The sequence below is a fragment of the Trichosurus vulpecula genome, chromosome 2 (genome assembly GCF_011100635.1).
Source record: "Trichosurus vulpecula isolate mTriVul1 chromosome 2, mTriVul1.pri, whole genome shotgun sequence".
Taxonomy (NCBI): Eukaryota; Metazoa; Chordata; class Mammalia; order Diprotodontia; family Phalangeridae; genus Trichosurus; species Trichosurus vulpecula.
This window is the reverse complement of record NC_050574.1, coordinates 239668426-239952363: the sequence shown is the minus strand read 5'-3', so window position 1 is coordinate 239952363 and position 283938 is coordinate 239668426. Positions and strand designations below refer to the sequence as shown.

The 283938-nt window shown below is 36.7% G+C and overlaps 2 protein-coding genes across 6 annotated transcripts; one reads left to right on the top strand and one right to left on the bottom strand.

Annotated features, from left to right (window-relative positions):
- Positions 1-13578: 13578 nt before the first annotated feature.
- Positions 13579-39181, bottom strand: DUSP19 (dual specificity phosphatase 19). Its single transcript, XM_036747290.1, has 4 exons — positions 38778-39181; positions 28271-28317; positions 25194-25346; positions 13579-17256 (listed from the first exon to the last, which is right to left on the bottom strand). The coding sequence occupies exons 1-4, from the start codon at positions 39001-39003 to the stop codon at positions 17080-17082; spliced, it is 603 nt and encodes a 200-aa protein (XP_036603185.1). The 5' UTR covers positions 39004-39181; the 3' UTR covers positions 13579-17079.
- Positions 39182-97434: 58253 nt separating this feature from the next.
- On the top strand, positions 97435-224834 carry NCKAP1 (NCK associated protein 1). Of its 5 annotated transcripts, none has more exons than XM_036743509.1 (33): positions 97660-97869; positions 119120-119137; positions 120192-120302; positions 142763-142855; positions 143073-143129; positions 144041-144183; positions 144272-144362; positions 152316-152453; positions 153092-153140; positions 155162-155318; positions 158048-158104; positions 162420-162516; positions 163192-163298; positions 166808-166940; positions 168637-168718; positions 170329-170387; positions 173488-173633; positions 181770-181902; positions 188908-189027; positions 192694-192833; positions 194595-194726; positions 199741-199959; positions 200150-200280; positions 200577-200674; positions 211581-211674; positions 212177-212215; positions 215201-215283; positions 215713-215793; positions 217616-217709; positions 219556-219672; positions 220583-220692; positions 222707-222796; positions 223919-224834. In XM_036743509.1, the coding sequence occupies exons 1-33, from the start codon at positions 97762-97764 to the stop codon at positions 224033-224035; spliced, it is 3444 nt and encodes a 1147-aa protein (XP_036599404.1). In that variant the 5' UTR covers positions 97660-97761; the 3' UTR covers positions 224036-224834. The 5 variants fall into 5 exon arrangements, with proteins under 5 accessions (XP_036599407.1, XP_036599404.1, XP_036599403.1 ...); XM_036743508.1 differs by having other exon boundaries at positions 212174-212215; XM_036743510.1 differs by lacking the exon at positions 119120-119137 and having other exon boundaries at positions 212174-212215.
- Positions 224835-283938: the final 59104 nt, after the last annotated feature.

Sequence of the window (283938 nt, the reverse complement as noted above, 5' to 3'; positions counted from 1 at the left end):
AATTACGCGCGAGACTCTCAGTCCTTTGTCTGCGGATGCCGTTACCCGGATGGACAAGGCCCATCACCATCTTTTTGTTGTTTTTTAAATATTATTTTCAATTCAAAGCATTTCTTTTCTCTCACACCTCCCCTCCTACTTCCTATCCGCTATTGGTTATAATTTCAAACGAGGTCATTTTTTTCTTTTCTGTCTCAAAGTCAAGGCAAGTCGACCAGCGTTTATTTAGGGCTTCCCATGTCTGCGCCTATTGCTGGGGACACAAAGAAAGGCAAAAGACAGTCCCTGCTCTCTAGCAACTTGACGTCTAACGGAGGAGACCATATGAAAACAATATGCGGAGACAGGACACATACAGGGTAAATTTGGGGTCAGGTCCAAAGGGAACGCACTAGGGAAGAAATAGGGAAGGCCCATTGCAGATGGTGGAGTTTGGGCTGAGACCTGAAGGATGCCGGGATGTGGAGGCCAAGATGCAGAGTATCCCTGGCATCGGAGAATGTGTAAGGAAGTGTCTACTGCCAGGATTGTCAAGGAGGCCGATGACCCTGTCCTAGTTCTCTCCCATTGTAATCTTCACCCTTCTAGACCTCAGTTTCCTCATTCGTAAAATGAAGGGGTTGAAATAGATGGCTTTTGATGGTCCTTCCAGCTGTAAGTCTTATCTGGTACAATCCTCTTTTTCCTAGGAGCAAATATTATTTTGCAAATTAAGATATTGAGACCTAGAAAGTTTAAGTGGCTTGTCCAAGATCACAAGTAGTAAGTGGCTGAGCTTGGTTTCAAATTAAGGTTTTCTGACTCCAAACCCAGTACTCTTTCTATTACCCTGATCACTTCATGCCTGAACTACTACTGCAGCAGAGTAACACCTCTCCTTGCCTCGTTTCCTGATCCTCCTCCCTATATTCTAATTTATTCTACATGCCATTTTCAGACTAATTTACCCAAAATGCCTCCTTATACACATTACTTACCTTCTGAGAAATCTTCAATGACTTTCCATTGGCAGTAAGATAAGGTCTAAAATCCTTAGCCTGATCAGAGTCATCTATATCCTGGCTCCTAACCTCACAATCCAAACCTGATTTACTCTGCCACATAAACTGTACACTCCCAACTAAATGGTCTACACCATAGAACATATTTTTCCTAGAGTATACCATGCACTTTTCAAAACACACCATTCCTTCTTGAAATTGTCAAGGATGCTCTCTTCCTTCCCAGTGCAACTATCTACACTGTGGAAATCCCTGGGATTTTCTAGTTAGTGAACATTTCACTGTACAGTAAAACTGTCTGCAGAAGGAGGGCAGCAAAACATCAAAGGAAAGCAGCTTAGTTGATCCACCTTACTTTATTTTTCTTTTATTCAAATAAATGCTTACATTTGCCTTTTGGAAGTAAGACCCATAACTCTCCTCTAATTTCTGAGGCATCATTTTGATACTCAGTCTCCTTTTTGAATTGCTAGAGAAATATGTAATCAGGCAAATTTCATCCCCAAACGTCAGAGTACTCAATCAATTTACTCATCTTACGATAAGGATAGCAGTGCAATTTATGAAGGACAGTTCCTTCCCATTTGCTAATGTTTTATCACTGCTTAAAATTTATAAATTTATGTTAACCACAATATTTTAAAAATCTATGATTTCATGAATGTGGGTACTCTGCACTAACACAGAGTACAACCTCTTCACTCCTTAGTAAATAGTCCTCCTAGATTGCTTTGGTTGGAAAAATTCATTATCCCTCTTCTAGGGAAGAACCTCTCTGACCATTAGTTAGACTGATCTTTAGAAGACAGAACAAGGAGTTATCAAGCCTGTATTCAAATCCTGTATATCATGGTAATATCCATGACAGTTTGTGATTCATCAGTATAGCCTTCAAGAACCCAGGGACATCACCATACCAGAATGAGTTGTCAGAATAATGAAGGGCTTTATAGTATTATATGGCTAATAACTGCCTTGTTTTCTTCCTTGAAATATAATACTATTCTAAGTCAAAGCTACATTATTTTCCCAAAAGTTTGGCTCAGAACGTTACTGTGGCCTCTAAACAGTTATTTTGAAGTATTCATGTGTGTGTGTGTGTGTGTACATATATATTCTTTACAAAGAGATAATTTTAGGAGTTTAACTTGTACTTAGGTGTAACTAACATTTAGACCAATGTTGGCAATTCTCTTGAATAGTTTATTTTCTCAGTACACTAATTTCTTCATCTAATCCTTCCCATTAGCATGTGTGACACTTCAAAAATTCAACTTGGATTTCAGCATTTGTTTTGCAAAGTGGCATTTGGTATCTACATATATTTTTGATTCATAATGATCTTATCTCTCTGGACTAAATTTAATATCTCCAATTTAAAATGAGCTCAGTTAAATTTTCCTTAATGTAACCAGGTTAACTTCTATTATATATTAAACTGAATATGAGTAAGAAAAAGAGAGGCTGGATGACTACTTGTTTATCTTTTAGATCAGATTCTTTTCAGGCATAGGTTAGACAAGATGGTTATTAGGTTCCCTTCCAATTCTGAAATTCCATGATTCCATCATAATCAACAAGCATTTGTTAAACGAGAGGCATTGTGCTAAGCACTAAGAACACAAAGAAAAAGCAAAAACTGTCCCAATTGTCAAGGACTTTCTATTCAGGAGTTATGGATGATACCAAGGTTCTGGATCTGGGTGAGCAGAAGGATGATGGTTACCTCTACAATAACAAAAAAAGTTCTATAGAGAGACGGGGATGGGGAGAATAGGTGGAATGATGAGTCCCATTGTTGACATGTTGAATTTGACATTCCTACAAAATACCCAGTTCAAATTAGCCCACAAACAGGGATACAAAACTATAAATCAAGAGAGGGACTAGGGCTACATATATAGATCTGGGAATCATCAGTATCAAGATGATAATTGAACACAATGGAGTTGATGTGATTACTGAGTCTTGAAAGAAGCAAAAAGAGGGCACAGGATGGACTTTTGGAGGGTACCCTTTATTAGGGGGCATGACATAGATGAAGACTCAATTAAAAGAAAATTTGAGAAGAAGCAGTTGGAGACTGATAGGAGAACCAAGATTTACTGTCAGTCACAGAAGATAGATTATCAAGGATGAGGTAATCAACATTGTCAAATATTGCAGAGAGGTTAAAAGGATGAGAATTGAGAAAAGATGATTAGATCTAGCTATTAAAAATCATTAGTAACTTTGGAGGATGCAGTTTCAGTTTAATGATGAGGGTAGAAACCAGATTGTAGAGTTTAAGAAGAGATTGAGAGGAGAAGTGAAGGAATCAAGTGTGGATGGCTTTTTTGCAGTTTAGCTGAAGAGTCATTATAGAATGATAGCCAGGAAACATGGTAGAATCTAGTGAGGATTTTTTAAGGAAAAGGAAGACATAGGTTTTGTAGGGTGGGAAGGATCTCGTAGATAAAGAATACGAGACAGAGAAAGGGGGGGGGGGCAATCTTCTAGAGAAGACCCATGCAAGGACCCATTGAAAAATGATAAACACAATGTCAGACAGTAAAGATTAAGCTCCTACTATGTACCCAGCGCTTTGCTAAGTGTGGAGACATGATGAAAGTCCAGAGAAGTATAGAGTAGGGTGGAAAACTGAGATGGCTGCCCTGGGTACCTCCTTTTAAATGGAGTATCTGGGAGGAACTCTCCAACGTATCATAATTATAGATGTTTAAGGAACAGCAGCAAACCAGCCCCACAACTGGCCTTTTTTTTTTAATGGTGTGCTTTTTATGTGGTCAAAATCTTAAGCTAAAGACAGAGAATCAAAAATGACAACAAAGTTCTCCTAATAATAGGTATACTCAGCAACCAAAGAATAATCTTCACATGTGCACAATTCAATTCAACTCAGTCATTTATTGAGCATCTACTGTGTACCTAGCACAGAGTAAGAACTTCATAAATGTTTGTTGCTTTCCCAAGGAGCTATCCACCACTCTGTCATATCCCCCATATCTTCTGGCTAACATTGGTTATTAGGATCGTCAAAGGGCCTGAGAAGAAATAAAAACAACTCCTCCTTGAGAAAGAGAGACAGAGTTCAAATGAGTATCCAAGGAAGAGCATAAAAGACAAGCTTGGTTATGTCAGAATTGGAGCTTCTCAGGAACATGGCAGTCCAAGAGGTAAGGCAGAAGTATGAATATTGGGGTTAGACCAAAGCTAGAAAGATCTACAACAGCCTTTACTAAGCATCTCCTATATGCCAAGTGCAGTGCTAGCTAGTTACTGCAGAATATAAAGACAAACAAAACAATTCCTGCCCTCAAAGTACCTTATATACTTAGATACCTTGTATTGATAATCAATTACCTTGTATTCTTATATTCTACTACATAGAAATCAAGAAGTATGTTATCAGAAGTGGAAGTGAAATTACTAAATGTCTGACACAATCTTCTTCCCCTAAGCACCAAACCTTTATAAAGGTGATGGACATCTCCAGCCTTTCTCCTGCTTTGACACTATCAGCATGGACTCTAGCCAGTAGAAGCTCTATACTCTTGACTCAGCAGCACTCTGGGTTCAGTCATGCCAATAGTTTCCTGAATATAATTTTGAGCAAAATATATTGAAGAACAATTCTAAGGATAAGGTTCTTACTATCTAACAAAGATAAGCTTATAATTCTTAAGAGTCTATTTTGGCACCAGCCACTTCAAAATTTGGAGAAAATGTTATTTTAAATTTAAACTGCCACCAATCTTTGCCCTTGCAGCAGAGTTCCTACTCTCTTAGAATAAGCACTGGGAGAACCTGCTGGCTCTGTCCCTTTCATTTTGCTTTTGAAAACTCACTAAGAAACAGCCCAAGGTAATTTGCATTAACTGGACCTAGCTGCCTTGGAAGACGACAGAAGCTAGAAAGATGGGGAACAAAAAGGAGAAATTCCACTCGAAACCCCAAAAGGGGGGAGTTACATCATCTAGGTGTTGGGGGAGTAAACAGCTATGGATCATGAACTGACCAACATTGGAAAAACAGAGATCCATTTGAGCAGAACAAGAAAGAGGTGTACCCACAGCTACCTCAGGTCTAGAGAGAATTAAGATTAAAGATTCGAGACATAAGATAGCAGAAGGTTTAAATAGACCAGTCACTCAGTGCCATAAAAACAGAGATGACCCTATAACACTGTCACTTGTGGCTCCAATATAATTTGTTCTACTGACTAAATGCTGACCCCATCTGCTGAAAGAGATTGCATTTTATCTGTAAAATAACTTTAGCAGTAGCCGTTAGTCAAAAGTATTAAAGTTCTGATCTGTTTCTGTTACAAATAAAAATAATAATAGACATTATTATTGGTTGGTTGTTGAAAAATACTCTAAAACAGAATTTCAAAATTTTTCCTACCATATAATTTTTCCCCCTTAGAGCAATCGATCCATTTGACTTCTCCATTCAGCCTGGCTTAATCCTATGTACTGATGAAATCCATTCCTATTTGGCTGGATGTTATTATAACTTTTCAGTCTTCTCAACTCCCTGACATACATGTTTGTGTTTCAGCTACTTCCCACAAGCTTTGCATCTAATGGTTTTTGATTATCACCTACAATCATATTAACTATTTTAGTTATCTAAAAACTTTTTATAAAGATTCTTACTAAAACCACTTAGCCCCAAGTTTTAATTATGTTCTTTGAGACAGTTAATCTATATATGGATTACTTTACTGCAATGAACTTAATGACTCTCAAGGATCTTTCATTAATAAGTAATTGCACAATGGTCTATTGTTGTCTCCCTGCTATGTTCATTGCATTGTGCTAGGAATTATGGGTTTCAAAAGAAGTGTAAACCACTGTTACTTCATAGCAAAAAAAAAACAAACAAACCCTTTTAATTCAGTTGAGAGAACAGGATATAAACATATGAAATAATCTGAGGATAAGAGAGCTACAAATCTGATTTACACAACAATATAAGAAAGATCAGTGATTATGTCTGTGTTGAGAACTTTTCACCAACAAAGACGCAGTCTGGCCCTGAATTAAATAAGTCCTTGGGAATTGTCTGAGACACAGAGTGTTATACAGCTTAGTGTCATATAGCTGCTGAGTATTATATAGCTTATAAGTTCCAGAGGCAGGTTTTTGACCCAGGTCTTTATGACTCCAAGACTATCACTATATCAACTACACTATACTCCCTCTGTATGATCTATGGTTTTTTTAAGTGTTAAATTGAAAAGTATGAATAGGGAATAAGAGGGTACAGGAGCTCTATGAGCCATGAGTTCTGGACACCTAACTTACGAAGCTTCCCTATATAAATATGACTACTTATGAACCATTCCCTTCTCTTGCCACCCATCCCTGCTAAAATGACATTAAGAAGGCACATGAATAAAAATAAGTAAAGACCACTATTTTGCTCCTTTTATTCACCAAGAATTACTCACATCATCAATAAAACTTAATTCTTCAGGAATCTGTAATTTTGTTAGTGCGGATCAATGCAATTGGAATTTTCCTAAGACTTATTACATGGTGTGTCAGAATGGCTAGGGCCCAATACATAGCATATATAATTTCTGTTATGTACGCAAACACACACAGATATATACATATGCTAAGATGCTGCTGTAGTAGAGTATAATTATATTACCATATTTAGGCTCTACTTCTTATCTAAATCTGACTTTTGTTATTTTTCACACTATAATTCTATGGTCCACAAAAAGTCTACTCCAATGTCTCACTGAAGCACAGAGGCCATCCTGAGTTCTTGAAGACTATGGCCATTTAATGCCAATGGTAGGTTCTACCAACTGAAAAGGCTTGAAATACAACCCTGGTAACAGACTATATATTTTGCTTGTGGCCAGGCCCACCTAAATTCAGAGACAGCTTGAACTAGAAGGTTAACCACAAGGTGATGAATTTTTTTTATAACTACAATGACACATGAAATAGATAAAAATAAACATTTCTCAATTTTTGTGACCCATTTATGCTTATGCAATGATGAATGCAGAGGGTGCTAATAGTCACTAAGCTCTTGGGCCATCTACAAACATTAATTTGTTGTTATTATTCTTAATATAAACTCATTGTCTAGTAACCAAAGTTAATACTATTTGAAGAAGTGAATCACATCACCATGGGCAGTGTCACTCTAAGTAAAATAAAAAGACAAATATGTTTCAGGTAAATGGAAGAGTGCCTCACAGGTTCTCAGAAAGTCAAATAAAGAAGTTGGTTTCATCATGCACCCAAAGGCAACAAGAAATGACATTTCATGGGACACTTGATCATCTCACCTTGCAGTGATCATAGTGAATATAAGAAGGGAACAAACCAACATGAAAATCATGGGATTATAGGATGCTAGATTTAGAACTGGATGGGACCTTAGAGAGGTCCATTTAGTCCAGTGCCCTCATTTTACAAATGAGGACAGTGAAGTCTGGTGAAACCAAGTGACATGGTTAGTAAGTGTCAGACCCTTCTCAAATTTGAACCAAGGCCCTCTGCCCCTAAATCCAGGGTCATTTTCCCAATGACTACATCTTCTACACCAATATCTGTTGCAGAGGATTGATTCTACGAAGGACTTAACAAGCTTTCCAAATTAAGTAAATCTATATCTTGTTATTCAATTACTTCATTAGGCACATAAGCACAGTACCTGACATATAGTGGGCACTTAATAAATGCATATTAGAAAAAAAAATAAATGCATATTAGTTAATTTCAAAGAAAAAAAGGAAAACATTTTAAGATAAAAAAATAAGTCAAAGATTTGTTGACAATTTGAAAGCCTCACATAAGATGACGGATATATTCTTCAAGTAAATGATCAGAAATCCCTAGAAATAGTACCTAGAAACATTTTAAAAATTGACAATGACTATATCCCAACAGGCAGGAAACAATGGCTGCAGGTATAGCAATCATTTAGTCTGTAAGTCTGTCTCTTTCCACTAGCTTTCTTCCAGTCAGTGTGGTTCACTCACTTACCACAATTAGCCAATTACTGTCCTAATGCCCTCAATTCTCTCAGTTTTTGGTTGTAATCCTAACTCCTTTGCTCTCCAGAATATCACATTCTAAACCCTCCAATCCTTCAGCGTAGAAGCTGCTAAATCTTGTGCTATTCTAATTGTGATTCCACGATATTTTCTTTCTGATTGCTTGCAACATGTTATCCTTGACCCAGGGGCTCTGGAATTTGGCTATAATATTCCTGAGAGTTTTCATTTTGGGATCTCTTTCAGGAAGTGATTGGTAGATTCCTTCAACTTCTATTTTTCCCTTCGGGATCTAAAATGTCAGAAATTTTCCATGACGACATATATTATACCACTTCAAAAATACAAACTATTGGCAATATTCTGAATCTTCCTGACATGTATGGTGTGTCTTTCTTCACCATTTGAATCACCCGAAATTTTATTTCTTCTGAAATTGTGGGGTTCCATGATTTGGAATTATAGTATTACCATGAGAATATTGGTGTCATGAATGGGATTTTGCATCACTGAGCAGCTTAGGAGCACTAAAAGCATTATGAATTTCCCAAATATGATCCAGCCCAGTTTCTTCTGGGCCCAATTTAAACATGTCTAGGCATATACATGCTAAAGGACTTGCTCAATAGTCTACCCTCCAGGTGCATATCAGAATCTGGACAGTCTGTGTTTTTCAATCACAATATTTTTCTATTGTAGGTAATTAAAACAATCTCTCAAATAATCATGAATTTCCCCAAAGATGCTTTGTAATATTTTAGGCTTAATGGAATTATGAAGTTGCCATCTATGAATAAAACATTTATAGACTTTTATTGTCAATGAGGAATTCATCTTCTATTTGAATTGGGCAGAACATCCTCCGTGATACTAGCAACCACCTTGAGTGAACATGTGTTTCCCTATTTGATTTGCTGCTAATATTTGGTGACTCATTGAAAAAAGTTACTGCACAGTTGGATCTGTATAACATACCTGAGAGATACATTATTTATGAAGAGTTTTAAGGCATTTTATTTTACCAAATGATATGCTTTTAAGATACCAACAATTAGACAGTGACCTTTTTACCTTTTCTATGCCTCTCAATAGCATGAATGCAAAGTGGTAGTCTGTTACAGAAAAATCTTTGAAAACCTATCTTCTTTGCACTTTGGGGTTTTTTTTAATCAAAGATATATTCAATGCATGAGCCATTTTCATAAAGATATCCTGAAGGTATAAAAATAGACCTTATGCTTAAATCTTCTTCTAAGGCTTCATCATGTCTTGGAGATAACTCCTGGATCCTCAAGATTGCTCAGCAAAGGATAAATTCTAGCAGGTTCTACCAATCTGGAAAGGCTTTAGATATATATGCAGTCATGTAACGTATAATGTGATGTAAGATGTAACATGTGTAAGTTGAGAGATACTTACCAAATGATTGGTTGAGGGGTAATGTTCTTTTTGGACATAACTGCTTTTAAAGACACGCTATTAAAATAAAGAGGGGCTGTTTACTCTGTGACAGTGGAAGGGAGTGACTATCTCTGACAAATATCTATTCCTTGAAGTACAGGCAACATGATATAGTGGAAAGGGTGCTAGACTTGGAGTCAGATAATACTGATTTGAATCATAGCCCTGGTATTTACGACCCCTGTGATCTTAGGCAAATGACTTAGCCTCTCTAGGCCTCAGTTTCTACATCTATAAAATGAAGAGACTGAAACTTAGAGGTCATATGACTCTATGATCTTATACCATTATGTAAACAGGCATATGGGTTGATAATGTCTTCTCAGTTGTCATTTCTGGAGGTTAAAAATAGCATTTGTGATATTTCCTTTTTGAATATTTTCCTTTTTTTTCTTTTTTGCTATCTTAGTTCCCTGAGTCCCTTTGAAATTGTATTTCCCCCAGCACATATTTGTTTATTGCTTGATGAAATGTAGCTCTTCTCTGGTTCATCTTCCTAAGTGCCAGTTGCTATTTCTTTGCATACCAAGGTGGTAGAAACTAAATATAATGACTTCACTATTGCCATCAATGGGAGTTAGATCTTAAGAGAAATACTGTTGAGTCTCCCCATTTGATTTCTATCTTTCAGTTTCATAAAAAAATTTCCTCAGAATAATCTGGGCTGGATTATTTTCCTGTCAAACTTTTTACTGGTTCATTTTTTTCCCAATTGCTTTTGCTATTTCATGAAGTGAGATATTGCTTATAATTTTTCTCCTCCATAATGTTTTACAAATGAACTTGTACTCTAAACTAGTGTTGCCTTTGACTACTCTGTCATTCTATTTGGCAAAGAGATTGAGTACCTTTGTTGAGTGATTTCTGTGTTCTTTTGATCTCTTGCTTAGATATCTTCTTTTTATTATTATTATTCTTTGCATTGGTTGAACTTTTCTAAGAAATGGTGATGGGAGGCAGAGCCAAAATGGCAGCAAGAAAACAGGGACTTGCTTGAGCTCTCCCCGAAATCCCTCCAAAGACCTGTAAAAAATGACTAGACAAATTCTAGAGCTACTGAACCCACAAAGTGACAGAGTGAAACAAGTCTCCAGCACAAAACAGCCTGGATGATTGCTGGGAAGTATCTATCACACCATCCTGGGAGTACAACGCAGCACAGCATGGGCTGCACCAGGACAGACCAGGCCAGAGCTGACCAGGCAGAGCAGGCCTCAGTGCACTGAATCATTGAGTTGTGGCAGTTTCCAGACTTCTCAACCCACAAATGCCAAAGAAAACTTAGCAGGATAGTGAAAAAACTCTATTGGACCTGGGTGAGAGAAGGATGTATCCAGCCCCAGCCTCAGGGCTGCAGAGGTGGCTATGGAAGCAGTGGCAGTAGTAGCAGTAGCAGTGGTGGCAGCTTCTGGAGCTCCAAGGCCCACAGACGGTGAGGGGAATCAAGTGACTAATCAGAGTGAGAATGCAGGGATCTCTTTGCTGGTGCTAAGGCACTATTCTCTTGCTTTGCCCTGTTTGGATCTGGGTCACAGTCCTGGTTGGTCATCCTGGGGGGAGGAGGAGTGCTGGTGTGAGTGCAAAACCCCTGAAGCTTGGGACAGAGAACTCTCCACTCTGGAAGCAGAGTCCTACCTTGGCAAAGAGCTAAAAAGTCAAGTAGTTGGCTGGGAAATGAACAGACAGCATAAAAAACCACAAACTATAGAATCTCACTTTGGTGACAAAGAAGACCAAAACATACAGCCAAAAGAAGACAATAAAGTCAAAGAGCCTACATCGAAAGCCTCCAAGAAAAACATGAACTGGTCTCAGGCCATGGAAGAGATAAAAAAAATTGGAAAAGCAATTGAGAGTAGAAGAGGAAAAATTGGGAAGAGAAATGAGAATGATGCAAGAAAGTCATGAAAAATGAGTCAACAGCTTGCTAAAGGAGACCCAAAAAATACTGAAGAAAATAACACCTTAAAAAATAGACTAACTCAAATTGCAAAAGAGGTCCAAAAAGCCAATGAGAAGAATGCCTTAAAAAGCAGATTTAGCCAAATGGAAAAGGAGGTCAAAAAGATCACTGAAGAAAATAATTCCTTAAAAACTAGAATGCAGCAAATAGAAGCTAATGACTTTATGAGAAATCAAGAAATTATAAAACAGAACCAAAAGAATGAAAAAAAATAGAAGACAATGTGAAATATCTCATTGGAAAAACTACTGACCTGGAAAATAGATCCAGGACAGATAATTTAAAAATTACTGGACTACCTGAAAGCCATGATCAAAAAAAGAACCTAGACAACATCTTTCAAGAAATTATCAAGGAAAACTGCCCTGATATTCTGGAACCAGAGGGTAAAATAGAAATTGAAAGAATCCATTGATCACCTCCTAAAAGAGATCCCAAAAGGAAAACTCCTAGGAATATTGTAGCCAAATTTCAGACTTTCCAGGTCAAGGAGAAAATATTGCAAGCAGCCAGAAAGAAACAATTCAAGTATTATGGAAACACAATCAGGATAAAAGATCTAGCAGCTTCTACATTAAGGGATCGAAGGGCTTGGAATATGATATTCCAGAGGTCAAAGAACCTAGAATTAAAACCGAGAATCACCTACCTAGCAAAACCGAGTATAATACTTCAGGGCAAAAAATGGACTTTCAATGAAACAGAGGACTTTCAAGCACTCTTGATGAAAAGACTAGAGCTGAACAGAATTTGACTTTCAAATACAAGAATCTAGAAGCATGAAAAAGTAAACAGGCAAGAGAAATCATAAGGGACTTACTAAAGTTGAACTGTTTACATTCCTACATGGAAAGATAATATTTGTAACTCATGAGATCTTTCCCAGTATTAAGGTAATTGAAGGGAATATATATAGAGACAGAGGGAACAGGGTGAGTTGAATATGAAGGGATGATATCGAAAACAATAAAATTAAGGGGTGAGAGAGGAATATGTTGGGAGACGGAGAAAGGGAGAGATAGAATGGGGCAAATTATCTCACATAAAAGAGGCAAGAAAAAGCTGTTATAATGGAAAGGAAGAGGGGATAGGTGAAAGGGAATGAACGAATCTTGCTCTCATCAGACTTAAGGAGGGTATAACATACACTTTCAATTAGGTATCTTACCCTACAGAAAAGTAGGGGGAAGGGGATAAGGGGCAGGATGATAAAAGGAAGGGCAGATTAGGGGAGACGGTAGTTAAAAGCAAACACTTATGAAAAGGAACAGGGTCAAAGGAGAAAACTGAATAAATAGGGGATGGGATAGGATGAAGGAAAATAGAGTTAATGTTTCACAACATGACTATTATGGAAGTGTTTTGCATAATGATACATGTGAGGCCTATATTGAATGGCTTGCCTTCTCAAGGAGTATGGGTGGGGAGGGAAGAAGGGAGAGAATTTGGAACTCAAAGTTCTAAAGCCAAATGTTAAAAATTACTTTTACATGCAACTGGGAATTAAGTTACACAGGCAATGGGGTATAGAAATCTATCTGGCCCTACAAGAAAGTAAGGGGAAAGGAGATGGGGAGGGGGGGAGTGGGGAGATAGAAGGGAGGGCAGACTGGGGAAAGGAGCAATCAGAATACATGCCATCTTGGGGTGGGAGGGAGGGTAGAGATGGGGAGAAAATTTGTAACTAAAAATCTCATGGAAATGAATATTGAGAACTAAAAATAAATTAATCTTCAAAAAAGAAATGATGATAATGTCTTTATATTTGTTCATTTTCAATTTGTTGGTGTCAATGTCTTATTTAAACAAGGTGGTTTCTTCCTGAAGAAGTTATGGAAAGATATGGATAAGAAGTACACCAGATAAGAAAGAATGGATAATTTTTGGTCTACACTGCTAAATGGAGTACTCTCATAGAAACGGTCATAAAACTATGAAAGCAAAATTTACCTACTTTTTCTTTCAAATAGATCCCATTTTATGAGTTAAATTCATAAAAATAGGGTATTCCCTTTGGATACCTTAGTATGGTATACCTTAGGGGCTACTATATTTAAAGATTACAATGTAACTGAGTTTTGTACTGTTGTTTCAGTGGTAAGAAAAATTCAATTATGTTCCCACATTGCTCCTCACTAATACAAATACAAACTTTCTTGGAAACTATCTAAAACATCAAAGATAATTGATAATTAAAATAATTCAGTATTGTGATCAATAAGTTTTCTTCCCTAGCTAGAGTATAAGAAGCATTTTAGTTATCTTAAAACCAAAACTCACAAAGAAACCAACGTTGACACAGGGAAAAACATAAAATTTGTTATTTTAAAATCAAGTATTTTTGCACCTAAAAAAAAGTACTTTGGTACAGGATAAATTATAAATACGCATATAAAATAAATGTCTGATTTTCTAAATCACATAAGGCAAACTTGAACCATTCAAAAAACAAAGCAAACATAAACAGGTTTCTCACTGTAACTTCACCTACATGAATGGTAACATAATAGTGCAATAAAAACCTCAGAAATTGTTACATTTATAAACAAAAATTCTAAAACCTTCTATCTAAACTGACTTAAGGCTACAAAGAATGGCTAAATTGTAGCTAAAACAGTTGTTGCGCTCTTCCAAAAGTTTGTTTTTTGTTCTGTTTTTTTCCTGCCAATAATGACTGACATTAAATATTTAGGCTCAGTCATGTACCTGCATACCTATTTATAACTCATTAGTCTTGGTAACTCTTTCTAAGTATATCTTCCAGATGGTACATAGTTGAGAAATTCACTGTCACACTCAAAAATCTTTCAATATTAGGAACATTTTGAGTCCCTCACACATTTGAAATGCCTGACTCACTGATACTTGTCTTGCCAAGGTTTAGGTTTTTTTCCATTGAAATGATTCAGTCAAAAAGAAAGTAGGTTGCCCAGTTCCTGAAGAATACTTTCCAAATGCTATACTTAAATATCTTAATGGGAAAATAAAGAAGAAAAAGACATATCAATTAGGATTTAAAATATATTTTTCTTCCTCTTAATGTTGTTGCCATAGTGGTTTAATCAAGGTCAATATTCTGCCTCAAATTTAGTGACATAAAGGGGAAAGAGAAGGGAGTGAGATTTTTAAGTTCATATAGCCTCCGAAAATTATCCATATCATTGGATAAATTTTAAGCATTGTGTAAATAAAATAGTTACCTAAGTAAAGCAAAAAGTAACTTGAAAATTAAAAAGGGGAATTTTATTATCTAAAATAATATATAGCCTCCCTCTTCAAATAGGTGAAGCCCATATTTTATTTCTTTACTACTCAGAATTTTGAACAAATATGAACTTAATTTTTTTTCTTTTAGTCTAGATATAAATAATTAAGCATGACAGCAAAAAAAAAAAATTGAAGTTGTATTTTCAGGAACACAGCCAAAATCACAACTGCACAGATGGGCCTATATATGGGACTTTTTTCTCTACCAAAACAGTGACATTTGGTATCTACATATATTTTTGATTCATAATGTTAGATAGTGAGATCATAATAGAGCTTCTTTTCAAAGCAGCTTTATGCCACCAAGACAAGGTCTACCGATTAATTCTCTTCATGAAATCATCAATAAACATATATCTGACCTATCACTTCCTCACCAACAAATGTTTGTAGGTAAAATATGTTTGGGGGTCAAAGCAAGATCTTTACCAGAAAGAAAGTGTAGTAAGTTCATGTTATATGTCACAAAACCAGAATGGTGCAGACCAGAACTCTGGATGTAAATTTCATTCCAAATTATATATTCTGTGATATGTAATGTGCATTATGCCCCAATTCTTAATAAACTAAAACCTACTAGCACCGTGAAAAAAAGAAAATATGTTCACATTAACACAGTCATTAGCAGAAAAAGAAGGGTCATCTAGAAATCTGCAGATTCTTGGCAATAATGACAAGAGAGAACACCACAGAGAAGTCCTGACATTCAATAGGACATTTGCATTGGTCATTTTCAAACTGTTCACTTTGGTTGGTTAGTTTTGTACTGCTTCTCAGGATTAGTATGTGGTGAAAGAAAGATTTCAGCTCTGGAGACTTTTCTAGCAATTATTTTTCTCAAAGCATACAACCTGTTACTTAACACTTTTTGACCCTTTACTCATGAGAGCAGCATAAAAGACATACCTTCTCAACTGCATAGATGTGCTCAACGTACACTTTTCAACATATTTGCATGCAACACTCTTGTTCAAATGTGCTATGTTTATAACAGAATAAAAAATATTCCCCTGGAGCTTATATTAATTTCCTCAATTATTAAATACTAATGAAAAACTTTTAATATAAATTTCACAAACAGGATTAGGGATGTGTATTTTATGTCATTAGCAATAATATATTAGTAGAAATAATGTTTTTATTTTAAAAAAAAGTTTCAAAGAGTTGAAAAAGAAAATCTCTGGGTGGCTTTGTCATATTGAGAAATTATTATTTCACAAATAGAGAAACAAAAGCAAAAGTAATGAAATAATTTATTCAAGGCCTATAGTCAGAAGTGAGGTTGAAAATGTGTTCAGGCTCTATGAGAACTAGGTCCAAATTATTTATTAAATTTTAAATTTTTTCTTTTTCTTTTCTTAAAGAATTGTATGCAACAGAAGTGAACAATATCAAGTGAAACTGATTACAGGTATTTTTGTTTTATTATCTATGTGAGCTTTAATTACTCATGACGAATAGGCCTTTCAGTATAAAGAATATTTTTCAGAAATCTAGGGCTTCCAAAAACTTCATAAAATAGGAGCCAACAAAAGTATAAAAGGAACACAGAAAGAGAAGAGATGCCTATTGACAGTAAAATATATAAATCAGAACATATTGTAAGTGCCGCAAATGAATCTGGGGGCAAAAGCTACCAACAGGCAAAGGACAAAACAGCAACAACAAAAACCCTACACAATTAAAAGGCAATGAATTGTGATCAAAAGATATTTGAATGCTATGTATATTACAATTGTATACCTTCTGAATAAACCTTTTGGTTGCAAATATACCCTTCGGGGAGTTTGAGCTATTTATTTTTATTAGAAAAGAAATGCAGAAAAAGAAATCTATCTAAGGTGATAAGTATTTTTCTAAATATATGTACAAGTAAAGCAGTATTTCAGCATTTCTTTCTTCATGAGAACAGTTGCTGGAATAGAAAAAACACTGAAAGTATTCAACAATTTTCATTCTTCTTTCAATGTTCAAATACAGACTTCAAGTCTACTTTTACCCTTTTCCTCCAAAGCAGTTAACACAATCAGTAATACCAATGTTATCTGCTCCATGCAATTCAAAAAAAGCATTCCATCACACATCTTAAATGCTGAAGAATAAGCAAAATTATTTTTAAAAAATCATTTAGGCTGAAGCTCAAGATAATTAGGCCACTTCAGTTTGCACTTTGAGAGCAGCAAAAGGAAAGGATTTGGCTTCTACCATTATATCCTAAAAACTTGTTTTTAAAAGGTCAATTCAGAAGTTATAGTTTCAGATCATCTGTTAAAATGCCATCTCACAAACTGTTGGCTTCATCTGTTTCCTGAATTTTATTATACCCAATTACTTATTCCCGTATTTTTTTTTCACTGTTAGTATGCTTGAAGTTGTTCCATGAAGCCAGAATTTGGGCATATAGCAGGTCTTGCATTTTTCACCAAAGAAAAGGCACTGGTAAATGTGATTTCTTCAGAACTCATCAGGAAGCCAATTATAATTGCAGCAGCCCTGGAGACGCCTGCATTACAATGAACAAGAACCACTCCATCCTTCAAGAAAAAAAAAATCCACATTCATTTGAGAAACATTATCAAATTCACTGCACATAGCATTTAGAATTATCATAAAGCATAGTACATATAAGACCTCTTCTTGGATTATTACAATATAATCTACCGTAAACAATGTTTAAGAAACATTCTAGAGGGACATATAAGTGTTCCCCGCATCAGTTTGGAAGCCTAAAATTGCAATTGTATCCTTTTTTCTGTACCCTAGTGATACCAGTAAAACTAGTAAAAGTACATGCTTATAAGTAGCAAAAAGAATATATCAGGAACTTAATAAGACAACAAAAGTCCACTAACAAAAAGATGAACCCTGAAGCAAACTGGGTACACTAAGTGTTCCTAGGGGGAAAAACTACATAGAGCAAAGTCATAGTCATAGTTTTGATCTAGCAACTAAAGAATAGATGCTTTTCCCACTAGATTGCATTCACTTTCAGCTACATTCCTGATTTCTGTATATTGCACTCTGAGCACTATTAAGTAATTTTCAAATTGCGACCAAGAAGCAAACACATAACCCTCAGTAATTTAAAGTAAAAAAATTGTGCAGCTAAATCTTATTAGTTTTTTATTCAAATTATTCATCAAAAGTGTACCTGATCAACCATTTTTATTAAAGCTAGGGGAGACAGCACAAAGATCTACACGAAGGAGAATTTAAACCAAAGGCACAAAAGAAAAGATTTTGCTATGTCTCATGACTCTATTACAACTCCAAGGGAGGGAAGGAAAGAAAGAAAAGAGAAAAGAAGAAAGTAGATTTTTTGGTTTTAAAGTCTAGATTAGGAGTTAAAGACAATAAGATTAGACCTCAGTGAGAAAAGGAGGGAAAAAAATAGAAAAGCAACAGAAAGGAGAGAGGATGAGCCCTATCTTTATTATAATTAGTTAGAAACACTACACTGAAGATGTAAGAGGAAAAAGTCTAAAAGTCAAAATAAAGCTGAGTATTCCAAACATATGATTAATCTAGGGCTCCTTTGCTCCTCCAGAATTATTCTGTTTCATTTTGACTATATGGTTCTTCCTAAAGACTATGAAGTGATGGGTCAAGCATTCTATCAAATAGAAATATTTTTAGGGATAGCTAGGTGGCACAGTGAGTAGAGCACCAGCCCTAGAGTCAGGAGGACCTGAGTTCAAATCCGGCCTCAGACACTTGACACATTTACTAGCTGTGTGACCCTGGGCAAGTCACTTAACCCCAATTGCCCTGCCTTCCCCCCTGCAAAAAAAAAAAAGAAATATTTTTAAATTTTAATATGTAAAAAACAATTCTATTTAACACCCAAAAAATCTGTTTCTGCCTCTATTTTCCTTACAGTTATTAGTATTGATAAAATGTCGGGTTCGAACAAAGTGAACTAAAAGATGTGCATCGTACTATTTTGAAACAGTATTCACCTTCTAACATTAGTGAAATACTGAATAGCTGCATTTTTTAATTTAGTGTGTCTCCCCCGCCCTTTTCTTCTTTTTTCTAATCTATTAATTTAATCTTTGGTACCTGTTTGAACTCAATTTTGTCATAATCTTCTTTATAAACTAAAAAGTATTTATAAAATCAGGAAAGTACCTGAAAATTAATTAAATTTATGAATTAAATGGAATAGTGACATTATGAGCTTGCAACAATATGAAATGGAAACTGTAATTGGACACTGAAATGAGGTCAATAAGTGAAAAGCGTTTCAGGTAACTTGCAAAGGATACTTTACGAGTGAAAAGAGACACAGTATAAAACAAATGCTGATGGAGGCTTATGCTATCAATAATGAAAATGATAGAACTGATGGTACAGCCTTGATACTGGTTGGCCAGCCTTGTGCTTTTTAAAAGTTAATGATCTAAATGAAATGTGGTACTCTGTAGTGACAGAATAGACAATATTCCTGTCACTACATTTTCTGATCTGAACTTACCTGTTGGGATAGACTATTTAGGATGACAATAATGAAAAAAGTTTAACTATCAGCAAATTATGAGTGCTATAGTATGGAGTAATGTGTAATATTTCTTTTGAACCCAAATAGGAAAAAATAGCAATAAACTTGCAACTGAAGAATTTTAAAATACTTTTTGCCCCAACCTAGGTTTTAAATGGTATAGGGAATTCTGGGGAAGGAAACTTCCCAGAATCAATGTAGATTAGCAACTGTTCCACAACTTCCTATTAGGCACTAAAAGATTGCCATAAAAACCAATTTAAATATTCACAGGTCACAGGTAGTACCTGAACCCAGATCTTTAGGACTCTAAAGCCAGCACTCTATAAAAAAGGCATGCTGTCTCTATTTTAACAGTTTACTTTTCTATAGACTTCTGGGTTTACTTGCATCTTATTTTTTCATTCTTCCTTATAGAGTTCCCCATTCTTGGAAGCATTAAGACTACAAAATAATGATAATCATTTAGATAGCATTTTTCTTTCAATAAGCTCAAAGCACAATATGAGTCACTAAGAGAAAACCTTTCACTCTATAATCCAGGTATCACACAATGAACATATGGTGTTATTTTCCTCATTCTCCAAAGTACTCTCTTTTCAAAGGTCATAATGAATACAGAATTCAATTAGATGATAAGTTCCTCGAGTGTAGGGACAGATTGTATATTATATTAATTCCCCAAAAACATTTAGTACAGGATTGTACAAAACTTTGGTGTTTCATTAAATACTTACTCATTTCCTCCAAAGCCCAACTCAAATGCTATTTCCTACATGAAGCTTTTCCTTGATTTCCCTAGCTATTAGTGCCTCCCTCCATAACTACCTAGTGTTCATTTTGTATATACTTATCTATGTTCATGTTGTCTTCCCCTATAGAAGGTAAGGTTCTTGAGGTCAGAAATTGTTTCATTTCCACCTTTTAACCCTAGCACCTAGCACACCGTAGTTGTTTAATAATTTAATGCTTTTTGATGATTGGTGGATTAGAATTCCTAATTACGCATTGGAGACTTGTAAAATTGAACATAATATTTTTCCACACTGCTTTTTGTTTGAGGCACTGACAATTAATGTCCTGATGGTATGTTTTTCAATTACAGTCAGCTCTTGATTATGTATGTTGATGGAGGCAAGCATTAGTATGGGCAATCCAAAATGGTGGTAGAAATCAACTTTTTGCCATATCAACATCTGAGTCAGAGAGGTATAAATATTAAATGCCAAGGGAGATATAGGAATTGGAGGCAATCTGGGGGATTTTGAAAAGTAGGGCAGTAAATTTAACATACTTTCTATAATACCCTATGATGCTTCTCTAAACAATACTTTTAAAATTTCTGATCTCATGTCCTGAATCGATAATAAATATGTAGAAAGGGCAAATGCAATTCCTTTTTTTTTTTTTGCAGACAAATAAAAGGCCAGGTTGTTTTTGGTTTCTTAAAAGAACACTAAGGTATTTCTGATAAAGTTCTCATTTTTCAAATATATAGAGAGCTGAGTTAAATTTATAAAAATACAAGTCATTCCCCAATTGATAAATGGTCAAAGTGCATGAATAGGCAGTTTTCAGACAAAGAAATAAAAAATTTTTAGTCATATGAAAAATGCTCTAAATAGTTATTGATTAAGAAATGCGAATTAAAATAACTCTGAGGTACCATCTCATGCCTATCAGTTGGCTAATACGACAAAAAAGGAAAATGATAAATGACGGAGGGGATGTGGGAAAATTGGGACACTAATACACTATTGGTGGGGTTGTAAACTGATCCAACCATTCTGGAGAGCAATTTAGAAACTGTGCATACCCTTTGATCCAGCAATAACACTGCCAGGTCTATATCCCAAAGACATTTAAAAAAGTGGGGGGAAGGACCTATTTATGCAAAAATAATTATAGTTGCTCTTTTTGTGGTGGCTAAGAATTGGAAATCAAGAGGATGCACATCAATTTGGGAATGGCTAAACAAGTGGTGGTGTATATGCATACATATATATATTTGTATATATGGTATATGTAATGGGATATTACTGTGTTATAAGAAATGACTAGCAAGGATGACTTCAGAAAAACCTAGAAAGACTTAAATGAACTGATGCAAAGTGAAGTAAGCAGAACCAGGAGAACATTGTACATAGTAACAGAAATATTATATGATGAAGAATTGTCAATGACTTAGCTAATCTCAGCAATACAATGATCCAAGACAATCCCAAAGGACCCACACTGAAGTATACTATCCTCCAGAGAAAGAACTGATACCGTCTAAATACTGACTGAAGGATGCTATTATTTATTTTCTTTCATTTTTTTTCGAGTCTTCTTGTACAAAATGATTAATATGGAAATGTTTTACTTGACTGCACACATATAAACTATATTGGATTGCTTATCCTCTCAGGCAGGAGGGAAGGGAAGGAGGGAGGGGAAGGAAGTTAGGGAAGGAAGAATAGAATTTGGAACTCAAAACTTTTTATGTTAAAAAACTGTTTAAACATGTAACTGTGGGGAAATAAAATATTATTTTAAAAAAAACACCAAATAAGTGTTGGGAGGTGGGAAGATTATCACCTCTGTGGTTTATTTTCATCTTTTATTCCTCAAGCCTTCATGTTTAAGTTGGCTAAATACCCTATTGGGCTGGGCAAATGTAAAGGCAGAAAAAGCATACTCACAGAGCTTCGTAAGACCACAGCAAAGAAACAAGTTTGGGAGAAATGGAAAAAAGTTCAAGAAGATAATAGTCACTAAGAACTATCATACTGCAAGATTGGAAAGGTAGCTTTAAAGGAAGGCAATCAATGAGTGGAAATCAAGAATTAACCATTTGCTCTACTCAGTACCTACTAAGTAGGTATTGACTTTGGCCAAGTAGCTTCCTCACTCTGGTCCTCAGTTTCCTCCTCTGTATAATTAGCAAGTTAGATTTGATAATCTTTAAAGTCTGTTCTAACTATGAGACTTTATGACTCTATGACAATATTTTATAGGTAAAAACTTGAACAGAGGATAAGACACGCATTAAGGAATAATAATTATCAAATTCAAAAATTCTAGTGTTAATATCAAACTTTTGTTTAAATAAATCAGCTGGATATATTAGGAAATATCTACATTACAGCACCAAACCAAAACATATTTCCTAGCACAAATGAACGATCTCAAATAGAAACAGAACCTGTTGCTTAAAAAGAAGAAATTTAACCTTAATGAACTAGATAAGCTACCATAACCCACAATTTAATGTCTCCTGTCCTATTTTAGACTTTACTCTGTGTTCAACCTTTAGCTTTGATATCCATATTTTGATAATACTGTTAAGAATGTATTTCTTCATTTCCCACCCTTAATATCTGTGTAAGAGTGCCAAATTATAAAGCTATGTACATAAGAGACTAAATCCTCCTTCACTGTTGAAGAGGAAACAATAGTTGTGTTGCTGTCATGGAATCAGGGAAGAGGTTGTGAGGAATTGGAAGAGCTATATATGCAGCTGCAATCATTTTAGCAGCAAACCATCTTCAATGCAACGCGTTTACTGCGGCAATGGCTGCAGCAATTAAGGAGCACTTCACATACACATTGCCCTCAGCTGAATTTTTGTCAATGTAAATATGGATGATTCCTCCATGTTTGTTACATTCTTCAATTACATCTCTGTATCCCAGCCAAGTTCATCTTCCGTTAAACATTATGTTGCAAAAGGTTGCATAGAAGCGGCTGCAGCTAGAGCTGTAACCTCACTCTGTTGGGAAAGTCTGGTTTGTAAATCTGCTACAGCTCCAAATGTTAAAGATCCACTCAGCTTTTTTTTTTTTAATAATTCTACCACTATACCAGGAGTGTGGAACCTGTGGCCTTCTACATCCTTGGGTGCAGTCTTTTGACTGAGTCCAAGTTTTACAGAGTAAATCCTTTTATTAAGGGGATTTGTTCTGTGAAGTTTGGATTCAGTCAAAGAGCCACACTTGAGGACCTAGAGGGCCACATGTGGTCTCGAGACCACAGGTTCCCCACCCCTGCGACATATTTGAGTGGGCCCTAGAATCAATGATAGCTCTATCCTTGCTTCTTTATTCCAAGGTAATTAAACTAGGGAAGTGGTTAGACATGGAACTGAAAGGCAGATTTCTTCCATTACGCTGAATTTTAGAATGCCATATTGGACAGAGAGCTGGCATCAAAGCTAGGATGCCCTGGGATCAATATCTGCCTCTGAAATATACTATGTGACCTTGGGCAATCTCTATGCCCCTAGCAACTTTCTGGGACTCTAAACTGTAAAGAAGATGCTACTAACCTGTATTGACAGAGGGAGTTTCCTCCCTGAGAGTATCTTATGCCAATCAAATCATAGGCCTAGTTCCTCTGCCAGGGGTGGGGAACCTCAGCCTCATGGTCACATGTGGCCTTCTAGGTCCTTGGGTTATGGCCTTTTGACTGAGTTCAACTTTTACAGAACAAATCCTTTTACCAAGGGGATTTGTTCTGTGAAGTTTCGATTCAGTCAAAGGGCTGCACTTGAGGACCTAGAGAGCCACATGTGGCCTTGAGGCCGCAGGGTCCCCACCCCTGCCAGGTCTATCTCTTGCCTTAATGTTACAACCCTAGAGTTGTAATAAAATGTTTGAAGGACACAGTTCTATTGCCTTCAGCTCTGAACTAGAACGTTTTTTTCATTGATCCTTTCTAACTGATTACCATTGAGTAAAGGAGATATGGAAAACAATATTTAGAAGATTTTGAAGATTTTTTATTCCCAGTGCTTAGCACAGTGCCTGGCACAAAGCAGACACTTAATAAATGTTTACTGACTGATTGATATCCAAGGAAATCTAGTGCAAAGACTGGTAGACAAGATATTATATAATGAACTCTAAATCCCAATCCTACCAATTACTGCACACTCCAGGAAAGTCATTTTGGGTCTCTATAAATGACTCTGTTTCACCAGCCACAAACTATACCTACCACCCTGCCCTTTATTTATCTAATATGGATTTTGTAAAAAGCGCGTATTCACAAAAATGGTGCCATATCATAAACTGTTACTATGGACAATAACCCACCTTGTTCCCTGACTATCAGAAACCTGACCTGGATTCAATACAGTATTAGTATCCAGTTAGTGAGCAGAAGATTGAAGCACTTATATTAATACTCTCAGTGGTTTTCTTAGTGTCAAAAGGCAGCTTCAGTTCACATGTTCTTCAGTACAAATCCCAGTAAATCCCACATTACAGCAGACTAGTTCATAAATGTAGTAATGCAACATTTAGTTCCCAGAGTGTCCTGAAACGTTACATTAAAAAGCAAAGATTCTCTTTTCTTTCCCAAAGTGGTGAAATAGTCATACTGTCACACTGATAAATACACTGTCAGGCCTAAATCAGACTCTGTACCAGTTAGCTTGTTTCTGTTATTCAGTAGCCCAGTTGTCATAAACTTTCAAATAGAAGTCATCTCTACATACTTAGATCAAAGAATTTAACATACAGAGACTTTCACCTCCTAAAGTTTCTCAGAAGAGTATCAGTAGGCCCTTTTGTACAGGAAATGTAAGAGAATCAGATTAAATCTAAAAAATATTATACTGTGGAGAAAAATGCAATGGGAAACAAAAAAAAAGAGAGAATCATTAGGCATGTGGATGAATTAAATATGTTGGGAGAAATCTAAGTAATTAAGATAGGTGCTATTACATTTCTGACTTTTGTTTGATGAACTATGCACCAAAATAATAATAATAATAATAACTTTTACATAGTGCTTTAAAATCCGCAAGTACTTTACAAATACTGTCTTATTTTATCCTCACAGAAACTCTGGTCAGTTGGTGCTATTATTATCCCTATTTTACAAAGTAAGACAACTGGTAAACACTGCAGGCTGGATTTAAACTCGGATCTTCCTGACTTGAGGTCCAACACTCTACCTACTGCACCACTGAGCTGTCCTTACCTTCAATTTGGCTTCTTCAATGAACTCAAAGCATTCTGGAAAATAAGATATGATATTGGTTTCAGGTAGATCCAGGATACAAACGTTCTTATATGTAAAGTCATGGAGGAAAGCATTTTCAACTCCATAGGCAACATTGAGAATATGAGTAACCTAAAAGGAAACACAAAGGTAAATTTTAGTACTTGTGGACTTTAGTAACACAGGATAAGACTATGTAACTGAGTCTCTGAATTTCTACTATGAGATATCGGACCCACTAAAAAAATAAGTAGGCCTTAAATCATCCTTAAATGGGCAAAACAAAATGTGTCAAAAATTTTTAACTATAACAAAAAACTAGGAAATAATTTAGATAACTCTACTAATAAATACTATATAAAACATAAAGGGGTACATATTCTATTTACCCAAAGGAATACTATTTGGGAGAAATGTGGAATAAGGGAAAATCTGTCTTTACCCTACTCATACTTTCTTCTTATATCCATATTTAACTCACAAAAGGAATGGATTCTTCTTAAGCTTTCAATTATTGCTCAGTTATCAAGTATTTAGTACTTTAAATTGCCCCGGTCTCTCAGGAATATTTTTAAAGAGGATCCAAGAGCCTGCCTAAGAAAAAGTCAATACATTGTGTATTAATGATAGACTACCACTGAAGAGGGAAAGGGATCATCTTGGAACCCTGGAAAAGATAAACATCAATAAGAAACAATCCACTCTACCTATACAGAAAAGTCAAACTTATTCCCATAATTTTCCCAAGCAATTGTATAAAAAACCTTTTGAGGCCTCAAAGATTAACTGGACCAGGAAAGTGAGTAACAATCTCAGGAAAATAAGGGTTGAGAGGAATAATCGTTAAACAGCTGTTAATTACATTATTGTCATTTGGTAGTCAATAATACTCTATGTTATCAATCTGGTCTCTATGACAAATATTTTTTAATTAGAGAGTAGGAGAAGATCATTATGCTATGAACTCTCTTAAAAGCAAATTTTCCTTATAAACAATCATGAATTGTGGATATAATGATTTGTACATGGATTTATAAATTTCAGCCACCTCTGAGTTTTGCTCCTACTCAAAGGATTATTTATGGGGATAAATCTTTCTAGAACTTGTGCATTCATTTCTCTCAAAATTCACTGACTAGCTCTCTCCTAGAGCTGTTTAACATTTGATTCTTAGGGGAGTTGGGCAAAGCTATTACTACAAAGTCATTACATTCCAGTAGTCAGGCCTTACTGAAGAATATACCTTTGCCATTTATCAGTTTAGTTCCTTTCTTGGTTTGGTTCCTTTGAAATAAAGAATAAGGGGAAAAGTTGTCACTGACCTTATGTCTTTGTCAAATATGTCTACTGAAAGTACTTTTAAGAAAGAGTTGGCACCTAGACATTTACTACTACTCTCCCAACCACCTTGTAGAAGGTGGGAAGAAAGAGAATGCCAAAATCCTTCTTTCTAATCTTCTCCTTAGGAAAGATTATACAAATAAGATCAAAGTGGGAAAAAGTAGAAAAGAGGGAGCAAAAATATTTGGGGATAAAGCTTGTAAAGCCCTCCCTTTTCCCCGAGTCCCTCTGCTTGTCCATATCCTATTCATCTTTCAACTCAAGTCCCTTAGTCTATGAGGCTTTCCCTGAATATTCTAAACCACAGTGATTTTGCTTTCTCTTTTCTCCCACTGAATTTCAAGTCAGCCATTAAATGTATGCAGTCTTAAATTGTTCTCTTACAGTTCTATGTGTATTAGACTTGTAGCCCCTAAAAGATTTAAGGTATCTAAGGACCTATCCTTAGTAAATGGTGTCAAGCACATACTGCACACCTGATAAATCAGGGAATCACAGATTAGAAGTGGAATGGGCTTAGAAAGTATCTGGTCCATCATATCATTTTACATATAAAGGAACATGCCCAGAGGAGTGACATGACTTTCCCAAGGTCACACAGGTATCAGAACTAAAATTTGAATACTGATCCCCTGACCTCAAGTTTGCTCATACTTGATTAATTAATAAAGGGATCATTAAGGAGATATTTCCTACTCCCCAAAATATAAATTCAAGGAAATGGCCTGTCATATAGAAATTCCTGAAAATGATTTTCCAAAGGCCAAAAATTACACTAAAATGGCACTGTTTTATATCAGAAATACTGGGTTTGAATTCTATCTCTTTCACTTACTAGATTTGTGACCTTGGGCTAATCATTCAACTTATTTATTTCTCAGTTTCCTCTTCTGGAAAATGAGGACACCACCAATAGCCTTGTTTACCTTACACAGTTAATATGAAGACCAAATAGGATAACATAATGGAAAACATTTTTAAAACCTGTTCAGCATTATACAAATAAATGTTATTATTTTATATACAGGCCTACTGGCTTTGAAATGTGATATAGAAAAATCACCTTAGTCTATTTCCTATGTCATCCTTCAATTTCTCTGGAAGCTTCCTATCCAGTTCTTCAAATCCTAGCCCTACTTCCTTTGATTCCAATGAACCACTTGTGAAACTGGACACAGAAGTTAACAGCATCTTTTTAAAGAGTTTCTCAGTCTTTTTCAGTAGACTGGGATTAAATTAGCATCCCCAGCTTTAAAAATAGAACACTAAAAATATGCTAATTCATAGAGTCTTATTGGTCACTCTACAGTGAAAACCATGTCTTCTCTTAAAACTTTGCATCATCCTATCATTCTATAAACATACTGATGGAAGCAGTACTTAAAAAATTCAAACAAACCTCTTTTCCTATATGTCACAAATTAAACAAATATTTTGAATTCACTTGAAAAGTCTAAAAATTACCAGATTCATGGATTTAATAGTTGTTCCTTCTTATTAGATGATCCAAGTTCTAACAAAAATCTAAAATTTCCAATAAACATACAACTCAATATATTTAGATTAGGCAGGTAAATTTTAGCCATATTTAAATGATGGGAAGAGACTATTTATGAAATTCTTGAATTTTAACAAATGTAGAATAAAGTACTTTTCCTTTAAATAAAATAGATGTGGAACTCTAATGGAAATGCTAAATTTTAGGCACTTTTTACCTTGTATTTTTTTAAGGTATCTAAATCATGAGCAGCATCTTGTGATCCTGTAAAAAAAATAAACATAAATCATATTTACACAGTGCATGTTTATGAATATTCTCTTCACAGCACTATCAGGTATGCAGTATATAAGCCTGATTATTCCTTCTTGCTGTTGAGAAAATTGAGATGCAGAGTAGTTATGTGACTTGCCTAAAGTTGCAAAGCTAGTAAATATTCATTTCAGTTGGTCTACAGAAGTAATTGCTCTCATTCTCTGTGCTTCAAGGCATTAAAAATATAACTAAATAATCTTTGCTATAATCTTATTAGGTCTTTTTTAAAGAAGGTAAAACTATGGGCAGGGATGTCAAAAAGTAGGGTGAATGCAGATGTATCTCAATGATTAAACAATACTTTGGGCAAACAAGATTTTTTTAAAAAATCCTTCAGGATTCCCATATCTACCAGGAGGGCACCTGACCTATCTTGGCACATAGTAAGAGCTTAATAATTTTTTTCCATTATTTTCTTTAATCATTCATTCACTTTTTTAAAATTTTAGACTTAAATACTAAAACTTAAATAGACAATAAGAAAATAAAAAGGAACATTATAAACTTAAATATTTAAACAAATACAAAATAAGAAAAGGGGAAAAACATGTCATGCGCACAGCAAAATGTGAGGGAGGATTCAAAATATATAACAATAAATTTCCAGTTCAAGAAAGCCTATGTAATAAATACTAAGCATTGTGTTGAGAGCTGTCCATCTTTTCTTTGCTTCTTTGTAAGTTTTCTTTTGTCCTCTGCTGTACACTTTTTATTTTTTTATTTTTCCCCCTTCTTCTCCCACCCCCACACTGCAATTAAGCATGGATGTATTTATATGTAAATATAGATATATACACATATATACATATGTATTTATAAACATATACTTTCCCTAACAAATTCTACTCCTGATCTTTATTTTTATGATTGTGTATATCTCTTATTTCCTATTCTTCCTGACTCCTCTACTTTACTTCTACCTGCTACCTTGCCTTCCTATTACTTAGCCTACCCCCTCTTCCAAGGATCCCTCCCTTATAGTCCCATTCCCATAAACCTAAACACCCTTCAATTCCCCTCTTTAACCTATTCCCTCACCCTTCCCTCTAGAGACCCCTCCCTTATCTCTCCTTCCTCCCTATCCCCTTAGCATTTTATTTCTTTCTAAATTTAGAAGACTTTTATACTCTTCTAGATCAGGGCTTCTTAAAACTTTTCCCTCTCAAGACCCCTTTTTGCTATTCAGCAGCATTTGTTGGCATTGCATGGCCTGAGGGCACACACAGTGCAAAGTGTGCATGCTTTGTGTTCAGAACCAAGGCTGCAGTGAAGTTGCAGGGTGCAACACAGGCAAGAGCTGCCAGAAATACCTAGGATTCATTACACATTTGATTTTGAATTAACTTTTGGTCACTGAATGCTCAGAAACCTTTACTATTGCCAAAAAAAATATGAGGTCTCGACATACAATTTAAGAAGCACTGTCTAGATACATATGTATTGTTCCCTCTTGAACCCATTCCCAATGAAAACTAGGTTTCTGGAACTAACAGCCCTCTTCGTCCATCTAATTCCTCTCACACCTTATTTGTATAATTACTCTTTTTAGCTGTTCCTAAACAGCTTTACTTTTTAAAGTCATATCATACTCAGGCCCACCCCAATCTTTCTTAAGAACTATCCAATTAGTAATAACAATCTTAGATATACGTTTTATATTTTATATGCATAAAAGGTAAACAGCTTGTCCTTGTGTCTCCTGTAATTAGTCTTTGGTACGTATGTACCTTATATAGCATGTCCCTAAAGTCTGGACACATAGGAAATCTCATTAACATCTTATTAACCGTTTCACCAAAGACTCTATATTGTTCAGCAACTTCTTTTTCTGGGGTATGCTAAAGGAGAAGGTCTACTCAATGAAAATCACAGCTGCAACACATTTGATTGAACACATAAAGAATGAATGTGCTAAAGTTGAGGGCAATGTGGAGTTATTGCATCAAGTTCACATGAATTTTGCAAAGCACATTAACCTTTGCATCACGAATGATGGAAATCATATTGAAGATGTTATTTGTTAATATTTCCAATTAAATAAAATGTTGTTGAAAATTTCATTCATTTCATTTCTTGAAATATGCATTTTTATGGATTTTATGCATTTTTGCCTATGTGTCCAGACTTTAGGAACACCCTGTATTTCTCTTTGCTCTTATATGTCAAAGCTTCTATTAAGTCGGGTGTTTTGTTTTTTAAACAAAGTCCTGAAAATCTGGCAATTCATTAAACATCCTTTTTTTTTCATTCAAGATTATGCTTAGCTTTAACAGGCATGATATTTTCAGCCGGAACCCCAGTTCTTCTGCTCTTTTATACACAGTGTTCCAAGACCTGCGGACATTTAGTGTCACTGTTGCTGTTTGTGTGATTCATTCATTCACTTTTGGCCTCCTAAAATGTGGCTTGATTCCATCTTTCCACTCTTATCTTTTCACAGCTTTCTTTCATATTTACTTAAAACACTCCTTCCAAACTGTATTTCCCACATACTATCTTCCTTCCTTTTGCATACTTTCTTCTCCCTATATGACATATTCTTTCAGCTCAGTCTCTTACCATGGAAATTACCAATCCTTCAAAGCTAGGATCAGATACTACTTTCCTCAATCAATCCTTCATCCCCTTGATAGATTAGACTTCTGCCATATGTGAACTCTTTTAAGACTGTCTAAATACTAATAGTCTATTTGGCATTATGGTTATTTATATTACAGTTGTGATTCTGCTAGTAGATTATAAACTCCTTGTGGGCAGGCCTGAGCTTTAATTCATTTTTTAAAAATTCCTTCTTAGTCCAGACTGCAAGGGTGGGGAACCTGCAGCCTCAAGGCTACATGTGGCCCTCTAGATCCTCAAGTGCAACCCTTTGACTGAATCCAAACTTCACAGAACAAACCTTTCTTGTGATTCTGTCAAAGGACTGTACTTGAGGCCTTAATGGGCCACATGTGGCCTTAAGGCTGCAGGTTCCTCACCCCTACTCCAGAGCCTTGCACATTAGATACTCAACAGCTATCTGTTGAATGAATAAATTAGTTGTAGCATCAGACATAGTGAATCAATGCTAGCAAATTAGTCAGCCACAGCCTGGACTAATCCCATGCCTGTGTTTTGTATTGTGAAAGGTCCTTTTCTGGCCTAGTCCAACCGCAAGATTTTTGCTAATTCCAAGGAGACTCTAAGAGAGTCTGGGATTTCAGACTATCATGAACCTGAAACACAGAAACTCTGAAACTACCCCCACACATGCATATTCTGAGGTGTTATCTCAGGAACTTGACAAATTGGCTCCAGTTACTTAGCCAGTCAGAACAGCCAACTTCAGACAATCTGGATTTGTTACAACAGCCAAGGGCAGGAGAAACATATAAGCTTTATTTTTGGAGACTTCTAAATCTTACGCTCTCCTGAAATGGGCTCCTTTTTATAGCACAGTATTTTTATTCTTATCTGATTTTGCACACAAACACTTTGATTCGCCAGCCTGTAGCTTATCCTTGGTTTCAAGGGAAGAACAAGTGTTCTTCAGGTCCCTACTTCCACTGCCAGCACCCAACTTCTTATTTCCTTTTTTACATTTGAGAAAACAGGAAGCTGCCTATATTGTGGCTTTTGCTGCTGGCAAAGTCCAGGTTCCTTACACATGCACAAAAAAGAATAGACAAAGAATGCCTTTCCTGAAGGTACAAGAGGTTGTAAATGTGGCCCTGATAACCTCAAGTGAGCAGGCTGCTAGCTTTTTCTCCAACCCCACCGGCCTGACTTGGGTCTTCCTCGATCTTAAAGCCCTGTTTGAAAATTGGGTTCAAAGAAACTAAGTGAAACTTGGTGATTTTATAGGGTACTATCAAAATGTATTTCACTGCTTTAAAAATATTTAACTTTCCCATTCCTTAGCCATTACACCGGAAATGTTTTACTTCCTTATAAAGAAAAACACAGAAACATAACTTTGGCCAAATTACAAATAAAAACAACTTTTGCAAAATATATGTCAAAGGAAAGGCAAGAAATATTTTTAGCTTTGGTTAATCGATTTTGAAAGTGGCCTCTGGGACACATTTTGACTCTAGTTTTTCTATGCTCAAGAAACAGATGAACCTTCGTTCTGATATCGTGCCTTTTACAATCATGAAAGGTGCATAATAACTTGAACATAAAAATACAGCATCCAGTTCAAATTTGTTTGTCCCAGAATCCCTAGAAACAGGTCCCAGTTTCTATCCTATTTTAAGGAGCTATTTTTCCAGCAATGTTGCACTCTGAATGGAAAATTCCCTCTGAATGGGAAAACAAAACCTAAACCGTTATAAAATACTAAATTACAACTAACTATTCAATAAAGAAGTAAATAGCTACAATGACTTGACAGGCATTACAGTGCTTACCCATTAAATAAAATTATCATCACCAAAATAATTCATAAAAAAACATAGTTTCGGCTTCCAAGAACAAATTAGAATTAATGAAGTTAATGTTGATATATCTGCCCAGAAATAATTTCAATTCCTTTGGAAATGTCAAATGTTTCATTTGGTTGACATTTGCATCTAATGGGGATTTTTTCACATCAACCAAATATGTTTTCAAAAGTAAATTTTTTGGAGAGTATGACATTATTCATTTCTAAATTACAAAGAAATTATATATACTATTTAATTTCATATATGTGGGCAAATAATCTGGTATAAAATTGTAATAATTTTAATCATGTGACTATAATTCATAAGGGAATTATGGCACAAAGGACATAAATGAAGAGCACATAAGACCAGCAAAGGAGATGATTTAGTCATATAGTGTGGTGCACAAGTACAGCAGCTGTGCTTGAGCCATCTACCTGTTAACTACAAAAGATTTCCAGATGCTCTTTGCTGACAAGAAGACAAGAAATTTTTAGGGATGAAAAGTTGTGAAGGGGTGGAAGAAATGATCATACCAATGAGGCCCCACATCTCAAAGTACAAGTTATCTGTAATAGAGACTATATCTGACTTGTAAAAGAAACAAACTGACATCATAGATTCTGAATTTTAACATACACCACTTGATATAGGTACAAGAAAGAAGTTGAAAGTTGCAAGAAGCAAAGTTAAGGCAATGAGATATAAGGGTGACACTCCTTTGGGAGCAAATGAACCATTCCATACCTGAGGCCCATCAAGGAGCAAGTCCAGGGAGTCTAGCAGAGAACCCTACCTAGCATAGATGATGTACTCTGTAAGAAGCCAGACCAGAGTTTGACCAAACTGCCTAGCCCAACCAGTCCAGAGGAGATTCTGTGCCCAGTGAGAAGCTAGTCCAATCTATCTGTGGAAGGACTAACCAGGGGTGGGGAACCTGTGGCCTCAAGGCCACATGTGGCCCTCTAGGTCCTCAAGTATAGCCCTTTGACTGAATCCAAATCTCCCAGTGATGCCCTGACCTGCGGTGGACTTCATGAGGATTCTCTGGAGAAAGGTCAATGAGACGCCACAGTTCTGTAGTTATAGTTTGGCCACATGTGTTCCCTACAAGTATGCCTCACTACCACTGTACTTTAAGTCTGTACCCACTCTCCTCCCATATATTCTATGCATATTTGTGGGAGAGGATGCCGCAGGTTTGGGAGGAATTATTTGTGGCTACCATTCTTGCTATACCATTTGACTCTTTCCTAAGAATGCGTTCAGTCTACTGTCTGATTGTTAATGGGAAGAACATCAGTGGCAACTCTGGTGCTACAGCGTTAGTAGTATTCACCTACAGGATTACCTCTAGGAGCTGATGAAGCAGTTGTTCCTCTGGCTACCCAACCTGCCAGTAAGAAGTATAAGTTAGGGGGAGTGAGCCCAGAGTGAATGCTATATAGGATTCCAGAACTATCCATCTGAGAACAGTGAATGAAAAGTAGTTCTCAAACAGAAATAATAGTTGGAATTATCTACAGGGTGGTTATCACAAACGATAATAGCAAGCTCAAATAAGAACATAAAAGAAAACAAAAATGGAATTTATGCTATCAAATGGAGATGTACTTTTGGGGGGAAAAAGTATGTACTTTTGCAGTTGCTGAAATGTAGCCAAAAATTACTAGTGGTCTCCAAATGTTTTACAAATCAGAAATGAAGATAAGTAATGAACTACTAACATTTCCTTGTTTCATGGGAGCTTCTTGACCTCTGCAGCATTCGACTCTGCTGATCACCACCTCCTCCTGGATATTCTTTCCTTTCTGTAGCATTGTTCTCTCCTAGTTCTTTTCCCTCCTCTCAGTCTTCTTTGCTGTGTCATTATCCATGTCCTTCCCCTTCTGTGTGGGTATACCCCTGAGTTCTCTCCTGGGCCCTTTTCTCTTCTCTCTCTAGGGTGATCTTATCAGCTCTCATTGGTTTAACTATCATCTTTATGCAGATGATTCCCAGACTTAAATACCCAGCCCTAATCTTTCTTCCGAGCTTTAGTCTCACATTACCAATACTCAAAATGCCAACAGCATGCCCCATAGATATCTTAAATAGAGTATATCTAAAATATAATTTATTACCTTTTCCCCAAAACCCTTCCCTCTTCATAAGTTTCCTCTTTTTGTTGAAGACACCACCTCCAGGTCTAAAACTTCAGAGCCATCTTTGAACTGTTCACTGCCCATGATCCCCCAAACCCACTTAGTTGCAAAGTATAGATTCTATCTCTACTATATTTCAAATCTATCCCCTTCTCTCCACTCACATGGCCACCACCCCCCAGTTCAGGCCCTCTCATCTGGACTATTACAAGAGCTTCCTAATTGTTGTTCTTTCCTTTGATCCCATTTCCACACAATAAAAATCCATTTTCTACATGCCAGTGATATTCCCAAGGCATAAGTCTAACCTACTCAGTTAAAAAGTTTCAGTGATTCCCAATTGGCTCTAGTATAAAATGCAAACTACTGTACTCCATTTTCATTCATAATCTGCTTCCAGTCTCCCTTTCCAGGCTAACTGTACATTCATCTCATTTCTAACTCTACATTCTAGGCAAGGTAGCCTATTTCCTGAATCTTCACGGCTCATCTTGAGGACAGATAGAATTGCAAAGATAGACCTTTGAGGATAGACCATCTAAGGTCTATTCTGATTCTCCCAGTACCTAGCATCCTCTCCCTACCTCAGCCAGAATTTACTTTGTATATATTGCTTTAACTTATCTGGATTCATGCTATCTCCCCCTAATAGTGTGTAAGCTCTTTCAGGGAAGAAATATTTCATTTTTGGTTTTTCATTTCTAACACATGGTACATCTTTTTGGCCAAACTTGTGATTTTATTAGTGTAGGAAGTTCTTAATGAGGAAACTACCACTCTCAATACATATTGGCAACTCTCCTATAACTTGTAGCCTCAGAGTTGTCTGGGCCATGGAGAGGTTAAACAACTTGGCCAGGGTCATTTAGCCAGTATGTGTCAGAGGCGAGACTTGAATCTAGATCCTCTCCATTCACACTACTTTGCCTCTTGCTTTGTACGTAATAGACACATAATAAGTACTTACAGAATCACTAATTTATTGAGCAAATCATTTATCCTCTATCTTGCTATTCTCACCTGTTAAATGAAAGAGTTGGTTTAAATGGCTTCCAAGTTCCCTCCTAGTTATAAATCTATGATTTTATTGATTATACTACTAATTTATTCGTTCAAGCATCTATATATAATTTTTTAAAAATACAATAGCATGTTTAGGCATCAAGTAAATACTTAATCATATTTATATAGATAACTTGAAAAGAAAGTATGAATTACCTTTTTATGGCTTCCAACTCCCTTACTCCTCTTTGAAACAAAGCAAACCAGAAGCCAAAGTTGTTAACCAATACGTTAATTCTGGAAGGGAGGGCAGGTGAAGGTTAAAGTTGGAGAAATGAAATTAGAAATAATCCCATGCCACTAAAATAGGGAAAGAAGTGGTCAGGAAGCAGGTTGTACATTATTCATGAGGCAGGGCTTCTGGGATAAAAGCAACAAGCTAAAATAGGTCAGGTGTCCCATTGGAAAGGGATGACACAAAGCAGTTCATGGATCATAGAAACATAGAATCGTAGATTTGGAGCTGGGAGGATCTCAGAGTCAACTAGTCCAACACTATCATTTTATAGATGAGGAAACTGACGCTCAGTGAGATTAAATGACTTGTCCAAGTAGTGAATTTCAGACGTGGGACAACAATGACAAACAAAGGCAGAGGCTGAAGAAGGTAACTGCTCTGATGAGATGAAAATGAACATAAAAGGTCTTGTCTCAAGGCTCTAGAAAATGCTCATCTGAGCAAAACTGCTTTCGTATGTCCATCTAGAACAAGTCCAGACAGTCAAAAATAATGCAAAGATGAATTTGTTGCCTTCTGGTAGCTTTGTAGAAAAGAATAATTTATGAGCTTAATTAAGACTCTGTGCCTTCATGCCAATTTATAAAATAATAGTAAAATAAACAAGGATGTTTATTAATGTAGGTCCTCCAATAGTATCGCAACACTTTGGAAGCTTCTTGTGTTATTTTTACCAAACAGTTAATCAAACAGCCGGTGAATAGACATCCTTGGGAAAAGTGAATTTAAAAAGTTATATCCTTTTCCAGTCATGGAAAGGGAGTCTGGCAAACTTCCCAAACTAGGTTCATGGGAAATAAGAAGTTTGCAAGGTTTTCAACCAATTCTTCTTCACAAAGTAATTTTTTTTTCCTCATCGGGCTACAAATATCAACTATTATGTTTTCAAATATTAATAAAGGTAAGGGTTTTGTTTGGCAAAGTGCCCAAGTGACAGTAATACCCAACTGAAAATACCACCTTATAGTTGTATAGAACTTTACACCTTTCAAAATACTTCTACATTCTTCTCCCTTTTACTCTCATGACAACCTTACGTAACAGACGATAGCGAAGTTATTATCAATTCCATTTTACACCCAAAGGTACTGAGGCCCTACAAAAGAAGAAACGACTCACAAAGGTTACAAACAACCTAGGTCTAAGGCAAAGCAGGGCTTTCAAATTTCTGTCCTAGGACACTTTTCTCTACAGATTCTCTATCATATCATTCAATAAACCAAAATTGTCAATTTTTCTATTTCTTTTTTTTAAAAGAAAAATAATCGAGATTGTTTTCAGTGGTATTAACTGCTATGAGTAAAATGACATATACTTACATGTCATATTTTTATATTTAAAAATATAAAACAAAAAATGTATGCTGTTAGTAACAGTTATAGAAATAGCTGTGGGTCAATTTAGTCACATAGGCAATTTTCTTTTTAAATCCTAGTGATATGACTCTTTCCCTACTTACCGTTGATGTTATGGTGCAATGAAAGCAAAGACAAGGAATGACCTAGCACAGAAGACAGTGAAGGGAACACATGCAATACTACATGACAGAGCCCATTTCTTGAACCCTGCAGAAATAGCCACAGTGATTACATGTAGTCACAGTTGCATGCCCTTAGCATCAAAAGAGCAAAAAGGCAAGTCACATGGTGAATTTCTCTTAAAACTTTGCCCCCCTCTGTTTACATAAACATTTTCTACCTTTCCTGAATATCATCATTGAATGTAATGTTATATATAAGGAACCTAACTCACTCTCAATCTCTAACACATAAGAAATTAGGCACTGATCAGGCTTTAGTCCAACCAATTCTTTGGTTTATTTATGGTTCAAATAGGGTGAAAGCAACATAACCCTGTTATTCCTATGCAAGAAGTGAAATACTATGCCATGACCTTATAGGATAATAGATCTTTGGAAGTCACTGAGTCCAACCTCCTTATTTTAGAGTAGAGTAAACTGAGACCCAGAAAGGTTAAGTGATTTGCCCAAGGTTACACGGATAGTAAATAGCAGGGACAGCATTTAAACCCAGTTCTTCTGACTCCAAATCCATCGCCTTTTCTACTGTTCCTCTTATTGTTGTTATCCCATAATAACTTCTCCTAAACTTGCATTTCTATTTAGTCTGATAAACTTTCCAAAAAAATAATAAACTTGTAGCGGTCCCTGCTCAATTTTAGGAATCTCTCCAATTAACTTGAACAGCGGGTTTATCTAGTCCTCTATTTACAAATAAATCAGCAGGCACATTTTCCCTATTCATTATCAATTTATATCCATCCTGAGAAATTAGGAAAACAGAATGACAAGTAATTTAAATTACAGCTGTTAATAGTGTACATATCAGGGCATGTGCTTCTGATGAATAAGTGTACACAGGGTGTGAAGACTGACTTTTGCCAGAAAAGTCTGTTCATCTACAGTGAATTCCAAAGCCCAAATGCAAACATTTCAACTTTTCAATTGTGTAACTGATTCCAACTGAATTAAGGATTTTTTTTAAAAAAATGAATAAGCAAAGTGATGACCCTTACTCCAGAGCCAATGTGTATACTCACCCAGCAGCAACCATGGCTTAATAACGCCAACTTGCAGGTCCAGGCTTAGGTCCTGCACGTAACCACAGCCACCCTCACTGCCAGGCTCAACTTCTTCCACAACCTGAATTCTGGCATCTTTCCACGTTTCTATAAATTTTTTCCCAGTCAACGTTGTCACTCTGGTGCATTGCTTCCTGAGATTGGCCCGGGAGAATGCTGTAATTTCCTGGTTAAGGGACTGCATTACATTAACAGTCCCTGGAAACAAGTAAAAGCAAATCTAAGATGTACAAGGTGAGGCTGATCTCTGCTTCCTTTATCACACCGGTAACAAGCACAATGCTAGTTTCTCCCTCCCCTTCAGATTCTAGCAGCAGCAACTGGGCGGGCTAACAGCACCACCAAGCCTCATTTTGCAACACAGCTTTCGATTGGTCATTCAAAAGCGGTGGCTGATTGGATCCTGTTTCTGCTTCCTGTAGGAGAGTTTGGAATCTTCATGTCCCATCTCTCCTCGCAGCCTCAGAGGCTATTTGTTTAATTCACTGGTTCTCCGCACGCCTTATCCAAGCTTACTAATATTAGCAAGAATGATGTAAAATATTAGACCTAGTCCAAAAAAAAATATTGTAACACACCCACCCACATATTTTTTTTCTTTTAAAGCTCAGGTGATTCTCAATTTCTGCTAGATTATCAGTGGTCAGGAAGGATAGAAGGAAGATTTCTGTTTACACCTGATTCCAGGCAGCACTGTAGAAATGGATGAAATGCTGGGCTTGAAGTCAGGATGACCGATTCAAATCGCACCTCTTTCACTAGCTGTGTCATCATAGGCATGTTACAATCTCTTTGAGCCTCACTTATAAAATCTGTGGCACCTACCTCACAAAGTTTTTGTGAGAATCAAGTGAAACGAGCGTTTTGAAAATTTGAAAAGCTTACATAAATATTAATCATTACTAAATAACATACAAACTTGGCCCATGTCTCACTGTTTCTAAGATAAAATAATGCACAAATTACTTCAAAAACCTTAAATACTATATAAATGTTAGATATTGTTATTATTTTTCTGAACTGAACTGACAAAAACTCCCTTTTCTCTTCCCCATGAAGTTAACCCTCATTTTCTCCTCCTTTATTCCAGTCTCCAAAGAAAGAAGTCATTCTTTTCACCTACTACATCCAAGTGGAAATACCTTTTAAATCAGTTGAAAATACTTATAGGAGAGAAAATACTAGAGAAGCCAGTTAGGAGACTTGTTGCTATGATTATCAGATGAGATAACGAATGCCTGTACTAGGATTGAAATAATGGGGAAAAAGAAGAAGGGATAGATAAAGGCCACTTGGAAGTAAGAAATGGCAGGGCCTAATGAAAGACAGGATATACAGAGAGAAAAGACTCAAATATAGCTTATACGTTTCTAGCTCCAGACACTGAGTGAATGGTAGTACCACCAACAGAAATGTATCTGGCTCTCTGGTTTAGAGATAAGAGATTAGTTCAGTTCTGCACATGATCATTTTTAATATAGGATTTGGGTTTGGAAAGAAAAGAACAGTGTATCCAGAAATAAAAGACCCCAAAAGAAAAAGGACCAAAGATCAAAATATTTCTAGAAATCATACATTGACAAATTATAAACTCTAGAACAGTACATGTTTCAAGATGTGCCAAAACAGGATATACCCATATTTTCTAAATTTATGAATAATTATCTTGGGAAAAATATGATGGCATATAAGATACCTCCACCAAAGTCTATTCTATTATCTCACTGGAACATGGAGGTAACCCTGGATTCTAAAAGGCTATGACAGTGGAACAAGAACTCTGGTTGGTCCTGTCAGAATCTGATGATGGACTGTATGTCTGTCATATAAGGACCGACCTAGCTAATTCCAAAAACGTTCAACACCAGATTGACTGTTAAGACACAGAAGGGTTACAAGATCTGAATTCCATCTATAAGATAGAAGGAGTACAGTACTCACATTTATGAAATCACAGGTCTTTGAAGGGACTGAAATATGATAGGATACTGCTTATGTGGCCCCTGAATAGCATCTTATAGATTATCAGAATCCTATTACGTTGAGAAAGAAAAAAGGCATGGAATTTATGAAGGTTTATTACCCTGAAGAAGTATGTAATGGAGGGAAGCAAGTGAATGGAACTTATCAATTTGTAATAAGTCTCTGTACAATTTAATGTGGTGGTGAGAATATGTCACTAGGAAGCAATATGATGTTCTGTGAATAGTTCTATGGCTGTGGTAGTGACTAGTGACCAGTGACCTGGAATAAATTGCTTACTCTTTCTAGGTCTCAGTTTCTTCACCTGTAAAATAAGGAGGTTGGACTAAATGATGGATAAGACTATTTGTGGTAGGGAGTAAGCTCCTTGAAGGAAGGACTATTTTGTTTTTGTATACTGAGTGCCATGCATAATGTCTTGTATTTAGAAGGTAGTTAATAAATGCTCATTAAATTGAATTGAGGTTTAGCTCTAACACACCATGATACATCAGTTTAGAAATAACATATACTTTTAAAAGATATAATGATTTCCCTTACTAATAGCAGCTGTGTATCTTAATGTCTGTTTATTGATCTAGAATGTTAAAAATAGTTGTACTGGTAAAAATCAACAAGAGTGCACATTGGTTTGTTTAGTTGATTTATATTTATATTGCCTCACTTCAATACTTCAGTGGATGGATAGTATCATCAGGGTTGTGGGTACTACTGCCAACAGCATATCCATGTTTCTCATCCTGCGATGCTCTTACACACATCCTGCTATAAATCCTCCACAGTGAGTCCACCTGTTCTATAAGCATTCTTCCAGATCTTTTAACATTAAATGGATACCAGTGCAGCACTCAGGCTATACACCTGTCATCTTTTGCTCTCAATGTGAATGGCCCACCTCTGTCTCCCAGCAAGCATCTCCCAAATCACTGGTATTTTTTATGTCACCCCTACTACTGAAGTTGCCATTACAAATATGCTACAGCCTATTTCTCCCACTTTCATCTCTCCATTCCTTTTTCAGTTACCAGCAATTTTGATTCTTTAGAAACTGTAATGTTTCTTACTTATAGCCATGTAATATCATTAGAATAATATATTATCAGAAACAATGTGTAAATTGCTCCCTAAAATTTATATTTATTATTCTCAGCAATACAAAGATTCAAAATAATTCAAAGGACTCACAATGAAAAATATCATCCATCTCCAGAGAAAGAACTGATGGTGTCTGAAAGCAGATCAAAGCATACAATTTTTCACTTTCTTTTTCATGTTTTTTTTGTTTGTGTTTTCTTTCATATGACAAATATGGAAATATGCTTTGCATGATTGCACATGTAAAACTTAGATCAAATTGCTTACTGTCTCAGGGAGGGCGGAAGGAAGGAGAGAATTTGGAACTCAAAAAAATTTAATAAATATTTAAAATTTGTTTTTATATGTAATTGGGAAAAATAAAATTATTTTAAAACTAAATAAAATAAAATTCTAAGTCTTCTTACTCTAAAAAAAAATGTAAACAAATACATGCCCATACATACACACAAATTCAGGTACATAATTGCCTATATGTTTAAATATGCCTATATGTTTAAATGCAAAAAGCACTATGGAAAAACTTTTGTTTTGTCTTGTTTTACCTTAGAGCACAAACAAAAGTAGATGTTGATAAGTAGCTTATATGTTACTAAATACTGCTAAGTTATTTGCAACCTATTGCATTGATTACATTCGGGAGCTAGTAATCATGGTTATTTTCACTCTAGTACTGAATCTGAAACATCACATTGAACCAGATGTGTAATTCTTTTAGGTTCAAAGAAATGTTGTTATTCATAAACTATCAAGATGAAAGGAGAAAAAAGCCTTTCTGGAAAGTGTTAGAAATTCTTAAATTTGGTGTTTATCAAAAGGAAAGTGGGAACTTCCAGAAAACTTGCTGGTCTGTGTGGTTTCCTGAAAGGGACAATGTTTTAGAAATTCTGAGTTTTAAAGTGGTGTTTTTCATGCAAATTTTTTTAGCAAGCAAGCAAGTAAATTTGTCCAACATTGACAGCAACATGAATAAATACTTAAGAATTTGCTATTGTTTTTATGGATTTTCTTTTTGTTTTCTTGTTCTTACATTTCTTCCACATAAAATTTATGCTACTTTCTGAGACACAGTGTGGTATAATGGATAGAACAACAGCCTTGTCCTCAGGATGACTTGGGATCAAGACCTGCCTCTGACTCATACTTGCTATGTGACCTTGGGCAAGTTTCTTGACTGCTCAATGCTCCCAGGCAAATCTCTAAGATTATTAAGTAGAGAATAGTTGACTATTTTATCTTCATTGGTAGAAGGAGTTCCCTCAGCAACCAACAAAATCAAAGGAATTTAGGAGAAAAAAGTAATATTTATTAGCACTTTTCATTTGATGATTTATATGAGTAGATTTTCAACTCGTTTCAGAAAAAAATTTTGACATTTAAAAATAATTTAAGTTAATGCATTATGAAAATCTAAATTTTCTAGTAATTTTATGATAGTGTACACCACCAGGGGTCAGCACAATATGGAAATATCTTTACTATTATTATTATTATTTTACAAAAAGCAAGGAATAACATAATCTATATGTATATATGCGTGCACAAATGTGTATGTATAGACACATATATGGTTAGTTCTTATTAACATGCTACATGACTCATGAGCTATAGATTCATATGGTATGTGCTTATTCCCATGGTAACCATTTCTAAGATAACTGCATTTCTGAGCAATGATCCCAAAATAGTAAATTATCCTTTTTCGTAGATTTCTATTTTAGCGAAAAAGAGCAATTAAAAATTTTGACCTGCTCTCTGATCAGCAAAATCAAAGTAATAAACCCAAGTCTGCATAGAAAATGTGGTTATATGTTTATATAGTCAATTCTAGGTAACATTGAGATTGATTATTCATTTTGTAGATTATTCACGCTCCTGCCTCATCTGGTTCTTCACATTGTATCCATTGTGTCCTCTGTTTCTTGATCTGTAAAATGAGGGAGTCAGATTAGATGATCTTTAGGGTTTCTTCCAGATCTAACATGCTAGGATTATGCTATGATTCTATGATTTCAATGCTCACCAACATAAAAGGTTTAATAAAAACTAATAAAACTTCAGCCACACAATGTTTCCACTTCTGAGGCTAGATAAAGAAGAATTTCAAAACTATTGGGCACATATATGATTATGATGGAATACTATTGTGCTATGAGAAATGGTGTACAGGATGGCTCCAGAAAAACCTGAGAAAACCTATGTGAACTGATGTAAAATGAAGTGAACAGATGTGGTATTAATATGATTAAAGATCTTCCCCACCCATTCAACAGGGCCTTTACTTACACCGTTTACTTACTAGGTGCAAGGCCCCATGCCCGCACCCTTTTGCTAACTAGATCATAAGAGGTGTGAAACCCTCAGGGCCCTAAGGAGAGGTGCTAAGACCAGAGCAAATTGTATGTGCACTGAGTCCTAGCCAATCAGCTAGGCTAGAACTGTATATAAGGAGAGCCCAGAATGTGAGAGAAGCAGAATTGAGAAGCAGACATCAAGAAAACATTTAGAGAGAGCCAGTGTTGAGGGAGACTGCAGAGCAGAAATTGCAGACCAGAGAGCTGTGGAGATCAAAGAGCTAAGAGTCTACAGCATCAAGAGATTGGAGAACTGAGAATCCAGAGAATCCAGGAGACTGCAAGGATTCTGAGAACTGCAAGGGCTTTCAGAATGGAGAGGACACAGGCAAGCAGACAGTTAGGACTCATGAGCAATTGTTCATGGGAAGGCCCAGGCGGGGGAAAGGTTACAGGATGACTTGGTTCCTTGCTATAATACTGTGTTATAATTTCCTTGTTGCTACATTGAGGTGGGCTTACTGGTTTTGGAATATAATTACTACTATATCGAATTGGAGTTATTGGTCTTGGGATTTGATATTCTGGTGTCTTAAATAAATGTTATACTTCCTCTGCCTTCTACCTAGAGTTTTTCATACTTTGAGATTCCAAACCATGCAGGCATGTTCATGGTCATCCTCGAGGTCATGAATCTTGCCTTACTGATACAACAGAACCAAAAGAACATTGTACACAGTAACAGCAATATTTTCACAATTATCAACTGCAAAAGACTTGGCTACTCTGATCAAGACAATTCCAAAGGACCCACGGTGAAAAATACCATCCATTTTCAGAGAGAAAACTGATGAACTCTGAATGTAAATTGAAGCACACTTTTCTTAAAATTTTTTTAATTGTTATTATTTTATTTTGTTTGCACCTCTCTCAGGATTTTGACTTGAAGGCTCAAGTGAAATGATATATATAAAACAAGCTTTGGAAACCTTAAAGCATTACACAAATAATAAGTATTGTTATTATCTAGAGATTTTAGTTTTCTGTAAATTATCTACTTAAAGCTGGCTGTGGGATGTTTCTATTTTTGTTTTTGTGGGGTTAGATTTTTTTTTTGAGATAGCACTATCTTGCCTAACAAACTGATATCCTTGCAATGGAGGAGTTCAAGGTTATTATTCCTTAGTCTTATTGTCTAATATTTCTTGGTGTTATAGACAAGTAGCTGACATTTAGGGGTAGAGGAACATACCCATCAGACTCCTCTAGTTTGCTGAGAGCTACACCTCAATTTCTTCCTCTTAGCAAAGCAAAATTATTTTTCCCAAAAATAAATAGCGGCAGATGAGAACCATAAACATCACCAGAGGGAATGGCCAATGCTATGGCTGAGCTTCTCCTTTATTTTGTTGGCTTCTGAGGAGTGAGCTAATTCCATGGAAATTTGGGTAACCTTATGGTGTCCCCACATAGCCATCCAAAATTTGAGGATGGTGGAATTTCCTAAACCTCTGTGCAACACTGACTCTACACAAAATTATGAAGTATGCAAAGTTTGGTTTTTTGGGATACCCTTCCCCTCTTCACACACACATGCACGCACGCACGCACACATGCATGCACACACACCCCATACTTTTGCCTCAACAGATAGTCTCTAACTTTTTATTAACTCTTGAAGTCCTCCTTTCCATTTTTGGAATGTTATGTCTACCAGGATCTTCCATTTCACATCAGAAAATTCCACTCTATGACATGTAGGCATTATTTTGTGATAGATAAAGTGACATAGCGAAGGTAAAACACATCCATTGAACTACAGAAACACATAGAAAGTATGCAATTTTCAAATCTTGCCCGAGTTCAAAAGTTTTCAAATCTTAACCTAATTCCGGTTCTGCTGCATACTTCCATTACCTCTCCCTCTCCAGACTTGGGCACCTACCCCATATCACCCTGGTCTTGTTATCTTTGTCTGGAGATTACCATATAATCCCTTTCTTACCATCTCCTGCCCTCAGCTATGAAAGGGTTGTCACTGCTATCCATTTTCTCCTCCCAAATTGAAATTGTTATATGCCATTTACATATTTCATCCCTTTAAGAAAAGGGTATGTGTGTGTGTGTGTGTGTGTGTGTGTGTGTGCTTTCTAATGAATCAATTGGATAGAGTACTGGACCTGGAGTTAGGAAGACCTGGGTTCAAATTGGATCTCAGCTACTTACTAGCAGTGTGACTCTGGGCAAGTCACTTAACTTCTGTTTGTCTTGGTTTCTTCAGCTGTAAAATGGGGATAATTACAGCACCTACTCTGCAGGGTTGTTGTAAGCATCAAATGAGATAATGTTTGTAAAGCACTTAGGACAGTGCTTGATACATTGTAGGCACTATATAAATGCTAGCTATTATTATTTTAAGGGGAGAAGGGTATCCCAAAACTCCAATATTTTCATATTGTCTCCTGAAGATTTATGCAATAGATCTCCAAACCACTTGCTGATACCACATGTGATACCACATCCATGTTACTATATGGGATGCCCTCTGTGTTTGTTGGGAAGGAGTATGCGTGTGAGAGAGAAATAGCTGGCAGCCTGAGACTGGAAAACTATAGAAAGATGCAACCTGCCCCCTGAAGTAGGGAAGATTTTTGACCTCTTCCCATAACCGTCCAAAGAATATATGCTTGTTAGCCAAATGAATCTGCCATTCTTAGAATTTCAGGTGATATAGGAGATAATTTTGGTCAGGGGAACCATCTCTCAAGTCATACTAAGGCAGAAGTGATAGAGTTCATGACCTGAATGGAAAAAGCCTGGTTCGAATCCTGCCTCTGGCACTAACTGTATGACCACATGGATACGATACCTACCTCATCATGAGGTTCAAATAAGATAATGTTGTAGAGGGTCAGCTCTGAGATAGTCTGTGGTAAGAAAGGTAAATGACAGGTTTTCCTTTAAGCCTGAGCCTGTTCTAGTTGTCCTTGCGAACGTGCAGAATGGCATGTGGAGATTCAGCAATATCTTGTTTAAGCCTCCTAGGCCTGTGCAAGGCAGGACCATACCAAGATAAGAGGAGGTGGTAAGAAACTGCCCTCGCAGCTGTGATCCGCATGGGAAAGAACAAAAATGTTTCAGTATGGATATCTGCATGGGAATGATCAGGAATGTTTCAATATAGTGAGCATGGTGTATCTAAGCTACATGGGCTACGTGGGACACGTGGCAGGATGTCCCAGTAAAGTATCAAAGCAGTCCCAGTAAAGTAACAAAGCAGTGCAACGCTTGGTCTACTTACCTGATTTCATAGAGTATACAAGTTCACCGCTTCTGCTCAATAAATGGAGTTGTGCTACACTCTCCTACCTGGCCCATGTTTCTTTCACTCTCTCTGGCATCCTTTGAGGGACAGTGCCACCTCTGCAGACAGCATAATGTATGCAAAGAACTATATAAATAAAAGCCATTATTATAAGTTAAGGAAAATGAAAACTAGAGAACTTTTTGGACTTGACCAAGGTCAAACAGGTAATAAAAGGCAGGCAAATTGAGGAGCTGACTATTTGGAGCACTAGACTTAAGGCCACCCTGTCTGACCTTTTCAATGAAGGAAGGTAACTTACCCTGCAGAGGAAAGAAGCTACCCCACCAATGCCAAGTGAGACCTAGAACCCCATTGTTTGTCTTATCCAGCTTCCAACACCAGGCACTAGAGACATCTGTTGGATACATCTGTTGGAAACATCTGGATAATGGCTGATCCTTGATGCTATAAATTTTATGTCCCCTATTGCAATAGATTATATATAGAGATTAAATATATTGAGGTTATAGATTAAATATATTGGGGCATATCAAAGCATCCAGTTTTCTCTTTATCTTTTAAGTTGGAGAAAAAAGTCTGCACAATATAATATTATAGGCACACACTTTTTCCAAAAGTAACCAACTTATGGCTCAGCACCCCAAGGGTTAGGCCCACAAGGATCAGGCTCAGTCTTAAAGACAGTCCCCCAAATAGTATCTTTTGGCTTATTTTCTAAAAAGATTGCTAATAAGGTTTTCTAATCAGATTTTGCTATACATATCTCAAAATATAACTCCAATATAACTCATATCAAGGTCTCTACTGACATAGATGAAAGGATACCAATCTCCCATCCAATCACTTAGGGTCATAATGTATACATGGTAAAGAACAGCCTTTACTTTGCTTCATTAAAAATGCAGACAGAAAGTTGATCTAATTCTTATCCTTCCCTGGTAAACCCCACCTTTCCCCCAGAACTGACTGCTCTCCTTTCCCTCCTCCTTACCCCAGACACATAGCATCGCCTTATGGCTTAAATTCCCCTCAGAAGAGAATAAATTTGGTATTCCTAGATCCCCTAATACGGCCAAGTCCCCTAACACGGCCACGATTCTCACTTACACTGCGAGGATGCACACAAGGATACAACCTTACAGTTGCAGACAAGAACAGAGACACCTAAATCTTATAGATCAACACTTTCTCATCTATAAAATGAGCTAGAAAAGAGAATAGTAAGTCACTTAGTATCTTTGCCAAGAAAACTCCAAGAAGGGTCATGAAGAATCAAACATGAGAACTAAACAACATAATCTTTGATGTCTCACTAAAAATAACTTTTAATGATTGGGGGATAATGTGATTGATTGCCTCAAATTACTGTGGATCGAAGCCAGCCATTTTTGCTGAACCTATGAAAGTACTTTTCCTCACCAACTAGGGTGCCTTTTCCCTTTTCAGATGACAGGCTAGAGTAGCAAAATCAAGAGGAGACCTATATCCTGGGGGAAGAACTCCTCTGTATGTGCACAGGCTCCTCCCATTCCCCCACTCACCTCCTGGGAGGCACTAAGAACCTCTTTGGGGAAGAGAGATATATGAACTTACATGTGCTCTCATTCATAGTCTGAAAAGAGAGGCCCTGGACCCCAAGTTCCAGAATCTAGCCTTCAAAAGAAGAAAGGCAGAATTCTTGGGTAGCTCTAACCTTGGGATTGCCTCTGTAGCAACCCCCAAATGGGAGAGTTTGGGAATCTTGCCTTCTAACAAGAGAAGGAGCAGTACCAGGGAGGGGTGAGAATCACATACATAGCCCCTAAAACTGGAAGAGCCTCAAGCAACTTAAGCTAGGCCACTGGGGGACAAAAAAACCTAGGCCTTGTCTTCTAACTACTACCATAAGTTGTTGGTATGGTGCAATTCTAATGGGAAGAGGAAACTCAAGTTTACTTTCTTGTTGGGAGACCCACGCTCTTACAGGGGTTGGCTGTTCAAGAGAAGTTTCTTCACTTTTCAACAGTTAATAGGATAGCAGGACACTTTTAAAAACTACCCCCAACTAATAGAGAGTCAGTGGTAATTTTTGCAAGATCTGGGTGTCTCTGCTCTTGTCTGCAACATTAGTGAAACTTGGAAGTTCTTATATAAAATTACAGCTTACAAAAAAACTTTATGTACAAAAATACAAAATTTACAAAAGGCGTAGGGAAGCCTATTCTATTTGAAGCTTGGTATTGACCTTACCACTGGCTCTAGGAGCCTATCTGGGATTCTCCACAATTCTCATACACTTATAGTTAACAACTTTTATGGATGTTATTTCAAGCAGACTTTAACATAAAAGCAGCTGCTTGTATTTACATAATGCCTTACAGATCACAAAACACTCTTCTCACAAAAACCTTCTAAGGTAAGTTGTGCAAATACTATTATACCTATGGAATCTGTTATCTGGAGAGAAGGAAACATCTTCAGAGGAGATAGTGTAGCCTAGTAGTTAGGGTAACAGACTTAGAATCAGGAGAGCTGAGTTTCAATCCTGCTTCATACGCTTACTAGTTATGTAATCTTGGCTAGGTAACAACTACTCAGGGCCCTATTTGGAATGCATGAAAAAGTTCTCTCCACCAGAGCCCAATTCATAGAAACAGCTCATACAACTAAGTTTGTCCGCTGTCCATCTGCTTTATATCCATTAGACCGAATTAACCATCATCCTATGCACGCAGCCCCAAAGTAGGTGTGGCTTAGAGCCGTAGCGTGCTCTTACGTTGATTTTCTCTGTGTGCTCCCTAACTCCCTTACATTCTTCCTAGGTACGGACAATCCGCTACTCAAAATTAAACGAGTTATATACTTTCTTTCATTTGTACTTGGACACCAAACCCAAGGGCAGCTGGTGGTGTTTGAAGATGTTTAAGCAGTGGTTTCAGTTATCAGCATAAGAGGGAAAATAAATAGCTGGTGTCTCCGTAGAAAGTTAGGAAGTTAGGCAAGAAATGTCCACATTCTTTCCTTCTCTCCACACTGGCATAGTATACGCTTAACAATTGTTTTTGAATCAAATTGATTTGCCTCAGTGCTACGGGTCAATTCTAACTCCAGGCGGGGCACAGTTGCCAGTTTAGTATCTATAGCTCCAGGCAAAACGTATTCCCTTTCCCTTTCAAGGCTGCCTCCTTTGCTATGCTAACATCATAGATAAATATAGTTTTATTTGAAGAATATGGGATGGATTTGTAGACATTTGACATTTCATCCTGAGGTTTGTGGGTTAAAGCATTATCATCATCATGCATTCATATGACACTTCACAATTTGCAAAGCGCCTTACATGCATTATCTCATTAAAGCCTCATAGGAGTCCAGTGAGATAGGGACAACAGTTATCTTTATCCCCCTCTGACAGATAAGGAAACTGAAGTAAGGAGCCGTTAAATGACTTGCCCAAGGTCACATAGTTTTTTGGTAAAAGACGTGAGCTTTTGAGCCCAGGACTTCCCAAATCTAAGTACAGCTCTATCCATTGAGCTCCAAGCAGAAGCCCATTATATAAAATATTTAGATTAATTTTATCATTATTATTTTTTGGCATCTGCATGCCAGGGAGGTTAAAAGTAAGAGTTCCAATCTAATTTTTGTGTGTTTTTTTTGTGACTGTTAATTTGTGCTTTTTACTAATGTTCATATGATTATTGTTAAGCTGATCAAAAACCTGAAGGAAAACTACCTAGTGGCCTATAAAGTTTCATCGATGTGCTCTATTTCCTTTGATGCAGGTTAATTTGGAATAAAGAGTGCTGACATTTGGAATGGAATTGGCCTGGTAGCTCCTTAAGGCATGAAACATTAGAGAATGTAATTAGAGTTCTGGTGAAATACTTATGTGTAACAAACTGTTAATTTAGTGAAGAGAAAAGTGCCCATTTCTGTTCTGCCATACATGACTAAAGAAAAGATCAATGCAAAACTTTAAAAAAAATGTAAGACATAAATAACATTTGCAAAATAAATGATATAAACTTGTATTTGTGATTTGTAATATATTTATACCACATTAAATTTAGTCAGAATTTAGTAACTATCAACACAAATGGGAATGCAACACACTGTTTTGCTTTTGATTAAATCACATATATAGCACATTATATAAGCTATGTCCAAGGCTCCAACTTACACCTGCTAATCATTAAGTCAATGGTCTTTCTTAAATCTCATTTTTCCAATTTTTCAAAATTTAGATTCCTACTCCATAGGATTAAAGTCATATAGTTAAATATGTTGCATTTGTTAGCTATTGTTAATTTTTTTTAGATTATCAGAAATTATTTAGGGAAAACATTCAAGGCCATCAAGAAGTTTTTAATTTAATTGGCCTTAATTGGTCCATCTTAGGGTCAGGATGCTCTGGGTATAAGTCCCCACTTTGACACATACTGTCTGGGTCACCCTGAGAAAATCACTTATCCTCACAGTTCCCCCAGTAATGCTCTAATAATCTGCAGAACAGTTGCTTATCTTCATCTTATCGAGAGGTCTCTATATCAGAGAAATCATAGGTGCAGACCTTCCCCACTCTCACCCCAACATCCACAAAAAAAGAAGCTTGTATATTGTTATTAAGATCTTCTTATTGTTTAGTCATTTAAGTCATATATGATTCTTCATGACCCCATTTGGGGTTTTCTCGGCAAAGATACTAGAGTGGTTTGCCATTTCCTTCTCCAGATCATTTTACAGATGAGAAAACTCAGGCAAACAGGGTTAAGTGACTTGCCTAGAGCTAGTAAGGGTCACAGAGCTAATAAATGTCTGAGGCCAGATTTGAACTTAGGAAGACGGGGCATAAGTCCAGGCCCCAGGCTCTATCTACTGTGACACCTAGCTGCCCTATGAAAATCTAACAATTGCTAAATAATTTGGGTAGGTTTAAGTGAAAAGAAAGCAGCATATAAAAATGTCTTGCTGTATAAAAGGTTATATTATGGTAATTTTTTCTGCTTATTACACTGTAAAACTGATAAAATTTTTCTGTATTAAAAAATTAGACAAAATGTTTAGATGTGTAATGCTGTAGCACTGATCATTCTGACAGTAATCTTTTAAAACTTCATTTCTTTTAGGCAGACTTGAGGTAAGGTTCTGAAACAAGATAGACTGGGACAAAGATTATGATTTCCTAACATTGAGTAAGTGAAAATCTACATCAGGAAATATGTCTAGAGCAATGTAGTGATGATTTCTGATCAGGGAGAAAACTGGACCAAAAAATCCAATGAAGGACATACCAAGAATGTGAGGTACAATGTTAGTCTTATAGTAAAATGTATAGTTAACGTTAGATAAGGTAGTGTTATTAAATGAGACTTATAATGATGGTATGCAAAGAGCGCAACCTGTGAAGTCGCAGATCTTGGGCTCAAATTTCCCCTCTAATTATAAACCTGTATGATTTTAGGAAAGTCACTTAATTTCTTTGGGCCTTTGCTTCTTCACCTGCAAAAATGGGTTAGACTAGAGGTTCTCTAAGATCTTTTTCAATTCTAAGTCCTATGACATTAAATATATTCATTTGAAACGGTAAAGAGAAAGTTTAATGAGAGATTTGCTTTATAAAGTTCTACAGTCAACGAAGGAGTGAAAAAAATTTCAACTGTGTTTTTCAGATGTAGGATATGCCTCAAACCATTCTAGAACAGAAGTGGAAGTGGAAGTAATACTAGTAGTAGTAATAATAATTGTTGCTTTTGTATAAGCTGTGAAATTTTAACTATATATACTGACAAGCCAATTTCATATTTCTGTATGTCAATGGAGCTATGATTTCATTGATGGGGGCACACCCTCCAACAACGTAGAGTGCAACTGCTATCCACAGCTTCTCATCCTGTTCAGTTTTTCTCCAAGTCTTCCTATAAATCCCCTACCAGGGGTCCATCTGACATTACGAGGGCCTTCCTCTCCATCTTTTGTCATTTCGTGGGTACCATGAAACAGTAAACATTTGTCACTCAGTTTTGCCACCTGGCCAGCTGACCTCCTTTTCTGGTCATCATATCTTTGATAATATTTTGTGTGCTGCTTCTACTATATAATTTCTCACTGGTAATAAACTACAGCCCATCCATACCTACTATTCATCTCTCCACTGCCTTTTTCGTGACTGGAATCTTGAATTCTTTGGAGACTGGTATTCCATGCTTGGCAGCTAGATACCATCACTAGAAGAATACAGCATTTAAAAGACAAACCTTTGTTTCAGGGAGAAGTCTGGAGTCATTAGAAACTCTTCATGATTTTTCAGCTACAAACCAGCCAGCTCTCCTCTGCCTATTCAACTCTGGGCCCAGCTCATTGTATCTGCAGTGTCCATCTCAGATTTATTTACTTATCTGATTTATTGATAGACAGCCTGATATGCTACATGAGGAAGTAGAAATGGAACTAAGGAAACAAAACTGTAGCAAGCAACTAGAGTATATCAATAATACACAGAAGAGGCCCATACTGAAGGAGACATAATTCTTTAGGGTATTAAGTGAGTCTGAAGTTACATGAAAGAAGGAGGGATACCAACTGTTTGGGAAAAGAAAATCACATATGTTATTATTACCCCAAAGAGGGCTGGTAAGAAAACATCACTAACTATAGACCCACGTATTTATTTTCTTAGCTCTACAATGTTGTCATAAGGATCATCTACATATTCATCAAGGACATCTTTGCTAAAAGTATAAGGAGAAAACAGAAGCTTTGCAAATGATAATCTACAGCAGACCACATTATTGCAGCCACAAAATGGATTGAAAGGTGAAGAGAATACAAGATACATTGGGCTTATTGCCTAATAATTATAAACCCTCTTAAAGGACTCTCCTCAAACAGGTGTCTCCTAAGTATCTATTTAAGTGATACGATATTCTTTAAAAGAATTGATAACAAACGTAACAGTGACAATGGCTCTTTGGTTTTATACCAAGCAAAGAAAATAAGAGAACTAGGCTCACAAAAGGTTTTTACTGCTGTCATTGAGGCAGAACAGAGTCCAGAGGGAAAAGGAATGATACTCTATGGATGATGTTTCTCTTTCAGGATGGCATAGTGCTGATTGCATCAGGCCCTGGGAGAGCAGTTCCTAAATGAACCGAGGTCACATGATAGCTAAAGCAACATGGCCAAGACTGTAAATTCTGGGAAACTCTTAAGAGGAATAAAGGATAAAGAACAGGAAAGGACATCTATGGTGATGCTAAAAATGATGCCAATTTAAATCTGGCTTATACAAGTCAGATCCCTCTAAGTTTATGCAGTAGTAGAGAACACATGTTCTTACTATCCCTTGAACAAAAAAAAGTCTCATTCCTCTAAACCACTAAATCCCATACTTTACCACTTGGCTTGCCTCAGAGGACTTTGCTACTCAAGGTGTTATCTGAATATTATAGATATAGTCCTTATGTACTTACCACTCTGAGGTGTAGGTGAAAAACACTTGGGTTTGTAGGTGATTTACCAGCTGAGTAAACTTGTGCAAGTCACTTAATCTCTGCAAGCTTCAGTTTCCTGATCTGTAAAATGGGGCTAATAATACTTATCCTGGGTAATAAATGCATAAACTTAAAGGGATATAGACTATCTTCTTCTTTCTCCACCTTGGATGCCACATCAGGAGGTAGAAAAATATCAGACAGGAAGTCGTTCTTTGGCTAGAATAAATGTATCTTGGGTTCTCCCAGCTCTGGATAAGGGAGAGTAAAGGACTCTACATTCCTTCTTGTACAAAGAATATGCATTCTTAATTATTAAAGAAATAATATAGCATTAACTTAAAATAGAACAATTAAAATTAAGATCAGTCTTCTTTCCCTACATTGGTTTCCACAATGCAGCTGGAAAGTCATATTTTAAGATTAAAAAAAATACATCTTTGGCATACTCAGGATGGCTGCTAGTACAGGTTCTTTGATCTGCTTTTCTAAAGGAAAGCAACATTAAAGGGGTCAACAATCTTACTTTAATTAAACATATATATCATTCACTTAGTTCAGGGGGAAAGCCAGCACCCTGAACTTCAGAGAAAACACAGAGACTACAAGCAGAAATAATAGCACAAATCAACAGACAGGGCTTCTAACTAATAAATTAGCACAGATCAACAGACAGATCCAACTGTCTGACCATAATAATACATATATAGTTACCAGAGAGAGAAGCACCAACATCTGGGTTTTCAAAGCTGGGGCGGGGGGTGGGGTGGCTCCTTAATGGCTACCCAGAGTCTCATCTCGCCAAATCACACAAACAATCTTCCAATGAGTGAGCTCCCAAAGCAAAACCTCACCTCAGAGTAAGAGTATTTATGTACTTCTCAGAGCCAGAGGGCATCACAACCCTCAGTGACCCAGTGCCTAATTAGACATTAGCAAAAGGAGGGACAGAGCCAAGATGGTGGCTGGAAAGCAGGGACTTGCTTAAACTCTCCCCAAGATCCCTCCAAACACCTGTAAAAATGGCTCTTAACAAATTCTAGAGCTGCAGAACCCACGAAATAGCAGAGGGAAACAGGTCTCCAGCCCAGGAGAGCCTGGATGGTCTCCGGGAAGGGTCTATCACATAGTGCTGAGAGCGGAGGGCAGCCCAGCGTGGGCCAAGCCAGGACAGACCAGATCCGGAATTAGCCAGTCAGAACAGGCCTGTGGGCCATGAAACAGTAAGCTGCAGCAGTTACCAGACTTCTCAACCCACAAATGCCAACGAGCAGGTTGGGGGAAACTGTGGGATCCAATTCAGAGTGGTCCGACCACCAGCTCTGGGGGTGGAGGGGGTGGTACAGCAGTGGCGGTAGCAGCAGCAGGAAGCTCCTGAGGCTGCCTCCAGAACACCAGCATCAGTGGGTTCCCAAGTCCCTGGCTCACATGGTGGGAGGAATCTAGCAGCAGATCAGAGCAGGAATGCAAGGAGTACTTTGTGGGCACAAAGACAGATTCTCTTGCTGTGCCCTGCTTGGATCTGAATTGCAGTCCTGGTTGGCAGTTCTTGGGGGAGGAGGAGCACTGCTGCAACAGGGCCTGGGGTGACAATGGAGTAGAAGTAGCTGTGAAAACAGCAGTACATGGACCCTAAAGCTTGAGACAAAGTACTCTCTACTCTACAAGCAGTCATATCCTGACAAAAAGCTCAAGGGTCAAGTAGTTGGCTGGGAACATGAACAGGCAGCAAAAATGAACTCAGACTCAAACTCTAGATTCCTTTTTTGGTGACAAAGAAGATCAAATCATACAGCCAGAAGAAGTCAACAAAGTCAACGAGCCTACATCAAAAGCCTCCAAGAAAGATATGAATTGGGCTCAGGCCATAGAAGAGCTCAAAAAGGATTTGGAAAAGTAGAGGAAAAATTGGGAAGAGAAATGAGAGTGATGCAAGAAAACCATGAAAAACAAGTCAACAACTTGCTAAAGGAGACCCAAAAAAATATTGAAGAAAATAACACCTTAAAGAATAGACTAACCCAAATGGCAAAAGAGCTCCAAAAAGCCAATGAGGAGAAGAATGCCTTGAAAGGCAGAATTAGCCAAATGGAAAAATAGGTCTAAAAGACCACTGAAGAAAATACTACCTTAAAAATTAGATGGGAGCAAGTGGAAGCTAGTGACTTTATAAGAAATCAAGATATTATAAAACAGAACCAAAGGGATGAAAAAGTGGAAGACAATGTGAAATATCTCATTGGAAAAACCACTGACCTGGAGAATAGATCCAGGAGAGATAATTTAAAAATTAGCGGACTACTTGAAAGCCATGATCAAAGAAATAGCCTAGACAGCTTTCAAGAAATTATCAAGGAAAATTGCCCTGATATTCTAGAACCAGAGGGTAAAATAAAAATTGAAAGAATCCACCAATAGCCTCTTGAAAAATATCCCAAAAAGAAAACTCCTAGGAATATTGTCACCAAATTCCAGAGTTTCCAGGTCAAGGAGAAAACACTGCAAGCAGCCAGAAAGAAAAATATGAATATTGTGGAAACATAATCAGGATAAAAAAAGATCTAGCAGCTTCTACATTAAGGGATCAAAGGGTTTGGAATATGATATTTTGGAGGTCAAAAGAGGTAGGATTAAAACCAAGAATCACCTACCCAGCAAAACTGAGTATAATGCTCCAAGGCAAAATATGGATTTTCAATAAAATAGAGGACTTTCAAGCTTTCTCAATGAAAAGACCAGAGCTGAATAGAAAATTTTACTTTCGAATACAAGAATCAAGAGAAGCATGAAAGGTAAACAATAAAGAGAATTCATAAGGGACTTACGGAAGTTGGACTGTTATGTTTACATTCCTACATGGAAAGATGATGTGAGTAATTCATGAGACCTCTCTCAGTATTAGGGGAGTTGAAGGGAATATAGTCAGAGGGCACAGGATAAGTTGAATATGAAGGGATGATATCTTAAAAAATGAAATAAATTTAAGGCATGATAGAGGAATGCATTGAGAGACGGAAGAAAGGGAGAGAGAGAATGGGGCAAATTATCTCACATAAAAGTGGCAAGGAAAAGCAGTTCTGTTGGAAGGGAAGAGGGGGCAGGTGAGGGGGAATGACTGAATCATACTCCCATTGGATCCAACTTGAGGAGGGAATAACATGCACACTCACTTGGGTATCTTACCCCACAGGAAAGTAAGGGGAAGGGGATAGAAAAAGGTGGGGATGACAGAAGGGAGGGCAGATAGGGGAGGAGGTAATCAAAAGCAAACACCTTTGAAAAGGGACAGGGTCAAGGGAGAAAACTGAATAAAGGGGGACAGGATAGGATGGAAGGAAATATAGTTAGCCTTTCACAACATGAGCATTGTGGAAGTGTTTTACATAATGATACATGTGTGGCCTATGTTGAATTGCTTGCCTTCCTAGGGAGGGTGGGTGGGAAGGGAAGAGGGGAGAGAATTTGGAACTCAAAGTTTTAAAAGCAGATGCTTAAAAAAATTTTTAAAAAGTTGTTTTTTGCATCCAGCTGGGAAACAAGATATATAGGGAATGGGGCATAAAAACCTATCCTGCCCTACAAGAAAATAAGGGGAAAGGGGACAGGGTAGGTGGGAGTGGGGTGAAAGAGGGGAGGGCTGACTGGGGAACGAGGCAATCAGAATATAGGCCATCTTGGAACGGGGGGGAGGGTAGAAATGGGGAGAAAATTTGTAACTCAGTACCTTGTGGAAATCAATGCAATGTTGAAAACTAAAATATTAAATAAAAAAAAGAAATTATCAAAAAGTGTGAGCCTTCCTACAAAACAAGGCTCCCCCAATCAAGCTTCCCTTAATGAGCTCCACATGAGGCCTATTAATGGGTGGGGAAGATCTTCAATCACATTAACTTTACACATACACAAAAACCAAGCTAACCAAAGAGAATTTGTAGATGAAATCATCAAAATAACAAATAGATGTGAAATAGAAAAGGAAAAAATAAATCTATGTTGACCTAAGGTGCTTACTAGTGTTTTGCACAAAGTCTAAACAGAAGGATTGCCTATTGATGTGAAGGATCTTCAAATGCTTTTATTTGCTGATGGATGCTGTACTAAGAAAAATCAGTCCTGGGGCTCCACAAAGCCTCCTGATCCTGAAGGAAGAACTCATTTGGAGAAAAGGGAGTATGTACCAAACTATAAATAAAAGCAAAGAATATTAGAAACCACGGGATTAAACTAAATATTAGCAACTCAAGTCTATTAGGGAAGTTGGAAGTAGAAAAAGTCTGAAGTAGTCATCTAAAACTAGAAAATTAATTAGGGAAAGTATACAAGGAAGTTACTTGTCCGAGACAGCATTTATTTATGGTGACGTTGAGTTTACCAAGCCTCCTCCTCGCCCATGTTGCTGTGGCTCCAGACATCATAACTTTCTAGTACATCTCTCTGAAATTTGAGGACTAGGTTTGTTGGGATAACATGGGGATAACATTTGGAAGCCTTCTACCAGCTTCATGGTGTGCATGTTGCAGACTGACTCCTATGACTTCTTTATGGGCCTGCAACCCTTGCAGACTACTTAGAAGTGGTCTCATTCATAGGATCATATATTTAGACTTAGAAGGGACATTAGAGGCCATCAAGTCCAAACCTTTCACTTTACAGATGAGGAAATTGAGGCATAGAGATATTAAGTGACTTGTCTAGTGTCACACAGCTAGTAAATGTCTGAGACAGGATTTTGTGACAGCCTTTGTGACTCCAAGTTCAGCTCTCTGCTACTCCATGCTGACCCTCTGACTCTGCTGTGAACCTAGGATCTCCTAGACCATGTGTTCCAGTTGCCTGTCCACAATTAATAGGTATTATATTCTAGTCTGGGATTTAAAGTGAACCTGCCACAACAAGGAATGATGGAGGACAGAATGGATTTGTAGTAAGGAGGATAATGTTTCCTGGTAGGACATGAGCCATGACTGTTGCAACAATTTGTCTAGCAGCTGCTGTGGGGGTGAAAGATCAACACAAGCCCAACAACAAGAAAACGCTGCCAGCACAGGTTCTTTTGATCTGCTTTACTAAAGAAAGTAACATTAGGGGGTTAACAATCTTATTTCAATCCAACATACAAATATCATTCACTTAGTTCAGGGGAAAAAGCCAGCACCCTGAACTTCAGAGCAAATACAAACAAATTACAAGCATACATTATAAACAGACCAAATACAATTCATAGTTACCAAGAAACCATCAACATCTGGGTGAGCTGGGAGGCTCTTACATAGGCTGCCCAGAGTCCTGAACCAACACTTCTCCAGGAGAGAGAGTCATCAAGGACTCCTAATTTAATCAAGGAAATAAAGGCCAAACTCTTCAAGGGCACTTGATTGAAGTGCTAAAAGCCCATCTTAATTACCAATACAACTACCTAAGGGATTAATGGGGGGGGGGAAACTATCAACTCATCTCTCAATTTCCAGGGAGTCATATTAGTATGAAGATTATAAAATAACATCAAGAATGGATCTTCTACAACTAAAAGCTTCTCTTAGTGCTATGGTCATTAGTCTAACATCTGGATGTCACACGTTACTTTACCACCACCACTACTACTGCTTCTACTAGTACTACTGCTACCACTGCTGCTGTTGCTGCTGCTTACTACTGTTGGTTCTGTAGCTACTGCTGCTTCTTTTTATAAATATTGCTTCAATTTATCCTCACAACTATGGGGGATAGGTGCCTTTATTAGGAAGGAAACTGAGGCAGAGAGAGAGTAAAACAGCTAGGCTGAAAGAGCTATTCAGTGTCTGAGGCTGTATTTGAATTCAGGTTTTCCTGACTCCAAGTTCAGCACTCAATCCATTGCAATCATCTAGCTGCCTCAACAATAATAGTCTCTGACCAACTGCTGATTCAGGGAATCAACTCTTAATTTTTCAATCAACAGAAGCAGCAGTAGTGGTAGATGTGACCTAACAACTGCTCTTACAGTGTCAATAGCCTCTGTCTCCTTAGTAGCCATAGGCACTAAAGACACAGAAAAGAAAGTTCTCTATATAAAAGACCTTAGCATCATCAAATGTTCAACAAGAAAAATGGATATGGCTGTGGGGACCTAGGGATAGGGTCTGATCTTAAGGTGGTCTAGCTACCCTTGGGGACGTGCAGAACAGCATGTGGAGATCCAGCTATATTTTGGTAAGTCTTCTAGGCCCGTGCAAGGCAAGGCTGTACAAGATAAGAGGTCGTGGGTCTGGAACCACCCTCGTGGCTGTGATCCACATGGGAGAGAACAGAAATGTTTCCATATGGGTATCTGCATGGGAATGATCAGGAATGTTGCAATATAGCAAGCACGGTACATCTAAGCTACATGGGCTACGTGAGACACATGGCAGGATGTCCCAGTAAATTATCAAAGATGTTCCAGTAAAGTAACAAAGCAATGCATCAGGTAATGGTTCAGAAGCATTAGGTAATGGTTAAGAAACAGTATAAAAGTCTATTGCTTGCTTGAATAAAGTTGAGTTCTGATTCAGACTCTGTCTGACTCGTGTCATTTCTCCACGGAGCACCTAAAGCTGCTGGTCGGCTTAGCATCATCAAATGTTCAACAAGAAAAATGGATATGGCCTTACCAGTGGGAAAAAAATTAAAGAAAATGCATTACCGTCTGTACCCAAAGGCCCATAGGGCCTTTCCATTTGATTTGCAGATGAAACATCCTATATGTGCTGTCTCTCCCTAATAGAATATGAGCTCTTTGAGAGCTGGAACTATCTTGCTTTTCTATTTGTATTCCGGGCACTTAAGAATATATATTGTACATATTAAACGCTTAATAAATGCATTTTTATTCTTTCATATACTGGCTATCAATGGGAAGTACAGCAAGTAACCATGTACATCTCTTGACATGCCCAAGTAGCTATAGACTTTGAGGGCTGACATAATAAAGGGAAACCTCAGTAATGGAAGTCATTGGTTATGGAAACTTTGTTTGTTGGTAGACAAAGGAACTGATTTGTCATGACATTACACTAGGTGGAAAGTAAGATGATTTGGTCTTATATCACATAAGCACATAGCACAATTTTGTCACTCATGGTTATACACAAAACACATGCTCTAGGTTTCCTTTCCATACCGCTCCCTCCCCCCACTCCCAAATACTCTTAAAAAAAAAAAACAAGAAGAAAAGTTCAGAAAATGTCTGATTTAGATAAGTGGTCAAGAGAAATTCTAACCAACATCTTTCATCTCTGGTCTTTTCTTTTTGCCAGTAATTAAGCCGTGTGTGTTGCGGGGGATGGGGAGGATTAGCACCCGGAATTCTAGCACTCACAGTCTCAATTCTCTCTCTCTCTCTCCCCTTCCTCCCTCTCTCTTCCTCCCTCCCTATTTCTCTCCTCTCCTCTATCTCCCTCCTCCCTCTATCTCTGTCCATCTGTCTCTCTGTCTCTCCTTCTCTTCCTCTCTTTCCCATCTCACACTGAATTCTCCCCACTCAGTCATTCTTTCTGAGCTTCACACCTACTCGCTTTCCCTGAATCATTCCTCCCACTCAACTCAAATGCTGAGACATTTAAACTCTACAGGCTTTTTCCACCAAATTCTGATTCTCTCTCCACACATCTTCACCATACCTAGATCAAAACCTAATCTCTAAGATGGCCATAACCAGTGTCAAAAGATACTGGAATCAGAACACCTAGCTATATTAGAAAAAAAATTTTAAGCAACTTCAGGTGAAGACAATGAACTAAAGAGGGAAACTAACCTTCACAGGAGTCAGCCCCTAGGATTAGACCAGGATCATGTAAGCCCATTTACATAGACAGAGTTTTACAGAGGTTTACATAGACAGTCCAATACTAAGACTGATCCCCATGAGGATCAATGTATCTCTTTCGCCATTGCCTTCCCCGAAGTTGCTTTTTTTAAAAAAAAAAATCTCCTAATATACTTAGGGCCTAACTTATGTCTAAGTTTCCTGAAATGTGAAATAAAAGGAATCACTAGCTCTTATATAAATATTCAAAATGCTAAATGTGTATTTCACCCCCACAGAAAATTCAGAGGGCACAAAGAACTCTTAGGAACTCATGAAAAGAACCAAAAGACACATAAAGGACTCAACCCATCATTTTCCTACCGAAGGGAAATTAACTTGGGGTTCCCATTATAGTGAGCCACTGCAGAATTCTATCCAGCCCCTCTCTCCCACAAGATCCTACAGGTTCTTAACAAGGCTCATAGTACTATCCTTTGGCTTAAGTTAACCCTAGAAGGGAAACATGCTTTGAGGGCTGCTGAATGATAATCCCCTTTCCATCATATCCATGTAACCTGAATAGTTTACTGCTTTGCTCTCCAAATAGGATGCCATGCAGGAAGTATCTGGAATCCTGAAATTCCCCTTTCTTTCTAAAAGTTCCAATCTCTAAATGCCTGAGCTTGAAAATTCTTGATTTTGGGGTTATCAGTAAAGTGCTGCCCAAAAAAACTACCTTCTTTAGCTAAAGGCCTAGGTTCTATAATTATATCCCTTAGGGAGTTTAAAATACCCCTTTCTCCACATAGCAGGATAAAATTTGGGAACGTTTGCCATGAACTACTCTTGTGGACTGAGTAGGTGTGCATGTTTGCCTCTGCTTTGTGCTTCAGCAGGAAATCTATCAGTACTGTAACTGCTACCATCTAGTAAGCCAGAAAAAGTCCACTCTCAAAATTTCTCCTTTCAGGATTTGTGCAAACACATATTCACTTCTGCCATGGATTTCTACCACAAATTGCTATCAACTGGTCCTTTGAGGAAGAGCCGCACATGAGCACAAGTTCTGTTCCTCCCTGCCACTCCAGAATACATATCTACTCTGACATATACTGGTCTGGCTTTAAAAATCCAAAAGAGAGAACACATGAAAATAAGTTCTGGTCTTACCACTCACTTTCATAGCTAAAGACCAGTGAAATTTCTTTAACAATCCAGACTCCTTACTCTGAATCAGCCAATAATTTTAAAGGCATCTCAGATCACAGGAGCTGTCTTCATCCACTAAGTATGCTCGTCCACATCCTCGGGGAAGTATCCTTCAGATGCCTCCAAACAAATTTCACCACCCTGTAATATTATCAGGTTGACTGAGGAGCTCATAAAATTGACAGTGGATTCCTCTCATCACCTCTGCTTTTACACATAGTTTAAGGATCCAGTTTTATACTTTGTTTGCCCACTGGATTGGAACTGATACAGGAGGGTTGTCAGGAATGTTAGGGAAAAGGGGGCATCCTCATGGGATCTAGGCAGGGTGTGGACTGGACAAAAAAAAAAAAAGATTCCCTGAGGTCTGATACGCTGTTAGCTGATACCTAATGGTATCTGGACAGAAGGCAACATTAGATAGGGAAGGACTCTCTGAGGCCTGCTCTGCATAGATCTGGGCTGAGTATCAGCATCAGTGGTACTGATTCTGGATGGTAACAGCATTCAGGACTCAACAGTCATAGTAAAATTTTAATTCCTCTTAATGTAATAAGTAGCCCAGAACCCTGGGATTTGACCTTGTATGGACTATTTGATCTTGGCATGCTACCCCAAATCTACCTCTTTGGTTCTTTGTATCCCTGCCTTGGGTTTCCTCTAGGATGGTAGTGTCAAACTCAAATAGAAATGGATCCCTGTGGACCCACATGAATTTAAAGAACCACAAATTAACATTATCTATGTTGTATTTTTAAAAAATATATCTATTGGGGCAGCTAGGTGGCGCAGTGAGTACAGCACCAGCCCTGGAGTCAGAGGGGCCTGAATTCAAATATGACCTCAGACACTTGACACACTTTAGCTGTGCGACCTTGGGCAAGTCACTTAACCCCAATTGTCCTGCCTTCCCCCCTCCAAATATATATGTATGCGTATGTATATATATATATATATATGTGTGTGTGTGTGTGTATATATGTGTATATATATATATATATATACACACACGTGTGTGTGTGTGTGTGTGTGTGTGTGTGTGTATCTGTTAAAAATTTCCCAATTACATTTTAATCTGATTCTGGCCACACTTGGGAATTTTGTGATTGCTTGTGGCCAGGGTGCCAAGAGTTTGACACCTCTGCATTACATCTCAGAACATAGCTCATTTATATGTTTCCACAGAGCTGTGTAAAGTGGTCCCCAAGTCCCACACAAACATTCGGGCTAAAAATATGTATCAGACACAAGCTCAAGATGTAGTTAGCTCCCAAGGGTCCATAAACAATTGCACAGGTCAAGAAACCCTGGAACATCCTTTGCTTCCTTAGCAAAAGGTTCTGGGACACTTATTGTGCTTCCAGGACAACTGTTCTCAATGGCTTATGAAGCCACTTTCAATGAACCATAGCCAATCATAGATTCAGACCTGAAAAGGATCTTTTAAGTCCCCTAGTTCAAGCTCTCCATGTTACGGAAAATTAAGGTCTTGAAAAGTTTGATGACTTGACCAAGGTCACACAAGTAACATATGACAGATCCAGAATTCCAATCCAAATCCAATACTCCTTTGTCTGCATCATGCTGCCTCTTTATTTGCTTGCTGTAAGGCTGTTTAACTCCACCCCCTGCAGGACGTCTTGGCCTACTCCCACTGTTGCTATAGCACCACATTGTCTAAGACCTCACACTGGAAAACTTGTGAACGGCTCTGCTATCATTTTCCACAAGTAGAGGAAGGAATTTGGTTTGAGAACATCATTAGATCTCTGGTCCATGGGAATGGGGTATTTTGATTTAATTGGTTTCCTTTGTAACCCTATATATTTCATTCATTTAAAATACTATTCTAAGAAAAGGTCCATTGGTTTCACCAGGCTGCCAAAATGGTCTTTGACACACAAAAATGGGAAAGAAAATGCAAAACATAGTCATCCCTTCTAAAGGAAAGCCAGTAGTCTAAGGGAGAAAATCAGAGAGAGCTGGGCCAAGCCAAAGGTCCACAAGAGAACCAAATCTGCCAGGTGAGACTGCCAGGAGATGGAAAACAAAGCTGATCAGCAAGCTAGAAGAGTCAGCGTGAAATAGGTTAAAGTGAAAGCAAGAGGCAGGGTAGGCTGAAGCAAGGTAATGACTAATTTTAAAAACACTCTCTTGAAAAAGGCCCCTTTCTTTTCAAATAGGTAGCTTGCTAGTCACATCTCCTCCTTCCCAGTGAGTGAGAAGCTGCTGAAAGGTCATTATTAAGGATGACTGTGATTGATACAGGAGGTGGGGCTGATCACATAGTAAGAATTTAAGGTTCCAGGTCTGCAGCCAGGAGTACCTTGGTGCTCTAAAGATCTTGAAAGAATGAAAGAAAGGAGGGCCTCCAGCCTGCTGGGTAAATTCTCTGTAGAAGATTGATGGAAAGATAGAGAAAGACAAGAACACAGGCCAAGGAGGTGTGGAGGAACCATGGGGGATAAGTAGATAAGGGAGCATCCCCACCTCCCTTGTGGAAGCCACCAGAGAGAAAGCCACCAAAGGACAGAAGTACAAGCCAGACCTAGCAGTTCAGTCTTGTATACAAGATCTCAGAAAATTGCCAAAGTAGTTCCAGAAACAGCCTTTATATAAGAAGTTTGATTTCCTCTGCTTTGCAGTAAGATGAATTGGATTTCCCAAGGCAATACCTCATAGCAACAACAAAAAAGTGCCCACCTACAATTATCATAAAGCAAAACAGGGAAAAAAGTCAGAAACCATATCACAGACCTAGTATGCTAAGATTTTCTTTTAATTTCCCACGTCAAATAATGCAAATAGCAAAATTTGATACTGAAAATAAATTTTGGTCAACAAAACATTTCACTCTGACCTTGAACAAGATTTGATTTTCTAAATTCATTTTTGCTTATACCTACTGGAGGACAGAAGCCCAAAGCTTTTTACATAATCAGATTTCTAGCTCACCACGCAGTTGCCTGAGAGCAAAGCATACTGAACAAGCATCTGTGAGAAATATCAGCTTGGATTAGCCAAGTAGGGTAAGGCCTGTTAAGTTCATGAATATCAACCCTTCAAAGGCAGTTAATTACTCGGATGGAAGTAGTACAAATATTCAATATATGGCTCTTTTCTCCCTCCACCCAATGTCTCAGCACAGTGAAATAAGTGAGTCTTCTCAAACGAAACTGAAGTCCAGGGAAACTACATTACTCACATGGGAATGAAGTTATTGATGCTGTTCACTTACGGGATGGAAACACAACTGTTTAGTAAATACATAGATATATTTCTCTAACTTAATAAGTCTTGTAACTGTTTTTGATAATTATGGGAGATCCAGTTTAAATGCTAGGTAATACTGGTAATCTAACTATTGTTTTAAAAGGTTGTCACATTTTTAAAAAATGTGTTGATAACTCTTATTTTCATATCATCTTGATTTGCAAATATTCCTTCTTACCTATGCAATGAGCCAGGTTGCTATATTTTTATTATTGTAGAACAGAAAATACAAATTATTGTGTTAAGAATATAATAAGTAATCATGGAAACTTTAATCATTTGAAACAAGGTAACACCAAGGTTCTTAACCCGGAATCTGCCCATTTGTTTTTTTATAATATTTTTTAAAAACTGTGTTATAATATGATTGGCTTTCTTTGTAATCATATACATTTTATTTTATGTATTTAAAAACATTTTTCTGAGCATAAGTCCATAGGTTTCACCAGAATGCCAAAGGAGTCCAGGAAACCCTAAAAAAGATTAAGAATTCATGCTCCAACAGAACACAAAACATTCATTTTTATACTTCCCTAGACATTTCTTTATTCAGATTAAAGTAAGAATTTCTATTCAATCTCTCTCTCCTCTCCCTCCATCCCCCTTTTCTTCTTCTTTTCTTCCTTGTCCTCCTCTTTCTCCTCCTCCTCTTCCTCCCTCTTTTTCTCCTCTCCCCTCATTTCTTCTTTTCTCTCCTTCTCTATCCACATATATGTAGATGTAGGTATGTAGATATATAGATGTATGTGTGCATATCTCTAATAAACAGTTTCTAGTCCAGTATAACAGAGCTATATTACTATTACTTTCAGTCATGTTAAATGATAATGATGATGTGGATTGTGTCTGTGTCCTTGCCTGTTGTTCTTCAGCAGCAATACAATGGCAACCATGTTTCAATGGTAAAGAAGCCAAAGGATGGAGTTCTTGGCTAACAGAGCTAGATGTCCACAGTCATTGAGTATTCCCAAAGACATTTACAATGCTAGACAAAATAATAATAATAATGATAGCTAGCTACCTATACAGCATTTTATTTTTACAATGTGCTTTACAAATGTTATTTTATTCTCACAACAATCCTGATATGTAGGTGCTATTATTATTTCCATTTTAGAGATGAAATAACTGAGGCTGAGAGAGTTTAAGTGACTTGCCCAGGGTCACATATCTATTAAGTGTATAAGACTGGATTTGAATTCATGCCTTTGTGACTCCAAATCCACTGTTCTGGAGTTCATGTCACCACTTAGTTGCCTCTGTGATGATGATGATACATGACATTTCTATAGTTCTTCATGGTTTACATACATAAACTCACTTGACATTACAACAATCTTTTAAGGAAGTTACTATTATCCTTAAACTAAAAATGAGGAAACACGCTCAGAAAGGTTGAGTGCCTTGCCTGGTCCCAAAGCAAGGATCAGACTTAACATTCAAACTGAGGTCATACCTCCAAACTACAAGTCTAGCACCTTTTGCACTATACCGGACTACTTCTAAAATATCCTGTCTGATTTCCTAAGGATCTGTATGTGATGCCTCTCCATTTTAGTGAGCACCTCAAATATCATACTTGCCTTCCTTGTGTCGTTTTGCTTTGTGTGAACAGCATGTACCAGCAGCAGATTTTCAAATATGCTGTTGTATGGATAACAGCTTTGAAAGCTGAAAAAGCTGGCTGGAGTTACTTTAGAAGCAGGTTTCTCTGAGTGAATTTATATTCTGGAATCATTCTGTGGTGACATGACTGTGGTTCCTGTGATGTGGGGGAGCTGCAGTATTACCACATGAGACCTTACATTATATTTAGGATTTAGGCAACTCTATATTATTTGTGGAAATACAAAAGAAGGAAAATGTACAGCAGATAGCTGAAACTTACAGACAACTCAAAGTCCTCATTTTAGCTACTAGTTTCATCTTTCTCCAAGAGATGTTTGTTTTTTTAACCATAGCTGCTTGACCCTTTTAGCCCATTTAACTACTATTCCATTTTTCCCTTCCCCTTTACTTCTAAATTTATTGAAAAGCTGTCTGCCACTGATTCCTCCACTTCTTCACTACCTACTCTCCCCTCAACTCCTTGAATCAAGCTTCCACACCATATCCCACTCCAAACTCCAACCCCACAGAATAACCCCCATTTTTGTGATACTTTTCTCTATAAGGTAGTCAATGATCTAAATGCCAAATCCAGTGGACTTTTTTTCAGCACTTCTCTTCCCTGGCCTCTCTACAGTTTTCACTACAATTTCAGACCACCCTTTCCTCTTAATACATTTTTCTATCTGGACTTCAGAGGCATCTCCTAATGATGAGGGCCCAGTCTCTGGGAACCCCCTTGAATCTGGAATACAGTCTCTGGGAGCCCCCTTGAACCGTCCTTGAATCTTCCAATTAGATCTGGCCTTCCCCTAAGGCCACAAGCCTCACATTATCATTAGGCCCAAATCTCTACCTAGCCTTGCCCTTTGTTGTGCAGCTACTTCCCACCCTTAATCCCATTACCTCACCTTGCCCTCCTTGGACTTCCCCTCAAGACCCTCCCTAAACCCCTCCTCTAGTCACCCCAGACCACCCCTCAATCCCTCCTACAATCTTTGTGTATATAATCTCCATCTTGCCTCCATGAAGGTGCTCAGATTCAATCTAATTCAGTAGGTTGAATCTGGCCCGCTTGTGGAAACAGGCATCACAAAGGGGGGGGATTTCTTAAGACAGCCCATTGTGGTGAATCCCTAATAAACTTTGTCTTTTCCCTTGGCTGAGAAGGCTTGAGTCGAATTCTTTCGGCAGGACCCGGTGCGTCAATATTTTGGGGTGTCCACCACCCCTCAACCTTTTACCTCTTCACTACTATCTCTCTAATTTCTTCTTTTATATATCCTTTGAAGTTCTTTCATTCTCTTTTTCATTCTTTAATATGGGTGGTCTTTCTCTTTTTCTCTTTCTTTGGCAAACATTCATTGCTATGAATTGAACTTCCAACTCTATGCAGATGATTTCCAAACCTATATTATATCTCCAGTCACGAACTGTCTTCTGATATACAGAATCTCCCCTGGATGTTCCACTGACACAAATATATCAAACTAGATTATGTCCTGACCAAGGTCTTTATCTTTTCCCTTACACCTGATTGTTCTACTAACATCACTATTTGTCTCTGACAATATTCTTCCTCAATGTTAACAACCTTAGAATTATCTTTGATTGTTCCATCTTTCATCTCTCACATCCAACTAGTTACCAGATTGTATGATTCCATTTATGCAACATTTCTCATGCTCATCCCTTACTCTCTATTCTTACTGTCAGGAGAAGCACAGTCTCTGAGAGTTATCTCTACTACTACCCTGAGTGTAGTAGTAACTGCCTTCTGGGGACTCGGCTTGCCAATTTGAGTAGAAGTTGGGGAATGCTGCTATTTCTTCTCCATCTTCTTCTCCTCCATCTCCATTTCCTTTTTCTCCTCCTCTTTTTTCTTCCCTCACCACATGTGGTCTCTCTCTCCACTTGGGACACCATATCCTTACATGTGGGTGCTCTGTCTATAAGAATGTAATTTTTGATTGACTATATTTTGTAAGATATTGGGGGGGGTTGGAAGCTAGACTTAAAAAAAATTTATTATTATTTTTCAAAAAAGCTGGGACAATTTATTTTTGTCCTGTGTAGTTTTCATTTTTGATTTTTTAAAATATAGCTCTAAAAAATCAGGCTTTGAAAAAACCCATTGTGTGTTTCAAATGGAGCTACTGGACTAGGACTTTAAATCCAAATCACTCTGGCTCTCATTGAATGGCCAATAATAGCCCCCAGCCCAAGTCTCTGTGGTTCATTGTTTAGGTCTGATGCCTTGGAATGAGTGTAAATAGTAATTATTTTCTGTTCTGGCCAGGAATTTTGATGGTCTTCCCTTCCCAGACTGATATTTTTGTGACGGCAAATTAGGCCATCTTTTCTCTCAATTCTTACCTAGCCCTTAGCTATTAACTGGGCATTACCTCAGACATACTGAGAACTGGGAAAGACCTTAATTTAGAAAGGTCAAAATTCCCCACTGCATTCTGGGCTATCCCCAGTCATTTTGACTTTTGTCTTGCCACTGGACTTCAATAACTTTGGAGGAGACAGTGAGGCTAACGATTTTTCAAAGCTCTACCTCACTTCAATCCAATTTACAAGCAAGTGAAGACATCACCCTTGTGATGTCATTGGTCCTCTTTGAGAAGGAAGGACAAAGAGCATTCTGACTACCACCACTCTAGCTTAGTCCCCCAGAATAACTTGCCTGTGCAATTGCAAATAATTAGCCCCCATCTCCATCCTCTCTCTGCCCTGTAAGAGATTGGTGCCGACCCCAGGGCTGTTAGGACCCTAGCACTTGGCCTGTTTCCTGGGTAAAACCATACAGGCTTAGTAGGAGTTGAAACGGCAGGCGCCCAGAGGGAGGGCCTCCGCCTTTAACAGCCGCCTGTAGTCGTCCTACACATGCAGGCAGAGTCTGTCCACAAGGGACTCACAAGACCAGAAGGAGGGACCCAGCTGGCCGTTACCTAATGCTCTTGAACCAGTGCCTAACACAATGCCTGACACAATGCTTTATCACTTTACTTACTGGAACATCTTTGATACTTTACGGGGACATCCTGCCTCATGTCTCACGTAGCTCATACTGCTCTGATACCATCTTGCAACGTACTGGAGGATTCTCCTCCCTTCATAGATACTGTAGGGCAACATGCCCCCTTGTTCCCATACCCCTACAGAGACCATCTTGCAACAGTCCTAATCTTTCCCATACGCCTTTAGACGCCATAGTGTACTATACATTGCAACAATCCAGATCCTTCCCATGCCGATATCAATACCCATACCAGAACAAAGTGCAACAATATACCCATACTGCAACATTTCTATCCTGTCCCTCTGCAACATTTCTGTTCCTTCCCATGCTGTCATCCTCCTACCCATTGGCCACTTGCTTCTGCTCATGAAGTGCAAACCCTATAAAACTGGATGATTTCTCCCAATAAATCGGAGTTGCATCCACCTTGACTCCTGCCTCATCCATTGTGTCCCGAGATTGGGGTCCTTGCTGGTCAAGGACCCCCAACACTGCCCCAACTTCCTCTTCGTACTGACCACAGAATAATCTTTCTTCAGTATAGAACTGGTTGGGTCACTGTTCTGCTCAGAAGTCTTCAGCAGGTCCTTGTTGATGACCAAGTAAAGTTGAAACTCTTTTTCTTGGCATTTAAGGGCCTCTGCAACCTGGTGATAGCTACCTTTCCAGGCTTATCTAATGTCATTCCCTATTCACCAAACAAACTAGACAACTCTCTGTCCACCAGAACATACTCTACATTCTCAGGGTCTTCTGCTTTAGCTTAGACTATTCCCCATAATTGGAATATTCATTGCCCCTCCTCCACCTCATCTTCTTCTGTCGAAATACTCAAATGCCTTTTCCTCCAAGAAGCCTTTTCTGATTTTCTTGATTGTTAACAACAACCACTTTCAAATACTGTGAACACTTTCTTCTGTGATTCTCTATAATGATAATAGCTGCCTTCATATAGCATGTTAGATTTACAAAGTGCTTTGCAAATATTATTTATCCTTACAGCAACCCTGTGGTGGTGGTGGGGGGGTTTTCTATTATTATTCCCATTTTACAGATGAGAGAACTGAGGCTGAGAGAGGTGAAGTGACTTGCCCAGGATCACACAGATATTAAGTCTTTGAGGAAGGATTTGAACTCAGGTATTCCTAACTCTACATCCAGCTCTCTAACCATATGTTACTCTCAAATGCACTCATCATACAATATGGTTTATTACATCTTTCTGTGTTACCCTATCTTATCCCCTAACAAGGCCATAAGATCCTTGAGAGCTGAACTGTGTCCTAACTCTGCCAGGGCCTAGCACAATGCCCCTCACAGTGGAAACTAAATGTGTGCTTGTGATTGATCAGTTGAAACAGCATAAACTGACTTGAATTTAATCTCTTCCAGTTTCTCAGAATTGGGTGTGAGTATTAAGTAGCAAAGAAATCAACAGAATACTTTATTGGGGGGGAGGGGTGACACATACACACATACATATATATATGTATATGAATATTTTTTTTTCTCAGTGGTTGGATAGGGAGAGCAGTAAGAAGTCTAGATTAATTAAAACAAAACAACAACAACAAGAAAGAAGCAGAAGAAAAAAAAAAGAAAGTAGCAGAAAAAAGAAGATAAAACATCAGAGCAATCAAGACATATTCAGCCCTGGTACAGAGCCGACCACAGGGGCAATTGTAATACATCACATTAGGAAGAAAAGAGACACTCCTTGAAATCCTCGGTGATGTTCTTTTTTTTTTTTAAGTGTTTTCTTTCATTTGATAAATGTAGAGATTACAGGCTTAATTCTCTAGAAAAATAGGCATAAAAATCCTGTGCTTTTTATATATATAGGTAATTAGTAAGTTTTGTAGTATCTGAATACTTTAGTATCCAGACATAATCTGATCAATCTAGACTGGAGAACTTAGTTAAAAAAATAATTGAAATTCAATTTGTATTTAGATTCAGAGCCCTTAAAAGGAATGAGAACAGGCCCTGCTCTCTTCATTCCTGTCTAATGATTCATCTCATGGGCCTTTAGAGCCCAAGAGATCTCTTGGAGTCAGGCTTTGTTGTTTCCACAAAGGGTGTTGGCACAAAATATTCTCACCATCACATTTGAGATTTTTCAGGTTATCAGAAGGATTTTCCCCATTTCCCTATCCAAGTAAAACTTTGATTTCCAACCAAAATTCTCATGAGAGCATTAGAACTAGCAGAGTAATGTCTCTGTAGTTCAGTGCTAAAATAAACATATGAACATGAATTGCTGTCGATTTGGACTCTTTACCATTTTATATTATGGGATTTTAAAAATAGATTTCCCTATTCACTTTAAGTCAAACAGTTTTATGATTAAGATCAGTCAAAAGGAAGTATGTATATATGTATATACAGATGTAGGATATATAGTATGTATATACATATATCATATCTAAAATTGTTACATATACTCTTTTTTATATTTAGAATTTACTATGTAAAAAAAAACTTTATTTATGAAGTAGGCTGCCATCTGGTTAGAAATCAACATAACACATAATGAAGAACACCAAAGTCTTATAAAGTCTTATTTTTTGCTTTGGAAATTGGGTGTGTCTTAAGCAATGCTATTTATCTCTTGTGTATACTGTATTGGAAAGATCTATGATTTCATCAGTGTAAGAACTCCTTCAACAAATGCAGATGCTATCAGAATAGGATTTAATAGATATAATCCCAGGGTGTTGCCTGAGACATCGAGAGGTGAGATCATTTTCCCAGGGTCACAGGGATAATTAGTATTAGTATTTGAATCCAGCTCTTTCTGACTCCAAGTTCCCCACTTTGTCCACTACCACTAGCTTTTTCTCATATATTTATGGTAATTAATGGTACCTTCAAACACAATATAATTTTAGCCCTCTCCATTAATGTCAAGCAACTATTTAAGCATTTCACCTTGGACAAAGTGCAATTGTGATTATGACATCATAGTTTTGGAGTTCAACGTTACCTTAGAGGTCATCTAGTCCAACTTCTTCATTTTGCAGGTGAGGAAATTTAGGTCCGGAGAGATTGGGTGATTGCCTGAGATCACAAAGCTGACAGAGTCAAGATCCGAGCCTAAACTTGACTACAAAGCCAGCACTCTTTCTACTGCCTCCTTCAATTACTTGGTCACCCACTTAAATAATTTAACCTGAATTGGCAAATGTTGGGATTGAATTACACACTCAAAATGGATAGGATCAGAGATTAGAGCTGGAACAGACCTCAGAGGCAATCAAGTCCAACTAACTCTATCATTTTACAGAAGATGAAACTGAGGTCCGTGGAAACTCATGAAGATTGTTCCGAAAAGAAGGAGAATTTGAACCCAGGTCCTGTAACTCCAGCATCAGTTCTCAGTCTACTGTGTCACACTATCCCCCTCAGTTACTTGATTATCTATTTAAAGTAACTTTTTCCCCCTCACCACCAGTATTCCCTTTAATAAAACACTCAAGGTCATGGGTGATGATGACAGAAGAGGAGTTAAATATTACCTTTTACAACTACAAAAAATCCTGTCTGTACTTATACCCATGTACTTCCCTCAATTAGCAGGGAATGGGAGTAGACGCTGAATAGCTCCGGTGCTGGCAGGGGCGGGGCTCGTGCTGATAATACTCCTCCGCCTCAAAGAAGGGCTTGAAAACTTTGCTTTCAGGCCGCTGGTAGGAGGAGCTGACAAGCTGTAGGTGGACCGAGAAGCTCGGGTCATTGAAGAATGTAAATAGCTGGACCTTTAAGGTCTGTTTCTCCACTTGCCGTATTGAATCCGTGATACTATTGTGTAAATCTCTCATTGTGAACTCAGTGAAGCCCTGAGACACTAGGTTTTCTGATTACCATGCAGCCTGATTCAGTTTTTGATACTGGACACCTTTTCAACTCCTTCAATTGCCTCTCCCTTCTGATTGGAGGGCTAGAGAGTAGAATGAAAAGCCTTCCAAAGCCTCTCTTGGTAGAGAGCTCTGATCAGAACTTTCCAGGTAACTCTCCACCTTCCCTCAGCAGCTCTGCTTCGATTCCACCAAACATAAGGCCCTCATTGCCACTCCTCCTTTGAGCTTCCTTTTGTGAATTGTCTTCCTCTGTTAGATTGCAAAATCCTTGAGGACAGGGACTGTCTTTCTTCCTTATGTTCCCAGTGCTCAATACAGTGCTTGACACTCTGAAGGGCTGGCCACTTTATTGGAAAGGTAACCGTACCTTCGCTTCAAAGACCATTTTAAGGACAACTCACACGAGGCAAGCGCTTACTTGGTGGTCAGAAGAAGCAATACAAGAACATTCTCAAGGCATCTCTGAAAAACTTTGGAATCAGCTGTGAGACATGAGACACTGGCACAGGACCACCCTGCATGGCATGCCCTCATCAAAAAAGACGCTGTGTTCTATGAACAAAGCAGATTTGAAGTCGTTCAATAGAAACACAAGGTGCTCAGATTTAGAGAATCCACCCCACCTGGACTGTTTGTGCCCAACTTGTGGTAGAACATTCCCAGCTTGTCTGGAAATTGTCTGATCAGCCACAGTCAGCCACACCATAACTTGACTCTAACATAGTGATGTCATTTTGGTCCTCTTTGAGAATGAACAGCAAACAACCAACCAACACATGTTCGGTCATTTCAGTCATGTCCGACTCTTTGTGACCCCATTTGGGGTTTTCTTGGCAAAGATACTAGTGTGGTTTGCCATTTCCTTCTCCAGTGCTAAACATATAGTAGGTACTTAATAAATGTTTACTGAATTGCATTTGCTCTTTGTCGAGATGACTTTGAACCTCTGCAGCTATTCACTATCCTCCAGAAGGGCCTCCAGGTGGGAGAACTCAGGACTCAGTAGAACCAGTTGGCATCACACCTGGTCTTGTAGAAGAATGAATATTTTTTTTTGTGTAGGTCCTTGTTCTTTTGATGTTGTTGCCTTCTGAATATAGACATACCTTGAAGGTATTTGCAGATTCAGTTCTAGACCACTGCAATAAAGCCACTATCACAGTAAAGTGAGTCACACGAATTTTTTACTAGTGCGTATAAAAGTTATGTTTACACTATACTGTAGTCTATAAGTGTGCAACAGTATTATGTCTAAAAAAATGTACATACCTTAATTAAAATACTGTATCACTTAAAAAATGCTTACCATCATCCGAGCCTTCAGCCAGTAGTAATCTTTTCTGGTGATGGGTCTTGCCTCAATATTGATGGCTGCTGGTTGCTGAAGGTCAGCATAGCTGTGGCAATTTCTCAAAATAAGATGACAATTAAGTTTGCTGCATTGATTGGCTCTTCCTTTCACTTGAACACTCAGAAGCCATTGTAGGATTATTAAATGACCTAATTTCAATATTATTGTGTCTCAAGGAATAGGAAAGCAGAAGGAGAGGGAGAGTGATGGGGGAACAGCCCACCAGTGAAGGAGTCAGAACATAACCAACATTTATTAAGTTCGTTGTCCTATAATAGTCACATCAAAGATTACTGATCACAGGTCACTATAACACATATAATAGTAATGAAAAAATTTGAAATATTGGGAGAATTACCACAATGTGATACAAGACACAATGTGAGTACATGCTGTTGGAAAAATGGCTCCAATAGACTTATTTGACTCAGGTTGTCACAAACCTTCAATTTGAGAAAAAAACAAACAAAACCCCAAAATATTTGTGAAGTACAATAAAGCTAAGCATAATAAAACAAGGTATGCCTGTACTCCTTGTAGAAAACAGAGAACTCTAGGCTCCTGAAGACCAGTGGATTTTAGATAGCACTCTCTCGGTAAATTTGGTCCTGCTGGGCCACAATGGCTTTATCATAGACCAAACTGTTTAATCCTTCAGAGTTACTTCCAAGTGGCTCCAGCTTCTGCTGCTGAGGTTCCATTGTTGGCCATCTTTAAACCTATTTAACATAAGTTATCCTGATGGGGAAGAATTCATAAGTTCCCAAAGAAGGTGATGTCATCCCCTGGGGGGTGCAGGAACAATTCAGGGATGGTGGTAGTAGCCTTGGGTGTAATTGGGGGGCATCGAATGAAAATAAGGGGGTGGTGGAAACATAAGGAAAGATGAGAAGATAAGAAAATTTAGAAAAACCATTAGTACACATTTTATCTGTTGTATAACAGAATTAAAGTCATAATGATTATATTATTTTTCAAATAAACACACAAACTGCAAGTTATAATTGATCAGTGGTCAAGTATCCTGAAAGGTCTTAGCAAGCAAGTATTGACAGGTCAGCGTGTTGCACATTGTGGGTAAGTTCGGCATGCATCAGTAGGAATATGTGTGTGTAATGACTCGTTTATAATATGATACTATACAGTTACATGATGAAATGTTGCATCATCAAAATTTCAATGCAGGAAAAAAACCCACAAATTTACAAAAATTATTATTTATGATGCATCATTTTTTTTAAAAACTGTATATTTTTTTAAATGACACAAATTAAAAAAAGAACCCTTAAAAGGGTTAAAGAAAATAGATTTCCAGCGGGGTGCTGAGTGATTTTATTTAAAGGCAGCAGTAGACCAAAGAAGTTTGGGAACCTCTGGGGAAGGTGAAGGAATTAAATCACAAAAAAAGAGAGATAAGTTCAACTAATATTTCAGAATCAATAATAGAATTAAAAAACAGATTCACTTCCAGCTCAAATCTACAAAGAATTTTATAGCTAGAAGGATCCTCAAATATATAGTCCAAATCCCTTACTTTATAAATGAATCCAACTGCAGGACGGATAGCCCCTGGCTGCATCCAGATAGACCTGGTGGCTTCTTAGCAGCTCTGTTGAAAAGGGCTATGAGGTTTCAGTTCCATGTGGAAATAAATACCTTCCTTTTCTGAAAGGACTCAGTGACCCTCCCTTACTGAAATTTGACAGCTGGGAAAGAAGAGGGACTTTTTTTTTTGGTGTATTTTTTTTCTAAGAAAATTACAAAACAAATCCGTTTTTGTTTTTTAAAAAGTGAAGCACAAATAGGTTGGTTAATTTGTATATGATCTGCCAACTGAACTGAGCCAGTCTCTAACCTGTGGGTGGCTGGAGCCAAGTAGAGTAGGCCAGAGACAAGAGAGTCAGGAATCAAACAGAAGTTTATTTTTTCAAGTGAGGGAAAGGGCTTGCAAGCAAGGATACGTGTGTTGAAACCCTGACCCTAGTGGGGGATGGCGGGGGACCCAAGGCAGTGTGGGGAGACTTCAGTACTTGTACCAATGGTGAAATCATCCAGAGGGTTAGCGCAAAGGATTATAGTCATGCCAAGCTCAGGGCACAGCTTGTTTGCTGGGCCTTAGCTCTGAAAAATAGGGTGTCTCCAAATAGCTTGGCAGATCGTATAGTGACTTAATGACAGGGACAGGACTAGAATATGTCTATAAACTCCTAGTTCAATGTTCTGTCCTCTAAACAATGCTACCTTTTGGCAAGCATACAGAAGAAAAAAGAAAAATTCTCTTTGCATATAGGATCAATCAGTCACTATCAGTCAATCAACAAGCTCTTATTAAGTGCCTGCTTTGTGCCAGACATTATGGTAGGTGCTGGGGATACAAATACAAAAGTGAGGCAGTTTCTGCCTTCAAAGAACTAGAAGTATAGAACACATATAGGGAGTGGTGATCAAGAAAGAGTATTTTGGTGAGCAGTCAGTATTGTGAATGGAACCATCGGTCAGTAGATTATCATACCTCTTCCAGTAGCAATAGTAGTAATGATTTGTGTAGTGTTCTCAGAGCAAGAGTAAGGTGAGGAGAGGGGGTAGGAGGACAAAAGCAGGGTAGGCTCAAGGCAGGATATGCAGGCACTGGCTAGGCTATTGTGTTTTGATGGGTAGATGGTACTCAAAGCATAGCCAATTATAGAAGTGTCAAAATCCAACTCACTAGAGGCATATTGCAACACTCTCAAGTACTGCCTGAACTAGATTAAAATGTAATTGAGAAATAGTTAACAAAATAAATTAAAACACAATGGAACAAAGATAATGTTAATATGGAGTTTTATAAGTCAATATGTGACCCACAGAGATCTTTATGTGTATTTTAGGGGTCTTTCTATTTGATTTTGAAACCACTGGTCTAGAAGAAGCAACCAACTCAAACCAAGTAGCTCTAATTTGATTCAGGCAGTTGTTAGCTAACCATACAGATTTATTTTTGATCCAAGGCAGATCTTTCACCACATTACAAACAACGACAATAACAAAAAACAGACTTCTGGTAATGTTCATGGAAAATCAATATTTTGGGTGCTAGTTTCACCTAATTATCCCATGTAGAAAAAACATAATAAAATGAGACTAGACTTTCCAAACATCTGAATATTTATCATTGTGTACGTGTGCTAATTGATAACATGACTGCTGGAGATGGCATGCAAACCTATTTTTATTGACATATGGGCAAATTGCTGGCACCACCATGATGCTCTCCCCTAAAACTTTCTCAAATCAGTGTCCAATGCTGCACTCACCTTATGAGAGTTGCCATGTTTACTCCTTCCCCCAAACTCAAAGTATAAAAAACAGATCAACGCCTTGGTACTCCATATCTGAAAGGTTGCCATCCCCTTGAAGAAGACAAAATGTTTTTGAATGGGGATGTGGGGCATAACCATAATGACAGTGAATCCATAGGTGTAACTTGTAGACAACAAAGAAGTTATATAATACCGGATGTGCATTCTTATATGGCTTACTTTTTTCTTGCCAGTTTGTTAAGAATTGCATGAGCATGTTCTTTAACCAGGAATGATGCATTAGGAAAAGTGCAACAGAGAAGTTTGTTTACTCAAGTATAAAAGGGTCAGATTATAGACCCTGAAAAGCTGATCAGCTCCTAGTTGGATCTTGTGGCAAATCTCAGAACCAAAGCGACCTTATATGACTAGGTTATAGGGTGATACACATCTCCTCTCTCTCTGTGTCTCTCTCTCCATATACATATATATTATATACATGTGTGTGTATGTGTATATACATACACATACATATATACATATACACATACATACCTATATACATACATATTTGTACGTACATATATGCACATATACATACACATACACATACATATACCAGACATACATTATGTGTGTGTGTGTATACACTAAGCAACTGTTAGTGCTAAGATGGCCTAATCAGCAGTTCACATACTTTTTGGTCTCAGCACCCCTATATATTCTTTTTATTTCTTTATTTTGGTTTGTCTTTATTTTGTAGAATACTTGGGGAGCAGAGCTAAGATGGTAGAGTAGCAGAAAAGACTATAGCCCTTTCCTCCAAAACAACTCCTTATCAAAGATCTAGAGAACACATGGAATGAGGTGCTGAACAGGAAATCTAAGAAAAACATCACAGTGAGCCATTTTTCACCTGCTCAATTCTAATTTTTAAAGAATTATTTTCTTCAGTTAGCTTTTGTACCTCCCTTTCCATTTGGCCAATTCTACTTATTAAAAAGCTGTTTTCTTCAGTGGATTTTTTTTTTTCCAATTTGGCCAATTCTATTTTTTAAGGAGTTGTTTTCTTTAGCCAAATTTTGTGCTTCCTTTTCCATGCTGTTGATTCTTTTTTCATGATTCTCTTGCATAACTCTCAATTCTTTTCCAATTTTTCTTCTACCTCTCTTATTTGATTTTTAAAATCCTTTTTGAGCTCTTCCAAGAGGACCTTTTGGGCTTGAGACGAATTCATATTTCCCTTTAAGGCTTCTTTGTATGTAGGTATGTTGACTTTGTTGTCCTCTTCTGAGTTTGTATTTTGATCTTCTCAGTTGTCATAGTAGCTTTTTATGGTCAGGGCTTTTTGTTTCTTTGCTCATTTTCTAGCCTATTTTGTGACTTTTAAAGTTGAGTTCTGCTCTTCGGGTACAGGGGGCACTGTCCCAAGCTTCTATTGCTGGGGCCAGGGACCTGGTCACTGGCTTTCTGTGCCAGGGCCTCCAACTTTGTCACTCCTGTTGTACCCAGGATTCCAGGACTAGCAGTTTGCCTGCTGCACCGGGGCTGGAGGCCTCACACCTGGCCTGCTGTGCCACTGGCCTGCTGAGTCAGGACTATGGGGCCTCGGTTGCCGATCTGTGCTGTGGCTAAGAATCCCCCCTGGTTTGCTTGGACACCCCAGCTTCCATTTGAATTGCCTTAGGAAGATTCTGAAGATCACCTTTCCTGAAGTCCTTCTAAGTTATCTTGGTTTAGGGAATTGTTTCACTCCATCTTTTTGTAGATTCTATCTCTCCAGAATTCATTTAGAGGCTTGTTTTGATGTTGTTTTGAGGGAAACTGGAGAGAGCTCAAGCAACTTCCTGACTTTTCTCTGCCATCTTGGCTTCAACCCCCACCCCTATATATTTTTTTAAATTATTGAGGATCTCTACTAGAACTTTGATTTATGTGGGTAATAGCTATTGATACTTATTATATTAAAAATGAAAAACATTTTGTATTATTATTTAAATAGTTTTGACCTACTGGACCTCCCTCCAAACGGGTCTTAGGGTACCCTAAGGGTCCTCTAACTATAATTTGAGAACTACTGGCACAGTAGACGGAGAACTAGCCTGAGACTCAGGAAAAACCTCCTTTCAAACTCTGATACATACTACTGTATAATCCTAAGGAGTCACTCAATCTCTCAGTATTAACTCTCTAGTTTACAGAACAGGAGCTTGTCTGTATTGGTAGAGGCAGTTTCTCCACTGAGAGTTCCTCATCTATATCAATGAAATTGTGCTCCACTTTCTTTCCAGTTCTCTTCCCCACTATTCCCTGTAAGCATGAGTGATGTCTCTTTCCATGCTGGTCCAGCATGCTTGTGGCCAATTAGCATAAGGTAATTGTATTGAGTTGGGGAAGAATATGGAGAGGCTGGGGAGGGGAAAGAGTCAGTTGAGGAGATTCTATTACCAAATATATTTCCAGCTGCTCATCTTCCTGAATTCTTACCAGTTCATATTCTCTTGGTATGTTTAATAATCACCACAGGAGGCATTCTTGTTTGCAGAGAGTGTTTTCTGTCAAGTACACTTGATTTTGTTTATTCCCTATCCTTGACTTTATATATGGGTGCAGGGGTTGGAGGACATGTCTCATTTATCAACCATGAATTGCTGAAAAAACTAGTTTATATTCTAATCTACTGTTTAGTTTATTAATGATTCTGTTCCAATTCCATAAATACATGAATATATATTTATGTATATATGTTCATATATACATATATGTTTTTATATATAAGCTATTAAAACTTACAATTATACTAAGACTTTTGTGGTACCCTATATTTATAAAGCAATTAAGATCAAAACCATTTTAAAGATCAAACTAATATTTGCACATACCAATATTTATTCTAACAATACTATATTAGTAGAAAAATAAGCATAAAATTGGATTACCAAAAAAAAAAAAAACCCAAACCCTAAACCCCCAGCATATGCATTCCTAGCAGCATGAAGGGAGCTGAGAAAATTAAAACTAATCATAAAATTAAATTCTTCAATAAGTTAGAATTTTCCCACAGAGAAAACTGAGTTTATTCTAAGAACTTTAGAGGAAAAGATAAATTTGCCTCTAGATGGTACAGAGCAAAAACAAATAAAATGTAAACTGTGTAGCCAAAATCCTAACAGCTCATAAAAAAGATTCTAGTTAGATATGTTTTGGAATGTTCAAGATTAAGGTTGTAATTAATTTTTCATTGCTTTCTTTTTGGACTTTCCAGATCAATTCCACTTATGGCATCTACCCCTTTGACTATTAGAGGCATCCTGTATTACATTTAGGTTCATCTTAATTTCATCTACACCATATTGTAATCTCTGGCCACCATTTAACTCTACTTCAGCTACTATTGTGAAAAATGTTTATTTCCTTCTTTGTTGCTCAATTTTTTCCCCTAAAAATGTATTTTTAAGGATATTTTTAGTGGATTAGATTTCCCTAAAACCCTACTTTTTCATGTAAGTGAATAAAATTGAATATTTCTCCGATTGCTGTAATTCCTATGTGTTTCTTTCACCCCATGATAACAATAGCTTATATTTTTATAGTGTTTCAAGTTTTGCCATATACATTACATACATCTTCTTATTTGATTCTCACAACACTGTGAGGAAAGTGCTATCATTGTCTCTATTTTGCAGATAAGGAAACTGAGGCTTAAAGATATTGAATGATTTACCCAGGGTCCCAGCACTAGTAAGTGTCTGAGGCAGGATTTGAGCCCTGATTTCAAGCCAGGGATCATATGGCTTCTTTAAGGATGAAAGATTATTACTATTATAAATTTTAAGTCACACTTAATAAGTAGCTCTCAGAAATATGATGGGAAAACAAGTGTTTTACTTGCTTTAAGAAAAAAAGTAACAAATTGTCTCCTTTTGCTAGGTGTCACAGTGGGCGGGGGAAGTAATAAGCATTTATATAGCACCTACTAGGTACAAGGCAATGTGCTAAGTGCTTTTCACAAATGTTATCTCATATGATAATAGCTGGACCTAGAGTTTACAAAGACTTGAGTTCAAATTCTGCCTCAGACCCTGGGCTATTTAAGCAAGGTAAACTTAAGTTCATACTTAAGGAGCTAAGTTACTTTAACCTCTTTGTCTCTGTAAACTGTAAAATGGGGATACTTAACTGTACTTAACTGTAAAATAGGGATAATAGCACTTACCTCACAGGGTTGTTGTAAGGATCACATGAAATAATATTTATAAATGGCTTAGCATACAGGCAGACACATAATAGGTGCTTTAAAAAGGCACATTTCTTCCTTATGATAGGAGAAAACCTATCATTGGAGATTTACATTTAGAATAGAAAAGTCTTAAATAGATTTCCTCTTTCTCTCTTAGTCCTTACCTGGGATTAGAGGATAGTATAATAGAAACCTTCTGAAAGGCAAGTATTGACTTTTGATATGAAGAATCATGTACATTTACTGTAAAGGGCTTCTGACCCCAAGCTAAGAAGCTAAGTAAGATAGAGGCAATTAGTTAATATTGCTATTAAGAAAAATCAGTATTGGAATAAATTATTAAACTGAGGATTAGTGAGAAATATATCATAGATTTAGAGCTGAAAGAGACCTTTGAGTACAACCCCCTTGAATTTACAGATGGGGAAAGTAAGGCCCCATGAGTTTAGGTGACATGCCTAAGTTTACACCATGGGTAAGTGTCTGAAATAGGCTCTAAACCCAGATCTTCCTGACTCCCAAGTCAGCATTCTATCAACTTTTCCATGCTGCCTTTCATTAAATTGAACCTAGTCATTGTTGGAAATACACTTGACACTGAAATTCAGGTATCAAGGGCAATTTATTATTATTGAGGAATCCAAAGGAATTGGTAAACGTTCCTGGCCAGGAGTGGACTCCACCCTTCTTTAGGAAGAGGGCATGGGGAGTACAGGAGTGAGACCAGCTTTATTCTGTTAGACTGACACAGATTGAGCACCATCAGCTCAGTACCTCCCTTCAGAGAATGGATTGGTCTGCTCCCTTCTGGGTTACAATCTTCCCTATATGCCCCTCAAATGTAACTCCTTGGTATGTTCCCCTCCCCCCACCCCAACATATATCCCATGTTCAAAAATGGTGGAAAACTGTGGGTGTGTAAGGTAATATTCAATTAGTCAATTAAGCATGTCTGGTAGCCATTTGACCCAGTTTTCTCTTCAACCCTAACTGTTATCTGGCCGGTTTAGACCAGTTTTGCCTATATCCGGAGTTTGTGGTTTTCAGAAAGCCACTAGCTATTCTCCCATTGGTTGGGTCCATCTACCTTAGTTAATTTTTATTCCCTTCTTTGTTTAAGCTGATACTTCATTAATTATTCTGTGGAACTTAATTAACTCTTCTGTGGAAACCTAACTTTTCCTAATTTTTACCAATCTCTCACAGTGGTTAAAAGTGATCTTTTTCTAACTGCATCCTGGAAAATTCATAATTGTAAGCTAAATCTCAGATTAAGAACACACTTTGCAGTTTGGATAGTTTAGCACTTTAGTGACACTCTGTCCCAATTATGGGAAAAAATATCTAAGGAAAAAAAGTCTCTGAAGTGCTGAAAATGCAACCACAAAGTTGCAAAATGAGATCAAATAGCATACATATGTGGCCCACAGATATGAACAACCCCATACATTGTACTGACATAAAAATACAAAAATATACAATTGCTATAACTTCAAATTTGCCATTTTCTCCACTCCCATTCCATCATGAACAAGTGGTCTTTTTGAAGACTGACACTGGGTTTAGAATTGGAAAACCATTGATTTGTGTATCTTAAACACTAGAATTTGGCTTTAACGGACACATAGGGACACCCTAGGCCATAATAAATAGAGGGCTGTTATCCTTCACCCCACACTTTGGGAAAGGCTTCTATAACCAGCTGCCTGGGCAATGACATTGAGTACTTTGGGATTAACATTATAATAACCTGAAAATGTCTATTAAATGCTTTCAAGATTTCTACTACGAGTGATTTCATTATTATAATATAGTCATACTTCACCAAAGTCTTACTCTGATATTTCATCCTTGCATAGAAGTGACCTTGGATTTGCTCAAGCTGTCAGGAAAATTCAAGCTTTGGTAGTTCTTATCAAACTAAAAAGTCTTTGAATATTGTAGGGAGATGTTGTTAAGGATAAATCTAGCTAAGTTTGGGGAGATTCATCACAAAGTTGGCCACAGGTTTTTCTGGTCACAGCAACTCTAAAAGACCATCTACTAGGTTAAAAGCTATTGAAGGGTTGTGATAAAGAGAGTATCCACACATGAAACTGCAGATCCTTGAAGTATAGACCTAAATGTCTACTTTCATTCAATAAACATATTTATGAAGAATCTGCATATAAATAAATATACTTGATTAGCTGATTAAGGGAATCCTTAAGTTAAATCTTTTTCTAAAGACAGAAATTATGAAGAACAGAAACTCCCTTTTTGGCCTTTCTTTGTATCCCCGGGACTTAGCTGGCACATAGTAGGTGCTTAATATATGCTTGCTGACTTGACTCCCCCCAACTTTTTTTAAAAGCTGGATTTTCATATACTATCTCCTAAAAAATGGGAAGCTCTTATAAGTATAGTGGACATAAAAGGCATGGTACTGAGACACCCCCTACCCAATGGTGGGATTCAGCCTATTTGCACTGGTTGGACAGAACTGATACCTAATTTTATGTTGAGTTTGGCAAACTGGTTGTTAAAATGGCACTTGAAATTAGGGTTTTCTCTAAGGTGGGTGCCCAGGCAGCTGCCCAATGTGGAAATCACAAATTTACATTCCTTACTCTTTTTTAATGTTTATCTGCTCAACAGCATTTTCTAAGCCCCGGTAGTAATGTGCCTTCCGTCCATAGGTGAAAAAACTTGACAGAATTATGCTTGTAATATCTATTTATTCATTTCTTAAAACTCATTGTACCTTTGATGAAATACTACACTTTAATTCCTTCGTTTTTGTTACTTCAGTTAACAAACGTATAGCGGAAAGACAAAAAGTGCCAAACAACCAGGGGGTGACAAGCTGTCATTTGTTTCTGCTTCGTGTTATGCCCCAAATTCCCCTGAGATATTATGAGTAAGCTGGCGTTCCCTGAATGGTGAAACCAGTAGGAAGCTGGGACACAATGAACCAATAGAATTATAGATTTCAAGAGTTATCTTATCACCCATTTTGGAAGCCATGGAAGAAGAAGAAAAAAAGAGTTAGAATAGGTAGAATGAGTTTTGGTTCTGCATATGTTCCAACATTGGTTGCTGTGGTCATGTGGCTGCTTTCGCTCCATAAGAATATGTTTTTTATCAGGTATCATTTAATATTTATTCATTAATAGTTTAAAACTCTTTCTTATAATCAATTTTTGTGTATCTCTTTTCTTGTTCTTATTTGAGCATTAAGTGCATGAAATATTAAACTACATTTCGGAATATATTTTTGTATGCTTAAAATGGTCATTAGGGTAGAGAACCGGCGGTTAATTTATCTGAATCCCACCACAGCCCCCACCCTTTTCCCCTCCTCCACTTCTCCAACTCTTTCCACATTTTCTCTTCCCAGGATGGGACTACTTTTCTTCCCCCAACCAGGGAAGTCATTTCGTTTCTTGAGAGGTGGCTATGCAGCTAAAACTCATTCTCCCTGCTGATATTTGGGGAATATATGTTTATACCCACGACATAGTTCCTGAGCCTCCCATCAATGTGCTTCTCATTTACATAAATAAGTTACAACAACACTATTAATTCTGAAACATGAATTATATTTACTAAATGAAAAGGCATAATGTCTGTTGTTAAGGATAAATCTAGAATAATCAAATACATAATCAAAAGAATAATCAAAATCTAATAGTCTGCCCATAAACCTGGGTCACACTCTCACATCAGTGCAAACAGTGTTTGTGGGAGGAGAATATAGACAAACTTGCAGAAATTTGGCAGTGAGACACATGGCCAGGGAAATTCTTGTGTTGAGCAAACTCATGATGCTAGACTCTCAGACAAGAGATCTGTAGTCTCCTTATGGAACAGTCAGCACCTACTGATCAAAACCATTCCACTCTCCTGCTAGATAAAGTAACTTTTCTGCTCCTCTCAGGTCACTGAAGCAGTACTGAGCTCTCTTGGCTAAGAGCAACCTTAAGCCTAGGGCTTGCAAAACTTTCCAGATCTTCTTTCTTGGTTAGGCACTGAAGCTAACCGACACTCTTTCAAAGAAAATCAGTTTCCCTTAAACTTGGGGTATGCAAAGTAAAGGACAAAGTAGGTAAGTCTTTAAGGCATATACTCTTTTTCAAGGTGTAAATGATGCTAGAAAGCAAGGTAGCCTTCCCCCACTCCCAAACCAGGTCTTTACCCACAGCAGAGGATTCCTCCTTTATACTAATCAACTCTTTCAATCAGCAGAGCTCTCTAATCAAATCAATTCTCAGTTTCAACACTAGTACCCATCTATCAATTTCTCAGTTCCTGTCAGCTCCAGCAGCTTCTATGTTCTTTTTCTGATGTCTCAACTTCTGTAAGTAACTTCTCTTGTCATCTTCTCTTAGTCTTTTCAAGATGGCTTCTCAGTTAGCTTATGAACTTCTGATCTGGCTTCTAATGGCTCAAATCAGAGCCTCCTTGTATGTAATGACCCATCTCTAACTTAGGTTAAGAAACCCCAAATCTATATTTCTGTCAGATATAGTAGTTATCATGTGATAGTTGCATAGTTCCCAAATAGTTCTTTAATGAAGAATTGGTTATTTAGTTAATCAACAACCACTTACTGTGTTCAATATGTATTAGGCAATATAATAAGCATTGGGAATACAAATAAAGGTATACACAGAGTCCTTGACCTCAGATCATATTCTGATGGAGGAAATGAAATATAAATAACTAGATACAAAAAAAGATACATACAAAATAGACTGTAATCTCAGTGGAGAAGGTATTAGTAGCAGGAGGTACTGGGAACGACCTGCAAAAGATTGGATTTGTACTGATTTTTGAAGGAAGCTAAGAAAACTAAGAAGTGGAAATGAGGAAGATTAGTATTCCTTGTTTGGGGAACAGATAGTGAAAAGTCTCAGAGACAGAAGATAGAGTGTAGTGGTTGTGGAAAATATTATACTATTTTATATTATTTCTAATTTCAACCAGACCCAGAGCCTGAATTAATGAGTAACTGGATGAAGATCCAGGACCTGGGCTTCTTTGTTCTCTCTAAAAGTTTGCTCAGGCAATACCCTTACCTCTGTCAACAAGGCCAGATCATTAAGGACATTACCCTAACCCCAAGAGAGATTACCTTGCTTAATATTCTACAGGTATATACTATGTTATGGAATGTAATGAGACACAGAGACGCTGGGCTGTAGTTTCAACTGACTTTTGTCAACATCCTTTACAACTCTATTCCATTAAGGAAAATCCTCTTCTTTGTATCATGGTTAAACATACATGGGGGTCATAAAAAATGAGGTAATACAGGCTTGCTAGCTCTGCTAAAAATAACGCATGTAAGTTTTCTCATTGCTTTGTTCAGGCAACCAGAGTTTCTGCTCTGACTCCTTGTACGTACAAGTAAGCTAGCTTCGCTATGCTTTAAGGGAAAATAATAAACAACATGGATTTTTTCTATCACCTAGCTCTGTTGTTTCCTTCAACCAAATTTTCAGGTTTAACATGGTCAAAGAGAAGCAAGTAAGTCAGTATAGCTGGATTGTAGAGTTTACGGATAATAGTAAAAGGTAAGTAAACTGGAAATATAGGAAAAGGACATATTAGACAGAGTTTTTAAAGTCCAATATGCACTCCAAAGTCCTGAAAATAGTCTTACTCAAATTAGTGGCTGGGAAACAATGCCCTACAGTCTTCTCTATAATCAGTTATTTGCATTTGAGGGGCATGCTTTCATTTCCAATCCTCAATATTTTTTTCTGAGATGCTGCTTTTTATCAGGTCCTAAGAACTTTTCAAGCTGCTCTTCTCCATGTTTCTTGCATTAGTGTCCTTTTTATAACCCTTTGAGCAGATAAAATATCCACATATGAAAGGAACAGTACTTTACACGAGAATTGTTCCAATAACAATTGGCATTGTCTTTTGTAGTGGATAGAGAGCTGGCCTCCAAATCTGGAAGATCTGGCTTCAAGTCCTGTCTCTGACACATATACCTTAAGAAAACTACCTAAACTCTCTGATAGGCCTTGGGAAGAGTAATGCCTCCTTTTTCACAGCTCAGCCCACACATTCATTATTTAGAAGTAACTCTTAACAAGACGTGACTTAGCTACTGCTTCTGCAGATACTGTAGTCCTTGCTTGCTCAGAAGCCTTAGCTACTGAAGACCCAGAAAAAAAAAATTCTCAATAACAAAGTCCTTGGCTTTGTCAAAAGTTCAACAGAAGAAATGGATGGGGTTTTATAAGTGGAAATGACATTCAAGAAGAAACATTACCATCTGTCATGCAATGCTGCTGTACCCCAAGGACCATGGGACTTTCCCATCTGATTTGCAGCTGAAGTCTCCTTTAAAGTTTCTCCCTGGAACATGAACTCCTTGAGAGAAAGGACTGCCTTAATTTTCTTTTTTTCCCTAGCACTTAGCACCACGTTCATTCATTCATTCATTCATTCATTCATCCTTTCATTCATTCATTCATTGTTAGAGGTAGTTTCCTTATTGGGAGTTCCTGATGCCAATGAAATCACAGGTCCTGACAAAAAAAAATGAAATAAAGTCACATTCCAAACGTAATATATCCAAGTCAGATAACTCTTGCCAAGACTATTGTAAATATGGAGCTATCATCTGCTTCCCACATTTTCTCTAAAGACATATAATAATTTTAATTATCTCTATATATTCCTGGGACACATTAGCAGAGCTCTTTTAACTGAAGTGAGATATTTTAAAATCTTTAACACCACAGGAGCTGTCAGGAATATTCATGCTATGTTGAGGGAAACTAGGGATTCCTATAATGCTCTTGAAAAGAAAATTACTTTCCTAAGTATTTCCTAAGGGCCTAAGGGTCTTTTTTTGTTTTTTTTCCCCAGAAAACTATTATATACAAATATCCAGCTGCAGCAAAATCATCACAACATAAGCAGCTTTTCATAAAAACTTTATAGGCTAATTCACACAGTATGATATCAAATAATCTTGAACCAAAGGAAATATAAAAGGACACACAATTGTTAAAATTGTCTTGTAATCATAGGTGCATGATAAAATATATTATTATTAGTTCACTACCAACAGTGGACTTTGCATTATACTTGTAGGTAAGCCTCAAAGTCTTGTATTTTAATGACATTACTTTCTGAGGAAAAAATGTAAACAAATATAAGAATTGCAAATATTTCATCTAGCTCTAATATCTTTCATTCTAATGATCATCTAGTAGATGATGCCTTTATACGTCTAAAAATGGGTTATAATAAAAACCCAGTAACAAGACTATTCTCTCTGGAATCCAAAGACCTGAGTTTAAATTTCACTTCTGGTACTATTTGTGTGACCTTAGGCAAGTCACTTAACTTCCTTGTGTCTAAGTTTCTTTTTCTATAAAATGAGAGGGTTGGATTAATTTATAGGTTCCCAAAATGGGTGATACCACTCCCTGGGGGAGGGCACTGGACTGATCCATGGGGTGGTAGTAGCCTCGGGTTCACTTAGGGGAGGTTGAATAAAAATAAGGGGGTGATGGAAGCATAAGGAAAGATGGGAAGATAAGAAAATTTAGAAAAACCACTAGTACATGTTTAATCTGTTGTATAACAGAGTTAAAGTCATAGTGATAACATTATTTTCCAAATAAACACACAAGATGTAAGTTATAATTAAGCAGTGGTCAAGCCCACTGAAAGGTTTTTAACAAGCAAGTGTTGGCAGGTCAGAGTGTTGCACATTGTGTGGAAGTCCAGCAAGCATCAGTAGGAATACGTGCGTGTAATGATTTGTTTACAATATGATACTATATGGTTACATGATGCAATATTGTGTCATCAGAATTTCAGTGCAGGAAAAGACCCACAAATTTAAAATAACTTATTAAATTTAAGAAGCATCATTTTAAAAAATTATGGTTTTTTGAAATGATGCAAATTAAAAAAGAACTGTTAAAAGGGCTAAAGAAAGATTTCCAGGGTGTGCTGAGTAATTTTTTTTTAAAGGGGGTGGTAGCCAAGTAAGTTTGGGAACCTCTGGATTAGATGATTTCTGAGCCTGAGCTTCCAGCTCTACCATCCATGATCCTGTGATTGCCATTTTGGGCCCTCTGAACATAAACGGGCCCTCTGAACACAAACAAGCAGCTATAAAGGCACAAATCTGTCTGGGAATATGTCAGTACTCTACCAATGGTTTTTTAATGAAAACAAACTGTTGCATTCAAATCAGCACACCTTGTCTTTTTTTTTTTTGTCCTTGCCCATGTATAGCAGGACCCCTTAAAAAATAGAAAGTGACAGTTCCCTTTTGGTGGTACCTAGTGCTGGCCCTAAGCAAAACTGTGAAGTATGGGAAATTCATTCTTGGCCTCTTCCCAACTTTTCCTTCAGTAAATTTCTTTTTTTCTTGTTAATTGTCCCTGGACAATCCATATGCTGCTTCTTTGTTGCTCAGAATCTCTCCCTACAATGCCGCTGGCATCTCCACAATCTCTGGGAGGTAGCCTATGCTCCAAACCTTTCCCTCTTTGCTTCTTCTTATCAAAATTATATTTTGTTCCATTCCCTTTTAGCTAACTGTCAGGTTAGAAAGCAATCTGATAAACTAATCCTCCCAATGTATTAATGATTGATAACTGTTCAATATGTTACCTCACCAGGGGTGTATGCATTTGTCAAGATACTATTAGGAGATACCCTAATAGTTTTCCAGAGCTAGGCCCAGCAAGCAAACTGTGCCCTGAGCTTGGCATAATAATCCTTTGTGCTCATGTTCTGGAACTGATGGTCCCTGAGCTCTGGTAAGCACGAAAAGGACCAGATATGAAGCCCTGCTATGAACTGACTTTGTCACTAGACAACCTTGCCTCATTGTTGCTGTTGTGCCTCACTACTGTTTCTACATTATACTATTGGACTTTTTGTCTTTCCACAAATATATAAATCAAGGTTCAATCACACTAAAGTGGTTCCCCCACTAAGGGGAGGGCCCTGGCACAGGTGTCCAATCTGTCTCCTTGCTTGCAAACCATTTCCCTCACTTTGAAATTAAACTTCCATTTGATTCCTGACTCTCTGGTCTCTAGTCTGCTCTGTTTGGCTCTGACCATCCACAAGTTAGAGGCCAGTCAGGTGCACTTGACACATTTTAAGGACTCTTGGAGATGCAAAGCCTTAACCCAAAGGAATGAGTTTGTAATGACAGACTTCTAGGGACAGTGAGAGAAAGATTGGGGTAACATTTGGGGATGGGGCAATCTTTCCCATGCTTTTCAAATAATACCAAACAGGTCATCTCTTACATTCTCTTCCTATGGGTAAAATCACACCTGTCAATATTGTGGGGCAGAAAAACGAACTTTCTCCTCAATTCAATTCAGTAAACATTTATGTAACACCTACTATATGAAAAGCACTAGAGATAAAAAGATAAAATATTAAAAACAATCCTTGCCTTTAGGGAGCTTCAATTTTACTGGGGCAATAAGAACAGAATCTAAGATAGCAGGCTGAGAAGTTTGTCTTTTGTCCAAGAGGCAATGATAGGCAGCAGAATGCAGTAGAAAGCACATAGGATCTGAACTGAGGGCCTGAGCTTGAACCCTGCCTTTGCCAGTTATCTATATTGTATTATATTACCTTGGGCAAATCACTTACCTCTCCAGGCCTCTATTTCTTCATCTTCAAAATTAATGTGTTGGATGACATGACTTCTAGGTCCTTTCCAGTTCTAAATACATAACCCAATAGGAAAAAGCTGAAGTAGGCGAGTCAGAACTGCAATAGTCAGAACTGTGTTTTAGGTATACAGTTATCTTTTCCACATCTTGACTTTCCCCATTGAGGTTTCAATATATTGAGGGTTGGCATAAGAAATCAAATGGGAATTTCCGGGGAGTTTTGTAGAAACCACGGAAGTCACCTGAAGACCAGCAGATGACACAGAAAAAGTTTAGGAACTTGGAAATGCATAAAATACATGTATAATATTATATGATGTCAACTGCTTTTATCTTTTTTTCAGTAATTCAATAATTTATTTATCTAAAAAAGTGTGTAAAAGAATATAGCTCTCATCCACAAGGCATATATGAATGACATTTAAAATGGAGGCCTTTTATTATTGTTTCTTTTTAATCAAAGTCTTTTTAGTGTATTGTACCAGCAATATAATGTAGATTTTTTTTTAAAAACGAACTTCACATATTTTTGTATTCTTTCACATTGTCTGCTATATATAAAAGAAGCTCACTGCAAAATGCTTGAAGGAAAAAAAAGACAAAAATTCAGAACTTCCCAGAAATGTACAGCTTTTACATTTAAAAAAGGTTCCAAAATATACATACACCCATGTGGGACAATCTCTTCCCCCTCTCCTCGCTCCTCAGCTCAAAGCATTGTAAGAGTTTTGATTTCCGCAAGATCTCCAAAATTAGAAATTTAAAAAAAAACAGACTTCTTCACTCTGTAGCAAATCCAGGGCTTGTACCTTTCAGATTAATTCAGTAAAAAAAACTCATAAGTAAAATAATGCATATTTAAGGGAAATATTATACAGACTTTCACATAGCAGTACATAATAAGATTTTTAAAAATCTATTACCATTCATTTATTTTGCACAAAACATATAAATATGTCACCAGTTTTCTTAAATAACTTAAATAAAAACAACACCAGATGAAAACTCATATTTTATCATTTAATGCCATAACATCTCAGGCTTCTTCTTTGGTGTGAAGGGAAAGCCAAAAAATTTTACACCAGTTTTCCATATTTTGGGGGCACTGTGCCCCTAACCCCTTCTATGTGGAAGTGATAACTATTAATTTGGCTGCTGTGTGGAAGATGAATGGGAGAAGAAAGCGACTACAATCAGAGAGACCAATTAGAAGGCTATTTCAATAGTGGAGGAATAGAGGAGGATTTTTATAAAGACCTTATCTAGAATGGTGGCCTGTGTGAATGCAGAGAGGTGACAGAAGGAATGGATCTGAGATCTGTGGAGACTTGACAACTAATTAAATATTCAAGGTGAGGGAGAGAGGAGTCCAGGAATACTCAGATTATAAATGTGCCTCACAGGAAAGTTGTCTTTGCTCTCAAAAGAAATAGGAAAATTTGGAGGAGGGACGAGATTGAGGGCAAAGATGAGGTGTTTTATTCGCATTGAGTTTGAGATACCGATGGCTTATTTTTCTCTCCATACTTCATACAAACTGAACTATTCTTGGAGAATTTAGAAAACCTAATACAATATGGGAAAGTAAAACGGTTATTCAAATGGGGACAAGTGGGTCTGTTTGCCTTAGGAAAAAAAAAAAGAAAGAAGCTGCTACTTAAATAGAATTTTGTCCTATTCCTCTTGGCTTGGAGTTTTCTTTGGATTTCTTTTAAGGCCATTCCGGTAAAGTCCAAGCTTCTACCAAACTCTAAAGGCATGTGTGTTATCTGAAGTTCAGCTGTGTGGAAAAACTCATCCCTTATTAAGATCTGGCCACCAGGTGATTAAATTTTCTGGCCATGGCAACTCATGGGAACTAGTACTAAGGCATGGAAGGCCTGTGCAGGGACTATCCTCTTTCTAAAAAAATCATGATTGTTGAAGGAATGAAAGATCTGTCTTCCCAGGAGCTCTGATCAATCTAGAGATATCATCTTTGCTACAGAGTCTGGCCTGGATAGAATGCTGTCATTAAGACAAATTTAATTAGAACTTAAACAACAGGAGGACTATAAGCCTAAAAATATGAAGGCAGTAGAGCTCTGTGAGGCTGGAATGTCAGCCCCTTCCTACCACTCCTCTTCCTACTTTCTCTGTTCACTGCTCAGTCTTGGAGCAGGAATTTAAGGTTCTTGACCAGAGGAAGCAGCTACCAGAATAGCTGAGCTGAAACTGACCTAGCAGGGGGAAAAACTGGGGAACTCTACCAGAAACCCCAAACTCAGCTTGTTTTCAAAAAAGGGGGCTCAGAATGACGATGGGAGCAGGGGCCCTAGGGAATGTCAGCACCTTTGTTCTCTCCTGCCTGGGTTCTAGATTCGAGATCCAGACCCCATCTGTCAAGCAGATTGGGGGTGGAGGTGCGGGGCGGTGGAGGCAGGCACTCTCTATGCGGGTGGGGTTGGGAAGGAGTTGAGCGAGGAGGAGCTCCCAGCCTCTTGGGGAGGGGCACCATCTGCGACGTTCTGCCTGGAGCTGCTGTCAGAGGAGTGGGAGTGATGGCGGGGGCGTGAGAGGGGTGGGGGGAAGGTGCCGGGAGCGACCAACCCACTCTCAGAGAAGCGACACTCGAGGACAACCTCCCTCCCGCCCCCGTGCTTCTGCCCCGGGTGATTTGCAGCGGGTGGCATGGGAGCCTAGCTTTCTCTGCCACTCTGGGGGAGCACGAAAGGGGACAGGAGACTAGGGAACAAAAAGTAAATTTGACCCTAGCACTGCCATAATCCCTTGGAGTCCCCCTTTTCCCCAAGGGTCCTGGAGTCCCCCTGCTAGGCAATATTGTGCAGGAATGGGGCCAAGCCTCAGATGGAGGGCTCCAGGCTCCCCCTCCCTCCGCCCCTATCGAGTGGAGGAGGGAGGATTGAGGGTGGGAGCCGAATTGCTGCTCTTGCAGTTCCTCCTCCAGCCGCCGAGGGGCGCTGGGGAGATGGATCAGGTGACCCGGGTGCGCGCCTGGGGGTGGGGGGGTTGCGAGAAGCTGCCTCGTTTTGGGCCGGCCGGGAGACGCGGAGCCGCCGCTGCCGCCGCTGTCGCTGCCGCCGCCACACCTAGTGGAGGAGCCGGGGAAAGCGGCTCGGAGCTGGGGGGTGGGGTGAAAAGGAGAGCCGGGGGTGGGGACGGAAGGACGGGCGGACAGGAAGGTAGGCGGGCAGGCAGCGGGAGCCGGTGAACAGCAGCCGGGGGAAGGGACCCTGAAGCGGTGGCGGCAGCGGCGAGAGCAGCAGCACCCCCAGCAGCAGCAGCGGCCGCGGCGGCGGCGGCTCCCGTGCTCACCGGCTGGCGGGGCTGGGGCGGGCGGGCCATGGGAGCACTCTCCTGAGGCGGAGGTCGAGGGCGGGCGGGGAAGGGAGGAAGCCGAGAGCGAGCGAACGGGAGGACACGGAGCGAGGGAGGGAGCGCGGAGGCCGCGGGCCGCTGTCTGGGGAGCGGGGTCGGCGGCGGCACCACCATGTCGCGCTCGGTGCTGCAGCCCAGTCAGCAGAAGCTGGCGGAGAAGCTCACCATCCTCAACGACCGCGGCATCGGCATGCTCACCCGCCTCTACAACATCAAGAAGGTATGGACTGCCGAGGCCCCGGGGCTGCTGAGGGCGGCGGCGGCCGAGGAGGAGGCCGGCTGGGAGCGGCAGCGGCAGCCGCGGCCGCCGGCGCTCGGGGAGGGCTGGGCCGGGCCGGGCTGAGCTGAGGCGAGGGAGGACGGGGAGGTGGAGGGTGGAGGCGGCTCGGGGGAGGGAGGCCTGAAGGACGCAACCAAGGGGAGAAGATTCCCTCCGCTCCCTCCCCCCCAGCCTAGAGTCAGGGCTGGGCCCCGGTGCGGCCTAACTGCGGAGTCCGGGGAGCCTCACCCCTGGCGCGGCCCCGGCCCCTGAAGGCTGGCCGAGGAAGCCAGCAGAAGCCATTCCCCCGCTCGCCCTGGGGAGCCAGAATCGGGTTGCGGGAAGGGGCGCACCCCCCCCCCCCCAGCTGCTTCTCTTTCCAGCTCAGCGGTGGGGGCGGGGTGACCGGGACTGGGGAATGAGCTCGGCAGGAAAAGGCTGGAGGGTGGGGATGCTGGGGGAAGATAGGGAAACTTGCTTGTTCTGGAACCGCGGCGGCCACATGAAAAAGTGGGGGGCAAAAAGGCCCTTGGTGGCCCACCTAACACTCCCCAATGTTTCACTGGTTCCTGGCATTTGGGGAGGGGGTGGGAGTGAAGAAGGATGGAAAAGGAAATGGCTCACCGGATGACCCTCACCCGTCCTCACTCTGCCAGTTTCTCCTAGGCTGCTAAGAAATAGCCTTTTGAGAGGGTGTTAACATCTTAGGGAGATTTCATTTATTGAAGGTAGGGAGGAGGGAGAAGTGAGGGTGGAACTAATTTTCTCCTAATACTTAGGAGTTGTGACTCACTAGAACAGGAATAACAACCTTAACCCTGCTTTTCCTGCCACCTTCCTTTCTCCTCCAACTTAAACACATTTGGAGAAACCTAGGTTCAGATGTATGTGTTTTTTAAAGGCCACTCTTAAAAGTTGGCTATGTCTCTGAAACAAAGTCTGCAACCGTATTACCCACTATTACTACTAAATATTCTTTAATGTTTTGAATAGCTGTTTGCTACCCATTGCTTTGATATCTTCAGAAAGTCCAGGAAAGGCAAGTTGGCCTGTAGTTTAATAAAGATAGTTTTAAAGCTTCAGGTAGCTTTTTGTTTTAATCCACAACATTATGCTTATATATTCCAGGGGAAACAAACCAAAATAATAACATTTTTTTTTTTGGAAACTTAGGTAAAGTTTGCCAGTTTAGATACATTGAAGATTAATCTGTGTAGGGATCAGCTATTTCAGTTCCTAATATTTTGATTATATGTATACTTGGTTTCAGACTTTTATTACTGTTTGCCTCAAGGTTATTTGTTAATTTTAAATACAGAGTAAGACTCATTCTTTCAAGAATTGGTAACGTTAAGATAAACATTTTAACCTGTTTAAATTTTAATTAAAAAGATATGTTTCTGTAATTCATTTCATAATAGCGTTGTTAAAGGGCTGTTGTTTAAAACAGTGTTTTGATGAGAATTGCTTTTTTTCAAACGTCCACATGTGTCCAAAAGCATTCTTCCACATGTTAAGTGGAAGAGTGGGTTGTGAAGAGTTGGGTGTGAAATCTGATTGTTTAAGAGTTCTTGACTAGGGTTAGGGTTATAGGAGCATCAATAGATTTTCAGGAGGTGTGTGAACTTGATTGAGAAAAAAAAATATCTTTCACTTGAATTAGTTTACTTTGTAATCCTATCTAAAAACATTATTCTTAGAAGAGGGCCTTAGGCTTCTATAGAGAGCTAAAAAGATGCATAATACAGAAAAAGTTAAGAACTCTTGTGAGTATGAGTGAGCTGCAATAAATCTTTCTTTGTGATTTTTGTTAACGTTTGGCATAAGGATATTCCTTAACAAAATAGAACTCGAATGAAAAATGCTAATTATAAATTTTTAAAGGAAATTTATGTAGGTTAGGGATAATTTAATGTTGATGTCCGTGGTATTCACTCCATATTGAACTGAATTTACTGTGGAATCTTACAGATATTCATAAGAAACTTCAGTATTAGATGTCAGAAGAAATAGCAAGTCAAACATTACTAGAAGGTACTAAACGTGTGGTATTGTGGTTAAAGGAAATGGTCTTGTTGGTTTCTAAAAGAGGAAGTAAGAGTAGCATTAAAAGTGATTTAGCTAATAGAAATTCTGAGTGTTCTGTAAACATTTTTACATTATAAACTCAGACTTTGTAATGTTTTCTTTCACAAATTAAACATTAGTAAACTAAGTTATGGATGTTTTAATATTACATTACAAATTTTATAACTCATTACTTAGCTAAGAAGTACTATTACATTACTGTTGAAAAACTATCATTGAAATGATAAATTCAGAATATAAAAATTTGTGGTTTTGTTATGTATTTTGATTTATTACAAAAGGAAATACAGTCACAGTTTTATTTTTATTTGTTTCTATTTCATTGTTTCCTGTACAAAAAATATTGCCTTGGATTGTGAAGTGATTACATTTTGGTTTGCTGTTATTGATTAATATGGTTATGTGAATGCTAGTATATCATGTGGAATTTTAGTCTTTTAGTCCATAAAATTGTTTGTAATTCTGCCAGCACGTGGCTGAAATGTTCAAAAATCCTTCCAAAATATGAAGAAAATCATTTGCTCACCAATTATGTGACTTTTTTGGTCTCACAGTTTATACTCATCAAATAAGATTTGTAATGTAAATTCGCAAATAAATTGCTACATTACAACTTGAAGTCTGTTCTAGAATATGGTTTCAGCAAGGCTGTTAAATTAGAAAAATAGTAAGTAGTAAGATAGACTTTCTTTACAAATTGTTCCAGACAGTAGAAGTATGCTTCTCTGTATGCAACATTAATAATGGATGAATTTTGATTACTAAAGAAAATTTCATCATTTTGAAATGTGAGAAAACTCTTCCACTGAAGTCCTAATGCACTTCATCTTGATGTGGAAATGTGACCCTTGGCACTTGGAAAAATTTTTATTCCAGTAGCATATAAACTCTGCCAGGTCCTACTTAACTAAGCTAGAAGGATGCATCACATACAGGCCTATCATTGTGCTGACTGTATGGTTATCTGATAATTAACTTAGCTAAAGTTGAAGAAGTCCATCACCAGTGAGATGGCAGCTGGGTGTTGAATTTTTTTCTTTTAGCCATTGCAACTTGTTAAGGCAAAATAAGAGTTGCAGTTTGCTTTGGTGGAAGGAATGAAACTACACTGATGAGATCATGTATTATTTAAATGTTGTATTAAGTACAAGGAAGCACACACAAAAATAGTAGCATCTGTAAAACAGGGAAAAAAATATGGTTTAACATTTTAAGTTATTCCTTCATGTATTAAAAGGAAATGCAATTCTCTGTAAGGTCCCTTCTAGCTTTCAAATTCCATTATTCTCATCTCATTTCATTCTTAAGGTTAAACCGAGGCTCATAGAAGTTTGATGTAACTGGCATGTTTTCTTATTGCCAAGTTTTCCTTACCTATAAAATGACTAAAATAACCTGCCCTGCTTTCTTCATAGAATTGCTGTGAGGATCAAATGAGATAGGTATGTGAAAGAGTAAGATTACAGAGTGGACAATCATTTTATTAGTGTAGGAAACTCCCAGGTGAGAAAACTTCTACGAAAATAGGCCAACCCCTTTCTGCAACTTAGTCTTAGAAAGTTTCCTAGAGCACTGAGAAGTTAAGTAAACTTAGTTGCCCAGGATCACACATAGTTTGATTTGTGTCAGAGAAGGAACTTGAACCCCAGTTTTACCGACCAGCTTTATGTCCACTATATCTTACTACCTGTGCCATATGTGAAATCACTTTAAATATTGTGGAACACTTTATAAACATAAGGCAGTCATTTTGTTGTTTAGGAGTTTCAGCAAGTTTAAAGCAGCTGTTGGTGCATAGAAAGTGTTGAAATTACACCTGTTTCTTCCAGAACTTTGTCTCTTTCTTAAGAAAGAAATTCAGTAAATTCTCCAAACCAGCTAAAAAGACTTTCCTTTTTATTTTCAGTGTTACAGCTTTATTTTCTTTCCTGTTTTACTATACCATTGTTATGTGATCTTGCAATACTCCCATTGACAAAGAGGGCTAAACATATGTGTGTGTATGTGTATATATACATGTATCTGTGTGTGTATATATGTTTGTGTATATGTATTAGCTAAATAAATATCTGTGTATTTTCCCTTAAGAGTTCATTTGTCACCTTAGTCATATTAAGGAGTAGTGGAAAAGGACTAAAATCTAAGTATTAGTGTTCTTTTTTTTTTTTTGGAGGGAGGAAGGCAGGGCAATTGGGGTTAAGTGACTTGCCCAAGGCCACACAGCTAGTAAGTATGTCAAGTGTCTGAGGTCACATTTAAACTAAGGTCCTCCTGACTCCAGGGCTGGTGCTCTACTCACTTAGCTGCCCCAGCATTAGTGTTCTTGAGGACTCTTTAGGTTTATTTAACTATGAGCCAGTCTTAAGTATTTGTTATTTTTCCCTCCTATCTTATTTGTAATCTGTCAAAAAAAAAAAACACAATGTTTTGCTCCTGTTTTTGAGTTCTGTGCTTCCCTAGAGAAAAACAAATGAAGAACAGCAGCAAAATAAAATAGAATTCCTCATTTCTTATTTAGTGTAGAAAAAAGAAGATAGGTTTGTGAAAGAATAATACAGAGGTGTAGAAAGCAGACCTTATTCTTCCCTTGCTACTTTTTTCTTCTTTTTGTGGGGCGGAGGAAAGAATTGAGAGAAATGAATGGAGATGTTTGTAGAGGATATATAGTTTTGTATCTCTTAGCAGCAAGACTTTTGTTAAGACTGCATTAGTTCTGCCAAGTATGTGCCTGTCTTTTTACCACTGGAAAAGTGTTGCGCACAGGTAGACTGTTTACATGAGAATTTCTTGAAGATAGATTTAATTACCTTAGACTGAAGAAAATAACGTCTCTTGATAAATTTGAAACCTAAAATATATTATTTGCTTCAACAAATCATTCTGCTAAACAAATTAATAACTAATTTTTAAAAAAATCATGCTCTTTTAAAAATGCATTTTTTGTATTTATACTGGATGACTTAGGCTAAGTAAAGAGGAAAAGTAGATATGCAGAGGAGTGAATAATTTTTAAAATATATATCTTACTGATTTTGTGAAATAACATGTGTAACATTTTTTAACATTCATTTTAAAAAATTTTGAGTTTCAAATTCTCTCTCTCCTGCCCCTGCCCCTCCCCCTCCATTGGGAAGACAATCAATATATCAATTATACATGTGAAGTCATATGAAACATTTCTATATTAGCCATGTTAAAATACACATAAATAAGAAAAATAAAGTTAAGAAATTAAGCTTCAGTTTGCACTCCAGAGTTTAGTTCATCAATTTTCTTTCTGGAGATGGATAGCATTTTCCATCAAGAGTGCTCTGGAATTGTCTTGATCAGAGTAGCTAAATTTTTCACAGTTGATCATCCTTACAACATTGCTTTGCACAACTGTCAGCAACTGCATTGACTTGCCCTAGTCAATTTCCATCTTATTTCTACCTCTGAGTCATCTCTTGCATCCATTACCTCTCTGGTCAACATAGCTTTGGTCCCAAGTCATGTTCTCCCCCCCCTCCCCTAGACTATTGCAACATCCTGACTGATCCATTTGCATCAAGTCTTCCCCATTCCAGTCCACTACACACAGATGGCAAAGTGATTTTCCTTAGGGACAGGTCTGATCATGATATCCTTTTTATACTAAAACTCTTGTGGATCCCTGTAACCTTTAGGATCCAATTTAAACTCTGGCATTTAACAATGTCTTTCCTAACCTGTCATCTGTCAAGCTTTATTGTGTAGTGTACACTGTCCTGTACACGACAGTGCAGCTAAACTGGCATTCTTCATATGTTATTCTTAATCTCCTATTTCTGTGCCTTTTTTGGGGGGACTGGCTGTCAATATTCCCTGCCCAAGAAAGTGTACTACTTCATCACCTGTGCCTATAATCTCTAGTTTTCTTCAAGGCTGAGCTGCCAGTGCATACCCTTTCCTTCCAAGTTATCTTGTATCCCTTTTACATGTGTATCTATTATCTCTCTATGAAGGGCAGAGACTGTTACTCTTTTGTCTTTGTATCTCCCACTGCCTAGTTGTCTGACACAAACCAGGTATTTAATACTTACTAATTTATTGAATTTTGCCCATCATAACCTAGCTGTTTCTTAGTATTCTTTGTAATTCCGTGGCTTCCTGTAAATGATCCCAGTGCACCTGATGTGCTGAGGACCTTTTTCTGGATTTCTTGATATTTAGTGGTTACTACTGGACCACACAGTCTAGCTGTTAATCTTTGCTCTTATTATATGGTTGGTTATCTCCTTTTCTGTTTGTACATTTCTCTGGTAATATTTGTATATGACTACTCTTATACCATTTATTCTTCTTTGGAATACATTGTATTTTCCTCACGGCCTCCGTTGCTCTCTGGGTGACCCATACCTTTAATTCATTGGAGATTTGCCTTCCAGAATTTACAGCTAGCTATACAACTTTGCAAGAAGAATATTGACATATAAAGGATGGATTTTTGCTTCAGAGAAATGCTTGGGGCTATTAAAAACACAACAAAATTTCCCAAAGATAATATAGCTACTTGCCTCCTTTTCATTGTATTATTCTTAGGGTTTGACCAAGATACGTATACTTATAGAGCAATTCTGTGAGTTGTTCATCCGACTGCATATAGTAATCTGGACCAGTGTCCTTCCAGAGTCATCCAGGTTTGCAATGTTGATGTCATCCTTTGACTTATCTGTCAGTTATTTAGTCTTGTAATTTCTTTATAACATCTCTTAAATATATTGTTTCTGTTCTCCTCTCACATAGCCACCACCCTAGTTTAGGCTTTTATCATCTGGGCTTATTGCAGCAGCCTTCCAATTGTTTTTCCTGCCTCAGGCTTTGCTTCATTGTAATCTACCTTCCACATAGCTGCTAAATAACTTTCCTAAAGTATCATGTCATCTTCCTGTTAAATAAACTCCAATAGCTCCCTAGTTTCTCTAAGATCAAATATAAACCTCCTTGTTTGGCATTTGAATCTATCACTTACATTACAACCTGTCACTTTCCTACCTTTACAATCTAATTACATTCTTCCAGTTCTACAATCCAGCCATACTGGCCTACTTGATGTTGCTTGCACACGATACTCCATCTCTTAACTCTACCCTTGCACTGGAACTTTCCCATGCCTGGCATACTCTCCTTCCCAAACTTCGAATCTCAGAATCCCTGGCTTCTTTAAGTCTTACTTAGCTCAAGTGCTAATGCTTTTCTTGCCCTTTGTATCTGTTAGCACCATCCTCTCTAAAGTTATTTTCCCTCTTCAAGTATCTGGACTCTTTCTTGAGCCAACCTGCTTTTTGCTGCCCTTCTCAGTGTCTACCTTTGCATTAAGACTACTATGTAAAATTTCTTTATTTCTTCACTTTCTACATGAGATGATTTCACATAAACTGCAATTGTCATAGCAATCATTTTGCAAATGTTTGTCATGAGCACTGCAATTTCAGATGATCACACATCCCATGAAGTCACGTTTCTTGTTGCCTTTGAAGAAATGATAATCATTTCTGCCAACTTTTTTGTTTTGCCAAAGAAATTGCATTTATTTTCAGCTTTCATTTGCTGTCTAGTTTTATTTATAGCAAGTGGGTCAAAATTAATGATTTAATTCCCCTCGAAATATGATCACTAAATGAGGAAGCATTAATTTTAGCTAGCATAGTATAGTACTTGGTCTAAAATTTGCATGATTATTAGAACCTTCCCTTAGGCCTTTCTTCTGCCAGTCTGGCACTGTCAGTGCAGAGATGAAAGGGGAACTTGAGGGCCATTTTGTATTTTTCTTTGTTTCATGAGTCTCCATGGCCAGAGGATTCATTACTAAGTGGCCGGCCTACTGGTGATAAGCCCCTCAGCGCTTAGCTGGACTGGTCTGCAGAAAGTAAACTGAATCTGATAGTTGCCAGGACTACTGTTCCTGAAACCTTTCCAGCATGGGGCAGAACCTGCCAAAGCTTGTTCTCTATTGGCATAGTTTTCAAAAACCTATGGCCACCTCTTGGCCACAATAAGCATGTATAATTGCATTATTTAAAATTATGGCTAGTTCGGTATTTTGTATATTGTGGTTCTGAGTTAACTGTGAACTAATTAATGATTGATTAGCACAGAGACAGTTAATGAGGAAACATGATTTAATTTATAGAAGTAGAGAAGTTAATATGCCCAAATTTGCTTCTTTTGTGAACCTTTAAAAAAATAGAATAATAGGAAACCGCTTTCTATACTTTAGGTTGTCCAAAAAAAAAAAAACCTCACAAGGATGATATAAAAAAATGAGTTTATAAAGTTGAAGATACTTGGGCCTACTGACTGATAATTTATTCAGGTATTTTGTACAGTATTTGCATTATCTGGATCTAATTAAAATCTGCTGTTCCCCTCCTCCTCCATCCCCTTCTTTTGCTACTTCGATAGCAATCACAGTAAATACAATTCCAGCCAGTTCTTCTTTTTAATTCTTTATTAGAAATAAGGAATGCCTCATAGGGAGCAGGCATATGGTGGGAAATGGAGGTAATTTCAAAACAAAAGATATCAACTTAAAATATTTTTAAAATAAATACCTCTCCTTACAATATTTATCTGCCTAAAAAATCTTTATCATGAACCAGAGTAAGTTAAAAATTAACCAGAAATTCCTACATATTATTGGCAGTGGTTATTTTTAGGGAAAAGCAAAAATCCTTTTCTAGAATGGCCATTATTTGCCACCAGTAGGAGTAAAGATGGTTAAACTTTCTCAACTCATTATTATTGATGTGTAGCATATGTATCAATATGCTACCCTTTTCTTTTAAAATACTTGAGATTTTTGCTTTTTCTTTATTTTCCCTCTTTTTTAGAGACTAAGTCTCCCTATCTCACCAGCAGCCACTGGGCTGGAAGCACAGCAGCCACTAGGGCTCAGTCTACTACTTGATGGGAAGGGGGAGAGAGCTTTTACTTACTCTATTTCTGACCTGTGATGGATTGCCCCTTAAGTAGTTTGGTGGCCAACTCTAGCCTCCAAGCCTCCCCGTATTGGTGCCAGACTTAAACACAGACACCCAATTAGCTTAGCGTGCTGCAGGTCAGAACTCCCAAACTCAAGCGATCTATTAGCCTCAGCCTCCCCAGTAGCAGAGATTAAAGGGGTTAACCACTAGTTCCCACCAGTGAGAGTGAGAGAGTAAATATGTGTCTGTGTGTGTATTAAAAACACCTTTCTCTCTAAGAGTGAATCTGTTATATTTGAACTTTGTTTTCAAAATTGGTTTCAAGTGCCTTACTGTTTAAAGGATCATAGTTTTCAGAATGGAAGGGACTATAGACTACTTCAAATCCAAGCCCTCATTTTGTGGATGAAGAAACTGAGGCCTAGAGAGATTAAATCGGTTGCCAAAGTCACAGAGGTAGTAAGTTTCTAAAGCAGAATTTGAAGCTGGGTCTTTCTGATGTCAAGTCCAGGTCCCTGAAAGAAGCATTTTAATTCTTTTCAATCCATATAATTAAGACCAAAGAGTGAAATTTCTGTTTTACAGAATTCTCTGTGCTATCAGGAAGAAAAGTGAATTAGAGCTTTTTAGATGTGCAAATCCAAAGAAGCATCCATTTATTTTGTAGGAATGGTTTTTCCCATTTACTACTGATTTTTTTTTTTTTAGTAATTTGTGAAATGTCTGGATAGAGAGCCTATTTATCATATTTCAATGGACAAGAGCAAGTATTAATAGTAGAAGCTTCTATTTAGTCATGGGGATTTAATAAACTAGCAAGAAGATTTTAAAATATGTACAAATTTATTCAGTTCTTGAAAATTTATTCATTTTAAACTAATAAATGTTTCCATATCTGGTTTACTGTTTTTACTTTTAGTGTAGCTTTTCTGAAAATAATTGTGCTTTAAAAACATGCAAAATTTTTAAAGATTGTGTTTATAAATAGGACCAAGCAGTACCAAAGAAAATTAACATAATGTCTTTACGGAAGAAAAACAACTTTAGAGAAGAAATGAATATAAAATAGAATCATTATTTTGAACCTGTAGAAAATACAGATTCTATTTAAGGAAAACAAAAAAGAAAATACAAGTTATTTAACTAGTAATAATTTTCCTAGTACTAAAATTTATTTCAATATATGATGGGTCTCTGATTCTGAGGGTTTGTATGCTCACTCTGCAGATGCAAATCATAGCTGTATTATGTTTAACGAAAGCTTTTTTAAAATTATTGAGACCACAACATGTAATCATTTGGGCCCTGTTCTGATGGTGAGCCTTTACAAACATAATCAACTAGTCCTTCAGCTAAGATCCAAACTTAAAGCTTATCTAGTTGACTGCAGCATTTACCTGAGTTTAGGTTGCAGGGTAACAAACTTAAGGAGCCCAAAGTCATCTTAGCATCATGATGAGTCATCAGGATAGAATTTCAGTGGAGGACTTCAATTACAGAGTTATGTATAAAATTTCTACCTACCTAGAATATGTTTTGTCCTTAATTTTGAAATGGAATATTTCATATTTTTGTATTTTAAATCAACTTATGAAAATATTCAATAGAAATATAGTATAAAATTGTATATCAAAGATTATTATACCAAGTTTTATTAAGTAACCATCCCAATAATACATAGGAATTTCTGGTTAATTTTTAACTTACCGTGGTTCATGATAAAGATTTGTTAGGCAGATAAATATCGTAAGGGGAGGTGTTTATTTTAAAAATATTTTAAGTTGGTATCTTTTGTTTTGAAATTACCTGCATTTCTCACCATATGCATGCTCCCTATGAGGCATTCCTTATTTCTAATAAAGAATTAAAAAGAGGAAAAAAACCCAAATAATCAAAATATCAAAAAAGTCTGTTCTTCTAGCAGAATTTTTTCATATCTATTCTTTGAGACCCACCATAATTGTTATAATATCACAGCATTCAATTTAAATGGTTTTTGTTCTTTCCATTTACATTGAAGTAGTCATTTTTTATATTGTTTTCTAGGTCCTGCTTCATATGGCTTTAGTTCATACGAATTACTTCATGTTCAGAGTTTTCTTTCAGCAAGTAATATTTAATCTCAATGATGTGACACAATTTGTTTAGCCATCCCCAACCAATAGGCACCTACTTTATTTCTAGTTCTTTGCTACCATAAAAAAGTATAACAATAAATATTTTGGTGTAAATGAGGCCTTTATTTTTGTCACTGACCACCTTGGGGTAGATGTCTAGTAGCAGAATTTCTTGGTCAAGGGTATAGATATTTTGGTCACTTTCTTTGCAGAATTCCAAGTCACTTATTAGTGTGTCAATATTTCCATGACCCCTTCTTCCAACATTGACTGCTTCAAGGAACAATATTTAAAATTTTGAAAATAGTAAATTGTTTTAAAGTACTTGAATTGCTATGCTGATTTTTACTAAGGTACTCATTTGCCTATACTCTGGTGGATAGAGTGCTGAACTTGGAATCAGGAAGACCTGGATTCACATTCTACATTTGGCACTTACTAGCTATGTTAGGAGGGTCAAGTCACTTGAACCTCAGTTTCCATGTCCATGAAATGGAGTTAATAACTTGAAATATCTACTTCACAGATATAATATTTACAAAACATTTTTTAAGCCTTAAGCATTATATAATATCACTGTTTTAGCTTAATTTTCTCATCTATGAAATGGTGATAATAATAGCACCTACCTCCCAGAATGGTTGTGAGAATCAAATGAGTTAACCTATATAAAGTGCTTTGCAAAGTCAAGCTATCACCGTGAAAGTCCAGAAGACTCAAGTTCAAATTTGGCATCCGAGCTTACTGTATTACCCTGGACAATCCACTTAAATTGTCTGTACCTCAATTTCCTCATGTATAGAATGGGAATAATAATAAAAATTACCTCCCAGGGTTGTTGTAAGGGTAAAGTGAGATAATATTTGTAAATCTCTTTGCAAACTTTAAAGTGCTACAAAAATGCTAGCATTATTAGTAAGTAGGTTGAGGTGTACCTGTCCTCATCAATACTTTATAGGTTTTTAAAAATTATTCTGCATAAAATTGCAAGAAGGGTATCTTTTAAAAAAAAAACTAGTTCAGATGAACTTTCCTTTTATTTTGTGTTAATGAGTTGTTTTTTTTTTAAATTTTACATACTATTGCAACAAAGTTACATTTATTTTTAAAAATCATGTAATTCAGGTGAACTTTCTTTTTTATTGTAGTTTAATTAGTAAATTGGATTTTTTTTTAAGGCAATGTGAATTGCCTGTGATTTTCTTGGTGTAGGAAACTTCCATTTGGAAACTATTTATCAAAGCCCTTTGACAACTACTCTGCTAATTAGTGTGAGAGAAATTTTTGCCTGTGGCAATGGAGAGGTTAAATGACTTAGAGTCACTTTTCCTGTAGTGGTCACATAATAGAAATAGATAGGGATTCTGGTTTTCTTGTCTCTGAGGCTGACGCCCTCTCTCCACTGTTCTATGCTGCCTCTCTTACTTTATCATATATTTGAAATAGGCATTGCCAGGAGTTACATGTATGTTATGTAGCCTTTGTAGTGAGGTTTTATAGAATTTAAATGTGACTGTTTCAAATTTCACAGTTTATTCTGAATGGTACATTCTGGTTATATCTATTAGCAACTTCTTGCGGTACTCCCCATTCCAAACAATTTAATAGTACAACATAAAGATTAAACTGCACTGAAGGAGGATTGATCTCGTAATAACTTTTTTTTTTCCCATGCACAGTTTTAATTGTCATTTTGGTTACTGTTGGCATCCATTGTCCTTTGGATCAAATATAAATTTCTATATATATTCAGCAGAATAGTGTACTTAATTGGTAAAAAACAGGCTTCTGTAAGTAGATACCTAATAATGTTTTTATGGAATGCACATACATTAGTAAGTGTCCAGTAAAAGTCTTTTGGACAACTGAATGACTGTCCTAAAATATTGCCCTTAGCAGTCTCTTCTCTTTCATTCCAACCTAGGTGTGTTTTGTGGCCAAACTGGGTTCATTTTTACCTTGTGTGCTTGGAGATCAGTCCTTCAAATTTGAATCAGTCCATTCCCATAAAAAGCAACTAAATATAGTAGAAAGGGTATTGTATTTGGAAGACACCTGGGTTTGAATCTCATTTGTTACATTTATTAGATGGATGATCAAGGGTAAGACACAGCTTCTCTGAGCCTCAGTTTCTTCATCTATTACATGGAGCTAATAATAGCTCTACTACCTACATGTCCCGTGGTTATCATGAGGGTCAAATGAGACAGCCATTGCTTTGTAAACCTTAAAAAGCTGTTAATAACTGTTATTATTTATCAGTCTTTGTTAAATTAGGCTAATGACATAATAATTTTTCTTATCAAACCCTGACCATAATTATAATCCCATAAATTTACAATCCCATCGAGGAGAAATGCCATTTTGCTTTAAAATGCATTTTTTCTCTTGATTACTTATTGGTTCCTTTTAATCTTCCTATACTTTAAACTTCAGGGTAAGGTTTTTAAGTGTATATACTCTATAATACAGAATCTGTTAAAATGCTGTGTATCCTAGGAGTGATAACAAATACTTTTTATCTCTTTCTGAAAAGAATGTCACAAGATTCAACAAGGTTTCATTTTTTGGCAGAAGTGGGTAATAAATAAAGGATGTCCCAAAAGTCTTAGTGCAGTTTTAAGCTTTAATAACTTAAGAAGTATAAGTGCTGCTAACATTAAAAAGTCATTTGAAAGGTTAATTATTTAAAAATTTAAAAATTTTTTTGTTTCTTATTAAAATTGTACATCCTCCTGATCAAAAATGTATGTCCATTTTTAGTGCGAGAGCACTGGTTTTTTTTTTTTAAATGACCTACAAGGAAAAGAAAATGGCATGAAATATAAGTATACTAATCCATGCATTGACAGTGAATAAATAAACCTTTGACTGGTACTTAAACCTGACTTCTGAAGGCCCAACCCTGCCACTAGGTAGCTATGTCACCTTGGGCTGGTCCTATAATTTTTCTGGTCCTCACTCATTTTACTTCCTTGTAAAATGAAAGGGTTGAACTGTGTGACAGAAGGCCCTTTCAGCTCTTAACATTCTATTCTATGAAGTATTAGTCCTCACGGCATTGATACCAGAGAGGTACAGGCAGCATAGTATAGTGAATAGTGTTGGATTTAGTAAAGAAGACCTGGGTCTAAATCCCATCTTGGACCCTTCTAGCTTATGTGACTCTGGGCAAGTTGCTTTGATACTTGGTTTACTCATCTTTAAAATGTATAAAAAGAGTACGTCTTTTACAGGATTATTGTGGGATTAAATGAGATCATGTTTTTAAAGAATTTTGGCAAAACCTTTAAGTGACTATATAAATGCAAATTTAAGTCTTGAGCCTAGCAGGGAGGGGGATCTGATAAGTGTCATAGATATAAGCAGCTAAACTCATATTTTTATACTTCAGGATTTACAAAAGAGATATATGTTTCTCTGCTAGTGACAGTGCAAGTATTATCCCTATTTTGCAAATGAGGAAAATGGGCCTCAGAGAGGTTACTTTACTGAGGTCAGATGGAACCACTCTAATTCTATCCTTGCAATACTAGATCTGGGAAAAACCCTCAAGATTCAACGTCTTCATTTTTCGGAGGAAATGGAAGTTCATTTAATAAGAAGTGAAATGATTTGCTCATGGTCACGTGGCTAATTAGTAGAAGAGTCTAGGACTAGAACTGTTTAATCTAGTTCTCTTTTTTGTGTACCACAGTGAAACTGAAGCAGAGTACGATGGTACAGCAGTAGATAAATTCGTTTCTTTGACTATTTTTCAAATTAATAGGGAAAAAATCCTCAAGGTTTCCAGCCCCTTACTAATTAGAAGTACTTTATTGGCATGGACAAAACAATAACAAACAAACATTAGGCATTTTGTTTCCAAATAAACATATTATTTAACTGAACAGCATAGTTCTATAGAGACAATAATGGTGTTTCTGTTTATCATTTCATATTTGTAGCACCCTGCCTTGTGAGTCAATACTTCATCTTTGTAGAGGACAAGAAAGTACTAAAAATTTAGGTCGAGAAGGCACTATCTGGGAGATACAGAAAGCAAGTAGGGTATAATGAGTTCAGATAGCATATGAAACTCAAGGTCGACAAAGTAAAGAAAGGACAAATGGAACAACAAGAGCAGATTTAGTGAACAGGGCTTGATTGCTGATCAGTAATCAGTCATTGGCTTTCTGGCCTAATTTTTGGCTCCTTATTAAAATATTATTCTTAGCATCTCTGAAAGCACTTAAAGCTTGTTTGACTAAGAAAGTGGTATAATCTTTGGCCAAGGAAAATTTGGTGGAAGATTGATTTTATAGGGGTGAAATAAGCTTTTTTTTTTTTTTTAAATGAGTCTGGTTTTTAATATGTTGAATTTGAGGTGATGGTGAGACATCCAAGAGAAAATGTCTAAAGGGTAACTGTTGTAAATGTGAGTTGGAGTTCCACTAAGAAAAATGAGATGCAATGTACAGATTTGGGATAGAATGGATTCCTTTTAGTTTGAGCTTTGATTATTGGAGTATTCTGATTAATTTTTTTAACTATTTACTCTCCTGCCTTCTTTCCTCATTGTAAGGTTGTTATAACCAGAATATACCCTTCTAGTTATAGTAATATTATCATAATGAAGCATAGACACCAGCATTTGTTCTCAGCCATGGAAAGTATTTCTGACACAAAAACCTCTTTGGCATGGGATTCTTAACCCGGGGTCTATAAACGTAAAAAAATTTTTTTTTCAACTACTTTGGTGTAAATGGCTTTCTGTGTAATGCTATGTATCTTCTGTATTTTAAAAACATTTTGATAAGAGGCTTCATTAGACCGCCAAAGGGGGCCATGACATGCAAAAAGATTAAAACCCTCTGATTTATGATGTAGAGAAAAACTACTTAAATGAGTTGAGTGGGTTGATTTGTCATTTTCCCCTCCACCCCTCAAGAATGTTGCATACAGTACTGGTTTACGGTATGTATGAATTGAAGGTTTGATCTAGGGTGTAATTATGGACATTAGTGTTTGAAACAGAAATAAGTGCTTGAGAACTTAGTGCTTGAGGATAGTGTATTTAACTCTTAGAGTAAGTGAAATTACCATCTTCAGAAGCACTGCTTTTGGTTATACATCAGTGTACACAGATATATGTGAGTATCATGCATGGATAGTCATCTTGAGAGGCCTTCTAAAGACTTTTCTCTAAGATGGTTGCCTAAGTAGCAGTAAACTTCTCAGTTTCCATACATCTACCCCAGCAGAAACCTGAACCTTACACCAGACCAAATAATGATCAACAATTCAAAAAAGAAACTGTAGTAAATGAATTCTCCTACCACAGAATTGCACAAAAAGCAAACCAGAAGCCTGTGGGCATTGGGAAAGGAGGCTGCCAGCACCAGTAAAGGCCTATAGCATCCCAGTATGGTCATAGAAGGTTAAAAGATATATGCAAGAAAAGACAATGTTCCCCCACCCTTCGAGGCTAGAGTGGTTGGAGACCCACAGCAGGGATTTTGGAAGCTCTAAAAAGTGGTAGTGACCAATATGACCCAGTAATGCGAAGAACAGGGCAGTCCAAGCATAGGAGCTCTCTGGTCCCTGGAGAGGCATTTGAGGGCCCTTACTGAACCTCAGAGATTGGGGGAAGAGGTGAAGAAGCAGGTCGAACCCCAGGAGATATGGAAGTCAGTGCAGGAACTTGGGTGACCCAGGATAAGGCCAAGCAGGTCTGTTCTGTCATCTTACTGAAAAGCCCAGCAAGGGTTGGAGCCTGGTCCTGGAACAAAGCTCCAATTCTGGAACTAAAGCTGGAGAGAGAAGTTAACTCAAAGACATGGTACCATTATAAAAAAATTACTGAAGAGATGCCCCAGAATCCAGGCTAGCAAGAGAAAGTAACTCCATAACACCTCCAAGCAGTGACTGAAAGGGAGAGGAATGGATTTATCACAAGCTAAATAGAGGAAATTAAGATAGAGTAAGGAAAAAAAAAGCTCTTTAGGAAAGAATTGTAAGAAGAATAAATAGAAGAGAACATGGAAAACCTTACCTAAGTAGTGGATTCCCTGAAAATTATAGAACAAATAGAAATCAGTTATTCCAGGAGAGAACAAGAAATATTAGAACAAAATCAAAAGATGAAAACAGAGTTTTAGAATCATTAGACACCCTGAAAGCCATAACTTAAAAAACAAAAAAAAATCTGCACACAGATTCTGTATTTGAAGAAATCATAAATGAAAATGAAATGATGATTGATCTGATCTCATACAACTGCAGGGCAGAGTGAAGATAGAAAGAATCCTCCAATCACCTCCTAAAAGAAACCCCCAGAAGTTAAAGTCTCAGGAATGTAGCAGCCGAAACCTACAACTTCAAATAAAAACATTCAGAAAAAAAGGTGTTTATGTACCAAGGAACCAAAGGCAGACCTACTATTTTCCAGGCAGTGTGCTAAGTGCTATATAGATATTATCTCATCATCCTCGATTTTACAATTGTAGAAATTGAGGCTGTTGGAGACTGTGACTTGCTTGGGGTCACATAGCTAGGAAGTTTCTGAGGTGAGAACTGAATTCAGATCTTCCGAGCTGCTTTAGGTGAAAAGAGAATTATAGACTTATAATCAAGAATATTTGATCCTGCACAGCTGAGAATAATTCTACAGGGATAGAAATGGAACTTTAATGGACTAGAGGATTGCAGGCATTCTGATGAAGAGGACCAGAGTTGAATAGGAACTTTAAATTCAAACACAAAAGTCCAGAGAAACCTAGAAAGATAAATTTATTTTAGTAATTGGAAAGTGTGTGGTGGTAACATAGAATGTTAACATTCTAATGGAGAAAAGTGGCATGAGATAGAAATTTATGGTTTTGTATATAATCCTCATTTATATATGGAAATGCTCTAGATTTTTTTTTTTTGGTGTTTAAATTCAGAATAAAAAAAATTAAGGAGGTTTTCTAGCCCATTATGTTTAGCAATGCCAAGCTTATGAAGTGCTAAGAAAAAGAAATTCCACTGACTTTAAGCAAATTCTTATGTTGATGTTAAAATTTCGTTCTTGCCTAGTCTATTCAGTGTGAGGCAAGTTCATCCTGTCTTATCTTTAAACAGTTGCTTGAGACAGCCAGAGGACACAGTGGATAGAGTGCCAGATCTGGAATCAGGGAGACTTATCTTTCTGAGTTCAAATCTAGCCTTAGACACTTACTAGTAGAGTGACAAAATCACTTAACCATATTTGCCTCAGTTTCCTCATCTGTAAAATGAGCTAGAGAAGGAAATGGCAAACCACTTCAGTATCTCTGCCAAGAAAATACTAAATAGGGTCATGAAGAGTTGGACTCAGCTGAAAGTGACTGAACAGCAAAACACAATTGCTTATACTCTTTTCTCTTAAGCTCTTACATGTTATTATGGGGAATAGGGATTTCTGGTTTATCAAATATTTTCATTTTCATGCTCAAAGCAGCTTTAGTGGCTCCTTGTTGTCTTTAGGATAAAATACAAACTCCTGGCATTTAAAATCCTTCAGTCTCTCTCCGGCCTATCATTCCAGGCTAATTACACATTATGCCTTCTTCTTCAGTCTAAACACTAGCTAAACTAGGCTACTTGTACTTAGCATGTCCCTTCTCTTTACATTTGGACATTCTAACATACCCTGCCCCCTATGCCTGGAATCTTTTCCTTGCTCAGCTTTCCCTCTCAGAACCCATAGAAAAGAGGCCTTTACTGATTCATCCAGGTGTTAGTGGGTAAAACTACTACTATTTTGTTATTAAAACATTTGCTAAGTGGTTATTACTAAGTGCTGGGGGTGCATGTAAAGGCAAAAACAGTCCCTGCCCTTTTAAGGACCTCACATTCCAATGAGGGAGACAATGCGTAAATAACTACGTATATACACAGGGTAAATGGAAAGTAATTTCAAGGGGAAAGGCCACCAGCTGCTAGGATGGGTGAGGTGGGGAAATATTGACTAAAAGAGGCTTCCAGCAAAAGATTAGATTTGAGCTGAATCTTGAAGGTAGCTGGAGAGAGCAGTCCACACAAGGGAGCAGCATTGCAAAGGCAGGGAGAGTTGATGTTAAATGTATAATAAATAGCAGGTAGGTCATTATAGTTAGATTGTAGAGCATGTGGAAGGGAGGAAAGTTGAAGTGGACTGGAAAGGTAGGAAGTGGTCAGGTGCTTAGAATGCCAAATGGAAGGCTTTATACTTGATTTAGAAAGTACTAAGGATTCACTAGAGTTTATTAGGGAGGAGGCATGGACAGACCTATGCTTTAGAAAAATCACTTTAGGATTTTGCCTGGATGATTGGAATGGGAAGAGGCAAGGAGACAGTTAAAGACTGTTGAAATAGTCCAGATAAGAAGGCCTGATATGTGGTGGCTTTGTGAGTGTAGATTGTATGCAGGGGATGTGAAGATAGAAATAAAACCTAGCAACATAATGGACACGTGGGGTGAGTGAGGAGTTGAGTTGATGTCAAGGTTGGGTGACTGGGTGGATAGTAAATAGGGAGTTTGGAAGAGGTTGAGAAGTTGGGAGTGTGGGAATGGAATTAGGGAAGATTAAATCTCATCACGTGTTTTGAGATGCCCATAGGGATATCCTTATTCACCTGTTTATTTGTTACTTCACCCCAGCAGGATATAAATTCTTTAGTAGCAGGTACTGTTCCATTTTTATGTCTTTTTATTCTTTATGCTTGGCACTAAATAGCTTCTTAATAAATATTGTCCTCTGATTGCAAATGGAGCAATCTCTGCACGTGTACTACGTCACGAGTCACTCTTTAAAAAAATTATAATAGTAGATTTAATGTTACTACATAAATATACTTTTTAACTTTTGGGAAGGCACTTCAAAATCTTGGTCTATCTCAAAGTTGTCATCATGAGCACCAGTTATCATTGGTGTTCAGATTGTTAGAAAGAGTGCTGCACTTAATAGTCTTAGGTTCAAATAGCTCCTCAGTCGCTTGCTACCTTAATACGTTGCTAAGTCTCTTAGAGCCTTGGTTTCTATATCTATAAAATAGGGATATTGATACTTGTCCTACCTACTTCAGAGCATTATTACACTGTGAACCTTAAAACATACAAATGAGAATTATTGAACCATAGGTGTTGAGAAGTAAGCTCCTTAAGGGGAGAGACTATGTTGTTTTGTCTTTATATCCCTTGTGCGTAGCAGTACCTAGACATTCAGGCACATAGTGGGCATTCAGTAAATATATGTTGAATTGATAGTGATTTTTCCATGATGCCATTCTAAACATTCTAGATTACTATGCATTTATGTATTTTTTGAGAGTAGGTAGGTATCTGTGGCAGCAGGTGTATAAGCTAGATAAAATATTTTAAGTTTTTTAAAGACATACCAGAATATTTTAAACGAAAATAACTAATATATTTTTAATAATCAAGATAAAATAATGGGAAACTTCATAAACTCATGTTAGCATTGTTAGAAATTTCCAAGTTAGAGATTTCTTGGAACTCTGTTTTGTGTGACTATACTAGTTAATCACAGTAATTTTAACTTGCACCCCAGCTTTCATTTGGAGAAAATAGAAATGTTTGCATTTAATTTTATACTTTTGGAATTGGTTTTGAAAGGAAAATTAGGTGATGCTTGAACAGAATCTCTTCAGTTTGATGGGAGTTTAAGAAATACCCATAACTGTTTATTTTTGTTCTTGGCTACCGTTCTTTTTAAGGTATGTAAAATTTCACTGATAGTTTCCTGTTTTCATAGTTGCATGTAGTATGTTAATTTTCCCTTTACACTATCGTTTTATTGGTTTACAGAGGCTTTATAATAATTTGGTATACTTTCTGAGAAAATCTCCAGTATTTATTTACATGAAATATATAGCACTAGTAATATAAATATGTATTCTAAAATGTTGCTAATTGTAACATACTATAACCTTACAGTTGTTTTTACTATCCATGATCTTCACTGCATTAGTTCTCTACTGAAACGTAACGCATGTCATAGTTTGACAATCTTTGTTTATATGTAATTTTCTCTCTTTTTATTACAATGCTTCCCCAGCAAGGACAAGTTTGGAAGGTTTGCAAAGCTTTTCACCTTCCCTCTGCCCGCTTGCCCGCTTTCAGATCAGTTTCATGTTTCATGACTTCTATCTCTGTAATCCACAACACAGCCATAGAAATCAGTGAAGAGAGGGAAATAAATTTCCTCACATGCAGTATAGAGAGAAAACCTTGCAAAGACTACACCTACTTTTATATGCAATAGGAATACAGTATGAGAGACATTAAATATAAGTACAATTTGTCAAAAATTATCTTTTCAGGAAGATAATTTTCAACATCCAATTACCAAACATTTAATTACTTTTTGGAGAAATTTAAACTATGAAGCATTATGCAAGATTCTCTTTATCATTTGTGTTCGTGTTGTTTAGAAACACAGTAATAACACACATTCAGGTTTTAGGCCACAGAGAATGTTATAGTGCTGATGTGATCCAATGAAATTCTGAATATTTCTGTTTTGTCTGTGCCTATCTGAGATTAGACATAGAATAATTTTACTAGAAACTATCTATAACCTATTTATGTGTTCAGAAGAGCAGTCAACACTTCAGCATTATAAAGATGATCCTAAGAGTTCCCAGCTTCCAAAACTAGCTATGCTGATACAGAACTGGTTAAACGAAGGAGAAATATTCTGAAAAGAGAGAAATTTAAACATTGATTGCTTTTATTTTTAATCACATAGGGCACATTAACATGCCTAGTACTCTAAAGATGACATTTAATTTTCTAACAGTTTATTAGCTTCAGATGAATACAATCCTACCTCAAATAGAAGTAAAATCTTTTTCTTTTTTTAGGACTGAGCTTTTCCCCTCACTGCTGTTCTGCGCTAACTGCTTTGAAACTTCCCATGCATTTTTTTCAGTAGAAGAACATCTCTGTACTGTCTCCCATTGCATATTTCAGCTGTGACAATCCTTGCACTTTGCCTATTCATTTTATCACCTGCTCACTAAAATATATATATCTTTCTAGTTTTTGTTTGCAGATTTACTACAATTACTTGTTTTTTAGATAGTAGATATATTTCACATTTTATCTTATTACTGTTTTTTTTGTAGGCATGTGGAGACCCGAAAGCAAAACCATCATATTTAATTGACAAAAACCTGGAATCTGCTGTGAAATTCATAGTCAGAAAATTTCCTGCTGTAGAGACTCGCAACAACAATGTAAGTATCCTAATCCTACTTTCATAATATTTTATTCTACCTCTTCTCAGGAAAAAACCCCCAATCATTTGTTTTTGTTTTAATCTTTATCAAGTTCTATATTTCTTTTTCATATATTAATCCTATACTTCTGTAGGTTTTAAGAAACAATTTCTCTGAGGCAGAAAAATATGACATACTGCCTTTTTATAACAGAAAATATGAGGCAAATTTTTTACTTATTTTTACTTACAAAGAGCAGGGAATAAAAATGTATTAGTCCGCTTCCAGCATCTTGAATACCTACCTGGAAATTTTTCATTTTAGCTGAAACCTATTAATGCTCTGTTTTTGAACTCATACATAATTAGTAACTTATTTTTGCTAGAAATTTCATATCTATTTGGAAGATATATTTGTTCTTTTAGTAATTTTATACTATAAAGTTTAAATTTTTAAACAAGTAATATATTAGGAAAAATATTGAGTTGGAAAGTATCTTTAATATGGAATTAGTGGAAAGTGAATTGTAGGATACTTTGTGAAAATAATTTTATTACTTTCAGTGACTTTGCTTTTTTGCATGTTTTCCACATTAAGCTTTGCTTCCTTTATAATCTTTTAATTTACTTTAGAGTCCTTAGTTTTTTTATTTCCTCATATTTCAGTCGTTCTTTAATATTTATACATCTGTTCTTGAATTTTGTTCCTCAGTAAGTTCAGTTTTATTTTAATTTCACTTTAGAGGTACAAAACATTTTTATATATATTATTTAATTTGACCTTCATAGCAACTCTGTGGGGTAAATAGGGCAAGTATAATTATATCCCTTTTGCAGATGAAGTAATTGAGACCTTGACAGGTTGTGTATTTCCTAAGGTCACTAACTATGATGTCTTAGTACTGGTGTATTGAATCCATCTCTTCTGTCTCTAATTTGATCTCTTATGATAAGTTTCCATTTAATATATATCATATCACCTCTTATTTACTCAATCTGATTTGTTCATGGAATGATTATATTTCTATATTAACTAACTTCATGATAACTTCACATTCTGTAGTAAAGCTTCACAAATTCAGTGGTGAGGTGGGAGGAATACTGTCAGAAATAGTGAAAAGTATGAATTATATAATGCTTTATGAAAGTAATCTAATTATTTTCATGTACATGTAATAACTCTAGGATTACCTTGTGTTCCTTAAAGTAGAAATCCTGTTTAAATAGATAAATATGACTTATAATTATTAACTAAAAGTTATCAGTCTTAAGCTCTGTTGGACTCTGGCTATAAATAGGTGATTTGAAAGTGCTTATTTATACTCTTAATTTGCTTAGCAACCGCTTTTTCACAGAAAGTAGTATTTAGTGGATTTTCTTATTCAAATGATGACAGACTCCAAATTAATGAGATTTTGCTATATCCCTACTAATGTTCAGTTTTGTATACAGTGTTAGTACATATTATTAGTGTGGTTGAAGCTTTTCAAAAACATTATCTTTCATTTTCATTTTTTCCTGCCTCTAGTGGTATAGCCATTGTTAATTGTGTTTATTGTTTTAAAATTTCCGTATTCAAATGCTTAGAGAGTTTTGCCTTTAAGATATTTGTTAATAATCAGCAAGAGCTTATTGAACACTTTTATATTTCCACACTAGTTTGGTGAAACAGCAGGGTCCTTATTCTTTGTGTGGAAACTATTAAGAAAGGTTAGATTTATTTTTAAGGGGGGAGTGCTAGATTAGTTTGGGATAGGAATGGAATTTCTGCAGCTTTTATCTGCAAATTCCTTTAAAATTTCACATGAACCCCCAAAGTCAAATGAAGTATCCATTATAGTACAGTACTTTGAGATAGTCTTTAGTATTTTATGTTGAATATTGGCTGCTTTGTATCTGTGTCCTGAGGAATGAAAAGAGTGTGTGTGTGTGTGTGTGTGTGTGTGTGTGTGTGTGTGTGTGTGTACGCATGCCACCCATGTCTCTTTACTTGAGGCAATATTAATGATATATAATATAATGATATATAATATAATATATAATATAATATAATGCCACCCATGTCTCTTTACTTGAGGCAATATTAATGATATATAAGAAATAGCTTATATTTGGAATTTAAGATTCTGTTAACATCACCAGTGGTCAAATACCAAATAAATTCGAGGAATGGGAGGATTAACCTATGGATTTTATTTGCTAGATGAGGACTGGTCCAGAAGAACCTGTCTGGTACACTTTTGAATCATCTTTGTTAATCACCATAGTTTATTTGCTTCCAAGTACTTATTAGTTTCCAACCATATATCATATACCATTGTTGTTTGGCCAAATACCAGATAGGTTTATATGTTGTATTTGGCCTATTTCTGACCTATTCTGAGTCTCACCACCATTTTCTTCTTATAGCCTGCCGATAAAGGCTACTGGAAAAAAGGAAGAAATTTTTGGTGAAAATTCAGAAAATTGTTGCTTGGGATCTCTGAAACAGAAACTTAAAATAAGTTCAGTCTTATTTCCCATTATTGGAACAATCTTCATTCTTCTTGAGGTTATATGTTTCTTAAGGTTACATAGCTAGAAAGTCAAGTCACATAACTAGTGAAGGCTTTGAATCCACATCTTCTGTCTCTAATTTGATCTCTTAGAACATCTGTATTTAATCTCTATTTAGCGTATGTCATATCACCTTTTATTATTTACTGAGATCCTTCTTGTTCACTGAAGGATTATATTCTGCCTGTAGTAACTATAGGCATTTCATGGAATGACTTTGAAGAAGTTGCTATTTCTTTAAGAACAAAGGGAAATTGCATTCAAGAGTAAAAATATTCTTAGTTATTTAATTTTATTGAAGAATGTGACCAGCATGATCCCAACAAGACTTAGTTAAACAACTCTTGTTTGTATCAAAGGTAATAGTACTGATCCAATATCAGTAGGATGGTCGTCTTATGCTGTTTTTCTAATAATAGTGATGGGCTGTACTTGGCTATTTACAATTGTCTTGGTCATTCACATTTAGTGCTTGGTCAGTACTGTATGTGTGACCAAGGTTATATTTTATTGAAACATTTGATTGAGTTGAAGTTTGAAGAAAGAACTATTTTCTCTGGGTAAAGCTAACTGGCCTGTCCGTAATGAGATTCAAGCTGTACTAATGATTTCTTAAAAAAAATTTAGAAATTCTTATCTTATTTAAAATTATCAAGACTGTTGTTACTTCAGATTTCATTCCTTAGATCTGCAGTATATGCAAGATTAGGAATAGTGAGAGTTGCCTAGAATATTGAGCAGTTTAGTGAATTACTCAGTCACACATCCAGTATATTAGAGATGGTACTTGCCAGGTGTCTCATTTGATTAATACATGGAAAGAACACTGGCTATTGAGTCAAAGACCTAGGTTTAAATCCTGGCCCTTCTGCTTATATGCAAAGTTAAAAGGTGTTTTTTTTTTAAGCCAAAAAAGGTACATTGTTCTATATAAATCAAGTTCTACTTAGAATAGAACTAGAAAAAGAATGTTTCTTATACATTCGTTTGGTTATAGGATCATACGTCTAGAGCTGGAATCAAGGGCTTAAGAGACCATCTAGTTAACCCCCATCATTTTACTATTGGGGAAACTGAAGCCCAAGGAGGTTGTGATTTACCCAAGGTCACACAAGTTAACAAATGTCAAAGGCAAGATTTAAATTTAAACCCAGATCCTTTGACTCCTGAGACAGTATTCTTTTCACTCTTTTTATTTGTACCTAAGTCATCTTGATTCTAAGTCCTGCTCTCTAGCTACAGCGTCATGCTGCCTTTATAAGATGTCCACACAGATAAATTAAATATTACATTAAAACATCAATGTGTTGCAGTGCATTTGAAATTGGATGGAAAGGTAATTCTTTCCCTCTAAAATGGAGTAACATAGTCACTGCAAAAAGTCCTTTAGCTCATCAGAATTGCCTATTGCAATGATAGAATGTTGTAATAGAATTCACCAATGCTGGCCCTAGATGATCACATTCAGGATTAAAGGTTGGGGAAGTAGATTCTAGGTGTATTATAATGCCTGCTGCCCTATTAAATCAAATTAATTGACATACAGCAGAACTCTAAAATAATATTTAATGGTCTGGTTCGGGGAGAGGAATTGCTAGTAGAAAAATGTGTCCCACTAGTAAGAGGAAAGTAGAAAGGTAAAGAAAATCCAGTTTTGGTTTGCTATAATAGGTTTGGAAGAGTGTCTGTAATCCTATAGTTGCCTTCCTTTATATGTAATTTTTGTTCCCTGATTATTGCCCTATAATATATTGTACTGTGGTTCCTATAGTATTCCTTTTTAAAAATAACCTAAAAAGATATGCTGTTTTAGGAGGTCAGGGAGGAGGGAAAGGTCTGGAATCTTTTCCTTTAATGGTACTGAGGGTCTGGGAATCATTTTTTTTTTAAGAGGGGAAGTTGGTTGAAGTCAGATGGAAAAGAGCACCAACAAGCCAACTCTTGAACTTGCTGGTAAAAAAAAGTTACATGAGTCCATGGCACACGGTGACATTTCTTAATTAATTTTATTATGTGTTAAGATACAGTATTATAGCAATAACTTTTTAAATGTTCTTTTCTTATAAATAGTCTACACTACACTTTTGTAAGCAGTATATTCAAGAATCTTTTGTCAAGTTTGTCCTTGAAAGGAGTGAATTGGAATGATTTTTCAAGCCAAATAGCTCTTCCTTTATCTCCCTAAATACATCCAATAAAATAAAAGATTTTGATGTTGTTTGGTAGGCATCTTGCTAGAGCAGAGGCTTTCTGCCCTTTTAGTTGCCAATCAGAAAAAGTGCGTTTTTAACAAAGTATGTTCTGTAATTAAACATCTATTTGATGATGTGCCTCAATAAGAGTACAGGCAGGTTTAGCTACACAGACGGCTAATTGGATTGAAATTGTATAATATTTAAAACCAAGAATCCAAGATCAAGCATTTAAAATGTCATTAAACAGGGAAAGGATTATAACATAATTAGGATAACAAGTTAACAAAATACTAGAATCCAGTATCCTTACTGAGTTGAGCAAATTTCACATAAACACATATCTAGCTTAAATGAAAATGCAGTGAAGGGATCAGACTATTGAATGGTATTAAAAAACAAATTGAATCAAGACCACACTAGGAGAGGAACAGATGGAGAAAGTGTCACAGATAGAGAGTATATCAGGTCAGCCCAGCTTTTCTAAGAACTCTAAATAAGTAGAGAATTGCACTTTATCTGATCCCTTCAGTATCCCCCTTCATCAGTACTTTGTTACATCATTGAAAGAGTCCAGTGAGTTCATGGAAAGTTTATTCCCTGTGATGAACATATTATCCAGAAACCTTTGCTTCTTGGAATTCTTGATAAAAATCCCTTCTCCCTCAACAATAAAATTTAAATAGCACTGTTTTTGCTAACACTTGGAGGTGATGGGGGGAGGAGGGAAGATGGTTTGCCTTTAAGGACTAGCTCAGGAACCTAATTGGTAGGTACAATGTTGTTTTTTAAAAAATATGCACTAAAAAAAAGAACTTCAAAATAACTTTTAAAACAAAGCCTTTTAGTAAATTGAAGACTTCCTAAATATACTTAAGGGGTAAGTGGTGTTTCTGGAAGAAAACGTTATTTAAGGCATATTATTTATGGAAAGCGGAGGAGGTGAGTAAGGGACCAATGCCAAAGATTGGGAGCCTTATTAAATATATTTAACAGTGCTATAATGGAATAGATAACATTATTGAAATCTTACATCACAAGTTAAAATTGCATGAAGTTATATACATGTAAATTGTATTTTAAAACATTTAAATAAATGAATATGATAGACATAAACATTGGTCTTAGAGTTCAGAGCACCCAAGTTCAAATCCTGCCTCAGGCACTAGCTGATTCTGGGCAAAGCTGTTAACCTCTCTCAGCCTCATTTTCCCCATCTGTAAATTGGGGATAATAATGAAATCTACTTTATAGGATTATTGGGAAGATTAAATGAAATAATACGTGTAAAGTACATTGCAAGCTTTAAAGTGCTATATAAATGCTAGTTATTGTACCTATGATCATCATCTAGCTTCACTGGTGCTGATAGGAATATTCCTAGAAAAAATTGACTGAAACTTGAAGTAAAGAAAAATGTAGAGAGTATTAGGGATAGCTTTTTGTAACCAGGATGTCTGTTCTTTGTAACCAGGATGTCTATTTTGTAACCAGGACCCTTTCCAGGTAATTTCAAGGAAATCTTAAGGTTTCTAATTTTTAGCTGGTTTTTTTTGTTGTTGTTGTTGTTCCTTAACTCTCCATTTCCGTGCTAGCTTAATAAACTCCTTCTCATGGGGATTTTTCTTGCTTGACAGGGTAGTTTGTGAAATGGTCATGAAAAGATTTTTGTAACAAGGAAATGATAGGGTGGATGATAATGGAAGGTATTAGGAGGAGCCATCTATGTGATTTGATGCTTAAAGGAACTTGGTTATAGAAACTATAAAGCAACAATCAACAAGTATTTGTTAAGTACTTTCTGTGCACTAGGCACTTTACTGCCTGTTGGGAGTAAAAGTACAAAGAATAAAACAATCCTTATTCAGTGAGCTTATATCTTTATTTATTCATTTATTTATTTTTTGCAGCGGGGAAGGCAGGCAATTGGGGTTAAGTGACTTGCCCAAGGTCACACAGCTAGTAAGTGTGTCAAGTTTCTGAGGCCGAATTTGAACTCAGATCCTCCTGACCCCAGGGCCAGTGCTCTACTCACTGCGCCACCTACCTGCCCCTGAGCTTATATTTTTAAAATAAGTACAAACTCTAGATCAGCATTTAAAAAATGAGCATTGATGGGTGCTTGAAATAGGTTGGGCTATGTGAATAGAGAGACCAGGGTCGATAGGAGAGAGATTTTAACGTTAGAATTGAAAAGAATTGGCTACTGATTGGATATGTGGGGCTACTGGGAGTGAGGATTTTAAGATGACTGAGATTGTGCATCTGGACAGCTGGAAAGATCTTAGTCATAGGAAGGAAAATGTATACAATGTTTTTTGTTCAGGGGAAGGAAAGAATTAAATGGACAAAATGGTTAAGGCTTCAGTTTGGTTTATATATAGCTTGGCATTTATGTTTTGTTATTATTATTTTAAGCTATTAAAGCCTTCAGCTGCACTAAGGCTTGTGGGACACCAAACACACACATATATACGTACATATATGCATGCGTGCATGCATAATAAGTTTCAGATGACAGCAGAAGATGAAAATAATTTTAAAAGTTTTTCTTTTTTAAAAAATAAGATATGCTCAGTAGAAGTTCTACTACACTGTTTCTTCATAACATAAACATGACCTAGGTTCGGGAAAATGTATTCCTTAAGGTGTACTCCTCATGGCAGAATATATTAGCTGCCCAAGAACTAGCCTGTTATGGTAAGGTACATCATGAATAGGTTAGCTACTGAGCATTGGATTATTTATACAAAAGGGCCTTCTGTCTTATGTGGCTCCTTTCCCTTTATGTGACAGTTTGCAGAGTGGCAAAAATTAGGGTAGAGGATGCTAATGTTTTTAGATCTACAGACATTAACTATTGACTATAAATAACATCCTTATTCAGTGACAAATTTATTTACTAGTATGCAGTACTATATGGGGCATATTTACTAGTATGCAGTACTATGTATGGGGCATATTAATTTCAAAATTCTTGCTATAAATGAAACCAGAAGACATAAAGAAGTTGTAGCCAAAGGGATGGATAATGACTCAGATTTTTCTTGGAAATACAAAAAAAGGAGTTGATTTTTATTGTGAACCAAGAGGCAACAAAAAACATTTCATGAGACACTTGGTTTTCTGATTCAGTAGACATTTATTAAATGTTTTCTGTGTCTGTCCTATATATAATATGCTCTCAGTAGAAGACAAAAACAGGCACTGGCCTCAAGGAGTTTATTCCATTGGGGAAGGAGGTAGGAGGACTTCCTTAGGGAAGGTGTTTGGTAGGCTTGAGAACCATGTAGTTATCATATCTACAGAAGTCTAGGTTGTAGAAATAAGCTGACTACATAAGATAAAGTGGAAATGCTTCGGTGCTGTTTGCTCCTCTCTGCTGTCCACCTTCTTGATTTTTTTTTAACCTGATTTCCAGGTTACTAAAAGGAACTAGTGAAAACTGTTAGAACTTCAACTCGGTTAAAGTTAACTTTAATCTTAGGAAAGAATAAAAGGTCTGGTAACAAAGTAAGGAAGACTTTAAAGAAAACTTAACATCCTGACCTGACTAGAGTTCTCATCTGAAGGGAAGCTTGCTAATCCTCATGTGGCTGTTTTTTTAAGTTAAGTAGTTTGAAAAAGAAAAACTGATTTGCTGGCTAGTTTTTTGCATCCCCTTCCCCCCTGAAAAAAATCCTAGTTATCAGCTGTTTGATTTATCTAGTCATTTGTTTTGGAACATTCCTAAAATGTGATTTTTTTTTTAAAGTAAAGAATATCTAAGGAAACACCAAAAATTACAATTTAGGTCATGGCTTATGGTACTCAGTATAATCATAAGCAAAAAGATCACCATAAAGATGATAGCCTACATACCAACTGTTGTTGGAAAGGTTGAAAAGTTATGGAAATTCGGGGCACCTAGGTGGCATAGTGAGTAGAGCACCAGCCCTGGAGTCAGGAGGACCTGAGTTCAAATCCAACCTCAGACACCCCACACACTTACTAGCTATGTGACCTTGGGCAAGTCACTTAACCCCAAATGCTCCGCCTTCCCCCTCCAAGAAAAAAAATACTCTGGTGATGAAAAGTTATGGAAATTCTATTAAGAACTAGAGTAGGTCCTCTGGATGTGTCAATATATGCTTTAATTATGGCCAAATGTAGTGGTACACACCTAAAATTTCTGCTGCTAGATAGGCTGAGGCTGGCAGGTCTAAGCTGCAGTTGGGCTAAAGCTGATCACAGGTTGAAGTTTAAGTTCTGAATCGAAGTGATATTGGGCCTAATGAGTGACTGCTGTATTTCCAGGCTGGGCAAGATAGGGACATCTAATCTTTAAATAAATTTACACGCAAATATATAACTTAATTTTTCAAAATAGAATTGGTCATAGAAGAATGAAAGATAGATGAAAAAATAGGGTTCAAGATTAAAAGCTAAGGAAGGTGGTAAAAGATCAAGTAGTATAACTTCACAAAATAGTGAAGACTGGTGGTGGGAAGCTTCAGCGTAAGACCTAATTAACTCAGATTGTCTCTAGAGTAGTTAAAGATAAAATGGAAAGACAACTAACAGATAAAAAATAGATCAGAAATGTTGCGTAGCCAACTATTTTCAGCATTAATGACAGTAGAACCCCCACCACATGAATGTAAGAAGCTATGATTTTTATGATTAAGTAGAACAGAAATGTTATGTAGCCAACCATTTTCAGCATTGATGACAGTAAAGGCATTGAGAAATTTATTTTTAGGATATCTGAAGGGGGAGTGATATCTAGTAAATGGAAAAAAATCGTTTAGGGGATTACTAGTGATGAAAAGTGATTGAAGAATCAACATTACCTGCTCATATGCTTAATTTTCCCATCTTCATAACATTTCTGTGCGAATGAAATACACATGTATGGACTGAGGTTTGTTCTTCAAGAAAATAGGAGGAAGAAATAGGTAGATTCTTTAAAAGTTATGGCAGGTACACTTAAGATGGACAGTGTGCCAAAAATTTAACAGAAGGAGTAAAGGCTAGAAAGTATTTTGGCAAATGATGTAGTTCTTTTAATGGTTTCTAACATCTCCCTGATAAAAAGACCCATCTTTGAGCATCAGTATTCTTTTGCTGCTGATATATGGCTGCAAGTCATTGAAACACCACAATTACTGAAGAACTAATACTGACATCACTCTAAGAGCAATGGAGTTATTAGTATATGGCTAGCCTGAGCAGGCTGTAGCATGAAAGAAGTGATTGTCAGAGAAATGTACAAATGGAAAATGGGTTGGGCCCGTAGCAAGAGGGAGAGATGGAACCATAGACAGTCCTTGTGCTCCGTTGGTATCCATGAAATGCTAATAGATCTAAAGGAAGTCCCTAGCATGTTTGATGGAGGACATGGACAGGAATTATACATGGTCTGTAGGTATAGATAAATTGTTTCCATTGCCGGTAGAAATACCTACATCGATGGATGTGTTAAAAGTAGTTTTCCAGTGATGCTGTATGACTGTCAATCGTAAAATGTCATGGTTTTCAAGGAATTAAAACTGTCATCCCCCAAAGGATTGCGGAGAGATGACAATGGGGTTAAATATGCTGTAGCATATTAGCAATACTTATGTATCATAAATGATATTAAAGATAATCCAAAAGTGTAATGCTTGAGAAGTGGTAGATTCTTGCTCCTTAGAATCCTCGAAGCAAAACCATGTCAGAGAGGTTACAGTGGAGATTCTTTTCATGTATGGGATGGACTACATCACCACTGAGGTCCCTTCCAACTCTCAATATCTGTGTTGTTATCAGAGATGGAAAAATGTTGATCAATCATGTACTGAGAGTGCCATATAAACAGCCTATATGCTCCATTGTACCCCAAGAATAGAGATCTTTGTAGTCAAACTGAAATATCACCACAGTTTGATATTGATGTGGCTTTATAATAGTCAATCTTGTGATAATAAATCAAAGGAAAAACATCAAGTGCTTACTATGTGCAAAGCACTGAATCAGGTCCTGGGGCTACAAATAGAAAAGCAAGGATACTCTTTGCCCTTAAGGAGCCCATATTCTAATTGGGAGAGACCAATACTGAAGTTTCTTCAGTTGCAAGTCTGATAGGAATGTCCTTAGGGTGCAGTGGTAAAGCATGTAGTAAAACATCTTTGATGCCTTTTCCATTGATAAAACTATTTCTCTTTCTCATATTGAACTGTTTGACAATTCCAGTTACTTTGATGTCTAAAACTTTATTTTCTAGGTCTTTATTAGTTATGTCTGCGACATTTACCTGACAATGACATTTGTTCAGCAATTGTTTGTTGTATGTTTGGAGATGGCGGGGAATGGCAGAGTTCTTTTTCTCAAGATTTGTTCCCCTTGATGGTGATTGTGAAGACTGGGCTGGAAGAACTACTTAATATCTAGGTGGCACTATAATTCCCAGGGCTCTTGGACCCTGAGTACTGGACTATTTTCATTAGGGTCTGAACAGTCAGAAAGGTAGGAGAAGAACCAGGAGAGAGCAGTGTCATAAAGATCTAAGAGTAGGCAGGAGATGAGGATAATCAGCAATGTCAAAGGCTGCAAAGGTGTCAAAAAGTGTAAGTGTGGTGCTGGAGAAATCAGTTATTGCTAAGGAGACCCCTGCCCCCAGCCCCCAACTAAAAAATCCCAGTTTGCATAAGAAAAACAGACTTAGTTGCTGCCTTTTGGCGTTTAGCAGCACTGGTGACTGTTCTGGGGAGTGTGGACTGGTTGGCCAGGGGAGGGGCCTGATGCTAACAATCTCTTTCTGCTTCACTGAGTGGGCTCAGAGATGTTTCTATCTTGTGTCAACAAACCCAGCTGGAGCATCCCTTGGTCTGCCTGTGGCCTTGAAGGATGAAGGACTCAGCCCCAGACATTGTCTTGAATTATGTGACTGTTCCTTATTCTTATCTTATGTTGTGGGATGTAAATGGCAAATTGGACACAGAGATCCTGGGTTGTAATTCAGTTGACACTTTGTCAGCTGTCTGATATGCTGTATTTACAATCTATTCAGGAGGTTCCTCTTCATGTATCATGATCATAAAAGTGAAATAACAAAGGCTTGCCGAGCCTGCTAAAATAACATATGTAAGTTTCAAGAGATAATTAACCACTGCACCTTGATCTCTTGTATAAATTCGACTTCTCCACCCCAACTCCTGGCCATTCTGATTTGGGTTGAACCCCTAATGGCCGCCGGCTAATAAATTCTCCTTTTAAAACTTATACTCTGTGGTGTGTCTCACTCGCTCTCAGTATAACAAAGGATTGAGAAAAAGCTGTTAGATTTGGCAGTTGAGATCATTCCTGACTTGGGAGAGAGGAGTTTAAATTGAATTTCAGAAGCTAGATTCAGAGGGTTTAGAATTAAGGAAATGGAGGTTCTTTGTGTAGACACTTTTTCTACGAGACTAGGAGAGGAGGAAGGATAAAGGACAATAACTAATTGTGTAGTAGGCTCAAACGAAAGTCTTTTTAAGGATGGGGGTTTCTACAGGTAGTAGGAAAGGAGCCAATAGATAGGGAGAGTGTATAGAGTGTAGATGGGGCATTCTGCTTGAGTAGATGAAATGGAATAGTATCAAGGATACATCTACACAGGTGGTGTATTTATTTTCTTGCCTTTGCTTACTTCGCTCTGCATCACTTCGTATAAATAATTTCATGCTTCTCTGTACCACAATTGTCATTTCTTACAACATGGTAATACTCCATTATGTTCATGTACCAGTTTGTTTAGCCATTCCCCTATGATGGACATGTTCTTTGTTTTTAATATTTTGCTCTCCCCAAGAGTGTTGCTCTGAAGTCATAGGTTCCCAAAGTGGGCAACATTGCCTCCTAGGGGACACTGGAATGATGCTGGGGGTAGGGTGAGATGTTATTAGCCTCAGGTGTCTCAAATTAAAAAAAAAAAAAGGCCCAAACCATTGAAGGGTTAAAGAAAATAGATTTCCAGGGGAACACTGAATAATTTTTTTAAAAAAGGAGGAGGTAGGCCAAATAAGTTTGGGAACCACTGCTCTAAATATTTTGGTTATTTGGTGTATATGAAGACTTTCTTTTTATTAATGATAAAGATTAATACATTTCAAATAAAATGTACTTTACTTGTACAGTTTGTCTATACAAATGAATATGAATTCTAGTTAATTGAAATGAATGAATTTTTAATTCGTTTACAGACAAAAAGACAGTTCCTGCCCTGCAGTAGCTTAGAGTCTAATGGAGAAAGAAAACATATAAAAGGGAGTTGAAGTGGGGAGGTACTTGCACAGCAGGGTGGGCTCAAACTCTAGAGAAAGAAGGATGGCTGATCTGAAGTTTTTGCTCAAAATTTAAGTTTTTGGAGGACCTCACCAGTGACAGAAAAGTAGCTGCCAGGGTGGAAGAGAAGACGGATGAAGCATGAAACACAGCCTTCTGATAGGGAATTTTTTTTCTTCTCTTAAGACATTTCGGTAATTTTTAGTATATCCCATTTTAAGAGCCTAGGTATAACTTTCATTGTTTAAAGAAGTAAAGTTGAAGATACTTTGATCTTTCTGCAGTTGAACTTTTTCAAAAGTTTTATTGAATTTACTTCTTTTGTTGTCTTTCAGAAGCTAAGCTAGATTTAAAAATCTGAAATAAGTTTTGCCGTTCTTTTAAGTAATAATGGTTTTCTCTAGCCAAAAATTTAAACTCTCTTAATAATCTTTGGGTCAACTAACCTTGTTAAAAGCTTCAAGTGTAGTCTACTTAATTCTCTCTGCCTTTGACACTGTTGGTTGATATATTTTGTTTTTATATTGTTCAGATTTTCCTCTGCATTTCTCCCCTCTCCTCCTCAAAGCATATGCCTTATAAAATTTTTAATTTTTTTTTAAAGAAGGGGGATAACTCTGCAAAACTGATTAGCACATCAAGGAATCTGACTTCTGCAAAGCTAGGGGAAGGAGAGGAATGTTTCTTTTCATATCTCCTTATTTGTGGCCAGCCTTGTTGTTATTGTCTTTTAATAATTTCACAACATTCAGACTTTTTGTGGTGGTTCTTTTTATTTACATTGTTGGAGTTATTTTTAATATTGTTTTTCTGGACCTGCTTACTTTATTTTGCTTCAGTTCATGTAGGTCTTTACATGTTTCTCTCTATTCATAATTTCTTTCAGGACAGTGATATTCTATTACATTCATGTACCATACTTTGCTTAGCCATTTTTTCTTTTCACACTTTTAAAATGCCTTTATTATCATTGTGTCTAGTTGGTCCAAATATGAGAGATCAGTGCATAGAAACATAGAAGGTATATGGCTCCAAACCTTTGGACCCGTACTGTGGAGAGGGGCCAATGACTCCTGAGAGCTATCCTCTCAGAGAAGGAGCCAGCTTTCGTAGTTGTATAGAAGTTGTATGGAATTTTTTAGTTCCAAACACTTGATGCGATGAACATTAGCTTTATTTCCTGTACTTTGCTACTACAAAAAGTCCTGCTGTAAATATTTGGTGTATATGGAGACTTTATTTTTGTCAGTGACCTCCTTGGGACATATGCTTATCAGTAGTCAAAGGATGTGGAAATTTCAGTCACTTTGTTTCAGATTGCTTCCCAGAATGGTTGTGTATCAATTCATAGCTCCACCAACAATGTATTTATGTCCCCAACTTTGCATGATCCCTCCATCATTAACTGTTTTCATTTTTTGTTATCTTTGCCAATTTGCTGAATACGAGGTGAAACTTTAAAATTGTTTGACGTTCACTTCTTTTCTTATTAGTTACTTAGGGTATTCTTCTCTGTGGTATTTCTTTTGAGAACTTTGTTCATATACATTTACTTTTGGGAAATTCTGCTTCTCTTTTTTCCCTTGTTACCTTCCTTTCCCTTCTTGTTATTTTGTCTACCCCTGTGTATATATAGCTTGTCACCTTTATATTATTAATGTTCATTTCTATATCTTTTGCTCAACAGTATGCCAGTCCAATAATTCCTACCACCTAATGGATATTTCCATGTGGATATTTCTGTTTGACCTCTCAAACTTAATATAGTTAGAACTGAGTTAATTCTTATCTCAAAAGTGGCAACACTGTCCTGGGCATCTAGGCTTTTGGAACCTTGGCATCATCTAGTCATTTTCCAATGCTATCATTTCTAACTCTGCAGCAGCTTTTGTATTTCTGCTTTCATACGCTTTACTTTCTCATCACCACAATTTGATCTTTATGTATCCTTGTCTCTCTGAATATCACTATTTGAATAAACTCTTCTTTCTCCTTCTGCTGATTTGGACACCAGGCAAGTCAAGCCACTATCACTGCCTCAACCACCATCTCCTCTCAGACTCATGTGGAGATCAGCTGGGACCCTGAAGTCAAGAGTATTGGGAATGGCAATGTCCCAAAGCTACTGGACGTTATTTGAGCCCACACTCTGCAGCCCTCATTCTAGGTCATTGTGAAGAAGGGATCTGTCTTCCTCATTGCCACCTGCAACAATTGCTAATGAACTTGTACTAATAGTCAGCTAAGTACAAAAGCCCTGGGAGTAACAGCATTGCCTAGACCAGGGCAGGGCTTCTTAGACTTTTTTCACTCTCAACTCCTTTTCACGAGGGCATGTGCGGTACAAAGTGAGAATACTTTGTGTTCAGAACCAAGGCTGCAGTGAAGTTGCCAAATTCATCATGGGCCAGTGCTGCCAGAAACAGCTCAGATGCATTATGCATTTGATTTTTAGTTAATTTTTGGTCGTTGTGCATTCAGAAACCTTTTACTGTAGCCAGATTTTTCACGACCCTATATGGGGTTGCAACCCACAGTTTAAAAAGCGCTGCCTAAGACCACCAGTCCTGTTTCCTGTCCAGCCCTTACATTTATCATTCGAGGAATCAACTCCCATGGAGGAGAGGCTAGCATTTTCACCAAATACCATTCACAGGGCAATCTAGCTGAGGCAATAAGGCACTTTGAAAGCAAGTCAACCATTGCTACCATATCTTTCCTCGGACCCTGATGGAGACAGGCCAGAATTCTGGGCTCACAAGCCTTTGGAAAAGCAATGCTTCTAGCCTAAGTGCCCACAGCCATCATTCTGGGAAGCAGCTCCTGTGGAGGTACAACCTTGTAATTGCTCTTGCAACTGCTACAAGCACATCTATTGAAGACTCAGAAAAGAAAGTTAATGTCACCAAAGTCTTTGGCATTGTCAAATTATTCAACATTTGAAGCTGATATAATTTTATTAGAGGTTATATTAAGGAACAGACATTACCATCTTCTTTGTTGCTATAACCTAAGGATCATGGGATTTTTCTATATGACTTTATGCTAAAATATTCCATAAGTGCTTCTCCCCAGCCTTTGGAATGAGATTCTCCTTGGGAGCTGAGAGTATCTTCTCTGTATTTGTATCTCCAGCGCTTAGCACAGTACTTTGCATATAGGAAGGGGGCTTAAATGCTCTACCTCTGTTCCCTCCCCCCGCCCCCATTCAGTCATTCATTTTTCATTTCTTTCATTCATTCATTGGATGAACCATTTATTCTGACATTTTTCATTTTCATTTTTTTGTTTTTTTCCATTTCTGTGCCTGGAAAAGCTTATTTACCTTCATAACCCGATTCTTCCCCATCACCTTGTTCCAGTTGAAATCTTTCCCTTTCCAGGTTTGACATCTTTCCCATTCCCCCAGCCAACACCTTCCTTCCCCCTAGCTTGAAGTGATCTCTCCATCAAATTTCTTAAAAGTACTTAAAAAAAAACCCCAAACTTCTTTTCTCTTGTCACATTTTGACTCATGGTTATTTGTGTGCCTATCTTTTGTAAAATTTTCAGCTTTTAGAAGGTATAGATTATATTTATATGTCTCATGTGTCCAGAACCTATCACAGTACCTCACACATAGTAAGACTATTAATAAATGCAGACTGAATTTTGTGTGGGTGTGTGTGGGTGTGTGTTCCTTGGGGGAATAAATAGTGAATCTCTTACATTCTTATGTTTCCTGTATTCTCTGTTGAAATACCGTAACAAACACTCGCTTGCAAAAGCTTGTGCTTTTTTCTTTTAAGTTTTGGATATTAGGTCTGCGGTTAATAAATAAAAAGTTATTTGTCACTGATTCGTCATGATAATTAAGGTGTTTAACTAATGTCCTTTGAAGAACAATGACTGTGTTTTATGCGTTTTTGTATTATCAAGGCCTGGTGCTGTGCTCAGTTATTTAGCACTTACTTAGTATTTGTTGATTGTGACTTACTATTAATTTTTTTGTTTAAAATTAAAAACTTTATGAAATAAGCAGATGATGTGATATATGAAGAAGACTGGACTCCTAGGAATTGGAAGACCTGAATTCTATCTCTGGCTCATTAACTTGCTATGTCCTCTGTTACCTTAGACCTCTGTTACCTTATTTATAAAATATGGAGTTAAACTAGGTAATTTTTTAAATACTTAGCAGTTAAAAAAAATTCTTTGTGTCAGTTTTTTTTTTCACATAGCCTTCCGTGCTGTGACTGTTCTATTGTATCATTAACATAAACAGATTGGGCAACATTCTTATATTTGAATTTGAGGATTTGAGAGAGCAGAAACATAATAGCCTATCCTGGCAGAATAGATCCATCAGAACGTAGTGTCTGACTGCTGTTGTTATAGTGTATGTTCATTGTGTTATAAATCAGCACTCAAGGCAAAAATTCTAACAATAATTTCTCTATCCTCCACCTCCCCCCCCAAAAAAAGCTAAATCAAGATTCATATTGAATATGTGTTGTTGAATTTGAGCTAGTGATTTTTGGGGGTGGGATACAGTAGGAAGATGGGAGGGTAGCCAAATTGGGTCATTACCATATTAATTGTTCTTGAATGTTGGACTATGTGTTAAGGGAATTTTTGTAAGTGGGACTCTCTTTTTGAAAACCATAAAATGTACAGAGTAGGATTGATTTAACAATCCAGTAAGCATTTATTTATTAGAGACAACTAGGTAGTATGATGGATAGAGCACTAGGCCTGAAGTCAAGACCTGAGTTCAAATGCAGCCTCAGACTCTTACTAGTCTTGTGACCCTGAACAAGTCACTTGACCTCTTTCTGCTTCATTTCCTCATCTGTAAAATGAGGATAATAATAATATCTGCTTCCCAAGGTTATTAGTATAAGATGACATAATATTTGTACATCATTCTGTGAGGAGAGCTATATAAATTTTCTCATTCTTCTTCCTCCTGCTCTTCTCTTCCTCCTCTTTCTTCTTTCTTCTTCCTCTTCCCCTACCCTCCTTTCCTAGGCACTGTACTATTTGCTGAAGGACTCAAAAACAAAATTAAAAGTTTCTTCCCTTAAGGAGCTTCATTCAACCTGAGTTATGTACTTCATTGTGTGAAGTTATAACCTCATACTTGAGCAAACTATAATAATACTTCCTTCAACATAATGGTGTCAGGTTCCAGTTTAATATGTCAGCTGTCTGACTTAGGATTAGTTATTTAATCATTTAGAGTTTCTCCCTTTCTAGTTCTAAAATAAGTTTTATTGATGTTTTGGTTTTACATTGCAAACATTTACAAATTACTCCCTCTCTATGAGAGGTCTCTTATAAAAAGTAAAACAATTTAGCAAAACTAACGTAGTGACCTCATTTGAAAGTACATGTGACATCGCACAAATCTCTTATATCACATCTCTATTTTTACTTTTTTAATCAGTAGAAATAAATTTCTCTCCTAAACTATTAAAATAAAGAGAATAGAAAAAAGATTCCTTGTGAGAAACATGCATAGTTAAGCAAAACAAATTACCTTGCTCTTTGTCTGCAAAGATACATATCTCATTCTGCATCCTAAATCTATCACCTCTCTTGTCAGTAGGTGCATAGAATATTTCATCACTGGTTCTTGGGAGTTATGGATGGTCATTGTATTGATCGTAGTTTTTTTTTGTTGTTGTTGTTGATTATTTGTGGGTTTTTCTTTTTTTTTTGCAGGGGGCAATGCAGGGCAATTGGGGTTAAGTGACTTGCCCAAGGTCACACAGCTAGTAAGTGTGTGGAGTGTCTGAGGTCAGATTTGAACTCAGGTCCCCCTGACTCCAAGGCCAGTGCTCTACTCACTGCCCCACCTAGCTGCCCCTTGATTGTAGTTCTTACAAAGCTTTCAAAGCTGTTTGTCTTTATAGTGCTATTATCATAGTGCTGTTGTCTTTGTACAAATTGTTCTTCTGGCTCTGCCCATTTCATTCTTCATCAGTTTATAAAAGTCCTCAAAATTGTTCTTTTTTATAATATTGATGTTATAGTATAAATTGTCCATCAGGTTCTGCTTACTTCACTCCATATCAGTTCATCTAAGTTTTTCTGTGTCTCTTTGAAATGATATATTCTCTCATTTCTTATAAGACCAATGGTATTCCATTATATTTGTACATTACAACTTCAGTTTTCTCTGAAAAAAAGTCTCATTTCTAAGATAGGAACTGATTCAGATTAATAAGAAAAAGAGCTAATCCCCAGTTGACAAATAATCTAAGAACATTGGGGAGGGGTGGGGGGGAGGAAGCCAGGCTATATGAAAAAAATGAATATTGGACTAAGCCATTTTAAAAAATGCTCCAAATTACTAACTAAAGAAATGCAAAATAAAACAGTTCTCTGATTCTATGTCATTCCCATCAGATTGGCAGAGATAAAAAATAAAATGATAAATGTTGGAAGGCTTGTGGGAAAACAGGTATCTTGAAGTACTGTTGATAGACTTGTGAATGAGCACAAACCATTCTGGAAAACAATTTGGAATTATACTCAGAAATTTAATAAACAGTGTGTACCACTGCAAGACATAGCTATACCCAGAAGAGATCAAAGATACAGGAAAAGGTCATATATGCACAAAAATATTTATGGCAACTATTTTTGTGGTGACAGAAAACTAGAAACTAATGAGATGCCTATCAATTGAGGAATAGCTGAATAAGCATAAGAATATGCCTTTGGTGTGTGATGTGAGATGTAATACTATTATGCTATAATTTTCTTTTTTATAAAAATTTTTAATGTCTTTTGTTTTTATGTCGAAGTCATTGCCAGTTATACCTCTATTCCTACCCTTACCTATTCTATTATAACAAATAAAAAGGTAAGCGGAACCTATTGACATAGTGACCATGTCTGTTAGCTTTTCCAAAATTTTGTACTCATAGCCAGTATCTCTCCAAGTAAAGGAAGGACCTACACATCATTAGCTCTCCTTTGGGACCAAAATTAGTCATGATTACAGTATATGGCTTCAATTTATAGTCCCCTTCCTTTCAATATGTTTATTTCTGGTTTGAATTTTTTTTAGTTCATAAAAGTTTTCCAATATTTCTGTCTTCCTCATATTTGTCATTTCTTAATAATCTTTCATTGTATTCGTTTAATGACATAATTTGTTTATGCTTTACCTAATTCATGGAAACTCATTTTCAGGTTTTTTTACTACCACAAAAAATGCTAATATGAATATTTTGTTAGAAAGATTCCATATGTCTTTGATTCCATTGCTAGGGTATGCCTAGCAGGGTGTCACAGAGTACATTATATTCTACATAACCAAGACATATTGCATATTTTATCTTTTTTTGTAAGTAGTACTTTATTTTTTCCGATCACATGTAAAGATAGTTTTCAGTATTCATTTTTTATAAGATTTTGAGTTCCAAACTGTTCTCTCTTTGTCTTTCCCCTTCCCCCTCCCCACGATAGCAAGCATTCTGATATAGGTTATACATATGTAATCATGTTAAACATATTTCCACATTAGTCATGTTGTGAAAGAAGAGAGAGAGCAAAAGGGAAAAACCACAAAAAAAGTGAAAACAGTATGCTTCAATCTGCATTCACACTCCATAGTTCTTTTTCTGGATGTGGATAGTATTTTCCATCATGAGTCTTTTGGAATTGTTTTGGATCGTTGTATTGTGGAGAAAAGCTAAGTGTATCATAGCTGATCATTGCACAGTGTTCCTGTTATTGTGTACAGTGTTCTCGTTCTCCTCATTTCACTCAACATCAGTTCATGTAGGTCTTTCTAGGTTTTTCTGAAATTTGCCTGCTCATCATTTCTTATATCACAATAGTGTTCCATTACATTTATATACCACAGCTTGTTCAGCCATTCCCTATTTAATAGGCCTCCTCTCAGTTTCCAGTTCTTTGCCACCACCAAAAGAGCTACTATAAATGTGTTTGTACATGTAGGTCCTTTTCCATTTTTTTATGATCTCTTTGGGATATAGACCTAGAAGTGGTATTACTGGGTCAAAGGATATGCACTATTTGATTGCCCTTTGATTATAGTTCCAGCACATTTTATCTTTAAAAGAATATCTTGATATAAATTTTTGATAAATCAAAGTTATCCTAAATATTACTATATTGTATGACAGTGTATTAAATTCTTTTAGGTATTTATGTAGGGCTACTAAGTCCTAGGATCCCATAAAGTTTCAGAAGACACAAATGAGAAGTTTATAGATTCTGTCCAGGGGAGGGGAACCTGCAGCCTTGAGGCCACCTGTTGCCTTCTAGGTCTTTGGGTTGGGGCTTTTGACTGAGTCCAAATTTTACAGAACAAATCCTTTTATTAAAGGGATTTATTCTGTAAAATTTGGATTCTATCAAAGGGCTGCACTTGAGGATCTAGAGGGCCACATGTGGCCTCAAGGCTGCAGGTTCCCCAGCCCTATTAGTCCAAAATCTAATATCCCATTTCCAAAGTTATTGATTCTAATCTGCTGTGGGTTGGAACATCATATCTAGGCTTTTATTAGAATTACGAATTAAATGTAAGTGGGATCCGAGAAATGACTTCAAAAGATGTTTGAGTTTTGACTTTTTGGGGGCAATATTGAGTGCTATGAAGCTTGTTTTTCTGTTTTGGATCATGGAGGTCACTGTAAATTTTATCTCTGAGTAGGCTCTTAATATACTCTGAACAATTTTTCTTTGTAAGAGTTTATATTAAAATCAACTAAGTGGGATAAAATTGTTTGGATATTAAGCTGTTTATTAAAAGTTAATGTCATTATTTTTGTTGTATTCACATATACCTCTTCCATATGTTCACCACTGTCTTAACACTAGTGTTTGCTTCTTTCTCATTTCTTTCTTTTTTTTTTTTCTTTTAATGTATTATTGTGTTTGTGGAACTGGTCAAAGAACCGTTACTGTATTTTATGTTTGTATCTACATTTTATTTTGCATGCGTAACGTGGCTTTGCCTGGATGTTCTTTTTGGTAAGTTCAAATTTACAAAGCATATTGTTTTTTGTAGTGTTACTTGTAAACTTCTTCACCTTTTCTTCCTACTCAGATAATACCATTTTCATCATATTGATTTGTGCTCAGACATTTTTAGTTTGTTTTTTCAACTTGCTCATTTTACAATCCTATTTTCCTAACTTTCCCCAGTTCTGTCTAGCTCTGCTAATAGTTCAGTTCAGGTACTAATCTCCATTTTGTTTTATAGCTTACACTATCAGTTGCAGATCGCTTTTAGCAATTATTATCTTGAGTATTTTGGTTTTTTTAAAAAGCCTGAATTATCTAAGACTACAGTTTCAAAAGCTTCTGCTTGCATTTAGCAATTATGTTGGTTTCACCTGTATAGCCCAAAGAAGATTTCTGCTATTAATTTTTAAAACATCTCTGAACTATACAAATAACATGTATACTTGTGATTATTTTACAGCAACAGCTTGCTCAGCTGCAGAAAGAAAAATCCGAGATTTTAAAGAATTTGGCATTATATTACTTCACGTTTGTAGATGTTATGGAATTTAAGGTATGGAATTTAATATGAAGCCTAATTGCTTGAAATTAGCATTTAAATTTAAAATTGTACATAATGCTTTATTCATCCTATATAATGAAATTTTAAATGTGAACTGTTTCTGGAAGTCTTTCCAAATACAAATATTAATATGTCTATATAATAGATTATAAAGTCCTGAAATTAAAGTTATTTTTAAATATCAATGATTGAAACGATTTATTTTCAGGATCATGTTTGTGAATTGCTGAATACTATTGATGTTTGCCAAGTCTTCTTTGATATTGTAAGTATCTTAATTTTTTAATAAGATCTTATCAGCTCCAGTAGCCTTTTAACTTTAAAAATCCTTATAGTTAAGCTATAAGTTGAAATAGCTAAGGGGAAGGTAAGGATTTTGGTTTTTGTTTTTCTGGTTGTTAAGGATAACAAAAACATCTATCATTGTAATGTACTTGGTAGAGTGGTTTTGTTTTTCTTTAAAATTATGCACCTTGGGAATTATTCTGTTTTTACTAGAGAATTGATGTTTCCGTAAACTATAATTCATCTGTGCCTTAAACTTACAGTAATGAATTGACTGTTTTAATTTTATATTCCCAATTCTAAATGTTCCCTCTAAATAATCAACTCTTAAATGATAAGTTACCACAACATAAAATGCAAGATGAGGTTGACAAATTATGAGTGCTGGAGAAAGTCAAAGTAAAAAGTATAGTTTTCTGGTATGTCAAAATGTTGGAAATTAACCATCCTCCCCACCTCCCTATTTGAGATTTGATGGTAATATTTCCTTTTCTAATTGTCCTTCTCAAGCCTTCCATCTTGAAAGTTCCTAATTGATTGACACATTTTATACCACTAATTTTAGCAAAATTTAGTCATATTTTCTTTTGGGGGGGGTGTTGGGCAGGGCAATTGGGGTTAAGTGACTTGCCCAAGGTCACACAGCTAGTAAGTGTGTGGAGTGTCTGAGTTCGGATTTGAACTCAGATCCTCCTGACTCCAGGGCCGGTGCTCTACTCACTGCGCCGCCTAGCTGCCCCTAGTCATATTTGCAATAAAAGTTATTAATTGGCATTGCAAAGGGAACTTTTTTTACTTAACAGTTATCTGAAGTAAGTATTTGGATTTTATTTGGCATGCATGTATGAGGTTTTGTGGTTGCAAAAAAAAAGCATCATAATTTTTTTCCAGACTGTAAACTTTGATCTAACAAAGAACTACCTTGATTTGATCATAACTTATACAACATTAATGATACTGCTGTCACGAATTGAAGAAAGAAAAGCAATCATTGGATTGTACAATTATGCTCATGAAATGACCCATGGAGCAAGGTACGACTTAATTCAAGAAAATTTGAAAATTCTAGTTTATTGACTTTAAACTCAGTGAAAAATTGGTTTTTGGATTTTTTTTTTTAAGTGATCGGGAATATCCACGACTTGGCCAGATGATTGTAGATTATGAAAATCCTTTAAAGAAAATGATGGAAGAATTTGTACCCCATAGCAAGGTATATATAGTGGTTTTTGTTATACTTTTAATGTACCTCTTGGTGGATTTCGAGACTGTTTTTATTATGTATGTCCTAGCAGCAAAACATTATGTTGTGAGTTACAATAACATTATTGATGCTCACACAATGTCAAACAGTAATCCTTGGATCATTCCTACCATTCCCTTTCCCCATACCTACTTATGTGCTATTAAATGGAGCTGGAGGAAGTCAGATAATCATGCTGACTGTATCTGCTATTGTTTGATTTACATCTAGCCTCAACCGAGTTTTCATTCCAGCAGAGAAATCCATTTTTTCTTTCTCTGTCGTCTTGCCTGAAGTGTATGCCCTCCTCACCTCCTTCTCTCAGAGTCACCGGTTTCCTTCAGTACTCATCTCCAGTACTGTTTTCTACATGAAGCCTTTCCTAATTATCACCCCAGCTACTAGTGGCTTCCCCCGCCAAAAAAATCACTTTATGTTTTGTGTATGCTCATATGTGTACATATTGTTTCCTCCAATAGAATGATAAGCTTCTTGAGGGCATGGACCATTTCATTTTTGCCTTTAACTCTCCAGGGCTTATCCCATCTTTAATAAATGCTTGTTGATGAATTTATTACTTGGTGAGATATCCTAAAGATGATATACCAACTGGTGTAATAGTTACATTTATGTTTTGTATACAGTTGATTTTGTGTGCGTGTGTGTGTTTGTGTGTGTGTGTTTGTCTATTTAGATATCTAAGTGAGAAGCAAAAAACTAACTTCTTACAGCATAAATTGCCATTTCGGGAAATAATTTAATGTATAATATCTTGGGGATTGACTATAAATCTTTAAGATTTCTTCAGTTTTGAAATTCTGTAATACATAGTTCTGTCACCTTTTAGAACATGCTAAAAATTAGGTCCATTGTATAGGTTTTGCTAAGTATTATTCAAAGAATCATGGAATCTAAGTTGGGTGGTGACATTACTGAACATTTAACCTAGCCTTCTCATTTTGTAGGTAAGGAATGGAGGTATTATAGTTTCCTAGCTTTTTTAGTGTTGAAAATCAATATTCAGTAGCATTGTTTTTCCAATTAATTTTGTTTTTTATAAATAGTATTTTACTTTTCCAATTACATGTAAAGATAGGTTTTGACATTCATTTTATGTAAGATTTTGAGTCCAAATCCTCCCTCTCCCCATGCCAAGATATAGGTTATAGATCTGCAATTGACGAGATTTGGGGGTTCTGGGACCCCAAGAATGCCAGGGCAGAGTTGCCTAGAATGAATTCACACACCTAAGCCTTCTCTTAGTCAAGTGGCAAGTTTATTGTAACGCTTTAGTAAAAGCTGGCAAGAGTCCTTGTGGTGCTGGGGCTTATATGGAAAAGGGGCATGGGAAAAGAATGCCAGGGATGCTAATTAGGTAATCTAGGAATCCAGGTATCTTTGGGAGCTACGGATGGGAAAGTGTAGGGAGTATATCAGGCTTTGAGGGAGTTGTCAGAGGCATGGACGTTGGGGATTTGGCAGGAGGGAGAGTCCTTGGGCCATTCAGGGACAAAAATCCTTGGGCCAGGCACCCCTGTGTCTGTTGTGATAAGAGAATATGTTTTGCAATAGGAGAAAATTTTCTCACAGGACAGGAACCTACTGAAAGATTGGGAAGCTCCCAGAGACATGATCTTAGGGCTTTTTGGGGTCCAGATCCCACCACCCCATCACAGTCATGTTAAACATGTTTTTACTTTAGACATGTTATAAAAGAAGAAACAGAAAAAAAGGGAAAAATGACGAAAAAGTGAAAATAGTCTGCTTTGATCTGCGTTCAGACTTCATAGTTCTTTCCCTGGATGTGGATAGTATTTTTCATCATGAATCTTTTGGAATTCTTTTGGATCATTATATTGCTGAGAAGAACCAAGTGTATCAGTTGATCATAGCACAGTGTTGCTGTTATTATGTACAGTGTTCTCGTGGTTCTGCTCACTTCATTCAGTATCAGTTCATAGTAGGTCTTTCCAGGTTTTTCTGAAATTTGCCTGCTTGTCCTTTTTTATAGCACAATAGTATTCATTACATTCATATACCACAACTTTTTCAGCAATTCCTCATTTGAAGGGCATTTCTTCAATTTCCAGTTCTTTGCCTCCACAAAAAGAGTTGCTATAAATATTTTTATACATGTAGGTCCTTTTCTGTTTTTTATGATCACTTTGGGATATAGACCTAGAAGTGGTATTGCTGGGTCAAAATATTTGCATAGTTGATTGATTGCCTTTTGGGCATAGTTTCCAAATTGACTAGCATTATTCTGAATCCACTTTGTTTTCGTGACACTAGTAATAGATGTAGATAATTCTAGGTGACTCTCCATCCTCAGTTTTCTCTAGTATCTGAGTTGAAAGAGACTATTAAATCCACTAACTCTGACTCATAACTGAACCAGAATCTCTTATGCAGCATCTACCCCAAGTGCAGCTTAGGTTGGTTGATGAGTTTTCTGTTCATCCACATTGCTTCTTTCTTCTTCATTGGAATTGCTTATCTTTTGGTCTTTAGAATCTAATTTTTGAGAACTTCCCCTTCTTCTTGGGCTCTGTAGAATTTAAGTCTCTGGATGAAGCCTTATTGTACCTATCTTTTCTTTGAATTTTTGGGAATCTTTCCTTATATGTGGGGATAGAGGTCATACTATTCCTAGTTTTTCTCTTCTCTGTCATAAATCCTAAGGTGGAGTGATTATTTCCTACAAATAGTTTCAATATTTCTATTTCAGCAGCCAGTTCTTCCTTTTTAGTCCAAAATATCAGGAAATTATCATTAAAGGAAGCCCAGAAAGTCCAAGCTGGGTGTGTGTGTGTGTGTGTGTGTGTGTGTGTGAGAGAGAGAGAGAGAGAGAGAGAGAGAGAGAAAGTAAGAAAGTTCCTTATCACCACCCTATGATTGTAGCTGTTTGTCAGGTTTGAAATGGTATACCTATACTCCAGTGACAGTATGGTACTGTGTTTCTCTCCATTGATTTTTACCCAAATGGTCTTCACCATGTGTCCGTCCTCTGGTTATTAATTTTTTTTAACCTGAATATACTTTCTCAGTATGCAGGGTTAACTCTGCAGCCTTCTTCCTCACCCATCTATATTATTCCAGAGCCAAAGCCTGGCTGATTAAAGTATTTAAGGATGTCTGTCTTGCTTTCTTTCCCCATACTTTCTATGTGTATAAACATCTGAAGCCATTCATGGGTTTGATTGCTGTGAATTACAGTGTCTTTAATGTTTTTCTTCTGCATACTTTGTACCTATATACCTCGGACATCAAACTTGGTAGCTATACTTAAGTCATTTGCCTGGTTTCCTAGTCTAAAGCCTTTTTGATTAGATTTGTAGTATTTTCTGACATATAATCATATATTTTTTTTTCTTTCAAAGTAAAAATTATTTGGAAGTATCAAATTATACGTTTACTTGTTTAAAATAGTCCCTTTCAGATGCTCTAATTTTGTTTCAGATGGCATATAGTCTTCATTTGGACAACTAGGTGGTGCAGTTGATAGAATACTGGGCTTAGAGTCAGGGAGATTCATCTTCCTGAGTTTAAATGTTACCTCAGACACTTACTGACTGTGTGACCCTGGAAAAGTCACTTAACCTCATTTGCCTCAGGTCCTCATCTGTAAAGTGAGCTGGAGAAAGGAATGGCAAACCACTCCACTGTTGTTACCCAAATGGGATCATGAAAAGTCAGACATGACTGAAATGACTGAACTACAACAGTTTTCACTAAAAGTATCCTAGCCAAGAGTTCATCATGCCTACATTTTAAACCATGGTCCAGAAATCAAATCCTGTTTTCAGACACCGTTGTCTTAATAAGTTGTTTACTTCCCATATTTCCCTTTTTCTTCTAAAGCCCTTACTTTCAGTAGGCCTCAATGATGAATATACTATCTGTACCCATTGGGTCTTAAGTTTCTTAGATTCCTTCCTGTTATATCAGTTGCCTGGTGAATTAGTAGATTATAGGCATCAGGTTTGACAGGTTTTGAGAGTTTCTCTGCCTGGTCCTTGGGAAGAGGACATATCTTTGTTAATGACATACCAATAATTAGCTGCCTCGGGGGGCGGAGCCAAGATGGCAGCTGGAAAGCAGGGACTTGCATGAGCTCCCTTGCAGGTACCTCCAAAAACCTATAAAAAATGGCTCTGAACAAATTCTAGACCTGCAGAACCCACAAAATAGCAGAGGGAAGCAGGGATCCAGCCCAGGACAGCCTGGATGGTTGCTGGATGAGGTCTGTTGCACACGGAGCTGAGGGGAGCAGAGCTCAATGTGGGCGGTGGCAGGACCAACCAGACAGGGAGCCGGGCAGAACAGGCCCTAGCGCCCTGAATCAGTGAGCCGTGGCAGTTACCAGACTTCTCAACCCACAAACACCAAAGACAACAGAGAAGGTTAGTGGGAAAAGCTGCAGGAGACAGAGTTCACGGTTAGGCCACCGCCCCAGGGGCAGCGGGGGAGGTGCAGCTACAGAACTACAGCTGCAATTACTTCTGGCCCCAGGCCCACCTGGTGGGAGGAATTAAGTGATGGATCAGAGCAGGAGTGCAGACCCTGCTTAAGATTTGCTTCAGGTCAGGATTGGTGGTTCTTGAGGAAGGAGGAGTGCTGGTGTGGCAGAGCTGGCTGTATAGAAATAGCTCTGAAATCAACAGCGCATCCCCTCAAGCTTGGAACAAAGTACTCTTTGCTCTACAAGCAGTCATACCCCTACGAAAAACTCAGGGGTCAAGTAAGTTGGCTGGGAACATGGCCAGGCAGCGAAAATGCACTCAGATTCCGTCTCAGACTTTGGAATCTTTCTTTGGTGACAAAGAAGACCAAAACATACAGCCTGAAGAAGTCAACAAAGTCCAAGAGCCTACACCAAAAGCCTCCAAGAAAAACATGAACTGGTCTCAGGCCATGGAAGAGCTCAAAAAGGAGTTGAAAAAGCAAGTTAAAGAAGTAGAGGAAAAATTGGGATGAGAAATGAGAATGATGCAAAAAAAACCATGAAAAACAAATCAATGACTTGCTAAAGGAGACCCAAAAAATACTGAAAAAAAATATTGAAGAAAACAGCACTTTAAAAAACAGACTAACTCAAATGTCAAAAGAGCTCCAAAAAGCCAATGAGAAGAATGTCTTGAAAGGCAAAGCTACCCAAATGGGGAGGTCCGAAAGACCACTGAAGAAAATACTACCCTAAAAATTGAATTGGAGGAAGTGGAAGCTAGTGACTTTATGAGATATCAAGATATTATAAAACACAACCAAAAGAATGAAAAAGTGGAAGACAATGTGAAATATCTCATTGGAAAAACCAGTGACCTGGAAAATAGATCCAGGAGAGAGAATTTAAAAATTATTGGACTACCTGAAAGCCATGATCAAAAAAAGAGCCTAGATATCATCTTTCAAGAAATTATCAAGGAGAACTGCCCTGATATTATAGAGCCAGAGGGTAAAATAGAAATTGAAAGAATCCACCGATCACCTTCTCAAAAAGATCCCAAAAAGAAAACTCCTAGGAACATTGTTGCGAAATTCCAGAGCTCCCAGGTCAAGGAGAAAATGCTGCAAGCATCCAGAAAGAAACAATTTGAGTATTGTGGAAAAACAATCAGGATAACAGAGGATCTAGCAGCTTCCACATTAAGGGACCGAAGGGCTTGTAATACGATATTCCAGAGGTCAATGGAGCTAGGATTGAAACCAAGAATCACCTACCCAGCAAAACTGAGTATCATGCTCCAAGGCAAAATATGGATTTTTAATAAAATAGAGGACTTTCAAGCTTTCTCAGTGAAAAGACCAGAGCTGAATAGAAAATTTGACTTTCAAATACAAGAATCAAGAGAAGCATGAAAAGGTGAAAGAATATTAGAGACAGCTACCATCTTGTGGGGTTTGAAAGGTTGGAAGAGCAAGCCACCAGAGGTCCAAAAGCCAGGGTGTACGCTGAAGTGCATAGCCTGCTAAGCCTACTCTGCTAGTACAGCTTTGAAGAGTGACCGGAAACCCACCCAATGGATTAATCCCACCCCAAAAAATCCAAGAAGCAGGGTCCTACAAGCAAGGGGATGACTTTGTCCAACAACTATGCCAGATTATGAAGTGAACTTGGTAGGACAAATGCTTTCTAGCAATCACTTTAAGTTTGTGCCTTCTCTTCCAGTGACCAAAGCAGATGAGGAAATTGAGAGAAAATGCCTCCTAATTTCTACTATTAGTATATCTTCTTAGTAAATATTATTCTGTAAAAGCTAAATAAAAAAAAATAATTAACTGCCTCACTTCCCTTAAGCACCAAAGAATCGCCAAACACTGTTACATATATCTTCCCCTAGCCCTATCAAAAGCCTATATAAATGTTTAAATCTAATGTGTTATTAGAAATTTAATACAATATAGACAACCAAATGTGCTCATTACATTTAAATTAGGTAATGTCAAATTCCTAAAATATAACATTTATTCAGTTTCTCCCTATAAAAGTTTCCATCTGGATGCTGTGTTCATCTTTCATTTTTCCTTATGTAAGCATAGTTAATGTATGCTCCATTCTAGTTGTGCTTTCATTTAACCTTATTTCATAAATGTCTTTCCAGATTTTTTTTGAATTTTTTTTTGTTGTATATACCATTAAATTAAAATGCTATAGTTTATTCAGACAGGTCTCTATTGTTGGATATTTAGCTGGTTTTCAGTATTTTGCACTGACAAAATGCTGCTGTGGAATTCTTTGAAAGATAGCTCTTTTTGTTTGTTTTTAGTAACATGTTGGGGGGTATTTTCCAAATGATTAAATCATTGAGTCAGAAGGCATGACACTTTTTCTTTTCTATATATGCTACAAAATTACTCTTCACAAAGATTGTACAAGCTTGTAATTTCATGAGCAGTGAATGAGTGCAGCTGCTACAACTTTGCCAATGTTGAATTTCATTTCTGAGGTATTAAGTGAAAAAATTCTCTTGGAGGGTTGGTTGATCTCATTTTGTCCTGAAAAAAAGGGTGTAACATTTTGCATATGGAAGTATCAAGATTATACAAAATTATTTTTAATTTCACCTCTTGTCTGTAAGTACTGCCTTGGGCTGAGGACACATCCTACCCAGAGTGCTTATGAATACATGGTAAAGTTTTGATTTGCATTTGAAAAGAAATTACGAATATTACTTTTTTGAGATTGCACAGTATCTAGTTATTTTAGGATATCTGATTTTCCTTTTTAAAAATTCATGTAATTTTAAAAACACGAATTTAATTTTTAAGTTTTACTTTTGGTAGAAAGAAAAGAAAGAAGGAAAGGATGATTATGGAAGCAAGCTAAAAGAGCAGTAGGTTATTCCAAAAAAGTTGAGAAATCAGTTTTCAGTTATTTCGGACACAGTTCATTTTGTTTTACGTGTTCAAATGAGTAAGAAAATAATGTATTCTTGATGTTTCCTAAAAGCCATTTTACCAGGAAACTATGCCATTGTATTGCTTTACAGTTAAAAACAGTACAATAGAAAACTTGGACAGTGAAAACTATGAAGTTCCTTTTTAATGAGATAGAACATAAAAATTGCATACGCAGAATATCTTCGGACCCTCATTCCTGGAGTAGAAGATTCCAACACACAATTTATTTGTAGTTCCATACATTTTTCAACTGTTTTGGAAAGGAACTGATCTTTTAGGCCTTTTCCTTGGGAGAATGAGGCCAGACAGACAGGCATATTAGATTTTGAAAGGGCAAAACTGCAAGAGTATATGTTGTATGTGGAGGGTAAATAAATATCATTATTGCAGAATTTTACCTTGTTTTTAGTTCAAGGGACTATGCTAGTTTTATGATAAATGTCAAAAATAAACCTATTTTCAGTTTCAAGTTAAAAATTATTTTGAACTATCTAACTGTACGTTTACTTCTTTTTTATATAGTCTCTTTCAGATGCTCTAATTTCACTTCAGATGGTATATCCTCGAAGGAATCTCTCAGCTGACCAATGGAGAAATGCACAGTTACTGAGCCTTATTAGCGCACCCAGTACAATGCTTAATCCTGCACAATCTGACACAGTATGATTCTCTTTCTTCCTTTAAATAATATTAGTAGAATAATTAGTCTATTAAATCATTAGGTAATATATAGTTAGAAATTTTAGTGCGTAGAAAGTTGATGTGTTCTTTAAATTCATTTCTAGTCCAAGTACCATTTGAGTATCATTAAAATTTAACTCATCAAATGATATTGCTGCAGTTCTTATTTCTAGGATTCATTCAAGAATTATTACACTTTTCTTTAGTGAACTTCATAAATACCAATTAGAATAAAATGGGAAATTTCCACTGCTCATTTTTAGATGATTGTTTTATATCTTGAGCTGTTGGAGACTCCGGAATTGCTTTGTGAATCTGGAAAATGTCTGCTTTTTCTTTTTAACTTGCTTAGACTGTACGTGAGATTAGTATTTTAGGGGAGATTGGGGAAACTTGTCCTATGAGGTTATTATGTATATGTCTTAGTAGCCCTTCTTTTTACCTGGAAGTTTTAGATATGGGTACTCAAATTATGGAACAAAATCTCCTTTTTTGGGTAGTGTTAGATCAAAACAAGTAGATTTAGAATATTTTAAAGTAAACCAGTGGCTAGAGAGTAGAGAGGAATAAAATTTTATTTAAGTTGACTTTCTTGCCGTAAATTTCTTATTTTAAAGATGCCATGTGAATACCTCTCTTTGGATGCCATGGAAAAATGGATAATCTGTAAGTAATCTCTAAAATTTTATTATCTTGAGGATTTTTAGTTTACTTCGTATCCTTTGTAGTATCATGTAAGATTTTAACAATATACTCACTTGAAAGTTTTTATTTTCTCTTTAACTATCAACTTCTTGGGGAGGATAAAAGCACTACATTGTGCTCTTTTGAGTAAAAATTTACCCTTTTATGCTAATTTACATATGAAATACATATGAAGAGGTATGCTGGTACAGCAGGTAGAGAGCCAGTAGCCTCAGAGATAAAAATACTATCTCAGACACATATTGGCTATGTCATTCTGGGCTAATAACTTAATCTTTCAGTCAGTCATATAGCCTTTATTAAGTGTTTACTATATGCTTTGCACTATTCTGAGCACAGGCGATGCAAAGAAAGGCAAAAAACAGTCATTGCTCCAAGTCAAGGGACTTGCAGCGTAATGGAGGAGACTATGCAAACAACTATGTACAAGATAAATTGAGGGAAGGAACTAGATTAAGGGAGACTTGAGACAGGCTACTTGTAGAAGATGAGACTTTAGCTGAGACTTAAAAAACCAGGGAAGCTAGGAGGTGGAGATGAGGAAAGAAAGTTCTAGGCATGAGAGACAGTAAAAATGTCTAGATTTGCGAAATGGAGTCTTACATGTAAGGAAACCGTGAGGAGTCCAGTTTTAACTGGGTCATAGCTTATGTGGAGGAAAGTAAAGTGTAAGATTGGAAAGGTAGGAGGGAGCCAGGTTATGGAAGGCTTTAAAAACCAAATAGAATTTTATATTTGATCCTGAGGGTAATAGGGATCAACTAAAATTGATTGGGGGTCAGGGTGGAGGGACCATGGTCAAACCTGTGCTTTAAGACAATCATTTTGACATCCTAGTGGAGAATGGATTGAAGTGGAAAGGGATTTGAGGCAGAGAGAACTACCAGCGGGCTATTGTTGCAGTACCTTGGGTGTGAAGTGATGAGATCCTGTACCATGGTGGTTTCAGTGTCAGAGGAGAGAAGTAGTTATTTATCAGAGATGTTACTAAAGTAAAAAACCACAGGACTTACTAATTCATTGAATATGGTCAGGGAAAGAGAGAGAAAGAGTGTAGTTGAGGATGACTCTTAGGTTGCAAGCCTACATGTCTAGGAGAGTGGTACCCTTGACAAATTTAGGAAGAGGGGAACGTTTGGAAGGAAAGATGATGGGTTCAGTTTTGAACATGTTGCATTTAAGATATCTATTGGAATCTAGTTTGAGATGTGTAATAGTCATTTTGAGATAGAAGATTGGAAGTCAAGCAGAAGTTAGGGCTGGATCAGTAGATCTGAGAGTCATTTAATGATGATATTCTAATGAGATTACCAAGTGAAGTAGCATAGAGTGAAAAGAGAAGACAGCCCCAGAGAGAGTCCTGTGGGATACCCAGTTAGTGGGTGTGATCTGGATGAAAATATATCAAAGGAGCCTAAGAAGGAGCAGTTAGATAGGTAGAAGGAGAACAGGGGAAAGCAGTGTCACAAAAACCTAGGGAGAATCGAGGAGAAGAGGGTGATTGACAGTGTCAAATGTAGCAGAAAGGCCAAGGATGATGATTGAAAATGAGTCATTACATTTAGAAATTAAGAGGTTATTAGTAACTTTGGAAAGGGTAGTTTTGGTTGAACGATAATGTTGGAGGCCAGAGCTGTATAACTGGTTGTAAGATACTATATGTAAGTACAAAATGTCACAATGTCTCTGTAATACCTGTATAGATCTGACTTCACATTCTATCCAGAACTGAAATGCTTTCTTCCTTCCACATAAGCACTGGGGAAATGGACTCTGACTTTTTAATATTATAAAGCAAATAGAAATAATTTTAACAATATCCCAATCTGACTATTACTATTAAAGAGTAATCCAACATATAATTTAAAACTACAAAGTTTATGAATTATTGTTTGTCTATTTTTTCTAAGACCTATGTTATAAATAAAGGATCTCATTGCCCCAGATTTTTATACTTATATTTGTTTTCTTTTTATTTAAAGTTGGCTTTATTTTGTGCCATGGAATCCTGAATACTGATACTACAGCACTGAACCTTTGGAAGCTAGCTCTTCAAAGTAGTTCTTGCCTCTCCCTCTTTCGGGATGAAGTTTTTCACATTCATAAAGCTGCTGAAGACTTGTTTGTAAACATAAGAGGGTATGGTCTGATTTTTCTCATCTCTTTCATAAGGGCATCATTATTTTAATGTTTAAGTTGCATATATTCTAATATAGATAATTTAGGAAAACTCACTTATTAGGTAGCATAAACATAAAGTGTAGGTTGGAATAAGGCCAGTTTCTGTCAAATGAGGGCCTCTAATCATTGGTGGGTGTGGGTGTGGGTGTGTTATGTGCATTTTTTTCCCCTTTCTTGTAGTTCTCATTTTAGGGTACCAGCCTATATTTTGATTGTTAGAATAGTTAATCTTTACTCTTCTATTTACTATGTTATTTGGAGTCTTAAAATCTTTAGAAGCGCTTTCAGGATTAAAGTAGGCAGTTTGAAAAAAGTCGTAAAGAGGTCACTAAAGAGAATATGTTCTATATTAGATATTACTCCAACTAATACTCCAACCTATGATTTTATGATATAAATGTCAGCTGTTTAAAACAGTTGGTTTCGTGTTTTCTCTAACTTAATAAATTTGTTTTCATTTAAAAACATATAAAAATTTAGGTTTTCTTTCTCTAGGAAACTGTGTGAAATATCTTGAAGCCAAGTAGAAATATATATGGAGTTGAGAGGAAATTAAATTTGAAGCCCAGACTCTCCTATTTGGGCACATATATGTATACATACATACATACATATACACACACACACATATATACACACACATACAAATACATATTTTAAAGACTGCCTTAAAATCATTAAAAATCAATTATAAATACCTAAGTATTTTAATTCTTTTATATAGTGACAGAATCAGATATAAAGTTAATGATACTCTGATGAACCTATAGAATCCATTTGAGAATTTTTTTAATGCATAAAATACAAAAAAGGATAATGAAATATGGTTTTCAAAATATCTAAAAAAAAATAAGTTTGCAGATCCCAGATTAAGAACCTTTTTCTGAATTGCTGTCATCAGTGCCTATGGTACCTGCACAGGCAATCACATTTAACATTTTGGTGAAAGCCTGAAATCATAGTTTGTCAATGCAAATGGTTAATGGCTTATAATGATTAATGCCATAAGCCTCTATGACAAAGAATACTGTATCTAATAACAGAAAGCCAACAGTCACCTCATTTTTTAATAGGAATATCAAGTTTTCCTTTTTGTTTAAGAATCTATATTGTTAAAATTGTGCCCTTTATTAAAAAAAAACTTGTAATTGAATTACTTTAAAATATCAATCAATTTGTAAGGTGATTATTGAACAAATATTTTTCTGTTAGAGGCTTAGATAAATTACAGCTTTGGGAGTATGTTATTTAGAAATTGGACTTATTTTTCTAAGTCTTTTTGACCAGTTGGGCAAGAGGTTGGCAATCCTAAACTTTCTTAAGTTCTACCTCTGAAGTGACTATACATTCTATTAACATTTATGTTTTCTTTGAATTTTATATCAGATGTGTTTTTAGAGATTAATATAGTTGATCTTAGTGTTAATGCCACCAGCTTAATTTAATAGCATATATAATGTAGTCAACTGATGAGGTTAATCTTATAAGGATGATGTCTAAAGCATTTTGTCCTATTCATTTTAAATTTTGGACTCTGGTGTTTCAAAAGCTCATATTTATAATAATCTGCTATCTATTAATATTGATACTTTCATCAACATGTTCAGATTATAAGAATCTCTGATACCTGCATTAAATCAAAGGGATAACTACAATATTTGCTACTGTGGGCAAGAAAAATAAGTTTTTCAGGATAGAGATTCATCATAGAATTCATTTTTTAGTTGAAATTTATTTATGGTAAAATTTAATTATATGAGAATTTGGTAGTGTTGAGCATGGGGTAGTATGTTTTGAGACTGAAAAAGTTGAGTGATAGTCCTGTGATTTGACAACTGTATTTGTTACTGAAATGATAGTTGGTGAGATTTTTAGAATAATAGGCATCTATATATGTTAAAAATGGATAGGTGATTTAGCTTCCTATGTGCAAAAATAATTCCTACATATATATATATATATATAAACCACTAGTTTTTAAGATACAATTGATTGATTTGGTTATTAGTGGAAGGTAATATACCAAGATAGATTATGCTTTATATATGAATAAGGTAAGTGTTTACCATGTACTAGGTATCATTCTAAGTGCTAGGGAAACAAATAGAAGGCAAAACCAATTCCTGTAGTAGAGCTTACAATCTAATGGGCAAGACAACATGTAGAAATTGGGGCATTCAGGATAAACCAAGAGTACATGGAAAGTAACCATCTAAATTTAGCTATTTAGATTACAGCCAAGCCTGATTCCACATTATAGAGCTTGAACTAGCCTCATTATTTGATTGCTGGGTTTTACTGTATGCTAGAGTTCCCTTTAGTAATAGCAGATATTTTAGTAACAGAACTGTGTAACTCATTCTTTAGTTAATTATTTTAAAATTCCTATTATTGAGCATTTTTAAGACTTGGTTTTAGGAGCTAATGTGAAAGGAATTGGAAAGGTCTCATACTTGAATTCATGACTAATGAAATGTGAAGATGAAGTAGTAATTAAATGGTGTTGGCTGGGGATAGAGATATAAACCAATTAGTGTACTTTTGATTTTGCTGTCAGTTAATTGTAGTGAAAAACATTTCCACTGGGTCCTAAACCTGAATGTTTCTTACTGGTTTTTTACCAAGTTCAGGTCATCATTAATGTAATTACTAGCACTAATGCTTCCGATACCTTTTTTAACATGTAGGTACAACAAGCGTATTAATGACATAAGAGAGTGCAAGGAAGCAGCTGTGTCACATGCGTAAGTATTTTTATAACTTTTGCATAGTTTTTTTATCAAGGATTTTTCAGTGCCCTCTTGAAATAAAAGTGCATTTTGTTGAAATATACATTGTAATATATGCACTGTAAATATACACAGTATACAGTGCTAGCTGGAGGGAAGAAAATTATTCATGACTCATAATCTTGGCAACTAACTATTTTAAAGTACTTTGAATTTAAAGTAAATGCAGCTTAGAAATTTTAATAAAAAGTTAATACGTCAGGCTTGGCAGTCTCTGTCATTCCTTGTATAAAGACTGATTTTTCAGTAGTACCCTAGCAGTTACCAGTAGGTGCCGTTTTCTTTTAAGTTGCAGGCCATTTCTGCATCCTTTGTTTAAGAATTGGTACACGCACACATCTCTCTTCTTCCCTACCCAAACCCTAAAGCACAGACACATCCTACTTTTAGCAGGTGCCAACTCCTGCCATAGAACTTTCATCTTTTTATTAATTTGGTAGGAAATATGCACGATATTACAAATGATTTCCCATAGAATGCAGATTGTACAGTTGAAATTTTATTCCATAGATATGATCAATTTTCTTCATTTCATTTCTCTGAACACTAGTTTTCTCTTTCTCATGAGGGCAAATTTAAAGTGCTATTATAAATGAAAATTAGTGTACTTAACAGCACCTTTTGACAGTTTTTCTGGTTTTCCATAAACTAAATCACTTTACTTGGTTGTAGTTCTCTCATGCCTTTTCTCTGTTTTAGTGCTTCCAACACAGTATTTTTCCAGTGAGTTAAGGTTCTTTATAAATCTTATTAAACTGTTAAATATCTTTGTAAGGCAAGGTGTGCAACAGTTTAATGAGGTAAGAAGATTTGGGGATTTTTTCTTTCCATTTTGGCTTCCTTTACTTATTTTTAAGTGGATGTAATAGAATATACCTGATTCTGTGCTTTGATTATAGCTGCAAAATTCACTAAATGATTCTAAAATGCAAGCAATATACTTTTTAATTCTTGACTTAAACAGGATCAACTATTTCTGGAGAAAAACATACACACATGGTACTGGTAAAAAGTAATTGGTCATTCCCTGAATGTAGCCTTCATTCTTAATCTTTTGGAGAGTTGGAGGGAGGATTAACAATGACAAATTATATCAGTTGATTCTGAAAGGTGCCACTGATTATATTTTACATTATTTGTTGTAGCAGTCTTATACCAGCCAGCTTTGGGGGAAAAATATATGTGAACGAATATGATAGTATTATATACACTTTCCCTGTAATGTGAAACATGATAGAAAGTATATAATGTCAGTTTAAGAAGTCTGTTTTTCATGAGGTGATGTCTATACTGATATATAAGTATATGTTTGTACTTTCTCTCGCAAATAGCAGTAATTAGATTTATTACTGTATTATTCATGACTCAAAATGAAAGCTATTGAAATAGCTATTTTAATTAGCAAAAGTACTTAAACTTCTTAGAATAATTTATAAATGTTTGTTTTTCTGATTCTACGCCAACACCAGTATCCCATTTTTGTTTTCACAGTTAGTTATGTGAGGAAGTTTATATAGCTTTCCCCAAGTTCCTTGTTTTGCAATCAGGACTTCTAATTTCTTGCTATTCCAAGTTTTTATATGGGGACATAGTATATAATACTTTAAAAATTTGAAACATACTTTTATATAAAATCTACAATTTGTCTTTCAAAAGAACCTCGTGAGATACTATAGGTATACTCATTTTACAAATGAGAAAAACTAAAGCTCTGGGGCATCAGTGACTTGACCATGGTCATTTAGCTGGGAAATCTGAGAGGCAGAATTTGACCCTTGATCTTTCTTACTCTTAAGTCCAGTATTCTTTCCCCTATACTCTGCTGCCTCCACATGCTTTTACTTAATAATAACTTAAATCAACAAGTATTAATTGAGGCCAGAACTGTTCTATATAGTAGAGGGTAAGAGGTACCAACAAATATAAGGCACGATGGGGAGATAAAAATTACATATGAAATTAATAAAGAATACGTGCTAAATATGTACAGCATTGCACAGTTGATAGAGTTGCTAGACTTGGAATCAAGAAAACAACATAAGTTCAAATCCAGCCTCAGACTTACTGTTTGACCCTGGTAAGTCACTTAATCTCTCTTTGCCTCTGTTTCCCCATTTTTAAAATGAGGATCATAATTTCACCTACCTCCCAGGGTTGTTGTGAAGATCAAATGAAATAATAATTTTAAAGCTCTTAGCATAGTGCCTGGCACATAGTAAGCACTATATAAATGTTAGCTATTATTGTCACATTGATGATACACAAAGTAATTGTCTGGAAAATGAGTTGCTGGGGGCTAGCGTAGTGGGAAAAGGCTTCATGAAGGAGAATAGCAGTTGAAATAGGGCTTGAGAGAGGGATAGAATTAATTTAAGAGATGACAATGAGGAAGGAAGGCTAGGTAGGGGAAAAGAATGAGCAGAGCTAGAAATAGATGTAGATCTTAGAAATGAATTAAGAATTTAAACATTAAAAAATAGGTCAGGTAATATTTGGAAGACTGTGTGTGCTTACGGACCCTAGATATCAATTTTGGAAGAATTTTTCTTGACTTTGATTTTGCAAAATCAAAAACAATGTTTTAAGGGATGGTACTTCAGAAATCTTATGGCATCTAGATGACAATGGATAGCGTTGGGCCTGGAGTCAGGAAGATCCTAGTTCAAATCTAGCTTCAGATACTTATTAGCTGTTGACCCTGGGCAAGTCACTTAACTTCTGTTTGCCTTAATCTACTGGAGATGGAAAACCCCATGGAAAACCATTGGCATTATATGATCTGCGAGGTCACACACGACTCAACAACAGCAACAACTTCGGAAGCTATCTGGTTCATTCAGCTTTTATCAAAAAAAGAAATAAGCATGACCTATTGATGAAGCAGTGCTATGTTTTTGTGATTACTGTGGTTTTTTCCTTTAGATGGCTGCTGAGCATTCCTTTTAATAATGTGTTGTAGAATTTTCCCAGTCAGTCAGTCAAGCTCTGTGGCCTACTTTTTGAGGACTCCATTCTTTTCCCTTTTTTTTTTTTTAAATTGGGGCATTGGCTCCTCAGTCTTAATGATTCCTCCACTATTCTTCATAATCTTTCACAGATCACTGATATTGGCTCAAGCATTGATATTCATCATTTTAACTAACCTAGGCTTTAAGTTTTCTAGTCCAGTTGACTTGAACTTATTAGGGATATCTGGGTGTTCTCTTATGTCTTTACTTATCATAGGTGTCAGCCCCTTGTTAGCTTTGTTAATAACCTTTTTGTTCAAAAGGTCATTCTCCTTGGCTGAGGGAAAAAAAAATAAAGAAGAAGTTAAGAGGCCTGCCCACATATTATTGTCCTTTCTGCTCTGAACATCAATCCTGTTATTCTGTGAGCATCCTTTTTCTTTCCTGAACATAGCTTTAAAAGACACTTTTTGTTTGTCCTAATCTTTCCTTGCAAGCCACAGCTCATTGTGGGCTTGTAGGGTCCTTGATATAGGATTCTTAAAAGACTGTGCCATACTTAGGAATTTGTTCTGTTATCTACCCTTGCTTTTGTGTTTTTTACATGTCTTTTTAAAATAACTGAGATAACTGGTAAGCTTTTGTATATGCATTGGTCACTTTATTCAGCATTCTTTCGTCATCAAAATTGTTTTTTTGTGTGTCATTGGAAATATGCTTTTGAGAGTTTTCCATTCCTTCTGGACTGACTTATACAGAATTTTGTTCATGGTTCTTCAGTACCATTTCCCTAGGTCCTTTGAAATCTGTACTCACAAAATCTTTTTCCTCTTCTGCCACAAATTCTTAACTGTAGTGGCTGTGTCCCTTCCACATTCCCATCTTTTTCACCTCAGCAACCTCTTCCTCCCTGTTGATAAGAATGTGATTTAGAATAAATTTTCCTAGTGTTGATTCCTGCAACTTGGGAAGGATAAAAGGATAAAACTATCATTATGGCAATTTTAGAAATGTAAGTACTCTGTTTTTAGGATTCCAACAGATGTTTAGCTAATTGAAGTCCTTCATCAGTACTATACCTGGCTCTGCCAGTCCTGTGATCAGTTTCCTGAACTACTCATCCAGTTCTTTCTAGGTACTCTTCAAAATACTACAATGATAATATTATTTTTATTTTAGCATTTATTTATCTTCACCCAAATTACTTTGCTGAAAAACAAAACCAAAAAACTAAAAGATACAGTAAACAATATTTAGCTTGTGAAATAATTTGTGTTTCAGTTAATGAGTAAATCTCCATTTTTTTTTTCCTTTTAATGTAGTGGTTCAATGCATAGAGAAAGACGCAAGTTTTTAAGATCTGCACTTAAAGAATTAGCTACTGTCTTGTCTGATCAGCCTGGCTTGCTAGGGCCTAAGGTAATGAATTTCACATTTATTTTCTCTAAAAAAGTTAACATGTTGAAAAATTCCGAATTGAACCACTGAATACTGTAAAGTCATTTTAAATAACTTTGAAATCAGATTACTTTTAATTAGATTGAGTAAGAATATTTGGAAGGGACTTGAGCGGTCATCTAGATCAACCTGGACCTTAACAGGAATTCCCTTTTTAACATACCGAAGAATTGGTTGGTTTGTAATCCTCTGCATTGAGATTTCTAGTAAAGGAGAACTCATTACCTCCTTGAGCAGGCAACCTATTTGATTTTTGGACAGCTCTATTAAGAAGTTCTTCCATATGTAGATCCCAAATTTACTTCTCAGCAATTTCTTCCCCTTTCTCCTAGTTCTTCCTGTTAACTGTTTCCCTTAGGTTGGCTCATTCTTTTAAAGTAAATTACCCTCAAATAGCGGGAAAACACTTTATCTTTTCACCTTGAAGCTTCCCTTATCCTTTAATAGGACATGTTATTTTGTACTTTCTCTTGACCTATCTGCCTCAGGTTATCAAGAGACACTGATCTATTGTAGAGTATGAAAATCCTGGGGGGTGAGGGTGGGGGAGTTGAAGGTAAATGGAAAGTGTAGTTGGATAAATATTCTTTAAAACTTTGTGTTAAAGTACAAACTCTTTAATATTTTGTTTTTCAGGCACTTTTTGTATTTATGGCATTATCTTTTGCTCGTGATGAAATCATTTGGCTACTGCGTCATGCAGATAACATGCCAAAGAAGAGTGCAGATGACTTTATAGATAAGTATGTTAGCAACATTTTTTTTACATTTTAATGGGCTTTCAGAGACTAGTGTTGTAGTAAAATTATTTAAAAAGACCACCACTCTTAATCAGTAAAACATTTAAGCACCTACTGTGAGCCAGGCACTGTGGTAAGTGTAGTTAAACTACTATGTTAACAGCGGAAGACAACACATAAAAGGATGCTGAAAAGCTGGACTGGGAAGAAATGAGGTGTAGTCCAAGAATGTGTGATCATGGGAAATGGCCTGGGAGCCCTCTTTAAATGAAAGCTTTTTGAAGAGTTCTTGCTCTACCCACTAGTTTTCTAATCCTAGGGGCAGAAGGTATTCCAGGTAGTAATGAGGTGTTAGACTAACCAAAGACAATGCAGTCTTTCCGATCCAGATAGTCCTCCTCCTGATGAAGTTCCCTGGGGGCATGTGGAGTACATTCTAAGGAGTACAAACTGGTGGGAAGTAATTATTGACACAATCACACATTGTCCAAATTTGAAAATATTTTACAAGTTAGCAAAATTTAAGAATGTCATGCTTAATGATTTTAATTTAGCTTTCAGCATTTTTTCAGGCCCTAACTAGAGAAGGTTAGACTTTTGTGCACTTACATTTCTGTTCTTTTGGCTGCCATCTAGTTGATGTAGTAGATAGAGTGCTTGACTTGGAGTCAGGAAAACCTGAGTTTGAATTATGCCTCAGACACTGGCTATGTGACACTAGGCAAATCACTTAACCTTTTTGTGCCTTAGTTTTCTGTATCTGTAAAACTCAGTGGCCTCCAGGGTTTCTTTCAGCTCTAAATCTTATGATCCTGTGAATTACTTGCATCTCTTTGGAGCTTTGAATGCAGTCCTTGGAAGAAAAGTGAAGGGGGAAATATAAACTGAGGGGTAGAGGGATGTGAGGTCTCACTGAGTTTAGAGAATAATGTTTAAGGTAGTAAGACTGAAGGAAAGTTGCCTTTGTTTTGCAACTTTTAGCCTTCGTGAGTTACTTGGCACTGTGGGGTAGAAGTACTTTTTCCTGGATTATACAATGTATCTCACACTACTTGAACGCACATTTTGCTGACTAAGGCTAGTTCACCATTACAATACATTGCCTTCCTATTTTACTCTAGTATTTTCAAATAATGAACAGTTGTTGAGAGCTACTTTCATTTTCTCACTTTATGGATATTAGTGCTGCAAATATAGAATTATGTTGACTTTCTTTTTAACTAAAGTTAAAGAAAAAGCAGTCTGAGTCATCTGAATCATGTTTCTCTAACTTCTTTTATAAAATACACCCTAGGTTATATCTACTTTTCAGTTCAGAAACGTGATTTCTTTAAGACCTCACTTTGCACAGATTGCAACCAAGAAGACGGTCTCAGAAAGTTAATATTTCTAAAAATTCATTATGTTCCAAACTTTGACACTTTCTAAACTTATCAAGGTTAGATATGGTTCTTAAACAACAAAGTGTTTCCTTGGCCCACACCTGAAGACTTTCCAGCAACGTAGGACCTGCTAAAGCTTGCTCTGACATAACTCAGATTTAATAGTAAAAAATCCCATATTATCATTATCATAATGCATTTTTGGTGGCTTTTTCTCATCTAGTTTATTTGTTTTTAGCTGATGAAAATTTAACCAGTCAAAACATTTCTATTTAGGGATATTTTCTCAAGAATTTTTCGTATTTTTCAAGGAAGGTAACTGCATCAGCACATAGTATTTGCAAATCAATTTCACTCTGTAGAAAAAAACCCCAAAGTGTCTATAACTCAAATTAATCTTTGGCTGATACATTTAGTTCTTCACTTTTTAAAGGTGCTTACTGTTGTGTCTGTAAGGAACTGTGTGGTGTAATACTAAGATGAAAAATGAAGGGTGCTGATCAGAGGTGACTTCATCAAGGACATGGCAATTTGACTGAGTCTTGAAGGAAGAAAAGTAGTTTTACAGACAGAAAAGACTTAAGGGAATCTATTCCAGGAATGATAGGCAATATACACAAATACATAGAGGTGGGGGATAACATGTTGACATAGGGGAACACAAACTGTTCTTTTTTACTAGAAAAATGTTGTGAGCTTATAGAGATGTTAGACTTTTGAGCAAGGGCATGACTGAAGGTTTTTGAGCAAGAGTATGACATTTACAATGTTTGTATTAGAAAGATTATTTGTGTGTGTGTGTGTGTGTGTGTGTGTGTGTGTGTGTGTGAAGGATGGATTGTAGAGGGAACTTTGAGTCAGGTAAGAGGTGATGAGGGTCAGAATTAGAGTGGTGGGAGAGTGAGTGAAAGCAGATAAGACGAATTCAAGAAACATGTATTAGTAGGATTTAGCTACTGATCAAATTATATTTGTGAGGCAGAGGGAAGAATCAAAAATGATTCAACTCAGGATGCTGATGCTATCAAGAGAAAAGTTGGGAGGAGGGGCAGGTTTGGGATGGATATTGATGACTTATTTTGTACATAATGAATTTGAGGTGCTTTCACAAAATCCAGGTGAAATATAACAGACATATAGTATCAAAGTTCAAAGGAGATCAAGGCTGCAGTTATAAACTTAAGTCACTTACCTACACCACCTGAGGAGGCAAAATTAAGTAATGGCAGTAGAGATATAGACATAGTTTGAAAGTAACAATATGAAAGCAAATAGTAAGTAAGTTTGTCCCAGTTTTGTGTTAAGGAGCATACGTAAATGAAAATATAAGCACCCAATATTGAAGGTCTTGTAGGATGTTATTTCTTTAGGGGAAATTTCAGCTACTTCTAAGAGTTAGAAGTAATGTTAAAAGAATTGAAGATGAAAAGAGAGAGACAGGATAGAGGACAAAGGAGGGTAACAGTTAAGGAGGCCTAGTGCTTGGTTGAATAGTGATAGTGACAGTAGCACTGGAAGGGGATATTTGTGATTCTGAAACATAGGAACTAGAGGATCTAGATAATCCTAATTGCTAATAATATAGTCTCTGAGGTTATAATTAGAATATCGATGTGATGGTGCCCTATAAGATCAAGTTTTTGCCTTTCCCCTAAATTAAGAAGGCCGAAGATCTGTATAGACCATAACTGTTTTTTTAAAGGACTTTTAAAAAACCTCACTTATCATTGTAAACAAAACATAAGTCTAAATGTTAGTACTGAAGCACACTGTATCACTTAAAATGTCTTCCATTTTAAAACTTCTTAAGTAGCAAGCAACAGAAGAATTAAGAATCAACAAAATACCAATATATTATTTCATAATATTTGGTCTCTTAGGATTTTTAAAAGATGGTTTATGAGTTTTAAAATTGTAATGTGCTTTGCAATGGAATTAAGGTATATTTAAATCCTTACAAAATATAAGGAAAGAGGCAACTATGTGATGCAGAGGATAAAGCACTAGCCATGGAGTGAGGAGGACCATATGTATATACGGAAAAAAACAGCAAGCAACAAACAAAAAAGGGATATTTTGGTTGTTTTTGAGGAGCAATTAATATTTTAACTTTTTTTCATTTTTTTAAAGGCACATTGCTGAATTGATATTCTACATGGAAGAGCTCAGGGCACATGTACGGAAATATGGACCAGTAATGCAGAGATATTATGTACAGTATCTCTCTGGCTTTGATGCTGTGGTTTTAAATGAGCTTGTTCAGGTGAAAAAAAATTCAGATTTCTCACTTTGTATCCTATCACTTCTTCCTGCTATAACTAATTTCTAATAATTACTGCTAGTAATAACTACACCCATTGTATTGTGCTTTATGATTTGTAAAGAACTACCAAAAGCCCTATGAGGCAGGTATTTTTAAGTATTATTCTCATTTTATAGTTGAGGAATGTGAGGCTCTAAAAATTAAATGACTTGCCTTTGACCCATTGTATTAGAGATAAGATTTGAAATCCAGTCTTTTGTCTCCCAAGTTACCAATTTTATCTCAATTAAGACACAATAAGAAACTGGAGGATAAATCTGGAAAGACCACCAACTGGACTTGGAGTCAGAACACTCAAAAGAACTGGTCTCTATAAGCTCTGACATTTAGTAGCTTGTGACCTTAGGACAAGTCACGTCACTGCTTTGGGCTTTAGATTCCTGATTTACAAAATGGAGTTGGACTTATAGAATCTTTCATCTTTAATTAACGTTATCTGATTCTGTGAATCATTTACTAGTTTTTACTTTACCATGTAAAAAGAAAGGCTAATTTGTAAATGTAAGGGGGTGTATTTTTAAACTTGCTTTCTTCCCTTTGATTTTTAATTTTTGTTGGTGTTATTGCAATTGTAGGTGATTTCAGTTATGTTTTTTGTGTTTTTCCCTCTCTAAGAGATGTTGACAACACCAGTTATCCTATTCTATAAGCAGATAAGTTCTTAACATTTATATCTCATTGAGTTGTCTGACAAAAAGGCGAAGCTGCCTTATTTTTATTTGCTTTAGGCCATATAAAATAACAACTTTCTCCCCAAAATATTTTAAAGTAGCTGAATCTGGGAAGAGTGATAAAAGTTTGAGATAAGAGGAAGCTCCATAAATTACAAACTAAATGTTATGGTGAACTACCTTTATTTTACCAGTCCACACAATTTTTTAATCAGTTCTGCCCTTTGATTGACAAGTAATAATAACAAATTTCTAATATTGAGTAGTTATAAATCTAACTTGTCTTTAGGTGACTGCAAGACTGGGATAAAGTCTCTCATTGTGCTGTATTGTTAGAGATTGTTCAAATTTTTGGTTGCTTTCCTCACATATCCACTAGATGGAGCTCGAATGTTTCCATTGTCTAGCTTTCATTAAAATTGAATGGACAACTACTAACTTTATCCTTTAGGACAGAGATAATGGATGGTTTTTATCAAAATAGTTATAATTATTGACTTCTATCTTGTCTGTATACACCATTCTCTATTGTATATTGTGTTTAGCCATCAGATTTGTATTATAGGCCAATAAATCAGTTCATTTTGATCATCTTGTTAATTGTTAATAAGTGTCATAGCCAAATTTTGCAGCATTTAATATTGATCTTTAAAGTGACTTCTGGTTTTTGTTACAGTTTCTGTTCCTTCAGAAATACATGAGTTTTTATAGTGACAAAACAGATCTCTTAGCTATTATGTGACTCACATTGGTCATTTGTTAAATCACTAAACTGATAGCTTCAGAGTTATTATTTTAAACTTGAATGTGATTGATCTTAATATATTGGAGGGAAAAGTTTGGATTCTTTATTAAAGCCAATTTAAATTACCCTTTATGTGCCAATTACCAGACATACTATTTTTCATGTGGTTATTTATTTAAATATTTAAATTATGCATTGGCTTTTCCTGGTTTCATTTCAGAATCTTTCAGTGTGCCCTGAAGATGAATCAATCATCATGTCCTCCTTTGTTAATACTATGACTTCCCTAAGTGTAAAACAAGGTAATAGATCTAATAAGGATGAAATCTAGAAAACTTCATTAAGAGCTTTAATTGTTTTCAAGTCTGATTTCCTTAAGATTACTTCGTATTTATAAGATTATTTTTAGATGTTTGGTCTACTCTGCTTTGTTTTTCCTTTTTTCTCCTATGAGAAAGAGATATAAATAAAATAGGTATTATGTGATTATGTTGAAGAAAATCCTCTCTTACTAATTCAACAAGAATTGATTGTTCTTTACCTTTTTTAAAGCAAGAAAAGCTAAAGACAATTTGGTGGACATATTGTAATAAATTGGATATTTAAATTTTAATCTACCTGCTTTATGGAGGCAATGTGGTATAATGAACCACATGAAGGGTTAGGGGATGGGGAGAGCTGTGTTCAGACTTTACTAATAAGTGTTAAGGGCTGTTAATGGGTCCCCTGAACTTGTCTTTTTGAGTTGCTATATTTTCCAGAAATACTAGACTAAAAGCATACAGGAAGCCCTGAATTTATCAAGGACAACCTTCCCTCCTCCCCAGCCCTCAGCTGACATAATTTGTTGTTTGCACCCAAGCTGGGTTCCCTCTATCTTTTTGGGAGGCAAGACAAGTACCAGCCAGTTTCTGCCAGGCTGGGAAAGTGCTTGTGCATCTGAGTCCTTTGCAGATAAGTGGGTCTCCTATCTTCATAGTCTGGCTATTACCACGGGAAAAGAATGCAGCTTTTGCTGTTACCTTGCTCATCTCCTTCAGGAGGGGTTTTGTCCTTTTCTGCCTTTATTGTGCTTTTCACCTCCCATGCCACAGGTGGAGATATGTATTTTCTCTTCCTTTTTTTGTACTATCTTAAATAGGCAACCTTTTGTAAGGACTGTGAACTTTTTGGATTCCACATTCATTTCTCTTGTAATAAACCTGTTTTTTACATAAGACTCATGACATTGTGATTGCTTGTTTGACATAAGTTAGAAAAGTTAATTCCCAATGGGAATTGCTCATGCTAATGAATTTGATCTTTCTAGTGTTCAGGTATATCTTCATTATATCAAATTAGTTATTTAGCTTTCAAAAAGTTTTGAAAAGGGATGGTACAAGTCTTAAGTATTAAGACATTGTCTATAGGTTCAACTAATTTCATGATTAGGAAATCTAATGAAGTTTAATTATACAAAGCATCCTATAATAAATATACTTCCGTTGTGTGTGTTTATTTTAATAGAACACAAGAAAGACTATGTGACTCCTTCCTTTAAAATGATCGGTTTTTATAAAAATTTAGTATTTAGTATTGTAGAATTTTACAAACATTTCTGATATTAACATCAAAAATAGATTTTTTTTTTTTTAGGGAAGCAGCATGGTATGGTGAATAATCAGGAATAAGAAAATAGAGACTGTGGACAAGTCACTTAACTCTTGATGCCCCAGACAACTAAGAATATTGGTTACAGAATAGTTACAAATTTATATTGATAAAGGAAATTACCTTATTAGGAAACTCCTAATACCTTGCTGGGAGACCAGTGAAAACACAAGTTTGATCCCAGAAAAATTAGAAAAAAAACTTTCACATGTATATCTTGAAAATGCTGATTTACTTTGTACTTTTTTCCATCTTAATACAGTTGAAGATGGGGAAGTATTTGATTTTCGAGGGATGAGATTAGACTGGTTTAGATTGCAGGTAAGAATGATTTAAATTTTGATTTTCAGTTCACTTTTGCTTGTTGATTAGCCCAGATTATGTTTATTATATGGGTGAAAATTTTTAAGAGAAGTTCATGTATGCCATTAAGAACAATTGGAATATAATTATTAAGTGTTCCTGAGTGGGCACTGAATGACTCTACTATATTAACATAATATACTTCTTGTGCAAAAGATAGAGAAATGTGGGTTAGATGATAGTGCAATTAAGTAGTCTTGGAGCTGTGCAAGTAACCAGACCCATAGGAGTTATTAATGGTTTCATTTCAAATTGGAATGTCTCTAGTAGACTAGAATAATGGTAGCAATTCCAAAGAGGCAAATTTTGACTTGATAGAAGGAAAACATTCCTAACAATGAGAACTATCTAAGAGTGAAATGAATTGCCTTTGGCGGTTAGTTGGTTTTTCTTCATTGAAGATCTTCACATTGTAAATTCTTGCTCACGTGCAAGTTTGTCTAGATGGCCAGTGAGGGTCTCTTTTGGTGCTGGGATTCTGTGATTCTACAAGTCAGTGTTCTGCAGGAATATGTAAAATAAACATTTTTTAGTCTTAAAATTTAAATTAGTCAATCAAATGATTGTATCAAAAATGTGTTTTCAACTTTACATAAATGGTTGTTTGGATTAAAAATAATAAGACACAAAATTAAATATTTATCTTTCTTTATAAAGATGTTTTGAATTCGCACCCTAAAGGTCTCAAATTTTTACTGTTGGCTGAAGCAACTTCTTATATTGTTAAACCTTCTCGTAAATAGTCTGATAAAAGTTCTCATTATTAGAGGAAACTGTGGCCTAGTATTAACTCCTCTCAAAAACCAGAATACATTTTTTCACAGAGGTTATCGTGTTTGGAATGCATATAAGATAAAGCTTGATAAAATACTTCATAGGCCTTAGAAAAGAAATCCAGTTGACAAAAATTTTTTTGAAGTTATCTTGGCTTAATGAATTTTAAGCAGGCATTATTTAAGATAATGAAATCTTTTATGAGATAGGGATAGGGATAGGGATAGGAAATCAGTGAGTAAAGGCTATCTTCCTGCAGTGAGGGCCCAGGTTAAATCGAATAACATGAATTTTTATAATATGAAGTTATTATTTTGTTGCTTTTCAAGTTTGGGGAAGCAGTACTGCTTTCAGCCTTCATTCATCCTTCATATATTCAGCAAATGAGCTTGTTCTTCAAACATGTTTGCTTCCAAGCTTCTCCGCTTGACAAAGAGATTAAATGTGGTTTAATTAAGGTGATTTAATCTTCATTATGATAGCTGCATTGTATCAGTTAAACATCTAAGAAATGATGATAATTTTTCACAGCCAGAAGCTCTTAACATAGGTTTGATTGGAATTGTTGACTTTTCCACCTCTCTTCTGCAGCCTATGGATAGAAGCAAGAGAGGTACAGGTAGTTGAGATAATCTAAGGCTAACGTTTAGCAAGAGATGAGTGGTGATAGGCTTGAAGTGAGAAGTAGTTGAGAGCTGATGATTATGTAGCTTTGAAATGATTAACTACAGATTTGAGACTGAAAAGGGGAGAAAATTAGCTCATAGAATGGCTGATTGCCTGAGTAAGTCTTAAGAGGTGGAAAGATTGGAGATCTCAGTGAGAATGAAGCTCATAGATTTAAGAGTAGTGTGATAACAGGCATGATGGGAGATTAAGGTCAGATTGAAGAATATCAATTTCCAGCTAAGGAAGTGGAACCTTGATTGGTAATTGAGACTGAGTGTGTCATCCTCCCTATGTGTGGCTGAGGTGAAGCAGAGTAGGAAATGAATGGAATTTAAGGAAGCTGAGAAATTGGGAAGCTTGAGGGTTTAAGGAAGCATCTCTGAATTTTCAAGTGCTAATAGAAGCCAAGGATAGAGGAGGAAAAGAAGATAGGGTGCCAGTTGTTGCTTTGAGAAAGGGAAAATGACCTCAGGGCCAGGCTTATGGTAGCCATCACGTTTTGTATTCATTTATGCACATATATGACATTTGTTCATCCAAATCATGTTGTTGGCTGTTGCCTGGCCTTTGTTACTATAACATGTTTTTATTGTTTGTTTTAAAAGAACACTAAAATGAAGTAAAATACCTAATCAAATAGTAGAGACTAGTTCAGTCTCTGACATGTGGAGTCAAGTCTAGCTATGAGCTAAACAGCTAAGTTGGATGGTTACTTTCCATCTCTTGTTTATCTTGTATAGTTTTTATATGTTGTCTACCGCCATTATATTTTAAAATCTTTGAATACAGGGACTTTTTTCTTTTTATTTATATCTCCAACACTTAACCTAGTCCCAGGCACACAGCAAGCATTTAATAAATGATTTATTGATTTTTCTTTTTGGGTAAGTTGACTGCTAAATATTGGGTAGTTGAGCTAATAAGCAAGCACCAGACAGCTTCTGTCTTTCTACATGAGGCTACATAATGTAATGGAAAGAATACTGGATATGAATTGTTCAGAGCCCTGGTTTTGAATTCTTTCTCTGATATTCATTACCTATGTAACATCTGAACTTTAGGGTCTTCATCTGGAAAATGGGGTTAATAAAACCTAGAGTATCTAATTTACAGAGTTGTTAACCTCAAATGAAGTAATGTACATAAAGTGCTTAGTAATCTTAAAAATGATACATTAATTTAAGCTATTAGTATAAGCCTTAAGTTTTCAAGTGTGTCAACAAACATTTTGACACACGCTGAGAATTTTTATGTGCAATATACTGCCTCAATATTATACTGTCTATGTCATGAAACTTTGATGTTAGTGAATCTGATTTATGATAAGATCTACATGAAATTCAAGTTATTTAAGGGGACCATGATAAATACATTTTTTCAGGATTTTATTCCATAGAGAGTAATGTTCTGGTATATTTATTTTAGAAGTTATATCATTAAGGAGATTGAATTTCTAAGTAAATTGAGCAGTCTGGGTAATGTTATTGTCAGGATATATTTTGGAATTTTTTCTAATGATGGTAATATACCCTATGCCCTCAGTGAGTGTTTAAGTTGTACTATACAATTATAATTATCAAAATAATTGACTGAACAAAATATTGTCCTTTTTTAGGCATACACAAGTGTTTCTAAGGCTTCTCTAGGCCTCGCTGATCACAGGGAACTTGGAAAAATGATGAATACTATCATTTTCCATACAAAAATGGTAGATTCTTTGGTGGAAATGTTGGTGGAAACCTCAGATCTCTCTATATTTTGGTATGTTTTAAATTTCATTTTCTGTTTTTAAAATATGGGGTATCTAAAATATAATTTTCTCAATTGTTTTTGCATTAGCCTTTTTTATAAATTTAATAATAATGAAACTGGTGATTTGACAGTGTTTCATTACTGAAGGGAATGAGACAATGCTGATGTTGTTGAATGCCTGTGCTATTATTAAAAAAAAATTTTTAACAACGTATGGCCTCACAAGGTCTGCCTCAGGATGGCAGTGCTCTCAAGTATGGTTAGTGGCTGGTTGCTCAGAAGTGTATGAGGACAAGAAGTGTTTAAGGGCTCTCCAGGTGTTCCTGTCAGCTTAACTCAACCAGTAGTAAGGGAGCTAGGGAGTACAGATTCTGATAATCTGGAGAAAGGGATCATTCAAGATAAGCATGCTTAGAGAAAGTTGGTGTTAGCCATGTCACCACATACATGGTATAGGTAAAAGAAATGATTCAGGTCTAAAGTGAACAAAAGTATGTGCTTAGTAGAATATGCTTTAGGGAATTTGCCAATTCATTTCTGTTTTAAAATATTAGTAAGTATTTCTTATACAAGATACTGTGCCTGGTATAGGGCGATAGAAACAAAAATGAAAGTCTCTTCTCTCAAGGAGCATAGCGCACAGGCACATGTGCGCATGCTGTCTCTCTCTGTCTGTTGTCTCCCATTAAGTGCCCGCTATGTGCCAGAAACTATGCTAACCATTGGGGATACAAATACATACACAGCAGGCTATATACAGATTAAATAGGCAATGATTAATGGAGGGAAAGTCCACTAGAATTGAGAGAAGTTGGGAAAGGCTTCCTGTAGAAGATGGGATTTTAGTTGAGACTTTAAGGAAGTCAAGGAAGTGGGTAGATGGAGGGCAGAGTGTTCTAGGCACGGGGGACAGCCAGAGAAAATCCCAGGGCAGAGAAATGTAGTATCTTGTTCGTGGAACTCTAGCCAGTGTCACTAGATGAAAGAGTATGTATTGAGTAGTAAGGTGTAGGAGGGGGCTAGGTTATGAAAGGCTTTGAATGCCAAAGGATTTTGTATTTGATCCTGGAGGTGATAGGGTACCACTGGAGTTTATTAAGTATGGGGTATGGGGTGACATGGTTGGACCTGTCCTTTAGGAAAATCACTTTGGTGTCTATCTGAATAGAATATGGATTGGAGTGGAGGGAGACTTGATGCAAATAGACCTACAAGTAGGCTATTGCAATAGTCCAGGTGAGAGGTGGTGGCAGTGTCAAAAGAGAGAAATGTGTTCAAGAAATGTTGCGAAGGTAAAATTGACCAACCTTGGCACCAGCTTGGATGAGGGGGCTGCCAGGTACTCTGCTAAGTGCTAAGAGTACAAAGACAAAAATGAAACAGTCCCTGTCCTTAGGGAATTGAAATAAATATGTACAGAAAAGATATAAATGAGTACAGGGTAGTTTAGGGAGGAAGGGAATTCACCATGAGCTTCCTCTGCTAACTTTGTTCCTGAAAGCCCCTTGATATCATCTCCTACTCTCTCTTCCTTTATTCCAGTCTCTGATGAAGAGGTTAACCCTGCATTCTAAGGCCAAGCTTACTTTGTGTATCCTGATCCCATCTACCCCTGTCTTCTCCAGCGTATTGTTTCCACAATATTCCCCTCTCTCCATTCTTCAGTCTTTCCCAGTCTGCTGGATCTGTCTACTACCTGTGAACACCCACATCTCCCCCAGCTCTCAATAGATCATACTATTCCCCTCAGCCGTATATTTTTCTTCCCTTTCATAGCCAGACTCCTTTTTTGGCAGGGGCGGGGTGGGGGAGAGAGGGAGGAGATACTTGAGGAGGTGGTAGGATGGTATTACATGTGTCGCCTCTGCTTTCTTTCCTCTCCCTCCTCTCCCTCTTCAGGCATTTACAGTCTGATTTCTTTTTTTTTTTTTTTTTTTTTTTTTTGCTTTTTGGCAGGGCAGTTGGGGTTAAGTGACTTGCCCAAGGTCACACAGCTAGTACATGTGTCAAGTGTCTGAGGCCGGATTTGAACTCAGGTCCTCCTGACTCCAGGGCCGGTGCTCTACTGACTGCGCCACCTAGCTGCCCCTACAGTCTGATTTCTAAGCTCATCTCTATTCTCTCAAAGTTACCAGCCATCTCTTAATCGACAAATCTGGTGACCTTTTCTCAGTCTTTAATCCTTTTTGATCTCTGCAGCATAAAATACTATTTGCTATTTATGTTAGACGTCTTCCCCCACTGTCTTTTCTGTCACTCTGGTCTTGGCTGATTAGATGACCCTTACTCTTGCTAAGACCAGCTCCTATATGTGAACCATTGATTTATCCCCTTCCTATCTTTTCTAGAAGATTACCTCTGTTATTGTTCCCAATGAATCAAGTATTTATTAAATGCTTGCTGTGTGCCAGGACCTGTGCTGAGCACTGCGGATACAAGTACAAAGAATGAAACAATGCTTAGTCAGAAGGCGCTTACGATTCCACTCTTTAATCATCAGTCTTTCCTTATCTATGGGTTACTTCCCTGCTGCCTACTTTTGTGCCTATGTCCCCCATCCCATCTTCTAAAAACACTCACTTGATCATCCCAGCAGCAATCTTCCTCTGTCTCTTGCATGGCAGAAATCCTTGAAAAAGCCATCTATACTAGGTGCCACCATTTCCTTTCCTCTTATTCCTTTCTAAATCTTCTTCAGTCTGGCTTCTGACCTCATTCATTGTTCACTTGAAATTACTCTGTCTCCAAAATTACAAGTGATCTCTTTGCCAAATCTAAAGACCTCATCTCAGTCCTCATCCATCTTGACTTCTGATGTTTGAAAATGTCGATCATTCTTTTCTCTGAAGATACTTTCTCCTCTCTTGGTTTTTATGACACTGATTTCTCTTAGATCTCCTACTTGACTATTCCTTTGCAATCTCTTTTGCTATTTTTTTTTTCATGTCTTGCCCACTGACAGTAGGTGTTCTCCCCAAATATGTCCTGGGCCTTTTCCTCTCTCTGTCTGTACTCTTATTTGATAGTCTTATCAACTTCCATGGATTCAGTTATCTATGCAGTTGATTTCTAGATCTGTATATCTAGCCCTGCTCTCTCTCCTAGATTCCCTCAATTTTATATCACCTACTGCCTTTTGGATATCTTTGCCTGTAGGCAAATAGCATTTGGGATTTCCTTGGCAAAGATTCTGGAGTGGTTTGCCACTTCTTTCTCCAACTCATTTTGCAGATGTGGAAACTGCAATAAACAGTATTAAGTGACTTGTCCAGGGTCACATAGCTAGTAAGTGCCTGAGGTCGGATATGAACTCAGGTCTTCCTGACTCCAGGCCCAGTACCCTATCTATCCACTGTGCCACCTAGCTATTCAGGTATCTCAAATTAAACATATGTTTAAACTGAACTCATTCTAAAAATAGAAAAAAAAAACCCACCCTGCTTTTTTACCTTCTCTTTTTGTGTCAAGAGTACCACCATCCTTCCAGTCACCTAGGTTTGTTATTTTTTTAAAAATTTATTTATTTTAAACTTAAATACGCAGTAAGAAAAGAAAAAGGAAGGTATTAAATACTAAAGCTTAAATACAAAATAAAAGGTGAAAAAAAATTGCGATGTGCACAGCAGAGACTGTAAGAGAGGATTCAAAATATACAGCAATAAATTTCCATTTCAAGAAAGCCTATATGATAAATGTTACTTGGATTCAGAGCTGTCCATCTATTCTTTGCTTCCCTTTAAAGTTTTCTTTTGTTCTCTGCTGTGCACTTTTTTTTTGTTGTTATTTTTTCCCCTCTTCCTCCACTCCCTCCCCCAAGAAGGCTACAATTAAGCATGAATATATTTTTATATGCACACAGACACACACATACAAATACAAACTATATCTGTGTCTATATAAATTTATATATATCTATACATGCATATACATGCATATACTTAGATATCTATATTCATATATAGACATTTACATTCATATGCATCTATGTCAGACTGTACTATACTTGTTGGTATTCTGTTCCTTTAAGGGTGGATAGCATCTTCCTTCATAGGTCCAAGTCTTTCCATATTTTTCTAGATCTGCCAGCTCTCATCATTTCCTATACCACAACAATATTCCAACTTTCATAATCTAAAGCAATATTGATTAATATGGCTGACATGTAGTGTAGTTTCCCAATTTTTCTCTTTTGATTAAATCTACTTTAGCATTAACTTTGTCTGAGATCATGTTTACTACCCCTGACTTTTTTCTTAATAAATTCTACTCCTGATCCTTATTATGTTTGTTTGTATCTCCTATTCTTCCTGACTCTTCTGCTTTACTTCTACGTGCTAATTTGCCCTCCTATTACTTGATCTACCCCCTCCCCACAAGAAAGATCTTCCCTTACCCCTCTCCCTCCCAACCTGAAATCTCTCCCATATCCTCTCCCCATCCCTTTAGCCTTTTATTTCTTTCTGAATTTAGAAGACTCCTCTGTGTGTGCGTGTGTGTGTGTGTGTTATATATATATATATAATATATATATATAGCCAAATATATATATATATTTATAGCTATATACACACACACACACACACACACACACACACACACACACACACATACACATATATATACATATAGCCAAAGAAAGAAGAAACACTTAATTTTTTCATTGTTCTTGTTAATTTTCAACATGTCCACCATCATTATTAATACAAAGGGTAATATGATTCTGTAGTTTGTAGAAAACATTTTCAAGCTGATTTTCAATCATGCCAGCAATTACATCACATGTTTTCATCCACTTGGATATGGAATTCCTATGCGGTGCTTCTTTCTTGTATTGGGTCCTAAACCTTCTTTGGACAACGGTGGTTGATTTTAGTTCAGCCAACCAAAGAACACAATTTACTTTCTCTTCTAGTGAAGCCATGGGTCAAGAGTAATCCTGAAAAATAAGTAATTTTTAAGTTGAATTTCTAAAAATAAACAAAAAATAACTAGATACATCAAGCATTCTAATCCTTGTTACAGATTCCTTTCTATCACATATAGTTACAGAGTTACTACTGTTTTAAATTGCACATGGACTTTACGGACACTGTGTGTGTGTGTGTGTGTGTGTGTGTGTGTGTGTGTGTGTGTGTGAGAGAGAGAGAGAGAGAGAGAGAGAGAGAGAGAGAGAGAGAAATACATATGTATATGTTCAGAACTACCAGCCCTCCTCCGCCATCTAATTCCTCTGCATCAGTTCTTCCTCTTGTACTCACTTATATAAAATACTTACTCTTTTCAACTTTTCCTAGAGATTTTACTTTTTAGTATCACATCGTATTTAGCCCTAGTAATCTTTCTTTCCAACTACCCAATTACTAACAACAATCTTAGACATAAAATTTACATTTCCTCTTATAAAAAATAAATTGTCTGTCCTTTTTGAGTACATTTGTAATTAGTCTTTGATGTTTACCTTATATTTCTCTTAGATGTTGTATGTCAAATTTTCTATTGATTTTAGGTCTTTTTGCAACAAAATCCTGAAAGGCTAGCAATTCACTAAATATCCTTTTTTTTTTTTTGTTCAGGATTATACTTAACTTTGCTAGGGATGATATTTTTGGCTGTAACCCCAGTTGTTTTGCTCTTCAGTGTATAGTGTTCTAAGACCTGTGGTCTTTTAATGTAACTGCTGCTATGTCTTGTGTGATTCTAATTGTGGCTCTGCCATATTTTAATTGTTTTTTCTTGTTGCTTGTAGTATTTTCTTCTGGAGCTGGGGTTTGGAATCTAGCTATGATATTCCTATAGTTTTTCATCATAGGATCTCTTTTAGGCAGTGATCATTGGATTTTTTTCTATTTCTACTTTCCCCTCTTGTTCTAACACTTAAGGGCAATTTTATTTCTTGTATTATTGTAAGTTTGTTATTCTTCTCTCTCCATCACCTCAAGTAATCCAATCAACTGCCAAATCTAGTCACTTCTACCTCTTCAGTATCTCTTGCATATGTCCTCTTTTCTCTGTTCACATAATCACCACTTGAGTTCACAGCCCTCACACTTATTGCCTGAACTATTGCAGTGGCCTTCTTTTTGGATTCCCTACCTCCGGTTTCCCTCACCTGCTTTCCAGTCCATCCTATGCAAAACTACTGAAGACTATGTCCTTTCCTACTCAATAGATATCAGTGGCTCCTTTTTACCTCGAAGATCAATATAAGTATCTTCCTTTGGCATCTAAAATCCTTCATAATTTGGCCTTAAGCTACCTTTCCATTCTTTTTATATGTTGACTTCTTGTACTCTGTCACTTATTGATATGGACAAATTGGCCTACTTTCTTCTCCACACATAGGACATTCCAGTCTCTTGTCTCCATACTTTTTTTTTTTTTTTGCCAACTTGAATGCCTCTCCACATCACTTCTACCTCTTAAAAATTTTCATTTCCTTAACATCTCACCTCAGGAACCACCTTTCACATAAAGCATTTCCTCATTCCCCAAGTTGCTAGTACTCCCTCAAATTGATCTTGTGTGTATTTTTGCTTTTATGTTTATTGCCTCTCCAGTAGAATGTAAGATCCTTATTGGGAGCAACTGTTTCATTTTTGTCTGTTTTATCTTAAGTGCCTTGGATAATGCCTGCCGCATCCTGTTCTTAAGTAAATGCCTGTTGTTTCATTAGGTAGTTAGATGATGCACTAGGTAGAGTGCTGGGCCTTGAGGCAGGTAGACTCGTCTTCATGAGTTCAAATCTAGCCTCAGACTGGTTGTGTGACCCTGGGCAAATCAGTTACCCCTGTTTGCCTCACTTTCCTCATTTGTAATATGAGCTGGAGAAGGAAATGGCAAACCATGCCAATATTTTTGCCAAGAAAACCCTCAATGGGGCCACAGAGTGAGACACGACTGAAAATGACTCAATAAAAAGCCTTTCATCCTCTCTGAGGTCTCTAAGTCTTTACTTCATAATGGCAGGCATCCTTTGCTCTGAATACTGGATATTCCACTTTCAGCATAATATCCCTACTCTGCCATTTGGTTTGTCTATTTCTCCCACATTCACATGGGATACCAGCTGGGAAACCAAAAACTGATAACTTTTAGCTTCTTTAGAAAGCTGATCTTCTGTGAAGGTGATTAAAACCAAGGGATTCTCTCTATCAAGATTGGATAGTTTAGTATGCCGAGTCCAGGGTGACTTGCCCATGGTTATACAACCAAGTGTCTGAGATAGCATTTCAATCCTGTGACTCTTAAGCTCAGGACTCTTTCCATTTTGCCATGCTACCATCTTTTTCTATAAACAGCCTGTCACAAAGATAGTTGCAACATGAAAATATACCAACATAAGCAAAGAATGAAGTAGAGAAATTGCACAGCCTTCCAAGATCTCATAAATGGTTTATTGTCCATTCTTGAAGTACTCTGTAAATGCTTGCCATTAATGTGAGCTAAACATGGATTTGTAAAAACCGGAGTTGCTTTTGGTGCTTTAAGACGTTGAAAACTTGAGGAATAGAGCTACACAACTGACTCTATGTTGTAGATTTTAGAAATGCGTCAACTACTATAAGTGTACTGTGATAAAAGGTGAGTTAATGTATGAAAATTTCAACTTATGAAATTGATGAAGCAAGGTTTTCCTGAAGAGTTAATTGTGAAATTTCAAAGTTCCATTTTATAATGAACCTCTAAGTCCTGAATTTGCATATGCTTTATGAAATATTAATAAAATCAGTATATATATATATACCATTTCAAATGGTAGTCAGTGGAACAGTAGGATTTGAAATATATACACAGAAATGCTGTATTTTGCTATGTAACTTCTGGATAGGTGTTTTAATCTGCTTGAGGAATTTCTGTATTTATACTCCTCTTCATAATAGTATGTATAAAATATCATGTGATTTCTCATGTAAACTGTTAGTACACTAAATTTTGTATTTTATAATTTCATATAGGTAATATTTTTATGACTTCGAGGTTTATCCTGAGTTTCTCTTTTAAAAATAAATAATTGTGTGGCATGCCCAGAATAAAATGTTACAAAATAATAACTTTCATAATTCATGCCAGTTTAAAATGTGCTGTTCCAAACCTTGTTATTTGCAATATACTCTGATCCAAACTTTTAATTTTTTCCTAATATAGTTTTTATAGTCGTGCATTTGAGAAGATGTTTCAGCAGTGTTTGGAACTCCCCTCTCAATCAAGATACTCAATTGCATTCCCACTGCTTTGTACTCATTTTATGAGTTGCACACATGAACTATGTCCAGAAGAGGTAATTTCTTATTTTTTAAAATAACGTAGATGACTATGACTAATATTTATAGATACTATTATAACTGTGGGTGAGTAGGTATGAGGGCATCTTAGCTTTGGTGTCAGGAAGGCAAAACTTCAAGTTCTGCCTCATACATATCAGCCAAAAGTCCATGGGTTAACCTCTCAGTGCCTAGCAATTCTCTTAGCAATTTAGTTACCACTGAGTTGCTAGTATGTCAGTGTAGACATCGTCCACACTGGGAGTTACCTACACAAATGAGATAAAATTACAGGTCCAAACTCTCCCCTACCAGGGATATCTTATTTTACATTTATAATATACTATCTTCATCCCCATTTGAATCTCCCAAAGCTGTTACTGACCTACTTTGGGAAGCTATTTGAAATGGAGTCATTTAGAACAGTAGAATGTCAGTTGGAAAGAACATTAGAGATCATCCAGTCTAGCCACTTATTTTGTAGGTGGAAAAATACTGAGGCTAGGACAGGCTAAATGACTTGCCAAAGATCTCACAACTAATTTGTGACCATCTGGAATAAAACCCAAGTCTGCTGACTCCAAGGCCAGTATTCTTTTGAATACATTTGTATTTATTCAGTTTTAAAAATTAAATATCTTAATTATTTTCTTTTCCAGCATATATATTAAAATACTTAAGAATTGTTCAATTAGCTAGAAAGCATTTCTTATTACTTATTTTTTTCTGCTTTTTCTTAGTGAGAGATCGTGCCTTTTAATATGAGAAGTAGCTATAGACTCTAATAGGGCAGTGGAAATAGTTCTAGATTTGGAGTCAGAGATTTTGAATTCCAGTTCTATTGTGTGACCCATATGACCTTGGGCATATTACAGTATTTCTGGGCCACAGTTTTCTTATGTATGAAATGAGAGGTACCTCTTGAGATCCTTTTAGTTCTAAATCTATGATCCTGTGAATATATAGAGATGGTATTTACCACCTGGTATCACTCAGCACATGGTCAAGACACTGAATTAGACGTTTTTAGGGATATAAAGGTGAATAAGCTATAGTTCCTGCATTTGAGGAGCATATGTTTTAGGGGATGAATAAACAATAGATGTGTATCATCTGTCTACCTTATTTATATATTGGAGTCATAAAATGTAAGAGCTAGAAAGTACTTTAGGAACATATAATTGAATCCTCCTCACTGATGATGGGCAGTCTTATGGCTCATAACTTAGGATTAGAAGCTAGGTGTCTGAACTTCGGCCCAGTGTTCTTTTGAGTTTGTCGTGGTGCTGCAGAATATAAATTTTATTGTGAAAAAAGCCAGGACAATTCAGTAGGAGTTGAGAACACTAAGAAAATGTATAGAATACAAAACTATTCCCCATGAGATCATTCATAAAGACAGAGCCTTAGGGAGTTGGCCTCGAAGTGAACAGAAAGATCTGGGTTCAAATTTTACTTCTGAAACATATGGCTGTGCCATGAAACATGTCATATGTGAAACATATGGCAAGTTACTTAACATCTCAGTGCCTTAGAGAACTCTCCAAGACTATTAGTTGCAGAAAGATAAGTTTCCTCACCAGAAAGGTCCTCATACCAATGAAACCACAGGTCTAGTCACTACCCCTAAGATCATTTATATATGTTAGAATAGTAGATACAACTTTACAAATTCTTTGTGAAACAGAATTGTTAGTGACAAGGAGAACAATAAAACTTTAGTTCTCTTGTCTTTTGAAAATCTCTACAATTTAGTATCTTTTAAAGTAGTTTATTTTTCAAATAACAGGGTTAATCTGTCTTCACTGACTCCTCTCTTTTTTATAAAGCAAATTGAAAAATAAATAAAAAATTGAAACAAATCCCTTGGTATATAACTAGTTATTGGGCCAAGCAAAATCCCATGTTAATCATGACCAAATATGTATGTTTTTAATTTTAAGCTAATCACCTCTCTGTCATGAGGTGAGTGATGTGTTTCATGTTCATTCTTGTGTCTCATGGTTTATCATTGGGATGATCAACATTTTAAAGATTTTGAAAATGGTTTTTCCGCTGTAATGCAGTTATCATTGTGTAGATTGTTTTCCTGGTTCTATTTATTTAACTCTCTATCAGTTCATAAAATTCTTCCAAGTTTCCTCAGAAATTGTTTATTTAATTGTTTCTTAAGTACAATAACATTCCATTACATTCATACATGTATGTATATATTATAGTTTGTTTAGCCACAATTTATTTGTAGATTTAGCAAATCATTAATAAGCTAGCCATTTTTTTAAAAAGTTAAGTCAGTAACCTTTTGGTGGTAATGTGATGCAGTGGAAACCGATCAATCAACAGACATTTATTCAGTATTAGCTGAGTACCAGGTATTGGGATACAAAGACAAAAAAGTAATAGTCCCTAGATTTAGGGAACTGTGTTCAAATCCTGTTTCTGCTATTTCCTCTACCTGTTTGACCTTAGGCAAGTCATTTTACTTCACTGGGCCTTATTTTTCTCATCAGTAAAATGAGGGGAATAGACTAGATGATCTAATGATCTTTTCAACTATATAAGCATAGATATCCACATAGTTAATTGGCTATTACTATCAATAGCACATGTATACAGTCTTTTAAATTTTACAGTGTTTCTCACAAAGATATGCTGCTAGGCAAAATAACATTTGAATACAATTTGTTTTATAGGGACTAAATTCATACTATGAAACTTTTTTATTGATAGATTTTTTTTTTGACAGAACAGATACTTATTAACAAATAGCCAAACCCCCTTACAAACCAAAATTCCCTAAAATTCTTAAGCAAATTGTGTGACAGTATATGACAGAAAAATGTCACTTTTCCTTTTTTACTTTAGTAATTCTTAACCAAAAGGATGACTATGATTTAATTTTGATAATATGGTTCCAAAATTATTTTATTTGACCTCACTTTTGTTTCCTTGATTATCTGTTATCTTTATTTATATTCTACATTTCATATATAATAGCAAAATTTGAAAGTAATATAAGCTAAACATCGTAGTCACCCTCACCAGAAACAAAATACAGATGTTCCATACTCTCTCTCCACACAAATAAACACCAACTCTTTTTTTTTTTTTGAGGGGGGATGGCAGGACAATTGAGGTTAAGTGATTTGTCTAAGGTCACACAGCTAGTACATGTGTCAAGTGTCTGAAGCCGGATTTGAACTCTGGTCCTCCTGACTCCAGGGCCAGTGCTCTACTCACTGCACCATGTAGCTGCCCCCTAAACACCTATTCTCAATCATGTAGAATCATGAATGTAGAGATGAGTACAGCTAAGGATGTTTTCTAATATTTTCATAAAAGTAAATTTAATTTTTCTTCATTCTGCTTCTGTGCTCAGTGTACTCTTGCTTATTTTTCCAGTAGTTTCAATAGAGAGGGGAGGAGTGATGAGTTAATTGATTTTAAAATTCTTGGTGCAGTAAACTAGGAATATGATTTTTAGAAGTAGATTTATTTAAATATTTCAGAGATCTCATCTCATCATTATGGACATTTTGTACACTGACAGTCTATCATCTTGGTATGCCTTTGTTAGGTAGTCTTTGTAAATAACTATGTTCAACCTTCTGATAATGAAAGCAATGAGAGATCGGGTAGGGTAGGGAGGGAGAAAATAAGCAAGAAGGAAGCAGGGAAAAAATTTGTTAAGCACTTACTCTGTGCCAGCACTGTTTTTAAATGCTGGAAACACAAATACAATTAAAAAAAGACAGTTTCTATTTTCAAGAAGCTTATATTCTAATGGAGAAGATAACACATAAAGAAGAACTGGAAAGCAAAGAGAGATGAGGCGGGTAAGAATACTTGACTAGGGTTAAGGCTAATGGTGAAGAGGTAAAAATAAGAGATTAAAGAATATCATGGTGAGTGAGCTAAATATGATGGAAATTAGTATGAACAGAAAGATGTGACTATTGAGAAGAATTTTTTAAAACAGGATTTTGCCTTTAACCATTTGTTGCAAATATGTTTATATTTGCAAATGTGTTTACATTTTTTCCTCTTTTGTATTTATCCAGCTCAAAATAATTAGATGTATTTACTGAGAGCTTGCTGTATAAGGTATTGTATGTAATAGAGGCTGAGAGAGAAAAAATTAAATAATATGTGATTTCTGGCAGTAAAAGGTTTACAATCTAGTGAAGTAAACAAGTTTGACGTATTACTATAATTTAAATTAATCGTGTTGTTATTGTTCAGTCAGTCAATTGTGTCCAACTCTGTGTGACCCTGTGGACCAACTGTCCATGGAGTTTTCTTGTCAGAGATACTGGAATGATTTGCCATTTTTTTTTCCAGTGGATCCAAAGGATCTTTCTGCCAGGTAATTAGAGGTTAAAGGACTTGCGCAGGGTCACATGGCTAGGAAGTATCTGAGACAGGATTTGAATTCAGGTCTTCTTGACTCCAGGCCCAGTATTCTATTCACTGGGCCACCAGTTCTCTCTAAATCAGGGCTTCGTAAACTTTTTCTCCTCAAGACCCCTTTTTGTGTTTTGGCAGCATTTGTTGGCATTTTGTGGCATGAGGGCATGCACCGTGCAAGTACACATGCTTTGTGTTCAGAACCAAGGCTGCAGTGATGTTACTTGATGTAACACTGGCAAGTGCTGCCAGAAATACCTTGGATTCATTACGAGTTTAATTTTGAATTAATTTTTGGTCATTTCATATCCAGAAACCTTTTACTGTTGCCAGATTTTTTGAGACCCCATATGGGGTTGTGACCCACAGTTTACTAAGCGCTGCTCTAAATGAAGAGTATGTCACATTTATTAGATTTGTTCTGCTTTCCCTCAGAGGGTAAAGTTAGGAGTTATGAGTGGCATTGGTGAGGAGACAAGTTTAAGCTTCATGCAGGGAAAATCTTAACTGTGACAGGTATCCAAAATTGGATTGGATTGCCTTCAGAGTTCATTTCCTTTCATTAAGGGTCTTCAGCTAATGAATTCAGGTGAATGACTTCTTTTTGGACCTACTATAAAGTGAAATCTTGTTCACATGCAGATATTAAGTAAATTCAAGGTGATTTCAGGAAGATGAGAGCACTAACAACTGGAGGAATCAGGGAAAGCTTCACAGAAAAGCTGAACCTTAAAGGAAGAAATGAGACGGGATTGTCAAGTGAATAAGCATTATTAAATGCCTGTATTTGCCAGGAACTGTACTGAGCCCTGGAGATACAAAGAAAGACAAAAACAGAAAAAAAAAAACAAAACCCAAACCAGTCACTACTCCTAAGGAGTTCACAGCCTAATGGGACAAAAACCTTAAGACAGCCTTGTACACGCAAGATAAATGCAAGATAAATTGGAGGTAATCAACAGAGGAAAAGAACTAAAATAAAAGAGGCTTCTTACAGAATGTGAGACTTTGAGATTTAAAGGAAGCCAGTAGATGGAAATGACAGAAAGAGTTCCAGGCATTGGGGAGAGCCAGGGTAAACATTATCAGTAGTATGGAAGTAAAGTGTTGTGTGGTAGAAAGAGCAAAGGGGCCAGTGCCACTAGGTCACAGGTGTGTGGAGGGGACTATGGTGTAAGAAGATGGAAAAGTTAAGCAAGGGACCAGGCTATGAAGGACTTTAATAGCATAGTGGGCAAAAAACTCAAGAGAACAGTGTGAAGATGAATTGGTTCACCAAGGGGCCAAGATGAATAAGGAAGGAAAGTGTAGCCAGTGCAGGGAGTGATGACGAACAGATTGTGTTTTTACACACTCCTAGGTAAAACCTTTATCATGATCCTATCACTGCCCTGAGCTACCTCAGTGAATGAAGTGAACAGCTTCGAAAGTTGAGACTTGTTTATGTTGAACCCCTGGAGTAAATGAGCAGCCCCTCTCTTCAATCCCTGAGTCCTTCCTTGGTCCAGAAGCAGGTTCCTCCCCAGCAATTAATTATGGGAAATTCCCCCCTCCCCCAAGTATCGCTTTTGTTTTTAATGTTTTTTCCCATCAAAGTCATTATCTGTTTTTCTTTTAAGTTCTCTTTTTCCTTTATTTTTTCTGCCTTCGATCTAATAATACACACTTGTCTTTTTGAGGATGGTATTCATTGAGGGCCTTGGAACAAGGATTAGAATCAAAGGGATATCAGAAAAATTATGGAATATACAAAGGGTATTCTAAGTAGTGGGTTTTTCTCCTCATGATCATTCAACAAGCTTTTCTTAAATACCCTTAAACCCAGTTCACTCTGGAGCTCATAGATTGAACAGTAGGTCCCTACCCTCCTAGCACTGAGTGAATGTAAATACTAAATAGTAACTGTTTCTCTTTTGGCTAGGAACCCTGAGGGTCTTCCCCTCTCAGTTTGATTTTTTTTTTTTAATTTTGATTGAAGGAGCCATCCCTTGATTAACTTCTTAGAGACCTATTCACTGAATAGGCATTACCCCACTCAGAGTGAGTACCTGAAAAGACCTTAACCTGAAAGGGTCAGGGTCTCCCATTGCACCCTGAGTCATCTCCAGTCATCCTGATGAATATCAGGTCACTGGACCCAGATAGCTCTGGAGGATAAAGTGAGGTTAGTGACCTTGCACAGCCCTCTCGCTAAAATCAACTGCAAGTCATGTCATCATTTCCCTGATGTCCTTCTTTCTCGAAGAGGACCATGACAAACACAACAAGAAGTCCAATCAGTATCTTATCAAGGAGTCTTTTGAAAAGATTATCAACTAAATGCATATTAAATGAAAATACTTGTATTCTTTTACATTACGGAAGATCTTGATCCTTTTAAATCTCTTTTCAAAGAGTACTAATTTATAAAATCAAATTGATGAAATTAGGTATTTATTATGTATCTCTTAAACTGCTAGGTATTGAGAGGGATATAAGAAATATAACATATCTGCTCTTTACAGTCCAGTGGAGCTTTAACTTAATTACCTTTCTTTGGTCAAGAATTATATCATTCAATCTGATTCTTAAAGAAAATGTATATTTTAAAGAATTTATATATTTTGTTTTGACAGAGACATCATATTGGGGATCGAAGTCTTTCATTATGTAACATGTTCTTGGATGAAATGGCTAAGCAAGCTAGAAATCTCATAACTGATATTTGCACAGAACAGTGTACTCTTAGTGACCAGGTAAGAATTTAATTTTTCTTTTCTGTGCAAATAGAAATTTTGTTCATGAACAGAAAAATGTGACCAATAGTCAGTAATTGAGTCATATTTTCACTTTTGATTCTGAGTTCATTTCAATTTTTCAAATTTGTATGATTTTATGGATGTTGGAAAATGGGAACTAGATTGATGAAAGGACATTAACAACAATTATAACAATTTCCTACAGAAATTTAAATAATATAAATCAATTTTTATAACAAGGAACCCCCAAAAGCTTAAGAAATATCCTACATAGGGGCAGCTAGGTGGTGCAGTGAGTAGAGCACCAGCCCTGGAGTCAGGAGGACCTGAGTTCAAATATAGCCTCACATACTTACTAGCTATGTGACCTTGGGCAAGTCACTTAACCCCAACTGCTCTGCCTTCCCCCTCCAAAACAAACAAACAAAAGAAATATCCTACATAGCAAAGATAAATGGCAGCCAAGGGCCACACCAATTCAGAATATATAAATTCATTTATAAAATCTTACCAAAAAAAGTTGTTGGAAGATTATGAGCAATATTTCTTCACAGAACAATGAAGTGGGGAAAAACAACGTAAAGCAACCTTTCTGGAGCTTGCAGAGCTAAATAAAGTCTTCTGAAGGAACTTATGGATGAAACTGCAAAGAGAAGAATAAATGATGGAAAAGATGTATAGTGTTTTTTTATAACAGACTCTTTACCATCAAGGATAGTGGAGAGACCACAATAGAACTCTTACATCAAAGTACTTGATGTACTTGTAGAAAAAATGGAAATGTCACTGAAGAAAACAAAGATGAGGAAAAGCAACTAGATTAAAACAAGGATATATGGAGGAGGTCATCTGGAGGTGACAGAATTTTGGGAGCATTGAATTGATTTCTCAAGCTTTCTGAAGGATGGGAAGATACCAGAGGCAGGGGAGAAAAATCTCAGACCTTATTACCAAGAAAAGGCAACCAAGAGAAAAAATTTCTTATTATATGTGTAATATATATTTACTTTCCTATCTGTTTAAAATTTTTATGAGATTAATCTGCACATACATGGAGTATATCCTTGGTGAAGATATTAGAAGGGAATGGCTAGACCTTCCACATCAAGGAGATTATAGATCCATCTCAGTATGTCAACCAAAACATAGTATAAAATCATAAAAACTAAAATGTACAGAAAGAAGAAAGATATCAAAAAGAAGATAAAATATCAGAAAAAAAATGGGGCAAATGTTAATGAGAATCTTTGCTTGGAGGAGAGTGATTTTCAGGCAAAGAAGCAGTTAGGGTCAACAAGACATAGATGATGTGTTGACCAATAGTGTTGTTAATGAAAGAACCAAGACAATGACTTCTGACATTTGTACAGAACTTTAAGGCTTACTTTACCTCATTTGATTCACATGACTTCTTTATGATGTAGATGATAATAACGTTTATATAGGGCCTACTGTATGCCAGATGCAGTGCCAAATGCTTTGCAGTTATTATCTGATCTTTACAACAAACCTGTGAGGTACTTCAGGAATGATTATTCTCTTTTTTAAAGGAGGTTCATTAATATACCTTGTCATACAACTGAAACTATCAGAAGCAGAATTTGAACCCACATGTCTGCATCAGGTTCTGCATCTGATACAAACATCTTTTTACTAAAACATTTCATTGCTATTGGATAGGTTCGTTTCTCCAGGTGGTTAAAAAGCATCCAGCAAGGAGTTTCCACAGAGTCTCAGGTGCCTAAAAATTGCTTTTATTCCCCTTTCTCTAAGGGCCCACAGTTAGGTCCCGTATCAGCTTCCTTGCTCAGAACACTAGGTGTTTTCTAACTCCCAAGTCTCAACACTTTTTCCATCATATCATACTTGTTTCTGACATTTAGAAAAACTAAAGTGACTCTGTAATATTGTATCAGCAAGGCATTAATTATAACGTAGATGATAATTGTCAAAATGCCTATATGGTTCTGTATTACAAAATATATGAAACTCTCCACGTAGAAGGTAGAAGAAGTAAACCATTTATTCAGACAAGAGAAGACCAGATCCCATAAACCATCCACCCAGTCCATCATAGCAGCAAAGAATTCATTACACAACATCACAGCATGGAGCCTCGCCATCCCAAAAGCTCTCCACCCCGCTGCTGGGGCCTTCCCCAAAACTCACTCGCTCACAGCCACCATAGTCATCTCTTTCCCTCAGCTGTAACTGCTCTCAGCATTTTCTGTGACACAGTTTCCTTTTCCTCTCAGCAAGCTTCTCCCACCACATGTGACTTAGGCTTCTTGTAAGGTAAGCAGGTCACACGGCCTATTAATAGGTGGCAAAGATCTTCAAATCTAAATTGGTATTACAAACATAGAGGTAAACAACCCTAGAGACCCCACTGAGATCATAGATTTAGAACTGGAAAAGACTGAACGGATCATCTAGTCCAGACCTCTTCTTGTAGGTGAGAAAACTGAAGTAAAGAAAGACACAAGTAGTACAATAACGTTCAAGATTTGAAACCGAACCATCTGACTTCAAATCTAGGGAGAGTTCTTTGCACTATGCCATGGGCCTTGGTGCATGATTGAGCCATTCTTAAACCACTTATAGTCTAGTCTGGGCGGCCATTCACTGAAAAAGCAAGCTAATTTCAATGAGCCTTCAGGGAATTACTGTATTCCATATTTCAGCATCTATTTATGCACAATTTGTATGTCATCGTGGTTACAATACATAAACAAATTATAATATAAAATATGCAAACTACAAAAACATAACAGTCCCTGGCCTTAAAGAGCTTGTAATATATTGGGAGGATAACACACATAAATCCGTGGTACGGCTTGTCCATTTAATAAAATTGATTTGGCCCAACGTTTTAATGTGTTCAGATTTTCCTATTTTGTGACCCTGGTACCTATGCTTGGTAGCTGATTGAATTGAAGATGGAAGAGCTATGTCTAGACAATAAATTCTGTGAAAAATATGTGACTTTTAGTGGACTACTGATTCAGTATGAGTTAATGGTATGAAGGGCAGTCAAGAAAGCTGATGTAATCTTAGGCTGTATTGAAAAGGATAATACCCATGGTTTTGCCCTGGTTGAACCATGTCTGGAGTATTTGTGTTTGATTTGGGTACTATCTTCTAGGAAGAGCATTAATAAGATGCAGGTCTTTGAGCAGTGCAATTAGTATGGTCAGGGGCCTTGAGATTGTATTATGAGGTTTGGTTAAAGGAATCGGTGACCTTAATCAAGGATAAGGGAATACTTGGAAAGACATAATAGCTCTCCAAGTCTTAAGGGACTATTTTGTGGAAGAAAGATTAGACTTGTCCTGGCCCTAGAGAGCATTAGAATGGTGGGGAGGGGTGGAAACGAACGAGTGATTTCTTTATTTTTTTCTATCTCAACATGTGGAGTGAAAATATCAAGAGTGAAGGGCAGGGGGGAATAAGCCAATAAATTTAAAATTAAAAGTTTTAAGAGAAAATTCCATATTATTTAGAAATAGGCTGCCCTTTAGTATAGATATTACTCCTTAAAATCAGACAGTATTAAAAGAAAAAGAGTTTTACATGTTTTCTTGTGATGTGCTTTTAATTATAATTGTGCTCTTAATTTCATTTATTGAAAAGTTTTTTTAATCTTTATTTTTTAAAATATAGTTGCTGCCAAAACATTGTGCCAAAACCATCAGTCAGGCAGTCAACAAAAAATCAAAAAAACAGACTGGAAAGAAAGGGGAACCTGAAAGGGAGAAACCAGGCGTTGAGAGCATGAGGAAAAACAGACTGGTGGTAACCAAGTAAGTCATATGCTTTAATTCCATAGCCTTTGTCCCTTTTTTTCTTTTAGTTTTATTTATCTTATTTTTGATTTATGGAATAAAACAAGCATTTCCATAGCATAGTATAATTAAAAAAAGATGATTGCATGTGAAACTGCAAATCTATTAAGTACAACTTGCTATTCTTTTAAAATGCATAATAAAATTATATAAATTTGTTTTTTCCTTCTCCCCAAGATGACTACCATTAGACACAAATATATGTGTGTGTGTGTGTGTGTGTGTGTGTGTGTATACGCGCGCGCAGAATCATTCTATATAACTTTATCAGTTTTTTCTCTGGGTGCAAATAGTATCTTCCTTTATATGTCTTTTGTAAATACTTTGGATGTTTATAATAGTCAAAATGACTTATTTGCTCAAAGTTTGTAAAACAGTATTGCTGTTACCGTATACAACGTTCTCTTGGTTTTGCTCACATACTGGGGAATTGTCACCATTTTGGAATTTTGTGTTTCTATTCATTATTTGTCTTCCTTTTTTGTATTAGGGATGATTTATGATTGCATTATGCAGGCTGATAAGAGGAGAACCAATCTGTTTAAATTGTAGTTCTTACCATTTTTTTGCTATGAATCTGTTGCCCTGAATTTTGAATAAAACATCAAGTAACACGTGGTACCATATGTACATATTAATGAATGACTTAGAAGAACTCTACTAAGTGTTCCTTGGATATATAATTTCCTATCAGTTTTTTTGAAAAATCAAGAGTCTTTGAGTCATTTGTGGCTGCAGCATGTTTGATCAGATAAAAATATAACTGTCATTTTCTTTTAATTTTCTTTTCAGGCCTGTTAAATACCAAAAGTTTTTGTTATTGTTTTGGGTAGAAATATTGAATGATTTTTTTATAACATTTAAAAAATCTGTTGTTCAGTCATTCATTCATGCCCTACTCTTTGTGACCCTGTGGACCATGCCAATAATTATCAATGGGGTTTTCTTGGCAAAGATACAGGAGTGTTTTTCCATTTCCTGCTCTAGTGGATTAAGGGAAACAGAGGTTAAGTGATTTGCCCAGGGTCACAAGGCCAAATTTGAACTCAGCTCTTCCTGACTCCAGGCCCAATGCTCTATCCACTGAGCCATCAAACTGCCTTCAATTTTCTTTGATTTGGGGGGGGGGAATTTTAAAAATAAATTTTTTTAAAATTAAGTATTCACTTTTTTCTCTCTCCTCCACCCATGGTTCAGGGGGAAAAATACCTCCTTTGCATAGTCATCCAAAATAAAATCCCATATTAGCCATGTCCAAAAATGTATGTCTCATTCTGCATTTTATATGATTTAATAATAAAGCTCAATCAAGCTATGGAACATTTTATAGATACTCTTTAAAAACTTTTAATTGACTTTTTATCTACCAAAAATGTGGTGAAAGTATAACTGCAACTGGGGATAGTCCTAATTTGCCTATAAGTTGAATGAACTTAAAACTTTTTTTCTTCATTGATAGTCATATTCACTAGTGTTGTCTGACTGTATATAGACGCAAAGGAATACTCTTGAATTTAGAAGTAACATTTGTAATACATGTGATCTCCCAGAAGACTTTAATGTGGTCTACTTTAGATCCAGGGAAATTATGTAGAAGAATTTATCAATCTGTGTTCTGATAGAAAGATAACTACCTTAAATCTAGTAATTTTAAAAATGAATTTATTTCTTCACGCATTGTTTAATGTTTTACTTACTATTTTTTTGTGTCTATTTTAGCCTCGATAAATTGCACACTGCACTTTCTGAACTTTGTTTCTCTATAAATTATGTACCCAACATGGCCGTTTGGGAACATACCTTTACTCCAAGAGAATATTTGACTTCTCATCTGGAAATTCGCTTTACCAAGTAAGACAAAATATTAACTACATTTTCCTCTAATTAGAAGTTTTATTATATTAAGTCTTAGCGTCTGTGAAATGTTTCCTTTTAGAACTTGGGAGCCCAAATAATAGAATTTTTTTTTTACACAACTTATTAATTAGAGTGCCTGCCATCCCCCATATCCTCCCACATACTCTGCAGTCCAGGGAGAGTGGCCTTCCTGTTCTTTGAACAATATCTCTATCTCTTGACTCCAGGCATTTTCACTGGCTGTTTCCATGCAGAGAGTGCTCTCCCTCCTGGTTTTCCAGGAAGTCTTTCAAGTCTCAGCTAAAATCTCACCTTCTGCAGGAGGCTTTATCAAATCCTTTCAATTCTAATTCTTGATTATTTCCAGTTTATCCTGTATATAGCTTGTTTGTACATAGTTATTTGCATTTTATCTCCTCCATTAGACTATTAACTTCTTGAGAACAGAAACTATTTTTTATCTTTCTTTGTATCCCCAGCGTTCTTGCACAATGCCTGGTGCATAACAGGTGCTTGATAAATATTTATTGACTAACTGAATCTGTAAACTGATAAGACAGTTAATTTGACGTTGACTTCCAGGAAAATTGTATGATATATTAATGAAGTGATAGTGACTATTTAGAAAAGAATGTAGCAGTCAGAACTAGTATGGCTTTCTCAAGAATGGATTCTTCACCTCTTAAAATCCCTTGCTTACTTCAAAACTTAACTCAGGTACCGCTTCCTATATGTGTTTATCTATTTTTCATGGTATTTTCTCCAAAACAGTGTAAACTCTTTGAGTACAAGAACAGTTTAATTTTTTTTGTCTTTGTAGCCCTAGTGCATAGCACATAGTCAGTACTTAAGTGTTTGTAGATTGATTACAGTGGTAAACCTGATAAGTGATATAAATCTAGTTTAAGTAGATTTTAGGAAAACATTTATTAAAATTATCTTGTATTATTCTTGTGGAAAGATATAGCTATAGGCCAGATTATATATGTTTTAGGCATGCATATAAAGAGAGATTTTATATTTAATATGTATACATATGGATTTGAAAGTGGTTCAATAGCTGGTTTCAAAGAATAGTGATTAATTTTTCAATTTTTCCACACACTCAGCTCTCAAAGCATTCCATGATCATTTCTATAGAGCTGCTTCCCAGATCTGCTTCGTTTTATTCTCTTTCCTGTGCTTCTGTTCCACATTATCATCTCAAGCTGGACATCCCACAAACATCTCAAATTCACTGTGTCCAAAATAAAAGTCATCATCTTCCCCCCCAAACCCTGCCCTCTTCTAAACCTATTACTGTCAATAACATCATCACCTTCCTAATTAACGCAGGTTTACAACCTTGGCATTATCCTTATCTCCTCACCTCATTTCTCCAGTCAGTTGCCAAATCTTGCTCTTTTTTTTTTTTTAACCGCCACCAGCACCACCACCACCACATCTCTCTCACCTAATTCCTTGCCTCTACTTACAAAGCTTTCACCACCAGATCTCCTCATTTCTACCTTCTCAAAACCCCTCTTGTGCATCCCCTTTTCACTAATCGCCTAGCTATCACCTTTGTTCAGAAATTCATCCCTTCTTACCTCAACTGTAGCCTTTTAGTTGGCCTCCTTGCTCCAGACCTCTCCCCACCCCATATATCTTCCACTAATCGGCCAAAAACAAGGGTCTGATTATGTTAGCTGTCTTTCCCTCACTGTCCCCTTGATAAATCCCATTACCTTTCTATTACCTGTAGAATTTGTCTTCTGTTTGATATTTAGAGCTCTTTACAACCTGACTCCTTCCTGCTTTTCTAGTCTTCATATACTTTATTCACCTCCACATACTATACAATTCAGTTCTACTTGCCTACTTGTTATTTTTTACACATGAAATTTCATCTCCCCTTTTTTTTGCCTTTGTCCTGGCTTTCCCCCTTGCCTTCCTTCTTACCTTTGCCTCTTGCAATAACTGCCCGCCTTAAAGAACTCAGTTCAAATACCAATTTCTATATAAATATATTTTTATCAGTGAGTTGGATAGTAAAATCACAATAAAACCATTAAATAAAGAGAATAATCTGAACCTCTTATGCATTGTTATATGCTTACAAAACGGAGAACACAGTGCCTGGCACATAGTAGGTGCTTAATAAATATTTATTAGATGAATTGAATGAACACAAGTAGAGGAACATCTAAATTGTCAGAAGACTAAATAGAGATATTAACTCAATCTTAGAAAAGGAAATAGAACTAGGTGTAAATGAACTACCACAGAAAAAAATTTCTAGTCCAAATGAATTCACAGGAGAAATCTATCTGAGTTTTAAAGAACAATTAGTACCAATACTACACAAATTATTCTCTAAAATTGAAAAATAAAACACACTACCAGGAATCTTTTATGAAACAAATATCTAAGGAAATTTAAACTAAGGAAAGATAAAGCACAAAAGTAAAACTATGGGCTAAAGGAGTAAGCACTTTTATAGTGCCAAGCACTGTGCTAAGCACTTTTTATGAATATTATCTCATTTGATCTTCATAATAACCTTACAAGATAGGTACAGTTATTCTCTCCATTTTAGAGTTGAGGAAACTAAGTTTAACAGAGGTTGTGACTTGCTTAGGATCATAGAACAACTCAGATCTTTCTGTTTCTAAGCCCAGAACTATCCATTGTGCCACCTCACTGCATCAGTTAATTAATATTAATTGAATAGCAGTTCATAAATTCTAAAAAAAAAAAAAATCCCATCAAGTAAACTGCAGCAATTTATCCAAGAAATCATTCATTATGACCAAGTTGGATTTATACTAGGAATGCAGTATTAGGAAAAAGATCAGCATAATAAAATTTACTTCTTCTAAAAGAGCTATCAAGTAGAATGGGCTGGCCTGGTGACATAGGAGACTTCCTCTCAAAGCAAAGATAAACATAAACAGTTGTTGATTGTGTCCTAGAGATTTTTGTTTAGGAATAGGTTGGACTAAAATGGCCACTATGATCCCTTGCAACTCTCAAATTTTGTGAGATAATCCTTCCCCAGACCTCTTAATAAGAATCCTTTCTAGCTTTGGAATCTGATACTTTTTATTCCTCAAGCCTAACTTTCAAGATCCCCAATGTCACTCCTACCTCATTCTGATACATTGGAGTAAACCTTTAATATAGGATCCTTATAAGTTCATTGTGTTTTAAATTGTCATAAATTATGAATATGAAGACATCAAGTACTGGAAACTAGTGTGCTTAAGGTACCTAAAGTAATTGAAAAGAAGTTCAGTGTTAGTGGGAAATTATGTCTTATGTTCATCCATGCCAGATAATTAAATTTTTAATTACTTTGTTCAAAAGTTACTTTTCCTTATGATCTTAATAATTCTGAATAATTTTCAGCATTACATTAGTAAGAAATATGACAACAAAAGTGTAAATTATCAAATAAGAGTTGAGCAAGAAAATATAAAAAATACCCTTCTTAAATTTTGTTAAATATAACATCAATTTGTTTATTTTTTGCCATCAGGTAGTTTGCTCTAAATTCAAAGTATTTTTCATTTTAAACAGGATAGAAATTAAAGTTAATTATAATGTCAGATCATCAGGGTTCTGTGTGTGTGATTAAGACATCTTTCAAGAAATCATAAGATCGTAGATCTAGAGCTTGAAGGCACCTTAGAGGATACATAATCCAATTCCTTCATTTTACAGGCAAGGGAACTGAGGCCCAGCAAGGGATTAGGTGACTTGCCCAAAGTCGTACAGGTAGCTAAGCATCAGAGGTAGAATTTCAACCCAGGTCCTTTTACTCTTTGCCAACTCTCATGTTGCTGCCCTCCAAGTTCAACAAACACACTTTTCACAGCTTTCAATTCTTACATTTGCATTATCCTCACTTTTCAGAACAAATTTCCTAAAGTGGTATGCACTGATATGAATATATCTAATTGTCTTTTTCTACTGTTTATGTGTATGTATATGTGTGTGTGTGTATATGTGTATGTATATCAACACTGGATTTAGTATACAAACAGAATTCAAGTATAACTTTACTGTCATACTCTTTTTGCCTCTACTGGCAAACATCCTTTATGTAGGAGAAAAGGACATGAAATACAGGTGAATATTTACTTTTTGGGGAGGGAAGGGAAGAAAACTCAAAGATACCCAAACTAAAATTAGCATTTGTTTCTCAGTACAAAGATGAGAAATATTTCAAAATTACTCACCAAAAAAATCAGGAATGAGAAAACCAGCAACTCTAAGAAGGGCTTATAAAAATTGTTAATGATAATATGAAAGTATTTCGTTTAAGTCATTGAAAAATATTTCAAATATGAATGAATTTATCTTTTTTTCAAAAGACTTAATTTTTTGGTAACATTGTATTGAGTTCTCAAAATAAATTATCAGACTCAAAAAAAGTCACAAAAAGAAAAATTTTAAAGCATCAATCTCAACATATTCAATTAACAACATGATTGAACAGAAAAATTTTATAGAAGGGCATTCCAGTCTTACCCTTGTCATTGGCAATCAATCTTTTAAAGATTCTGCTCTGAATGATAGAGCCATGACAGCTTTACCAGAGGGCAAATTATTCTTTGAGCAGTGGGCCCCAGGGGCCACTAATATTCCCAAGGCCATATGAAATTTTAACTAAAGGTTGAATGTGACATTTGGGTAAGAACTACCAACCCTTGCGATGAAATTTTACAGTTGTGGACAACTGAAAGATAAATGTGTAAAAATCACCTCCATGTATTTGTTGCAATGTTTCACTTATTTGTGTGCTTATAACTTTAAAAATGGAACTGAATTGAGGTTTCCCAATATCCCATCTCCCCACATTCCAAGGTTTTGTAGCATATAAGTTACCATCTTCCTTTTAGGTAATTTTATGTCATTGAACTATATTTGTATCTTATATACGATCTTTTATATGGTTTGAGTGAATGATTGTTTTACAATAACATGAAAAATCCTTTATTTCATTTACTTTTTTCCTTTAAAGGTCAATCGTGGGGATGACAATGTATAATCAAGCCACACAAGAGATTGCAAAACCTTCAGAGCTCTTAACAAGTGTAAGGGCATACATGACAGTACTCCAGTCAATAGAAAATTATGTACAAATCGACATTACAAGGGTATTTAACAATGTTCTTCTTCAGCAAACACAACATTTAGACAGTCATGGAGAGCCAACCATTACAAGCCTGTACACAAATTGGTAAGACCTTAAATTGAGTGTATGTTTGTGTAGAATAACATTCCCTTTTTTGTTGAAGAAAATGAGGTTAGGTAATCTATAAAGGTCCCACTGAAGTTGTAACCTCTTTTATAAAAGTATATCCTATAGTAAGTTTTAAATTACTGCTTTGATTTTTCTCTTCCCATAATGACCATATGCTTCTCTTTAGGTATTTGGAGACCTTGCTGAGACAAGTCAGCAATGGCCATATAGCTTATTTTCCTGCAATGAAAGCATTCGTGAATTTGCCCACAGAAAATGAGCTGACTTTCAATGCAGAAGAGTATTCAGACATATCAGGTGAACTTGTTTGAAAATTTCATGTTATTTTTATACTCTTAATTCTTTAGATTTCATTACAGAAAATCAATACTTAACTGAAGTCATTTTCTTTTAAGTAAAATCTTGGCTTTGTAGAATTACTTCTGTGTCCTTTGTGGGTTACCTTTGGATGTTTTTTAGAAATAAGTCTTTTCTCTGATCTGTGCATTTTATGATTTCTTTTTCCATGTGATGGCTGGGATTTTGTGGCTTTGCTTTTGAAATAATTTGATTAAACTCTGAAGTGAATGAATTAAATTATTTTTCTTTCTTAGAAATGAGGTCATTATCAGAATTGCTAGGTCCATATGGTATGAAGTTCCTCAGTGAAAGCCTTATGTGGCATATTTCATCACAAGTTGCTGAACTTAAGGTAATAGTTTTCATTATTTTATCTATATTTTAATTCTTTGAAATTAGTTTTGAAATGTCATTGTGGATGTGATTAAATAAAATGTGTTGTCTAGAATTTTAGTTATTTCATCATTTTTAATAACAGTAACAGAATTTTAGAATGAGAAGGGACCTTTTCTAACCCATAGAAGAATCAGCTCTAGAACACTTCCAACAAATGATGGTCCAGAGATAACATGACTAAAGTGATTTGCAAACTTTAAAGCTTTTTAAATGTGAACTTTCATGATGATGATCATCAATCAGCAAGCATTTAGTTACTCATCACTGTGTGCCAGCCACTAGCTAGACAATGGGGGCCATCTCCAGTTGTCCTGATCTATATCTTGCAACTGGATGCAGATGCCCCTGGAGGAGAAAGTGAGGCTGGCGACTTTACACAGCCCTCCCTCACTTAAATCAGATTCACTTGCAAGTCTTGGCATCACTTTCCTGATGTCATGGTCCTCTTTGAGATCAAAGGACAAAGAGCATCAACTTCTAGACAGTGTATATACAGAGACATAAAGAAAATAGTCCCTGACCTCAAGGAGCTTACATTCTTTAGGGGAACATAACATGTATACATAAGTATATACAAAATAATTATAAATTAATTTAGAGGGATTGGCACTAGCAGCCAAGATCGGGAAAGGCCTCATGTAGAGAGATGATACTGAGCTGAGCTTTGAAAGAAATTAGTGGAACTAGTAAAACATGTTCAGTCTATTGCTAAGTCCTTTAAATATTGCCTTTGTAACATCTCTCATATGCTCTGACACTATCATCACCCTAATTGCAGGCCCTCATCATTTCTCACCTAATTATTGCAATAACCTGTTCGTTAGTCTCCCTGTATTGCCTTTCCTCGTTCCAGGCCATCTTTCACGAACCTGTCAAAATGATCTTTCTTAAGCATGGATCTGATATTGTCACACACACACCTCCCAAACCCCCATTCAATAAACTCCAATATAAAGTTCTCTTTTTAGTTTCCTGCATGTATTAGTCACCTCCACATCCTTTGTGATCTAGTCCCACTGGCCTCCTTTGCTATTCCTTGTAGAGAGAATTTTCATTGGCTGTCTCCCATGCTTGCAACTTTCTCCCTCATCTCAGCCTCCTGGACTCCTTCAAGTTTCAGCTAAAGTCCCAGTTTCTTTAAGAAACTTCCTAATCTTAATGTCTTTCTTCTATTATCTTGTTGCAACAATCTGCTAGCAGCTGCTGTAGGGGTGTAAGACCCACCAACAGCCAGCACGTAGAAAGCTGCCAGCACAGGTTCCTTTGATCTGCTTTACTAAGGAAAGCAACATTAAGGGGTTAAAAATCTTACTTTAATCCAGCGTACAAATATCATTCACTTAGTTCAGGGGAAAAAGCCAGCACCCTGAACTTCAGAGCAAATACAAACAAATGACAAACATCAACAGACAGACCTTGTCTGATTCAAATCTCAATGCATAGTTACCAGGGTTTTACAAAGTCTCAACATCCGGGTTTACAAGCTGGGGGGCTCTTAACTACAGCTGCCCAGAGTCTCCACATCAGCACTCCACCAAGAGTGAGAGCCCCCTGCAAATATCTCTACTCTCTCTTTTTATACTCTTTAGCCATCATCAGGGTCATCTGAGTCACTAGAATTTACGTTCCTACTATTGGCTCTGGTCTTAGCAACTCTCTTTAGGACCCTGAGGGCTTCACACCCACATAGGCTTAGCACCTAGTAGATAGAGGTTTGGGCCTGGGGTTTAGCACCTAGTGAGACTCAATCAAAGACACCCAACTTAATTGGTATTACATATCTCCAATTTGTCCCTTATTTAGCATGTGGTTTTAATGGTGTTTTTGTACTCTTCCCCCTGCCCCCTTCCTTTTTTGTATCCCTAGCACTTAGCACAGTCCTTGGTATTTATAGGCACTTAATAAATGCTTGTTGACTTGACTTGTTTCACTTGATGTGAAACAGGAGCTCAGAAAGAGGCAGGGCTTGATATGTGGATCTGAGAGTTATCTGCATGATAGCAACATTTAAACCTATGGAACCTGATGGGTTCTCAGAGAAAAGATTGGAGGACCCAGGAGGGAGCCTTAGGGCATATGCAGACAAGAGGATGATTATCCTCTTGGATATGTATGATTATCCAGCAAAGGAAAAACAGAAGGATTATCAGGCCGGAAGAAGGAGAACCAGAGAGCTGTGTCAGGGAAATTCAGAGAAGAAAGAATAGTCAAGGGAGAGAGAGTAATCAGTGTCACATGTTACAGAAAGGATGAGGGGGATGGAGATTGAGAAAAGGCCATTTGATAGCAATTAAAAGATGGAATTTTGTAACTTTGAAGAGAGCTGGTTCAGTTGAATGATGGGGTCCAAAACCAGATTGCAAGGGGTTGAGGAGTAAGTGGAAAAGAATTAAAGGCAATGTGTGTAGAGAGTTAAGAGTTTGGATTCTAGGAAGCATCTCCTGTGGAGAATGTACCAGCCATTCCCACTGCCACCTGTGAGTCAAGCAAAGCACCTTGCAGGAGAAACAAGGGGCCATATGTGCTAAGCAAGTCAAACTGCCACCATGATCTTAACCACTGCCTCGTTTCAGTTGCCTGTTGAGACTGCCCAGGACCCTGAACCCCAAAAGAACTTTAGGAATAGCAGTGTCCCCACACACCAGCAGCCCTACTTTTATCCTAGGGCTATCATGTATCATTGAGGGGAGCAGTTACTATGGATAAGGGACCCTATCCTTACCACCAGCATCACTAACTGCTTACCAATTACAGCAGGTAGGTATGTCCAAGATCCCTGGGAGTCACAGTAGTCCCCAGACCACTGGTCTTACTTCTGGAATCATCATCTGGGAAAGCAACTTCTGTGGGGAAGGTGCCATTCATTCCCACCAGCTGGCACTATTGTGTAGGCAAGCCAGCCTAATTGAGATAGCAAGGCAGCCTGAGCAAGAGACAGGTGGTAACAAGTGCTATGTAAGGCAGACCACTGCCACCTCCTCTTAGACCTCAAGGGAGATGACCACAACTCTACATGTAAGAACCTTGGGAATTGCAGCAACCCCACCTCTCCATCTATATACCACTGGTCTTAATTCTAGTGCAGCCCCTGCAACCATCATCCTTGGAAACAGCCTCTGTAGGAATGCAGCCTGGAAGCTGTGGGTGCTTCAGTCACAGGTGCTGAATACCTAGAAAAGAAAATTCTTGCCACCAGAGCCCTTGGTATTGTCAAATGGTTCAACATCAGAAATTGATAATAATTAATAATAAATAATAATAATTGATCAATAATTAATAAACACTTATTAAGAGCCTACTGTGGGTCAGGTACTCTGCTAAGCACTGGGAACACAAAAAATGGGGGGCAAAAAAAGACCAGTCCTGTCCTCAATAACTTTCCAATCCATTGGAGGAAGAAAAAAAAAACAAAAGGAAGGAAGCTAAAGATAGTGTGGAGTGGGTGGAGAGCAGACTTGGGGACATAGTAAAAGCAGTCAGAGAAGTCCCTAAGGCAGTTCAGTAAGGTGAGAAATGAGGAAATGACTGAACTGAGATCTTCCCTTGGAGGTTGAAGTTTGTGACCCAGGCCCTCCAATCAGAGAGGCAGAGGATGCTATGCGGTAGAGTACCAAAGCTTATGAGGTCTTACAGGATGATGAGGTTATGCCAATAGGGAGCTTCCTAGAGCATGGTGAAGAACTACTGCAGCCCATCTTAGAAATGAGGAAATAATATTAAAGATGATGCATTATCATATGCTTTGTCACTGTATCTATAGAACCTATCTGACTGGAAACTGAAACCTTCTGTATGTGCTGTCTTCCCCTTTAGAATATTGTGAGCTCCTTGAGAACAGGGACTGCCTTACATTTCTATCTCTTTCCTTAGCACTTAGCACCGTGCTTTACACATAATAAGTACTTAGGAATGCATATCCATTCATTCCTTTGAAAAAGAGGTTAGGGGATTGATGACTTTCAGGTAATGGTAGAGTCAAGTGAGGGAGGTTTTTCAAAGATGGCTTTTCTTTTTTTAATTAATTTTTTTCAATTATCAAGTATTTTTTTCTCCTTATTATTCCTTATCCCCAGTAGAAAAAAAGAAGAAAAATAAAAATCTTTGTAACAAATTTCCATATTGACAATGTCCAAAAATTATGTCTTATTCTACATATTTAGTCCATCACTTCTCAGAAGAAGAAAGCATTCTTTATTATCAGTCCTCTGGAATCCTGGTTATCATTGCATTGATCAAAGTTCTTAAATCTTTCAAAATTGTTTTTACAATGGAATTATAGTATCAACTGTTCCCCTGCATCAGTTCATTTTAGTCTTCCCAGGTTTTTCCAAAACCATGTCTTTATTATATAATTTCTTAAAACACAGTAGTATTCCATTGCATTTTTATACTATAATTTGTTCAGCTATTTCCCAGTTCGTGGAAATTACTTTGGCTTCCAATTCTTTGCCTCCATAAGAGTTGCTATAATATTTTTGTGTTTACAGAACCTTTCTTTGATGTCTTGAGGGCATAGGCCTAGTAGTGACATTGCAAATGAGGATTTTTTAAAGGATTAAGAGAAATTTGGGCATATTTGTAAATAAGATGGACAGGGCCAAAAGATAGGGATTGAAAATAAGACACTATAATTAGGGGGGCAATCTGAGGAGGACACAGGATGGTATCAAAGATGTGTTTAGAGTGGGTGGCCTTGATAAAGAAAAGATCATGCGCAGATCTATATATCTCCAGTGTGTCCCCTGAGTTTTAGTACCACATCCCCAACTACCCATTTCCATTAATTGGTTTCCCTGCTTCACATCTGTCCCCACTCTGACCTGTCCTCCCTGTATCTACCAAAGAAATCTTAAGTGTAGAAGTAACTTTGTCATTCCTTTATTCAAATTCTAGTAACTCCCAGTTGCCTTTTAGATTACATATAAACTCCTGTTTGGTTTTTAAAGCCTTTAATAATCTGGCCTTATCTATTCCTCACATTAAATACTCCATCTCCTGTCTCTATACCTTTGTGCTAGATGTCCCCTGTGCTTAGAATGTCCTTCCTGTTCATCTCCACCTTATAAAATCCCACTCAACCCAAATACCATCTTCTACCTTAAATTCTAGTGCCCTCCTTCCCAAAGTACTTAATATTTAATTTTTACTGATTATATGTTTATTCACAATATACTTATATATTTACACGTTACCTTCTTCAGTAGAATAGAATGTATGCTCTTTGCGAGAAAGGATTGTTTCATTCTCTTTATTTATATCTCCAGCACCTAACATAATGTCTGGTACATAGCAGACATTTAATAAACACTTGTCGATTAATTAAAATGACAAGGTCCTCATCAGACACTAGAGTAAAGGATCAGAGAATGAGTGATGATTTCAAAAGCTTCTAACATGTAAATTAGGGAAGAAGAAGGAGCTTGTCAGTTAAATTATGAGGTAAGATTTTCTCCTGTGAAAGTAGGGTTGAAACCCTCATGAAAGAGGCTTCAGAAGAAAAGATTTGAACATTTTGTGTTCCCCACAGACTGTGAGGAGTGGGGAAAAATAAAAGGATTGCTTTACTTCAGTGAGGGACCAGTTCAGATTGTATAGCATACATTTATAGTGAACTCAGTTGGCATGGTTATGTCACTTTCAGCACCATTTAGCAAGAAAGGATAAGGGTGCAAAGTATTCAAGACTAAAGGACACTAATGTGAACTGGTTTAGTGTCAACATTTGGAAGAAAGAGAAATTAATACAAAGTATAAGTAACAGAATGGGCCATTAATGCAGACTCAAGGGACTGGAGGTCAAAATGAGGACAAAGAATAGGTTGAGATGGGATTTAGAGTACAGGGAGAGGCAGTGATAGAATATTGTGGTCAGTTAAAAGAAAAGTACTACTCCAAATCAGTCAATGATCTGAGTTTTATAGCACATTTAGCAGATATAGAAAGAAATATTAATTCCCAGGAGTAAAAATAATATCTTGAGGAGTACATACAAAACTAAGTATTTTGTTTTTCCCTGGCATTGATTATACCGTTATGTTTGGGTTTTTTTTTTCCCTTTCATCTCATTCTGGTATTTTCTTTCTCGATTCTGTTATTTTATCTTATATTCACACGTAGGCAATGAAGCGACACAGTGGATAGAGTGCTGAGCCTGGAGTCAGGAAGACTCATCTTCCTGAGTTCAAATCTGGCCTCAAACACTTATTAGTTGTGTGACCCTGGGAAAGTCACTTAACCCTGTTTGCCTCAGTTTCCTCGTCTGTAAAATAAGCTGGAGAAGGAAATGGCAAACCATTCTAGTATCTTTGCCAAGAAAACCCCAAATGGGGTCAGGAAGAGTCAGATATGACTGAAACAACTGAACAACAAAAATATCCATGTCGATTATATATGATTAACTAGGACATATGCACATACATGTATATTTCTATACATACATATTTATATCCATGTTTTGTATTTTATAGGCATGAAAAGTACTTTTCCATTTTCATTCGTTATGATTTATCAGTCTTATTTATTCTCTATCCCCTTATAAGATCCTATACTTTTACTCAGGAAGAGGTAACACATTATTTATCTTTACCTTATTACCTCCTGCACTACCAAAAGGAAGTTGATGATTGTGGAAGAAATGTAACCCAGAAGTTTGTTTTTTGTTGATCTTCTCTTTGAATTTAGGAATTATAAGAAATAGATAACTTCTACGGCAGTATCATCAGTATTTGACTTGTTGACCTGTTGTACTTAATAGAAATTATTTCTGTGAATTAGCCTTCCTATATATTATGTTTCAATATATTTCTCTCTGCTCCTTCCAGTTCATTAATTGGATCCTGGTAACTGTATCACTCAGTTTTAGTATAAGATAACAATCATATTCTTGAAAAAATGTATTTCCTCCTAGAAAGTGTTAAGTCAGGTTAATTTTACAGTCAAAATGTACATAACATGAAGGTTTTTTTTTTATAATTTCACCAAATCATTTATTTATTTATCTTCGGAAGTTCCAACTTTGTCTCAGGATAAGGTAAAATTATTGTTTTGAAGATTTTTTAAAGCAGTTTATGATTTTTGGATCTGAGTCATTAACCTCAATCAAAACAAAAAATCCCAGAACTTTTCCCCATAGTTGAGATTCTTTGTCTCAGAGATCTGTTTGTGTTTTAAGATTCTCAAATAAAGAAAAGGCAGTTTTAAAATAGTAACATGTTTATATCCAAGGTTTTAGTTCTTAAACATTAATTACCCCATTGTTGACAGTCTTTCTTAATAGTGACAGTCATCCTTAAATTCCCTGGGATTTCTTATTTACCTTTATATTAACCAGTATATTTGGTTGATTAGTGTTAGTTCTTGATCAAGTATGATTATTATATTTATAAAGAATAAAACAAGTGTGTTTTTTTAAATCTCTTAACTTCATAACATTGCTTGTACCATATTGTTTTAAATAATATAATTAGGGAGCCTGTGGTAGAGAAACTTCTTTAGTACTAAAAGGATTCTGTGAGTTTTGATAGCATTTTGAAACCTACCTACAAAACTAAAGCAAAAATAAGGGCTTATTAAGAAACAATCAAGTATTTAAATGCCTATCAATTATTGTGCTATTGACAGAATCATTCAGAATCTGATAGTACTGGCACAACAAAGTACTGCAGTTTTATTTTTCGAGTGATTTGTTTTAGCATCACAAAGATTTTTTTATTAAGTGATTTATTTTAGTACCATTGTGATAGCTACCTTGCTCTTTCTGGAAGTGGTCTATTTGAGAAAATTAAAAAATAATTTACATATTGTCACAGGATGAATTAGTGAGATCAGACTTTTGAACCTTAAGGTCTTTGTATTTTTACTTTCTGGTGTAGCTTGTTGAGTCTTACCTTATTAGTGATTCTGTCATGTTAATCATAGGTTGACAAGTGGTCTTATAGGTCATAATATAAGGCTTTTGGATGACATTTATTACAAATTAGTGGTTGCACACTAATCTTTGCTATTGAAGTATTTTTCTGAAATTCTGTCATTAGTAGTTTTGAGGATAATATGAAACCTCTACTTTTCTAAGCACTATATATATTTTTAATGTCTCCTCTCCATTAATTTCCTACAATAATAAAGACTCATTTATATAGTGTTTTGCTGTTTATAAACTTTTCCTCAGAGTAAACCTGTGAGATAAGAAGTATCCCATAGATCTTTACGTAAGTTTTGGATTGTTGTTAATTGATCAGGTGATAAAGCCTCTGTCAGAATCACAATTCCAGTTTTTACTTTCTCTCCAGTGTTCTTTTCAGTATACCATGCTGTTAAGAATTGGATAAAGTTATATTTTTTCTGTCTATTTTAAAATGAAATTAATATGGAATAATTGACTCATTTCTTTGCTTAAAGTTCTCTTATTATTTTTCATTTCCATTTTCAAGGTGATTTCAGTTCTTTCTCAAGCCAGAGGGCTTTTTTGTTTCAGAGTGTACTTGTGTTTAGATAAAGAAAAGCAGAGCTCTTTTTCTGTGTCTGGTGGCTCTGAATAAATTGTATTTCAGACTCAGCCAGTACTTTATGCATACATGCTGCTGGCAGTAAAGTGTGTGTTTATTACTTTCTTGGGGAAAAACAACCAGTCTTCTCTCCCTGCTCAAATTCCTGGGATGTTGCATTTGGAGTCATGCCCATTCAACCAATTGCTTTCCCTATCCTCCCCTGCCAAAAGAATTCTTTTCGCAATTTCCAGATCAATTTTTCCTTCTAGTTCCTCATAGGGACCCAGAAAACATATATACAAATTAAATAAGAAATCAGGATCTTTTATATAAATTATGCCAATTAACTTAACAGTAAAGAAAGAAAATACTGTTTTTCCTTGTACTCAGTTGATTTGTTTTCAGTATTTAATCTACAATCTTATTGTTGGTAAATAAATACCACTCCTTGTTTCAGTTATCTGTTTCGGGATTTTGTGCTTGATACTATTAGGGGTGAATGGGATACAAAAGGAATCACTTCAAAAGCTACCCTTTGAAGAAAAGACAGACCATATCCTAAAATTGTAAGACTCATTTTTAGTCAATAAATCATGAGCGCTAATATAGAACTAAAGATTTGGAGCTGAAGCAATCTTCAAAGATCACATAGTCCAACATCCTTACTTTCCTTTACATGAGCCCCAGAGAGGGTAAGTGAATTACATAAGGTGACATAGGCATAATAACAAGCAGAGTTGGGATTGTGATCCAGGACCTCAGACTCCAAATCCAGTGTTCTTTCCGCTATCACAGTTATTATTATATAAATTATACAACATGTCTACCATTGCCAGGAACACAAATGAGGAGTCATGTTTGGGAAATCAAGAAATGTTAGTAGCAGGTAAATTTAAATGTCAAATATAACCCAAACACTGGATTAACTGGAGAAGAGACATTCTAGTTAGACTGGCAAATGTAAAAGGCATGCAGGTAGTAACTAGCAAAAAATAGAGGAGTTTTTAGAGTTGGAAGAGACCTTAGTCTAATCCTTGTCCAAACCCTTCTTGAAGTATGAATTCCTTCTATGTTGTCCTGACAAATTGTTGGTTTTTCAGTCTTCACTTGAATACCTCCAGTCCTGGGAAGCTCTTAACTGTGGAGGCATCCTCTTGTTCCATCTTTGGACAACTCTTAAATATTTCAACGTCAAGATTGTGTCATTATTTCAATGTCTTCTTTAGGCTAAATATCTCTAATTCTTTAATGATTCCTTGAATAACAGGGTTTTAAATCACCTTACCATCTTGGTCACCCTTCTTTGGATGAACACTAGTTTATCAATGCCAGAACTGAATGTAGTACACTAGATATGGTCTGACTAGGACCTAACATGTTGAAATTATCACCTCCCTCATTTTGATAGAATTTCTCTTCATGTAGCATAAGTTCAAACTTGATTTTTCAGTTGTCACCTCACGTTAACTCAGTGAGTCATTAGATAGTTATCTTAATGCTTATCTAAATGGATGAGTGGTAGAATAAAAAGAAATGAAGTTGAAATAGGGTTGTACAGGATCTCTTTAGGTAGAAGGTTTTGAATTTGGGGTCTTGAATTTGAAATTGTGGTTATACTAGAGAGGTACTATTAGTTCTTGAATGGGGAAACATACTATGAAAATATTATGTATTAATTTTAATAGAGCGGAGATCTACCAGACTGGTAGATTATTCCAAGAATTAGTGATTAGGGCCTTGGACTAGTCTAATGGTAGAAATTTCAGAGTAGGAATTAGCAGAAGTCAGTAGTAGATGTCTATAGCATAAGTAATTGGTAATGATGGAACTAAAAAACCCAAACAAACCTCATTATTTTAGAAGTAAAGGATAGGGGAAGAATCTTTTTGTTTTCCAGTTCATCTCCCTACTAGGGTGGTATCACTTTTATTTAGATGAATTCTGAATTTTTAATTAAATGAAATGTACAGTGTTTCCATTAGAAAATTCCATTATTTTTAATGCATTTTTATAATGCAAATTCCTCCAATTTGTGTATTTAAATGTATTCTTTTCTTTTTTGACAGCACTTCAAATATTTGTATTTAGTTCTGTGACTATGTTAGATTTAGCCTTCATAATTTGCCCATGAGTCAGTCCTTTATGTCATTACTTATTTTCAGTGCTTTTCAGGAAACTACTCCTTCCTTGAATTAAAGAGGAACTAAGGTTTACCTCCAAATAATTGTATAGTACCTTTAGAGAAAAGATAGTTCAGAGCATCTGGATTTCATGAGTTGTGTTCCTGCTTGCCAGATTGTAATTTCCTAAATATGCTGTTATCTTATTAACATACCAAGGTCTATTAGGCCTGACCTAAGGTCTGTCTTCTTTTTAGAAACTTGTGGTGGAGAATGTTGATGTCCTAACACAAATGAGGACCAGCTTTGACAAACCAGACCAGATGGCAGCTCTCTTTAAAAGATTATCTTGTGGGTAACTCTTTTTTTTCTATATATAAACAAGAATCATTGGTTGCGCCTTGATGTTTGCTTTTGCCTTGAATTTACATAATGAAATGTTAAAAAATAATACTATTTATCCACAGTTAGAAAATATTCATGTAGCCAAAAGTTAAGTACCCAGGAATTGTCTTAAAAGTAATTTTTCTTAAATTCTAAATCATCACATTGTAATGAATTGTCTTTGTCAAAGATAAATCTTATTATTAGCAAATTCTGTGAAGTATCTCTTAACTTTTTATTTTGATACAGTAAAACCTCATTAATTTAGACTCTACTAATTCAGTCTTTTATAAATCCTAAAATACAAGGTTGGTTTTCCTGTGGTTTGTCTGAAAGATAAGGACTTGCTAAATAAATAATGTGAACAAGCTTAGTTTAGAGAACAAACTTTTAAAAGACTTTTAGACAGCAATTGTATGTAAAGGGATGCTTCTAATTACAAATGAGTTTTATCTATTCATTAAAGCAGGCCCAGCAGGACATCAACTTAGAAGCTCTTTGTTTGCCGGTTAGTTCAGTTTACTTTATGTATTTGAAGTAACAAAACTTATATTTCTTAAAGTCAGTATTATAATTTCATTTTAAAATTTTAGCTGTTAGTCCAAATTAGTATGGTTTTACTGTATAGGATTGCAACTTATGTTTTACCATACTTAAAATTATCATTTTAAGATAAGAATTAAGGTATATGCATGCATTTTTAATGTTTACACTTTAACCTTCTCATTTCTTTAGAAGGTGTTTCTGTGGATGTTTAGTCATAGTCGTAATGTATCTGTATTTTTAAATGAAAAGATGCTGACAACAGGAGGAGAAAAGGCTTTAAAGAGAGACATTTTGCTAGACTAGTCTATCTTGTTCTCAAAAAAAAAATGGAATGCTTAAGATTCAGAAACACAAATGGATTTTTCAAATTACATTGGTGTTAATTGAATTCCCGCTATTGGTTGAAAATAAATATATTAGAAATATTTTTTGTTACTCTATTTTTTGCAGGCCACTCAAAATCCTTTGGCGAGTAGCCCTGCTGGCCATGACTTGTGCAGGCCTGCTGTTTGGCTTTTCTATGTTGTTTTTTTCTTTTTGCTTTGTTCCTTCTTTCCATTTTTTGTCTTTTTTTCTTCCCTTTTCTATCATTTACTTAACCACTCTGCCACTAACATCTTGTTAGAAGCAATCAGACCATTTCAGTATTGAGTACCTTATCTTATTTCACCATTACTCTTCATGTTCCATGAAATGGAAACAATTGAATGTACTGAAATTTTGAACAGAATTTGCAAATTTTCAGAGAGAACATTTTGGTAGGCTTTTGCTCAGATGTAGTTAGCATTCATTTTTCACTCTTGGGAGTTTTTCAAAAACGAAACTCGTGAAAAATCTCCAGCCTTCGTAGTTTCAAATTTGACTCCTAGAATATTAGAGCAGGAAGTATTATCTAACCTAGAAATCATGTAGTCCAATTCGTGTTCTAGATGAGGAAATTCTATCCCAGAAAGGCAAAGTGAATTGCTTGAGGATACACAGTTAGGGGTTGAGTCACAACTTGAATACAAGTCCATATGCAACCAAGCACACTGTTCTTTCACTATGTACCATGTTGCCTCTTTTTCAAAGGCCATGTTTATGAAACAGTTGTACAATTTAGAGGATAAGTTTATTGTTTGGTTAGAAAGCAAATCACTAAAGAAGTAGATTCTTTTTAAAAATTGCTTCTTAAATACTGTGCTCTGTTCTCCCAAATGGGTGTTCCTTTTGCTCAGATTCAGGTTTTTTATGCTTTTGTAACCCTTTTATCTTAGTGGTTTCTAGGAATCACAGAGTATGAATGATCGATTGAATGAAAAAATGAAAAAAAAACTTTTAAACACTAATGCACTAAGAACTGAGGCTAGAACACAAAAGTAAGGCAAATTCCTATCTTTAAGGAGTTTACATTTTAATGGGGGAAGCAGCCCATAAAGGCCAGAGTGGTTCAGGAGAACCATTTTGATTAGGAAAGTCTCAAGGATGGTGAATAGAACCATAGGGGAGTGCATTGACACAGTATATCCAGTAGCTATGGCTGTATTGATTTGTTTATGATTTCAGAACTAGAAGAGAGGGAAGAATAGCAGGTCAACAATCAAAGAAGTTGGCCAGTATGTAAACTGAAGCATACCTGGACTGGATATAGTAGCTTATGTGTGGCACTCATCAGTTAGTACAGTGTGGGTCCAACATGAGTGTTACAGAGTAAAAAAGATTAAATGTCTTAGGACAGGGTCTGTAGTCACTCAGGCAACAAACATTTATTAAGACCTTACTATTTCACAGATACTTTGTTAAACATTGGGAATACAAGGAAAGCCAAAAAAACACAGACCTTGCCCTCAAGGAGCCCACATTCTAAGGGGGGAGACAATTTGTGAGCAATTATTTAAATACAAGACATGTGTATATGTATATATTGTATGTACATGCACATACATATATGCATGTATATGCACATTATATTTATACATGTTTCTGCATATATTTACATGCACAACATATAGCATATACGTATGCGTATACATACAAATACGTATAGACATGCATATATTCATGTACACATATATGTGCACACAGATATTAATTCTGAAGAGAAGATGCTAGCAGTGGGGGAAACTAGGAAAGGCCTCGTAAAGAAAGTAGGATTTGTGCTAAGGCTTGAAAGAATGCAGAGAAGCCAGGAGACAGGAAGTAAGAATGTAGAGTACTCCAGTCATGTGGGGCAGCCAGTGAAAATACTTACATTCAGGAGATCTAATGTCATGAGCAGGGAATAGAATAACAAGATGAATGTTATTAGATTGTAGAGTGTGCAGTAGAGAGTACAGTAAGAAGAATGGAAAGGAAGTAGAAGATGGATTTGAATGGGGAGAGGCTTGAGGCAGGGAAACCAACCAGAAGGCTTTTATAACAGTTGAGGTGTGAGGTGATGAGGGCCTGTACCAGATGGTGTCTATGTAAGTGGATGTGAGAGGTTGTGGGAGTAGAAATGACAAGGCTTCCAACAGATTGGATATGTGGAGTAAGTGTGAGTGAGATGTCAAAAGATGAGACTGAGGTTGCATGCCCTTGTGACTGGGAGGATGGTTGCATTCTCAACAGTAAAAAGGTCATTGGAAAGAGGAGAAGGTGGGCGGGGGGAGGGGAAGATAATATGTTCTTTTTTGGCTATGTTGAGTTTAAGATGTCTATTGGATATCCGTTTATCATGGACATGATGTAGGAATACTGAGAGAAAAACCATTCAATCACATTAGCACATTAGGATGTTAGATTTTTAACCAAAGAAATTTAACTCATTTCAAATTGATGACTTCACTTTGAACTATCTTATGCCTATCTCTTTGAGTATTTCAGCATATTTTAATAGCAGTTATAATTTACTTTTTAAAAATTTCTGATGACATTTGAAGAGCTATATCTAATTTATTTTTCTTCTTCATCCTTTAAAAATTTTTAGCTGTTGACAGTGTTTTGAAGAGGATGACTATAATTGGTGTAATCCTGTCATTTCGATCATTGGCACAAGAAGCACTTAGAGATGTAAGAATCCTCTATAAACATACCCCCATATACTTGTTTTTCCAGAAACTGTATTTATATCTCTCATAGATCCAGAGCTGTATATAGGATCAAGTCAGTTCTAGAATTTAGCCTATTGTAATTAAGATTTCATATGGTGTTGTTGGAACTGATTCCAACTTCAGGTTTAAAATCCATGAGTTACGGTTTCACTGGATGTCAGTTTCTATGTTTTTCAACTTTAATAATGCTTAAAACATTTTTTCTCTTTTGGCAATTATCATTTCCATTTCTAAATGTCTAAATGCTTTAGAAAACCACTTGATATTGCAATAAAATAAAAATAACTTTCATGAAAAAATAGAATAAATCCAATTTTGCACTTTTCCTTTTTAGAGATCCTCCTTTTGAAATAATCTAGGTTGAATATGTATTTGTTGCCCTTCCTAGGTCTTATCCTACCACATTCCTTTCCTTGTAAGTTCAATTGAAGATTTTAAGGACCACATTCCAAGGGAAACTGATATGAAGGTAATATTTTTACTTGCAAGTTTCTTTTTTGTAATTCATAAAAATTAAATATTTTAAGTTGTGTAAAATAATTGAAAAGTCCCAAACCAAATTCTTGCTATTTTAGAGGACCAATGTCATATGTTTGTCCTTGAAATTAACTTTAGGCAATTTCTGTAAGTGATGAAAAAATAATTCAAAGCTTGTCTCTAAGATGCACAGGCATTCCAGTTATCCATGCTCTTTGATCGTTTTATGTAGTATAAAGTTGACTGAAGATAATTTTCCTTTGCCTTAAGCTTAAAACCATTTTAGACTCTTGTAACTATACAAATAGACCTCTACGTCTATTTTAAACTCTGTTCAAATGTAATACATTCTTAGAATGGTTCAATTTGAGGGCTTGGCAATGGGCCTTTAGAACTGAATGAATATAAGTATGGCTCCCTTGAGAGGTAAACCTTATCACTTAATTAGAGCTGAAGTGCATAGTGCATACAGTAAGGTAATTTTACTAAGTATGCAGCTGAGCAGATTGTAGTGGATCATTATCCACATGTAAGAGTATCTTATTATCCACTAAGGACACTGGCAGGTTATGAGTTATGTGAACAGATCAGGAAGGATTAGAATCTGGTAGCTTAGATAGTTATGTAGAGTGTAAAGGTGAAAGTGGTTGTGGGGAAACCCTTAGGCATTGGCAGCTTGCAAACCAAATAACGTTGCTTCTGAAAATGAATTGAATTATAGGCCATTCTTAGTAGATAGAGCAATCCAAAAGGAGCTGGGTATGTATTACATAATGGCCGTGGAAAAAATCTCAAGATAAATTTCAGAGCACTTCTGTATATTTGTAAATCAGGCCTTACAAGTCATTATATCATTATTGCCCCACATTATATAACCTGACAAACACAACTCAAGGGGGTTCTGCTATGTTTGTTTTTCGAAAGTTCTGCAAGTACAATTTGACCTTTTGTGCATCATTCACAATTTTTTTAGTCTTGAATTACAAATACTAATTAGAGTTTATTTTCCTCTTCTGTGTTCCCCAAATCCAATTAATTTCTGAATATTGATGATTCTGTTGTTGCAGTCCTCATTAAATCCATGGTCTCCTCTCTACTCATTGCCACCACCCTAATTAAGGAATTCATTTCCTGGGACCATTGTAATGGTATTGTATTACTGGACCCTCTGCCTCCTATCTTTCTTCTTTCCAGTCTGTCCTTCACACAGCTTCCTAATGCACATGTCTGATCAGCCCACCCTCCATGATGAAGTACAATTACTTTAGCTTAGTATTAAAGGCTCTCTGTCATTTGGCTCCAACCTACTTTCCAGCCTTATTTCACTGTACTTCCCTTCACAGACCCCACTGGCAAAGTTGTAATAGTGACCTCCATCAGTGACATTCAGCAGTGCTAAATTAGGGGTATGACTATCCCTGTGTGGAGCTGATTTAAGAGTAGAGGAGTAAATCATTGGAAGAAACTAAGGTTAGGGCATTTGATATAAACTATTAAATTAATTGTCTTTCCTCAGCCTTCATTCTAATTGACTTCTCCATAGTTTTTGTCGCTGTTGGCTACTACTTTCAGATAAACATCTCTTGGCTTCTATGGCAGTTTTCTTTGAGTTCTTTACCTGTGATGACTAATCAGTTTTTATTATTCGATCAATATCCAATTATCATTTTATTTTAGGATCATGGGATCTTGGGCCAAAAGCTGAAAGGGATCTCAGAACTCACCCAGTTCACTCCTCTCATTTTACAAATGATACAAATGAAATTTGCTGGGATTAAGTTTTTCTTACTTTGTAATGCTCATTATTTTCTCAGGTTGCAATGAATGTTTATGAGTTGTCCTCAGCTGCAGGATTGCCATGTGAGATTGATCCAGCCTTGGTTGTAGCTCTCTCCTCACAGAAATCAGGTAACAAATCAGATATGGCAAACTAAAAGTGTATTTGTAAAATACGTACGTCCTTTGTACTTCTTATAGTTTCATTTTAAAGTAAATTATAAACAAAATACAGTTCCTGTAAAAGTTTAGTTGAAACTATAGTTACTACACAGTATCTATTTCATGAATCAAAATATTCCCAATATAGAATTCCTTATTAGAATGATCATTTTTAGTTTTGCTTCTAGTTGTTATTTTGACAGTTTTTTTCTCGAGAAACATCTTTGAATGAAGAGCTTTTTGTTTTCTAAGTTCCTTTTCTAGTTCTTAATGTATGTAGAAGTTGATATTTTTTTATAATATTTTAATTTTATTTAATCATTATTCAGTCACCAAACAGCAAATATTTATTAAGTACCTACAGTGTACCAAGCCCCTGTTATGTGTCTGGTTCTTAGTTTACAAGAACAAAGATGAAACAGTGCCTGCCATCAAGGGTTTTATAGGAGACAACATGTACATAAAAAAAGTGCATACTGATTGATTTGGGGTGGAGGTGACACTAGCAGCTGAGGGGAACAGAAAAGATGTTGAGCAAGAGAAGTGAGAAAGAAGTACATTCTGGTCATGAAGGACAGCCAGTGAAGTAAGTACAAAGGGATGGAAGATGAGAGTTATCAAATGTATATATGAGGAACAGTAAAAAGTCAAATTTTATTGTATTGTAGTGTTTGTGGAGGAAAGTAATTCGTTAATAAAACCATAAAGGTGGGTTCGGACCAAAGTGTGAAGAACTTTACGTGGCCAGTAGAGGAGTTTATATTTCATTCATAGAGGTAATAGAGAAACTGCTGGAGTCTGTTGAATAGACTGAGGGGGAACAGTGATATGGTCAGATCTCACATGGTAATTCTGCAGCTGAGGACAACTCATATTACAAAAACACTTTGGCAATTGTGTGGAAGATTAATTTGAGTAGAGAAAGACTTGAGGCAGGACCCTGATTATCTTTATTCTTGTTGAAGCACTGTTTTATTATAATACATTTGCTTACAGCTACCATAATCTTTTCAATTATCTATGATACTGGGGACCAGAATAGTTTGAACTTTTCATGAGTTATTCACAAAGCTTAATCAGATTTTACCTTTTCCCTCCTCTAAACCTATTTCCAGAGTTTTTCCCTTACTTATCCTTTGGTGGAGAGTACAATGTGTATGAGTCAGAAGGTACATGAGGAAAAACTCTGACCTATTATAATAATAGTAATCATTACATAATTCTAAATAAAAGAAGTTTTATTGTTTCCTGAAAGCATAGTCTCAGCTTCATTAATAAGTAGTTCCTTTTCGGTTAAATAAACTTTACAAGTAGTAGGTCATATAGGAAACCCACTCCATTTTCTTTATGTTAAATTTTAGACTAGATCCATATGTATTTTTATTTTGGCAGCATTTTTTAAAAGGATTTCTCAGGAGAAATGCTGGAGAAATAGATGTCTGAAGTGTCCAAAGTAAGATTTCCTTAGAAGTTGATAATCCCTTTCAATTTCTGAATCAAAAACTTTAGGAAATCTAGTTTTTGATATAACTACTATCTCTCTTTCTCTCTTTTGCCTTAAAATCTTTGGGAAAAGTAAGAAAATATGTTATGTAAGAGCCATATATGTGATTTTAGAAAAAATGACCAACTTTGGTGTTCCATCCCATCTCATGTGACTTCTGCCAAATTGGATTTAGTTTTTTTTTGTTTTCACAGATCCTAATGAAGAAATGTTTTAAAATGTTACAATTTGGATTTTTTTCACTTAAATGACCACCTATTGGGCCAGCCTTGTTAAAAACCTGTACTTTTATTCTCAATTGTTTTTTCCCAGAAAACATTAGTCCAGAAGAAGAATATAAAATTGCCTGCCTTCTTATGGTTTTCGTGGCAGTTTCTTTACCAACACTAGCCAGTAATGTTATGTCTCAGTACAGCCCTGCTATTGAAGGTAATAGAGCTTTGTATTTTCTAATAAGAGTCTTTGGCTTTTGGAGAAAAATGGCATTTAGATGGTTTCCTTTCAAGCAATTTGTATTGTATTTCTTATAATGTGTCCTCAGGCGACATTATAACCACCGTGTAAAATTTTCGTAAAAGTTTTTTGAAATTTCTTACTTCACCTAATAACCTTTTAAAGACCTGGTTTTTTTAAGAAGTACACAACTATATTTATAGTCGAGAAGCATGGCGTAGTGCAAAGTTGTCAAACTCATGGGCTACAAAACTCCCTCGTGTACAGAACCAGGTTAAAATGTAATTGAGAAATATTAATAAAACAAATAAAATGCGATACAACATAGACAATGTTAAGTTTCTAAGTCAATATCCTGCTTTCAGGGCTTTGTTTCTATTTAAATTTTATACTGTTGATGTAGTAGATAGAACACTAGACTTGGAATCAATAGATGTGCTTTTGAATCCAGCCCTTAGCCACATTAGTTCTATGACCATTGGCAAGTAACTTAACTTCTTAGATTAGTTGTCTCATCTGTAAAATAGGAATACTAATCCTTACATCACCTGCTTCACAGGGTTATTGTAAGAACACTTTGCAAAATCTTAAAGTATTATACAAATGAGAGCTATTGTTATTATGAGGCTTACCATTTTACTTTTAAACACAAGCTTAAGGTCCGTGCATACTAGCTTTGGCTGTATTGTTCATGATAATAGTATGTGAAGAAGATGGTCAGTGCCTTCAGTACTGCCTTTGATCATTTCATGATTTTCATTGAATTGCATGGTCCCTTACATTTTTTGAGGTCATAAAAGATTAATCTTGAAGCAACAATCTACTAAATATTTCTTCCCTTTATTAAGTATAGGATCCTTAATAACCTATCAGTGTTTTGGTTTAGGACACTGCAACAACATACATTGCCTGGCAAAAGCCATCAACCAGATTGCTGCAGCATTGTTTACTATTCACAAAGGAAGCATTGAAGATCGCCTTAAAGAATTTCTGGCCGTATGTATTATTTAACTTCAAAAATTCATGACTTACACATTTATTTTAAGGCAAGGTTCTTTGTTATGGGCCGAGTTAGAGCCGAGCCCTGCCCTCCTCGGACCTCTACGCCCAGGGGCCTGCTGAGATAAACTCAAGCCTCTGAGATATGGGTGGAGCCAGGAGGAGGGGTCTCGCCTTTGTTGCTTCCCTAGCAATTCCAGGTCTTTGCCTGGACCTGCCTGAGCACATGGAACTTCCAGCTCTCTGTCTGGGCTTGCCAGAACGCATGGAACTTCCGGTTCTTTGCCTGGACTGCCTGCCGGCAGGGAGCTTTGGGTTAGGGAGGGAAGAGAAGGGGAGGAGAGTAGGCGGAGTCGGAGCGGTCCTAGTACCCAGGTGTCTTGATTTTTACCTGTCCTTCATCCACGTAACCAAAGAATGTACCTACGTCACTAAAGATATAAAAATGCTGCTTGCTGAAATAAAATTCGGAGTCATTCACCATCTTTCGGCTCCCGCCCCATACATTGTCCTCGAGATCAGGCCCTTTGCTAGGCAGAGGCCTGGGGCTTGGGGGGAACCCTGAGTATAGTTGCGAGGCTGGGGGCCCGCAACAGTTCTTAATCTTTTTTATGTCATTAACCCCTTTGGCAGTCTGATGAAACCTATGGAGCTCTTAGAATAATGGTTTCAAATGCATAAAATAAGACATATAGGATTACAAAGGAAACTAATTTTGCTAAAATAATTACAAAGTATTTTTTTAAAAAACATTCATAGATCTTTTTTTAAAAAAACCTTGCTTTAAAGGAAAATATGAGTGCTAGGTCACATGAATATATTACTTACTTTTCTGTAATCTGAAAATTTGTTTGCCCTTTTTTAAAAGTCCATCCTTTTTCTCGTGGAGTCTACATTAACATGATAGTTTGACCTTTTCCCTCATCTCAGCATCTCGTACTACCTTTTGGCATGTCCTGGAAATTCAATTTATTACTTTAGCCTAAAAGAATGACTAGATTGGTCTAAAATGGTTGTAGTAATAGTTCTTACCAGTGTCAAGTCATCTCCTAACACTATGATTTTAAATATAGTGATCCAAAGAAAAATACACATGAATATTTGACCATTTTAGGTTACAGAGGTATGGTATGTTCAGTACATTGCATATTCAATGAACTTCCATTTCAGAATCCATGTTTCTGTGTTTGAGGGGTACCTAAGATAGACATAAGTAAATGCTAATATTATTTGTAAGGATATATAGGTTACTCTGAAATTTTCTTCTTTTTTAGGTATTCCACATAAAAATTTTGAAAATGAAGTAAAAAATAATTTGTCCATTTGCAGATCATAGCACTCACTTAATTTTAAAAAGATTGAATCTTAAAGAGTCTTCTACATTTTGGGAGCTAAATACAAGAATGATGATATTCTATAAAATTCCTAAGTGCGAAAAGATGTATTGGTTATTTACGTTTTATGTAGATACATGAATTAATATTTGGGTGTATCCCCCTAAAATGCATCTTATTTGAAAAATTAAGTTTTCTACAGTCAGATTGATTAATTGGACTGATGAAACTAGATGATAAAATTCAAAGAAACTTTTATGAACTGATTTGGAATAAAGTAAGTAGAACAAAGAAAATGATATACAAAGAAACTGAAATAATGTAAATAGTAGGAATAGCAACAAAAAGAAACTTGAATGCTTTGTAATCATAATGATCAAGCTTTACCCCCGAGAGAAGAGAAGTACTTTCTTTTCAGAGGTAGAGAACTATGAATAATAGACCATTGCATATACTGTCATATTCAGTTTCCATTGCCAGTAGTCTTACTGAACATTTTTTCCTCCTCCCCTCCACCTCTTCTTAAATTTTCATTGTTTCAAATGATGGCTTACTGAGTAAGGCAGATGGAAAGATATATCTGCAAGTGAGGGTAACAATAGAAAGATAAAAGGTACTAATAAAAGTTTTTTAAAAGAAAATAGACACAAAGAAATAAAATTAAAATGTCTTTTCAGCTTGCATCGTCTAGTCTATTGAAAATTGGTCAAGAGACAGATAAAACTACAACGAGGAATAGGGAATCTGTTTATTTACTGCTAGACATGGTAAGTCTGCATTTTGATCATTTTTAACAAATCAGTAAGATCTTGTTAGATTAGCAGTGGTTTTCAAGAACACTAATTTTTTTTTTTTTGGTTATTTTTGTAACTACAAAGAACTTAGGCCTTAAGCTTCTTTTGATCTTTATTTTCATTCCATGCTTTGTTGTACTGTCATTTTAGAAAATACGCTAACAATCATTAGGTCTTTACATTTCAACATCAAAACAGTAATATCAGGTTAAAGTAAATTCAAGGCCAAGTAGAGAGCTATTGGGCAGTCTTGGGGTGTGTGTGTGTGGGTGTGTGTGTGTGTGTGTGTGTGTGTGTGTGTGTGTGTGTGTGTGTGTGTTAATACTATGTTGAGCTATTGGGAAATATTTATGGTTTACTGTTTCCTATAGCAGCAAAGTTCACATTTTTCTGCCTGACTTTTGTGGTGGTGTTTTTTTTTTTAACATTAGCCTTGAAGCCTTACTTTCTCACTATTCTAAAACTTTCTTTCTGTACTTTTAGCATTTGTTCTTCTGTCTAGAGAACATGTTGCACGTATTCACATGCATATTGCCATCTTATGATGTGTTCCTCCTCTGGAATTTTTTGCCTTTTCCTCTTTGTATCCAAATCTGTCCTAAACTTCAAATCCTTCCTCCTTCAGAAGTCCGTCCCCCCCCCCCGTTACTTGATCCTTCATTGATTTCTAAAGCTGTGCGGTGCTTGGAGCCTGGACTTGACCATTCAGTCTTTTAGTTATTTGTTGCAGTTCCATGTGTTAAGTCTTTTTTCTCCATCTGGATTCTTCCATTCAGTAAAGTCCATACCCTAAGGTATGGACTTTGCTCTATGCCTTTTTCTTTTCTTTTTAACCCTGCATGATGACTAGCACAATGTTGAGCATAGTTCAGGTACTTAGTAAATACTTGTTGATGGAAAACTATCGTGACCTGGTTCAGCTTTGTACTTGAACATTCTGGGTACCTAGCATTTGCTATTACAGTTTTCTAAAATAATTAGTACATGGGCTTTCTTGTGACATTGGACTATCAAAAGGCATATTCATAAGTAAAAGCAAATGATGTATAGTTTTATGAAGAATTTTAATTCTCATGCACTCCTGGTGTTTTTCAGATTGTGCAGGAATCACCATTCCTGACAATGGATCTTTTGGAATCTTGTTTTCCTTATGTCTTGCTGAGAAATGCCTACCATGCTGTCTACAAACAAAGTGTTACATCCTCTGCATAAATATCTACTTATTGGAGATAAGCACGCATTTTTGTTGCCTCAGTTTTACCTGTAAACTATGGAGCTATTTTATTTTATGGCCTGACAGTTTTGTGGATTATGGACTTTTTTTCTTATATACAGTTGTATTTCTGATCAGTGGTTTCTTAATATTGTTGTATTACAATATAAAGTTGGTTGATTTAGGTTGCACATTCACTGAAATTATTCCTTTTTCATTTTAGAACATAATTTCTGTTTGACACTACATCAACTACACATTTTTGATATTTGATAATGCAAAACCATACTTGCTTGTTTATTTCTTAAAAAATGTATTTAGTGATTATTTTAGATAGTGTTCTAGCTTTCATCTGTGTGTAAATTATTTCATATAGGGAGAATTCTGATCTATACCTATTGTTCTTATTGAAAACCAGAATTGGATGTGCATTTCTGTGAAGTAATGACATTTCTACTTTTTTCTTTATTTTGAAACATTTGCCAAACTAAATAATATGACACTATATAACATTTAAAATGTTATGGAACTGCTGATAATTAGAAGCAGCCCAAGCCCCCATATTCTTAAACAGCAGCAAATGTTGTTGTTTGTATAAAGCATAGTGACATTTTTTTAGACTAACACCCATGATGCCCTGTTGGGATTAGCACTACCATTGTATCCTGCTGTATAATAAACATTCTTATGCATTTATCAATGTTGATAAAATGTTAGCCCTTAACCACTTTTATATGTTTAAATTTTTGAAATTCAAGTGTATCTTCCATAACATAATAAACACTAGACTGTATCACATTTTGAGTGATCTGTCATTTAATTGTAAATTTCTGAAAATTCATTAATTTAGAGGTTTGAGGACTGGTAATATTGTTCATAGAAGCAATATGACAGCTGTCTGACTCATTCTGGTTGTTTGTGTAATCCTGAGCACATCACTTAACCTCTCATTCCCCTAGGCAACTCTGTAAGATTCACATTTCAGAGCAAGTGCCAGCCTATTGTGGAAGGGGAACCTAATATAAGCAAACACTAGACTGAGGAAGTTCTTCACCAGGAATTCTGGGTACTGGTAAAATCACAGATCCAGTCCAAAAGAACTTGTGCTAAATTTTAAAAATTACTCAATTTGAGGACTAACCAGAGAATCAGTTTTTATTTATTAAACACTCCTTTAAAGTTATTTACTCTGATTATAGAAATTATTTTCAAATGCCTTCCATGAGTGAAATATACTACTGCTTTAAGAATACAGCCCTAAAAGGGAAACTTGGGTGCCTGTCAATCTGAGTTGTACCTGTAACCAGATATATTTATTTAAAAAGGTTGAGAATAAATGAACATGAAACCAGTGAGAATGTTGTTTAAAATTCCTATGTCAGTCATTAATGTATTTGAGAGAAATATAAAGGCTCTAGTAAAGTTGGTCTTAAAGTGGCAGGAAGGGTAGAACCTGCTCACTTAGCTTGAAAGCAACCAGATGTTTTTTGCTTTGATCAGTATAATGAAAACTGCTTTTCAATAGCCTTGTATCTAGATATTGTATAAAATCTCTGTTTTCAGATGCTGTTTATGTACACACTGGTAACTTGGTAAGATGTAAAAAAAAACCTGCTGTATCCTCGTCAGGTATTATAGTTCTCTTTGTTAAGTGCAGTAGTTGGGACACAAAGATATTATGTTAAATTTGTTTATTTCATGATTTGTCTAATCTATATTGAAAGCAGAAAATAGTTTGCGTGTTATTTTAAAATGTATTTTGTAGTACTGCAAGGTAAAAAAAAAATTGCCAAATTTATTCATGGGTAACCTAAATTGTTTTAGGCCCAGAACAGCCTTGTTTAAATAAGCTGTTGCACCTAACATGAACCATCCCTTCTTCATCATAAAGATACAGTATGTCTGTGGTGTCTATTTTCAAAGTAAAAAAGCCTTAATATTTTCAGTTTTTGTGAGCCCATTAAGAAATTGGCCAGTCAAGTGATGAAAGATTTTATCTCCTTTATTGTTCTGTTATTTCTTTTTGTTAGATTAATATTTATGGAATTAAATGGGGGCAGCTATAAGTGGTGCAGTGAGTAGGTACTGGACTTTAGTCCAAATCCTTCCTCAGATAGCTACTGGCAGTGTGACCTTGGGCAAGTTATGTGATTTCTCTAAGCCTCAGTTTCTTCCACCTGTAACATAGAACAGTAGTAGCATCTGTCAGGGTTGTTGTGAGGCTCAAATGAGAAAATATATAAAAATTTGCAAATCTAACATGCTTTATAAATGCTTGCTAGCTTTTAATTATATGCTTGTTTGATAAGGGAGTGGTGGTTTTCCAGTGTCATAAGTTAAATGTTCCAACTTCTAGGCATTGTGATGACAGAAGACAGGCTTCTACTGTTTATATTACAATATTAATCACATGAACAATTTGAATTAATCACCAACATATTTCCTAAAGCACTCTCACATCAAATTACTTGAAAGGGACATAGTTTTAATTTGAAGCTTCTTAAAGTAGGAACTGTATTGGATTGGATTGGATTGGACTCATCAAAATGACTATGTATGTAGATATTTAATGTTTTTTCTATTACTTGATAAATTTGAGTATTATGTTATTGTGTTTAGTCTCTACAGGAACATCAAGCTAGGTTTTAAGTACTTGATTTGTGCAAAATAGTCTAATAAGGGTTTGAAAGAAATTAGGGTATTTCTAGAAAAAGATATTTGTCTTACCATCTTATGACAGAAAATTCATTAAATAATACAGACATTTTGACACTAGTTATTCCTGCCTAGTCGGTTGACATTATATGCGCATTTTTCATACAGGGTATCCTACCATTCCGTTCTCCACAATCAGAGGTCATGAACTGTGGCTCAGCAATCACATCTGCCAGTTTTTCAACATCCTAAGATTTAGTTCATCCATGACTTTGCACTCATTGAAAACAGGTCTCTAAACTATCTCCCCATCTTCAGATTTTTTTCTTTCCTAGATATTTTTGTTGTATCTTTGCCAGGCCAATGATCATTCTCCAAAATAGGCAACATAAAATGATGTAATTCAGCCTCCTCACTGTTCTACGATAGCCTCCAATTTTTGTTCTTGAAGTTGCTCCTTGTGGACTCTAGCATTCCTGATACCATTCTTATAGGAATGTGCCAACCTTTTTTTTTTTTCCATCTCAAGTCATGTGCTTTTCCCCTGTATCTTACATGTATTTTTTTAAATTAAGTTCCCTATGTAGCTATATTTGTGTCTTTAGGAAGTCTCCCCTCTTTTATCTTCAGACATTTGTTTGTGTCCTCAGAATTTCATTCTTGAGAGCTTTCCATCCTTCTTGGGCTGATATCCTCTGATGACTATTAGGGCATTAGATCATAGATCTAGAAGCTAGAAGGGACTACTAAGACTGTGAGTTCATGGGTAAGGTATCAAGAGGGAACACTTATGTGCTCATAGATCACAAGTTAGGTATTTCATTAGTCACAGGCATGCAAGCATGTGTCTTCCCAAGCCTTTACTCCCATGGGAAGCAGAGGTGGCACTGTAGGCATATAGTGGGTTGTGTACTCCAATCAAAAGCACAGAGTTAGTTCTAGTTTTCACCCTTATTACATCTGTTGTTGCTCAGTGCATTCACAAGAACCAAGTGGGAGGTTGTGGCAGGGTGGACCTTAGGATTAGTCAATTTAAAAATAGCATGGAGCATGATTCCCATTATAGATCACAAGGACGTTGTGATTAAGGAAGTTTGCTAACTGCAAACCTCCGTTAGATGAAATTTGCCGAACTGATGATGATCAAGAGAGTCTTGCATTCCTTGAAAATGAACTTGACTAAACCATTGGGTACATAGGATCTTCCCAGTATATCAGTGGGACAGTCAGTATTCAAACATTGAGTTTTTTTGTGTCAACTGAGGCCTTGCAATAAGCCAATAATCTGAATTTTACAGATAAAGGAAACTGAGGGCTTATGAAGATTGTGGCTTTTTTTTTTTTACTTTGATATTCATTTTTTTTTGTCTTCTACATATAACTTTACATTGAACTTATTTACACAATAGTCAAGTTGTAAATAAGAATTATAACCAATGGAATGAATCATGAGAAAGAAGAAACAAAACAAAAAAAAAACAAAGACAAAAACAAAAGAGAAAAGGGGGAAAAAAAGGCGAGCATGAAGTATGCCTCAATCTACATTCAGACTCCATAGTTCTTTCTCTGGGTGTAGATAGCTCTCTCCATCATGAGTCTTTTGGAATTGTCGTTGCACCTTGTATTACTGAGAAGAGCAAAGTCTATCAGGGTTAGTCAACACAGAATCCATATATCTGTGGTCGTGTATAATGTTCTCCTGGTTCTGCTCCCCTCGCTCAGCATTATATCATGTAGGTTTTTCCAGGTTATTATGAAGTCCGTATCATCCCCATTTCTTGTAGCACAGTAGTATTCCATTACCTTCATATGCCACAACTTGTTCAGCCATTCCCCAATTGACGGGCATCCCCTTGATTTCCAATTCTTTGCTACTACAAAAATTGCCGCTATAAATATTTTTGTATATATGGGTCCTTTTCCCACTTGTGTGATCTCTTTGGGACACAACCCTAGAAGTGGTATTGCTGGGTCAAAGGGTATGAACGTTTTTATAGCCTTTGGGACATAGTTCCAAATTGCTCTCCAGAATGGCTGGATCAATTCACAACTCCACCAGCAGTGTAACAATGTTCCAATTTTCCCACATCCTCTCCAGCATTTATCATTTTCCTGTTTTGTCATTTTAGCCAAAGATTGTGGCTTTCCAAGGTCATAATAGTAAAAAGTATCAGATTCAGAACTTGAATTCAGGTCTTCTGTCTCTAGAACCATAACCTATCTATTCTATGAAACCTTTGAAATCCGTCCTTCTAAAATCTAAGGTCTGTGTCATACTGTGCCTATCTTCTTCTCTATCACAAACTATATGACATCGTGTTTACTTTTTGCTGAACTTCCCATTAAACCATTTCTTCCTCTTTGGTGAGAATAAGGTCCAGAATAGTAGTTTCCCTTGTCATTTCTACTTTTGAAGGATGAAACTATCAGGTCATGTTCCAAATTTATTAGCTGCTCTTTTGGGGGAGGTTAGGGGAGTGGTCAGAGAAACTCAGCTTTGCTAATCCTACAAATATAATTTTGAAAGCGTGGAGAAATCTCATCCAAAAGAGTGTCTCCCATGCATGTGTTTAATAGGAAATTTCATTAATTGATACAACCATAAAGGGAACACTTCAACAAACACTTTAACAGGTGTTTGTTAAGGACCCTTTATGTGCTAAAACATGGTGCTAAATGAAACTTTTTGTCCTTAAGGAATTTATATTCTAGGGAGTGGGAGAAGGAAATATAACATACAAAGATAAGTAAAAAATAGATTAAAATACTCAAATGTATCTGTCATTATCCCTCTAATAATGTAGATCACTGCCCATATCTGCAGCTGTTGTCCATGTCCTCCCACAAATTTACCACAGGTCCATACAGCAACCTGGGAGCCTTCTTTGCTTTCTTGTGACATCTCAAGGACATTACGATTATACAGGATATCACCTGATGATTATCCTTTGCTTTCATCACATGACCAGCCCATTTTTTTTTTCAATCGTACATTTTGTTGATGATGTCCTTTACTCTGGTTCTTTGTATCTTCTTGTTTGTAAATAGCTGCAGTCTGCTTAACTTCACCATTTGTCTCTACTACCCTCTAAATGATACTCCTTTTTAATTCTTTGGCATCTAGTATTACAGTCATGAAATGATGGTAGGATACTGGTGAAGTATATCTTTGTTGCAGAAATTTGGGGATCATTAAAGGAGATTTGTATTTCTCTACAATTTCTGACCTACTCTTTAATTTTATGCTCAAACCATTATCCATTTATGGTAATTGTCTAAAATGTATTACATTGAAGTAAGTTCTACAGGTTGTCAAACATACTCTGGGCAATAGGCATTCTTCATCCACTTGGTTTTTTCTGTGTGGATGGTTAGATTAAACTAAGTAAACTCGTGTGTGTGTGTGTGTAATCCAAGAGACTCTGCAGTGTTCCAGTGCTCAATATAGGTGACATTATGCTGGTTACAAACATGAGCATCTGGTGGATCCCACTATCCACAGCCTATCCTTCTTCAACTTTATTCTTTGCCAGATTTCCTCAATGACAGTGTCAAACACCTTTGGCAAGCATACATCTACTTTTTTTTATGCCTCATACTAATGGTCAGAGATTTATCAACATTATCTATGTTGTTTTTTTCCAAGAACTCTTGAAAAATGTAACAATTAAATAAAAAGTAATTTCAATGTAGGACTCTTAACAACTGGGGATCAGAAAAGGCCTCATGGGTTGGTTGGTTGTCCTTCATTCTCGAAGAGAACCAAAATGACATCACTATGCTAGAGCCAAGTTTCAATGTGTCTGACTGTGGCTGATGAGACCAGTATGAGCTCGGAATGCTCTACCACACATTGGGCACAAATAGTCCATGCAAACATTTGGGATGGATATTCTAAATTTGCACATCCTGCATTTCCTTTGAGCTGTTTCAATTCCACTTTGCTCATAGAACATAGCACCTTCTCTGATGTGGGAATGCCATGCTTAGGTGTTCTGTGCTAGTGTATCCCATGTCACACAATTTCAAAATTCTTGAGAGTGTCCTTGTGTCACTTCTTCTGACCACCATGTGAACACTTGCCTTGTGTGAGTTCTCCACAAAAGAGTCTTTTTGGCAAGTGTACATTTTGCATTTGAACAACATGGCCAGCCCATCGGAGTCATGTTCTCTGAAGCAGTTTGAATGCTCGGCAGTTTAGTTTGAGTAAGGACCTCAGTGTCTGGTACCTTATCCTGCTGGGTGATCTTCAGAGTCTTCCTAAGACAATTCAAATGATAGTGATTCAGTTTTCTGGCATGGCAGATAGACTGTGCAGGTTTCACAGGCATACAACAATGAGGTCAGCAATTGAACCGAGTCTTGATTGAAGCTAAGGATCCTATGGTTCAGAGGTGAACCAGAAGAATTGCTGCTGGCTTCTGATGTCAGCCAGTGTCCTTGTGTGTTCGGCAGGAGCACTGTGGGTGCCGCTGCTGCCAAGACCTAATTCTGACATCTACCTTGTGGGAATGATGCAGCAACACCAAAAGCAACAAAATCAGAGGCCCCTCTAGGCCAGTACATGGGTTGTGTTCACCATGAGCAAGCAAGCAGTAGCTATTTCTGCTGGAGTTTAAGAACTATTCCAGGGGCTGGACTGGGGGGGTGTTTAGTTCTGTTGTTTAGGGGGCCCCACAATGGAAACTCCAAAGAGAATCACAATTTATGGTATATATAAGACTAAACTTTAGACTGATAGAGTATTCTGGCCTGGCCTCAACTGAGTGCAATTGGTGTGTTTGTCCATATTCCCAATTCCAAGAAATGTCTGCACTCCTGAAGAAAATTTAGCTTGATCCTTTTTTAGGTGCCATCTTGGTTTACATTCTGTCTTTTGGGAGGGGGGGTCCTTCATGCTACCCCTCAATGGCTTTCTATGTCCATATACAAGTATAGAAATGAAGACTATTAATTCAGCTGCATCGTCATTTCCTTTTTAAAATTATTTTTAATTTATGAAATAAGCATTTCCATAACAGTAGAATTTTTTAAAAAGATGATTGTACACGAAAGTGCAAATTATGTACAACTTAACTATTCCTTTTAGATTTATAATAGTTATCATGTAACCCTCCCTTTTTCCACTAGAGATGGCTACCATTAAACACAAATATGCATATATATATATATATGTAAAATGATTCTATACGTGTTTCATTTTCATAAAGCTGCTTCATACTTGCTAACTAACCATAGCGGTCCCCTGAGTTCTATCCTGGACCCTCTTATCCCTCTATACTATTGGTTATCTCAGCTCGCATGGTTTCAATTATCATCTCTACGTAGATGGTTTCTCAGATCTACTTGTCCTGACCTAACCTCTCTTACATCTCCAGGTGCCTGTTAGGTATCTTGAATTAGATATCCAGAAGATATAAAATTCAATATGTGCAAAACTGAACTCCTTATCTTTTTTCTCAAGACTCCTTCCTCTTCCTAATTTCCCTATTATTGTCAGGGGCATCCTCCCAGGCACTCACACTCCTAACTTGGGTCTCATCATTGACTCCACTCTCTCACCCTGTCTCCCCCCACCCCCACCCCTGTTTCCAATCTGTTGCTAAGTCCTGTCAATTCTAACTTTATTACATTTCAAATATGTTCCCCCTTCTCTCCTCATACTACCACAACTCAGGGATCAGTCATGACCTCATACCTAGAGAATGCAATAATTTGCTTGTTGGTCTACCTGTCTTAAATCTCCTCATTCAAATCCGTCCTCCACTTAACTGTCAAATTGATCTTCCTGAAGCACATACCTGACATGTCTCCTCCCTATTCAATAAACTCCAGTATCTCATCCTATTACCTTCAGGATCATATATAAAATACTCTGTTTACCTTTAAAGCCATTCATAACCTGGCCCCTTCCTACCACTGTAGTCATCTTACACTTTACTCTTCCCTGTGTATGCTGGAGTGACCTTGGCCTCTTTTTTATTCCTTTCATGTGACACTACATCTCCCAACTCTTGGCATTCATTATCACTGACTGACCTTCACGCCTAGAACTCGCCTTCCTCATCTCCACCTCCTAGCTTCCCTGGCTTCTTTCAAATCTTAGTTAATTTGCCACCTTCTACAAGAAGCTTTTCCTAGTCCTCCTTAACCCTCTTAGTGCCTTCCCTCTGAGACTGCACCCAATTTATCCTGTGCATGTGTGTATGCATACATACATACATGCACACACATTACACAATTGTTTGCATGTTGTCTCTCCCATTAACACTGCGAGTCCCTTGAGAGGAGGAACTTTTTTTGCTCGAATTTCTAGAAAAACAGCAACATTAGCATTTATATAACACTTTTAAGATTTGCAAAATGCTTTACAATATCCTATTTTATCCTCACAACAACCTTGTGAGGTAGGTGATATTATTATCCTCATTGAATAGATGAGAAAACTGAGGCAAACAGATTAAGTTAGGGTCTAAGGCTAGATTTGAACTTGGAACTTCCTGATTCCTCTCTACTATGCCACCCTAGCTGCCTATCCTCAATGATCACATAGTAAATGCTGGCATGTAGTAAGTGCTTAAAATGCTTATTATCTTATTTTGCTTTCAAAGGTAAAACTATTATTTTAAATAACCTTGTCCAAAAAAGGAAATTTGGTTACTCTGACATGACCTTTTTGGATGAAGCCATGCTAGCTCTTTGCAATCATTGTATTGTCCTCTAGATGTTCAGGAGACCAGCTAAGATAGAGGAGGAGGAAGCAATATAGTACAGCCTGGGTATGTGTGGGAGCTAGTTCAAACCGGCTCAAAATAGGCAATTATTAAATTTTCAGTGTGAGCATTTCTACCTTAAAAATCAGCAAATGCTACAAATTAGGGTTTCATTTATTGTTTGAACTTAAGGAAGTGATGGAGAAGATGTTAATTCAGATTAAACTTAAAATCTGTCATGCATATTTTTTTTTCAGAGAGCAAATAATTAAACATTTTCCAACCAACTGCTGAGTTCAGCTACTATCCTACAACTACTCCATGAAAATCTAGAAAAAACACACCAGACTGAGTCCTGAAAGTGAAATAAAGGTAGAGGAAATTACCTCACATAATTAAGGCATGCAAATAGGAGACTGTACAAACACGGAGGAAGGGATAGGGGTAGCAGGGGCAACATTTGAACCACACTTTCATCTGAACTGGTCAAAGGAGAAAAGAAAACACATGTATAGTTGAATGCAGACATCCATTCAACAGGGAAACAATGGGAAATAGGTATATAGGGAAGGGTGGATTAAGGGTGGGATTAGTCCTAAACAACAGGGGTTTAAAGGGAAAGAAAACAAGGATAAAAACTTGTGATTGAGCTCTGGTCAAAGGAAAGAGAAGAGGGGCAGAGAAGCAAAGGCAAATTACATCAAACCTAGAATACTGGTGCCAGGCATACTCTGCTCACCATCCTTTTCTTTATAAAGAAGTAGTAGAAAAATAGAAGGAAAAATATAAGCAAATAGAATGGAGAGAAATACCAAGTAAATACCATAACCATGGAAGTGAATGGGATGAACTCACTCATAAAACAAGAGGATAGCAAAATGGATTAGAAAGCAAAGTTCACTTGAAAGAAACTCACTTGAAATCTAAAGACTGACAGAGAGTTCAAATAAAGATCTGGAGCAAATCATGTATGCTTCAGCTGAAGTGAAAAAAAAAACGGGTAGCAATCTTGATCCCAGAATAGGCAACAATAAAAAAAATTTGATTAAGAAGACATAAAGAGGGAAATATATTTTATAAAGAGTATTATAGAAAATTAATGTCAGTACAAAACTATGCACAGAATGGCATATCATCTAAATGCCTAAAGGAGGAAGAGTTAAAATGAGTTACAAGGAGAAATGGATTAAGTAGAGCACCTCAGTGTACCTCTCTGAGTTTTATAAATATAACTAAAAAATCAAGAAGTTAAGAGACCTGAATAGAATTTTAGAAAGTTAGCTATGACAGACCTCTGGCTATTATTTAACAGGACCAGAAAGGAGCATAATATTCTCAGCTATGTATTTCGCCTTTGTTTGCTGCAATGAAATCAAATTATATTCAATGAAGGGCCACTGAAGAAATAATCAAAAGTTAATTCGAGTCTAAAAATCCTGAAGGATGGATAGGTCAAAAATGAATCATTGAAAAAATAGATGATTTCATTAAGATACAATAAAGGGCTGCTGAAGAAATAATAAAAATTAATTCTAGCGGTTTGCATTATTTCTGGACTCTAGGATTTGTTTATGCTATTATTGGGAGTTTTCATTTTGGGATCTCTTTCAGAAGTGATTGGTGGATTCTTTTTATTTCTATTTTACCTCTGGTTCAGAATATCAAGGGAGTTATGATAATTTCTTGAAAGTGATGTCTGGTTCTTTTTTAAAAATCATGACTTTCAGGATTCCAATAATTTTAATTCCTCTCCTTGTTCTGTTTTCCAGATCATTTGTTTTTCCAATGAGATATTTCACTTTTTTCTTCTATATTTTCATTTTTTAACATTTTGTTTTATTGTTCCTTGTTGTCTCATGGAATCATTAGCTTCCACTTGCTCAATTCTAATTTTTAAGCAATTATTTTCTTCCGTGAATTTTTGTATCTCTTTTTTCCATTTGGCCAACTTTGCTTTTTAAAGAGTTCTTCTCTTCAATGGATTTTTGTACCTTTTTTTAACCATTTATCCTATTTTGTTTTTTAAGGTATTATTTTCTTTAATATTTTGGTGCCTCCTTTACCAAGCTGTTGATTCTTTTTTCATTATTTTTTTTTGTGTGTCACTGTCATTTCTTTTCTCAGTTCTTCCTCCACCTCTCTTATTTTATTTTTAAGATCCTTTTTGAACTCTTCCAGGAATTCTCTTTGGGCCTGAGATCAATCCTCATTTCTCTTTGAGGTTTTGGATGTAGCAGTTTTTACTTTGCTATTTTCTTCTGAGGTTGTGTTTTGAGCTCTAACCATAGTAACTTTCTATGGTGAGGTTCTTTTTTGTTGTTTGCTCATTTTCCCAGCCTGTTTCTTGACTTTTAACTCTACTCCTGGAGTGGAAGGGGCACTGTCCCTTCTTCAAGCCTTTCTTGCTGCTGCTCTCAGAGCTAGTTCTGGGGGCCTGTAAATTTTTAGTTCTTTTAAGGTGTTATGATCTAAGGAGAGGTGTAGTCACGGTTCTCCTGGCCTGTGCTCTGGTCTGTGAGTGAGTGACCACAAGCACTCTTTTCCACCCTGGAATTGTGACCTGGGTACTGACTCCCCTGGGGCCACAAACTCTGGTGTGTTAGTGCTTCTCCTCACCCTGGGATTGCAACCCAGAACTGCAACCTGGATCCTTGTTTAAGCAATGGAACAGAGTCCTGCATCCAGTGCTAGCAAAGGGACCCCTGTAATCTCTTTCTGACCAGTTTTCTGACCCCCTTATCATCTGTGGGTTCAGAGCTCCAGAAACCACTGCTGTCACCCCTGATTCAGTTGCCCCCAAGGTCTGCTGCTAGATTGCTGGGGTTCAGCCTGTGCACTGAACTGTGTTTTACTCTCACCCAGATGCAACAGACTTTTCCTGTTAATCCTAAGTCATCTTTGGCTAGAAAATTGTTTCACCTTGTCCTTTTGTGGGTTCTGCTGCTCCAGAATTCATTTTGAGGTATTATTTAAAGTTGTTTGGAGGGGAATTTGGGAGAGCTCAGGCAAGTCCCTGCATTTTCTCTGCAATCGGGGTTCTGGGCCCCCTACCCCCACCCCAGGTAATTTCTTCACTAGAGAAAATATAAAGAAAATAGGATGTGAGAAACTCTTCCTTCTCTCTAGTGTCTGTTATCATGATGTATCTAGCTGAGCAAAGGTGCTATCCCTTCTTTGAGCCTCCTTTTCCTGTAATATGGCATTATAATAAAAACAGACTCTGATTCTAAACTTTTAACCCTCCCAACACTATGACTACAGCATATAGAATTGACTTTGTCTGGGGCCCCAGATTGAGTGTTGATTTGGTTTATTGTTTCCTGGCCAGGAGGAAAGAACTAATTTGGGAGGTATTAGGGCTAATAGAAGGCAGCTGGTTCGGTTGTTGGATGGTGTAAGTATGGTGTCTGGGGCCTAACTTTATGAAGGGTTTGATTTATTCACCTCTCCCAGGAAGAATAGATCTGTCCCAAGATCCCAACTCAGATGTTAATATGATTTTCACCCTTAAGGGGGAGTTTGGGTGGTGGTCTGGTCCTGAGCTACGTGGGATGGGAGCCTTGGGGGTGAGAGGCCAGTAACCTTACCAAAGGTAATAGGATAGCTAAGATCACAGATTAAGAGCTGGAAGGAAATTTAGGCATCATCCAGTCCAATTCCTCGTTTTAGAGATGAAACTAAGGCCCAGAGGGTTAAATTACTTGTCCAAGGTAACATAAGTAGTGAGCATCAGGGCCAGGATTCAAACCTAGGTCTTTTGAAGGCAAATCCAGCCCTCTTTTTGCTAAACTCCACTTAAGGCCAAGGTTTGGCATGGGTCATTGCTAGTGTTAGATAGTCTTGGAGAGCTAAGTGATTCAGACTTGTGAAAGAACAAAGAGTAGGATGGTTACATGGTCTTGGAGGATTTCCAGCACAGCGTCCAAATGGTACAGAGATTCTCTATAGATGATGAGGTCTATCAGATTTGAAGATCACATTGTGGTGGCTGAATAAAGCAGCAGTGTGCTATACAACCTCCTTAATGAGATCCACAGCGAGTTAAAGGAGTTTGAGCTAATAATCTACACAAGGGGAAAAAAAACAAAGCACGCTTGTTTTCTAGAGTATGACATGCAGTTAGATGAGTAGCTCATTGAGTCAGAACATCAAAACATCTATTAAAGACAGGTACTGCAGCTGGACTGCGCCCAGAACTAAATAGAAAGAAAACAGTGAGTTGGATTGTACTTAGGAAATTACACAGCTCTTTCAACAATCCTAGGTTTTTCCCTAATACAAATTACAAAATCTTTTTAACGCCACTGTTCTTCCAGTGATGTTATATTGCTATGAATTATAGAATATTATAATCTTCAAATAATCAGAATCTGAAGTGATAGTGGAGATATAGTGGACGTATAAGGCAGCTTAAGTATGTTAGAAGTCATGGCTTATTCACAAAAAGAGGAGTAAAGGGCATCCAGGAAATGAATGATTAGAAAACGAGGTGAGCCATTTGTTCGGTGAGAATGAAGAATAATAGATGAACAATCTAGTTCTTACACTGGTACCACTAGATATAAAAGCCTCTAGGCAAAGGATTTCTGGGAATTGAGTTATATTCTCAAATGAAGAATTTGATTGAAATGATCATGTCTGGTAAAAACATTTGGAAATGTGGAAACATTTGCCATTCTAAGTTCAATGATAAGAATCAAAAGCAGAACACCTCTATGAGAATACTAATGATATTTGTAGAAATTGAATAATAATTGTATAATTGAATGAATTGATATTTAAATAGTATGAGATGTCTCAAAGTTCATCAGGGTTAACTAAGAATAGCGCTGACTGTGAATGGTGAGAACAGTGAGCACAGATGTCCAATTTAGCTATGCTTGGCAACTCACTTTCCAGTCTTCAAAGTAGAAAAATATAACATCAAGATAACAATTCATTTTCACCAAACTCATACGATTTTTAAAGGGTCCTGAAAATGAATTTAAATCAACACGGGAAGGTACTTAGTTTGTATTTTTTTTGAAAACGCTATCACTGGTAAAGATAATAAAATTATAGTAGAGCCAGAAGCAACCTTAGAAGTAAATGAAGCTCACTCCCTCATTTTACCAGCAAGTTGTTGTTGGTCCCTCTCATCCTCACTTTCAAAAGTTGAGGGGGCAGATGAACAGTGGTCATACAGAATACAGAGGTATTCTGGCCAGAACCAGAAGAAATGTAGCCAGTCCTAGTATCTGTAGCCAACAATGTGGGGGGAAGGTTGACAATATCTTATTGAGACCGAATGAAGCAAGAATGGCATGTTGATGGTCATATCCTGGCTCTAGTTTGTGGCCTGGGTGTCACATTCTTGGCTTCAGCCAAACTCAATATAGGGCCATGTGGGCAGTCTGAGCTAAGACCCAGCTGTTAAGCCCCTCAAGGGAGTGGAAAGGGAGGGGAGAATTTGACCCTGTCACTTTGGAATGTTTATAAGGGTTGTATAAAAAACCTGCAAGAGGCTGGCCTCAACTGAAGTTATTTTAAAAGATCAACAAACATGTATTAGACACTGTTATGTGCAAGGCACTGCATTAGATGTTGGGAAGACAACAATGAAAAATTACATAGTGCCCTCAGAGCTCTAAATCTAAGGGCAAGGACTGAGACATATGCATAAATAAGCATTATAGGAGGTAGAATATGATTGGGGCAAACTACGTGTTTCTAGATAAAATACTATGACAAATTTGAGGAAGGAATGAGCACTTCCGGTTGGGGGCGGGAGCAGGCAAAGGATGGGGATTCATGGAAGAGACCATACTTGAGCTGGACCTTGAAGGACAAGAATTTCAACCAGCAGATGTGTGAAAAGGGTGTATTCCAGGCATAGGATATGGCTTGTGAAAATCCAGAGTCAGGAAAAGGAAGAAAAGATCCAGAAAGGCATAAACCAATTTGTTCAGAATACAGAACATGCAAAGGGGTAGTATAAGGGTAGAAAGATAGGTTGGAGCCAGTAGGGAATCATTTAAGATTTCTGAGCAGGGTCTTCAAGCAGAGTCTGGGAGTGAGGATGCCTTCCTTCCACATACGCATTGGAATAAATGGCTGCTGAGGTCTCTTCACTCAAATTGTGATTCAGCCAGTAATATGATCAAAACTGTGAATTGGGAAAAGTATTTTGACAACTCTGCAAAAGATGGATTAGCCCAGGGAAAGATTAGAGGCAGGATGACAAAGACCTGAAATATGGGTGGCATTAGTCAGGAAATAAGCATTTATTAAGCATCTACTATGTGCTAGTTACTGTGGTAAGTGCTGGGGATAAAAAAAAAGGCAAAAGACAGTCCCTGCCCTCCAGCAGCGCATAATCTAACAGGGAAGACAACTCAAATAACTATGTACAAACAAGCTGTGTATATAGAGTGGATAAATAGGAAGTAACCAACAGAGGAAAGATACAGGAATTAAGAACAATTGGGTAAGGCCTTCTGTAGAAGGTGGGATTTTAACTGAGATGTGAAGGAAACCCAGAAGACAGGAGGCAGAGAGGAGAAGGGAGAGCATTCCAAACATGGCGGATAGTCAGTGGAAATGCTCAGAGTTAGGAGATGGAGTATCTTGTTTAAGGAAAAGCAAAGAGGCCAGTGTCACCAGATCAATGGGTATGTAGGGAGGTGTAATGTGGGCAATATAAGATATGTGAAGACTAGAAAGATGGGGTGTGGGGTGCTAGGTTGAACAAATATTTTATATTTGATCCTGGTGATCACAGGGAATGAAATTTGAGAGAGAGAGAGTCAGACCTGTGCTTTAGGGGGAAAAAAAAAACTTTGACAGCTGAATAAAGGATTAGAGGATGGATTGGAGTGGGGGGAGTTTTGTGGCAGGCAAACCAACCGGCAGGCTATTGCAATAGTCTATGTATGAGGAGATGAGGGTCAACACTAGGGTGGTGACAGTATCAGAGAAGAGAAAAGGCCATATTTAAGAGATGTTGCAAAGGGGAAATTGATAGGTCTTGGCAAATGGATAAGGAAGAGATATAAGGAGTTGAGGATGACACTTGGGTTGTGAGTCTGGGTAATTGGGAGTATTGTGGTACCCTTGACAATAATACGGAAATGTAAAAGGGGAGAAAATTTAGGGAGGAAGAAAATGAGTTCAGTTTTGGACATGTAGAGTTTAAGTGTCTGCTAGACACCCAGTTTGAGATATCTGAAAGGTAGTTGGAAATGTGAAACTGGAGGTCAGAGAGGATAGCTAGATTTGAGAATTGTTAGCATAGAAATGGTAATTAAGTCCATGGGGGCTGATTACTTAGTAGAACAGAGGAAGAAGAGAAAAGGGCCCAGGACAGAACCTTGGGGGACACCTATGGTTAGAGGGCATGATCTGGATGAAGATCCAGCAAAGGAGACTGAGGAGTGGTCAGATAGGTAGGAAGAGAACCAAAAGAAAGTGGTATTCCAGAAACCTAGTGCGAAAAGAATAGCAAGGAGGACAAAGACTGCAGAGAGTCAAGGAGAATGAGGATTGAGAAGAGGCCGTTGGACTTGGCCATGAAGAAAGACATCGATGATAACTTTAGAGAGAGCAGTTTCAACTGAATGATGAGGTTGGAAGTTGAATTGCAAAAAGTTGAGAGAGTAAGAGGAGAGAAAGAATAGGCAACTTCTTGTAGACTGCCTTCTCAAGATTTTTAGCCACAAATGATGAAAGAGATTGTTTAGCTGTTGTCCTTTGTGCTGTACTCTAGGAACAAAACAGAATCAAACTCAAAAGAAACATGAGGTGCACAAATGTAGACATCTCCACTCGAAACATTCATACGGAGTATTAGCGCCCAGCCTTCCAAGCTCATATTGGCCTGGTCAGCCACTACTTTACCTTGACCCTGATGTGGTGATGTCATTTTGGTCCTTTTGGAGCACGAAGGACAACAACTCTTTGTGTTCCAATTTAAACTGGTTTGCCAAAAAGAACTTTGGAATGGATTGTGAGTCGTGGGAGACCCTGGTCTGTGTCTTTCCAAAGTTCTTCAGAGAGAAGTGCTTGCCTTCTATGAGTTCTCTGTAAAATACTCTTTTCGGCCACCAATTTTAAATTGGAACATAATGAGTTTTAGGTGATGGTGAGATGGCTGGCCACATGGGCAGGTGATGACATAGATAAGAGAAATAAAAATACAGATGTAGATTTGGGCACCATCCATATGCTAGTCAGTTAATAAATAAGCACTTACTATATTCCAGGTACTGTGCTAAGACTGGGGAAACAAAAAAGAGGCAAAAAGACAGTCCGTGTCTTCAAGTAGTTGAAGCCATGAAACTGAATCAGATTACCATAGAAAATAGTATAGATGGAGAAGAAAAATCATCTAGGGACAAGCTCCTGGGGCCCACTCACATTAAGTGAAAGTCAAAGAGAATGAAAGGCTAGTCAAAGAAATAGGCATTATCGTAGACATAGGAGAACCAGGAGAATGTGGTATGACTGGAACAGGGGGAGAAGACAGTAGCCAGTGGGAAAAAGTGGTCAACAGTATATAGAAAACTATTGCAGAGAGGATGATTTAAAGGATCCATTGAATTTGGCAACTGCTAAATGTCATTAGTGGCTTTAAGCAGAGCAGCTTCAGTGGCTTGATAGGGTATGGAAACTGGCTTGTAAGGGATTGAGGAGAGATAGCATTGTGAAAAATGGAGCTATTGGATATAGACAACCCTTTTAAGCAATTTAGAAGTGAAAGAAGAGAGATGCAAGAGGAAATAGAAGGGATAGAGGATCAAGGGGAGGTTGTTTTTGTTTCTTAGGAATTTGGAAATGTGTTCAGTAGTTTGGAGTGTGTTCAGTAGCTCACGTTTATAAGGTTGGAGTCATGCTTGACTCTTTTCTCTCTCACCTCCAGTCAAATGTTGAGTCTTGTCAACTTTCTTCCTATAGCGCTTCTCATACCCATCCCATTAATTCACTCACAGGAACAATTCTCTTTCTAGTTCAGGTTCTCATTACCTCTTGCCTGGACTATTGTGAGAGACAGTTGATCTCCCTGCTTCCAGTCTCTTCTCTCTAACCTATCTTCCACACAGATGCAAATAGATTTCTTATTCAAGAGTCTGAACTATGTCACTCCATTCTAAGAAGTCATAATAATAGCTCTTTATATAGTGTGTTTACACAGCTTTTACAAATATTATCTCATTTGATCTTCACAACCACCTGTGAGGGAGGTGCCCATTTTACAGTTGAGAAAAATGAGACTTATAGAGGTTACGTGACTTACCCAAGGTCACGCAGCTAGTATGTGTTGTTGTTGGCAGGACAGCTTCAATGACTCTAAGATAATATAAAGACTTCTCAAATTGTCATTTAAGCCCAGGGCTGTCCAAAACATGAGCCGTGCGCCCTCATGCAGCCCACCTGTGTCCACCACAAGCACAAAAATCAACACAAATGCCTTAGTTAAAGCATTATGTCAATTTCCATGCCCATAGTAAACAGGCAGGCCACATAAAGTTGCACCGCGGGCCACATGTGGCCTGCAGGCTGCACTTTGGACAGCCCTGATTTAAGCTTTTCCACTATACAGATCCCATCTGTCTTTCCAGATTTATTACATGTGGCTTCCTAGTCTTGTATTCTTTGTTCCAGCCAAACAGGCCTACCAGCTATTCTCCAAACTTGATTTGTCATTTTCTGCCTCCTTGCTTTTGCACAGGCTGTGTCCCACTTCTCTGAGATGAATGCCCTTCTCATCTCTGCCTCTTAGAAGCCCTATCTTCTTTATGTCTCAGCTCAGTTTCTCCCTCCAGATGAAACCTTTCCTGATTTCCCAAAGTGATTTTTTTTCTCTGCCTATCTCTGTATTTGTCTGTCTCTGTCTCTCTCTCTTGAAATTACTTTGTACTAACTTATCTATGAATATATTGTATCTTAAAAGGAGAATGTGAAGTCCTTGAAGTCAGGGTTTGCTTTGGTTTTATCATTATATCCCCAGCTCCTAGGGCAGTGCCTAGCACTTATTATAGTAGGTTCTTAATAAGTATTTTTTTGAATTGAAAGATTAAAATTCTACAGGGGAAGTCAACCAAGGAAGGATGGTAAGAAACCTAGTGAATGGAATTCCAAAAACACAGAAACAGTTCTAGCAAGGATAAGAGAGAGGGAGAGAGAGAAAGAGAGAGAGAGAGAGAGGGAGAGCGAGAGGAGGAGAGGAGAGAAGAAGAGAGAGAGAGGGATAGAGAGAGAGATTGAGAGAGGAGAGCGAGAGTGAGGAGATTGAGAGACGGAGAGAGAGAGGAGAGGAGAGAGAAGAGAGAGAAGAGAGAGGAGAGAGAGAGAGGGAGAGAGAGAGGAGAGAGAGGAGATTAAGAGAGAGAGAGAGAAGAGAGAGAGAGAGAGAGATTAAGAGAGAGAGAGAGAGAGAGAGAGAGAGAGAGAGAGAGAGAGAGAGGAGAGAGAGAAGATAGATTAGGACTAGGAGCGTGATAGTCTGCTCTGCTCTGCTCTGACTACATCTATGGGGGGTGTGTTAGCTGTGGGTGCCACATTTTTGCAGGATGCTGATAAGCTAGAGGACACCAAGAAGAGGGCAAATAGGATTGTGAAGGACCTTTAAGATCATTCAGTATGAACATTCATTGAAGAAACCAGAAGTGTTTAGCTTGGAGACGATATGACTTGAGTAGGCCATAATACCTATCTTTGTGTATTTAAAAGCTGTCCCACTAAAGGTAATTAGCTTTGTATTACTTGTTTTACTCAGATGGTAGAACTAGGAGCAATGTTAGAAGCAGCAGAGAGATGAATGTAGAGTTTTTATAGGGAAAAACTTCTGAACAATTTGTGCTATTCAAAGGTGGAACAGGAGACTTCAAAAGATTGGGTTCCTAATCACTGGAAATCTTCAAGCAAAGGCTGGATGACTATCTGCATGTTACCTTTTAGTGGGCTTTGTTGTTGTTGAGATAGAGGTTTGCCCAGAGGGTCCCTTGAGACCCCTTCTAAGTCTGAGCTTTTGTCTTTCTGAAGGGTGATTGCTGAAGGAAAGTCCTGGAGGAGGCCAGGGAGGCAATGGTATCAGGCATGAAGGCAGGAGTATTTACCTTAGTGAGTAGTAAGAATATTGCATCTGACAGGAGGAAAGGTAAAAGAAGGAGTGGTACTGTTGAAAAAGGCTTTAAAATGGAGGAGAGAAGTTTAGTCTTTTTGAGAAGAAGGGCCTCAAACTTCTTCATCAGCTGTGTTTATGTACAGGGAGCTTATAGTGGTCAGAATCTGCCGGATTTCATTACTTTTTCTCCAGCGAGCTTCCATGGTACGGCAGCAGATGCAGCAAAATCAAAGTGGGAATTGCTCAAGGGTGAGAATTTAGAGGTCATGAATGGCAGGTCAGTGAGAAGAGAAGTTCTAAGTTAGAATATACTAAGACATAAAAGTGGCAAATTGTGGGGTAAAACCTGGGTGAACCTAGAATGGGGGGACAGACTGAGATTCTAGAAGAATGAGCCAGAGAACCAAAGGTGACAATAAAGGCAAAGAATTGTTTTAGGTTAAGAGACAGAAAATATAGAATATACTTATAAAATAAAATATAGCATACTTTTAAAAGTCTGGAATGTTGTATTCAGAAAGTGGAATTTCAAAGTTTGGAATCTTGAAGATTATACAGTTCTCAGACATGTTAAAATCTAAGATGTGGTCATGTTACTTGTATAGATAATGTAAAATAGAAATACCGAACAGAGTTGAGACATTTGAGAGGATATAAGAGGTCAGGTTGTTAGAGGGTGAAAATTGGAGTCTCCAGGATTAAATAACAGGGGATTAGGTGGAGTATGATCCAGATATTAAGCTCATTGAAAAAGTTGGAAAAGGTTGATAAAACCACCTGGAGTTTGATAGTTATCAGTAGTGAGGTAGAGAGAAGATAGCACAAGAAGGTGACGTGGAGCTCTAAATAAGAATAGTGATTGAGCGATAGTGGTGGAGGATTGTGTCAGTGGGAAGCAAAGATTATGTCTACCTTTCCTCTGGCTCTTGCAGTCAGGGAAGTAGGAGAAGGAATGGCCAACAACTGAAAGACTTGTATTTTAGGCTTCTAGGCTCCAGGAACATGGACTAAGATATCAGATCTCCTGAGTCCTAATCTAGCCCCTCTTCCATCATGTTATTGTTGTTTAGTCATTTCAGTCATGTCCAACTTTTTGTGATCCCATGTGGAGTTTTCTTGGCAAAGATACTGGAGTGGTTTGCCATTTCCTTCCCCAGCTTATTTTATAGATGAGGAAATTGAAGCAAACCGGGTTAAGTGACTTGCCCAGGGTCACACAACTAGTAAGTGTCTGAGGCCAGATTTTAACTCAGGAAGATGAGTCTTCCTGACTTTAGGCCTGGCATTCTATCTATTGCACCCCTACCTATGCCAATGGTAGTAGAAAGGTCATGGCCTTGGGAGCAGGGAGTGGGTTGGTGAGAGCTATATACTCCTGAGGAAAAAATGTTAACACTATACTCTGCATTTTAGGCCCAAGCCTGCCAAAATAATTTTTATCAATTTCTCATTATTCTAAATAGAAACGTTTTTCTTCTTGAGAAATCCCTAAGCTGATAGACTTCTCTTATGCCCTCAGACAGCTGTCTCATGATATTTTGAAGTTCCATTTATGGGATTTTTGAACATGGGAAAATGTTACAATATGAAAAAATATATACTTACAGAGACCAGGATTCACATTTTGCTTCATCAAATAAAAAGTCACTTAATGTTTTGGGTATACACCTGGAAAATTATTTTCCTAAAAAGCCACTTAATCCATATGATCAATACCTTAATCTTATCAGGGAAAAGCGAAGGGCAATGATTTTAACTGGATATGAAGCATTTTTGTTCCAAATCTGGTTATCACCCATAATCTCTTTTCTTCTTGACCTTTTATACACTTTCCCAAGGGAAAGGGGTTAGGCCTAAGAGAAAAAGGAAAAGGTTGTTATCAGAGGGCATTATTTCATAAGAAATTTGATTAAGTACTGATAAATTTTACTTCCTTCAGGTAATTCTGTAAAGTACTTTATTCTAGAGAAATATTTATTTCTCAATATTTTCAGCTGAACTAAAAAAGTTTCTTTTATATGCTTCTATAGCCCATATGATGAGTTTGTTTCTCTTATTCCCCCCAGGGTGGGGTAATCAGTGCTGCTGAGATGAGGTGTATGGGGTATTTAGGGAGTACTAGCACCTCCGGTGTGAGGGCTTGCCAAGCCCTTTCAAGGCTTGCCTCATCCACCTTTAGTGTCTACCTCACAGTCAAGTTACCTGTGGCTCCAAGAAGCTGTAACCTGCCCCAGTGGTCACACCCCAGCAAACCATTTCAGAAAATGGGCTAAATCAGGTTAAAGGTGACTGACAGGCTCAACTTGTTGGTGATTGGCAGGGTATCAACCAAAGCCATAGAGGTGAAGCCATTTGTCCAAGGTTACACGGGTATGACAGAGCAGGATTCAGACCAGGTCCTTTGCCTTCAAACCTAGTGCTATTTCACTCTACCACACTGCCTCAGATCATAATGTGAAGCAGCTGGGAGAGAACCATTCACTTGTATAGAGCATATGAGCAATGCTTATTAGGACTTTCCTCATATTCCTAATTTGCCTCAAGATTTAGGCTTTTTGGGAAGAGGACAGGGAGGGAGGAGAGACACTGAATTTTCAAATTGGTAATGAATGGACCAAATGACAACACACATGAATCCTTTTGTAAACTAAATGCTAGCTAGTATTATCATTGTCAAATGTAGGAACATGGATGGTATACAGAAGACTTTTTATCTGTATGAAAATCATATCTTTATCCAGAAAAAACAAAACATTTTTAAAAATTATTTATTAAAGTGATAAGGGGTGGTAAAAAAGTTAAAATTTAAATCATTTTATTAAAGTGACAAAGGGTAGCAAAAGAATTAAAAAGTCATTCCCCAAGACAACTGCAATAGAAATAGGAGTGAGTGACCTATTGATTCTGATGTCGCACTCTAACTATGAGCAAGACATCACTAGGCAGTATGAAGCCCCGAGGCATCTAACTCACTGTAATTCTATCCCTGACCAGGCATTGCTGCCATGTTCCAGCTGGTCTGATGATCTTCTCATGTCGAAAAAGCATGAGGATTTATAGGCCTTGACTTTTAGTCCTCATCCATGTCACCAATCTGCTATTCTTAAGACTTCACAAGGTCGTCCCTTTTGGCAGCTGATCACACAGTTAAGGAACAGTCAGGCTTATGAGGCTGCAAGACACAGCAAAACCCTGGGAAAAGGCTCCTGTGGTAGGAGGTCACCACAGCCTTGGACGATTTGTAGGAAGCAGCTGAGCAACTTTGTAATGGGTTCCATACCTATTCCTGTTCTGGGAATGGGGCAAGCACACCCGAAATCCACGTCAAAGGACACTTGGCATCTGCTCTGAAAGGAAGGTCATACTCCTCTATCAAACAGGAATAGCTTTCAGCTGTGCACTGACAAATCTTGAAATCAACTTGTTCCCCTGGAAATTGTTGTTCTAAAAACGGGTACCATTTGAATGAAATTTTTTGTTTCTTTCTGGAGAAGTAGCCACCCTATAAGGAGAGCTGACAGGGAAATAACTGAAAAATTGTTGTGCTTTATGTGTGAAAATGAATTAATTTAAATGTAAATAGTTACTAAGGGCAGCTAGGTGGTACAGTAAAATGAGGCACTGTGCTTGAAATCAGGAAGACTTCTCTTCATGAGTTCAATCTGGCCTCAGACACTCTTAGCCGTGTGACCCTGGGCAAGTCTCCTCACTCTATTTGCCTCAGTTCTTCATCTGTAAAATGAGCTGGAGAAGGAAATGGCAAACTACCCTAGTATCTTGGCCAAGAAAACCCTAAAAGGGGTCACAAAGAATTGAACCAGATTGAAATGACCAAACAACAAGAAAAGTTGCTAAGTAAGTTTTGCAAGTTCTATTGATGTTCAGTATTGAGCTTTGCATGAAACATTTTGAAAAGAAGAAAATAAAAATAATTAGCCAAGTCTGGGTTTTTTCCTTTGGTCTTTTTCCAGTCATCACATTGGACTTCCAATCTTTTTATAACATTAAGCATGCAATTTGTGAATGTTGTTTGTGTCTGGAATTCAATTAAAGTCAGACAATGGCAAAACAAAAAAAGAAAGGTCAAAAGCACCTAATCTGAAGTCTAGTCTAGGAGTTTTATTTTATTTCATTAGATTAACCTTGTTTTTAATTACTCAGAAGGAAGCTTGAAGAAATTGCTTTGGTCTGAGGATAGAAGACAGTGGCAGGAGGAGGGGAAGGAGGAAGAAGGAGGAGAAAGAAGAAAGGAGGGAGGGAAGGAGAGTAAGCTTATTAGCTCTGGCTCACAACCTGCTTGAAGATGAGAAGGGTATGGCTCTCAGGGCTAAAAAGTATTACATAGCTTTATCACTGAAAGAAAAAAAAAAGTCTGATCCTTTTTTGAAAGCTGGGGGCCAGGGCAAGGAAAGTTAGCAAATGCCATTTAGTAGAGGGCATCTCGTAGGTCTTTTCTGAACCTGGTAAAAGCCTAAGATCACAATTCACTTTGCTGGTCTTCTTAAGGGAGATAGGAATGGAGTGAATAGAAGATTTGGGGTAGGGGACGATTGGGACCTGTGATTTTATCCGTGGACAACTCCACAAATGCATATCAGCCAGTCACCTATAATTTATAGTTTTAGAGAGTTGCCTGAAGTATTAAGAGATTAAGTGAATTTGCCTATAGTTGCACACTCAGCTAGTGCATGTCATGGGTGGAGTTCTTAACTAGGGTGATAAAGAGAGCAGTTTTCTGGCTTGTGGAATCTAAAGACCTGAATTCACATTCTGACAGTCACTTATTACTCCCGGTGACCATGGACAAGTCATTTAACGTCACTGGGCCTCAGCTTCCTAATATATAAAATGAAAGGGCTGGCTTAGATGGATTTTAAGGTCTTCTCTTCTAGCTCTAAATCTAGGATTCTAACTGTGATTGATGACCCCTACCATCTTAGGCCCAGTATTCTATCCACTCTATCCTCACCTGGATCCTTTAAATATAGATGACTTCAGATTTGAAGAGTGTGGACAAAACAGACATAAGGGACAAGGATTCTCCTAGGCAAGTTGCATACAACTAACTTCTTTTGTTTTTCAGTTTTAAATAGATGTAAATCACTTTTTACAGATTGATTTACTAAACGCATGTATTCATCCTAAAAGCTGCATTTATTCTGGGGCAAAGGGTAGCCATATCTTCTTTTTCTCACTTTAATCCTCCCTGACTTCGGACTAGGTATAACCTTTCCCAGAAGGTATAAATAGTCTTCTCCTGTAGCCTTTTATCCACCTCTTCCTCTTATTTCTTTGTGGTTTTTTTCCCCTTCTGCCTTTCTTCTTTCAGGTCAAAATGGCATATTTATTTAAGTGAAAGATTACCCTGGCAATGACAAGGACTAATGGGGGCAGGGCACCACTCTGATTGTGCCTCATTGCTGGATCTTATGCTGACCCAGGAAGCCTAAGAGAAATTGTATAATATACAGGAAACATTTCTTAACTCGACAGACATTTGTTAAGCGCAATGGACTAGGCAATGGGGATACAAAGATTAAGAAACAATCTAGTCCTAGTCCAGGACATTCTATTCTGCATTAACATGCAGTATTCATTCATCACAATTCTGTTGTGAAGACTAAACAATTATAATTGCCATCAGATGAAATTATTATTAAGGTTAGGTCTGGGGGCAGCTAGGTGGCGCAGTGAGAAGAGCACTGGCCCTGGAGTCAGGAAGACCTGAATTCAAGTTCGTCCTCAGACACTTGACACACTTAGTAGCTGTGTGACCTTGGGCAAGTCACTTAACCCCAATTGCCCTACCTTCCCCCATCTAAAAAAAATTAGTTCTGCATACTTGGAAATGTAAAGCTTACCTTGCCCTATACAATCTTCTTGATTAATTCACTTATGAAATTCATACATGAGAAAGTGAATCAATTAACTTTTTGTAGACAAGATGCAGTGGTTAGTAGTTAAAGTAGATCAGTAGTTAAAACAAATAATTAGGCTTGATAATAGATGTGTAAATATGATTCCATGATGTACTCATTATGTTTCCTTGCTGCAGATTATCTGAGTTATCCTACATATACTCATTTATAACTAAATTCCACACCAAAAAAAAACTATTTGGAAGACCTAAAGAGTTAATTCTGATGGGATTTTGCCTATCTAACCAAGTTAAAATAGCTTTCAGAGTAGGCAGCTACATCCTTACTTAGCTGATAATGACAAGCTCTCAGGCACTTCACAGCAACATCTGTTTTATTCCTGAATATGCTTTGGGTGACATTCAAAATCATAGCACTCCTAGATTCACTTTTTGCATTTCAAAAGATGAAGAACAGACAGAACAGGTCAGCTGCAAAACTGACGAGTCTATAAGTTAGTAACTCAAAATGACTCATATGCCTCTATTTCTATTTAAACTTTCTGTTTACTTAGTTTCTTAGGATTCTGTGGGCACTGTGTTTTCTTAGGGAATATTTGGCTTCTTTCAGAGTGATGGAGTCAGGAAGACCTGGGTTCAAATCCTGTCTCAGATACTTGCAATCTGTGTGCACCTAGGAAATTCACTTAACCTTAAGCTTTCTCATCTGTAAAATGAGGGGATTTAGCTTTTTGATACCTAAGATCTTTTCAGCTCTAAATGTATAATCTGGTCTAATCTGGGGCAGCTAGGTGGCACAGTGGGCCTGGAATTCAAATTTGGCCTCACACACTTACTAGCTGTGTGACTGTGGGTAAGTCACTTAACCCTGTTTGCCTCAGTTTCCTCATCTACATAATAGGCTGGAGAAGGAAATGGCAAACCACTCTGGTATCTTTGGCAAGAAAACCCCAAGTGGGGTCAAGAAGAGTCAGACATGAAACAACTAAAATAAAAATCTCCTTTTACAAAGTGCTGCTTAAGGTCAAGAGATATAAAGAGACTTGTCCAAGGTTACACAGTGCAACGGCCAAACCATAGCTAATGCCCACTTTCTCTTGACTCAACCCAGAGTCCTTTCTGCTGTCTGTCATGATAACGTTTTGAACATAAGCAGATCCTGTCTTCCAAAAAGCTTATTTTCATTCTTTCTTCTATCACTACTGGAAAGATTGCAGTGAATTCCTAAATAATGACCATAAGACATTTGTCTTGAAGTAAGTCCCAAAAAGTGACTGAAAGTATGATGTAGTGGGGAGCTTACTAGACTGATAGTCTAGAGACTGGCTCTCTAGAAGTGGTAGCTCTATTAATAACCTGGGTTAAGTCTTGACTTTCTGTGTCCTATTTTCTTTATCTGTAAAATGGGATGATATTACGTGTCGTATCTATACCTTGGAGTAGTGTTCATAGGATCATAAATGCATAGCAGGAAAAAACCCCAGAGGTAATATAGTCCAGACCTTTCATTTTACAGATGTGGAAACTAAGACCCAGAGAGGTAAAGGGCCCCAAATCACACAGGTAATTACTAACATGGGGCAGCTAGTAGCACAGTAGATAGAATGCTGGGCTTGAAGTCTGGAAGACACATCTTCCTAAGTTCAAATCTGACCTCAGACACTTACCAGCTGTATGACCCTGGGCAAGTCACTTAACCCTATTTGCACCAGTTCCTCATCTGTAAAATGATCTGGAGAGGGAAACGGTAAATTGCTAATCATTATCTTTGCCAAAAATACCCCAAATGGGGTCACAAAGAATCAGACACAACTAAAATGACTAAACAACAAAAATTATCAACTTATTAGGATCAAATGATAGCATGTCTATGAAAGTGATTTAAAACATTATGAGGTAGAGCCCTGGCCTTGGAACTTGAAGTCATAGGTTTGAATCCTGATTACTTTCTAGCTGTATAGTGGTGGGTAACTTAGTTAACCTCTCTTAACCTTGATTTCCTCACCCATAAAATGAGAATAATAATTTTTTTTTGTCTTTTTTGGCAGGGCAATTGGGGTTAAGTGACTTGCCCAAGGTCACACAGCTAGTACACATGTCAAGTGTCTGAGGGCAGATTTGAACTCAGGTCCTCCTGACTCCAGGGCCGGTGCTCTACTCACTGCACCACCTAGCTGCGCCAAGAATAATAAAATTTGCTCTGTCTACCTTAAAGGGTTATTGGAAAGAAAGTATTTTATAAACTATAAAGCACTATAGGCATAGCAGATAGAGAGTTGGATTTAGAGTCAAGAATACATAAATTTGAATTCTGCTTCAGAGATTAACTAGCTGTGTAATCCTGACAAAGTCACTCAACTACTCAGTGCCTCAGCTCCTTTTCTATACAATGAGGGGATTGGATGTGGCCTCAGAGCATGTAATACTTCAGATTTGTATATTATTGGAAAATAGTCTACATTCTTTAATTCCATTTTGTAAGTAAGTGAAATATTTGCCTACCCACACACATTTTTCTCTTGATCTTTCAAGTTGGGGCAGCTCTGGCAAATCAGGCCGGAGTTTTAAAGGGTGATCAGTTGTTATAGTCTTCTCCTCTTTGGAAAAGTACAGAGAACATAAGACTATCTTTGGGATAACCCAATCCTGCAGCTATCCCTTACCAACTGGGATCCCTTATGAATTTAGCATCCTTTTCTATCTATGGTCCTTTCATTAGGTTATTATCATCATTTACCAGGGCAAACCCATTTTTCCGTAGTCTAAAATAACATTGCTGTGCTACATTTTTCTAGACATTGTTCATTCTTGAAAAATTTCTTGATTACATTGCTTTCATAAAGCCTTCCTTAAATAGCAATCATAAGAGCCTGTCTTCTTGCCAGTCATTCCTTCAACAAATGTTTAAACACTTGCTAAATGACTTCCTTTCTCAGAATTCCCAATTACCCCTTTCTAGGATCTCAAAGAAGTGTTTAAGCAAATTATGTGCTAACATAACCAGAATCCAACTGGAGAGACTTGGCTGAAATCTGGCCCTGGAGCCCACATGTTCTGAACCCAGGCCATTTCTTAAGTTGTTATTCATTGAGCCTTCTGCCTCTCTGTTACAGAATGAAAGGTCAGGACTTGGTTGCAACTAGAGAGAGGAACTATCTGGTTATTCCATTACCAGACAGCAGGCCCTTTGGGTGAGCAAGTGTGACACTTAACAGTTTGGATGTTCGTCTAAAGCAGCTATACTAGTTTGGCTAAGCAAGTCATAGATGAGAGTACATAGGCAGGATGGGTAGAGAGGTGTGTAAGCCAAAACTTATAAAGGATCTAAAGTGATGCTATTAAAAAACACAGTATAACTTGTACTTCAAAACCCACTCTCATGGGATTCTTCTCATTGGTGGAATTTGATTATTCAGTGCTCCATGTCTGTGTGAGAGGTGAAGTTGGCTAGAACTGGGGAGAGAAGAGATATCCAGTTCTTCTGGCTTCCGATTTTGATAAGAAAGGTGTGGCTCCAAATTCCTTTCATTCCTCTGAAGGGAAAGAAAGACCTTGGGAAGAAATTGACATGTAGAGGAGTCACCATCTCAATCTTGTTGGTTTCTTCCTAGGGTCTTTCTTTCCCTTTAGGAACATGAATAGAGTCTGAAGCCACACTTTGCTTCTTGAAGCTGGAAGCCAGAAGGCCAGAATCTCTCTTCTCTGCCAATCTCTCCCCCGTCTCCCACTCTCATTTAGGCATGGAGCATTGAATTATCAGTCTCTTCCAATGAGGAGACTCCCATGAAAATGGGCTTTGAGTGCAGGTACATTGTGTTAATGTCAAGAGAAATTGAGAAAGGCCTTTGGCACATTGCTAAAGTTTATGACTTTCTGTGATAAATTATTGGGAAGACAAGGATAAGAGTTGTCCAGGACAGGCAGGCATGAATGGGTCTGCCAATATTTGGAGGGAATCCGAATTGATGAGATAATGGATCCATTTGAGTATTTGATTAGTTATGTGTGAAATTCACTGGTTTCATCCAGTCAGTCAATAAACATTTATTAAGCATTTGGTATGTGCCAGGTACTGTGCTAAATGCTGATGTTACCTCATCTCCCTCCACCCAATCCCCATTAAAATGTAGGTTTCTCAGGTCAGAGCCTTTCTTTTTAACTTCTTTTTGTATTCCTACTCTTAGCACAATGCCTGGTACATAGTAAGTGCTTAATAAGTGTTTTTTGACTTGACCTTTTCTACTCTGTTTTTCCTCTTTGAAATAGAATTCTATATCTGGAAGAGAAGCAAGACCAAGATTTTAGAAAATGTGAATAGCATATTCACCTTCTAAAAGGGAGACAAATACATTTGTAATTGGAAATTGAGCATGCTTAGAAAAAAGCCTCTCATAATTACTGTTTTTTGCTTGTTTTGAGAACCAGGACATACATAACTATGAAAGAACATAAAGATAGACTCTTCATAATCTAATTTAAATGTCAACAATTCAAGATCAGAGGTAAAAGTGAACAGGGTGGGCTTCTGTGTCACATGACTCCCAAGACAAAAGACTAGGGCATTTTCTCTGATCCTCATGACCTTGGAAACTTCTCCAAAATAGGAATTTGCACAAAAGATAAAGTAATGACAGCTTCTTCCACAGCCAAGGACACCAAGAATTCTGATGAGGTAACAATCTGATAAACAGCAGAGATGGCTCATTTCTTACCCCTAACATACTCAGTTAGTACTCCATCCCCCTCTGCCCACCTTCAGTAGGACTATACAAGCAAACCCATGAGCTTGTGACAGAAACCAGCTCTCTATCCTTCCTCCACCCCTAGTGCTGTTGAAAAACAAATGACAAAAGTTTGTCCTGGCTAGATTAGCAGTGTAGAAGAGATCCTGTGCTGCAACAGAGTTCAGCGAAAGAGCTGAGGCAAAAAAGGAATTGTAGCAGGTCATATATTTTGTGCAGTGTGATACTCCACTAAGACTGAGGGAAAGCATCCAGTGTGGAGGTGGCAGAGACTCAGACTTATGAAACATGAATTGCCCAGTGTGGAAGGAGGCTGAGATGGCATTGAGGGAATAATTAAAATTACTAGATAAAAGGAAGAAAGGAAAAGGAGCTAATAAGTTGAATAAAATTCCAAAACCAGAGAAAGGAGTAACAAAGGTGGGGGGAGGGGAGGTTGAGGGTGAGAAGGAAAGAGCTGCATGGCCTTAAAGTAGATTAATTTAAGAGACAAAGTACTGGCAGGGTGGGGGGAGGGAGGGAAATGCTAATTAGAAGGGGGAGAAAATATAAATCTAATTCTCATAACTTTAAATATGAATGGATTAAACAATCCAATAAAATGAAAAAGAGTGAAAGACTGGAGTGAAAAACAAGAAAACAAAACTCTACCAAATGTTGCTTACAAGAAATATTTTAAAAACAAAGACATACACAAAATAAAAATGAGGGGCTGGAACAAAATTTACTATGCATCAGGTGAATACAAAAAAGCAGAAGGTTCAATTATGCTATCAGACAAAGCACAGCAAAACTTAATAGCATAAAAAAGGATAAACCAGAAATCCAGGTTATGCTGAGAGGAACCTTAGACAACAAACCAATATAAATATTAAGTTTATGTGCTCCAAATGTCTTAGTAGCTAAATTCACAAAGGAAAAATTAACCAAATTACAATAACACTTACAAAATAATCCAATAGGATCCGAAGATTTCAGTGTCTCTTTCATAATTTTGGATAATTCAAGCAGGAAGATAGTTAAAAGGGAAAATATACAATCAAATTGCTGGAGAAATTAGAATTAAAACCAATTAAAATAAAAATTAAAAAAACATGGCATCTTCTAAGCAGGACTGCAAAAGAGTGTCTGTATTTTTCTGCAGCACATGAAGCTTTTTACAAAAAATTGACCATATTTAGGACACAGAGATATTGCAAACAAATGTAAAAACACAGAAATAATAAACATATACTTTATTGACCCTAACACAGCAAAAGAGTAATCAACTCAGCACAAACAAAAGACACAAACCCAAATGGAGACTTAACAATAAAATCCAAAATAATGAGGGGGTCAAGGAATAAATCATAGAAACAATTGATAATTATGTGAAAGATGACACAACATACAAATATTTCTGAAATACAACTAAAGCAGTCCTGAGGGAGAAAAAAAGCATATCTCAACAAAGATATATTAACAAAACAGAGAAAGAAAGGGCTGATAAATTGAATATGCATTTTAAAAAATTAGAAAGCCAATATATAGATGAACCTAAAATAAGCACAAAATGGGAGATACTAAAAATTAGAGGAAGAATAGAAAAACTGGAAACAGAAAAGATTGTAGAAATGATAAATAAAATTAAATAAATTTAAATATTAAATAAAATTATAAATAAAAATATGAAATACATATAAAATTAAAAACTTGTACTTTGAAAATACTAGTAAAATTAATAAATCTTTAGACAATCTAATTAAAAGAGGGTAACAAAATAGCAAACAAGGTGATATCACAACAAAATCAGAATTAAAAAGAATTATCAGAACCTATCATGCACAGTTATTTGCTAACAAAACTGGGAACACAAATGAAACACTTCCTAAATATAAAATATCCAAACCAACTGAAGACCAAATAAAAATATTAAATGATCCAATCTCAGAAAAGAAAGTAAAACTAGTTATAAAGGAATTACCAAAGGAAAAACAAATTCCTGGTCCTGATGGATTCACAAGAGATTTCTATCAAACTTTTAAAGAGCAATTAGTACCAATACTGTACAAATCATTTTCAAAAGTTGAATAAGACTCTACTACATTCCTTTTTTTAGATAAATGTAGTCCTAATATCTAGCCAGGTAAAGATAAAAACAAAAAGAAAACTATAGATGAATAAACTTAATGAATATTGATTAAAATTTGAAAAATAAAATTCTGTCAAATAGACTGCTGTGATTCATTAAAAAACAAACAAACAAAAAACCATCTATTATGACCAAGCTGGATTTATGTCAGGAATTCAAGAATGGTTCAACATTAGGAAAGTAGTCAACATAATTGAATTAAAAATAAAAACATCCAAAATTACATGATTATTTCAATAGAAGTTGAAAAAAGTTTTTGATATAGTTGGTGGCTTGTTGTTATTCATTCTTGAAGAGGACAAAAATGACATCACTATGTTAAGAGTCAAATTATAGTGTGTCTGATTGTGGCTGATCAGATCAATACAAGCTTGCAATGCTCTACCATAGGTTGGGCACAAACAGTCCATATGAACATTTGGAATAGAAATGTCTCTAAATTTGCACATCTTGTGTTTCTTTTGAGCTACTGCAATTCTGCTTTGCTCATAGAGCACAGCACCTTCTCTTATGAGGGCACACTATCCTGGGTGGTCCTTAGCCAAAGTCATGTAATCAATTCCAAAGTTCTTCAGAGAGACTTTGAAGTGTACTTGTATCTCTTCTTCTGACAACTACGTGAGTGCCCTTTTTTGCATGAGTTCTCTATAAAATAGTCTTTTAGGCAAACCTCCGTTTGGCATTTGAACAATGTGGCCAGTCCATCAGGGCTGCACCCTGTGCAATAGAGTTTGAGTGCTTGGCAGTTTAGCTCGAGAAAGGACCTCAGTCTGGTACCTTATCCTGCCAGGTTTTCTTTAAAATCTTCACAAGATAATTCAAATGGAAATGATTCAGTTTCCTGGCATGGATCTGGTATACTGTCCTGGTTTCCCAGGCATACGACAATGAGGTCAGCACAATAACTCTGTAGATCTTCAGTTTGGTAGTCAGTCTCAAACACTGAGCTAGTTCTGGCAATGTGTGCATCAGCCTCATTATCAATGTGTACCTTCCTGGAAAATAAGACTGCCAAGGTAAGTGAATTTATCCACAGTATTCAAACTTCTCAATTTGCTGTAACCAATGGTTTCATGTATGGGTGGTGTGGTACTGTCTGTTGGAACACCTGTGTTCTCTTGATATTAATTGTTAGGCCAGAATTAGCACAAACAGCTTTGTTGCATCTCAGCTTCAGAGGCTGCGTTGAGTGCATAATCATCTGCAAACAAAAAGTCATGCACCAACTCTCCCTCTACTTTAATCTTGGCTTACAGCCTTTTCAATTTAAATAATTTACTGTCAGTGTGGTAACTGACTTTGATGTCATGTTCATCCTCATTGAAAGCATCTGATATTACTAAAAACATCATTCTAAAAAGCATGGGAACAAGCACTCAGCCTTATTTCACTCTGATGGTGACTAGGAAAGTACAAGAGACTTACCATCTGTGTACAAGCTTTGACATAGCACAGCATTTATTTATACTAAAAATCCTACAAAGTATAGGCATAGTGGGACCTTTTTTTAAAAAATATCATAAAAATATCTATCTAAAAGTAAAAGCAAGTATCATGTATAATTGTATAAATAAAATAGGAGTAAAGTAAGGATGCCTACCTTCCCTATTATTATTTGGTTAAAGTTCTGGGAATGCTAGCAATAACAATAAAACAAGATAAGTAAAACAGGGTACAGATAGGTAAAGAAGAGATCAAATGATCCCTATCTGCTGATAGCATCATGTCTTACTTAGAAAATCCTAGGAAGTCAGCAAAAATGCTAATTCAGACAATTATTAGTGTCAGCAAATTGCAAGCTACAAAATAAATGCTCAAAAATCAACAGGATTTCTATATAATAATAATCTATAAATAAAATACAAGAGGCAGTAATAGAAAGGGAAATCCCATCCCAAATAGCTATACATAAAAACTCTGGAGATTAGACTCTTAAAGTAAGCAAAAGACTTATAGATTCAATTATAAAACGCTTCTCAAAGAAACAAAGAACAACTTGCAAAACTGAAGGAATATTCGAGGATCATGGCTGGGCTGAGACATGTAATAAAAAAAAAATACTCCCCAGATTAATTTACTGTTTTAATGCTATACCAATTAAATTATTAAGAGATACTTTACAGAATTTCATAAAATACAATTCATTTGGAAAAATGAAAAAAAATCTAGAATATTTCCTCTTACATTTTACTCCCTGCCACATACTCTTTAATTCAGTGACACTGGCCTTCTAGCTGTCCCGTGAACAAGACACTCTACCTCTTAGCTAAGGTCATTCTCTCAGACTGTGCCCTCTCCCTGGAATGCTTTCTCTCCTCTGCTCCTACTACTGATCTCCCTGGCTTCTTTGAAGTCCCAACTAAAATCCCACTTTCTACAAGTATACTGCCCTAACCCCTCTTAATTCTAGTGCCTTCCCTCTGTTAATTATATTTCATTTTTTTCTCTATATAGCTCACTTTGTGTATATTTGTTTGCATGTTGTCTCCGCCATTAGATCGTAAATTCCTTGAGAGCAGGGGCTGTCTTTTGCCTCTTTTTGTATCTGCAGCATTTAGTATAGTGCCTAGCACACAGTGGGCACTTAATAATTTCATATATATATATATATACATACATATACACACATACACACACATATAGACACAACATATATAAACACATATAAACATATATATGTTATGTATGTGTATGTGTTTACTAAAAGCCATTACCCAATAGATAAGTAGTCAAAGGAAATGAACAAACTGCTCAAAAGAATTACAAACTATTAAAAATTGTATGAAAGAATGTTCCAAGTCACTAATAATAAGGGAAAGACAAATCAAAATAGCCCTTAAGATTTATCTTACATTCTGTAAATTGGCAAAGATGACAGATAAGACTGGTCAATACTGGAGGGACTTGTTGCAAAATAGGCACACTAGTACATTGTTAGTAGGGCTGTATACCAGTCTAATCATTCTGGAAATCAACTTGGAATTATGCAAATAAAATGACTAAAATGTCCATAACCTTTAACTCAAAGATTCCATTATTAGGCTTATACATCAAGGAGGTCATTAATAAAAAGAAAGACCCTGTATGCACTAAAATATTTATAGCAGCACTTTTTGTGATAGCAAAGAATTGGAAGTAAAGTAGATGCTCTTTGATTGGGGAATGGCTGAACAAATTGTGGCATATGCATGTAATGGAATATTCCTATGCTGTAAGAAAATGATGCATGTGATAAATACAGAGAAGCATGGAATGATTTATATAATCTGACGCAGAGTGAGGTAAGCAGGGTCAAGAAAACAACATATATAACTACAACAATCTAAATGGAAAGAACACCCCCAAAAGTCAGAAGTAAATGGTACAAAATTATAAAGAATAAGCACGGTTCTAAAAGAAAAATATTTGAAGATACCCCCATTGCACCCCTTTGCAGAGATGAGAGGTCTACAAGTGTCATACATTGCATATATTTTCAGACTTTTTCAATGTATTGATCAGTTATGCTGATTTTTTTCTCTTATTTTTCTTTTTGATTTCAAGAAATATTATTTGTTATAAAGGATGGGTTTCTGAGAGGATAAGAGTGAGGGAGAAAGATAATGGGGGAAGTTATGGTGATGTAAAAATAATTTTTTAAATGAATAGGATGGTTTATTTTCTCTTCCAAAGAGAAACCTAAAAAGAAATGAAAAGACTAAGTGATTGAATATCATTTGTAATAAAATCAACTTAAGATGCTCAAACAACTGTAGGGCACAAGATAGTTAAACACAGTGTAATGAAAAAAGCATGACAATTTTTCAAGCCTGAACAGTTTTGTAAAAACCTTTTCCCATTCACTCCTAAGTTGGCCAGATTCAAGCATGAGTGATTATTAAGCAAGTTAAGAGTCTCCTGTATTTTCTCTACCTGTGGGAGTTATAACAAGACCCAAGCTAGAACAGGAAATGTATCATAAATCCCTTTTTTATGACTCTGTAAATCAGTGGTTTTATGGGTTTAGTAATAGTCATGTAGAAGCATTTTAACTTTTAGGAGGAAACATAAGAAAATTAAATTGTAAGTAATACAAACAGCAATAAAAAGGGCCCTGCTGAATAACAACATGTTTTGAGAATTATTTATAGCACCATGCCTGCTTCTTAATAATAGCTAGGGTCTGCTCTGTAGGTAACATGTAACCTAACAAATATTATGGAAACGAATGGGATGCAGTCATTCAATATAGAAGAGTCAAAAGGTTGTGTTTACTGATATTCCTATAGGTAAAACAGAACTTGACACGTTGGTTCTTATGAGTTTTGTGTTACACTTTGAAGAGAAAAAATTGGAGAGCAGATTTGAAAAACTGGAAAAAGAAAGAGAAAAATATTTTTAAAAAAACATTGGTTATTGCACAAATAACTTTTTCCTCCCAATTTGTTTCATTTTCTCTTCATTAAGGCTGGGCTTTTAGGTAAGATCTCCCCATGAGTTACTATCTTTTAACTAGCCAGAGAAATATTTCTGTGTTCTCTTAGCTCTCTCTGTCTCTGACCCATTCTTTTTCTGTCTCAGTCTGTCCCTCTGTCTCTGTCTCTGTCCCAACTAGTTTCCTGATGGAGTTGCCCTGCCCTGACATAGCTTTCCCCACCCCTCACTCCTCACCCCTCACCCCTGCCCACCCCCACTTTCTTTGTGCCTCAGCTTCCCCAGCAGCTGTTCTGATGAACCTTCCAACTTATCCCTAATCATCCGCTGCGTGTGTCCCTCCCCCCCCCCCCCCCCCGTGCCCCTTCCTAGCTTCATTGGCCTCAGCTTCTCTGATTCAACTTCCTGCTGGAGGGCCAATTAAAAAGCCCAAGACAGGTGGACATGGGGCCTCTCAAATTTGTTGGGTGCCTGAGACCATGTGAGTCAATATACCCTGATGACTACCTAATGACTGATGAACAGACACATTTCTAGGAGACCAGGGGGCCACGTCCAGAGAAGCTAAGTACTACTGTACCCTTGTTGCATATCCTTTCTCTGCAAGGGCAAAGTAAACCTCTCATGTTCAAATGTTCAGTGACTCATGGCTGCCACATTTTGTCCCAATATCAAACCTGAACTTAAGAGGGCGTTGGCTTGGCAGTGGAGCCTACAACAGGCTTGCCCAGGGCCACGCATCCAGCATGTATTAGAAGCAAAATTTGAGGCCAGGTCTTCTGGAACCGTCAAAGCCAAGCCTGTATTCATGATGCCAACAGCCCTTTTCTTATTATCTCTTATAGAATACGAACTTGAAAAAACAAAACAAAACATATCCTAGCCTGCCAAACAAATACAAATAAGCATTAAGTAAAGAATAGGAGGAAATAAGTCTATTCAACATCCTCTCTGCCCACGTACAGAAACTTCTATTGCAGGTATTCCAACCCTTATGTCTAATTCTTTAAAATGGAAAAGATCTCAAGTTTGTGAAACTTTTTGTAGGTCCTGGGAGTGGGTGGGATATGTGTGTGTATGTTTATGTATACATAAATGATTATATGTGTGGATTTACATATATGCCGACATATGTAATATATATGACATATATGTACATATGTGTATATATGTTAGTTCTGTCATATGTCAAGTTGAATTGCACTTCTGAAAAGCAAACATTTCATATTTATTTCCTTAAAGCTTTCTATTTTCATATGTGTTCTCAAAGAGAATGGCTATTATATCAGGAAAATTGATCTGCAAGGTGATATTCCCTAGTGAAATTTAACACATTTCTTTCCTAGTTATTAAACCAAGGAAATCATCCCAGCTGGAAAATCAAGGTTGTAACGGAGGCCAAAACAATTTTCTTAGTTCTCTGGGGAAGCTAACATAGTAGTTATTATGGTTCTGTATATTGTTATTATTTGAATAGATTTTACATAGCATAAAAATGTATAATGGTATAATATAATGAGATAAAGAATTGTTTCCTTCTGAAGCTTTACCCAAATTCTATTTCCTTATTTCTAAAGTTTTAAGAATGCCCTTTTAAAAAAAACGTCACAGTCATTTCCCAATGTAATGAATGAATGAATTTAGAAGCACTACGGTGAACATAAAGCACACTGGGAACATAAATATTAAAATGAGGCAGGTCCTACCCACAAAGAACTTACAATTCTAAGAGAGGCAGCACTTGCAGAAGAAGAGTGTCCAGAGAAGAATTTATTTGGTTGTTGACAGACATATTCTTTCCCATATCAATGTTAGTATTAATTTGAATAATTCTATTCCAGAATTCCAAAATGTGGGGAAAGAGTTTATAACCCCCATGGCTGTCATTGAATCCTCCCTGGGAACAAATTCAAAGGAATAAAGCAAAACCAATTGACATAGTGTTCCCATCCTGCCCTGGGGCCTTGGTCTTCTAATTAGGAGAGCATACATCTCAGTTATAACCTCCCGTGTTTTTTATACTAGAGAAAGCATGGGTGTGGGAAGGGATACAACACAACCCGGGACCACAGATCTAGAAGGAACTTCTGAGACCATCTATGGCAATCCCCTCCTTACATGGATGATAAAATTGAGGAATGGAGAAATCAGGTGATTTGTTGAAGGTCATGAAGGTAAGAAATGACAGAGGTATGATTTGACTACAGCCAATGCTGCACAACACTGCAATGTATCCTGAAATAATGATTGTTGTTCATTTTGTTCAGTCGTGTCCTACCCTTCATGAACCTATTTGGGGTTTTCTTGCCCAAGATACTGGAACGGTTTTGCCATTTCCTTCTCCAGTTCATTTTGCAGATGAGAAACTTAAAGCAAATGGTAAAGTGATGTGCCCAGGGTCACACAGCTAGTAAGCGTATGAGGCTAGATTTGAACTCAGGTCTTGACTTCAGGCCTAATGCTCGTATCCACTGCACCACCAATTGCTCCTAAAATAATAATAGCAGATAACATCTATATAGCAACTTAAGCTTTGTAAGAAGATAATTTTGTCCCCCAGCTCTGGGAGGTAGGTACTATTGTTATCCTTACTTCATAGCTAAAGAAACTAAGGCAGACAGAAGAACCTGTGACTTGCCCAAATTCACACAACTAAGCAAGCGTCTAGAGGTAGAATTTGAATTCAAGGTCTGAGCAAATGATGAATGAATAAAATGTGTTAATATTAAGTGCTGACCTTGTGCAAAGGACTGTGCAAATGAAAAAGCAGGACAGTTCCTGCTCTCATGGAGCTCATATTCAGAGGGGTGGAGACAACACGTACTGGAAGTTGGAACATTGTCACGCGTAACTGCCCTCGGTTCCTTGGGGGCAGTGGCAAAGCAGATGGTAACGCATCTTCTTTAATGTTCTTTCCACTGATACTGTTTCTGCTGCTGAAGCATGTGACAATGCCAAGAACTTTGGTGATGAGAAATTTCTTTTTCTGATTTTCAGTAGCTGTGGATGCTGAAGGGTGGAGGGTAGGAGGTATTGGGGGGTGTATAGTATTGCCAGGTCTTGTTCCCCAAATGTTACTTCCCTAAAGGACAGCTTTGGGGTCTGGGCTGGAAGGGGAAGATTGGAGGGAGCTGTTCTTCCTGGGGCTTCCTAAGTCCAGTCCACTCTATCCACTATGTCACCTTAGCTGGTCCTCTCACCTGGAAGCCAGTGCTCTTTCTACTCTCTGACATTTCTTCTTTTCCCAAACAATTTAAAAGCTAAGTTATAAGCAAATACTGCATAATAATTTTTATCATACTTATCATATTTAGACATAGGATGTTGCTTAGGGTCTTACAATTTGTTTAAAAATCATGAATATCTCTAGCAAGATATCTTAACATTTTTGTGTCATGGATGCCTTTACTTGTCTGAAGAAGTCTATGCACCCATTGTCAAATAATGTTTTTAAATGCATGAAATAAGATACACAGGATTATAAAGTAAATCAATGTTGTTGAAATACAATTATCAAAACATTAAAAGAAAAAACTACACACTGTGTAACACAAACTCTGTTAAGAGCCTGAGCTCTAGAGGAGTAGTATAACAGAGAGCTAGCTGTTCTTTCAGGGTAGTCTACGAATGCCCATGTTTAGATATGATGTTTAAAATTTAGTTTGAGATAGCAAAGATACTTGGTTAGCTTTGCCTATATAGTATAAATGAGGTCTATGTGGCATCACCTTTGGTGACCTTTCATATTGAAAGCACCTTAATGCAGTAACATTATTTCTGCAGCACAGTGATAACTTTTTAGGTGGTCGCTTTTTTTTTCTCTCTAAAGAACCATCGATTTAATACCAATGCCTCCCATGTGAGGCAGGGAAATGGAAAATATTTTTGTGCCTGACTTAGCATAGCACCATTCAGTACTTGGCTAACTTAGGAATCTAAGAGTAGTCCAAGAGAGTACCACAAATAGACTCCTGGTTTGCTGACTTGCCAGTCATGTTTCCTTCTCTGAGCGTGCTGCCAGACTTTCACTTAGCCATCATTTCATTAAATTATTATTTCAGTTAAGATTGGCAGGGTTTATTTTGCCACACTACACAGAAATCTCTGAGGTTTGGAGTTTTAAACCAAACTCAAGCCTGTTGGGGCTACTACAAGGCGACTTCTTGTTACTGGAAGAAGAAAAAATAGTCTTTTTAAGAGACCTGTAAAAAAGAAACTCAGCTTCTAAGATGTCAGAAAAACTCTGTGAAAGCAGAAAAAAAGAATTGAGCAAAGTATAAATCAGTTGGAAACATGAATTTTTAAAAGCACATTAGCCTAAAAATTAAGAGGAAAAATGCTTGCAGCAAAATGCATCTCGATTTTGTTAAGCAAGATATTTAAAACATAGTTTGAGGCTGTTTGACAAACCAACCACATGCTTGAGTTAGCCGGTCCCCAGTTTTTATTACTGTTTCAAAACGAGTCACACCTGGTATTTACATAATATCTTATTCACCCAAAAGGATCCCAGAGCAATTTATCACCTCTCTCTAAAAAGCAGCTATCTCAGGTGGAAAGTAGCAGCTATTGTAACTGCAACTTTCTTCTGTTAAAAGGATAGGAGGCATTACTGTAGAGCAGAAAGAAACATGCCGGCTCCTACCAACTGTGAGACACGTACTGCAAGGCAGCAGGGGGAAAATTCCATTCAAAGCCAGAGGGAACATGGTCAGGGTAGGAAGTCTTCTAGGATACTACTTCCCCTGACTGGCACTTTGAAACAATAGAAATGACCCTGTTCAATGACCTAGATAATAAATATCAGACAAGGCACAAAATGGTCCCCCCAAAGGATTCACCGCTGTGATGGAAGAGATAGAACACATAGTGCAGGCCAAGGATTTTCTGTCAATGGCGACATCCTCCATATACTTTGGTTTTGGGATGACATTGTGCTGATTGAATCAAGGCCCAAAACAATACAGAGCCTCATGAAAGAAATTTGTAATCATTGAAAGGAATTTGGCCTAGCCATCCTCATAGGAAGGACCAAGGGTATGGAGAATTATTGTCTAGATTTTGATATGCATCTGAATGTATACCCTATAGGATTTGTTTATTAGTATGGTTATCTCGGACAGACATCACAGATGAACAATGAGCTGGGTCCAAAGTTGAAAAAAAAAGAGTAGGTTGGATTGCCTTTTGGGAACTAAGCCCAAACTTCCCATGAAAGCAAAAGCCCATCTTTTCAATACAAACATTTTACCAATACTGTTATATTATAGCAAGACCTGGAACTACTGCCTCCAGAGATCTAAAGATTAATATCACATGGAGAACCATGGAAACGCACATGATTAATGTGCACAGGTTGCTATATAACTAATGAGGAGCTTCAAAGAAGAGAAAAGGATGTCATTAAAGAATTGCATGACAGAGAAAACGGTCTTATCACATGGCAAGAGCAAGGTGGAGACAACCATTGGCATTTTTGTGATGTCTATAAGAAGGCCAGGAAAACCTTTAACACATTGTGTAGATGTCCTGTGGGGAACTTTGGGGAGGACATGGATGAGAGTTGCACAAGATGGGCAGGTGTGAATTGGTTGTGACCTGTCTTCTTGGAAGGAACTACAAAATCAGTGAGAACACAAATCCATTCGAGTAAACTTGTATTTGTATTGTATTGGTGCATATATACATATATACAAACAAATATATACACACATATTCTCCTTAACCATATATACACATATATTTAAATACATTATATATAATACATGAAATACATCAATATCCATGCTTTATTATGTTATATATTTATGTTAATAAATATAAATGAACCATGGCAAAACAAAAACCAAGAGATTATAAGTGGTTATACATGTGACCAAATTTCTGGCATTTACTTATTATTGAATCTAATCCAAAAGATGCTCAAATCCTGACTCTGCCATTTGCTACCTGTGTCATCTTGAACAAATCACTTCACCTGTTGGGCCCATTTCCTTGTCTAAAGATTTAGACTTTGATGATTTCTAAGGTCCTTTCCATTTCTAAATATATGATCCTGTGTGTATACTGCCTTTATCACCTACACCATCATTATTTTTGTGATTCTTAAAATCTTCTTTTTAGGGCTCAGTGGATAGAGGGCAGGACATCAGAGTCAGGACCACACTGGTTCATTTCTTGTCTGAAACATACTGGTTGTGTTACCCTGGGTAACCTCTCAGTAACCCTGGCAACTCTTTCAGAGTATATAATGAAGAGCAATTGCCTATAGGCAACACCAGTGAAGTCATAGGTTTGGATAAGAAAAACATTTTCTTGCTGTTACTGTTGTCTTTAGCTACATTGCATGCATTGTTTTCTTCCTTCGTTCCTTCCTTCCTTCGTTCCTTCCTTCCTTCATTCTTTCCTTCCTTCCTTTTTGTTTTTCATTCTTCATTTTGTATCCCTTTATATATCTTTCCATATTGCTTTGAATCTTTCCTATTTGCTATTTCTCATATTCTAATAACATTCCCTTATACTGATATGCTATAGTTTATTCATATATGTCTATCAGTCGTTTTCCATTGTGTCTGACTCTTCATGACTCCATTTGAAGTTTTCTTGGCAAAGGTCTTGGAGTGTTTTGCCATTTCCTTCTCCAACTCATTTTACATATGAGGAAATTGAGGCAAACAGGGTTAAGTGACTTGACTAGGGTCACACAACTAGTAAGTGTATAAGGCCAGATTTGAACTCAGGAAGATGAGTCTTTCTGGCTCTATGCCCAGAACTCTATCCACTGCCACCACCTAGCTGCCCACCTCTTTCTATGTAGCCCACTAAATCAACTACTACTTTATAACATTCTGAATTCCCTACTTTAAAAGAGACTTTTTACATTGAAAATACTTGAATACTGAAGAGAAAACAAGAAGAAATTCAAAGACAGTGTGTAGAGAGAGAGATCCATGGAAGAATTCACTTGACAGAGAACACTAGAAAATATTGCTCTAAGAAAGGTGGTGCGATACACACTAAAAGCCTTTGAAATGTATATTATATCAACTGGCATAGCTTCAAGTGTTATTTTCCTAGCTATTTTACTACTACATTGAGGTGGGAGTTCTTATATGCTGTTGTTGAGGGTCTTTATTACTATACAGCACCCAGGCAGCTGCTTCAAGCAAGAGTATAATTCTCCCCCTCCTCTTTCTAAAGTCTCCTCTTCCTTCTGTCCCCTCCCCCTTCCTCCAAAGGCTCTGCTCTTAAGAAGTTTCTACAGAAGGCTTGATAAAAACCAAGAAAGAAGTGTGAAAGTGGTTAAATACTCTTAAAAAATAGCAAACAGGTTTTAATTAAACACTTCACACCTTCCAGCTGTTCTTACTGAGATGTTTAGAATTGTTGCTGCTGAAAACTACCAGAAATTATGTAGAGTTAAAAAAAAAAAAAGATCTTTCATTTCCTTTCAACAGAATGGACTTAAGGAAAATTTTAAGGAAATGTAGTATATTTTCATAATCTAGACTGGTTTACATTCTGACGTGCTTAAAGGCAGGATCCTAGATCAAGCACTGATTGGAGCTGGAAGAAACCTCCAAGGTCATCTAATCTAACTTCTTCATTTTGCAGATGAGGAAATTGATACCCAACGACCTGTCAAAGGGCATATATATATATGTATATATATGTATGTATATATATGTGTGTGTGTGTGTGTGTATACATACATATACATACATACATACATATATACATACACATACACACACACACACACACACACACACACACACATATATATATATATATTGGCACGGCAGAACCAGGTATTTGAACCCAAGTCCTCTGATTCCAAATTCAGTATTCCTTCAAGGATATTCACCAGAAAACAAAACAAAATTTAAGAGGACATGCAGAACTTCTGAAAAAGAAAGATTGATTCAGTTCAACATTAAAATTAAATTATTTACTATACTCCATACCACAAAAACTCATTCCTGTGACCCAATCTTCAAGGACTACTTTTCATTTGTCTAGATAACAATCATCCATTCAAAAAAAGTATTTATGGAACACAACTCTCCTAAGCACTATGCTGGAGGCTTTGGGGCATATTGACCTTCTTTCAAGAACCAGCAATCTAGTCAATCTTATAATCTTGTTAGACGTAAAACAAAAAGATGCATAAGCAAGTTCAAAGCAAAATATTAACACAAGAACCATCACAGGGCAATATGTATGGCTAAATTCCAAACAACTGATGTATACAATAAATTGTATGCATTCAAAAGAGGAAAGATCAAAGACATTAATTAACTCATTCCTAAAATCATATAAATAACATTTAAAATTCTACTTTACAAAGAGAATCTAGGTTATCAAATTATGAGAACACTTTTATTTCCTCTATGACACTCTTCAATACATCTACCCTTCTTCACTAGTACGTTTACTTCATCCTTTGCTTCAGCATCAGAGGTTGATGTGGCTCTCTTGATTGCAAAAATTAACTTTACTTGTGTCGTGATCCCTTCCTTTCTATTTTTCCCTTGTAACTAATGGGCTAATCCATTATTGTCTCCAACTTTTACCTTCTATCTCTCTGTCTTATTGGCTTTTGCCTGATACCTGCAACTTAGGAAGCCTCTCCTTTCTTAAAAAAACTTTTATTTGACAGCACCATCCTACCAAGTTATTTTCCTCTAGTTTTTCTCCCTTTAATACAACTCTTAGTTATGAGCAGTCTTTAATCAGTATATATAATTATCATAATTACTGTGTTATTTCTTGCCACTCAAAGTTACTTAAATTTGTATTTCTCTAATATTAGTGATTTAGAGCATTTTTTGATATAATTGCTTGGATAGCTTGTTTTGTCTTGGTTTGAAAAATGACCATTCATATCCTTTGATCATTTATCTATTGTGAAATGACTTGTAGTTTTACACATTTGGATCAATTTCTTATATATATCTTGAAAATGATACCTTTATCAGAGAAACTTGTTGCAGAGAATTTTTCCCCAATTATGTTTCCTTTCTAATATACTAAAAATATTACAGTCAATCTAGTCATAGTGTATAATTTTTCTAATATGTTCTAATATATTGCTTAGGTCTACTTGCTAATATTTTACTTAAAACTTTTCCATCAATGTTCATCAGTGATATTTGTCTATATTTTTTTCTGTTTTGTCTCTCCCTGGTTTATTTATCAGGACGGTGCCTTCTTATTATTATTGCAAATAGTTTATGTAGTATTGGAATCAATTATTATTTGAATGTTTGATAGAATTAACTTGTGAATCCATCTGGCACTGGAGTTCTTTGGTAATTTACTTGTGGCTTGTCAATTTCTTTTTATGATATTGGGTTACTTAAATAGTATTTTTTTTGTTAACCTGGGTAATTTATATTTTTGTAAATCAGGAATTCACTGACCATCTTGTGAAGACTCACAGTCATGTGTCTGTCCTGAAGACCCAGGCAGCTGCTGTGGCAACCACATATGTTTTTTATAAGCAAGTAAATTGAACTGTGGCTGCTAAAAATAAACAAACAAACAAATAAATAAATGCCCCAGCAGGGGGTAGGAATGGTTTTGAGATGGAGTCATTCTCTGATGTGATAATGTGTATTAATTTCTTTGCTGCTATGATGGTTTGGACTTATTGGTTTTGAGATCTGTTTCTTTGGTGTCGGAATAAATGGTTTACTTCTACTTTCTATATGAAGAGTCTCTTATATTTTGTCATACAGAACTAAATAGGCATATTTACAATTATCATCAATGTTGTGATTATTGCCTTGCTAATACACATAGCCAATATGTACTATATAGTGTGAGATATTTCTTTAATTTCTTTATCTTGTTTTATTGTTATTGCTAATGTTTTTAGAACCCTGACAAAGGAAAAGAGCATTCTTGCTTTATTCCTGTGTTTAAAGGGTAAATTTCCAAAATTTCCCCCTTGCAATTTATGCTAGCTTTTGGTTTTATGTATATACTTTTTATCATATTAAAAACTGGCCTTTCTTTTCATCTGCTCTATAAAGTCTGTAAGTCTTCAAGGACTAGCTACCTATACTCCTGCATTTTGTTCTCTGTAAGAGAAAGCTTCGGATTTTAAGCTCCTCAAGGACAGTCTGCATTATTTATCTGTGTATCTCCTCCAGCACCTAGCACAGTATTTTTGGGACATAGAGAGCATTTAAATTGTTTGTTGAATGAATGAATCAGATTATAATTTAACCAAATCCAAAGCAAAGTCTTCACTGAGATCAAGTACATGGATTCACCAACTTAGAAAACTTTATTTTGATTAACTGATCCGTAGTACACTTGAACCATAAAATTCTTTGTCTTTATAATTTATAATGATACGACATTTAGAATTTTGTACAAATATTGTACAATATTATAATATACAAGAGACAGTGAAGACTATTGGTTAGAGGGCTGGCCTTAGAATCAAGAAGACTGAAGTTCATAATTTTCCTCTGTCACTTCCTGGCTATGGGACCTTCCAGAAGTCATATAACTTCTCAGTGCCCCAAGTAACTCTTTAAGCCTCTAAATTGAAGAGTCAGTGCTAATTTTTATTTATAGAAGAAATTTTCTCATGAGGACTTTCCCTTTACTGAGGGAATCACAGGTCCATTTATTTTTTACACCATGACTTTATAAGAAGAAAGAGGGGATGGGGTAAAGGGTGGGCTAGGTGAATGTAAATATTTCATTGTTGTGATTTGATAATCAAAAGTGGTTAATATTTGTTTGGTTTTGCAATGTCCCCATTTTGATGGAAAGTACAAATTGAACTTTAGGATTTATTTTAACTTCTTTAGGTATTCTGATTGTGATAGGATCATACAGCTAAAGCTGGAAGGAACTTTGAAGTCGTTTGGTCCAACCACTTTGCTTTACAGATAAGAAAACTAAGGCTCAGAGAGGTTAAGTGACCTGCCTAAATTCACTTGGGGATCAGGATCTAGGTCTTCCAATTCCAATTCCAGAATTCTTTCCCCTCCATCATGTTGCCTCATGTTATTCTAATAAAAAAAGTAAACATAAACCCTATTTTCCCAGCCTACAGGGCTACTATACAGCTCTCAGGAAGAAGAAAGAAGAAAAGTCATTAAAACAAATCTCAATCAATCGTAGTGATAGCTGAGATCTATATAGTGCTTTGTGGTAGCAATGTTCTTTCTCACAAATTATCTCATGGGGTGTATACAACAATAATTAGAGCTAACATTTATATAGCGCCTTCTGCATGGCAGACAAGGTGTTTACAATTATCACCTTATTTGATCCTCACAATAACCCTGGGATGTAGGTGCTATTATTATTCCTGGTTTACTGATGAGGAAACTGAGGCAAATGGAGGTTAAGTGATTTGCCCAGGATCACACAGCTGATAAATGTCTGAGACTAGATTTGAACTCAGGTCTTCCTGATTCCAAGCTTAGTACTCTATTCACTGTGTCGTGAATAAGCGAGCTTCAGAAACAGAACAGTAGTTTTTTCCCCATCTTCTGTGGCTCTGCTATGGGGGGGGGGACGGTAAAAGAAATAAAGAGGCCATTTCCAGATTGATCTTTTAGGAACATCAAATATAAATATGGATCTTCTCACTAAAAAAGGAAATGTTTCTTTTTCATGGTGCAAAATGTAACTTTTTCTCAGTGATTTAAGGATTTTGCAAAATCTCCCAGTGTAGGTTCAATACTTGCCCCTTTAATTATGGAATTAATGAATGCTAGTTCACATTTGTCTATGTCTGTTCCATGAAAAATAAGGAAAGAGTTCAATAATTACAATAAAATGTGGGATATTCCTGAAATGTATCAAGATATATTTTGAGGTGTATTTATTATTGTTGTGGTGGTTGTTGTTATGTGGTTCAGTTTGCTGTCTTGACACAAAATGATGGCTTATACAGATTTTTAAAATATCATACATTCTACAATATTTAATGAATTTCAATGCACTTTGGTATGTAGGGAGAAGCAGACAGGTGATTGCAAAGATAAGGCTAGAGTGCACAGAATGGTTAGTTTGAGTCTATGTAAATTTTGTGGAAATTCTGGTTCCGTGGTGGGTTTTTTTCATTAATTTAATTTAAGTCAATCAAAGTATTCTGTAATAGCTATTAAATGTACACATAACCTGAGGAAATTAATAAATTACACATCCAAAGCCTTTTAATTTGAAGTAGTCCATTTTATAAAGCATTTTATTTTGCTCAAGTTTTGAGCCAAACTCAAATTTTTATTTCAGTTTATAATTGAAATTCCAATAGTAGGAGTTTCTGTGGACTGTCTTTTGTCAGCTCTTTTTCCAATCAAATTATGGCTTACTATAGCCATAGAGCCTATTACTCACAACTATAGATGGTCTTGTCTTTTTTGTGGGATATAATTATGAAACACTGCATCTTACCTATAGTATGCAATGTTTCATTAAAGTGATTTGAATATTGTTAAATCATTGTCATATAGTAAAATGGAAGAAGGAAAAATTCAATGCTGAAAAAATAAGAAATTAAATGGAAAAAATCCTATGTAGTATTCCAAGTATTACAAGATTATCTCTAACTGTTCTGTTCTACTAAATGCCTCAAGGATCCTTTTGTTCCTTCTCTTTCACTATCAACAGGACCACCAGTGCCAAGCAAAGAATTTGGTAATACTTTCTTGCTTGGTATATAATACTAGATAGTACAAGCACCCTTAGGAGAAGCTAGATGGTGCAGTAGATAGAGCACAGGGCCTGGAGTCCGGAAGACCTAAGTTCAAATCCAGCCCCAGACACTTACTAGCTGTGTGACCCTGGCAAGTCACTTAACCTTCTTTGTCTCAATTTCCTCATCTGTAAAATGAGCTGGAGAAGGAAATGGTAAACCACTTTAGCATCTTTGCCAAGAAAACCCAGATGGGGTCATGAAGGGTCAGAACAACATCAACATCACTTATTCAGGTCCTCACCTATTCTAATCTATTTTATTAATAATAGCCTCCTAACTGGTCTCTTTGTTTCTAATCCATTCACCCTCCAACTCATGTTCCACACTAGTAGCCAAGTAATCCTTTGAATACTTTGCTCTCATTGTGTCACTCAAATACCTTCAGTAAATATATACTCTGTTACATCTGATCTTGGTATTCAATTTAGTGTAGCTCTAAACTACCTTTCCAACCTAATCTCACACTATTCTGTATGAAAACAAAACAAAACAAAACTGAAGATGGTTTAGACAAAACCTTTTAAAGTTGAAGGGAGGATCTATGAAGGAAAGGTAAAAAGAATTAGCAGTATTCACCTGAAGAAGAGAAAAGTAACTGGTCATTTCTTACCTCGGTTCTGGTGAATAGAAGTGATTTCCCTATATTAATGATGACAGACAACTCTTTGACAACATAAGTGAGGAAAGAATATGAAAAAATATGCCTCAGCTAAAATAGGAGGGCTTTCGGCTAGAAAACAAAGACAAACTTCCAGGTGATGCAGTGCAGGCTGCCAAAGTCTTAAAAGCATTGTCAAGAGCTTCATTCATCTGTCAAGAACATCTTAGGTGAAACCTACGTCTATCAAAAGAGATTAACAAGAATACCTCAGAAGGCCACTTCCAGCTATAAATTTCTAGAAGTGTTCCTAAAATCCTAGAGTTTCCAAGAATGACTTGAAATATCTTTGGGTTAGGGTGGGGTGGTGGTAGGATACATGATGATAAGCATTTCATATTTTTGTCAGTGCGTTCTGGCCACTTTTGAAAAATTGTTTACATTCTCCTGACTTACACTTTCAGGGAGGTATATATTTATTGAATTGGGTTTTATGCCAATAAAGCCTAAATGAGTATATTTGAAATGCTTATTTGGGTTGCAGGTGACATATTTAATGTTTCATGTCTCTAAATTATAGACCCATATTTCAATTTTACTTTGGTTTCTCCTCCCACATCATTCATGGTCATGCCTTTGCAGAAAATTATATTTCTTCTTCTAGGCCAAAAAAAGGAAGTGTTTTGAAGACCATAATTACTAGGCATGTGTGGGCCTTAGGCAATTCTCTGTCACTCAATGCCACCTCAACAATGTAGTGGTTGCTGCCTACTGTTAAAAATATCACATATGGTGAGAGGTTAGGTGGGGAGTTTGCTGGGGCCGTACATCTGCTATACATTTTGCTTGAGAGGCTGTCTTCCCCAAAAGAATGTGGTCAAGTCAGCAATAGTCCAAAGTTTGTTCTGAAATATTTGAAAGGAACCAAATTGAGAACCACACAATTCTTAAACTACGCTAACAAGTATGCACATGCCAAACTTGCTGAGACAGTTGGAGTAAGACTTTCCTTAGAAAAAGGATCAATCAGATACAAAAAATGGAATTTCTATCAATGTGTATGGTAGACTCATTGTATATGTGCAGCTATCACAGTTAATCACACGATTAAGGGAACAATATGCTTCCAGATTCTGTTTATGAAGTATTTTGGGGTTTTTTAAAATCCATTTTTATTTGAAATTATATTTCTCAGGTGACCACATATTTTTGTATCTTAAGCATTTGATCAATGCGCTAGTTTATATTTACTTTTCTCCTCTTCTTTAATTTGATGTTTGATCTCTTCTTTTGGCTATATAGCATAGAAAACACATTTAATTCAAGAGTCTCAAAACGTATTAGTCATTTGCCTCGCTTTCCACTGTGCTTTGACAGTGGTAGCCACTCATTTTTTATTTAAGGAATTAATGAGCACAAATGGGAATAAGAACTCAAATCTGCATAGTGCTTTAAGGTTAACAAAGCTCTTTCTTAGTAACAGTTCTACAATGCCGCTGATGAAAACACTATTCTCATTTTATAGACAAAGATACTGAGACTCTAAGAAGTAGAATAATTCGCCCATAGTAACACAGTTGTGGTCAGAGAAAATGTTTTGAATGAATGAAAAGAGCATTTATTAGGTGCTTACTGTATGCCAAGTACCAAGTTAAGTATTAGAAATACAAATACAAGCAAGCAAGACAGTCCTTGACTTTAAGGAGCTTACATTCTAATAAGGGAAGACAATACACAGTGGCGGCCAAGGAGGATTTCAACAGGGAAGTCAGAGGAAGTAGTGATTGGAGTCACAGGGCAATTAACTGGCACATTCTTCATAAAACAGTAATATTAATTTGATTACTATTTTCAGAGCTAGACTTGGAAAGGGATTTGGGAACTATCAGTGTGGCAGTATGTCATGGAGATAGCTGGGAAGTGGCACGGTGGGACCAGGTTCAGGCAAGATAAGGTGAATTATCACAAATCTGAAGTCCAGAATCACAGAGAGGGGAAGCAAGAGTGCAGGTAGAATGGATGGCTGGGCAGTGGCATGGGGGGTCTTCCTAAATTCTGTGGCTCATTTTACTATGCTCCATTATCTCTCCCCCATCCTCTCCTACTTTCCTGCAATGTCTTGAGATTTAACAAGACAATTATCGCAGTGATGTCCTTTAGGGAATGCATAAAGTTAAGAGGAAGCCCTGGATGGGTAGATATACTGGACAAGGGATGACTAGGCTCTGGAAAGATACTGGGAGCATCAAAGAGCCCTTTGCTACTTGCCACACTAACAAGAAGATTCCTGAGAATGCTCACCAGAATTACACCAACTGCAATTTTCTGTTCTCCAGGCTGTCTGCCAATCTAGAACAGAATCCAATTTTAGGACCCCCAATAAAATAGGATCCAGCCACAAAACCATAACTAGAATTCTGCATTTTGAGTTTGACTAGCATATCACAAAAAATGTCACTTAAGGAGAAGATGGGTCAGGGTGCTAAATCTTATGAAATACCATAGTCTCCACTCAGCCCAAACATTGTAATGTGCATCTCTGCTTGCAGACCATTGACCCAGTCTGGAAAGTATTTATATTGCTAAAACTTCCAGAGGATGGAGTAAGTAGCTCCCTATTCCTTGGGACATATCCAGCTCCCATAGTTACCAAATTCAAAGTACTCTCCTATTCTTAACGTATACAGTGTTAACATGAAATCTACCTTTACATTTATGAAACTTTTATTTTATAAGTCCTCTACTTTTGATCCCACATTAGTGTCATACATTGTAAGTGCTTAAAAGACTGGATCTGTGTTAACCTATCCCCAAGGCCATGCTAACTCAATCATTTCTCACCTAGACTGTTATAATAGCCTCCTAATTATACTTCCAGCCTCCAGTTTCTTCTCTCTCTAATCCATCCTCCACATACTCGTTAAAATAATTTTCTTAAAGCATAAGTCTGACCTTTTTATGATGGTGGTCAAGAATCCTCAGTGGCTCCTTATTGTTTCTAGGATTAAAAAACAAACTCCTCTGTTTGGCGTTTAAAACCTTTCACAATCTGGTTCCAAGGGAAAGGGTTAGTTGAAGCTTATATAGCACTAGGCACTTAATCTTTGTGAGTGCATTTTCTAACCTATAAAATGAGAGAGAATAAATTCTTACTACTATCTAAAGGTTTGCTATGATGAAAGCCTTCTATAAGTCCACAAGTAAAGATTAAGTGTTTTGGCACCGTGCTAAGTGGGGAATGGGGAGGGGGAAGAAAAATAGTACCTGCCTTCAGGGAGTTTACATTCTAATGGAGAAAAATAATACATAAAAGGAAACTGAAAAGGGGAGGGTGGAGTTGGAGGCATTCTTTGGTGGAGAAGAGAATTCTGGCAAAGTCTGTGGAGTCAGAAACCCAGTCAAGAGGGGAATAAAGCCTGGCTGGCTCAAGGCTATCCTCAAAATAGAGGTTCTGGAAGAAATTCAGCAATGAGGGAAGGGAGGCAGGCTTGGAAGAGGGATGTACAGAGTGAGAAGGCTACAGAGGCAGATAGATGTTCCAGGATGAGAAGGCTCCAGGAGCTGAGAGAAGTTCCAGGGTGAGAAAAGGCAGTTGAGTCTTGGTGGCAAAGTCTAGATGCAGGGGTGAAGAATGCTGCAGCCCTGAGGCCAAATGTGGCCCTCTAGGTCCTCAGTGAGACCCTTTGACTGAATCCAAACTTCACAGAACAAATTCCCTTAATAAAAAGATTCATTTTGTAAAACTTGGACTCAGTCAAAAGGCTGCACCTGAGGACCTAGAAGGCCACATCTGGTCTCTAGGCCGCAGGTTCCTCACCCCTGATAGAGATTCAGATGCACAGCCTAGGGGAGAATAAATGAATTATGTAAACGTGAGTTAGTTTTTAGTATTATATTCTGTATAATTAAGGGTCAAAGTGAGACACTGTGAATAGTTTTTAGACCTTAAGTCAATCAGTGAACTGGAGATATTTTCATACCACCCTAACTTCCTCCTTACTCTCCAACTCTCACCCCTCCAATTGTGTGTCTTGTCAGACTGGGCATTAACAATCCCGAGAAACACATGTTTAATGAGGAAATGGTCATTTTCAACGCAGTCTATGGTCATGAGAAGCATGGAAGCTGAACAAGCAACAGTTGAGATTGGTACCTTGGTTAGCAGTACATGTGCACTGCCCTTCAATTTATCACAGAGACCACCATTTAACATTATAAGGTTACTGTGATAGATGAATTCAAACAAATGTTTTTTTCTCTGTGGATCAAACAGTTTTCTATCCATCTCTACATCCATGCATCCATACAACACATCTTGCATTTATTGAGGGCCTCTTGGTTGCAAGGTGTATTCTTATCTGGCTTTAACATCCTTAGAGAGATGACTCATGGGGAAAGAGTCTCCCCAATTCAGATTCCTTGTAGTCAAAGAACTGGCAGAACCATTTCCCAGTATCACATATATAGGCAGTAGCAGAGCTGGGAGAAGAACTCGATTTTCTGTCTCTTATTCCAATGAACTTTATAGTGTAACATGCTATTTCTCTAAAACCTTCAGTTTCCATTTTTAAATCTCAGGAGTAACGTCAAATCTAAGATAAAATATGTATGCATTCACTTTACAATTCCTCATCATATGTATCTGGCTTTACCTGATCTTTGGATATTAAAAGTGATTCCCAGATAGACACTGTGTGGTGTAATGGCTGGAATGTTGCACTTGGAATGACGAATGGCTCAGTTGCAATCCTGCCTCAATTTGCTCATTATGTGACGCTGGACAAGTCACTTAACCTATCTCATCCTTACTTTTCTCAGCTGTAAAAAGGAGATGATAATGGCATCTCCATCATAGCATCGTTGTGATGATCAAACAAGATAATATAAAGGGACTAGTAAACAAAGTTCTATCCAGATGTTAGCTTTCAGTATTACTCTTTAATAATTCTAAATTATTGTTAGTGGTGTATGCCTGTATTCCCTGCTGAGGGGAGGTCAATGCAGGTGAATTTCTTGACCTCAAGAATTCTGTGCTTCAGTGGGCTAGGCTAATCAAGTGTCAGAACAAAGTTCAGCAGAAGCTACAGGCCACCAGAGGGTGGCCTAGGAAGGGGAGAACCAGCCCAGGTTGGAAATGGAGCAGATCATTTCCAAACCTGATCGAAGAGGAATCAGGGTATCTAAGTAGTCCCTGCACTTCTAGCCTGGGAGAGATGGAGAGACCACGGTCATTTATCATTAATGGTACTGGGAATTTTGACTAGTCTGAAATAAGTTCAGGGTTTCTTGCTGATACCCCAGAATAGTATGTCTACTGATGCTGAATTGCTGGGAGGTCACAGAGGATAGACTTCTTGGAAAATTAGAATTTTATGAAGGACTAGAAGAGTATTGTTTCAGAGTATTATATCCTAATTATATCCTATGAAGTCAGAAGCAGAGAACTTTTAGAGAAAGCAGGATTTTCTACTTCAGGACCCCTTGTGCTTTTCAACTTATGCCTGGGAAGGGGGAAAACAGTTTAGCCATTGTTTAGCTTCAACTAGTATGCACACAAATAATTCCAGACCGGTTATCTCCTAGCTCCTTTCTACCGAATGGGAGTCTCTGTGGAATGAATATTTTTGGTAATAAAAGAAGGAAATAATCTTATAAATTGTCACAAACCTAAGGAGTTGTCATTTCACGCAGGCAAGTAGAGAAAAAGAATATTGGTTTGAATTACTTAACTATTTCTTCTGAGAAAATGGATGGGTAGATGAATTTTATTCAGTTGCTCAATTTTTGTATTTTGTAACAGATATTTCATAGGGGTATCAGATTTTTGAAAAACTAATGTTGCTATAGTAATCTTTGCTGTTCATTGAAATAAAAGGTTAGCCATCACTGTGCTGCACATGAGCTTAAAATGATACTGGCATTAACTGGTCTAGTATTTACTTCACTCTTAGCTAAGGTGTTCAGTGTGTGGAACCATTGCTTCAATTGCATGCTAGAGGGCGCTGTTCAGCTGGGGATGATGTCTTAAGCTGTGGGGGTCTGAAATCCAGACCACAAAAGCTATTCCAGATGCTTTCTCACTCCTAAGCAGAGTTCTACTGAAAACAGAGTTGAACAATGCTGGTGAGATTATGCTGGGAAATTTATTTGGATGAGTCTCTCCCATGGGGAGGACATATACATACACACACATACTGAAAAACGTTAGTCTATCAGTTTGACAGCTTTCTGAAATGTACTAAATCCACTGAAGGAAAAAAAAATACCTTAAAAGTTGCTACACATCTTAGAAGAGTGAGGTTTAGAAGACAAGCTATTTCATTTCTCATCAGATATAGCCACTGAAAAATTCAACTCTCTCGCACCTGGTGTGCATGCTGGCAAGCTGTGCTCTCTTTAACTTAACGGAGGTGGAGAAATGCATGCAGCAGCCAGCTAGCTGGCCTCCCAGCACAGGTGTCTCCAGTAACACAAAGATTAGTGTTCTGTAGGTTGAATTCAGTTTCAAGAGAAACAAACTACTCACAACCAATTTCCTCACCCAGTGCCTGGTTTCTCAGACTCTGCTCCCTCACCTTTCCAAAAGTGTGGTTAGATTAACTATTTATTTTCTACTCAAATGCAAGTACTGCTTCCATCTCTTCCATTACAGAGGACTGGCTCTATGTTGTGATCTTGTCATTTGTGTTGTTAATGATGCCCTAGTATATTTTCGATCCTGAACTATTCTTCTTTGTGGAGTTTGTTTCTGTCTTCAGTGCAGTTACTTCTCTTTCAAACTTAAAAAAAATCACCTATAAAATATAGACCTTTACTGAGTCCTACTGTGTGTGGTGGGCAGGAGGGGAGAGGTTAAAAAGAAATACGCTATAGATCTTCCTCCTTCAAGATACATACAATAAGAATAACTGACATTTAATATGTAGCTTACAAAACACTTTCCATATATTATCTCCCTTGCTACCTTACAACAGCATTGATCAAGTAAGTACTAAAGATGTTATCTGCAGCTTACAGATGAGGAAACCTAGACTAAGCAAAGTAAGCTGACTTACTCAGGGTCACACAGCTTGTACCTGGCAGGAATCAAATTGGAACTCAGATATGTCCCATCTTCAGGCCCAAGACTTTATCCACTACACCCAAAATATATTGCTTTGAAATATGGTTAGGAAGACAGATTTATATAGAAGAAGTAACTGAAGAGCACTTCTATGAAGAAATATATGAAAAAGGGCCAAAAAGTGGATTATGAACTGGATGAAGGAATGGTCCGTTGACTAGAACAGTGAATAATGTCATACGGGGTCATCTTGGAAGACTTCCTGGAAGAGGTGAATTTTGAACTGGATTTTGAAGGAGAAAAAGGATATGGATTGAGGGAGAGGAGATACACAGAGGGTTCTGTCAGACAAAGGGGGCAGCATATGCAAACATAGAGATGAAAGAAATCGTGCTCTGGGAAAGCAAACAGAATGGTGATCTTTATTATAAACAGTAGTAGAACTATAAAAAAGTTGTCTCATTTCTTATAATGACTGAAAGATTAACATTTGCAGGAAACATTAAACACTCTACTATTAAAAATGCTTCTTAAATCTGGACTGCTGAGTCCTAGTCACAGAGATTATCCAAAAGATGAAAAGCATAATCCCTTTTCTGTCTACCACAAGTAACTTCCTCTCTTCTAATTCAGGATGAGTTTTGTTCTTAAAAGACTAATGAATAATTGTATAGACACAAGACTGAGTTTACTCAGTACATGGATTCCTATGTACCATCTAGTGTTCTTTGTTCTAAACTGAACAAACTTTCCTTGGACAAATCATACTGGCTGTAAAATTTTTCAAAGGTCATTTTGGAAATCAAATTCCACAAACCCTATTTATCGCTTATATTTTCACAACTACTGTCTCCAAGTCAAACCAGGGGCACTGAAATAGATATCCCACTGTTTGCTCAAAAGAGGGGTATATTTTCCCTGGATAGCATCAACTGTGAGAAATAGCTGGATGAAAACAAAGAAATATTTCAATGATGGAGAGCAAAGGTGACTTCCTGTTTTGTTTTGGGCTTTGTTTTCTTCCCTTCTCAATGAGGTCTGTATTTTTCTGATGATTTAAAACTTCTCTCGCTCAGTGATTTCCCATTGAAAGATGATGGTGCGGGTGCCTCCGCAGGTCACTTCATTACAATGTGCCCTGAAAAGGGAAGGCGAGTGGGGGTGGAGGAGAGGGAGGTTACATTAGTGGGAAGAAGCAGACTGTGAGGAGATCTGCTTTCTATTTTCTCCTCTAGATTGAATTCATGTGGGTGGAGGGTAGGGGGAGGTTAGTGGAGGGAAGGGCTTTTTTTTTTTTCCAGCATGGTGCAATTTTCCCATAGATTTCTTTAAAGGGCTAGGGGAAGGAGGTAGGCAGAAGCATTTGATAATAACAGCCATTTTATTTGAAAGAGTAAAATCAGAAAGAATTAAGCAAAATTCGCAAGTGTTTTGGTGAAACTGGTTACTTTCACCGGTGCTTGGAAGGTAAAGAGAAGTTATAATTACATATTACAAATTGAAATCACTGAGAAAGCTGTTCCTTGTGTCCTGGGTAATATCTTTATGGGTAGGATTTTATTGCTGCTGTATCTTGCAGAGTAACCGCCCCCCATCCCAATCGCTCATTTAAAATGATGCTCCGGATTGCTAGGTTTACGTTTAAACGGCCACACTGTCGCACCATCGCTATCTAAAGTTGTCTGCTACCTTCGACTTTTAAGATGAGTCTCCAGTAGGTGTCTTTCTTTCGGCTTTTTTTTTTTTGCCACAAGTTTAACAGTACAGAAACAGTGATTAAAGTGAGAGTGTGGGGCTGCAGCTTGCCAAAGGACTGAGCAAGAGGAAGGGGTTGAGGGTGTCTTATAGGAACTGAGTCAACGCTGCCTCAGGTCA

Coding starts and splice junctions, on each gene's coding strand:
- NCKAP1 (XM_036743508.1), top strand. CDS start 97,762: ATGTCGCGCTCGGTGCTGCAGCCCAGTCAGCAGAAGCTGGCGGAGAAG. Junction 143,130..144,040: donor GCCAAGTCTTCTTTGATATT/GTAAGTATCTTA, acceptor ATTTTTTTCCAG/ACTGTAAACTTTGATCTAAC. Junction 215,794..217,615: donor CAAGGGAAACTGATATGAAG/GTAATATTTTTA, acceptor TTATTTTCTCAG/GTTGCAATGAATGTTTATGA.
- DUSP19 (XM_036747290.1), bottom strand. CDS start 39,003: ATGCAGTCCCTTAACCAGGAAATTACAGCATTCTCCCGGGCCAATCTC. Junction 28,318..38,777: donor TAAGCCATGGTTGCTGCTGG/GTGAGTATACAC, acceptor TTTTTTTTACAG/GATCACAAGATGCTGCTCAT. Junction 25,347..28,270: donor ATACCTTAAAAAAATACAAG/GTAAAAAGTGCC, acceptor GTTTCCTTTTAG/GTTACTCATATTCTCAATGT.